Source organism: Crinia signifera, chromosome 4 (assembly GCF_055691185.1).
Source record: "Crinia signifera chromosome 4, ASM5569118v1, whole genome shotgun sequence".
In the NCBI taxonomy this organism is placed as follows: domain Eukaryota; kingdom Metazoa; phylum Chordata; class Amphibia; order Anura; family Myobatrachidae; genus Crinia; species Crinia signifera.
The window spans coordinates 299,663,501-299,944,313 of NC_139220.1; the positions used below are offsets into that span (position 1 = coordinate 299,663,501).

General features: G+C 44.5%; 3 protein-coding genes and 1 long non-coding RNA gene across 14 annotated transcripts; 2 read left to right on the top strand and 2 right to left on the bottom strand.

Moving 5' to 3' along the window:
• The first annotated feature begins 1,353 nt into the window (after positions 1-1,353).
• NFIX (nuclear factor I X) lies at positions 1,354-127,760 on the top strand. 7 transcript variants are annotated; one of them, XM_083185186.1, is made up of 11 exons: positions 1,355-1,753; positions 57,942-58,473; positions 89,323-89,385; positions 91,260-91,334; positions 91,445-91,565; positions 94,392-94,528; positions 94,921-95,028; positions 97,342-97,520; positions 99,516-99,672; positions 106,604-106,695; positions 123,416-127,760. In XM_083185186.1, the coding sequence occupies exons 1-11, from the start codon at positions 1,709-1,711 to the stop codon at positions 123,428-123,430; spliced, it is 1,524 nt and encodes a 507-aa protein (XP_083041312.1). In that variant the 5' UTR covers positions 1,355-1,708; the 3' UTR covers positions 123,431-127,760. The 7 variants fall into 7 exon arrangements, with proteins under 7 accessions (XP_083041315.1, XP_083041312.1, XP_083041313.1 ...); XM_083185187.1 differs by having other exon boundaries at positions 1,355-1,735; XM_083185188.1 differs by lacking the exon at positions 1,355-1,753 and adding an exon at positions 56,981-57,678.
• Positions 29,331-151,814, bottom strand: LOC146075700 (uncharacterized). Its single transcript, XR_014473616.1, has 3 exons — positions 151,660-151,814; positions 53,375-53,510; positions 29,331-30,004 (listed from the first exon to the last, which is right to left on the bottom strand). It is a non-coding gene; the product is annotated as an uncharacterized LOC146075700 (long non-coding RNA).
• Positions 151,815-164,475: 12,661 nt separating this feature from the next.
• LYL1 (LYL1 basic helix-loop-helix family member) lies at positions 164,476-189,198 on the bottom strand. Its single transcript, XM_083185193.1, has 4 exons — positions 189,004-189,198; positions 176,364-176,711; positions 168,802-168,893; positions 164,476-165,486 (listed from the first exon to the last, which is right to left on the bottom strand). Exons 2-4 carry the CDS (start codon positions 176,660-176,662, stop codon positions 165,011-165,013), a joined length of 867 nt encoding a protein of 288 aa, XP_083041319.1. The 5' UTR covers positions 176,663-176,711; positions 189,004-189,198; the 3' UTR covers positions 164,476-165,010.
• Positions 189,199-227,466: 38,268 nt separating this feature from the next.
• Positions 227,467-262,828, top strand: ACP5 (acid phosphatase 5, tartrate resistant). 5 transcript variants are annotated; one of them, XM_083185194.1, is made up of 6 exons: positions 227,526-227,572; positions 247,911-248,009; positions 257,175-257,454; positions 259,668-259,795; positions 259,932-260,277; positions 261,984-262,828. In XM_083185194.1, coding segments are annotated over exons 2-6 (996 nt in total). In that variant the 5' UTR covers positions 227,526-227,572; positions 247,911-248,007; the 3' UTR covers positions 262,224-262,828. The 5 variants fall into 5 exon arrangements, with proteins under 5 accessions (XP_083041324.1, XP_083041320.1, XP_083041322.1 ...); XM_083185198.1 differs by lacking the exon at positions 247,911-248,009 and having other exon boundaries at positions 227,467-227,572; XM_083185196.1 differs by lacking the exons at positions 227,526-227,572; positions 247,911-248,009 and adding an exon at positions 232,532-232,948.
• Positions 262,829-280,813: the final 17,985 nt, after the last annotated feature.

Consider the following 280,813-nt stretch of genomic DNA (forward strand, 5'->3'; position numbering starts at 1 on the left):
GAGGTATATGGGGTAATAGGAGGAGATATAGGCAGAGGGTATATGGGGTAATAGGAGGAGATATAGAGAGAGGAGGTATATGGGGTAATAGGAGGAGGTATAGGGAGAGGGTATATGGGGTAATAGGAGGAGATATAGGGAGAGGGTATATGGGGTAATAGGATGAGATATAGGGAGAGGAGGTATATGGGGTAATAGGAGGAGATATAGGGAGAGGGTATATGGGGTAATAGGAGGAGATATAGGTAGAGGGTATATGGGGTAATAGGGGGAGATATAGGGAGAGGGTATATGGGGTAATAGGAGGAGATATAGGGAGAGGAGGTATATGGGGTAATAGGAGGAGGTATAGGGAGAGGGTATATGGGGTAATAGGAGGAGATATAGGGAGAGGGTATATGGGGTAATAGGAGGAGATATAGGGAGAGGAGGTATATGGGGTAATAGGAGGAGATATAGGTAGAGGGTATATGGGGTAATAGGGGGAGATATAGGGAGAGGGTATATGGGGTAATAGGAGGAGATATAGGGAGAGGAGGTATATGGGGTAATAGGAGGAGATATAGGGAGAGGGTTTATGGGGTAATAGGAGGAGATATACAGGGGGGAATTATTATATGGAGTACACAGATGTAGTTGTAATATCAGGTGCATGCAGGGACAAATATATTGAAAGTGAAGCGAGCGATTTAGGGTGCTGTTCTGTATTCTGATATTGGACCACCATATGCGAGCGTGTTTGGAGTTTCTCGGGCGTGTTGCTAATAGCAGTTGCGTACACAGATGCTCACTCGTTTTTATAGGTATACGAGCTTGCGCGGATGTTTAAAGTGGGTGTCTTATTCCTTGCCCATTCGGGCACACAGATGTATACATAGGAAAGTTATGTGGAGTAATAGGAAGTTCAGAGGTGTATTAAGCAGACAGATAGAAGTGACAGAAGGACATACTGTATAAACAAAGATTAGGGAAGTGACATTAGGGAATAAAAGAGACAATGCAATGCGTGAAGGCACGGGGTGATAGTGTGATAGCAGGGATGAGGTTGAGGTACTAGCTTCCATTTTTGCGTGATTTCCTTTCCCTATCATTAGCCCCGGAGGTGCTCAGTGTCTGTCATCTTCCTAGGACATTTAATTGCATATTCACTTTTGCAGTGAGAACCCGTTCTCTACTATAACTGCACCCCCAAATGAGGGACGTGCTGAATTTCCTCATTTTGATTTTGAAATGTATTCATTTGCCATACCTGACTGTCTCTTCATTGCACACATGTCTCTTTTCAGTCTCTTTTCTGAGTTTGGCTGTCTCTCCCTCTCTCTTTTTTTTTCTACATTTTTTTTCTGCGTATTTTCAAAACTTTCTCTGAACTTTTCAGAGTCATACGAAGAAGGAGACCGTGGAAGAAAGAGACGTCAGTGGGGCATACACAAAGAACCAAGATCGCCAGAGAGAGACCCGGCACGAGACGTCTCCTCTGAAATAATAGACGCACACTTTCTGAAAGACGTGCAGACGCTCAGACATCAAGCGGGAATAGAGAACCACATTAAGAGACATCTACATATAGATTTAAAGAGACATCCGGTGCAAAACAATATTCCTGGACTGAAGAATTCCCTGCACAAAATGAGACTGCCATAAACGACAGCCAGAAAGCGTGAGAAAGCAAAGAGAGACAACACAGACGTGTGAGGGAGCCGGAGAGATGTACTCACCCTACTGCCTCACTCAGGTACACCCTCAGCACTATGTAAGGCGTATAGTTATCCTGTCTCTTTTCACTGCATACATACAGTATAACTTCCTCCACCCATTAACCCCAACTCACAGAATCTATCTCCTCGCTAGTCTATTCTCTGTGTCTTATTTACTAACAAAGAGCAAATCTCCTAACGATCAGTCAGAAATTAACTTTCTTTGCGCCAAATTAGCATTCTTTATCTGAAAACGTCACCTGCTCCCCCCCCCCCCCCCCCCGCAACATTACCTGCTAGGCTTTTCTCTTCTGTATGTGAATATTTGCCCATTTATAAAACTTTTATATTGTATCAGAACATGCCATCGCTGCTCCAGGTCCCTGGTTTCTTAACCTTTGTCCCCTGTTTTAAGCTGGCTCATTTTATTCAGTTCTTGTCTGCCTCTTTTGCTGTCATTAACTTAACTCTTTGAGTGACAACACCTCTGCGAGAGATGCACAAAATATCCGCGTAAAATGCCATCGTCGCTCCCATTTTCTGTATAAATTGGAATAAAAAAATGTTTAAAAAAATATTATATTCCCTATATAAGGTAAACATGGCGGGTCATTCTGATGAATACAAATGTTTGCTTGGCACTTTTCACACCTATTTGGACAAATTCACGTGGCACCCAAAGGGTTAATATTTTATCTATTATACCCCGCAAAATGCCACGGATGTGCCCTGGCATACCCAGAGAAGACTTTGCCACTAAAAAGTGCATTCATTAAATAAAACTGTTGTTTTACACCGAACATACTGCTCATTTATAAATGAAATGACTCATTTTAATGGTGGCTCTTTGGGAATGTCTTTATTAATCCTCTGTGTATTGAGCTTTTTGTTACATTATCGCACCTATAAATGCATAATGTGCTAAACAGAGGCATGATGACGCAAGTCCTGTTACAGCTACAGGACGCAAATAGACTAGAAGATTGCCAGCTCTGCGGCGGTGCAAAATTCAAGCTCATTATGTTGAGTAAAAATGAGTCCGTACCCTTCCGCAGAGCACAGATTGGTCTTCAGCTGCAGCCTCTGAGATCAGCAAACTTATAGCGAGCTTCCATAGAAATGACCGAACGCTTTGTGCGCTGTATCTGCAAATGGGCCTACACACCATCCTATTATAGTTTAATCATTGCAGTCATTCTATAAAATGATTTTTAGATTATTTGATATCCATCAGTACCTAATAAGCCAGCAATCAGTCTGTCTGTCTGTAGATAAGTAGCTAAGAGATGTATAGTGTATTTATAATGTAACCGCTGTTTAAAGATTGTAGATTAAGAAACGTTACTTATCACCCATATCTCATATATATATATATATATATATATATATATATATATATATATATATATATTATAAACCTTGATTGTGTGCATCTATCTATCTATCTATCTATCTATCTATCTATCTATCTCAGGCTATTGTGTACCAGGAGTCACAGTTTATACAGAAGTAACAGGTAGACACACTAAAATGTGTCCAATGTATCAATTTTATGATTCATTTTTAATATCTGATTTGATGAATGCAAGTGGTCGTTTATATACATATACACTGCACCAAACAGCTATCAATAGATAGATAGATAAATAAATAAATAGATATAGACTATGGATAGATAGATAGATAGATACAGACTATTTATATAGATCAGGCCGACACTCTCCTATAGTTGTAAACTGCCGTGGTGCCTTCTGGTTTAATATGCAGAGATCGGCGTTGGAACAGACAGCGGCACTCCACTCGTTATTTGGTTCAAAAAACTTTAGTGATGCAGTGACCAACACTTCAGGGCCAGAACTTCTTGGGTTATCTGGCCAGGAAACATTGGTCACTGCACCACTAAAGATTTTTGAACCAAACAACACGTGGTGCGCCGCTGGCTGTTCCAACGCCGATCTCTCTCTCTCTCTATACATACAGATAGAGCAATAGATGGATAGATAGACATAGATCAATACAACAATGTAAGATGTCAAACAAGTCAATAGTACAAAATACGGTATAAAGATGCACAACGCTCCAGCGTTTGTAGAAAACCACATATGTTTTTATTAGGCTTAAAGCATCGCCAAATACAATAGCAACATTTTGGGCATAGCATAACCCTTTATCACACCTTATAGTATTGTATAAGTATGGTAGGCATGTATACACTATCACACACCTATGTTTATATAAATCTATACACACAATCTGTTTCAATTTTGATTTGATGTCATTTATTTGCCGTACTCGTCGTTTTTTGCAGACGCTAGGGATGCATAGATTTTTTTTCCCCATTCGACGTCAAGATGAAATAAAATAATATATATCTAAGCATAGATATACTGTCTGAGATACATTAACAAACACTGTATGTACACAGGATGGAACGTGACTAGCTCTGATCCTTGTATATAAAATATAGTGTACACTGTATTGGTGGGTGCTCTTGGAGAAAGAAAGGAGCATCCAGCAGATTCATTACTGCACTGATTTCACATAGAAGTAAATGGGACGGCCGCTGGGGAACGGTCAGTTTGCAGGATAGGAAGGCCCGCAGACTTTTAACCAGTAAAACAAATGCAGCAGAAACTCTGCAGTAGAATAGGCAAAAGCAACTAAAATAAGTATTATTAATTACATGCTAAGGATGTGGAAGCATCAGATCATTTAGAGATTGGCAGTGGCTAGTATTCTGTACATTAGTAGAAGTGCTTGTGTTGTGCATATCGCAACAGGTTTGAAGATATGTCTTTGCATAAAACCATTTGTCGGAGCAAACACCATATCCAGACAAAGAACTGTAGATGATATACACGCACCGCAAATGCAGAGAGTCCCGAGTGTACAGTAACCAATATCGACAAATGAGACATTGGCTTATTTGAACTAGATCGTGAAACGCACCGTCCGGATTGGATGTATTTTTGTTGCTGCCAATTTGCAATATGTAAGCAATAATCCCCATTGATATTGGATTTAATGAGCATGGTCCATTTACCTCTCTCTACATAATCTTTTCCTATGTGGCATGTACATCACTATTCACATTTTTAATACAGATATAGTGAATATTTTATAACATAAATTTGCATTGTGACATTAAATATTTTGACAAAAACTCATCTTTAGATGGCAGTATCCTATACTAGCCTATGGGATAGTGGGCCCTATTCTATTTCACTCTTAGAGGGAAATTCCTTTTCAGATGGACAAAACCATGTGCACTGCAGGTGGGGCAGATGTAACATGTACAGAGATATTTGGTGGGGTTTTTCTTCAAAGTGAGATCTTTATTGCAGTGTAAAAATAAAGCAGTCGGTATTTTTCCTGCACAGAAACAAAATAACTCACCCAAAGCTAATTCTATCTGCACCTGTTACAGCACAGCAGCCCCAGGAGCAGGTCCCCTATGTCGCTCTCCAGCAGCCCCCCGAGCTGGTCCCCTATTTCGCTCTCCAGCAGCAAGTAATAGTGATCGCGCTTGCGGGCAGGGGGTCCCTGCAGCGTATGTTAGATCAGTGGCGAGGTCCCTGCAGCGGATGGGAACTAGTAGTTCCCATCCGCTGCAGGGACGCCGCCACTGATCTAACATACGCTGCAGGGACCCCCTGCCCGCAAGGGAGATCATCCCCTTCCCTGCGGTGACCAGGTGTGTGTGTGTGTGTGTGTGGGGGGGGGGGGTGATTCCTCCAGGAGGTGGGGGGTTTGAAATACCTTCTGGGTTGGGGGACCCATGCATACCATTTAATGAATATTTCATTAAATATTCACTGCACTGCATTAGATATGCACAGTGCAGACCACTATTGGCTGGGTCCTAAATACAGTTTCAGACCCGTTCAGACCGCAAAAAAAACAGGTCTGAACCGGGTAGGACCCTGCTTTTTTACCGTTTCCAAAAACCGTTTTTTGGAAACGGTAAAATCACTCTGGACCTTGCAGACCGCACAGATTACCGTTTTAAAACAGTTAACAATCGGCAAAATGCCGTTTTTTTAGTGCGGTCTGAAAGGGGCATAAGAGTGAACTAGAATAAGGCCCAGTGTAAAAGGGAAACCCGTGCAAGCTGCATTTGTGTTTAGACATTTTAGAGAAATTGGCTACGGTCGTTCCATGGTGAATCTCAGGGATCCTTGATATTACCCCTATACCTCCTCCTATTACTTCATATACCCTCTCCCTATATCTCCTATTACCCCATATACCCTCTCCCTATACCTCCTCCTATTACCCCATATACCATCTCCCTACATCTCCTCCTATTACCCCATATACCCTCTCCATGTATCTCCTCCTATTACCCCATATACCCTCTCCCTATATCTCCTCCTATTACCCCATATACCCTCTCCCTATATCTCCTCCTATTACCCCATATACCATCTCCCTATATCTCCTCCTATTACCCCATATACCCTCTCCCTATATCTCCTCCTATTACCCCATATACCCTCTCCCTATATCTCCTCCTATTACCCCATATACCCTCTCCCTACATCTCCTCCTATTACCCCATATACCATCTCCATATATCTCCTCCTACTACCCCATATACCCTCTCCCTATATCTCCTCCTATTACCCCATATACCCTTCCCTATATCTCCCCCTATTACCCCAAATACCCTCTCCCTATATCTCCTCCTATTACTCCATATACCCTTCCCCTATATCTCCTCCTATTACCCCATATACCCTCTCCCTATATCTCCTCCTATTACCCTGTATACCCTCTCCCTATATCTCCTCCTATTACCCCATATACCCTCTCCCTATATCTCCTCCTATTACCCCATATACCCTCTCCCTATATCTCCTCCTATTACCCTGTATACCCTCTCCCTATATCTCCTCCTATTACCCCATATACCCTATCCCTATATATCCTCCTATTACCCCATATACCCTCTCCCTATATCTCCTATTACCCCATATACCCTCTCCCTATATCTCCTCCTATTACCCCATGTACCCTCTCCCTATATCTCCTCCTATTACCCCATATACCCTCTCCCTATATCTCCTCCTATTACCCCATCTACCCTCTCCCTATATCTCCTCCTATTACCCCATATACCCTCTCCCTATATCTCCTCCTATTACCGCATATACCCTCTCCCTATATCTCCTCCTATTACCCCATATACCCTCTCCCTATATCTCCTCCTATTACACCATATACCCTCTCCCTATACCTCCTCCTATTACCCCATATACCCTCTCCCTATATCTCCTCCTATTACCCCATATACCCTCTCCCTATATCTCCTCCTATTACCCCATATACCATCTCCCTATATCTCCTCCTATTACCCCATATACCCTCTCCCTATATCTCCTCCTATTACCCCATATACCCTCTCCCTATATCTCCTCCTATTACCCCATATACCCTCTCCCTACATCTCCTCCTATTACCCCATATACCATCTCCATATATCTCCTCCTACTACCCCATATACCCTCTCCCTATATCTCCTCCTATTACCCCATATACCCTTCCCTATATCTCCCCCTATTACCCCAAATACCCTCTCCCTATATCTCCTCCTATTACTCCATATACCCTTCCCCTATATCTCCTCCTATTACCCCATATACCCTCTCCCTATATCTCCTCCTATTACCCTGTATACCCTCTCCCTATATCTCCTCCTATTACCCCATATACCCTCTCCCTATATCTCCTCCTATTACCCCATATACCCTCTCCCTATATCTCCTCCTATTACCCTGTATACCCTCTCCCTATATCTCCTCCTATTACCCCATATACCCTATCCCTATATATCCTCCTATTACCCCATATACCCTCTCCCTATATCTCCTCCTATTACCCCATATACCCTCTCCCTATATCTCCTCCTATTACCCCATATACCCTCTCCCTATATCTCCTCCTATTACCCCATATACCCTCTCCCTATATCTCCCCCTATTACCCCATATACCCTCTACCTATTGAATACAAAACCATTTGCATATTTATACTACACAATAGGTGTGCAAAGAATGAGTAATCCACAATAAAAGTGTTCATGGCTCATGTTCTGGGTTGCAGCCTATGAGAGACTTATCATTACATACCATACCTCATAACTGTCCGGAATTTCACGTAACAGTCCTGTGTCTTTGTGGCTGCCCCACACATGGACAGCCGTGTTCCGTGCTGGTGGAGGAAGTCCTCCTGTCACTCGCTGTTCTGCTTAGTAGTGCAGTGGTGAATAGATGCTGTGCACATGTGCACAGTGGGCCCAATTCAAACCCAGAATTGTCGTGATTTTCACTTCCCGGGACACTCACTCAGTGAGTGACAGCCAGGGGGCATTCTGGGGTGGACACTAAAAACAGTGGGCGCGAAAATAGAAACGCTGGGCGGGCCCCATGGAATGAAGGCATGGCGTCAGCGCCGGCCCCCAATTCGCAAAATGTGCCTCTTTTCAGCTGCCAACATTCATTCGATGGTAAGTAGCGATCGGTTATTTTTTTTTGTCTGTGCGGGCACTTGCGAGCGGATGTCTAAGCGTATACATCTGCTTTCACAGTAGCGAGATGATTCGGGCGGCTGGGGGGGTGTGTTTGTCGGGGAGGCGTTAACCTGCTTGCTAGGCTTGGAATATACGCAGGCCCAGTGTCACAGAGACAGAGGGACTGGGTGATCATTCATAGAACATATTATACATAACATTATCAGTGTATATTATACAGTACAGTGTGTACATTATCAGTATGTATTATACAGTGCAGTGTGTACATTATATTATACAGTGCAGTGTGTACATTATCAGTATGTATTATACAGTGCAGTGTGTACATTATCAGTATGTATTATACAGTGCAGTGTGTACATTATATTATACAGTGCAGTGTGTACATTATCAGTATATATTATACAGTGCAGTGTGTACATTATCTGTATGTATTATACAGTGCAGTGTGTACATTATATTATACAGTGCAGTGTGTACATTATCAGTATGTATTATACAGTGCAGTGTGTACATTAGCTTATACAGTGCAGTGTGTACATTATCAGTATGTATTATACAGTGCAGTGTGTACATTATATTATACAGTGCAGTGTGTACATTATCAGTATGTATTATACAGTGCAGTGTGTACATTATCATCATATATTATATATACATTATATTATACAGTGCAGTGTGTATATTATCAGTATGTATTATACAGTGCAGAGTGGTCATTATCAGCATATATTATACAGTACAGTGTGTACATTTTCAGTGTATATTATACAGTGTATACAGTGCACAGTGGTCATTATCAGTATATATTATACAGTGCAGTGTGTACATTATTAGTATATATTATACAGTGTATACAGTGCAGAGTGGTCATTATCAGTATATATTGTACAGTGCAGCGTGTACATTATTAGTATATATATTATACAGTGTATACAGTGCAGAGTGGTCATTATCAGTATATATTGTACAGTACAGTGTGTACATTATTAGTATATATTATACAGTGTATACAGTGCAGAGTGGTCATTATCAGTATATATTGTACAGTGCAGTGTCATCATTATCAGTATATATTATACAGTGCAGTGTGGTCATTATCAGTATACACTGTATAGCGTAGTGTGATCATTATCAGTATATATTGTACAATGCAGTGTGATAATTATCAGTATATATTGTACAGTGCAGTGTGATCATTATCAGTATATATTGTACAGTGTAGTTTGATCATTATCAGTATATATTGTACAGTGCAGAGTGATCATTATCAGTATATATTGTACAGTGCAGTGTGATCATTATCAGTATAGCGTAGTGTGATCATTATCAGTATATACTGTATAGCATAGTGTGATCATTATCAGTATATATTATACAGTGCAATGTGATCATTATCAGTATCAGCGGCGTAGCTAGAATTTATGCGCCCCCCGCCGATATCGGCAGTGCCGCCCCCCCTACCCCTCCCACCCACTTTCCCAAGTTAAAACCCCCCTTACCCCTCCGCGTGCCGCCGCCGCATTCAGGGTCCCGAAAACAGCAGACAGTTTTTAAGGATGCTAGAGGAGGCCCGCGCCTCCTCTAGCATCCCGAAAAACTGTCTGCTGTTAGGGGGCAGCCATTTTCTGATAGTTATTTTTCATTAGAAGTACTGCAGGAGGATACGGAGCTAGGACAAGATCTGCGCTGCGGCAAGGAGTCGGGATCCTGAACGCGGCGGCGCTGGCGGCGGCTTGCGGAGGGGTAAGGGGTTGTTAAATATAGTTGTAACTATAGCCCCGCAGATCGGCACCCACAGCCCCTCAGCGCCTCCCCGCCACCGCGGGGGCTGCGGGGCTATAGTTACGCCACTGATCAGTATATATTGTACAGTGAGTGCAGTGTGATCATTCTCAGTATCTATTATACAGTGCAGTGTGATCATTATCAGTATATATTATTATACAGTGCAGTGTGATCATTATCAGTATATATTAAAGAGTGCAGTGTGATCATTATCGGTATATATTATACAGTGCAATGTGATCATTATCAGTATATTTTATACAGTGCAGTGTGATCATTATCAGTATATATTATACAGTGCAGAGTGATCATTATCAGTATATATTATACAGTGCAGTGTGAGCATTATCAGTATATATTGTACAGTGCAGTGTGATCATTATCAGTATATATTATACAGTGCAGTGTGATCATTATCAGTATATATTGTACAGTGCAGTGTGATCATTATCAGTATATATTATACAGTGCAGTGTGATCATTATCAGTACATATTATACAGTGCAGTGTGATCATTATGAGTATATATTGTACAGTGCAGTGTGATCATTATTAGTATATATTATACAATGCAGTGTGATCATTATCAGTATATATTATGCAATGCAGTGTGATCATAATCAGTATATATTATACAGTGCAGTGTGATCAATGCATTATCAGTATATATTGTACAGTGCAGTGTGATCATTATCAGTATATATTATACAATGCAGTGTGATCATAATCAGTATATATTATACAGTGCAGTGTGATCAATGCATAATCAGTATATATTGTACAGTGCAATCATAATCAGTATATATTATACAGTGCAGTGTGATCAATGCATTATCAGTATATATTGTACAGTGCAGTGTGATCATTATCAGTATATATTGTACAGTGCAGTGTGAACATTATCAGTATATATTGTACAGTGCAGTGTGATCATAATCAGTATATATTATACACTGCAGTGTGATCAATGCATTATCAGTATATATTGTACAGTGCAGTGTGATCATTATCAGTATATATTATACAGTGCAGTGTGATCATTATCAGTATATATTATACAGTGCAGTGTGATCATTATCAGTATATATTGTACAGTGCAGTGTGATCATTATCAGTACATATTATACAGTGCAGTGTGATCATTATCAGTATATATTGTACAGTGCAGTGTGATCATTAGCAGTATATATTATACAATGCAGTGTGATCATTATCAGTACATATTATACAGTTCAGTGTGATCATTATCAGTATATATTGTACAGTGCAGTATGATCATTATCAGTATATATTATTATACAGTGCAGTGTGATCATTATCAGTATATATTATTATACAGTGCAGTGTGATCATTATCAGTATATATTGTACAGTGCAGTGTGATCATTATCAGTATATATTATACAGTGCAGTGTGATCATTATCAGTACATATTATACAGTGCAGTGTGATCATTATCAGTATATATTATTATACAGTGCAGTGTGATCATTATCAGTATATATTGTACAGTGCAGTGTGATCATTATCAGTATATATTGTACAGTGCAGTGTGATCATTATCAGTATATATTATTATACAGTGCAGTGTGATCATTATCAGTATATATTGTACAGTGCAGTGTGATCATTATCAGTTTATATTATACAGTGCAGTGTGATCATTATCAGTACATATTATACAGTGCAGTGTGATCATTATCAGTATATATTGTACAGTGCAGTGTGATCATTATCAGTATATATTATACAATGCAGTGTGATCATTATCAGTACATATTATACAGTGCAGTGTGATCATTATCAGTATATATTGTACAGTGCAGTGTGATCATTATCAGTATATATTATACAGTGCAGTGTGATCATTATCAGACATTGCTTATTGCGGTAACAAATCTTTTGCTCAATTTATTGGGCAACTCAAAAGGGTGTGAATAACAATGAGCAACAACACATTGCCATATAGTGCCCTCACAACCCTAATGGAGTCACTTGGCAACACGTCACTGAGAGCTATCATTATACTGTGCGCAGTGATCATCTGTGTATATTATCCAGTGCACAGTGATCTTTTTCAGTAGGTTCAATCCGACACTCAACAGCCAGAACATTGAATTTCGGGTGTTGAATTACAGTCAGAAAAATGAAACCGGCCGGGATTCCACTGTAGTATATAGAATATACAGGTAAATACCCTAAGATGGGAGTTCTATTGAATATGGGATTCAGCACCCAGTCAGATTCTACTTCTAATTTATTTAGTTCCTTCTAGAAACACCTTCTAGAAGATAATAGATAGGATATGATTGGTTGCTATGGGCAACATCCCATTTCAATGGAACTCACATTTGAGCGAATTTACTCCTTAGCATAATTATACAGTGCATCACCATGGACCCCATTCTGGATGACTCGGTATGCTGCAAAGCTCGCAGCTTACCGGGTCCCAAAGAGGCCACCCCGGTGAATACATGTCCCCCCTTGCAACCATGCAAGGGAAATGAAAACCACATCCTTTCGCATGTGCCTGCAGAAAGATAAATCATTCGATGATTGGCGACCATCAAATTATTTGTCCCAGGCTTGCAAATATAAGTCAGTGAGGCTGACTTATACTGTACTTGTGGGCTCTGGGTTGAAGACAGGGCAGGCGGCTGACGTCATGTGACCGTCATGTGCCCGCCCCGGCACACTGCCTCCCACCTGGGCATTCCCATGTAAATACATGGGAATGCCCAGCATTTGCATAGGGACGCCCATGAAACGCTGGGCGTTACTTGCGCAAATGAGAATATGCGCATGCGCAGAGGCTAACCATCGGTCCCCCGTGCGAACACGCAGGGGACTGACGGAACTAGAATGTCCGCCCCATCTGTATATCATTGTTTTCAATGGTAAAGTGCAACTGAATATGTTGCGCTATATACTGTAGGAACCTGTTAATACATATATATTATCTAGTGCAGAGTGATCATTATCAGTGTATATTACACGTCGCACTGAGATTATTCTCAGTATATACTATATAAAGTGCAACGCGATCTTTATTAGTATATAGGAGGTTACTCTGGTTGACTTGCAAGGCTGCGAATTTCACAGCCTTGCGAATCCACCAGATGCCGCCTGTTGTGAACCCCCTGTTGTGTAAATCTATATTATAGTGCAATATAATCATTATCGGCATATATTATGCTGCGCAGTGTGATCATTATCAGTACATATTATACAATATGGCAGTGGTTCCCAAGCTGGGTGCCTTGGGACACTTGCAGTGGTGCCCCTGGTTGTTGCTCCAAAACCAATTCAAATTATTTATGGTCAATGTAATAGGCAAAACCAGTGCTGGTGGCTTCTAATCATGAAATATGTAGACAACCAGAAGTGAATCCTGTCCCTCGCCACACAACTGACCATAAGGATGACTTATAAACACACACATTTACTTCATTAAAAAAAATATAATTTTTTCAACAAGAAACTGTTATCCTACAGGTGCCATGAAAAAAAATGCTGATACTGAAGGGTGCCAGTGTTATCATTATACAGATACAGTATTATACTGTGCAGTGAGATCCTTATCAGTATACAATACATTATACAGTGCAGTGTGATCATTAATAAACTATATATTATATTGCAGTGTGATCATTCCCAGTAAGCATTATACATTGCAATGTGACCACCATCAGTATATATATATATAGATATATATATATATATATATATATATATAATATATATATATTATAATATGAAGCAGTGTGATTACCACCAGTATATATCATATGTGCAATGTGACCACCATCAGTATATATTACATGAAGCAGTGTGATCACCACCAGTATATATTGTATCATACTGTATCATACGGTGCAGTGTGATCACCATCATTATATATCATACACAGTACAGTGGGATCACCATCAGTATATTTCATACGGTACAGTGTGATCACCATCAGTATATATCATACAATACAGTGTGATCACCATCAGTATATATCATACAATGCAGTGTGATCACCAGTATATATGATACAGTGCGCTGTGATCACCATCAGTATATTTCATACACCCAGCGTTTCATGGGCGTTACCATGTAAACTCTGGGCGTTCCCATGGTAATCGGCCTGTGAGACGACGGTGCCGGGGACAGCGAGCTGACATCACCGGATGTCGGCTGCCCGCCCACTTCCCCCCGAGTGTGCACGCAAGTCTAAGAGACCTGAAAGCCACTTAGATATGAGTGTACGTTCCACATCATTCGATGGTCGGCGACCATCGACTGATGCGGGCGTTCACCCACAGGACGCAAATGGATGTTTATGCTAAACACTGCGAGGGGGGGGGGGCGTACCACCGTTCGCAGGGCGGGTTCTGGTTGACTCCCAAGGGTGCGAATTCGCATCCGAGCGAATGAACCAGTATAACCCCCATAATGCAGTGCGATCACTTTTTGTAGATGTTATACGGTGCAGTGCGATCACCATCAGTACATACTAAATGGTGCAGATACAGTTTAATATAAAGTATATACTCCATCTGACTGTACCGTGCAGAGTGACCTGTATTAGCATACGGTATACTCAGTATAATTACAGCCTCCCACATTACTAGAGGCGCTCAGGGAGTTTTATATGTGTTGGAATGTATGTTCTCCTCCAGCATTGGCCATATGGAAAAAGTAGTAAGATTCCATCTCCAGCTCTCCTCCTCCTCCTCCCTCTCTTCCCCCAAAACCCTCAGACCCTCCCTGCTTTTCCTCCCCTCTCTATCCCTGTTTCTTCCCCCAATTTCTCCACCCCCAGCACTTTCTCCCCCTCCTGTGTCTCACTCCCCCCGTCGCAGTCTGCGTATGTTTGGACGGGGTCCTGGGCTCTAGTGCTGACCTTGTGTTACCTCATCATGTGATCTCGAGCTGGGTTTGGTTTATATGGCAATAATGAGCACTTGGGGCAAACAGAACGACAACACCGGATTATTTAACTCCCCCTGCGCCAACGTAGCACAATGTGCAATATAGCAACAGATGTGTGATATAATAACACCGCGCAGAGTGATTTCAGATGCTGAATGAGGGGAAGAGTAATCAAATAAACCCAAACTGTAACACAGGGAGCTGTGTATTAACATTTGTCACCGCACAGAGATAGGGGGTGATTCAAAACCACTCGCTAAGCAGCGGTTGTTCGCTGCTCAGCGAGCACATCCCCTCGCATGCGGCCGTAGGGGAGAGAAATCATTTGATGATTGCCGATTTATCGGAAATAAAAGACTATACTGACTTTTATTTCCGCCAGTGTCCGCAGAAGAGGGGGTGGGCGCTGAAAGGGGCGTTCCCCTGCTCCGGGCCGATGTACGCCTCCAACCCCGCTCCCTCCCTGGAGCAAATGGCTCGGCGAGTGTGAAACTCACTGAAGCCGTTGGCTTCTGAGGGATTGCACATGCGCAAATACACGCATGCGCAGACACCCCCACCATCGGAACGGGGCCAAATTTGTCCCCTTCCGATCTATAGTGAATTGGGCCCATAGACAGCACAGCGTACACCACGCAAATGTTTATGGAAAAGGATGATACACGAAAAGCTTGACATGAGTTTTTCATGGTTTTTTTTTTTTTGGTGTCAGTGCGACACTTGAGGATATGGATCCCCAATTAGTGTGCAGCGTCCACTTCCACTTCGGGCCAGAAGCCTCGATCGCTATGCTTGGCACAGTCAGAGTCCACGTGAATGATAAAGTATTAAAAAGGTCAGAAAAAGGACAAAAAGTCCAACAAAACACGTCAACCTTCTCCTGTGTCGCCCATAGCCACCTTGACCACTTTAAATCCTATTGACTGTCCCCCTAGACATCGTCTGTCAGCCATCTGGCAAAAAATTACTCAGCACCGGCCGCAGCAGCGCATGAAACGAGGGAGGACCTGGCGACCACACGTGCAGGACGGCTCCTTGGACGGTGGCCCTCATTCTGGTTGGCTCCCAGAGCAGCGTCATTTCACTGCTGTGCGAGCCTTGTAACGCCTCCCACCCACCGCTACGCGGCGAATGTCCCTGCTGCACTGCAAATGGATGTTTTGCATAAACATCCATGTGCAGGCTTGCGTACGAGGCCGAATTCATTTGATGGTCGCCGACCATCGAATGATTCCTGTAGCGCACGCTAATCTACATCGCTCTCTGGTGACTTGGATTAGCGGCACGCTGCTCCGAGAACAGGATGGGCGGCGACATCCGGTGACTTTAGCCGTCCGCCCCCCGGAAGGCAGGTGTCCGCCTCCATTCTCATGGGTACACCCAGGATACATTTTCCTGAACGCACCTCGCATTCTCGTGGGTACGCCCAGGAAACACTGCCCATTTTTCGCCTCCTGCACGCTCTCCCCACCGCTGCAAGTGACTATGCAAGTCACCGAGGGTGCCCGCATTGAAGACCTGCACATGCGCCTAAGCGATTAAGGCCGTCAACATCGGTCCTCCGTTGCAAATTCTCAACGGGGTGAGCCAACCAGAATGAGGGCCAGGGAGTGAGGCCTGAAACATGCGCAGTAAAGGCTGCTTGGGTGTTAGATTATTATAGTAACACACAGTTATTGTAGCTGACAGATGTCATGTACAGCCCCAGACACTAACCTGCAATAACGCTCATTTGCAATTAGCCTCATACTAGCAAAGTGACTGCTATTAACTACTAGTGTGAGAGCTTGGTGCATAAAATCAGAGGCATAGCATGTAATGGTTCTACATTCAGCAACAACATGTACTAATACAACACAGCACTACCATAATACAGTATCTTAAAACACACTTGACAACACAGCATCATATTAGAGCAGGGGGTGCTGTAAAGTATACAAGTGAAACCCTGGATGAACATAATAAGAATTACGTGATCTTAAAGCTGACTGTTATTTACCATTTTGCACAGTGCTGAGTGCAATAGCCACAGTCCACTGCAACCCCAATAGCAAGCCAATGGTTCCAGGGAGGCAGCACCTGGAGTTGATGCTGCCTCCTCCTTATAGTGTGAACAGGACCCGGGTTACCCGTGGCACACTGCACAGTAACCCAGGTCCGACCTGGGATTAACCCTTCTTTGAACCCGGGTCGGAATGCTGGGTTGCCGGACCCGGGTAATTTGAAAAGACCCATTCACACCTCACATCGTCTTGGGTCGACCCGGCATCAACCTGTGTCGGACCTGGGTTATTTGTGTGTTGTGAAAGGGGTATTACATTACAGTGACCTCGATCTACCAGACTCTCCTGTAATCAGCTCATTCTTTATGTGTAACCAGGTGCAATTCGTGCACACATGGGTGTGATGTGACAGAAAAAGGTAAAAACACAATGCTCACGTAATAGGAAATACCACAAGAAATCAGGAAAACAACAAGGATTTGAAGGCGCTTGACTGGGATGTCCAGGTGTGTGAATTAATTTCTCGGTTTCGGGAAACAAAACATAAACAGAGAATGTGTATCAGTGACACAATCAAAAATAATTTAACAAGGTTATCAAGGGTCCCAGAGACAAATATCGTACCGGAACTCACAGTGCAGTGCTGTGCTCAACACATGTAACGGTATCTTTTAAGGGGTAAACCACTGGTGATCAACTGAAGTGCAGATAGCAAGAGGTGAGTAAGTACTCCAATGTGCGTACCATACTCACTAGTGAAAATAGAAGATGAAACATAAATAAAGGTATCTTTGACACTCAATCTGCAACAAGCATGCGAAGGTCTCAATGCTGCATACCGTACTCACTGCGCATGCAGGTAGGATCCACTTATAAAGGTATCTTTATGAAGATGGTCCACTTAAATCAATCCACTCTCAAAATGTCCCCGTGTGGTGGGCCGGAAACAAAGAGGAGGACCAGTCTCAGTATAAAATATTTATTATAAAAAAAGTGGTATGGCCTGCTGACCAATAACACTAATGAATAAAACAAAAAGAACTCACTTATCTTCCCGACATGTTTCGGCGGTCCCAGCCGCCTTTCTCAAAGGCGGCTGGGACCGCCGAAACATGTCGGGAAGATAAGTGAGTTCTTTTTGTTTTATTCATTAGTGTTATTGGTCAGCAGGCCATACCACTTTTTTATAATAAATATTTGGTACTCTTTACCTAGAATGGCGCCCGCGATTAGCATCGCGGGCGTCGGGGGTAAAAAATCGCGGGCATCGCGGGTACATAAAAAACTGGTGCGACGCGATGCCCGCGATTTTCCCATAGGGATCAATGTTAAAAGTCAGATTGGACGCGATTTTAGTGTTAAATGCCTCAATGCCCGCGATTTTTACATAGGAAACAATGTTAAATGGGCCACAGAGCCCTAATAGTCCCCCTGAAGTCTTAAATGGCCCCCACAATTTTTAACGCCACCCCACGATCAACGTGAACCCGAAGCGTGGCGAGCGCAGCGGTACGCGTCCTCCGACCTTTTCATACCCCCACTATCCACGTCGGCGTGGAGTTGAGAATAGAATAGTGTGGCGAGCGCAGCGAGCCACCGAGCCCGAAGCGTGGCGAGCGCAGCGAGCCCCGCGAGGGGACGCGGATACCTTCACAGTTATACGCGTCCCCTCGCGGGCTTCACAGGTGTCCGTGGCGACGCGGACACCTGTGAAGCCCGTGAGGGGACGCGTTTACCTGTGAAGGTATCCGCGTCCCCTCGCGGGGCTCGCTGCGCTTGCCACGCTTCGGGCTCGGTGGCTCGCTGCGCTCGCCACACTATTCTATTCTCAACTCCACGCCGACGTGGATAGTGGGGGTATGAAAAGGTCGGAGGACGCGTACCGCCGCCCCTCGCGGGCTCGTTGCGCTCGCCACGCTTCGGGTTGACGTTGATCGTGGGGTGCCGTTAAAAATTGTGGGGGCCATTTCAGACTTCAGGGGGACTATTAGGGCTCTGTGGCCCATTTAACATTGTTTCCTATGGAAAAATCGCGGGCATTGAGGCATTGAACACTAAAATCGCGTCCAATCTCACTTTTAACATTGGTCCCTATGGGAAATCGCGGCCATCGCGGGCATCGCACCCGTTTTTTAGTGCATTCGATGGTCGCGATGGTCGCGATGGGCGCCGTTCTAGGTAAAGAGTACCAAATATTTTATACTGAGACTGGTCCTCCTCTTTGTTTCCGGCCCACCACACGGGGACATTTTGAGAGTGGATTGATTTAAGTGGACCATCTTCATAAAGATACCTTTATAAGTGGATCCTACCTGCATGCGCAGTGAGTACGGTATGCAGCATTGAGACCTTCGCATGCTTGTTGCAGATTGAGTGTCAAAGATACCTTTATTTATGTTTCATCTTCTATTTTCACTAGTGAGTATGGTACGCACATTGGAGTACTTACTCACCTCTTGCTATCTGCACTTCAGTTGATCACCAGTGGTTTACCCCTTAAAAGATACCGTTACATGTGTTGAGCACAGCACTGCACTGTGAGTTCCGGTACGATATTTGTCTCTGGGACCCTTGATAACCTTGTTAAATTATTTTTGATTGTGTCACTGATACACATTCTCTGTTTATGTTTTGTTTCCCGAAACCGAGAAATTAATTCACACACCTGGACATCCCAGTCAAGCGCCTTCAAATCCTTGTTGTTTTCCTGGAATCTCTTGTACCGAGGATTGTCAAGTGGTCCTCCTTTGGGAATTGAGGCTGCAGGGACTGTTTAGCGCCTTGGGACTTTTCTACACTTTTTATTTTTTCTGACCACAAGAAATCAGTTTACAGAGATTTACTAATGTGTGAAGCATGACTTAATAAGTCCGGTCTATATATACTGTCATGGGATGCCATGTAATAAAAACTATATAACATGTAGTTACATATAACGGCAATAATTATTCTGACATTCTGACTAGCGCCAGGAAATCGTAGCCAGAATTCCAACTGCAGGGATGCTGAAAGGTAATTGTGCTTTCAACATTATGCTGTTGAGAGGGGGGGGGTTAGCTTCACACACTACTGGGGGACTTAGGCTGCAGGGACGGTAAAGTGAGGGCAGGGCCGGTGTAAGGCTTCTCAGCACCCTAGGCAAAACTTCAACCTAATGCCCCCCCCCCCCCCCCCACTGCCACCAATAACCATTTTCCAACCCCTTAATACACACTTGCCTAACATTCTGGAATGGCAGAGAGACTCCCAAAATTGAGTGGTCCTCCCTGCCTCCCAGGTAGGTGGGAAAGACCCCTGAAGGCCCCCAGAACCCTTCCCTTTGCCACCCACAACAGAGTACAGGAAGAGAGGGCAGCAAAATAGGGAAGTATGCCTCAAGAGAAAGTATGGGGGTGAGGTCGTAGAGGTTCCACAGCAACCACCTGCATTAAGTATAACAAGGATCCTCACAGACATCCTTGATTTTTTGATAGGTAGACTTGGTGGCGCCCCCCCTAGATCCCGGCGCCCTAGGCAGCTGCCTAGTGGTAGAGCCGGCCCTGAGTGAGGGTGAGGGTTAGGCTGTGAGGAGGGAGGGTTAGACATTTGGAAGAATGTGTTTAAGTTAGACTGCAGGGCGAGTGGGTTAGGATTAGGCGGCAGGGTACTAAGATGATGGGTTACGCACTAACAAGGAGGGTTAGGTGGGGTTAGGGCTAGGCTTCAAGGAGGGAGGGTTAGGACAGAGTCACAATACCAGGGGGGGGGGGGGGGTATGTGACCTGGGTGCCGGATCAGAGTTGGTCCCAAGGAATACACACATACCTGTGTTACACACAAGCTAAGGGGGCACCAAATTATTGTTTTGTCTCCGGTATCAAAACTCCTAGTTTTGACCCTGAAAGTTTTGGGAGGGCAGGGGAGGCTAAGTATACTTACCTGACTCCTGTCAGGATTCTCTCCATCGAGATGCCGGCGTTGGAATTCTGACTGCCAGCATCCCCAACACCAGTCTACTGTATGTATCCCAAAGTCATATATGTTAGCCAAATTATTCTTAAAATCTGAATTGTTCAATTGTCTAATTGAAGGGAACAAAGACATCTAAATTCAAAAAAATGGCAGTATGTGACCAATCATTTTATAAATATACTAAAGGCCTGGTAGCTAGAATCCCATTGGTTGGCATGGGCAATATCTACACATCTTCATTGAGGAGTTTTAGTATAATCATTGATTTTGTTTGTTCTTATTAGTTATTTTTGGTGTTGGAGTTTGTTCCAAGTATCCGCCATTATAGTGTAACCTGACTTCGTATCATTGCTCTAGAACTAATGCTAATCATTCTTTAATACTTGTTTTTGACCATGGGCACAGAGGTGTAAGTGGCGTGTTAGCAGGTTCGGTGGTTATAATATATTATCACAGTCTACAAAACAATTTTGTTTGGTGGGGATCACTTGGGCGATTCACTTACAGACAGCTGCCTCACTATACTGTGGGTAGGATCCCTGAACCCACAAAAACAGAGTCAAGGAGATGGGTAGGTATAGTGGTTGGCACTTAGTCTGCGTCAAAAGGGTCACTTTTTTTGACCCAGTATCACAGTCTAGTTGAGATTGCCAGCCTGCCACAAATACTGCAAACATACATACAGTGGGCCAGATGCACTAAGCTTCAAAAGGAGAGTGATAAACCACCAGCCAATCAGCTCCTGTCTGACATTTTTCAAACACAGTCTATGACATGGCAGTTAAGAGCTGATTTTGATTCACTTTTGAAGTTCAGTGCATCTGGTCCAGTGTCTGACAGGTCAATTACACAGCTCAAAGCAGCCGAGTCCTAGAACAAATACAGAGCTCTGGACAACCCATGAACCAAGAGAAGACCACATCGGTAACAGGAAATACATGGCAGTAGTTGCGAATGAGTAGTAGTCTGTATAGCTCAAAATATAATAATGTGGTGGGGAATAATTTACTGCAAAAATAAAGTGGTCCATTTTTGGCAGGGGGGGGGGGGGGGTTAATAGTTGTGAGAGGTGGGGGCACAAAGCCATTTCCATATCTGCCAGATGGTTTATATTTTGCACCAGCTCATGGTTGAAGGTCTTCAGATCCAGTTTTCAGATCTTCAGTTTCCACTCTTGGTGGTGAAGGTTCCACAAATGCTTGGTGTGATATCACCTCGCAGAGAGAATGGGTGGCACTGAAGGGATAGGGGGTTGTACTTTGGAGCGACGGTTACACATTGCATGTCAGCTTCTTCAGACACCAACCCCTCTCCGCACATGTTTGCGGGAATAACCCGTTGGTGGCAGACCACCCAGGCAATGCGTTATATAGCGTGACTCAAGTGTGCGCTGTCCGTGAGCTATCATTGAGGCAGCACACATTAAACTAATTATCAGCTGGGCATCACATCGATGTCACTAGTGCACACAGTGCTTGGTACCTTGCTTCACATACATGGTCTATGATGGCTGATGACTTTGGCATGTAACGGGTTTGTAACATACATGTAGTAGATGCACAAGCCAAGCATATAAGCATCACAAAGACAGAGCATAACACGTGCGATAACTGAGGTCTGTGGTCACATGATGCAATGGTTGGGTTCCTTCTTCCCTCTCCTATGGCTTGTTCGGTAAAAGTCATATTTTTGAGGCGCTGGAGAGGAATGGGTGTCTCCCCTGAGGGATACAGGGCTTTTTTCAAGCTAATTAAAAGCCCATTAATTATTGATATGGGGAAGAGGGGACAAGAGGACCAGCAAGGAATTGGAAGGAATAGTGCCTGAATAATTCATGGTGAGGAGAGAGCTTTCTTGGAAAAGACCTTGGACAGTGGCAGTGCCAACCGCCCCTTCACACACACGCATCTGCACCACAACATGTGTACATAAGCTAGGAATAGCATTGCCAGCCTTCCCTTGATACGCTAGACTACATACACACAACACTGCAATCTCCGTGACCAGTCTCCCTCCAAAGCACTAAGCGTCCATATTCTGAAGCTGAAGACTTTGGTGTCCAGACATAATTGGCAGTGCCAGGGAATTTTATTTTTTGCATAAGAGGGACGAGGGCTATATGCCATGGTGGTCATTACCATTTGAATGATGTGCCCGTCTTTCCACTGCCCAGCTGGACTGTGGCCATTTGCAAAGTCCAGCAGCTTTACTGGCACTGGCATAAAAGCTAGCAATATCCAATAAGAACACTGGATTATTGGAAACTAACATTTCAAATAAAACAAGGTTTTTTATACAATCTTAAAGATAAATAAACTCAGGAACTGAGGTATAGTAACAAGATCTTACAGGGGTAATACAATGTTACAGGGGGTAATAGGACCCTCAGGAGCTGGGTTACTATAATAAGATGTTACAGGGGTAATAAGATGTTTAGGAGCTGGGTTACTGTAATAAGATGTTACAGGGGTAATAAGATGCTCAGGGGCTGGGTTACTGTAATAAGATGTTACAGGGGTAATAAGACGCTCAGGAGCTGGGTTACTGTAATATGATGTTACAGGGGTAATAAGACACTCAGGAGCTGGGTTACTGTAATAATATGTTACAGGGGTAATAAGACACTCAGGAGCTGGGTTACTGTAATTAGATGTTACAGGGGTAATAAGAGGCTCAGGAGCTGGGTTACTGTAATAAGATCTTACAGGGGTAATAAGACGCTCAGGAGCTGGGTTACTGTAATAAGATCTTACAGGGGTAATAAGACGCTCAGGAGCTGGGTTACTGTAATAAGATGTCACAGGGGTAATAAGACGCTCAGGAGCTGGGTTACTGTAATAAGATGTCACAGGGGTAATAAGACGCTCAGGAGCTGGGTTACTGTAATAAGATGTCACAGGGGTAATAAGACGCTCAGGAGCCAGGTTACTGTAATAAGATGTTACAGGGGTAATAAGACGCTCAGGAGCTGGGTTACTGTAATAAGATGTTACAGGGGTGATAAGACGCTCAGAAGCTGGGTTACTGTAATAAGATTTTACAGGGGTTATAAGACGCTCAGGAGCTGGATCACTGTAAAAAGATGTTACAGGGGTAATAAGACGCTCAGGAGCTGGGTTACTGTAATAAGATGTTACAGGGGTAATAAGACGCTATGTTACAGGGGTAATAAGACGCTCAGAAGTGGGGTTACTGTAATATGATGTTACAGGGGTAATAAGACGCTATGTTACAGGGGTAATAAGACGCTCAGGAGTTGGGTTACTGTAATATGATGTTACAGGGGTAATAAGACGCTCAGACGTTAGGTTACATGGGTAATCAGCAGTTGGATTATGGGTATTAACATTCAAGATCTCAGTTGCATTAAAATAACGCCTTCATGAAAAGTCATACAGCATTTATCTGTTAACTTTTTGTCCTATCTTTTTTTGTCCTATCCTGCGATTACCGAATTAATATTTATCATTGTATAACCCCAATATTACATTACGCGTTTGTAAAATTTAAGAAACAATTAATATAGTATTCCCTGCCTAACCCCTGAGGGTTAGGGAACAAATAACCACAATATATTACCCAATAGTCGTATGGCACCTATAATTTAAATATACAGTCCATATATAATGATCAAATTTCAGTGAATCAGAGAGAAAAGTTCATCCAATAATTGTTTATTTGATCCTTCAATGAGTTGTCACAGGAAATACAGCATTATGAAAACGTTCCAACGTGTTTCGTCTAGACAGACTTCATCAGGGGAACAGTTTTACAATCTATGAATACAGATATTTATTTCAGTATATGGTATTAAAACGTATAACAAACAAACGTATAACAAACACTCTTTCACTATATGGACGCCTAATACAATAACAGAAAAAGATTATTACGACTTCTTAATATCCAAATCTTCTTGTATTTGATTGTTTCCTATATTGTGTAGTCTTCCCTCTACGTCACCATATCCAGGTTGTCTCATTACTCTATATTTGCCCTTATTCTCTATCTAATTCTCTGTATCTTTCCCGTATTGTCTTTCTCTTTTTCCTCTTGCTCTATATCCTGTTTACTTTCCTGTATTCCCTGGCACAATGCACAGTATAGTGTACATTTATACACTGTGCATAGTTACATGGAGGTCTGGGAATATCATTTCCAGTTTATTTTTTATTGTTTTTACTTGCGGTCCGTTTTGTATTCTGTATTCATTTTTGTCTTTTAACTGTCAGTTCAGTGCAATGTTTCTATTTAATGTCCCTTATGGAAGAGTATTTAATCCTACATTTTCTTTTAAATTAGTCCCTAATTTCACTATTAAACATTTGGTCCATGTTCCTCCTTCTGCCTTCATTACATTTATATATTCTCTTCATCTTCCCTCTGATCATCTAAGTACAACATGGCCTTACATGTCTCTGATTATCTCCGTAGAGCTCATCCTATCATATAATTATAGAACCATAGCCAGGGCTTCTTCTTCCCTGTCCCTCTGACTATCCAAGTACAACCTGTCCTTCTTCACCGCCCTCTGGTCACCTCAGTACAGCCTGTCCTTTTACTTCCCTATACCTCTGAGAATCTCAGGACAACCTGTCCTTCTTCCTTTCCCTCTGGTCACCTCAATACAGCCTATGCTTCTTCTTTACCCCATATCTTTGATCACCTCTGTACAACATGTACTCCAATGCAACCTGTTCTTCTTTGTCTCCCACCCTCTGATCAACCTGTCCTTCTGGTCACCATCCTTCCACAATGATCCCACCTGACCTTCCTCTTTCCCATCCTTCTGATTAACTGAGAAAACCTCTCAGTACAGCCCATTATGTCAATTCCCACTGTTGGCCTCATTACCATGTAACCTTACTCTTTCATGGTCATCTCAGTACATCCCATCCATACTTTCCCTAATTCTTCTAATCATCCCAGTACGTCATGACTGTCTTCTTGCCTCTTCCACTGGTAACCTAAGTATAGTCTTTCTGTTTCATGTCCATCTGATTATCACTGTACTGACTGACCTTGTTCTTTGTCTTCTCTCTGATCATCTAAGTACAGCCCCGTCTACTTCCTGTTTAAACCGTACTTCCTCATTTACATTATTTATTTCCTACTTCCTCTCTGTTTAAACCGTACTCCCTCATATACAGTATTTATTTATTTTCCATCTACCCTCACAATACAGTTTATTCATATTAACCTATGCTTTAACTTCCTCTAAGTGCAATCTCAGCTTCTTTATATACAGTATTCCTCTACTTCCTTGTTTACTATATTGCTTCTTACTCTATTCCCCTTCTTCATTTTTTATCAAATAATGCACTTCCTCATCTTATCTTTACTTCCTCTGAGTAAACCCATAACTTTTCCATCCAGTCATCTACTACCTCACAGACAGCTTGAATTTCTTTCTCTATTCCTTTCTGCAGTGTGTACTTTATCATGCATTTGTCTTCTTCCAATCCACACAACTTCCTGATATATTTTTATACTTCCTCTCAGTACAGTCAGCACTTCTTCATTTATGCCTCTGCTGCATCAATCTGTCTATAAACATACATGCCTTCTCTAATTCCTTTCATTACATCCTGTATATTACTGTGCACCCATTCTCTGTTTCCACAGCTTCCTTTCTGTACCCACAGTACTTCCTGATACTCACTTTCTTTTTCTACACTGTGTAGTCCTCAATCCTTCTACTTTCTCTCTGCCATCTGTACTTCATAATTTACCTTGCTAGACTGTTTCTTTATATGCTCTTTTTCCTCATCCTGCAGTCTTGAGATGCTCATCTATTCCTCTATAGTAGTATTCCATCATAGTACAGCTATAACCTCTATTTGCCTCTGAACAGCTCATACACTTACTTTTTCTCATTGTATACAGCTGGAAACATCCTCTTCTTCTTCTTCTTTTTCATACAACTCCAAATCCCAAACCCTCACTTTAGATTTGTCCTCCTCCATTTTTAGTGGTACAAACTACCTCATAGATTCATCTACTTCATCTCTATACAACTCATACTTCCACATCTGAAACCCTATATCCTCACTGAACAGTTGTATTTCCGCCTCGATTTCTAGCTGTACATACTTCCTCATAGATTCATCTACTTTCTCTCCATATCACTCATACTTCAACATCCATAACCCTTTACAGAGAGAACATTTTTATCTATTCTTCTACTCCCGCTCTGTGAAATGTTTTTTTTATTTGTCTCATCTCTTTCAACCTCTGTTATACAGTCTGTACTTTCTCATCTATTTCTCTAATTCCTCCTTTTATTTCTCCCTATATTACTATATGTATGTCTTGTACTTCCTCATAGTTATCTGCTTCTTCAAAATCCTTTATAGCGTTTCTACTTTTTTCTCTCTGTATAACATATTCTTCCTCATCCACTCCTTAGTTTGCCTTTCCTCTATTTCCGTTCCTACCTCTTACTTCAATACTTCCTCCTTGTACAGCGGGTACTTCCTCATTTACTCCAGAACGCCTTCCTGCATTCCTTGATAGCCTTAATATCAATATCTATCCCTTGACTTACTCACCTTACAGCTACCACTTCTGCAACTTCACCTCAGCAGTCTCAACTTATTTAGTCATTCCTCTATTTCCTCTTCTTTGTCTCCTCCTTCTCTACTTCCTAAGTAGCCTGCACTACCTCATTTATCATGTACTTCATCTGCTCCTCTGCTACCTTTAAGTCTGTACTTTCTCATCTACTGTACTTCATCTCTGTAAGGCCTGCATTTCTTCATAAATTCCAACACTTCTACAACCATCCCATCCTCCATCCTCTGCGTTATTCACTCTTTACAGCCTGAATTATTTTTTTTTCATCTTATGTTTGACCGGGTTTTTTTTCTGTGCTAATTAAATATATTCTCTGTTGTTCAGCGTGAATGCAGAAATGTCGTTTCGTCCATGTAATATTTTCATTCCCATCCTTTGTTTCAAATTACTTTTCTTTCCAAAAACTAAAATAGTTTCCTCTCCCCGTTCTCCTTCTTTTCTCTGCCATTACCTCACAACTCTGTCTATTCCAGTGCATTGAAGTCTGTCTTTTTGAAGGTTTCTTTCCAAATCATTTATGTGTATGAAAACAGGGACAAACAATAACCCAACCAGCACATGCTACATGGTTTAGGGTTACTCACACAGAAGCCTAGATGCACATTTCTGAGACTGTGGATAGAACAGGCTCTTTAACTATTAAAAAATAGAAATTTCAAATGAAAACAAAAAAAGCATCAACTGGGGAGACAGAGGTGCAATATGTAGGTACCTGATACCTCACAAAAAAAAAGGAAATAGAAGTCCTTTTAAATGCATCCAGACCACGGCTGGATTGGCAGAGAGATGGACTGACACAGCTGAGATCTGTTGCGGTTACACTACTGCCAAAAGTGCACTGCGGCTTTTCACAGCCAATCAGAATGCAAGGTTTCAGTTCTGGACGCCCTTATATTTTGGGGCCTTGGTCCTGTGAGATTGGGGGTGGTTGTTTGGGAAGGGGGCGCAGCCTCCGTTCTTTATGAAAAAAAAACCATAAATGTTTTCCTTGTTTTTTTGGATCGTTGTTGAATTAGAAAGAGGGGGAGTAGGCTGCATGGAAGTATGGTGTGAGGGAGGGGTACCAGGATTATTTTGGGGGATGAATACATAGGAGGGGGGGTTCTTAGCAGCGCCAAGTTGGCTGAATGAAACCCTGTCTGGCTTCTCTTCCTCTTCTGTTCCCTTCTCACCATCACACCATCCAGTTTTCCTCCTTTATCTCTCCCTTTGTGCAGACTTTCGTTTCTTTCCTTCCGTCCATTTGTTCTCTTAATGTCTCCCACACCTCATTCCCCCATTTTTGTCTAGTATCCATCTGTCCTCTTTTTTTTATCTCCTTAATCACTTTCTTTCTTAGAAACAGCTAATGTCTGTTTTTTACTTTTTGGATCACATTTTATTTTCCTTGAAAATATTTGTATTTTGCGCACTTTCTTTGCTTTTTCGCCTTCAACAACCTTTGGGTCCCTTTCCTTGCTGTATCTGTCTCTTGCGGCTTCTGCTCTAAACCAGTGAGTTCACTATGATACTGCAGATCATTTTTTTCTATAAAAGCACAGATCACATAACCTCGTATATTCAACCAATATTTCTATGGTGGTTTGCAGTGAACCTCATTTAACCAAACTACTGTGTGCTATTTTCACTATTGTCCAGTCATTAGACAATTGATTAATTATAATTTAATCTATTCATGCAAGTGAGTTATATTGCTTTTAATAATAATAATAATAATAATAATAATAATAATAATAAGGCAAACAATAAAATATTATAAAGAAAACCTATGCATATAATAAAACTGCCATTTTGTCTGTAAACTGACCTTTTTTGAGAAATTCATAGTTTTCAGAACTGTTTATGAATTGTAGAGGAAAACATTTTTCTGTCTGTTTAGTCTGTCTGGCAACATGCAAAAACTACTGGATGAATTTGGACCCTGCTTTGACTGTTGTATAGCTTAGTGCATACTGATGTATTTAATTTATGATATTAAATTAACATCAGGTAGAGGAGCAATAAAGGACAGACCAGACACTTTCCACTCGGCGCAAGGTAGTTCCGCTGAGAAATAACAGACATCCATGCGAGAGAAGCTCTGGGCAAACGCTAGTATGTAATAATACTATTAGTTAATATTTGAAATTTTCTAGAAGGAAAAGTTAAAGAGCCCCGCCCATATCCTCAGCATACTGTTTTTGTTTTTTTTGTTAGATTGATTTTCTCTTAACTTATAATTAGTATAGATATGTAGCAAGGACAGCTCATTGAGTGTCCTCTCTTCTGAAAAACCTTCCGTAAGGAAGGAGTGAGTTTGTGGCTAAGGGTGTATGCGAATCAGAAGAATTAGACCTTGTTTTGAATCCCAGTATCAGCAGCTTGTCACCTTGGACAAAACATTTTTTCACCCTGCGTCCCAAGCACCAGAAAAACAAACAAGTAGATTTAGGTTTGATTGTGCGGGGAAACTGTGTCGGAACAATTCTTTAAACGGCTTTGCGTGGAAAAATGGTATGCATTCCCTTGCAGAAAAGACAGCCAAGCAGTTTAAGATTCTGAAAAATATAAAACAGAGATGCAATAGCGATGACTACTTTTAACTTTGTAAAGGCATTCAGAGGTGTATATCTGAGCAATGGGAGGAGAGACGAAGAAGATTTAGAAATTAGACATCTATTATCTGTGGATCATAATGGGCAGTTTAACTTTTCATCATCATTGAAGGAGTTCTCTAAAAACGCACCCATCCCAGAGAGAGACAATTGCAGACGTGTTTTCAGCCTAATACGGGCTCTTTGCATTCATAAAGAAAGTGGAATGAAAAAGTGGGGCGTTCATTTTAAATCTGAATTTCGGCCTTGTCCAATAAAGCTTACAATTCATTTACAGTGCCCGAGGGAGATGAAGTACGTTGCCAAGGTTCTACCCATTTAAAGTAATAAATAGGAGTGGAAGCTGACAAACTGATTGTATTGTTTAGTTACAATGTCTAATACACATGGGTCTTTTCATCAAAGAAAAGTTGACCTTTCTTCAAAGCAGACTCTGCAATTAGTGCATTGCACAATACAACTTTTTATTTGTATCTCAATTTCAACAGAAATGATGTTACAAATACTTCAGTAACACAGACCCGACATAACCTGATCATCTAGCCTAGTGTCATTCAAATATGGTGCATGTTCCATGCTTCAGCCTTCATTTGCTTAACTAGGGATATCGTGATAGTTGTATACAGATATATTTATATACCTATATATGTCTTATTTTTTTTACCCTAACTTCTGGCTTGTAGCGCCAGTGTTATCACTACATTCCATAGGAAAATGTATTTTATAATTTAATTATCCTACATTCTGTTAGAATGATGATCTTTGTCAAAATATTATCAGCATTACATATTTTTTTTTTTTTTTAGACCTTGGTTTTGTTCTGCATATTGAAGTTCTGACCTGCATAAAATGTGTTAGAATAAATATATAGATTATACAGAACTAAAGCACTGTAAAAAAAGTTAGCATTCAAAAGCTCTAAGTGAAACAATCAAATCAACATACTACCAAAAATATAAAAAAAAAAATTAACTGAAAGACACATAACATCCGTTTCAGGCACCAAAATAATAAAAATTCGATATAGTTGAAACTCAAAAGAAAACAAATCACTGTATTTATAAGTTTCGTTTATATATATATATATATATATATATATATATATATATATATATATATATATATATATATAATATTACAGTGACCTGCTAGTTACTAATGATTGAGGAATATATTTTAAATACAAAAAGGACAAGTAAAAGCTTAAGATGACATACATGTATTCATTTTATATATACATCTACAACTATATATATATATATATATATATATATATATGTATGTATGTATACAGTATCAATTTTTTGTCTAGAGAACACCCTGAAGGATAGAGATTTGCCAAATAACCCATTCTGTTTGTAAAGGTTTATTAAATACCTCATTTTGTTATCTGTAACTGTTTTTAATGATTAATAGAAAGTGAACAAATCATATCCTGACACGAACCATTAGTGTGAAAATATTTTTTTTGCGAAGAATCAGGTTTTTGGGAATAGGGTGTTTGCTGCGGACTTAAGTAGGTTAAAGCAACAAGTGGACCATCTTACCATTTAGGGGTAAGATTTTCCTAGGTGAAAAAATGGCAATGATTCGCAGAACAGTCTTCAATCATGGGCATTTTCACCCATTTGCAAGTATGTTTTCGTCCATGCCATTTTACTTTTTATGTTGCATCGGCACGGGCAAAAACTGACCCAAAAATGGATGAAAATGGCCTTCAACAAAACATGTGGATCCACAGCAAATTTTTGTCTGTGACGGCATGGAGATTGACTAGGGCGGACCTAATTCGCCCTAAAGATGGGTGAAAAATTTGCCATGGATTAGATTATATAACAATGATCCTTTTTCTACTACCATATGTGAGCCTATTTTGCTGTACTAATTATTTACCTTCTTATTATTCATATTTGAGTTACTTCTCAAGTCCACAATATTTCATCTATGTATGTAAAAAGGCTAACGCTGCTCCTCACCTCTGTGGCGCTGCAAAGAGCCAGAGGAGTGGACCCGGCGGAGTTCCGCTCGAGGCATATATACACCTTTGTATCTTACACCCACCTCCATATCCTGCCCCTATATATATATATACTCTTCCATATTATGCACCTTCACACAATATATACTGCCCCTATATACTCATATCATACCCTCCAACATGACCCATTCCATTGGGTACAAAATGCTCTGTTCCTGGACTGCTAGTGGCAGTTACAGAGGTTGGACTCCAGCACAGTCCAATATTCAAAGAGGGGTGTCACATCAACTGCCAGTGAGTCCAGGACAGTGATGTTTGAGGTGGCATTAGGTGTGGCTCCCCTATTTCAATATTGCACAGTGGTGCAGCCCTACCTCTGTAACTGCCACTAGCAGGGAAGTCCAGAAACAGAGCATTTTGTACCTAATGGAATGGGTCATGTTGGAGGGTATGTCATATGCTATGCTGCAACCCCAGGTTATTGAATCCCAAGACTCTTCAACAAGTAGCAGCAGTAAACAGGAAACAAATGCAGGAACCACCAGACGCCCCCACAGCGCAGGTACCCTGGCACATGGCTGCTTACCAGTGGGGGAGGTGATTTACCTTGTGTGGGGTGAGCAGTGTAGTGAATGTGAAGAGCAGGGGTAAGTGCTAGGGCAGAAGATGATGTAGGTGAAGAGGAGGCATATAAGCGACTCCACTGCTTTTTATATATATATATATATATATATATATATATATATATATATATATACTGCATGCTGGTGATGAAGTGGGGACCTGTGCTTGTCCCTCCCGCGTAGGCCATGCCCAGACCCCTCCAGCCAGTTGCTGGTGGCTACTAGTCTCCTCTACTCCCAGACTAACTGGAGCTGTGCAGGGAATGATGATCTTACACATGCCAGTACTGATGTATATAGTGCAGTATCATTAGAGCCTGCCCATTACAGGTATACAATATCTATCTACAGTATCTACCTATATAAAGAAAAGGAGAACGCTGCTTCTCACCTCCATGGTGATCAGTGGTATACATCTACTCACACACACACACAGCTGCCCAACATGACAGAGTCCTGCCTCTTAGTAACAAGCGTTCCAGAAACCCACTAGCTCCTGTGTCAGTGTAGAGGGTGTAATGCAGTGTATGGGAAGTACTGGGTATGTTACAGGGGTGGAGCTATATAGCATGTGTGTCAGGAGTGTAATGCAGTGCGTAAGCGGGTGTGTGTGAATCATAGGGACAAAGTTATATCACATGTGTAGGGAGAGTAATGCAGTGTGTATGCTATAGTGGTGGAGTTATAGTATTAGTGTCCTCTATATTAGGTACACCTTTCTAATACTGGGTAGGATTCCACACTATACCTAGAGCAAGCTGATATCGTTGGGTGTGGTATAGGGTTCCGACAGTCGGGATCCCGACAGTCATTAGCCCGACATCGGGATCCGGACTGCCCGGACTCAGATAGCATGGCGAGCGCAACAAAGCCCCTATTCTCCCTCTATGGGGGTCATGGACCCCCACGAGGGAGAATATCCGGTGGCCATCGGGAACACGTCTGTCTGTGTTTTAACAGTCAGGATCCCGACGTCGGGTAAATGACTGTCGGGATCCCGACTGTCGGGACCACGTCCGGCACCCGATATCGTCATGCCATGGATTTATTAAGGGGCTGGAAGTAAGACCTCTGCAGGTCTCTTTAGAGTCTGCCAGCTGGTGCCTGCTTCAGGTGTCAAACCCTTGTCTGAGATCTGAGACAATTAGGGATATTGCCCATTCAGAGCTTTGGAAGTAATCATACTAGTAATGTCATACGTTGCTTTTCAGTTGCTTTTCTTGTTTTTGTTTACTGTTGTCTATTATTACTTATGGAAAGAATAAAGGCCCTTATTCTGGTTGGTGCGGCCGGAGCCGCATATGCGGCTCCGACCGTGCAGGCGAATCCCCACCTTCAATACGGATCGCCACGGCCGTCCGTACGCGGACATGTGGCGGTCCGCATGAAAATGGCGGGGGATACGCCTCCACCATCTTGGAGCAGCCCCCTGCATTCGATGGTCACCGACCATCGAAGGCAGGGCCGCACGCTCCACCAGCGCCCGCACCCATAGACCTCACGGACACTTGTCCGTAAAAGCATGTATGGGGGCGGGCAGCTGACATCCGGCGATGTCAGATGCCCGCCCCCAACACATGCGTCACAGCCTCATTACCATGCGTACGCCCCGCGTTTGCATGGGAACGCCCATGAAACGCGGGGCGTATGCATAGGGAAATGAGGCTAAGTAGCCCCTCACGCCCCTATCCACCCCCTTTGCGGCGTTAAAAAAAATTGTGCGGCGATTTCGCCTGCACATGCGCAGAGTGCCCTCTGCACATGCGCAGACCGAAAACATCGGCGGAACGGCCGCATGCGGCCGTTACCGCTTAGAGCAGAATAAGGGCCAAAGTCCCATACACACTACAGGACTGCAGCCGATATATAGTTAACCATATCGGCCGCGGCTGCGGGTGGCGGATTTTGCCCGTACACACTCAATGTTATTGGCTGCCAATACCGTTCAGTGACATCAGCGGGGCCTGCTGAACATGCAGGTCATTTGGTTTTGTTGCCAAATTGACCTGCATGTTCAGATCTCACTCATCGTTAACGACGAGCGGGAGCGCACTTCTTTAATGATATTGAGTGTCCAAACTAGATGATATTGTGAACAATAGCGTGCAGAAGCCCCTTTCTGAGCAATATTGCTAACAATATCGCCAAGTGTGTATGGGGCTTAATTTGCTGTGTTTATATACATTTTGAATCTTCACAACATAAAATTTTATGTATAGGGAGTGTAAAGCTATGAAAACATTGGAACAGTAAAGAAGGAAGAGTTATAAAATATTTGTTAAGTTTTCCCCTCCAAGTGTCAAGTGCAGGTGGCACAGTAATGTGATTAGGGTTATCATGGCTCCACCCTAATGTACATAAATGCACCCCAAGTGCAGCGATCATATGACAGGACAGTAAGTGAGAACCTCACTCCAATTAGCCGAGACCCTACAAGGGACATGTGATTGTCCGTCATTTCCCCATATTGATCTTCCATGCATACTGTAGGGAGAGGGTATATGGGGTAATAGGAGGAGACATAGGGAGATGGTACTGTATATGGGGTAAAGGAAGGAGACATAGGGAGATGGTATATGGGGTAATAGGAGACATAGGGAGAGAGTATATGGGGCATTAGGAGGAGATTTAGGGAGAGGGTATATGGGGTAATAGGAGGAGATATAGGGAGAGGGTATATGGGGTAATAGGAGATATAGGGAGAGGGTATATGGGGTAATAGGAGGAGATATAGGGAGAGGGTATATGGTGTAAAAGGAGGAGATATAGGGAGAGGGTATATGGGGTAACAGCAGGAGATATAGGGAGAGGGTATATGGGGTAATAGGGAAAGGGTATATGGAGTAATGGGAGGAGATATAGGGTGAGGGTATATGAAGTAATAGGAGGAGATATAGGGAGAGGGTATATGGGGTAATAGGAGGAGATATAGGGAGAGGGTATATGGGGTAATAGGAGGAGATATAGGGAGAGGGTATATGGGGTAATAGGAGGAGATATATGGAGAGGGTTTATGGAGTAACAGCAGGAGATATAGGGAGAGGGTATATGGGGTAATAGGAGGAGATATAGGGAGAGGGTATATGGGGTAATAGGGGAGATATAGGGAGAGGGTATATGGGGTAATAAGAGGAGATATAGGGAGAGGGTATATGGAGTAACAGCAGGAGATATAGGGAGAGGGTATATGGAGTAATAGGAAGAGATATAGGGAGAGGGTATATGTGGTAATAGGAAGAGATATAGGGAGAGGTATATGGAGTAATGGCAGATATAGGTAGAAGGTACTGTATATGGGGTATTAGGAGTAGCTATAGGGAGAGGGTATATGGAGTAATAGATGGAAATATAGAGAGAGGGTATATAGAGTAATAGGAGGAGATATAGGGAAAGGGTATATGGGGTAAAAGGAAGATATATAGGGAGAAGTATTTGGAGTAATATGAGGTATAGGGAGAAGGTATATGGAGTAATAGGAGGAGATATAGGTAGAGAGTATATGGGGTAATAGGAGGAGATATAGGGATGGGTACATGGGGTAATAGAAGGAGATATACGGAGAGGTATACGGGTAATAGGAGGAGATATAGGGAGAGGGTATATGGAGTAATAGGAGACATAGGGAGATGGTATATGGGGTAATAGGAGATATAGGGAGAGGTATATGGAGTAATAGGAAGAGATATAGCGAGAGGGTATATGGAGTCATAGGAGGAGACATAGGGAGATGGTATATGGGGTAAGAGAAGGAGATATAGGGGGAGGCATATGGAGTAATAGGAAGAGATATAGGGAGAGGGTATATGGCAGTGGTAGCCAACCCTAGCCCTCGAGAGCTACCAACAGTTCACATTTTCCAGACAACCTAGCTGCTGCACAGCTGCACTCATTAATCACTGACACATTATAAAAGATCCACAGGTGGAGCTAATTAGCTCACTTGTGATTCTGTGAGGAGACCTGCAAAACATGCACTGTTGGTAGCTCTCGAGGACTAGGGTTGGCTACCCCAGGTATATGGGGTAATAGGGACAGGGTATATGGAGTAATAGGAGGAGATAAATGGGTGAGGGTATATGAAGTAATAGGAGGAGATATAGGGAGAGGGTATATGGGGTAATAGGAAGAGATATAAGGAGAGGTATATGGAGTAATAGGAGATATAGGGATATAGGGAGAGGGTATATGGAGTAATAGGAGGAAATATAGGGAGAGGGTATACAGAGTAATAGGAAGAGGTATAGGGAGAGGGTATACAGAGTAATAGGAGGAGGTATAGGGAGAGGGTATATGGAGTAATAGGAGGAGATATAGAGAGAGGTATATGGGATAATAGGAGATATAGGGAGAGGGTATATGGGGTAATAGGAGGAGATATAGAGAGAGGGTATATGGGGTAATAGGAGGTGGTGTAGGGAGAGGTATATAGAGTAATAGGAGGAGATATAGGGAGAGGGTATATGGAGTAACAGGAGGAGATTTAAGAAGAGGGTGTATGGTGTAATAGGAGGAGATATAGGGAGAGGGTATATGGGGTAATAGGAGGAGATATAGGTAGAGGGTATATGTGGTAATAGGAGGAGATATAGGGAGAGGTATATAGAGTAATAGGAGGAGATATAGTAAGAGTGTATATGGAGTAATAGGAGGAGATATATGGAGAGTATATATGGAGTAATATGAGAATAAAAAGGGAGAGGGTAAATAGAGTAATAGGAGGATATATAGGGAGAGGGTATATGGAGTAATAGGATAAGATATAGGGAGAGGGTAAATGGAGTAACAGGAGGAGATATAGGGATAGGGTATATGGAGTAATAGGGGGAGCTGTAGGGAGAGGGTATATGGAGTAATAGGAGGAGATATAGGGAGAGGGTATATGGGTAATAGGAGGAGATATAGGGAGAGGGTATATGGAGTAACAGGAGGAGATTTAAGGAGAGGGTATTTGGTGTAATAGGAGGAGATATAGGGAGAGGGTATATGGAGTAACAGGAGGAGATTTAAGGAGAGGGTGTATGGTGTAATAGGAGGAGATATAGGGAGAGGGTATATGGGGTAATAGGAGGAGATATAGGGAGAGGGTATATGGGGTAATAGGAGGAGATATAGGGAGAGGGTATATGGGGTAATAGGAGGAGATATAGGTAGAGGGTATATGGGGTAATAGGAGAAGATATAGGGTGACAGTATATGGGGTAATAGGAGGAGAAATAGGGTACATGGGGCAATAGGAGGAGATATAGGTAGATGAAATATGGGGGTAATAGGAGGAAAAATAGAGAGAGTTTATATGGAGTAAAAGGAGGAGGTATATAAAGAGGGTAAATGGGGTAATAGGAGTAGATATAGGGAGAGGGTATATGGGGTAATATGAGATATAGGGAGAGGGTATATGGGGTAATAGGAAGATATATAGGGAGAGTGTATATGGGGAAATAGGAAGAGATATAGGGAGAGGGTATATGGAGTAACAGGAGGAGATATAGGGAGAGGGTATATGGGGTAATAGGAGGAGATATAGGGATAGGTTATATGGAGAAATAGGGGTAGATGTAGGGAGAGGGTATATGGAGTAATAGGAGGAGATATAGGGATAGAGTATATGGGGTAATAGGAAGAGATATAGGGAGGGTATATGGAGTAACAGGAGGAGATTTAAGGAGAGGGTGCATGGTGTATTAGGAGGGAATATAGGTAGAGTGTATCTGGGGTAATAGGGGGAAATAAAGGGAGAGGGTATATGGGGTAATAGGAGGAGATATAGGGAGATGGTATATGGAGTAAAATGAGGAGGTGTAGGGGGAGCGTATATAGAGTAATAGGAGGAGGTATAGGGAGAGGGTACAGGGAGTAATAGGAGGATAAATAGGAAGAGGGTACATGGAGCAATAGGAGACGATATAGGGAAAGGGTATACGGGTAATAGGAGGATAAATTGGGAGAGGTATATGGGGTAATAGGAGGAGATATATAGAGAGGTATTTAGAGGTATATAGAGTAATAGGAGGAGATATAGTAAGAGGGTATATTGAGTAATAGGAGGAGATATAGGGAGAGGGTATATGGGGTAATAGGATAAGATATAGGGAGAGGGTATATGGGGTAATAGGAGGAGATGTAGGGAGTGGGTATATGGGGTAATAGGAGGAGATATAGGGAGAGGGTATATGGGGTAATAGGAGGAGATATAGGGAGAGGGTATATGGGGTAATAGGAGGAGATATAGGGAGAGGGTATATGGGGTAATAGGAGGAGATATAGGAAGAGGGTATCTGGGGTAATAGGAGGAGATATAGGGAAAGGGTATACGGGTAATAGGAGGATAAATAGGTAGAGGGTATGTGGGGTAATAGGAGGAGATATAGGGAAAGGGTATATGGGGTAATAGGAGGAGATATAGGGTGAGGGTATATGGGTACTAGGAGGAGATATAGGGAGAGGGTATATGGGGTAATAGGAGGAGATATAGGGAGAGGGTTTATGGGGTAATAGGAGGAGATATAGGGAGAGGGTATATGTGGTAATAGCAGTATATATACAGAGAGGGTATATTCGGTAATAGGAGGAGATATAGGGAGAGGGTATATGGGGTAATAGGAGGAGATATAGGGAGAGAGTATATGGGGGTAATAGGAGGAGATATAGGGAGAGGGTATATGGGGTAATAGGAGGAGACATAGGGAGGGGGTATATGGGGTAATAGGAGGAGACATAGGGAGAGGGTATATGGGGTAATAGGAGGAGATATAGGGAGAGGGTATATTGAGTGTAGGAGATGTATGGGAGGGTATATAAAGTAATTGGAGTATCAGAAAATTGTATATGGAGTTAATAAAATAGTATACATGAAGAGGTTATATGGGGTAATAGGAGGCGTTATATGGAGAGGTCATACAGAGAAATAGGAGATACTGTATAAAGAAACATTATATATTTTATAAGCTACAGGAGTCATTAGAAAAAAAGGATCAATATAAAAATTATATATAGAGTAATAGGAAGAGCAATAGAGACAAGATATATAGAGTATTAGAGACGGTATATACAGAATAAGTAAGGTTATAGGCTGCCTATGTGTTGTAAAGCTTGGAACATATAAGGTTGGACATAGAAAATAGAAAGCTGTCTTGTGTAGTAAATTCTGCAGACGAGACACATGAAATAGCTCTGTGCACCTTCTAGTGTGAATATATGCAATTGGGGGCCAAATCAGGGCATATAAGATATTTGCCCTGACACTTTATCCACAGACGGCCCCTGAGGCCCACTACTCTGTGTGCACTAGGCTATATTTCCCAGCAGTAGTGGGGTTAACAGGTCTCCGTTCTGTTACTTCTCCTCCTTGTTTCCTTGGCTTTGGGCCCACGGCCAGCGCAAGTCTTGATTTAAACCCCACTTTACAATCACCTCATCAGGCTGCCCCAGGAAATGACAGGCCCAGCAGGGAGGGGTCGTGTGTTTAACCCTTTCACTCCCCAGTGACATATGCACCCTTTTCCTGTGATGGAGGGGTTACTGGACCTTAATTTTCTGTTGGGCTCTTGCAGGATTATATAGCTGGTAATGGCCACAAATAAATACTCTGACTTCAGCAGACATTTATCTGCCCACTTGTCACACTTCATCTTCTTCCTTATGCTATAATGTCTCTTTTCTATCAACTATCTCTTTCTGTGCTTGTATAATCTCTTTCTGTGTGCTCGCTTCTCTGTATGTTCTCCTCGTTCCCTCGCTCTCTCCCCCTATCCCAGGCCCATAGTACTTTGATCAAAACAAACTTGTGTGAGTGATATTGGAGTTATTTCAGGTCGTGCTGGCTCAGACTCAGGTCTGTTCTGCATTAACTTGCTTTTTTTATATATATATATTTATATATATTGTGAGCGTATCATTATTAAAGGGAAAGTGTCCTTTTCCAAAGTGTGAAGAAATGACGCCTCCATTGTCCTTACATATCAAAAGATTACCTCAAATGTCACACTATTACTGTCCGTGTCACCCTGTGGTGGGAGGGACAGACCCAATGTCACATAGATTATTTCTGTCCGTGTCACCCTGTGGTGGGAGGGACAGAGCCAATGTCACATAGATTACTTCTGTCTGTGTCATCCTGTGGTGGGAGGGACAGACCTCTTGTCACATAGATCCCTTCTGTCTGTGTCACCCTGTGGTGGGAGGGACAGAGCCAATGTCACATAGATTACTTCTGTCTGTGTCACCCTGTGGTGGGAGGGACAGGCCCCATGTAACATAGCTCCCTCCTGTCTGTGTCACCCTGTGGTGGGAGGGACAGACCCCATGTCACATAGATTACTTCTGTCTGTGTCACCCTGTGGTGGGAGGGACAAACCCCATGTCACATAGCTCCCCTTGTCTGTGTCACCCTGTGGTGGGAGGGACAGACCCCATGTCACATAGCTCCCTCCTGCCTGTGTCACCCTGCAGAGGGAGGGACAGACCCCACGTCACATAGCTCCCTCCTGCCTGTGTCACCCTGTGGTGGGAGGGACAGACCCATTGTCACATAGCTCCCTCCTGCCTGTGTCACCCTGTGGTGGGACAGACCCCACGTCACATAGCTCCCTCCTGCCTGTGTCACCCTGTGATGGGAGGGACAGACCCCATGTCACATAGCTCCCTCCTGCCTGTGTCACCCTGTGGTGGGAGGGACAGAGCCAATGTCACATAGATTACTTCTGTCTGTGTCACCCTGTGGTGGGAGGTACAGAGCCAATGTCACATAGATTACTTCTGTCTGTGTCACCCTGTGGTGGGAGGGACAGAGCCAATGTCACATAGATTACTTCTGTCTGTGTCACCCTGTGGTGGGAGGGACAGACCCATTGTCACATAGCTCCCTCCTGCCTGTGTCATCCTGTGGTGGGAGGGACAGACCCCATGTCACATAGCTCCCTCCTGCCTCTGTCACCCTATGGTGGGTGGGACAGACCCCATGTCACATAGCTCCCTCCTGTTTGTGTCACCCTGTGGTGGGAGGGACAGACCCATTGTCACATAGCTCCCTCCTGCCTCTGTCACCCTGTGGTGGGAGGGACAGACCCCATGTCACATAGATTATTTCTGTCTGTGTCACCCTGCGGTGGGAGGGACAAACCCCATGTCACATAGCTCCCCTTGTCTGTGTCACCCTGTGGTGGGAGGGACAGACCCCATGTCACATAGCTCCCTCCTGCCTGTGTCACCCTGCAGTGGGAGGGACAGACCCCACGTCACATAGCTCCCTCCTGCCTGAGTCACCCTGTGGTGGGAGGGACAGACCCATTGTCACATAGCTCCCTCCTGCCTGTGTCACCCTGTGGTGGTACAGACCCCACGTCACATAGCTCCCTCCTGCCTGTGTCACCCTGTGATGGGAGGGACAGACCCCATGTCACATAGCTCCCTCCTGCCTGTGTCACCCTGTGGTGGGAGGGACAGAGCCAATGTCACATAGATTACTTCTGTCTGTGTCACCCTGTGGTGGGAGGTACAGAGCCAATGTCACATAGATTACTTCTGTCTGTGTCACCCTGTGGTGGGAGGGACAGAGCCAATGTCACATAGATTACTTCTGTCTGTGTCACCCTGTGGTGGGAGGGACAGACCCATTGTCACATAGCTCCCTCCTGCCTGTGTCATCCTGTGGTGGAAGGGACAGACCCCATGTCACATAGCTCCCTCCTGCCTCTGTCACCCTATGGTGGGTGGGACAGACCCCATGTCACATAGCTCCCTCCTGTTTGTGTCACCCTGTGGTGGGAGGGACAGACCCATTGTCACATAGCTCCCTCCTGCCTCTGTCACCCTGTGGTGGGAGGGACAGACCCCATGTCAAATAGCTTCCTCCTGTCTGTGTTACCCTGTGGTGGGAGGGACAGACCCCATGTCACATAGCTCCCTCCTATCTGTGTCACCCTGTGGTGGGAGGGATAGACCTCATGTCACAGATCTCCCTCCTGTCTGTGTCACCCTGTGGTGGGAGGGACAGGCCCAATGTCACATAGCTCCCACCTGTCTGTGTCACCCTGTGGTGGGAGGGACAGACCCCATGTCACATAGCTCCCTACTGCCTGTGTCACCCTGTGGTGGGAGGGACAGAGCCAATGTCACATAGATTACTTCTGTCTGTGTCACCCTGTGGTGGGAGGGACAGAGCCAATGTCACATAGATTACTTCTGTCTGTGTCACCCTGTGGTGGGAGGGACAGAGCCAATGTCACATAGATTACTTCTGTCTGTGTCACCCTGTGGTGGGAGGGACAGACCCAATGTCACATAGATTACTTCTGTCTGCGTCACCCTGTGGTGGGAGGGACAGAGCCAATGTCACATAGAATACTTCTGTTTGTGTCACCCTGTGGTGGGAGGGACAGACCCCATGTCACATAGCTCCCTACTGCCTGTGTCACCCTGTGGTGGGAGGGACAGAGCCAATGTCACATAGATTACTTCTGTCTGTGTCACCCAGTGGTGGGAGGGACAGAGCCAATGTCACATAGATTACTTCTGTCTGTGTCACCCTGTGGTGGGAGGGACAGAGCCAATGTCACATAGATTACTTCTGTCTGTGTCACCCTGTGGTGGGAGGGACAGAGCCAATGTCACATAGATTACTTCTGTTTGTGTCACCCTGTGGTGGGAGGGACAGACCCCATGTCACATAGCTCCCTCCTGTCTGTGTCACCCTGTGGTGGGAGGGACAGACCCCAAATCACATAGCTCCCCTTGTCTGTGTCACCCTGTGGTGGGAGGGACAGACCCCATGTCACATAGCTCCCTACTGCCTCTGTCACCCTGTGGTGGGTGGGACAGACCCCATGTCACATAGCTCCCTCCAGTCTGTGTCACCCTGTGGTGGGCGGGACCGACCCCATGTCACATAGCTCCCTCCTGCCTGTGTCACCCTGTGGTGGGAGGGACAGACCCCATGTCACATAGCTCCCATCTGCCTCTGTCACTCTGTGGTGGGCGGGACAGACCCCATGTCACATAGCTCCCTCCAGTCTGTGTCACCCTGTGGTGGGAGGGACAGACCCCATGTCACATAGCTCCCTCCAGTCTGTGTCACCCTGTGGTGGGCAGGACAGACCCCACGTCTCATAGCTCCCTCCTGTCTGTGTCACCCTGTGGTGGGCAGGACAGACCCCACGTCCCATAGCTCCCTCCTGCCTGTGTCACCCTGCGGTGGGAGGGACAGACCCCATGTCCCATAGCTCCCTCCTGCCTGTGTCACCCTGTGGTGGGCAGGACAGACCCCGCAGGACAGACCCCATGTCACATAGCCCCCTCCTGATTTGTTTCCTGCCAGTATCACCCTTTGGAGGGAAGCTACAGCATCTATCCTGTGTCACTCTGTGGGGGAGGAGAGCCTTGGCTTCTGTCTGTGTCACTTTCTCTGGGCCACAGGTCTCTTGTGCAGATTGTCTCAATCCTGGTGTAATTTCCTCTGACATTATATCCTGTCTAATATTATTCCATGCGCTACAGGACGGCAAGTTCTGTTTTAACCCATTAACAGCTAAATGCTCAGGAAACAAAGGTTAGCCCAGACTGAAGTACACCAGCGAGGACATAATTTCACTTATGCACAGACCGTTGACCTCCCCTCCTCATACCTCCCAACAGTCCCGATTTTCACGGGACCTTCCCATTTTTCTGGGGCGGTCCTGTGTCCCGCATTGGGGGGGGGGAGCATTTGGGATTCACCCCAGCTCCACTCTGCTTCCCGGAGACAGAGGGGCTGGGGGCATCGTGCCCCCACAGCCGCGAAAATAGGGAGTGTCCTTGCAGGAGCCTCTAGGCCACGCCGCAAAATTTGGGACAAAGGTCCCGATTTCAGCTTTTTATAAGTTGGGTGGTATGCCTCTGCCAAATCACATCACATCTGGCAGACAAGATATTAACCCTGTGACTGCCAACGAGTGCTGTGAGAGATCCTCAAAATGTCCGCTAAAAATGCCAACGTTGCTCACAGCAAATTCTCCCTCTAACAGACAAAACCATGTGCACTGCAGGTGGGGCAGATGTAACACCAGTGGCGTAACTAATAATTGTGCGCCCCCCTGCCGAAAATGCAGTTTTTTTCCCCCTCAGGATGCTCTCTGATCACTCAGCAGCACATATTGTGCTTTTGTAATACCCCTGTACAACGGGGCAGTCTGGCAGGGGATGTTGATGGACAGGGGGGTGTCCGAAGGTGCGCACTATATTCACTCTTTACTTTTCCATACCCCCACTTCAAAATTTCCATACCCCCACTTCAAAATTTCCACTTCGACCACTGTATATATATTATATATATATATATATATATATATATATATATATACTGTATATATATATATATATACATATATATATAGAAAGGAGGATCCTGTGGCACTCATCCAAATAGAGACAACGACTTAGGTGCCTTTCAATCCCAACCGGGAAGAACGTAGTAGAAACAGCAGACGGCACTCATAGATTTTGTAATACGATTACTATAAGTAAAGAGAACACAAGTAATGTGCGTCAACGTTTCGGGCGCATAGCCCTTTATAAAGACATATACTGTATATATATGTATATATATATATATATATATATATATATATATATATATTCATTTATTAATAGCAAATGCTTCAAAAGCTAGTAAATGTAGTTTCACTTGCTGCCAACAGATGGCAGTGTTTCAGAGCCACACGGACACTAGGCATATATATAGATGATATATTGTCAGCCTAAATGAGTTCATTACTTTTACATATAATCGGGCATTGTTGTATAGAAATTACAAATGCTTTAAAAGTCCAGCAGTTGTTTTATTGCCTAGACAAAGCATAAAAATAATGCACAGTATATATTTCCTTTATATTACACATACAATAAAATGATTTGTGGATGGCGGCACAACATTTAGTATAAATAGCTACACCAATTATTCATAATCAGACCGTGCGGCCCAAAATCCAATATATAGATTTGTTACGTGACTGATTTTGAGGAACCTACCACTGATTTTATGACTGCGAGATGTGTCTTGTATCGGGTCAAATATTTTAAGTATGGGCACAAGGGTGGGTCCCAGAAATTGTGCCAGCTGCACATGGGGACTCCTTTCAGTTTCACGGAATTTGCATGTAAATTGCTAATGTGAAATACCTCCCCCCCAAAAGTTGCATTTTCTTAGCTTTCCGAGCTGGATCTATATAAGAAATGGCTGCGGATCAGCACGGATACCATATGTGGCTCCTTTTTCCAGGAGCGAACAGTAGGAAATGCGCCGGTTTATTTCAGCAGATGTGGCTTTACAGAGCTAGTGCAGTATTACATTATATAACTGTTCATCCTTTGTGCACAATATGCTACAAGTCTGGTCAGTGCTATTAATACCTTACAAAGGAGATGATTCAAGCAGCCTAGCATACAGCTCTGAATCAGACCCAAAGTTGCATGTGCCGTGGAAAATTAAATTAAAGCCAAATGCAAACAAAAATTCAGTTCAAATCAGCAGCCATTATGTTTCCCTTTAAACGATGAAGTGAGGACCTGTCGCCTTGCTGTGGATCGATAGCAAATACCAATGTAATCATGCCAACAGTGTGCGGATACAATACAACAATACAATAGTATCAATAGTATCAATGGGGTGGGATTTAGAAGAACTCAGATGTCAGAAGCAACTGCACATATTCATGACCATTCAGACTGTACATGAGCCTAACAGGCTCCTGTACAAGTCAGCATACTTTATGACGCATTTCGCCAGAGGACACCATGAATGTACTTTGCCTACACGTGCACAGGGATCCGGGCTTTGGATTGACATGCATTAGGTTGACAGTCAAAAGGTCGACCACTATTGGTTGACAGGCATTAAATGGACATGGACAATAGGTCCACACAAGCAAAAGGTCCACATGGTAACGTGAAAAGGGAGTTTTTCATGTTTTTTTTAAATGTTATTACCGCTTCTTCATACTTTGCCCTCCTTGTGGACTACGATTGGGAATGGTAAAGTGTGCTGAGCGCAGCGGTAGTGGAGTGCACTCAAATCTTCACCCCAAAAAATGTGAAAAACTCATATTGACCCTTTCATGTGTTGTCCATTTGTGTGTCGTCCTCTTGCTTATGTCAACATTCTTTCCATGTCGGCCTTGTGCTTATTGACCTTTCGAGGTCAACCTTACGGCTGCGGACCTAATTACTGCCAAGCCTGTGATCGGGTCATTCATGCGCCTTCACCCTACATTTGGCCTCGCTAACTGCAGAAAGCCGAGGGACACATATAGAAGAATGGACCAGATGTATTATAACGGGGCTCATCGCACCACTATAACACTTCGCTCTGAGGTCAAGCAGGGAGGGACACCGACAAGATGTATTAACATCTTGGACCTTATTCTGGTTCATACGCAGCGCTGTGAATTTTGCCGACCATCGAATGATTTGGTGCATACACACAAAACGAAGGCACTCTGGTGCTTTGAGTGTTCCCTGTACGGGAAGAGGGCAGCCAGCTGCATCACTACCTAATTTCCATGGAAACACCCATGAAACGCATGGCGTTCCCATGGGCGCATCCCCTCGCCTCTGCCTCACACCCCCTAGTTGCATTGGTGGGTGCGAACGGGGCGGCGAGCTAGTAGTTTGCTATGCCTGCTCTCACCCAGTGTATGCACATGCGCACAAACGAAAACGTCAGTCCCCCATGCGATCAGACTAGAATAACCCCTCCTTGTCCGCCAAAGTGGGGGAGCGTAAACTCCTGCCTCCGGCAGACAGCGCATCAGTTCAGACTGACGCACATTCTCTGCCTGCCCAGATGGCTCTTCTGAGCATGTGCGAGATCTCGTTACTCATGTGAGATCTCCAGCGCAGCCTGGAACCGGCAGCAGGGACAGCACTGTCCATCGCCACCCTGCAGTTGATAGTTCATACATTTGCCCGTCATTTAGCACACATCAGCCCCTTCATACATGGGGGAGAAGCGGTTTAAGTGCACATAACATGTGCTGGTACCCATTCTCCCCCATAATGCACCTTCATAATCTGCCCCAATGTTGATTTGTTTTTGGTGTCTATGTCGACATGGACACTGTATGAGCTGCTTTAACTGAGTATGCCGTGTGATTGGAGAAGGCCATAACATTGGGATCAAAGGTCTAAGGCCCTAAAACCCATAACCTGTTCACACTGTCATGCAGCCTGTGCCACAGGCTAACGTGTATTCATTAATGTTCTTAATAAACAGCTGCCAGGAACCTGACATCCTGACATACAATATTTGTGTCTTATATATGGCTGGCGATTATCACAGAATGTCTGGGACACTTCCGAATCATTGGGAGACCTTCCAGACCCTTCAGGGAGAAGATACGTCTCCCCAAAGGTTGTTCCCCAGTATACAAAGTGTGTGGAACACATTTCAGCAATGCAAATCACAACATGTGACATCTTACCAGCATCTCACCCCCCTGGCAGGAGAATCCCAGCACCAACTACTACGGTACATCATGCTTAGACAGAGCACGGAACCCTGAGTCGCTGCGCTTAAACTGCGTAATACAAATATCTAATGGAGGTAGAAGTGGAAGGGTGGAGAGATTGGATTACTTGCTGAAGAGCTTGCACTTTATATTACAGAGGAGATGAGCTACACAATATATAGAACTTTACGCTGAAAGTTTAGTACTGTAGAATAAAGGCCCCTTCTGGTCTTTGTCTGTTTTGTATTTAGTATTTCTACCTCTTTTTCTCTGTCTCTCTTTCTCTGCCCTCTGGAGGGGATTCTGCTCACGTCAGCAGCCGGCTCACACCATTTGCCATGTGTGCCAGGGTGACACCATGCCAGGGTAACATCGTCTGTTACCGTGGTAACTCTCCCCCTTCTCCAAAACCTTTCCAACCCTGCCAGAAAAAATCCAGAGAGAAAAAAGGAAAAAAAGAGAAGGCCGAGGGAGAAATGGGTGTATGGGAGCAGGGGAATGAAAGCAGGAGATGGAGGGAAAGGGGGTGAGAAATGATAACTTCAGAAAAAGGAGAAAGAGAGAAATAAAACAAATACAGTATAACAGAAGGTGACCCGAAATTCTGAATAGGAATGGGAGGAATAGAGGGAGAATGGGAGAAAGGATTCAGGGAAGCGCAGAAACCAATCAAACAAAGGGAAGAAATGAGAGAAATTGTGGAAGTTAGACAAAAGAGAAGGTCATAGTAAAAGAAAAGATGGAATAACAGTAAAAAGCTGAATGAATAAAAAGAAAGTAATAAATAAATAAAGAATCATATATGATTTCCCATATGAGGAAAATCAAGGCCTGGGCCAGAGCCTCTATTCCTCAGGAACATTGCACAATGTGGGTAATTACAGAGAAGACTTTGCTTGTTTTTGCGGGAAGATCCACAGAGCAAGGTTCTCCTGCTCGGATAAACAGCCATTAAGGTAGCACATGAGGGTCCGGGAAAAACTTGTCTCTAATTGAATCTGCCCCCAAGGATAAAACAACCAGCCCTAAAAAAAAACAAAATAAAAAAAAACTGATCCACCTCACTTATCCAAAAATGCTTCTCACTTGCTTCAAAATATCACCACATGCCCTCAGACACCCCAGCTGCTACTAAATAGCCCCGCATCAGCTCCATTGTGTAGCTGTAAGATGCCAGCAGAATGCACAGCACTGTGCTGGTCTGATGGCAGGCGCACTATGGTATACGTAGCTGCACGGCGAAAGTGCATAGAGGACTCTAATCATCAAAGGGCTTCCTTCTGTTCATGTGGCCTCAAATGGTAGCAAGGGTCCTAGATGCGGCTTGTAACCGGTTACAATGTGTTGCTTTCACTGAGGAGCAGTAACAGATCAATCATGGTCATTAAAGTACTTAGTAGCCCTTAATGGTAATCTTAACCTTCTGAAGGTTAATTGTTGACGCTCTCTCTGTGGCCCATCACCAGCATATATGCCTAGGTTAAACCTTCAGCTGCTTAATACACTGTGTCATCCAATTATACGTTGTATTTGCACCTTGTAAACAACCGCCACCTTTACAAATGAGCTCCTCGGACAAACCACATTTCAAGAAACCAGGGAAAGGACGGCAGCGATACTTTCTGTAAATGACTAAATAAAACAACCAGTTGCCCAACCAGTAAATGACTGTCAGGAGGTGAAAATAAGAGCGCAGGATTGTTACAAGTCCTAAACAAAGAACGGGACCCCCTGCACCCAGCTGCGAGCCAGCAAAACAACCCAGTGTAAAAGCTTGCAATTAGAATGATCTGGATTCTACTGAATTAGATCACCAACATTGGGTCAGGGTAATCAATTTGGCATTTAAAAATAAAAAGGAAAGCTTACTGGAATATACTGCAGCCCGACTGACAGGCAACTCTGCCAAGTATTTTATCTACAAATCCATTATATACACTATGTATAGGCCAATACTATGCAGCTATTTTACAACAGTGGTACGTTTTAGAATTATACTTTGAATTGATCAAACATTTGGCCCTTTCAACGAAGTAAATCGCCAGGACTCACTCTAATTATATTTCCAATACCAATTTAGGATATTGACTCATGGTTAATATTTTGCCACATTAAGTGGTGTATTTATTAATAGGACTACATATTACCGTATATACTCAAGTATAAGTCGACCCGAATATAAGCCGAGGCACCTAATTTAACAACAAAAAACTGGGAAAACGTATTGACTCAAGTGGGACCCTCACTCGAGTATAAGCCGAGGGGGGCTTTTTCAGCATAAAAAATGTTCTGAAAAAGTAGGCTTATACTCGAGTATATATGGTACTTATTAATCTGACTCCAGTAAAGCTGCGCTGTCTCTTTGTGTGGTGTCATTATTGTTGTTGTTGTTTGTTAAATAAATAAAAAGCTTGGGAAGATGAGCGATATACTGTAGTAGAACGTACACCGACAGTACTGGCTTGGAGCGGGAAAGGTTAGCTGATGCAAGAACCCAGATTTGCAGATTTGTAGATGCCAGATTTGGACTTTTTCAAATAAATAATAATTAAAATAATAAAATATATTAATTTTAGATTTATAAAAAAAAAATATATATATATATATAATGTATACATTTTACAAAGGGTTAATAAAAATGTTTTGAATTTTTTTTTTTTAATCTATATATAAAGATTGGGGGGGGGGGGGGGAATACTACCACCACCATACATGTTAAATAGGTGCCTAATGCGGAGCATGAATAAGCTTTCCTTGGCAAAAGTGTTTGTATAACAGCTGCTCTTTCTGACATAGTGATCGTCTTGGGCAACTCTTTCATCCATAGGGAAATGCAGCGCATGAGTGATGGCTACCCAATGTACTCAAAGGACTGAAAGATCAGCCCTCCAGCCTCCAAGAGAAGCACACACTGCCCCAATTTCAAGGGGCAGATTCAATTAAGTTCAAGGGGACCTTGAAATGCGCACAGTGCGGGTATTTAGGGTAGGGGAAGCCATGGTTTTATTTGCTTTCAGATCTATGGGTTGTGAGCAAAAATAAGCAATGTTCTCCTGCCAGGATGAAAAGCAGTAAGCAAATCATAGAAATCATAAATTAAGTATAAGAATTAGAACATATAATTATAACGTGACACAGAGGGTAGAGAGAGCCAACCTGTGTAGACCCACCGCGGACCATACTTGTCATAAAAAGCCTCCCGTGTGCCCTCTGACCCTACTTGCCACAAGAATCTCCAACACAGAACATACATAGATAATCAGACGGCCAATAAGAACCATGTATCTTATCTAGTCTGCCCTTTTAGGGTGCGGTTACTGAAGCCCCACAGCCAGAGTCCACTAAGAACGGGGAGAGAGCACATGGGTCCGAGTAGGCTTTACCATGTCCTCCTACTATAGTCAGTTGGGTGTGATCTCCATGCCTTGTGCAGGGGTCATTTCACAAAGAAGGAAGCTGCTCAGATACATTAGTCCGATCCAGCTCACAGAGTGAATCTTACCAGGGCCCACCTATCTCCCTACACTGCAGATACGACCCTGCCTTTCCTCTTCCCATAGAATTTACTTAAGGCATACATCCTAACATTTTAAAAATGGTGTTGTTTTGACACCTTCCATGTATCTGCTGTGTACGTGTGTGAAACCAGGCACGGCCTCACCCCTTGGTGCATGATGGTTTGGTTGCATGGCCGTGTGTCATGCCCCCATTTCTCATAACATTGGGGGCTTGTCCGGTGCCTTGAAAGCTGCTGGGCAACCCATGGCCAGTGTGGCTAACACAACCTATAACTAAACTTGTTATTCCACATAAATTATCCATATAAATCCCAATATAATTATAACGTCACAGAGGATTTCAATGTGCAGTACATAAGCCGAGTGCAAAAATAGACGGTACATTGTGTATGATTCCTCTGGAAGTTGCTGGATGCGAAAGGAAAGTGCAATGTGGTAATTTCTAAAGAAACAATCTTAATGAAAAGCAAATGCAATCAAACAATTCAGTTAAACACAGAGGTCACAGAAAGTGTCACAAAGCCTTCTGCTGCTGCTCTGGCCTGCGCTGTATCGCAATGCATTTATGTCTGGGCTAGCTTACAGATGCCCCTTCTTCTCCAATGTATCAGTAGTATAGCAGAGTGTAAGCTCTGCAGTTCTGAGTCTTTTGTATCATGGATGTACATTGCTTAGTGTGTATTAGAGTGCTAGCTTTTCACCCTTCAAATTATACAGATACTTTCTATATATTATTAGCAAAATAAAAATTAGCAAATTAAAAGATCAGTTAAGGCATGATAAATGAGAAACTAATTAATTATACTATTGGTTATATGTAATGTGTTTCTACTTGTTCCATTAAAAGTAGGGCAGCATCAATCTGTGTCTATGTAACTGATTCTACAGGGTAGGGAACATGTATAAGTATGTCAATGTGTGAGTCTGCATATACTGATATATATATATATATATATATATATATATATATATATATATAGATAGATATATGTATGTTTGTACTTTTATCCATTCCTACCTACATTATATTGCTGATTCTTCATTGGTCTGTGAGGACGTACCCATTGCTGTGCAGTAAGGGAACTGCATCCCTTCCAGTCAATGCCCTCCCAGTATGTTAAGCCTGGCACATTTTATTCATGATAAATTTATGAAAGGCACCTGCCCAATATTTACCCGGGTGCAGCATTAGGACGCTAGATGTGGAAATCACAAGAAGGACCGAGAATGGTTTATTCAGCTATAATCTGGAGAGTAAGTGAAAGCTAAAGAAGTTATAAACACAGCTTTTATATATATATATATATATATATATATATATATACACAGTATATATACAGTATATATATATATATATATATATATATATACGGTATAGAGAGAGAGAAAGAGAGAGAGGGTGATAGATAGATCTAGATAAATACTGTAGTTTATCTATAAACACATTTAAGGATGTGCATATATATATATATATATAGATAGATAGATAGATAGATAGATAGATAGATAGATAGATAGATAGATAGATAGATAGATAGATACTATATAGCTAGATCTATCAATCTATCTCTCTCTCTCTTTGCAAATATATACATATATACACACCCGCACATACTGTATGTCTGTTTTTAACACACCCGTACACTATACACGCACACATGTATAGTCAATAGATCAACTACCATATAATACTGTATCTAATAAATCTCTCACCACACCTGGAACTGTGACATGCAAATATATCCTGACATCCTGTCTGGGAATCGCTGGTGTAATCTGAATGCAAGCTTTCCTCTCTTCTGGTTATGGTCATTGTATCCCAATGTGTATTTATTGTCCTGAGATTGAGCAGTGCTGTAAAATACACAGCCTTTATTTTCATAAAGAATTGAAAGTAATTATCTCTGGTCACAAAGTGTTCCAAGATTACGGAGTGTTGTAAAATATATGCCCTCATTCTTTATAAGGAATTGGCAGTCATTAACTATGGTCACAAACTGCGCCATGCTATAATATACACAGTCTAGTCAAACCTACTGTACAACTCCACCGCTACCTTATGTATGAATAGCATGAAATAACTGTGGACGGATGTCATATTGTCCGGCTGAAGGGTCTGTACTGCATTATAGAATATATAATATATATACACACACACATATATATGAATATAATCTATGTATGTGTGTTTGTGCGTATGTATCTGTGTATGCATTCATAATTATAATTTGTTAGTATTATTTACAGTAAGTTGTACTATGGTCAGCCAATGATATGTAGCGGCCTGTAAAAAGTTATTTATCTGACGTTATGCTTTGTCAGTGCGGGTGATTTATGTTTCTTTGAATTCTGTATTGTGATATTTTAGATGAATTACTGCATTGTAAAAGAATAGACAGTAAATGATTCATTCCCATACACTGTAGATACATAACCCTCTATGTATTACATTTATGGTATTTCTGAAATTATGTAGATCTTAGTATATCTGTGCAATTCATATATATATATATATATATATATATATATATATATATGCAAAGAGGTCAGATAAGTACATTTATATGAGCTATCATTCACTCATTGACATATTTTTAGCAACGTATAGTTTTCCCATATATATATATATATATATATATATATATATATATATATATCTGTATATATATATATATTACATATACTATATCATGTAGATGTTTTGGATTTATTTTATTTTTAGAATGTATGCTTGCGAGCAGGGCCCCCTGACTTCTTTGCCAGAATGTTATTACCAAATCTTGTTTATTACTGTTCTATTACTGTTTTGTTCCAAATTGTAAACGCAATAGAATCTGCTTTTGCTATATAGGTAATTGGCGATAAATAAATAATTATGTGATAGGCGGTAATTGTAGACTGAGTATATATTTACACTGTATTATGAGTCATTTTGCAACACTAATGATTCTGAATATTCTCAGAGGTGAATGTCGGTCTGTAGTAAGATTTATGGTGTATAATGAAACAATATTGATAACGTACTAATTCCAATAGTTGGTCAAATGTAAAATAATGACCTTTTAGGTAAAAAAGATAGACCCTGTCTTACATTAGTACTTACAGTATGTTTTTCTCTGTTGATTGAGGGAACAGTAAGAGTGTATATTTTGAAGATGTGTTTACGACAAGGTGAAAAGTAAGATGAAGAAAGCATGCAAATAATGTATACCATGGTGATGGACAAAAAGAAATTTAAAGTGGTCAAATTATTTAAAAATACAAGTAAGCTTATATATTGCAGTGAGGTAAAATGAAGAGCAGAGCAACAGAAATAAAGTAACATAATAAGATATTCAAAACAAGGTGAAGTGAATATAAAAAGAAATAAAATAAACTAACAGATTGCAATAGAGAGCTAAGATAATAATTCTATAACATACTGGGGAATTAAAAAGTTGAGTATACAGAAATTCATAATAAAAATATAGGGAAAAACTTTTTCATTTTCTAGAAAAGTACAGGCAACTTAATGAAATAAATGTACAAACCGCAAAGGGGAGAGTTACAGCGATAGACAAAAAAGAATGACTACTAAGTATTTCTACAGCATACCAAAGACAATCTAAATACAAATATGTTAAAGTACTCAGAGACTATACACACGTGTAGAACATGTAGAGGAAAGAAAAGTTGTATGGAGTAAAAAAGTAAATAAAATAAATATACAGCAAATGGTTGAGAGATGGAACGTGGCAGACAAATATGGAGAGCAAATGAAACATAAGGTCAGCCCGGAAGGGAGGAAAAAACACAAATGGGACATAATGGCAGAATAAATACAAAAAATTCATTTAAAAAAGAAGCTGGTGAAAAGTGCAAAAAGGAAACAGTAAAAAAAAAAAGTCAAAATAAAAAAGTAAAGAAAGTTTCACAAAAAAAGGGAATATCAGGTTTATTCAAAATAGACTGCCAATATATGTAAATATATAAATCGTTTATTGTATATATATATATATATATATATATATATATATATATATATATATATATATATATATATATATATAGTAAAGTTGTGGAAAAGGTCCGGAATTATACTGTAAGCAGTTTATTATATTTAAAATTTGCAAAGAAAGTGGAGAAGAGAAGGGAAAGAAAGTGGGGAAGAGAGTAAAATAAAAAAATAGAAAAAGAGAGAACAATACTGATTTTTTTTTTTTTTACAAAGTAGATACAATACATATATGATTATGATATATATTGATTATAGTGATAGTGTACAAAAGGAGGATGTCAAGAAATATTGCAACAACATTAGTAACGGAATTACCATAAAATGTATTATACAAAGATTGGATGTAGTGAATACATAATAACAAATATAAGCATAATTAAGTGTGAAGAGAAATGAAGGTGCATATGTCAATCTAAGTTACCCAATGCAGTAAGGGTTAAAATCTTGAGTGTAGCATATTAGGAAGAAAGAGGGAATAGGGGAAAAATTAAAAAAGCTGGGAAAACAGGAGAGAGAAAAAGAGAGAGAGAGAGAGAGAGAGGGAGAGAGAGAGAGAAATTACTCTGAAATGCAGCGTCTTTAAAATGTGTGACTTGGCTGGAGTACATTGGGCAGTGCCAGCAAAACCGCAGAGAACGAGGGAGCGAGACAGGAGTGGAGGAGAGGAGAGGAAAAAAGGAGAGAGATATTTCAAATTTAATTTCACTATTAATAGGAGTGATATTTGGTTTAATTTCAGAAGAGGAGCAGGAAGATATTTGGTGATGACCAAGCTTGGGTGTTTGACGCAAAAAATCCATAATAGAAAAAAAAATGAGACCAAACAGGCTTCTGCTTCATCTCCATTCCCCTCTATCCCAACCCCCCCCCCCCACACACACACATACACACTCCCTCCACACACACGCACAATTCCCAGCCATGAGCAGCCGTGTTCATTCTTGTGCCAAAACCTGCGTGGCAAAATAAATCAAAATGGAAAAAAACAAAACCAAAATAACAAATGATAAGAGGTAGCAAAAAGAGAACCGAGAGGCAACAAACCTCAGCCACATTGACTGAAAGAAAATAAAGCGTCAAACTTTTGCGTATGCTTTTTTTTTTTTAAGTTGTCTGTTTTGGCAAAACCTTTTTCTGCCTTCAATATTTTTTTCACGCTCTCTCTCTTTTTAGCTGTACACTTCCCTCCTCCCTTCCCTCTCTTTCTCTCTCTCTCCCCTCCCTTATTCTCTGCTATTGGCTAGCTTCTTCACTTCACTTTGCCAAAAAGGTGGGTCTGTACGAATCAGTCTCTCTCGCTCTCTCTCTTTCTTTTTTTCTCCTCTCTCTTTTCCCTGGCATCGATGCTGGCCACCAATTCAGCACGGAGAGTGAAAGCAGGAGAGAGGGGGAACGAGAGAGAGAAAGAGAGAGTTTAAACAGAACAGGAAAAAAAACAGCTTTCTCCTTTTGCTCTAAATCTCCTTCTGAAAAAAAAAATCATCTTGTTTTCTCTTAAACCTTTATTTTTTCCCTACTTTCATTTTGTTATTTTCTATTTTTTTTTTATAAATATGCATATATAGATATCCTTAGTATTTTAATGTGTAGCAATAATTTTTTTTTACCCTCTCAATATATCATTCCCGTTCCGGATGACTTTTTAGTTTTCTTTGTTGCGATGTTTCCACCTGGAACTTTGAGTTCATTCCTCTTCTAATTTTAGGCCTTTGAAGTAAATAACTTTATCAGTATTGTTATTACTTCCATTTCTATATTTCTTTTCTCCTTATTAGGATATCTGTTTACATTGCAGTTCTGTGTTTTTTTCTAATCCATTAATTTAGAAATTAGATTGTGCTCTATCCTAAAAAAGTCCATGCGTTCCTGATCTTATGCTTCATTTCTCTTTTCCTCTTTATCATAATTATTTTTCATTATTTACCCATCCGCCCCGTAGTCTCTCTCTCTCTCTATAAATCCGATGAGCTCTGAATTTGGATGGTTTTAAATTTCTACAGGAGTTCGATATGACACCAAGAGATGGTAACCATTTCCCATCATTAGCAATTATCCACAAAATGTAGATTAAAATGTTTATATTTCAATTATTATGTTTCCTGCATCAATACTAACATAACAGATAATAATAATAATAATAATAACAACAGATAATATGAAAATAATAATAACCTGTTTCAAAAGAAATTAACATATATATTTCACATTTTTATTCTTCTGTATTTCTTTTATTTAAAAAAGTCTAGACTTGCTGCAGTTATTTAAAAATTCTGTATTTCTTCTTTCAGGATGAATTTCACCCCTTCATCGAAGCTCTCCTTCCTCATGTACGTGCATTCTCATACACGTGGTTCAATCTTCAAGCAAGGAAGCGCAAATATTTTAAGAAGCACGAGAAGCGGATGTCAAAGGACGAGGAGAGGGCTGTGAAGGACGAGTTATTGGGGGAGAAGCCTGAGATCAAGCAGAAGTGGGCGTCACGGCTCTTGGCCAAGCTGAGGAAAGACATCCGGCCTGAATTCCGGGAGGACTTTGTCCTCACCATCACCGGGAAGAAGCCTCCGTGTTGTGTCCTCTCCAATCCAGATCAGAAGGGCAAAATTCGGAGGATTGACTGCCTTCGCCAGGCAGATAAAGTGTGGAGGTTGGACCTGGTGATGGTCATCCTGTTTAAGGGAATTCCGCTGGAGAGCACAGATGGGGAACGTCTCTATAAGTCACCCCAGTGCTCCAACCCAGGGTTGTGCGTTCAGCCTCATCACATTGGGGTGTCCATCAAAGAGCTGGACCTCTACCTGGCCTTCTTTGTCCACACGCCTGGTAAGTGTTCTACTTGCTGCAAATACCCTACATCCAGTGCAACACACTGTCACACAAATTTATTTACACACCTTTCTCGTGTCATCTGGCACGGCCAAGTTGAAAGTGCTCCAACCATGAGGCATCAAAATAGAACATTATAATATGAAACAAGAGACATCTGTAAATGATTGGGACAAACATAACAAAAAATGGGTTTATTTGAGTACATTTCAACAAGCATAGAAGTAAAATTGAGAAACAAAAATTATACATAAATGTGTATACTTTCATTATTACATTTATAATTTAAAGGCCACTAGAGCACCTGGGCCAAGCTCTCAATATTAGAAATCGCCACATATCCAATCAAAGGCTTTAAAGGCCCAACTTCCTCTGACCACTGTGCCAATTTCGTGTTGCTCTGGGTTGCACAATGAGTACAGAGGAGAGCTCAATAGATCTACTAGAGAAACTCAAATTTGTGCTGATACTGTCACAGATCATTATCTGCTTTACTTTGTATTATTCTTTTTAAGGTTTATATCTCTATTAAAAAGTACAAAGTATATTCAGACGTACCGTACATAATTTCTCTCACACAAGTCTATACATGCCAATTATTTTGTGCAATTAATTTAAATGCATAATTACACTAATATACAAAAAGCAACATTCCTATGTGTAAATACTAAATTGAATGAATATAATGTATATATAAATAAAATATTACATAAATGTATATATATAACTTTCTGTGATACAGTATGTGAAAAAGCATCACATGTGTGTGTATATATATATATATATATATATATATATATATATATATATGAATAAATCTAAATATTACCATTTATTTGTATAGCGCTCACATATTGCGGACTTTACTGAAAATTTTTGGCCATTTCAGTCCCTGTCCCAGTGGAGTTTGCAATCTATATTCCCTACCATATGTACAAAAACACACACACACATTCACAATATGGTTAATTTAGTTTGGAGCCTATTAAACTACCAGTATATTTTTGGTTTGTGGGAGGAAACCAGAGTACCCGGAGTAAACCCGCGCAAGCTTGGGCCTAAGTGCTGTGAGGCAGCAATACTAACCATTGCACCAACTGTGCTGTATATATATATATCTCTATATATATATATAGATATATATATTTATTTATAAAGATAGATAGATAGATAGATAGATAGAAAGATAGATAGATTCATACAAAACACGTGTATAAAACGTGGCAAGATATAAATTAATTCTCAATAAAATAAAATTGCTTGTAGTTTCTTACTTTTTATCCATTTTAATATTTATATCCTTACTACTTTTACATCTTTAGCACATAAATATGCTATTTAAACTAGTCTCATTTTTTCTCATTTTAGAATGCAATTAGTTAATTTTCTTGTCTGTTATTTATTTATTACCAGTTATTTATATAGCGCACACATATCCTGCAGCGCTTTCCAGAGAATATCTGAACATTTACGTCAGTCCCTGCCCCAGTGGAGCTTACCATCGATATTCCCTACCACATGTACATGCACACACATTCTAGGGTTAATTTTTGTTGGGAGTCAATTAACTTACCGGTATATGTATGTCAGAGATGTAACAATGATAGTCATATATATCTGTTTGATATATGCATATACAGTATATTCTCATTTACAAAAAGTAAAAAAGACCATGCTCGCTAACATTGTAAAACTGTAAAAACTTTTTATTTTCACTTTTGCATTCATACCTTTAACTTGGATAACATCAGGTTACCTCTGCATAATGTTGACTTTGTTCTGTTGTATTTTACAGGTGTGATATTTTATTGTTTTCTGTCTTGATTCTGGAATTTTATGTAACTGTCTTAAAGGCCTCTAAACGGCTTACAAAATATAGGTGTAAGGGTATCAGTGTTTAGCTGAGACACTGGTGCAATATTATGAGGATAGAGATTCCTCAGGAAACAAAGTCCAGCCTCACAAGTCGCAAACGTTCGGAATAAATACAGGGAGTTAAGGAAATATTTGTAGGGTGCCTTTCCTATTAAGCTTTTAATGTAACATAGAAGGCACAATATAATATAGAAGCAAATAAAACCATTAGGCATATGTACACTCTAATGTGAATGGGAGGAACCCAGTCCTGCAGTAATGAAGGTATCATAGAGAGGGATAGGTCAAGAGGAAAGATCATAGAGATAAATTAAATGTCCTATGCAAAAAAAGAACACATATAATACCTATTGACTGTGAATAATTAAGGACATTTTTGGCTCATTATGAGCATGGGTCACAAAAGCAATATTTTTCAATGATAATTATTATCCTATGTTTGTATCGCGCCACAAGGGATGGGCAGCGCCCAAATACAGAGTAGATAAATTAATAAGAAAACCGTGACTTACAGTTGGATACAACAAAGGACACGTACAGGGCACATAACCATAGTTGCATCAGCAGACGACACTGGAATAAGTATAACAAAGGCAGAAAACTGCAGGATTTGGCGCCATCGAAGATGGTTTAAGTCAGGGAGGGAAAAGCACATGAGGGAATAGGGCCTATACTGTATGTGAAGGTCAGAGCGCATAATTAGAAGTATGTAACGTATGACCATGGGCAAACATATTCTCAGACAATGCAGGTAATGGGCATATAGCATTGGCCATTCCCATCCGATGGCTGAAATGCCAGATAGTACATTCTTTGCTGCCAAAACTTCTGACTGAAGTAAAAGAGAAGTGTTTTGCCATTCAGAGGCTGACCTCCATTTTTAAATCAATGTATAATCTTAGCTGGTAGGAGAGTTAACATGTACTACTTTTTGCTTACAACGCAATGGAGGCAGCCATTTTGTGGGGCGATGCCATACTTCTGAATTCAGCATGCTATTTGTTGAGGAACCATCACAGAGTTATGAAATACATACTGTTTTCATGAGTATTCATTCAGCCATCAACCTGTCCATGCGAGATGTAGAAGCACATACACTATACATAATACAGTATGTACAGCCTCCTACATGTATCTGCCTGATCATAAGCACCTTTATTCCCCCTAGCCATCACTATGAAATCTGAGCTACTGTATGTCACCCTGTGATGGGAGGGACAGACCCCATGTCACATAGCTCCCTCCTGTCTGTGTCACCCTGCAGTGGGAGGGACAGACCCCGTGTCACATATCTTCCTCCTGTCTGTGTCACCCTGCGGTGGGAGGGACAGACCCCATGTCACATAGCTCCCTCCAGTCTGTGTCATCCTGTGGTGGGAGGGACAGACCCCATGTCACATAGCTCCCCTCCTGTCTGTGTCACCCTGTGGTGGGAGGGACAGGCCCCATGTCACATAGCTTCCTCCTGTCTGTTTCACCCTGCGGTGGGAGGGACAGACCCCGTGTCACATATCTTCCTCCTGTCTGTGTCACCCTGCGGTGGGAGGGACAGACCCCATGTCACATAGCTCCCTCCTGCCTGTGTCACCCTGTGGTGGGAGGGACAGACCCCATGTCACATAGCTCCCCTCCTGTCTGTGTCACCCTGTGGTGGGAGGGACAGGCCCCATGTCACATAGCTTCCTCCTGTCTGTGTCACCCTGCGGTGGGAGGGACAGACCCCGTGTCACATATCTTCCTCCTGTCTGTGTCACCCTGCGGTGGGAGGGACAGACCCCATGTCACATAGATCCCTCCTGTCGGTGTCACTCTGTGGTGGGAGGGACAGACCCCACGTCACATAGCTCCCTCCTGCCTGTGTCACCCTGTGATGGGAGGGACAGGCCCCATGTCACATAGCTCCCTCCTGCCCGTGACACCCAGTGGTGGGAGGGACAGACCCCATGTCACATAGCTCCCTCCTGTCTGTGTCACCCTATGGTGGGAGGGACAGACCCCATGTCACATAGCCCCCTCCTGTCTGTGTCACCCTGTGATGGGAGGGACAGACCCCATGTCACATAGCTCCCCTCCTGCCCGTGACACCCAGTGGTGGGAGGGACAGACCCCATGTCACATAGCTCCCTCCTGTCTGTGTCATACTGCGGTGGGAGGGACAGACCCCATGTCACATAGCTCCCCTCCTGCCCGTGACACCCAGTGGTGGGAGGGACAGACCCCATGTCACATAGCCCCCTCCTGCCTGTGTCACCCTGTGGTGGGAGGGACAGACCCCATGTCACATAGCCCCCTCCGGTCTACTGGGTTTGCTAGAGTGTGACTATGTTATAAACCACTAGGTCACCAACAGTTACTTATTTACTGAATGGGAAATTGTCACATTAGTACCAGCTGTACTCTTCCTAATATTTAGGTTTGTTATCTCTAAATAGGAAATTAATTTCTGAACTATACCCGAGCAGCTGAAAATGATAGGTCAATAGATTATTTTTATAGGCTTTTCCATCGATGGAGAATATGACACAATGCTTAATGTCATTACTGGTTAATACATATAAGATAAAGTGTAAAGGTGCATACACACGTGGCTATACTTGGCACTTTTCTAAGCGATCTGGACAGATTGCTTACAAATGAAGCACACATCGCCCAGTGTGTACACCACATAGCGATGGCGATGCGCGGTCCCGCGTGTCACCATTGCTGGCTCAGATCTTTTGCAAATGCAGTTCAGATCTGGACAGATCTCTTGCCTGTGCATAAAGAATACTAAGCCAGCAACAGATCGCACATACAGTATACCGCACATAGACTGCCTCGCTACATGTGCATGGGTGATCTAGCCACCGGGATGCTCAAGTGCGATCTTCCTGGCCTACATTGCTCATCAAAAGTGGTTCACTCGACCTGTCAAACAGGGTGAAGGCCAACGATGAAGCCGGAGCGCACCCCAGGGCTCTCCGCTCATCGCCCACTTATACACACTAGACAATTTTGAGCTCAAACTTGCCTAGTGTGTATGATCCTTTAGTAAAACGTTGAAGTAAACAGAAAAGGAATCCGCAAATACAAAATGTGGCCTGATTCACAGGTGGATGCAAATCATGATGCAACTGCATCTTTGTACGCATGGAATTAAGAAGATATGCTAATGCCACAGCTGCTGCCTTGTGTACAGAGATGCCTACTGCCAGCACCATGCATATAGATGCAGCATCGGCACTGTTGGACGCACATCGGTCTCACCATTGACGTTCTGATCAACCCTATGGTTGGTCGGAAAGACTGCCAGAGCTAAGATGTTAGGGCCAGTACCACTGCGTACAAGGATGCATCCTCTGGCTGCGACACTCCCCCAAAAGAGTCACGGAAATCACTCTTTTCACTTGCCACCTCTTGTTACCTCTCTACCCAGCCATCAATCTGTGCCAATTCCCTCTTTAAATCTAAATTGTGATACTTGCGCAGTATAAAAAACATCGGACAGCTGAGACAATATCAGCCTTGTGGCTCGTAGTGAGAAGGGCTGAAAACCAATGGACCGGAGATGGTAGAACCATCGATGGCAAGCACTAGGCAGGCTTATCAGTCTCCTGTTTTGGCTGCATATCATATTCCATTATTTTGTGACTCACATGACAATTTATATATAGTGATATCCAGAATATGTATTCAATCTATGCCGTCACCTGACAGAAGCAGGTAGAGGATTGGACTATTGTGAAAAATACCAAAAACACGATCAAGACATATCTAGTCTCCCACGCCATGCCAGGCGATAGAGGTCATTACCACCTATTTACACCGTTGTGCTGACATTTACATATAGAAACGAATTTGCCGTGAACCAGTTAAATAGGCAAAAAAATACAGCCTGGCTTTGTTCATTGGCCTAATTTGTGACTGTATCCAGAGATGGTAAAAAAGATGGTAGACGCACATCAGAGCCATTACAACCTCATTCACCACTGTTTACACATACACAACAGAGGGCCTGATTCTGGTTGGCTTTGGTAAGCAGCAATAAGGGCTGCTTATTGAGCGCTGAGATGCCGACCACAATTCCCAACCCCTGTGAAAGGCATCGGCTCGCCTGCATTCCATTGGGAATGCCCAGCATTTTTCATGGGGACGCACATGGTCCAGCACCGTTTCCGCCCCCGTCCCACTGTCCCTGCAACGAACGGCCCAGCGAGTATGTAACATGCCTAAGCCGGTCGCTGCTGGGGTTTGCACATGTGCAGAAATGCGCATGCGCAAACCCGATCATCAAGGCTGGAGCCAAATTCGGATCCCACCATGTGATCCTGAATCGGCCCCAGTGTGTGCTAGAGGTTGTCCTCTGGTCACGCGCTATCCGTTTGATTGGTTTGCAGTGTCTAGTTCCGACAGTCAATAGGTCTACACCAAAAGGTCGACATGGTCAACACAAGCAAAAGGTCTACTTTGCTCAATGGTTGACATAAGCAAATGACTAACATGAATAGATTGACAACAGGAGTTTTTCATTTTTTATAAATTTTTGGGGACTTAAAAAATGTCAACGTGCAAAAGATTGACATAGACAAAAGGTTGACACAAGCACATGGTTAACACATGAAAGGTCGGCATGAGTTCCCAATAGTGTGATGAGTGCAGCGATAGCGGAACAAGGCACTATGGGGGTAATTCCAGTTAATTCGTAAGGCTGCGAATTCGGAGCCTTGCGAGTCCACCAAACTCCACCTTGCGAATGGTGGCCTGGCCGCCTCCCATTTGTAAGGGTTATTCGCTCGCAGGGCCTGCGAATGGATGTTCCCAGCCTAGTGGGATGCATGCATATGAAAGTGACACTCAAGTCCCTTACATATACGTTGGCACTCGGGAAGAAGTGGACGGGCAGCTGACATCCGGTGGTGAAGTCAGCTGGCTGCCCCGCACACCCGCGTCATCAGGAGATTTGCATGAGAATGCCCAGTGTTCTCATGGGAATGCCCATGAAACACTGGCCGTTCCCATATGGGAATGGCCTGGACCATCGCCCCACTTCCTTCCACGCACACCCAGCAAACACCATATTTGCCATGGTCACACACACCCGGCGTATGCAAATGCACAGAAATGACCCTGCGCATGCACATATGCCCACCCTCGTAGCTCCTGCGAACATTCTGGTCTGTGCGAACTGTCCAGAATAAGGGCCTTTGCCTTTTGTCAATGTTCATCTTTTGCAATGAAAATGTCAACCTGACAGCCTGCCTGACATTTCTGCGACTTCTCTCCTCAAAGACGTCACAGCTGCCCCAACCCCCCCCCCCCCCCCCCCTTGAGCCGCCAGGGACCTTCCCATCCTACTGCCGGGAGGTCGGACGTGCAAGCAAGCCCAACCTCCAACTCCAATCCGCACGGGACCGTGCGTTGGTTTGGATGAGATGTCAAAAGCATCCAATTTGGGTACTTTTCACTCAATTTCTTGGCCCGACTGGTCAGAATGAGGTGAATTGTTGCCAAAGTGTATGACCAGCTTTACTTGTATGAGCATCAGTAATTGCATGCAGACATGAGTTAGGACCATTGTACCTGAGGCTTAGGTGTGAATTCCCTGGGTCAGTACAGCAATAGCACTGTATGCCTCTTGCTGATGGGACCTTTTAGAGCCTTTGGTCATACCCTCATGCATAATGGTGATAGACTTCAGCAGGTCAAGTGCAACCTACAGTGACTAAAAAAATCAGCTTAATCTGTTCTGTTTGTAAACAATGGTTTCCATGGGTACCCATACTTCCATCATCCCTCTGCGTCACCATGATGTAGGAGGGACAGACTCCATGTGTCATAGTTTAATTTAATTTGCACTTACTCTCTTACTATCATGCCATTGTGTCCCCCTGTTTTTGCCGGGACCCCTTGGCAGTGAAGGACTGACTCCTCTCCTCCCTCCTATTTTTCGCTCTCCATTCCAACTTTTCTCTTGCCAAATAAACAGGGGAGCAGCTGAATTTCCTCTCACGGAGACATCTGTGATTGAACAGACGTTGGGGACAGAGTATGGGGACTCTGGCAATCCTTCCTTCCTGAGGTGGGGGCAGGGGGGAGAACAGGACAGAGCAAAGGAGAGACCCCAAAGGAGAGAGTCAAAAGAGAAGGTGGTCCATAACACGCCTTGTCAGCACTCAATATAAAATAGGTTCCATTATACGTGTAATTTCATGTCTCCAAATCCCACTCTGCATTGTCAGCTGTTCCCAGGCCCGACCTACCGCAAAAGCCAACCAGACTGATTTAAATATGGCTTTCATGCTAATTCATCATGTAAAATACTTCAATCAATGATGAAGTAGTAGAGAAAGTATGCTGTATGCAAAACAGATGTACAAAGGGCCCAGAATCATGGTAATGCGTCACACACACACACACACACACACACACACACACACACACACACACATACAGCAATACAAACATTTTATACATACACATTCCATGCTGCATGTACATATCCTGCAATAAGCTGCTGTTACAGGGGTAATAAGAGCTGGGTTACTGTAATAAGATGTTACGGGGTAATAAGACGCTCGGGAGCCGGGTTACTGTAATAAGATGTTACGGGGTAATAAGACGCTCAGGAGCTGGTTACTGTAATAAGATGTTACGGGGTAATAAGACGCTCAGGAGCCGGGTTACTGTAATAAGATGTTACAGGGGTAATAAGACGCTCAGGAGCTGGGTTACTGTAATACGATGTTACAGGGGTAATAAGATGCTCAGGAGCTTGGTTACTGGGATAAGATGTTACAGGGGTAATAAGACGCTCAGGAGCTGGGTTACTGTAATAAGATGTTACAGGGGTAATAAGACGCTCAGGAGCCGGGTTACTGTAATAAGATGTTACAGGGGTAATAAGACGCTCATGAGCTGGGTTACTGTAATAAGATGTTACAGGGATAATAAGACGCTCAGGAGCTGGGTTACTGTAATATGATGTTACAGGGGTAATAAGACGCTCAGGAGCCGGGTTACTGTAATAAGACGCTCAGGAGCTGGGTTACTGTAATAAGATGTTACAGGGGTAATAAGACGCTCAGGAGCTGGGTTACTGTAATACGATGTTACAGGGGTAATAAGATGCTCAGGAGCTTGGTTACTGGGATAAGATGTTACAGGGGTAATAAGACGCTCAGGAGCTGGGTTACTGTAATAAGATGTTACAGGGGTAATAAGACGCTCAGGAGCCGGGTTACTGTAATAAGATGTTACAGGGGTAATAAGACGCTCATGAGCTGGGTTACTGTAATAAGATGTTACAGGGATAATAAGACGCTCAGGAGCTGGGTTACTGTAATATGATGTTACAGGGGTAATAAGACGCTCAGGAGCCGGGTTACTGTAATAAGACGCTCAGGAGCTGGGTTACTGTAATAAGATGTTACAGGGGTAATAAGACGCTCAGGAGCTGGGTTACTGTAATAAGATGTTACAGGGGTAATAAGACGCTCAGGAGCTGGGTACTGTAATAAGATGTTACAGGGTAATAAGACGCTCAGGAGCTGGGTACTGTAATAAGATGTTACAGGGGTAATAAGACGCTTAGGAGCTGGGTACTGTAATATGATGTTATTGGGGTAATAAGACGCTCAGGAGCCTGGTCAATGTAATAAGATGTTACAGGGGTAATAAGACGCTCAGGAGCAGGGTTACTGTAATAAGATGTTACAGGGGTAATAAGACGCTCAGGAGCTGGGTTACTGTAATAAGATGTTACAGGGGTAATAAGACGCTCAGGAGCTGGGTTACTGTAATAAGATGTTACAGGGGTAATAAGACGCTCAGGAGCCGGGTGACTGTAATAAGATGTTACAGGGGTAATAAGACGCTCAGGAGCCGGGTTACTGTAATACGATGTTACTGGGGTAATAAGACGCTCAGGAGCTGGGTTACTGTAATAAGATGTTACAGGGGTAATAAGAAGCTCAGGAGCTGGGTTACTGTAATAAGATGTTACAGGGGTAATAAGAAGCTCAGGAGCTGGGTTACTGTAATAAGATGTTACAGGGGTAATAAGACGCTCAGGAGCTGTGTTACTGTAATAAGAGGTTACAGGGGTAATAAGACGCTCAGGAGCTGTGTTACTGTAATAAGAGGTTACAGGGGTAATAAGACGCTCAGGAGCTGTGTTACTGTAATAAGATGTTACAGGGGTAATAAGACGCTCAGGAGCTGTGTTACTGTAATAAGATGTTACAGGGGTAATAATACGCTCAAGAGGTGGGTCAGTAGAATAAGATGTTTCATGGACTATAAGACATCTATAAGCTGGGTCACTGTTGTAAGATATTACATAGGATATAAGAGGCTCAGGAGCTACGTTACCATTTGCAGTGAGTAAAGGGTTCAGTTGAGGACAGTAACTTGCACCTGTGACATTTGTCTCTGCTTTGTCCTCTGGTTAGTTTACCCTGTGTATGTTTGCTCTGGCAGAGGGGAGGTATTCGGAGGTGTACAGAGGTATATAGAGGAGGGCAGAGCTGCTCTTACACAGTGGAGCATTGTGCGCCTGTACTTCTGTTTATTCACAATTTAACCCTTCCTGCCATACTCCTCTCAGCTCTTTCTATTAGTCGCCCATTCTCTGTATTTGCTTTCAGTCTCTGTTACTACGGAGCAGCTGTTGTGCTAGTTACTTTCTTTCTCACCTCATTCAGAATGTGATTCCTGCTTCTCTTTCCCACATTTTACACTTTCTCAGCCACCTTTTTTATTCTCATCTTCCTCCATTCATTGTGATCCTTTCACTCCATTACTCCCCCATCCTGTGCTTCACCTATAAGTAATCCTGGATATTGGCGTGTAGGTGGCTGCAATACACCTGAGGGTTTTAGGACTGAAAAATGAATCTATAGGTGTCCCCTTTTTAAAACAGTAGCTCATCTCAGATGCCTTCAGCAGTGTAGGCAGAGGACAGACTATACCCAGACAGCTGCAGAGTTCTATCTTCCTACCTGGTCACACATGCAGGTGACAGCATCTCAAGCACAAGGCTACCTGACGCTGTTCCCATTCTGCACCATTTGGCTCTCTACATATAACATCAGGCTACAAAAGTGAGGACATATATCAAGTGGTAGGAGTTAATGGGAGGGAGGTACAAAAAGCAACCAAAGAGCTACCTTCTGTCCAGAGGCATAACTAGATATTCGTAGGCCCCATAGCAAAAGATTCTAAGGGCCCCCCATTTAGCGACTGATGGCAATGAATGTATGTAAAACATATTATTTAGGCAGTAAAGATAGCCCCCCCTTCAGCTCTGGGCCCCATAGCAGCTGCACCCATGGTAGTCACACCCTTGCTTCTGTCATTTTACATACCCCATTCACATCACAAACCCGGGTTGGACCTAGGTCCGACCAGACTCAGATACTTATACCCCTTTTCCACTATACAAGCTGGGTCGTACCGGCTGCAACCCAGCTTGCAAACCCTTTCCTGCAGGTAGCCCGTCTCAGCAAAAAGCTGGACAGGTGATGTCATCAGGAGGCGGGGCAGGCACTGGAAGATGAGAGCTGTGGCTTTTGTATTGCAGTGAACCCACGTCAGTCGACCCGGGATTTGCGTATCCAATAGCAAAAGAACCAGGGCGATGCGCGTCCCAGCACAACATCCAGGGTTATTTTTGGAAAAGGGGTATTATTTAGCACTTTTTAGATCTGGGTTTATTCCAAACTTGTTTTCAGGTTGGTGCATGTTGGTGCCTTATCAAACAACCCGGGTCACTCATGTTAAACAATGGTGATGTGATTTTAAATAGACTTTTTTGGCTCACATTTATGACGTTTCACATGAATCAAAAGGAGGGTCTGGGAATGCTCAGCGAAGTGCAGCAATCATGGCTGACAGAGCACATGTCACGGCACACAGTCCTGACTTCATAATTGTTTCTGCTGTAGTGCTGGTGGATTCACCCATGATCCGCAGCAGCTCCCTCACCTTCATCACTCCAATTAGCCAAGTGTGGAAAATAGCTGTACACCAGGGATGCCGCCTTTCAAATGCTCTTCTCCGGGAGAAGCCCGGACAGGAGACTTTCATTACACGTTCGGGGGTGGGGCTTGACTATAACGTCATTAAGCCACACCCCCATTACGGGAAATAGTCTAAATCACTGATCTCCATGGAGGGGGCAAATGACACACTTGTGTCATTTTAGCTCCGCCCCCTCATCTGAGACCCGCGGATTGCGGCATTTAAATGTCGCGATCGGGGGGGGGGGGGGGGCTCAGGGGGGTCCCCCTGATTACGGGAGGGTTGCCCACCCTTCAGGGGGGCCGGGAGTGGGACCCAATTTTTCGGGAGACTCCCGGTAATTCCGGGAAGGTCGGCAACCCTGCTGTGCACTGTGCTCTCTGATTACAGTGTGCTCTGTACAGGAAATGTACACGTGCTCTGGTGACATGGAAACAGCCAATCAAAATCTTTTTTTTCACAGACCCAGGTCCAACATACCTGTAGTGTTTAACCGCACAATGACCTGGGTCCAACCCGGGTTTAGCACTTCTTCTAACCCAAGTTAAAATTCCAAAGAGGGTTGACCTGGGTTATTGAGTAGTGGCACTTTCACACTGCACGTCGACCTGTCAATAACCTGGGTCCGACCTATCCGGACACTGGAGGGTGACAGTGTGCAGCAGGGAGCAGATAGGTGAGTGGCACTGGCGGCCTCCTATACCCCCCTGCCACCCCCGAGGAACGCCGCGGCTGGATGCCGCCGCAATCACCGGCACCCCCCCCCCCTGTACAGGGGGCGGGTGAGCACCGCAGCGTCGTCCCCCCCGGCCTGCCTCCGCAATCACCAGAACCCCCCCTCCTGTACAGTGGCCAGGGGGCGGGTGAGCACCGGAGCTGGACCTATCACCCAGGTTATTTATGCAATGTGAAATTAGTTTGAAATTGTTGCACTTTATCTATCTCTTAGGCTTGATACCCCCATTCCTCAGTGTTGTATTGACCCTTTCTGCTCTATAGATACTGATACAGGGCCAGATGCACTAAGGTTCAAAAGTGATACAATGGAGATAGTCAGCCAATCAGCTACTTCCTGCCGTATCACAGACTGTGTTTGAAAAATGTCAGGTAGGAGCTGATTGGCTGGCTGTTTATCACTCTCCATTTTATCACTTTTGAAGCTGAAGTGCATCTGGCCCACAATCTTCAATGGATGCAGCTAATAACTGATGTATTTAATCTGACAGCTGTGATTAGCGTATTTTGGTCTGCAGCTGGTTGTTGTTTTAAATGTACTTAAGAACACTTGACCAGGCCATCTCAGTCATAGTCACTGGGTAGAAATGTTTACTTTCATATTTTACCCACTTGGATTAGTTGCCTGGGACTTTGTATTTGGTGGCGTATAATGATAACGGAAGTACAGCACGTTTTAATTTAAATATTAAAGTTCATAATGAGCAACAAAGGATAAAAAAGCCATTTATCCCTGATTCCGCCTTTGTTATTTGTACTACGAAAGTTTAACCCTAATGTACCAAATCATAAAATACACATTTTAACTGCATAACGTGGAGAAGTGGGCACCCGTTATGGCCAAATTTATTATCACCACCCCCCCCACCATTTCTGATAAGTAGAGCTGTTATACACAGTGTTGATCTTGCTTTTATTGCGAGATTTCTTGCACAGCCTGGAGCCAGTAGTCCTGAGCTTGCATAATAAAATTAGAGGGCGAGGGGGGGGGGGGGGTTTCTGTTATTGTTGTGCCTAGGGAGGCCCTAAACCCTAAATCTGCCCCTGCTCACAACATCTCCCTGTGTAGGTCCCTTTAGGTATCATTAATATAACATACCTCCCAACTTTTTGAAGGTGGGGATCGGGATTCCGGCGCGGCGTAGCCACGCGTGCTCTCGGAAAGGGGTGTGGCCTTTGAAAAGGGGGAGTGGTCCCATGGGATGATGCGTCCTCCGGCCGCGCCGCCAGAGTGGCGCTGAATAGACGCTGTGTGCATGCGCACAGTGTCTATTCTTGTCAGGCTGGGGGAACTCCCAACTGCCCCCCCACCACGGGACAATGGCAGCCCCGGGCGGGATGCGGGAACGTCTCCGAATACCAGGAAGCGGGACAGTTGGGAGGTATGATATAACCTTACACACATGAAGGTTATTATAGCCTGTAGGGAGCATCTCTTATAGACATGCCTTCTTATATAATGACCAGTCATTACACAGGGTATTTTGCTTGCTTTACCACCGACCATCTTGTTTTTTAAAAACTTTATTGCTCGTGAACAGTAAGCACTGAACAATATGCACCTAGTCATAAACGACATAGGCAAAATTTGACTGCATGTACAGATAAGAAAAGGCGGTGAAACAATCCACAGGAGTGCGCATCTTTATTGTTCGTGAACACTAAACAATGGGCCTGATTCAGGTTGACTCGCTAAGCAGCATAAATTTGCTGCTTAGCAAGCCATCTAACACCACATTGTGAATCGATGCTTAGCATAAACATCCGATCACGGTGGAGCGTACAGGGAAGAAATCAAGGGCAAAATTATTTTTCCCCTGTTTGCAAATATATCAATCTTTTTGTACCTATATTTGCGGCGTCAGGCCCCAAGAATCTTGTGGGTGGCTGCTTGCCCCCAGGCAAGCAGCTGCACATCTGCATTTGCATGGTGAAGCCCAGCATATTACTGGGTGCACCCATCATTTTTGAAACGTCCCCTGCCCAACTTCAACCGTCATTCACTGTTCACCGTTGGCGAAAAGTGCACGTTGAATAGGGTGATTCACTTTCTGACACAAAAAATCACCTTCCAAAGTGAAAATAGCACAAATTCGCCATGAAACATGGCGAATTGGCCTCATTGAATACTGCCCTAATTCTCTCTGCACATGTTACATCTGCCCCCCTGCAGTGCACATGGTTTTGTCCAGCTAAGAAGGAATTTGCCTCTTAGAGTGAACTAGAATAAGGCCCCAAGTCACAAACGGTGCAGTTTCTCCGTCTGAGTTTGGCCCCGTACTGTATGTAAGCCTTTCAGAGATAGGCTCTTGACTCTCCCATTATATGCGCACGATCGAGACCCTTTTTTGTGCTTTACAAGCCACATTTCAAAAATATCGGATGATGATAAGAAAAAAGACCTTTATAAAAGCTAACATTGAATAAAATAATTTTCCATTCCAGTGACTCCCAAGGTGTAAGAGGATAACGGTAACTATAAACTAATTCTCAAACTGGGCTTCCGGTGTGACCGTTGTACAATGGAGTATATCTGGTTAGCCCTCGTCATGGGAGCTGAATACCACTATGGTGCCATGGCAATCATAAAATATACATTTGAAAAGTCATTTATATCCCCATTGGAATAGATTTCTTACTTTGTAAAAAAAAACACTGAAACCATTTAGTGGCCGAACGTGACAGCGAGATTCTCAGAGCCTGTGGGATCTACAAGCGTGGAAAAGGGATTGAGGGGTCCAAGACATAAAGTCTTGGCATGATTTAATGCCTGTCATCTGTGGCATGTAATATGACAATTCTACAACACATGCGTGTACTTGTCTTTCATCTTCGTATGTCTGCTTACGTACTTCATAACTTACTGTACTGTTACAGTTTTGCATAGTTGAACACTGTCCCAAAAGTCTATTTCCTAGACCACGTCCCTGACTATGAAGCAAATAAGAAACGTACAGGACAATGCAGCAGCACTTGGCGTCAGCCCTGAGCACTGTCGTCCATATGGGCCGCAGACATGGCTGACTGAATTGGCTGAGATCTTTTAGACACACACAGACAGAGCATCCATTATAGGGTGTGTGAAATTTGTAGTCAATCTGATACGGGTGTGGACGGAAAGGTCTACAGTGCCTAGGTCAACAGTCGAAAGGTTGACAAGCAAAAGGTCGACATTGACTAATTGTTAACATGCAAAAAGTCGACACTGACAAAAGGTTGACATTCAAAAGGTTGACACATGGTAAGGTTGGCATGAGTTTTTGAAGTTTTTTTGTTGTCAAGGTCAACGTGTCCTTGTGGGACCCCAATTAGTGTAGCGTATACTCTTGCGTGGCTTGCTTCACTCGTCATGCTTCAGGAACTTTACCGTTCCCAACTGGGTCCGCGTGGATGTATGACTTTGTATATATATATATAAAAAAAAAAAAATGACCTTTTGCTTGTGTCCATCTATTGCATGTTGACATTTTGTCAATATCTACCATTTGCATGTTGACATTTTGTCAATGTCGACCTGTTGACTGTCGATCTAGACACTGTAGAATACCATCTGATTCCCCCTCTATATAGATATTTAAATCTGATAATATAGGAGAGAACACCAGCATCCGAGGCAGCAGGAACACCATCTGATACTAACAAACATAGGGAGCATTCAATGTTTCCCGATATTTCCGATCCACAGAAATATCGTCTGTTTTCGCGGAGAATGGAGATGGAATTCGCTTTCCACCTTTTCAATGTTTTTCACATTTTTACGTCTTTTTTGGCAAAAACATTTATTTTCAAAGAGCCGCATCTGCAGCGGCGAGTCCGTTTCCTGGGCAAAAATGGCCTTGATTGAATACTCAAGTTGCGGTATTTCCGTGGATTGGAAATATGGGGAAACATTGAATACCCCCCAATATTACTAGGACAGGGGAGCACTAACCCCTACACATAAATATAGGACCATAACGCTACTGTATGTTCCAGGGGTTCTTAATCTGTGGCTGGCGACACAAACCCCACTCCACCAGTAATGGGTGTCTATGGGCCCCACTTATCATATAAAGTCATTTATTTCATAACAGTTTTTATGCTACTAAACAGCAATTTATTATGTCACCAGGCCAGCGTCAGGGGATCCTATTTGTTCAGCATTCATTTGTACAACGATACAGCCAATCGATTATATAGTAATATCGCGGAGGTATAAAGCATTGTGCTTTAGCAAGTTGCTGGGCAGGCGGGATACGGGTTCAGTCTCATATACGTGTAGATCAGGGGATGGCATTAGGGTACCAGCCAGTATCTGAGATGATAAAACTGCTCAGAAAGGCGCACATCAAACTAGATATTTTAACGTGTTTATAATGTGGCAGACAGTTGTATTATGTTCTAGGGAATAGAAGAGCGGCCGTGCAAGCAGCATGTAGAAACTGCACGTAAAATATATGATTCCGATGAACCCTAGTGCATGGACTGTATGTACCATTAACAAAATTGGAAGGCTCTTATATTCTGTAGGCCATTCGGACTGAAAACCTTATAGAACCAATCTCCTTGGGCTGGGTATACTTATTTTATTTATCCACAATTATTGCAGGTCTATAGCTGGGTACTAGTCTACGGGGCCTGTAAGTTGCTCCTGTGGTTGTGTATGCTGTGTGTGTGTATATATACAGGCCTGTACCCCCCTGGCTCTGACACGTGCCTGTGTTATTGCTGTCATGACCTTCCAATCATTGTCTCGTTGACCCCTGACACTCTTGCACTAATCTGTGTCAACATGGCTTCAGGCTGATGGTATCCCCCTCCCTCTCTGCAGGTGGCTGACTCTGACCCCAGATCCCCTGCCTCTTACCCTGTCCTCCACATTTAACTCTTTCACACCAAAGCAGCTGGCCACAGATTTTAAGAGCAGCTCGATTCTCAGGTCAGGAAGGAAGAAGGAGACACAACATGACAATCGCTGACTTGTGCCCAGAGTTTACAATCCTTCATACTTAAGATTCAACTGTTCCAAAGCCAGGAGATGAGAAGTCTGAAGGGAAACACATAATGCAGACCTTGTCCTGGACTGCAAATTCTGCACAGATCAATACAGGGATAGAAAAAGGAACTAATGATGGCTAAAGAAATAAGGGCTAATGCGAAAGAACTGTGGGCTATGCAGAACTGGACGTGTAAATATTCCAGTTTTGTGGTGTATCTGTAAGTGTAGGGAAGAGGTGAAAAACTTATGTCACCTTTTTGTCTGTCGACCTTCCCATTGTTGACATAATAATTGTTGACCTTTAGTGGTTGTCCGAATGTATGTTGACCTTAATAGTGTCGACTATGACCCATACGCTCCTGTAGAGCTTAAACTCTGAGATCAGAAGCGTAACCATTGAGTTATCCGTTAATACCTGTAGAGCACACGGTATTCAACATGTAGCCATACAGCTGCTGAGGAACTGCACATCCCAGCATGCCCTACCACAGTTTTGTTATAGCTGCATGCTACCGCTGTGGCGAGGAATGCTGGGATGTGTAGTCTCACAGCAGCTTCATGGCCGCATGTTGAATACCCCCGCTGTAGAGCTTACACAATGATTTGCAGAGGATTTAGATAAAATACAGAGGGGGTAAGGGGGCATCCTGCTGATCCATTATTACAAGAGCAGGTTCCCCTCGTCGATCACTGAATACGATACGCTCTCTATGGCGTACAGCGGGACATATCTTGCCACGGGGCAGTGGTCTGTGTGCGATAGTGGGAGGGGGGTGACTTGGTAATGACAGAGGGCGCAGTTTGGTGACACAGTAAATGTAGAGATTGCTGCGGTGGCTGTAAGTGCCGGGGAGAGTAATTATCCTCCGGGCGGCAGTAATTAGCATGGGGCTGTCAGCTCACCAACACTATAATTACGCAGACAGCCTTCATATCGGCTTTAACCCTTCTGCCAGTCTGGAGATCAAAAAAGACAAACGAGGATTATTGAATTAATCACTTGGTTAATGTATAGGTGTGTGTACATCTGGTATTTTACATGCCTCAACTTCTTTGTGTGTATAATTTATAGACACTTTTGCGACAGTGAAGGAAAGTAATTAGGGTATATAATTTATAGATGTGCCCGGGTTGGTGAGTGTAATTTCTAGTTTCTTTAATTTATATCTCTACGGTAGGGCTTAGTGTATATAATTGATCATAATTGTATATATAGCTTTCACTCTTTCTTTACATACTGAAAGTGAAGCGTATACATTGGAGTCTGGAACGGCATGAAATTATTACATGAGAGTGCGTCACACGTATACATGACAGATATGTTGGACTATGGGGGTTATTCTGGTTGATACGCAAGGTTCTTGTACACATCCCACCGCATGGTACTGAGGGGATTCCACCAGGAAAGGGGGGTATTCGGGTGGTGTCTCGGGCGCTTGTTCCCTGCTTACTGAGCCAACCTGAATTAGCGCCAACACTTGCTATCATTTTATCTTTATAACCTGAAGAGATGAACTTTTCATTTTGATACATTTTGGAAAATGTTCTACAAACGAATGGGTTAAAAAACAGTAATTTAATGCTGTAGTTTAATTTTTAAAATTCATTGTTGATTTTTTAATAATAAAAAAAAAAATGTAAGCCTAAATTTTAAAAGTGTATTTACAAACATTGTAATGCAGCATTTAGCTTACAGCTCGGACACTTTCATGTAAAGATTCTGACCGCTACGATCAAATCGTTTGTATGGGTAATTTTGTGTAATCAGCCGCGTGGTTGGTAAATTTGTTGCCACGCCAACATTGCAATTGTTTGTCTTAAATAAAGGGACATTTAAGACTTAAATGGGTGAGTTGAGGAAAATATGGAGTATGCTGTCCGGGGTTGTGCAACAGTATTGAGAATCCCATGGCCTCAAATGGAGAACGATCCCAAAAATGTCTCGCGGTGTTACTGGATGAGTCTGTTGTCAGCGGAGGCTGGGGTAACGTACATTCCCTTGTATATGCAGTATTATTTTCTGGGGATTAAAAATACTGAAGATGTGATGGCGGGTGTTAATACCTGGAACTGAGTCTCCCATCCCACAAACACAATGTGAACCTATTGTGTGTTCTGTTGTTCTTTTGTACAACTAGGATGTACTTATACTTTACAAGGATTACACCACTTTGCTCGAGTTTATCATCTTGACTCAAATTAAATTTGAAACATTTCTGGAGGTAATACAATTAAAACTGTCAAGTCGGCGCAGTCAGGTGAATCAAATAGGTCTGTGGGTGCAAAAAACGTACAGGTTTCACTAAAGTTGTTAGTGCGATCTAATTGGATAGCCTGGTATAAAAATATTGGTGAAACTTCGGGAGAAAACAGGAAAGACTGATGTTTTTTTAACTCAGTGTTTTATCATGCCTAATTGGATACCCCTCTAATACTGCTTTCAGACTGCAAATGGAGGGTTGCACCGGGACTTTTAAACACTTCAGTCCCGGTGCGACCCTGCACCGGCAATATTGCAGGTTTGCTGATGTCATGAGGGGGCTCGGCGGAGAGGGGGCGGGGGAGGAGGCAGTTGGCGCTGCTCCAAGCGCTGCCTCCTCCATAGTGTGAACGGGAAACCGGTCACTCGACCTGTTTAACCCATTCACACTGCACAGCAGCACGCAACGAACCGGTGAGAACTCTGGTTTTTACCCGGTTCAGATTGCCGTTTTGCTGTAACCAGTAACCCCTTTCACATCGCACTAATTATCAGGTCGAACGCAAAAGAAACCGGCTTGTACCCAGTAATTAGGTGCAATGTGAAAGGGGTATGAGTGTAATGTAAGGTACACGCCAGTATGATTTGGCCCCAGTCCACCCAATTTCGATACAATCTCGACCGATTGTATGTAAATTGGGCATGTTTTGGGCCTAATCCAATCCGATCCAATGCATGTTCCTGCTGGTTGTTTTATAGATCCTACCTGCAGCAGGTATGATCTGTAAATGACCATTCAGCTGGGTACATGTTGTGATCGGATTGGATTCAGATCGTGAGCAGCTCGTGTTCTTTAACAGATCGTACAACCGTCTTACGATCTGCTTCATTCTGGTGTGTACCCAGCATAAGGTATTATCCAATATGTGAGGAACATCAAAACAGAATTATGATGTTTCTAATCAAATATGATCGATTCTTTATTTCACCTCTACAAAAAATAAAATAAATAAATATATATATATATATATATATATATATAGTTCTGATGTGCCTTTGAGGTTTACATGAGTGTCAAACAAATTTATTATCAAAACACTAGCGCCCCACTCAGGAACCTTCAGGTAATGCAACTCCCAGTTTCCTAGTGAAACATTTCCTGTACTGCGGTCACCGGTTACTGGTACCTTTCACTGTTTCCTGTGTAGGCGGAGGCTTCATGCTGTCTGATTAATAAACTATTCTATTCATGTCATTTTATTAACAGCAGCCACATCCTGTTTACTCCCATGGAAGGTGCTTGATTCTATGTTTACGCCCTATAAATCAATATAAAGCAACACGTTGAGCTCCTGCCGTAGTTGGATTACAACTCCCAGCATGCTGTCCATGCTGCTAGGTTCCTTAGCCTGTAGCTGGAAGTCTGCCCCTGCTCACATTAGCAGTGACGGGGAGGGAGTGCGTACCAGCTGCGAGATAACTAGGGTGTGCACGGGGAAGGAACATATGAATCTTGCTTATTTAATTATCTGAAAATAGCAATTTGATACTTGTCACCCCTTTATTAGTAGAAAGATGATCCAAAAGGGTGCACAGTCTCTCAGCATGTGTGTGTCAGGCCTGTCCACAGATCAGTAAGGTGCATATAAGCGGCCTCCTCAGTATGAGCTTGTGGAGTGTGTTATGAGTAAACCCAACCAGAAGGTGGAAATTCTGCATCTCGATAAAGACATACTGCATGCACTTGGCGGCGGAGCTCACTTATACTTGCGTACAGATCTCGCGTACAGAGAATTGTGCATTCCCGGCTGTATACTGCTGTGTTACAATGAAGCTGTCCAGTATTTGTGCGCTATAGCCAAAAGCAAACAGTGGGGTATATTTATTAAGCTCGGTGAAGTGATAAAGTGTCTGTTTTTTATCACCGGCCAATCAGCTCCTAACTGCCATTGTTCAAACCAAGCCTGTATCTACATTGGTAGGAGCTGATTGGCCGGTGATAAAAACCCAGACACTTTATCACTTCACAGAGCTTAATAAATCTACCCCAAATTTGCATTGCACCCCTTGCAGAGCAACATGGCTTGCAAGTATACCGTAGGTGCAACTTTGATTCCTTTAACTGGATTCACTAAGGTCCCGTTTGGTACTAATTGTAATGCCATCTGTGATACTATTAATGTATTTAATGCCATGTCACAGGGATAAGACTTATGGTGCCATTTGCCGTCACTGATACTACTGGTAGGCTTCCAGGTACTTCCATGAGGCAAACTATCAAAGACCCTCCGACAAAACCTAAATCATCTAAAAATTATCTGCACCTTAACAACCGCTTAAGTCTCTATTAGCGCAGCCTGGGCTGAATTCAATATGTCATAAGAAGGTGTGTTTGTAAGCAACAGTAATGGGGTGTACACACGGTGCAATTTACCCTTACTATGTAGTAAAAATCGAATCGGGATCGCATAGACATCGAATGGAGATAGAACATGTTTTTAAGATTTCTATCCTGATTCGATGCCGATGCTCCCGTTCAGCTGAAATCGAAAAGCCAAATCGACAGTGCAGCAAGGACTATATAGTGCAGATTGAATGGAGATAGCTTGAATTGTATGTAAATAGTACAGAGTTACCAAAGATTGCATAGCAATTGAATAGTGGAATAGCAAAGGAATCTCACTGTGTGTACACACCAGGGATCTTATTCAGGTCTGTTCACAAAGGACCAATGATTTGTTACTGCGTATGAGCATTTCTTTGCATGTGCATACGCAGGGGCACCCATTGCGAATAGTCGGATCGCTGGGTGCACGCACCCAGGACAGTGGGCGGGATGCGGAGAGGGGCGTGGGGCTGCCCCATTAGCATATGTGAACGCCCAGCGTTTTATGTGCGTTCCCATGAGAACCATGGGCGTTCTCATGCAAATGAGGCCTTGAAGTGGGCACCAGGCAGCTGACATCAGAGCATGGTTCTCATATGCGCGCACATTCCACATCATTCGATGTTAGTCGACAATCAAATGATGTGGGTGTTCCCCTGCAGGCTGCAAATGGATGTTTATGTAAAAAATGCATACCACCATTCGCAAGGTGGGGTTAGGTTGACTTGAAAGGATGGGAAAACGCATCCAAGCGAATCAACTAGAATTAACCCCCAGGATTGTACCAAGTTGGGACAGCACATTCTTTAACAGACGTGATCTCCCAGCCCACAGTGCACCGTGCTCACAATTGCACACGTGTACTGGCTCTGCGACCTATCTATAGATTTGTCTGTGGCTATCTATGTCCTAATATACTTTTTAACATTGGAACTCTCACTATCAGAACAATGAAACTATGAGCTGAAAATTGGGGTTAAATAAAATATTTGATTAAATGGGTGTTAATGGTCTTTAAAACAGCAAATATTTTTCTTGCGTCACCTTGTCTGTGTGTAAATAAATGGCAACTAACTGGCTGTTACACACTGTGTGGACGTTACGGCTGTTACTTATGCATAGGATTCCAATGTACTTCATTGTAATTATGGGTCTGCTGTACTTTACTTCCCCCTGCAGGCAGCATGAAGAAATGCATGCTGTAGAGTTGTATTCCAGCAAGCTGTTCCCATAGATTTGCATTCATTTCCATATGGATACATTTCAGAAACTACCCAACTGCACATACATCAGTGTATGATATCACATTATGGCCCTTATTCTGATCTGATCGAAGTACAGATTTGTTCTCAAAATGGGCAAAACCATGCTGCACTGCAGGTGGGGCAGAGTGTTAGATTGGTGTGAGTTATTTTGTTTCTGTGCAGGGTAAATACTGGCTGCATTATTTTTACACTGCAATTTAGATTTCAGTTTCAACACACCCTACCCAAATCTAACTCTCTCTGCACATGTTACATCTGCCCCACCTGCAGTGCAGCATGGTTTTGCCCATTTTGAGAACAAATTTGTACTGCAATCAGATCTGAATAAGGGCCTATATCTCAGTCTATATGTATCTGAACACGTAGGTCATAATTAGCCTGGAAATGTACCTTTTTTTTTTTAATATCTCCAATACCCGCAGCAATCCCTCCATTCATACCAGCAGTTTCATCATCCATAGGTTTCTGAGAAATGTGATGCTGTGACGCATTCCTGATATTAGCCCATTGTAGCCAAGGGCAGAGGTTCCCAAACTTTTTTGAATCATGGCACCCTAAAGTATCAGAATATTTTTCAGGGCACCCCTAGGCCAAAGTTTGTAACCAAGAATTAATTTTCTTTTTTTTATGAAATAAGTTGTGCTTAAATGTCATCCTTAGGTCCAGTTATGTGGTGAGAAACACGATCCACTTATGTTTCCCCACATATTTTATAATTGGAAGCCCCAAGCACTGATTTTACCTGTTTCATTGGCCATAAATAATTTTAATTGGTTCTGGATCACCAACCTGAGGCACCCCTGCCAGTGCTCCGAGGCAACCTGGGGAGCTTAGGAACCACTGGCCTAGGGGTTACTTACTGCATTTCCATCTGGCAGAGTGTTCCTCATTGAATATGGCGTCGGTGTCTGTGCATTCAGCCTGACCCCCCCATGTGCAGCACCCCTGGTAACTCACTGACCACATAGCAGGGTTGGGCCCGGGTCCCTGCGAGTGCCACATGATACATGGTGCTGATGTGATATCATTTTGCAATAAGGTCTTAGGACAGAGATGGGGAACCTTTGGCTCTCCAGCTGTTTTGCTATTTGGCCATGCTAAAACTGTTGCAGGGCATGCTGGGATATATAGAGGAGAGACAGCAGAGTACGGCAGGTACAGAGAGGAGAGACAGCAGAGTACGGTAGGTACAGAGAGGAGAGACAGCAGAGTACGGCAGGTACAGAGAGGAGAGACAGCAGAGTAGGGCAGGCACAGAGAGGAGAGACAGCAGAGTTGGGCAGGTACAGAGAGGAGAGATAAAAGAGTACAGCAGGTACAGAGAGGAGAGACAGCAGAGTACGGTAGGTACAGAGAGGAGAGACAGCAGAGTACGGCAGGTACAGAGAGGAGAGACAGCAGAGTACAGCAGGTACAGAGAGGAGAGACAGCAAAGTAGGGCAGGTACAGAGAGGAGAGACAGCAGAGTAGGGCGGGTACAGAGAGGAGAGACAGCAGAGTAGGGCGGGTACAGAGAGGAGAGACAGCAGAGTACGGCAGGTACAGAGAGGAGAGACAGCAGAGTACCGCAGGTACAGAGATGAGAGACAGCAGAGTACAGAGAGGAGAGACAGCAGAGTACAGCAGGTACAGAGAGGAGAGACAGCAGAGTACAGCAGGTACAGAGAGGAGAGACAGCAGAGTAGGACAGGTACAGAGCGGAGAGACAGCAGAGTACGGCAGGTACAGATAGGAGAGACAGCAGTGTGGGGCAGGTACAGAGAGGAGAGACAGCAGAGTACAGCAGGTACAGAGAGGAGAGGCAGCAGAGTAGGGCAGGTACAGAGAGGAGAGACAGCAGAGTACAGCAGGTACAGAGAGGAGACAGCAGAGTACGGCAGGTACAGAGAGGAGAGACAGCAGAGTACAGCAGGTACAGAGAGGAGACAGCAGAGTACGGCAGGTACAGAGAGGAGAGACAGCAGAGTACAGCAGGTACAGAGAGGAGAGACAGCAGAGTACGGCAGGTACAGAGAGGAGAGACAGCAGTGTGGGGCAGGTACAGAGAGGAGAGACAGCAGAGTAGGGCAGGTACAAAGAGGAGAGACAGAAGAGTACAGCAGGTACAGAGAGGCGAGACAGCAGTGTAGGGCAGGTACAGAGAGGAGAGACAGCAGAGTATGGCAGGTGCAGAGAGGAGAGACAGCAGAGTACGGCAGGTACAGAGAGGAGAGACAGCAGAGTACAGCAGGTACAGAGAGGAGAGACAGCAGAGTACGGCAGGTACAGAGAGGAGAGACAGCAGAGTACGGCAGGTACAGAGAGGAGAGACAGCAGAGTACGGCAGGTACAGAGAGGAGAGACAGCAGAGTACGGCAGGTACAGAGAGGAGAGGCAGCAGAGTAAGTAAATACACAGGCATATGCAAATAGCCAAAGGGTTTATCCATTCCTAATTGTTGGGTAATTCATGTTCAGCACAGAAAAGCTATTCTATTAGTCTTTCCCCAGAAACTAAAATTGGGAATTACCTCATGGAAACTCACTGACCCTGTGGAATCAATGGAACTTCCTTGTGGGTAAACCCCAATTTATTTTTATTTTTTTCAATGAGTTTTCCTTGCAGGTCCTGAGACATCTCAACACTCCCCCTCTCTCTGACATCTCAGTGATCTCTCTCACTAACATCTAAGCACTCTTTCTGACATCTCAGTACTCTCTCTCTCTCTCTCTGACATCTCAGCGCTCTCCTCCCTCGCTCTGTCTCAGTCACAGAGGGTTAAAGTAAATGAATGTTGGCGTTTTGCCAAACAGATGCAGAACTGGATGTAGCCCAACACTTGACATTCACTGCATTTTATTTATACCCGTCACAGCGTCACCACCAGGGAATACTCAGTATCACTATTCAATACATCAACTGTCACTCAGCTACAAGGAACAGTCCTTGTTGGTCTGTGAAGCTTACACTTCAGTGTCCATAGGACATTACAATACCAACAAAGTTTTGAATTACTTGAAATTAAAAAATCCTGTACTGGTGAGCCGACACAAAGTGGTAGAACCTATAATAACAGTATACAACACAGACACAAGCAAACATACAATAATATATTATAATTAATTATAATAGACATAAAGATCACAGGAAATCCGTCAGGCAAAACTAATGTTCTAATGATAAATACACAACACAGTTATATTTCATCTGCTCTCATCATTCTCTCAATATAATTCCCAGATTTGGGGGCACAGGCCAGGAATGGGGGATAGTGTTGGGCAGGGGGGCACAGCTGCAGCCCAGATTTCCTCGGTGAAAGGAGCATCAGGTGCAGAACTTACCTCCCCTTCCACCAAGCCTTGCCAACATGGCCATCTGTGGCAGCTTATGAGCCCAATGCTTTCTGATCTGCATTTGCAATGCATCCTGGGCCCTGTAGTCACCATCATTATAATCCTGGACTTTTATTCGAATTTTTTTTTTTTAACATGTGCTTTTTATTAACAACAAACAGGAACACATCCATTTATGAATGTAGAACATTTACTTTAGTCATACATGCCATAATACTCTAGACTCACTGTAGTCTGTGTTGTTGTCATTGGTACAAGTGGAGATAGAAATCGTACTGTCGTTCCGCGGGCTGGACCAGTGTATTCGCTAGTGTCTCCTAGGATTCAGTGACCTCACTGAGGCCCAGATGCACTAAGCTTCAAAAGTGATAAACAGCCAGCCAATCAGCTCCTACCTGCCATGTCACAGACTGTGTTTGAAAAATGTCAGACAGGAGCTGGCAGGGCTGTCTGTTTATCACTCTCCATTTTATCACTTTTGAAGCTTAGTGCATCTGGCCCTGAGGAACTTCCTGCATTGTTTGGCCAATTAACTTCTGCAGATTACCATGTAAATGTTGACTGATATAGCAATTCTAGTGGTCACCTGATGTCTATCCAAAGTTAACGTCACTGTGGCTTCCCTCATTGACTGCTGCTGCTTTTCTGCTAGATTGTATTTAGGTTAGAGACAGCGGCAAGTCACAGGAAGATAACGAGACAGATACAGGACGTGTCAGGAATTAAGGACTTCCTGTAGAGAAGGGAAACTACACATCCTGATATTTTGAAAATGAACTTGCATGTCAGGTCTCCAATACAACCGAGGTTCACGTTCCACATGATGGGTGAGATTTAATTGGATGAGAGATTCAGAAAGTGAGAGATTTTGTGAGAAATCTCCAGTTTTTTTTAAAGCGGCAATCATTTACACTGCAAAATCAAACTGGTTTTGCAGTGTAAATGATTGCCGCTTTAAAAAAAACTGGAGATTTCTCACAAAATCTCTCACTTTCTGAATCTCTCATCCTATTAAATCTCACCCTACACATCAGGAAATCACGCTGACACCCCAGAGTGCAAGTGTAAATCAGCGGGAGGCAGTTGTCGACTTTCCAGCTTTAGTGGAACTACAAGCAACAGAATGCCCTGACAATGAAGCATTTCACCACAGAACCTTTATGAGCACATCAAGTTTTTTGAATCAACACTTTGCCCATCAAATCCAAATGCTTACAACCCAAACATGGACGGTGACATGTCCTCCAGGCGTTATGCACAGTGTTTTACCAACTAGGTTTCGTTAGACAAATTTAAATATGTAAATTTGTATTGTTGTGGTAATTGCTGGAATCCATAATATATGTCAAACATTCCAAACTTATAGGGCTAAGTCTATTTGTTGATATTTACAGTGGTGGCATAGCTGTCTTGTCTTCTGTTCCCATTCACGGTGAATGTGTGCCAGCTTGCAGGGGGGGGGGGGGGGTGTTTCAGTATAGTCAGGGGGGGGGGGGGGGGTTGGATAATCCGCAGTTTGTGTGAGGGGCAGCTCCCGGCTGTGATTTATCAGCTGGAGCCGCTGATAAGATGATGGAGGAGACCTAGAGGCTCGTCAGCCCTTGGGGGCTTCGGGGGAGGGAGGTAGTGTGGGATGAGGCTGGCACGGGGACATGGTGTGAGGGAGACGGGAATAAAGGACCCATAGCTGCCAGCAATTTCTGACTGTGACATGCACTTATAAGCGACACTGATGAGATGGATATAGAGGCCGAAGCATGAGCACAATAAGTTACAGAGTACAAGATTAGCACTGTGGAGGTCATTCTCATTTGATCGCTCCCCCGCTCGAGCGATGTTTAGCTTCTGCGCATGTGCAAAAGCATTTATGCGCATGTGCAGACGCTTGGTGCGAGCGGACACGGCTAACTGCTTATTCACCGTCCTAGCAGTGCGGGCGGGAGGCAAGGGGCTGCACCCATGGGAACGTCCAGCATTTCATGGGCGCCCCCATGAAAATGCTGGGTATTCCCATGGTAGTTTGGCGATGACGCGGGTGCCGGGGGCGGACAGCTGACTTCACCGGATGTCAGCTGCCTGCCTGCATCCCGTACAAGGTTCCCGCCAATCTAAGACACCAGAGAGTGTCTTAGATTTGCGTGCACCTTAGAAATAATTTTCAGCGACCATCGAATGATTTACTCCCCGCTCGGCGTGTGAGTGGGGGGATGGCGTTCGTGCGGGCAGCTTTAAAGCACACGCAAAGCTGTGAATTTCGCAACTTAGTGTGTGAACCAGAATGATCTCCTATGTGTGTTCATTTTACTGCAGGACTTATTGCGTTCCTCGCCTATATCCTAACTTTCCCAGCCATGTCCCCAGTCCAGAAACCTGAAACTAAAACTGTGTTAATCCTGGACTCCTGCTTATACTTGGTTCCCAGTGATGAGAAAGGCTGAAGTAACGTTCCAATACTTGCTAATACCTTGAGCAGTTGTAGCATGGCTGGTGCTGGGTGTCCCACACACTTGGGCCCGTATTCAATGCGGCCGGCGAGGGGGTTAAATGGTGGGGATTGCAGAAACCTCGCTGTTTAACCCCCATGCCAGCCGCTCACCCTATTCTACATTCCAGGGGAATCCACGCTGTCAGAGGACGGGGAGGATTCCCGCGGACAGTGAGGATCGCGGCTCTAATGCATGGAGGCCGATGCATTTAGCCGCGAGTCTCGCTGTCTTAGCGGCCGCATACACCGGTTCCCCCTCGCTCCAAAAATGAAGCGAGGGGGAATCGGTATATGCAGGGGGTCAGCTGATTACTGACCCTGCGAACTGTGACAGCGAGCAGTCAGCATTGAGTACACCCCTTGGTCTGCGCAGAGACATTCCACTGTACATGCACGTGAAGGGGGATCACTATGGATGGGCCACATCCCACTATATAGATGCTTGATAGACTATCCCCGTGTTCCACTGCCTCAGTGTTGAATATTGTATATCATGTTGCATTATGGGGGTGATTCAGGTTGGTTTGCAAAAGCAATCTCCTTATTTAATGGACAAAACCATGCTGCACTGCAGGTGTGGCAGATGTAACATGTGCAGAGAGAGTTATATTTGGGTGAGTTATTTTGTTTCTGTGCAGGGTAAATACTGGCTGCTTTATTTTTACACTACAATTTAGATTTGAGTTGGCACACACCGCACCCAAATCTTACTCTCTCTACAAATTACATCTGCCCCACCTGCAGTGCACACGGTTTTGTCCATTAAAGGAGTTTGCTTTAGCAAACCAACCTGATTTAGGCCCCGAAAAAATTTGAAAAATGATGTTTCCTTCAGTACTGTGACTAGAAATGAAGAGTACGCTATAAACTTATCAATGGCTGTCAGTGAATGAGCGTACTTCAACTTTGTCTATAAATGTGCTTATCGTTGAAAAAAGGACATTTATAATATAATGACGCTGTTCTAATTGTCCACCTGGCTTTATGTAGATATGCTTGGTTTCTTTTTAACTGTATATTCCTAATCTCGCGCCTCCTTGTTTTTTTTTGGTCCTGGGGACCGGCAGCCAGCTCTAAAATGGCTGCCAAGTTTTAAAATGGCTGCCAGCAATTCACAACAGTTCTGTGATATTTTCATCTATAGTCCGTCCCCTCTCAGATGAACAAGTAAATAATAAAAAGAGCCTGTTATCAACAGTTGAAAGTACCCTTAAGTGAGCTGAAAGAGAAACTGATAAACAAATAAGTGCAATAAATGAGACTGCAGGGAGGGCAGACAAAAAAGCAAAAATTCTTTCTCCTAGTGAATATGCTGGCGTAATAGTGAGCTTCTGGAGCCAGATGGGAAATCTCCGCCTGTGTACCAAATATATATAGAAAAATAAATTGCACAAAATAGGCGGCTGAAGGTTTTACACACACGCAAACATACACACGCACACACACACGCATATATAAATTCTATATATTCTTAGTGTGTGTTTATTTGCAGGCATAATGCTTATATTATTGTGAATAATGTAATCAATGTTAGATATTATAAAGTCATTTATGTTGCTGAATAAAGATCATTTTTCTTGTTTCCACACAGATTCCGGACAGTCAGATAATGCAAACCAGCAGACAGAGGTGGACATAAAGCCTCCACCAAATGGTACGTGTTGCTGTATCGTATACAGTATATAACACTGGGATTTACTATAACATGCTACCTACTGATATTTAAGAATCTTGTTATTTTTTTAAAATTTCAATGCACCACACACAAAAATGAAGCTGAAATGTAAAATTTTAAAGAGCTGTTTATAAAATATGGGCTAGGAAGTCATAATTACTTCATAAAAGTTATTTTTATTGCTGTTAAAAGCCTGTCAAAAAAAATGCTCTCCTAATTACAATATGATTGTTACACTTACAAGACTTACGAATGAATGTTAACCAAACTACAGTGCATCCGGCAAGTATTCACATTGCTTCACTTTTTCCACATTTTGTTATGTTTGCCTTATTTCTGAAAGGAATTAAATTGTTCCCTTAAAATTCTCCACACAATACCCCATAATGACAATTTTTTTTAAAATGTAAAAATTAATTAAAAAAAAACCTAAGAAATGACATGTACTTAAGTATTCACAGCCTTTGCTCAATACTTTGTTGATGCACCTTTAGCAGAAATTACAGCCTCAACTCTTTTTGCATATGATGCCACCCATAGCAGCTGCACCCCCTGCACCTATGGTAGTTACGCCCTTGGCCACAAGCTTGGCACACCTGTCTTTGGCCAGTTTTGCCTATTACTCTTTGCAGCACCTGTCACTCTCCATCAGGGTGTATGAAAAGCGTCAGTTCAAAGCCATTTTCAGATCCAGAGATGTGCAGACAAACTGCATGTGCATATAGAATACTGACGCCCATACACCCATCGCTACGTTCTAGCCACAGGGTTACGTTCTAGCACACATCACTACGTTCTAGCCACAGGGTTATGTTCTAGCACACATCGCTATGTTCTAGCCACGGGGAAATTCAAAGGGGAATCGCCTAGCCTGCATCCAGCATGTAGGCTCAGCAGAAATCGCCCTGTGTGTATGGGGCTTCACATGTAACTCTGAATAGACCTCTTAGCTAAATCTCCCAACTAATAAACTTTCTTAGATTTAGTCACAATAGTGAAACCATCAATGGGTTTATCATTGATGGTTGATGGGTTAAGATGATGGCCAGAAAACCCATGAATGGTTTCGCTATCGATGGCTGAGTACTTCACATGCTTCAGGTACTACAGGTACTGTACCACTGGGAGTGGGACACACACACACAAATTTTTTTCCATTGGCCATCGATGGCCGATAGCCATCACTACCCCCAACTCTGAGCGATGAAGATGGAGATACAGTCTGCATGAGCGTGTATCAGTTAGCAGTAGGATACTTACAGTACATAATTAGTCCTCTGATTCTGTTTTCCAAATTTAACAACCACTCTCATAAAGTGGTCCATGTAGATGGGGTGTTCCATCCAGTAACAAAATCAGTGTCATGTGATATCTGGCCAATATCACTTTGTCTCCGAGTGCCATAAAAGCCTTATTGTACAGGCAAACTGTGCCTGCACCAATCCTCTGGGTGGCACTGCATGCAAGTCACTTGTGCCATACGCAGCACAACTGGTGCCACTGCTCACAGCACGGGAGGCCTTTGTATAGACTGGGCATTTGGGCCGCTCTAATGAATTAGACCTGTGCATCCAATACTCATTCACAGGATTCTGCACCATAGTAGCACCAATTGCAGCCTCTTCTTCCCACCTTGGTTATAGTGGATACAGGTACCTGTCTAGGGTACAGTGGGCACTGGAACACTGTAATCCATGTCTATAAGCTGTCTTTTGACAAATAAAAGTAGAACCCAAACCAGTTTGTTACCTAGGACCCCGTGAGGCTTTTGCACACCTCTATGTCATATCTGAATCGAACATTCTCTTCCACGGCTCCTTACATTATATATATGTCTGCCTGTTTCCCTGCAGGACATCTCACCTTCCAAGATTGCTTTGTCACCTCTGGAGTGTGGAATGTCACTGAGCTGGTCCGGGTGTCTCAGAGTGAGTATAAGATGGGGACAGATGGGTTGCGCTCTGTATGGAGATCAGGTTGGTCATTATGTGCTGAGCCCATCGGTTGTGTAAAGTAATTGGCCTTTTGTGTCTCCTAGCACCTGTCGCAACGGCATCTGGTCCTAACTTCTCTTTGGCTGATCTGGAGAGTCCGAGCTATTACAATATAAACCAAGTTACCCTTGGCCGGAGGTCCTTAACCTCCCCTCCATCCAGCAGGTAAGAGAACCCACGGCTGCTTATGCACCATCAGCAACATGTGCTTTTAAAAGTATTTTAACACATGAATCAAAAGACTTTATTATGATTACAGGATATTTTCTATGCTACGTACAGTATCCAGTTGTAGGTCTTTGGTCATGATCGTGTTTGTAAGTAAAGCAAGAAATGCAAGTAATTGGATACAACCATGCTGCACTGCAGATGGAACCCAAGGCCCCCCCCCCTCCGCCAAATCTACACCTATCTGCACTATGGGCCTGATTCTCAAAATGTTTTCTCTCCCCTTCGGTTATAAATGTCAGGAAAAACTGACCTGTATTTTCATCGCTGTTCCCCGAAGGCGGGTCGGGCACTGAATTCATATGATGTTGGCCGCCCGCCCCAAGCAGGCATCGCCACGCCTGCTTCTACAGGGGGACGCCCAGCATTTTTACAAGGATGCCCATAAAATGCTGCGTATTCCTATGCTATCACCCCCTGCACCCCCCCACGGCACTTCCTCCCCGCAAGGCCCGGCAAGTGTGTAACTTGCCAAAGCCATTCGCTGCTGGGGATTCATGTGCAAACCCCAACCATCAACCATCATGTCAGGGGCCAAATTTGGATCACAAGGAGCAATCCTGCATCTGCCCCACCTGCAGTGCAGCATGGTTTTGCCCAGTTGTTAGCTTTTTTGCTTTACTTATAAACATAAATGAGGAATTTATTCATGGATGCAATCTGCAATTGTTTTTCCATGCACATTTACAGACATACAACATGGACTTGTGACTGTGTTTGGGGCTCAGGGCCATCCTGTAGCCGCATGAAGGGGGCATGAGATGCAGCCATAGAACAGTATGGGAGCGGGGATGCATCTGACTGGACAGAGGATACTTAACCACATACTAATGCAAATAGAGTGAAAGCTGCCGCAACTGTATTTTAAAGGTTAAATCACACTACCTCGGGGTTGCCTACTTTTCTAGTGTCCTCAGACCAGAGAGGAGACTTTAAGCAGCACTGAGCTTGATGTCATCAAGCCCCACCCCCAGGCGGCAAAGAACCCGATTTGTAAATCTCAATGGAGAGGACAGGGCTAAAACTACACGATTATGACATTTTAGCCCCACCCCTTCCTCGGAGACCTGCGGATTGCAGTATTTAGACGCTGCGATCAGGGGGGGGGGGGGGGGGGGGGGCGATCGCAGCGTCTAAATACTGCAATCCACAGGTCTGCCATCTGACACGCACAATCTAATCTTTTTTGGGGGAGGGAGGTGGACCCGCTTTTCTGGGGGGGGGGGCGGGAGGGGGACCCGATATTTGGGAGCCTCCCGGCCTTTCCGGGAGGGTAGGCAACCCTGCACTACATTAAATACTAGTTTATACAAATAAAGTATGCTTCATACGTTATTTAAAACAACAACAACAATAGCATAGGGCCAAATGTAGTAGGGTGTGAGATTGTGGGAGATATTTTTTTTTTTCTTTTTAAAACAGCACCTGCAACCATAAGGTCACATATGTTTGAAATTAGGGGAATCTCCTACTATAAATAATGTGGCCCCTTGTAGATATTGTTTGATTATTAGCTGTGATCACACCAGATGGTATAACCCAGTGCTGTAGGAAAATGCTCATACTGGCTCACATGTTGAGGTACCCTTGTTTGGTAGAGATGAGTCTCCTCTTTAATACAGAGGGGCAGATTTATTAAACTTGGAGAAGAGATAAACTGGAGATAAAGCGAAGAAAAGGTAAAAGGAGATAAAGTACAGCCAAAGACAGTTGGGAGCTGATTGGCTGGTGCTTTATCTCCTTTTACCTTTTCTCTGCTTTATCTCCAGTTTATCTCTTCTCCAAGCTTAATAAATCTGCCCCTAAAGGTGCCCACACATGGATAGATTTCATGTACAATCTAAGGTCTATCCAATTTCCCTTTAAATCCAAAACGCTCCTGATCATGCCCACACACAGAACGTATGCATAAACAATCAGTGGGTAAAGAATGGGTCGTTTTACAACTGCAAACCATATACTACATTATTGCTACATCGGTCATCATAATGTCATGGTAATTTTGCTTCAATTTTATCAGACAGATTAGAAAAAAATACAAACATTAATGGTAGTCCCGTACACACAGGGTGATTTCAGCATGAATCGCCAGGGATACAGTCGCTGAGCGACCATATCCCCGTGTGTACGGGGTTACGGTCACCGGTAACGCGCTCCCGCTACCAGCCCTGAAGTGATTGCAGGGGTTCCCTCGACGGCATCCCCTGGCAGAGCGTCTCATTTTCATCAGCGACCATCCGTCGGAGTCTGCCAAAGAGGGGGGTCGGGCGCTGACGTCATGTGATGTCAGCTGCCCGCCCCCGGTGGTCAACAACGCAACTGCGTTCCCACCAAAACACCCCACTCCCCTAGCTGTGCGAACTGGTAGTCGCCAAAGGCTTTCTTCAGCAGCCCTGCAAATGCGCAAATACATGCATACGCAGAGCCGCACCATCGGTCCCCGGCGCAAATACACTGGGGAATGATCACTAATGAATCAGGCCTTAATTGCGTGAGGCATAAACAGATCAGTGGTGGTGGAATGCCACAGCCGCATATACGGAAACACTGCCTCAGCACAGGGGTGAGGAAGCTAGCAGCAGTGCAGGGGTAAAGGACCAAATTAAAAAAGGTAACCAATAAAGAAAACAAGTATACTATTTCTGTGATGGCCCTTCCTCAGACAGTGGCATGGTTGCCTTGTATTGGAAGATAAGGTCTTGAATATGGGCCTGGAATAATGTAACATGCTGATGATTTTCTTTGCTTATGTCTAATTTCCAGCTCCACAAAGCGCCCAAAGTCACTGGACGACAGTGAGTTAGAGAGTCCGGTTGATGATGTGTTTTACCCAGGTACAGGCCGGTCACCTGCAGCCGGGGGGAGCCAGGCCAGCGGGTGGCCGAATGATGTGGACACAGGTATATTCTGTTATATGTCAACTGCTTCATCTTGTGTTTTGCTGAATATTGATCAACTATGGCAGGCAAGTCACACTGACACAAGTGGGGCACCCATTAACAGCCAATCAGCTCTCTGCAAGTCATCTTTTTTTCTTTTTTCCACATGCTTCTAATATTCTACACATATATCTGTAAACTGCACCGTAGAAAGAAAAGTCATTCCACTTCTTCATTACAGTAACTGTAATCTGTCAGTAGGTGGCGCTATGACACCCCTAAAAAAAATTTGCTTTTCTTGCTTGAGACATGAAGCGTTAATGTGACAGATATGTGCACAGTGAGGGACTTCCCCCACCACCATTCCTTGCTATTTCCAACCTTTTCTGACTTGTCTCTTTATTCCTCTCAAGGACCTGGGTCTCTTAAGAAGTCAGGCAAGCTAGAATATTGCCAGACCAGCTCTTCTCGCATGGCATTCACCCACCACCCCCTCCCTGTGCTGGCTGGAGTGAGACCAGGTAGGTGTAGGACATTAGGTGAAGGTAGAGAGATAGGGAGAGTGATGGCGGAGTTGGATGGAGGGCTATTATTTTGTCAAACTACAAATCAGATCGTGTTCATGAAGTTACGAAAACATATTTAAGAAAGAAATGAAGGTATAATCTCACCCTTAACTGATGATGACTATAAAACATGCATGAACACTGGCACACTGACAAATGGGTCCCAGAACACTGGCACACTGACACATGGGTCCCAGAACACTGGCACACTGACACATGGGTCTCAGAACACTGGCACACTGACACATGGGTCCCAGAACACTGGCACACTGACACATGGGTCCCAGAACACTGGCACACTGACACATGGGTCCCAGAACACTGGCACAGTGACACATGGGTCCCAGAACATTGGCACACTGACACATGGGCCCAGAATACTTGCACACTGATCAAAGGGTTCCAGAACACTAGTACACAGGTCCTAGAACACTGATACAATGAGACATGCACCGCAGAACAGTGTTACACTCACTGAAACGGGTGAGCAAAACAATTGCAATGACACATGGTTCCCACAACAATGGCACATTGACGCATTGCAACCAAGAACAATGGTACACTCTCTGACACATGGTTTCCCAAAACAATGGCATAATATCACATGGGTCCCAGTACCATGAAACACTGACACAAGGGCTCCCAAATCAATAGCACACTAACACATGGGGACCCAGAAAAATGGCACAGTCACTGACACAAGAGGTCCTAGAACAATTATAAACTGACATATGGGGTCATAGACTGGACTCACTTGTGTGTACACAAACAAAACACATGCACACACACAAAGACCAGCCGAAATGAAAAAAAGGATTCAATTCCATATGTGCAATCTAATCTGTTATCATGATTATAAACTAATGAAACAATTAGCCATACAAATGCAAAAAAAAGAAGAGGAATTGGGAGATTATGGGTCTCCTTATTGAAAGATGGGGTTCTTGGTTTCAAACTGTAAAGTTAAGAACTTAAGCTGCCCATAGATGGTCCGTCCGTTCTGTACTATGAGATGCGCGCTCCCGCGCATCTCATCGTATGGTACAAAAAGTATGTGCTGCACATACTTTTTGTACTAGCTGTTCATCACATCGCATCGCATCGCATCGCATGCACACTGCATGCACAAGGCATGCGATGTGATGTGTACTATTTAAGTCCCGAATGGATCCATTAAACGGACAGTGTATGGGCAGCTTTAGTGCCTAATTCAGACTTGATCACAAAGCACATTTTTTTCTCAAATGGACTAAACCATGCTGCACTGGGGCAAATGTAAACATGATCAGAGAGAGTTAGATTTGCTTAAGGTGTGTTCAAACTGAAATCTAAATTGCATTGTAAGGCCCCCCATACACTAGGGCGACTTGTCCTTAGGACAAGTCGCCCCCGACTTCCCCCTGAGCTTCCCCGGCTGCTCCCCGGGGGAGCTTGATTAGATTGGCACTTGATGTTGTGCCATTTTTTACATGTGATAAATCCAGAGCAGGGCTGCTGGTGGGAGCAGGGGGGGCTGGTGACGCTGCGGGGGACACAGGCGGCATAGAGCCGGGCAGAGGGAGCCGGGAGCTGTCAGTGCTAGAAAAATAAGCCTATACAATGAATGGGAAGCCTGTGATTTGCTGAGCGCTCTCTCAGCCAATTGCTGACTGGCTGAGAGAGCGCTCAGCCAATCACAGGCCGCCCATTCATTGTATGGGCTTTTTTTTTTTATTCAGTACTGACAGCTCCCGGCTCCCCCTGCCCGGCTCTATGCCGCCTGTGTCCCCCGCAGCGTCCCCAGCCCCCCCTGCTCCCTCCACCGCCGCGCCGCCCCACTAGGTCCCAAGTCGGGTGGTCGGACGTGCAGCAGGTCCGACCACCCAACGCAGATCCGATGCGCACGGGACCGCGCATCGGATCTGAGGTGACATCAAAACTAGCCGATTTTGGTCCGATTTCGGCCAGATCCGACTGATCTGGACGAAATCTGACCAAAATCGGCTAGTGTATGGGGGCCTTAAGAGTAAAACAGCCAATATGTACCCTGCACAGAAACAACTCACCCAAATATAACTCCCTCTGTACATATTATATTTGCCCCAGCTGCAGTGCAGCATGGTATTGTCCATTTGATAAAATATATGCTTTGCTATCAAGTCTGAAATAGACCCTTAGTCTGCATAATCCAGTTGTTGGTTTCATAAATAAATAAATAAATAAATAAATAAATAAATATTTTTTTAAAAAGGAGTTACTCATTTTTATATATTTTTTCTTTCAACTTAGGAAGCCCCAGAGCATCAGCATCTACTATACACTTTCCTTCGACGTCCATTATCCAGCAGTCCAGCCCTTACTTTACCCACCCCACAATACGCTACCATCATCACCACCACAGCCAGGACTCTCTCAAAGAGTTTGTTCAGTTTGTCTGCTCAGATACCTCTGGACAGGGAGCAGGGCAGGTGAGTTTACCAAGTCATTTACAGTGTGACGTTCAAAGAAGGAATGGTCCTCTCATCTTTAATAAATAGTCTAGCTATTGTTAGCCAATACATGTATGTGCATATCTGAATTATCCAAATAATAGTTTAGATGTTTTAGAGATAAAATACACTGTATTTATTTGGATTTATTTAAATATCAATAGTAATTAAGTTTTTTCTAAAAAATAAAAGTAATAATAATAACAACCCCAAAAAAGGTGTTTCAATTTTGTTTAAATGCTATTAACTTCCCTTACAATTTACACCTTTAATATTATTTTAGGATCCAGGAAAAAAATAATTTTGCTAGCATTTGTTTACACATATTAATAAAATATTACATTTAAATGCTAATTAATGTAGCAAGTATACTGTGTTACATTTTTTTTAGAAAGTGTTATAGAACCAATGATATTTTGTTTCCTTTCATTTTTTTTGTCATTTTTTTTTTTACAAAGTGTTATAGAACAATGGTATTTTTTTCTCCTTTAATTTTTTTGTAAAATATTTTTTTAACAACTGTTATAAAACCAGTGGTATTTTTTCCCTTTCATTTTTTTTTTTACACAATTTTTTTTTTAGAAAGTGTTATAAAACCAATGGTATTTTCTTCCTTTATTTTTGTTCATAAGCTTTTTTTTTTTTTTTTTAAAAGACATAGAACCAATAATATTTTTTTCCTTTCTTTTTCTTTTCTAAAATACTTTTTTAGAAAGGGTTATAGAACCAATTGTATTTTTTTCCAATAATTTTGTTTGTATATTTAGAAATACCAATATTTTAAAGACAATTTATTAGAATTTTCCTCAATTAAGTTTTTTTTTTATTAAAAAAGTAATGTTTATAAAATATAAGAACTGGTATAATAACTGACAATACTCTGGTATGTATCTTTTCAAGGATGGTTTTACCGCCTTGTGAGTGTTTTAAGTGTCATATGGACAATATGACAGTGTCATTGTAGCAGAACATTGTAAAAATAAATTAATTGTATAAATATGAGAATACAATAAGTTATCTATACCCTCGGAGCAGCACTAGGATCTCATCTATACTGTGTATAATAAAGCATTTGATAAAAGAGATGTATAAATAGGGTCATATGCTTCTATAGGTATAGTGACCAGGCTGTAACATACTGTATAATATAGCACATATTCTACTTGAATTCCACTCTATTTGTCATAGCTGAGCAATATGCAAATGAATGACCATTCATAGGCCAACCCTAGGAGTGTATGAATCAGTAAAATTACAGGAAATGAGAAGTAAAAAAACACACACACTAAATATAAGTAATAATCTGTCATAGGTGGTTGCTGTTAGTAATTCAGTATATATGTCTTTCATGGGACTTGTTTTTTCCGTTTTGTATGCAGTTTATAGGGCTTGGGTGCTGTGCTATGTTTTTATCACTTACTGCATATTTATGTATAAAAAGTCTCCCTAAACTATTATATTCCCTGAATACTAGATTGTCAGCTCTTCTGCATATATATCCACCAGTATAAAACACTGCGCTGCTGTTTTGTCATTATTCTCTATTTTCTTTATACCCGCTTGCTTCCATGTTGTGAACCATGTATTTTCCATTACTTTTCTTTTTTAGTAAATGCATTTTACTTTAAGTTAGTTTTTTAATTATTTCATACATGATAAATTTATTTAATTTTTAGAATTTTTATATTAACATTTCTCTAAATGGTTAATATGTAATGTAAAATAATATTGTTTTCACGTGGGGGAAAAATTATTTGTTTTTCCATCATATTGATGTAGGTGTTATTATTTGTAAATATTGTTACTATATTTTATAGATGGCTTTTAAAATCTTTTTTTTTCATTTACGTTTTTTTCATTTTTGTTCCCACGGCTTCCCGCAGTTTTTGGGCATAGGTTGGGCTAGTGACTGTGCGGGCGAGGGGCCGTACTGAGCTCCGTTTACTCTCGTTTTGTTATTTATGTTGTCCGCAGCCCAGCAGCGGGGCCCAGGGGAAAATGTCGGGTTCCTTTTTGCTGCCACCCCCTGCACCCGTGGCCAGGCCTGTCCCCCTTCCCCTGCCAGACACAAAACCAGTCACAAGCAACAACAATGTCCTAGAAGGAGGACTGTCAGCACCAGCATCACCCTGTAAGTGAAATTAATCACCCCAAAATGCCCACACACAAAAAAGTAGTTGAAATCCCTGTCTCCATCTGTCCAGTCCGTGTGAGATTGGGGGTGTGATGGGGATAGTAGTGGGGCTTAGTGGGAGAATGGTAAAAATAAAGCTAGCTAGCGCAGGTCGAGAACTGAGGAGAGAGAACAGGGGCACAATTAGACAATGACTATTAGAGACATAAAGGGAAAATTATAAGTGTAGCTCATGACAATAAGATAATAGCATTGTTTTAGTGTAAACTGGTAAAATGAAGGTCAGAATGATATCTGGAAGCTGGTGATGTCACTCGTTCTTCTTACCTGAGTTATACTGAATGTTCTTACAGTAGAGGTTGGGGGCTCCAGTTTGATATAAATGTAATGATCAAATTAAGTGTAATATTTAAAAGTAGAGCACAGAGCTAATATCTTGAAAAAGATTCGTATTACAAAACGACATTAAATACAACAGTTTACATAATCATTGAGGATAGACACACAAATCCTTCCTCTACTGAGCTGCAAGGTAAGCACACTTGAGCATTTATTGAGCATGGTCTTAATCACCTTCTATTTACTAAGCCTTGGAAGCAGATAAAGTGAATGGAGATAAAGTACCAGCAAATCAGCTGCTAAATGCCATGTTACAGACTATGTTTCATAAATAAAAGTAAGGAGCTGGTTGGTTGAATTTGACAAATTAGCGGCCTTTTTTGCCAGTGAAGATTAATCTTTTTCTTTAAAAGCCGAAAATTTCCAGCAGACAGATAGACCAAATAGGCCGAATGTATCTGTAAAAAGTGCAGATATTTTTGAGATATCGACACTGACTGAATACCCCCCCCCCCCTGATCTCCGTCCACTTTAGCTCCACTTAAGTCTTAGTAAATAGACACTTCACATCACTGATGCATAACCATACCTCTCAACAATCCCTATTTAAGCAAGACACGTATGATTAGAGGCATCAGGAGGTATGACACTTTAAAGAAGAGGTATCTTTTGGAAGTGGGCATCAAACATGCATATGTGGCCTCAATTTGCAAAATATACATTTCTGGGAAATATTTACATAGTAAAAGACTAGCATTTTACTGAATATGCTCTTAAATCACTTGTGTTGAGCCATATATTAGTGTTTAATCACTATACTACATTCAGGGGGGTGCAATATATATTCTCAATTACTTCTACAATTTGCTTGTACTTATCATATTATGGAAGTGGATGACCACAATATTTGCTACCTTTTTAAAAAAAAAACAGTGAACATTGTTTCCCAGAGACCCCTGCTATTACTAACACGCCGTCCACCAAACTGAATTTTGCTCAGATGCCAACATTCAACAAGGCAGTCCTCAATATCCCACAGACCCGCAGACAGTGATGAATACAAACTATATCGGGCTACATCTCAGTAACGTAGCAGACAATAAGAGACAGAACCATTTTACTTATCAAGCGGAGTCGAAGGTTTGCCTTCCTGGAGGGGAAGTCATGTTTTCGCTGCCCATCAAGCCTACTTCCCTATATCTGGGAGCCTGGCCTTCTGAGATAGCATCCCAAAAATTGGGCACCTCCTGGTAGAGTAGGCTAGTACAATTATAATATACATATTTTTTTATCATATAACCTGCTGCCAACATATTAGCAATAATACAGAATGGGCATAATTCAGCATGGATCTCTAATTAGAGAATTAGCAAATCGAATGATTATTGAACTACTGCGCGTGCGTACCGTTTGCATTACGCAAGGGGAATAAGCAACTGAAAATGCAGATGGATTGTAATCACAACGGAGCCGCAGGTCTGGGGTTTGGGGGTGAAAACCTGACATTACCTGGGTGTGTCAGAAAAAAATGAAGGTGTTTTTTTTGGAGGTTGTCTCTGATGTCAGAGCTGACCGGTTCGAGCCTGTTTCAGTCACAGATTAATGGAAGCCGTAGACCTACTGCGCAGATGGTAAAGTCTCTTTGATGTTTCAGGAATTGCACATGGAAAGCGGTTAGAAATCCATTCACAAATTTGCACAGGGCAGTTTTTTTCCAGACTGGGCAGCGGCTTTCTCCTCGCAGTCCACTGCAAATTCTCTGATTAGCAATCCATGCTGAATCCGGCCAAATATCCTTAAATTAACACATTATTACATTTTATGATAGGTAAATTTGTACATAAAACCTAGCATACATCTTAAGGCAGTCTAAGACAACTTGCGTTTATCAATGCACAAAGTACTATAGTTATAATTGCTAAGCACCTGAAGATAGTATTCTGTCAGCAATTACAATTTGGAGGCTGACTGCCCTTCAGCGGTATAACTAGCAGGAACTCCACTGTGTGCAGAGAAATAGCTTCCCCACCACAAGGTACTACAGTCTCCGGTACTCTTTACCTAGAAGGGCGCCCATCGCGGGCATTGAATGCACTAAAAAATCGGGTGCGATGCGACCGACGCGATGCCCGCGATTTCCCATAGGGAACAATGTTACATTTCTCAATTGACCCGATTCTCCTGTTCAATGCCTCAATTGACCCGATTTTTCCATAGGAAACAATGTTAAATGCCCCACAGAGGCCTAATAGGCACCCTGAAGTGTGAAATGGCCCCCACAATTGTTAACGCCACCCCACGATCAACGTCAACCCGAAGCGTGGCGAGCGCAGCGAGCCCGCGAGGGTCGGCGGTACGCGTCCTACAACCTTTTCATACCCCCACTATCCACGTCGGCGTGGAGTTGAGAATAGAATAGTGTGGCGAGCGCAGTGAGCCACCGAGCCCGAAGCGTGGCGAGCGCAGCGAGCCCCGCGAGGGGACGCGGATACCTGTGAAGCCTGCGAAGGGACGCGTTTACCTGTGAAGGTATCCGCTGCGCTCGCCACGCTTCGGGCTCGGTGGCTCGCTGCGCTCGCCACACTATTCTATTCTCAACTCCACGCCGACGTGGATAGTGGGGGTATGAAAAGGTCGTAGGACGCGTACCGCCGCCCCTCGCCACGCTTCGGGTTCACGTTGATCGTGGGGTGGCGTTAACAATTGTGGGGGCCATTTCACACTTCAGGGTGCCTATTTGGCCTCTGTGGGCCATTTAACATTGTTTCCTATGGAAAAATCGGGTCAATTGAGGCATTGAACAGGAAAATCGTTTCAATTGAGACATTTAACATTGTTCCCTATGGGAAATCGCGGGCATCGCGTCGGTCGCATCGCACCCGATTGTTTAGTGCATTCAATGCCCGCGCTGGCCACGATTTTTTTTTTTACCTGCGATGACCACGATCAAAATCGTGGGCGCCGTGCTAGGTAAAGAGTAGCCAGTCTCCTCGCACATCTAGTTCTCATTCCCACATACAGTATGCAATGGGTGAAATGCAGGAAAACTTACATGCACATCAATTGATAAGGAATCCAGTCAATACATGCAGCTTTCTAGAGATAGATATGTGTCAGTTGTAAAACACAGTGGTGTGAACGATTCCATAAGAAACCATTCAATGCAATTGACAGGTAATAGGGAGTAGCTAGTATGCACCTGAAACGCTGATAAGGGTGAACAAGCCCTTGCACAAATATTTTTGAATGTTATCTTTAGCTCGTTCTTTTTTTAATAAGCCACTTGTATTGAGTTTCATTCATCCTTTAACTGTATCGTAAAGGTGTAACGGGACATGTAGTTCGTAGACAACTGAGCAGCCACATTTTTGGTGGAGTATATCTCACTCAGAGAGGGTGTGCACATAATGCGTGTGCGGAGTTTTAAATGCGATTTGACATTGATTGTCGAGAGGTTTGAAGAGAAGGGGTCGTGTTCAGTAGTGAGGACAGTCTTCAACCAACCAAATGGTGCCAGAAGTACAATTACTCTACCCGGGCCTACTCTCCGTAGAGCCATTGGTTGATGAGTGGTATGCCCAGTAGACACAGCTACACACCAAAAATGTTAGGGAATATAAACGATGAATATAATAAGCACATTAAAATAATAAGACAATCAGCAACCTGAACAAAAATATAGACGTACTGGCAATTCAGTCCTGTTTGGAGTCGGGCACAACAATCACAGTGTCTTAGGAAAGAGAATGGATGTGTATTTTGGCAAACAAAATAGTTTTTATTGTGAGTGCTGGACAGCCACCTGGAGTGATCGGCAACCAGGTTTTCTTCCTAAAATGCTGATAATTCCCATTTGTTGACGTATATCGATGCTACGTGACAGATGCCTACCTAGAAACACCGTAATTCCTGTCACCATTCCAGAAGAGCTGACAATCTATTCCCACGATTACAGCAGTGCTCTGTAAAGATGATTTGTGTCATGGGTGACCCATTGTGTTTGTACCAGAAGTGATGTCTAATCTACAGATTTAGGGCCTGATTCAGCTTTGTAAGCAAAGCAAAAACAAATGGGCCAAACCATGTTGCACTGCAGGTGGGGCAGATGTAACATGTGCAGAGAGAGTTAGATTTAGAAGGGGGTGTGTTCAAACTAAAATTTCAATTGCAGTGTAAAGTAAAGCAACCAGTATTTACCCTGCACAGAAAAAAATACTCTAACCCAAATGTAAATATCTCTGCACATGTTACATCAGCCCCACCGGCAGGGGAACATGGTTTTGCTTTGCCAACAAAGCTGAATCAGGCCCTTAGCCCTATTTCTTACTCTTGCTATGGGGGCCCTATTAAAACGATAGAGGAGATAAATGCCAATTTGTTTTTATACAAAGCAATGTCCAAACCAAAACCTGGAAGATGCTAGTTGGGGATCCTGGTCCCAAGAGGAATTTTGTTGCTGGTAGAACGTATTGTAAGCATATAGTAATATACTTAACCAGCAGCATTATGTATTTCACCCCACCCAAAATAAACCCAGTAGACTATGGGCTCAATTCAGACTTGCGCGTTCTGCTGCAAAATTTCAGCACAAGCGATTATGGGATGACGCACATGTGCAGGGTACGCTGGATGCTCACAGGGTGATTGATACCCTGCGGCAGTAACCCAGCATTTTCTAGGAGTGCCACAGAAAAGGCAGGCGTTCCCCGGCCGTTGGGAGGGAGGGCCGCTGATGTCCTCTCCCCACGGCCTTCGCAGCGCCTATAAACTTACTCTGCGCATGGTGAACAGAGGGAAATCCATTCGATAGTGAGTGATTTTGAATGGATTTCCCCATGTGCACGACTGCAAACGCATTCGCAGCCATGCGCATGGGTGGGTTTTCAGTCGCACGAGGCGGCGCGGGGTGGCGTTTATCTGCTCGCTGGGCTCCACTCATAGCCCAGCCAGCAGGTCTGAATTGGGCCCTATGAGTGGTGCTAGTTAGTAATAGAATGATCGTTTGTCTTTGGCATGGGATAATACCAACAGAGAATTAGTGGTAAGGCAGCTATTGCATAGACAGGGGGGACAGAGAATTATCCGTTATTTATATTGTACCACCAGTGGACCATAGCACCTTACAAAGTAAAGTACATAAACAGAAATATAACTAACAACACAAAGAATATAGAGGCTTACAGAACAGAACATCGCAGGACATGGACGCTGTTTATAAAGATTGCTGCGGCCCAAATAAAGAAATGAGCACCAGCGCGGCAGAAAGCCATGGGTTAGGTGGCGTTATAGGCAGCAGGGAGTAGATGATGGTCATGAGAGAGGGCTGCACTCCTGAGAGCTTAGAGGAGCAGACAGACGAGGGTGACACAGATAGGGAGTAACAGGGAGAGATGTACTAAGCATTGAAAAGTACAAAAATTGGAGAGTGATAAGCCACCAACCAATCAGCTCCTACCTGTCATTTTTCAAACTCAGGCTGTGACATTGCAGTTACGAGCTGATTGGCTGGTGGTATATCACTCTCCATTTTATCACTTTTCCAGCTTAGTACATCTGGCCCACAGTGAGCAAGAAGCATGGAGAGGTTACTTAGGAAAGAGTTTGAAGGTTTTGATAAAGAACTGGGTCTTGAGGGTCCTTTTGAAGTTTTGTAAAGAAGTGGAGATGACACATGGAAGAGTTTTATATCTTATAATGCTACAATTTGTACTGTAAACAATAGCAACCAATCAGATTGTTGTTCTTATTTCTAGACTGCACCAGAAAGACAAAAGTTAATTTCTGATTGGCTGATTTGGTTGGGCCTCAACCTACTGCACTCAGTTCACACTAGAATGTATGTGCACCCCAGTAATGCATGGACAGGTTTGGCACTGAAGGCAGAGATCTTGGTTTAGCAAGCCTATGGGGCAGATGTACTAACCATTGAAAAGTGATAAAGCCAATCAGCTCCTACCTGCCATGTTACAGGTTGTTTAATAAGTGGCTGGAGCGTCTGTCACTCTCCAAAGCTTAGTACACCTGTCTCATTGTGAGACACACAGCTCACAGCATGTGCAACGTATTACAGGTCAATGGGGACTAGAGAATGGGACATGACTATAGGGACAAGTACGTTGGATTGTTAGATGCTGTTAGGATACACTGTGTATCCTGTGTAGTCTGACACACACACCAGCAACCTACAGTACTAGTAATTGTATACACGCATGTCAGTTGTGTATTTCGATATGTGTGTTTGTGCAGGGGGAGTTGTGATGTATCAGTTTTGTGTCTGATTGCTTATCTCTTTCTTTTTCTCTTTTTCCCCATTTGTTCTGTTACCTGATTGTGTGCGCACTTGTGATTACAATGTACCTGTCATTCCGTGTTGCATTGCCTATAATGTGTAACTGCCTTACCATTTGTTTGTCCTTAACATCATGTTTTTTGTTTTGTGGCTGTATTACGTTACTGTGCGGCATGACCATGTTGTTATTGTGCCTTTTATTTTGTTTCCGTATTGTTTTTTTTTTGTGCTGCTCCGTTGTTTTGTATCATTCCATTGTGGTCCCGTGTCATTGTGTTGCTGTATTGTGTTGTTGTGTAGCATTCTCAGCGCCTCCCCCCGCCGGGTCCAACAGGTTTGTCACAATTGGATCACGAGACAGCAACTTTCTGAACCTCCCCCAGCAGTCTCAAGTAAGTCAGCGATATTCCCTAATCTGTAATCACCATTTACTAAACATAACTCCCTAATGTTTAATTCAGCACCCGCTGATCTGTAATATACCTGTCCCCTAATCTGTAATATACCTCAACTAATCACACTGGTCCATAATCTGACGTGCTACCTAATCTATAATACACCAACCTAATCTGCATCTAATCCCTTATCTGTAATACACAACCCTCTAATCTGCACTACCAACTAATTATGGATCTCCATACTTTTACATTAATCACAGCTCTCCCTAATCTGTAATACCCTGTAAACTAAGCAAGGCTTTCCCTAATCTGTAATAATACCCTATGATCTAAGCATGGCTCTTCCGTATCTGTAATATGTCACACAATATTCTAATTCAGTAAAACTCTGCAAACTAAGCACAGCTTTCCCTAATTTGTAGTCACCTGTAAACTAGTTTATACAGTATTACATCTCCCCCTAATCTGTAATACCCTGTAAAGTAAGAACAGCACTCTTTAATCTGTAATACTCTCTAAACACAATTCTCTCTAATCTCTAATACTTGATGGCTCTCCCTAATTTGTAAAATTTGATAAACTAAGCATGGCTCTCCCTAATCTGTGATACCCTGTAAACTAAGCACAGCACTCCCTAATCTGCAATGCCCTATAAACTAAATACAGTTATCCTTAATCTGTAATACCCTGTAAACTAAACACGGCTCTCCCTAATCGGTATTAATCTGTAAACTAAACACAGCTCTCCCTAATCTGTATTAATCTGTAAACTAAACACAGCTCTCCCTAATCGGTATTAATCTGTAAACTAAACACAGCTCTCCCTAATCTGTATTAATCTGTAAACTAAACACAGCTCTCCCTAATCGGTATTAATCTGTAAACTAAACACAGCTCTCCCTAATCGGTATTAATCTGTAAACTAAACACAGCTCTCCCTAATCTGTATTAATCTGTAAACTAAACACAGCTCTCCCTAATCGGTATTAATCTGTAAACTAAACACGGCTCTCCCTAATCGGTATTAATCTGTAAACTAAACACAGCTCTCCCTAATCGGTATTAATCTGTAAACTAAACACAGCTCTCCCTAATCGGTATTAATCTGTAAACTAAACACAGCTCTCCCTAATCGGTATTAATCTGTAAACTAAACACAGCTCTCCCTAATCTGTATTAATCTGTAAACTAAACACAGCTCTCCCTAATCGGTATTAATCTGTAAACTAAACACGGCTCTCCCTAATCGGTATTAATCTGTAAACTAAACACAGCTCTCCCTAATCGGTATTAATCTGTAAACTAAACACAGCTCTCCCTAATCGGTATTAATCTGTAAACTAAACACAGCTCTCCCTAATCTGTATTAATCTGTAAACTAAACACAGCTCTCCCTAATCGGTATTAATCTGTAAACTAAACACAGCTCTCCCTAATCGGTATTAATCTGTAAACTAAACACAGCCCTCTCGGATCTGTAATGCACTGTTAACTAATAATGAATCTATCTCATCTGCAATCCCCCCCCTCCTTATCTATATTATCCTGAAAGAGAATCATAGCTCTTCTGTTTCACACAATTGACTAATCCTATGATCTGTAGTACTTTGTAAACTGATCATATATCTCCGTACTCTGTTATATACTGATAACTACCTCTTACCTATACTACATCACTTATGCCTCAAAAACTAATCATGGCTCTCCCTAATCTGTAATACCCTGACAATGAATCACAGCTCTCATTGATCTGTAATACAGTTCCGGACGTAATGAGTTGCGAGTGCAGCATTTTATATAGTTTTGCCTTGTAAATGACTGCCCCTTAAAGGAAACCTCCAAGATCAGCCGGGCATCCTGCACAGCCGTCAGACTCGCACCAAATTACATCTGGCCAACAGTTTTAATATAACTATAGCTCCAAATTTATAATAAAACGCTATAATGTACTAATTCTGGTATCTTTATAATCTTGGACACAACTTCCTAATCTTGAATACAATTACTAAATGTATCTTTTTTCAAATCTGTAGCCAAAAAGCCCCTAATTTGTAACATACAATCCATCACTAATTCTAATACTCCCTTTACTAATCACATCTCCCCATAATTTGTTACACAGACTGTTTGGCATGATTCTAGTACATAAATGTCACCAAGGCTGCTTGAAGTCATTAATGTGCAATGGTTATGTTAGTAGGCCTAACATGAAATTATCATTTGTAATGAGATATAGAATATTTTCACACTTAATTAGTGCAATACAACAATGCACAATTGTTTTCTGTTTCTGCCAGGGCAAATGACATATGCTGAGAGAGGATATATATATGCACGATAAATGTTCAGGAAGTAAGGCACGAGCACTTTAGGATAAATGTTATTCTGCTGTGGTGATATTAGTCCTGATATGCCAAGTCAGTCTGACTGGTAGAGCTCCACAACATAAGAAGAAAGGAGAGTCAGACTCCCTGGAGCTGGTTTTACAGTAGATCTAGAGCAAAATCACATAGCTGTCCTTTCGACCAATGGTTGCATTAGGAATTCTGGTGTAGAGTGTAAGAGTTTTATGTATAACTTAGCTAATTTAACATTCAGTTTGCTCGGGACAGGAGATCACAGAGCAAATTATATACCCCTTGTATAAAACAGGGGGAGGCTCCATGTTCTCTCATGTCGACATTGAAGTCCATTAGATCGATCCACACTTGTGCGCCTCTGCTACAGGTACTAAAAGCCTAAGAAGTCCATGTACCTCTGACAAACACAATCTAGTCAGATTAAGATCCATCCGTGGTTTACCATAGATGGCTGATGATTTAGCTATTGATGGCGGAGATCTGATAGATTTCCGGCATCTATGGCTTAGAGGTAACATTGTTTTGGGAATTTGTTAACCCCCTCAGTGCAGGGTAATGGGGCATAGCACCATCTGTTGTAAAGCTGTCATTGATACAGTGCTGCACAAAACAATTGTAGATGACTGTATTCAGGTTCACGTTTATTCTTGGGGGGTGGCGTGGGGGTGCATTTAACCATTGTAAGCACCCATTAGGGTGCTTATACAATTTATAATCGCATTGCATTGTATGGCATTGTATGCCATATACAATGGCATACAATTTTAAAATTGTATCTCATTGTACAGCATCGGCCGATATCGCGTTGCATCGCATGCGATATGGTCTGCGATGCGATGGGCGCCGTGCTAGTACACAAGTACCTAATTTACTGCTTCCTAGTCATAGTATTTGCCTGTCACAAGTCTATAATATTATTTGGCAAATTAGAACAATTCAAATGTTTCAAAAAATATGTGTACCCTACCCAGGGCGGTTAGTGACGTCCATAGAGTATATAGCAGAGATACAGCAAGTCTGCAAAGTTCCATGACCTGTGATACATGGGTACATGTAACAAGCCTCATAAACAATGGAGAACAAGACAATAAGGGAAGTTGCCCATAGTGCCCAATCAGCTTCTAGTTAGCATTAATAAAATACAATCTATACAATGATAGGTAAAATAACGTTGCTATGGGAAAGTGCTCAACTTGTCCTATACTGTTTAGAATGCTTGATACAACTCCTTCTCAGCCAGACAACAATGGTTAATGTTCGGGAATGGCACATCACACCCATTGGTATTGTAACTTATCCTTTCCATTCCATAGTGACAACTGTAAATAGCCAATATGTGCACAACCGGGCAGTGACATATTGGATTTTAAATGACCTCTCCCCAAAGAGGGTTGAAAATCCTGGAGAGGTGAGATGAAAGGGAAAAAAAAGAGGGTGTAAATAACACAAAACACGTAACCAGAGGCACTGACTGTACTACAACATAATGGGGCTGATGCAGACTTTAATGCAAATCAGTTTTGCTAACATATATTATGAATTTTAGCACTGAGTATATGCAAGTATTGGCAATTCACAGTTGTAAGCAGCTCCACCAGCAGCTAAAGGAGCGTAACTGAGTAGCAAAAGGAATTTAGGGATAAATTTACTAAAGCTTCTAAAAATTAAAAGGGGTCATGTTGCCTACGGCAACCAAACAGATTATTTCTATTATTTTCGAGTATGCAATAGAAAAATGATAGAATTTCATTGGTTGCAATTGGCAAAATCACCATTTTTAAATTTTTAGCAGCTTTATTGAATTTACGCCCCAGTATGGGGCTTTTCAAGGCACTGCATGCTATGCATACTTGGTGCATATGAAGAGATATTCCTCTTGTCACACTGAGTAAGCACTAACAGTAATAAGCAATAGCTAGGAGTCTATGCATGTGTTTTGCTGCGGTCACATAAATATGTACAACTTTGTAAAACCCACTTGCGATAATACAAACTCGTACTTTTATGTACAAAAACTCCAGAGTCAGCTTCTTGGAGCCCAGCTCTCCATTGTCTTTAACATGATCCCCTAGTGTGGAGTGCAGCTCTCCATGGTCTGTAACACATCACCCCCTAGTGTGGTGCAGAACAGCTCTCCATGGTCTGTAACATACAATATACAGGGAGATTCGATCCCAGCAGATATTTCCAAACCTCGGGAATATCTGCCATTTTCGCGTAGAATAAATCAAATTTGCTTTCGATCTATTCAATGCTCTTCTTTTTTTACCGACTTTCGGAAACATTCCAATAGTTGGAAAAGACGTGAATCCACAAATCCACTTCTTTTTCTGTGGAAACAGCTGCTGATTCATAAATTTAGCGAATGCAGATTTGGCTTTTCGAAGAGCCGAATCTGCAGTTGTGAGTCCCAGCCATTGGATAGGTCCTGGTCTATATTTCCGATTTTTGGCCAGCATTGAATACCCCTCCCCCCCAATAATGCCCTACTGTGGACCACAGTTTTATTATTGTCTGCAACACATAACACCTTAATGTGGAACATAGCATACCCTCCAAGTGTACCGATTTAGCCGGTAAAGTAACGGTTTTTTAATGGTCTGTACCTGCTAAATCTCCCTGTACCAATTGTACCAGTTTTTCTTTCTCTCCTCGTCCACAGACCACACCAAAATGGCCACCGCCCCATACAGTGTATCTCTCAGGACTCTTAGCAGCCACATGCCTGGCAACAGGAAGTGGCTGCAGCTCCCCTACACCCATATGCAGCTCTGACTGGCTGAGCCGCCGTCAATCACCTCTTCAAGGTCGTTGATTGGCTGAGCCCAGTCCTTGGCTCATGCTGCACTTGCAGTCCCTTCCTGCAGGTGGCTGCGTGTGTAATAGCAGCAGCAGTCAGAGAGTTCCCCTTGAAACAGGAGCTTTCCTTACTGCAGCATGGAGAAGCAGGAGATTTTCTGAAGTTGTACCAATTTCTGCCCTTCAAATGTTGGAGGGTATGACAAAGTTCTCCGTAGTCTGTAACATATCATCCTCTATTGTGGAGCACAACTCTCTGAGCTGTAACATTTCATCCCCTAGTGTGGAGTACAGCTCTCCGTGGTCTGTGACATTCCATCTCCTAAATTGGGAGATATGGCTGTTTGTTACAGTCATGTCCTCCACTTAGTAACTCTTGAATAATAACACCTATCTGTTCATTACCATGTAGCGCTGTATAGGGCCCTGTGATGTCATGTGGGTCAATGTCTGAATTATGTTACATTAGAGTCTGTAGTTGCCATTGTTGTAATATAGAACTAAGCTATATCATAGCACTATCATACACTGATCAGTAACAACAGCTATCACCTGTAATATAACAACTGATATTTAATACAATGCTATGATGTAATATAACACTGATCTGTAACACAGCACTATCATCTGTAAATTATGCTGAGTACAAACCTGGAAGACATCTGTACCATAATACTGGTACACTAATACACTAATCTACAACACAGTCCTCATATATAATATACAGTAACAATCTGTAAAACAGCACCATCATCACTTTTCTGTAACACAGCACTATCTTTTGTAATACACCACTTATCTGTAACACAGCATCTCACCCGCAATACACCACTTATCTGTAACACAGCACTATCTTTTGTAATACACCACTTATCTGTAACAGCACCATCACCCGCAATACATTACTTTTCTGTAACACAGCACTATCTTTTGTAATACACCACTTATCTGTAAAACAGCACCATCATCCGCAATACACCACTTATCTGTAACACAGCACTATCTTCTGTAATACACCACTTATCTGTAACACAGCACTATCTTCTGTAATACACCACTTATCTGTAACACAACATCGTCACCCGCAATACACCACTTATCTGTAACACAGCGCTATCTTCTGTAATACACCACTTACCTGTAACACAGCACCATCACCCGCAATACACCACTTTTCTGTAAAACAGCACTATCTTCTGTAATACACCACTTATCTGTAACACAGCATCATCACCCACAATACACCACTTATCTGTAACACAGCACTATCTTCTGTAATACAAAACTTATCTGTAACACAGCACCATCACCCGCAATACAGCACTTATCTGTAACAAAGCATCATCACCTGCAATACAACACTTATCTCTAACAAAGCACTATCATCTGTGATACCCTTATCTGTAACACAACACCATTATCTGTAAAACACATCTGTAACACAGTACCATCATATGCAATACAACACTTATCATCTATAGGTCTAGTGTCTGTGAGTCTCCGAAACACTGCCATCTGCTGGCAGAGAGTGAAACTACATCTCTTTCTCACACATGCAAAACACAGACGTTAGCACACTAGCTTTTGGAAGCTTTTTCTTCGAGCGGGCTTACTAATGTGTAACAAAGCACCATCATCTATGATACACTTATCTGTAACACAGCACCATCACCTGCAACACAACACATATCTGTAAGACAGCACCATCATCTGCAATGTTACACTTATCTGTAACAAAGCATCAACATTTGTATTGCATCACATAACTGTAACATAGCACTATCATCTGTGATATAATAATTATCTGTAACACAGCACCATCATCTGTAATACAACTGTAATCTGTAACACAGCACCATCATCTGCAACATACCACTGATCTGTAACACAGAGCAATCATCTGCAATATACCACTGATCTGTAATACAGCGCAATTATCTGCAATATACCACTGATCTGAAACACAGTGCTATCATCTGTAATATAACACTGATCTGTAACACAGCGCTATCATCTGTAATATAACACTCTGACCTGTAACAAAGCGCAATCATCTGTAATATAACACTGACCTGAAACACAGCACTATCATCTGTAATATAACACTGACCTGTAAAATAGCACTATCATCTGTAATATTCCACTAACCTGTAACACACTGCTATCATCTGTAATATAATACTGACCTGTAACACAGCACTATCTTCTGTAATATAACACTGACCTGTAACACAGCGCTATCATCTGTAATATAACACTGACCTGTAACACAGCGCTATCATCTGTAATATAACACTGACCTGTAAAATAGCACTATCATCTTTAATATTCCACTAACCTGTAACACAGTGCTATCATCTGTAATATAATACTGACCTGTAACATAGCACTATCATCTTTAATATTCCACTAACCTGTAACACAGTGCTATCATCTGTAATATAATACTGACCTGTAACACAGCACTATCATCTCTAATATAACACTCTGACCTGTAATACACCGCTATCATCTGTAAAATAACACTGACCTGTAACACAGCGCTATCAGCTGTAATATAACACTGACCTGTAACGCAACGCTGTCATCTGTAATATAACACTGAAATGTAACACAGTGCTATCATCTGTAATATTCCACTGACCTGTAACACGGCGCTATCATCTGTAATATAACACTGACATGTAACACAGCACTATCATCTGTAATATTCCACTGACCTGTAACACAGCGCTATCATCTGTAATATAACACTGACATGTAACACAGCGCTATCATCTGTAATACAACACTGACCTGTAACAGCACTATCTTCTGTAATATAACACTGACCTGTAACACAGCGCTATCATCTGTAATATAACACTGACCTGTAACACAGTGCTATCACCTGCAATATAACACTGACCTGTAACACAGTGCTATCATCTGTAATATAACACTGACATGTAACACAGCGCTATCATCTGTAATACAACACTGACCTGTAACAGCACTATCTTCTGTAATATAACACTGACCTGTAACACAGCGCTATCATCTGTAATAGAACACTGACCTGTAACACAGTGCTATCATCTGCAATATAACACTGACCTGTAACACAGTGCTATCATCTGTAATATAACACTGACATGTAACACAGCGCAATCATCTGTAATACAACACTGACCTGTAACAGCACTATCTTCTGTAATATAACACTGACCTGTAACAGCGCTATCATCTGTAATATAACACTGATCTGTAACAGTGCTATCATCTGTAATATAACACTGACATGTAACACAGTGCTATCATCTGTACTATAACACTGACCTGTAACACAGCGCTATCAGCTGTAAAATAACACTGACCTGTAACACAGTGCTATCATCTGTAATATAACACTGACCTGTAACACAGTGCTATCATCTGTAATATAACACTGACCTGTAACACAGTGCTATCATCTGTACTATAACACTGACCTGTTACACAGCGCTATCAGCTGTAAAATAACACTGACCTGTAACACAGTGCTATCATCTATAATATAACTCTGACCTGTAACACAGTGCTATCATCTGTAATATAATAATGATCTATAACACAGCGCTACCATCTGTAATATAACACTCTGACCTGTAACACAGCGCTACAATTTGTTATGTAATCATAATAAAAATATGTAATACAGTACTATAATCTGTACTATAACACTGACCTGTAACACAGATCTATCATCTGTAATTGAAAACGTAACAACTTATCACAGTGCCTATGTAACCCTTGTAACATCTTATTACAGTAACCCAGCACCTGAGCGTCTCATTACCCCTGTAACATCATATTACAGTAACCCGACTCCTGAGCGTCTTATTACCCCTGTAACATCTTATTACAGTAACCCGGCTCCTGAGCATCTTATTACCCCTGTAACATCTTATTACAGTAACCCAGTTCCTGAGTGTCTCATTACCCCTGTAACATCTTATTACAGTAACCCAGATCCTGAGCGTCTTATTACCCTTGTAACATCATATTACAGTAACCCAGCTCCTGAGCGTCTTATTACCCCTGTGACATCTTATTACAGTAACCCGGCTCCTGAGCGTCTCATTACCCCTCTAACATCATATTACAGTAACCCGGCTCCTGACCGTCGTATTACCCCTGTAACATCTTATTACAGTAACCCGGCTCCTGAGCGTCTCGTTACCCCTTTAACATCATATTACAGTAACCCAGCTCCTGACCATCGTATTACCCCTGTAACATCTTGTTACAGTAACCCAGCTCCTGAGCGTCTCGTTACCCCTGTAACATCTTATTACAGTAACCCGGCTCCTGAGCGTCTTATTACCCCTGTAACATCCTATTACAGTAACCCGGCTCCTGAGCGTCTCATTACCCCTGTAACATCATATTATAGTAACCCGGCTCCTGAGCGTCTTATTACCCCTGTAACATCTTATTACAGTAACCCGGCTCCTGAGCGTCTCATTACCTCTGTAACCTCTTATTACAGTAACCCGGCTCCTGAGAGTCTTATTACCCATGTAACATCTTATTACAGTAACCCAGCTCCTGAGCATCTCATTACCCCTGTAACATCTTATTACAGTAACCCAGCTCCCGAGTGTCTTATTACCTCTGTAACATCATATTACAGTAACCCAGCACCTGAGCATCTTATTACCCCTGTAACATCTTATTACAGTAACCCGGCTCCTGAGCGTCTTATTACCCCTGTAAAATCATATTACAGTAACCCAGCCCCTGAGCGTCTTATTACCCCTGTAACATCATATTACAGTAACCCAGCTCCTGAGCGTCATATTACCCCTGTAAAATTTTATTACAGTAACCCAGCTCCTGAGGGTCTTATTACACCTGTAACATCGTATTACAGTAACCCGGCTCCTGAGCCTCTTATTACCACTGTAACATCTTATTACAGTAACCCAGCTCCTGAGCATCTTATTACCCATGTAACATCTTATTACAGTAACCCGGCTCCTGAGCGTCTTATTACCCCTGTAACATATTATTACAGTAAACCAGCTCCTGAGCCTCTTCTTACCCCTGTAACATCTTATTTCAGTAAACCAGCTCCTGAGCGCCTTATTACACCTGTAACATCGTATTACAGTACCCCAGCTCCTGAGAGTCTTACTACCTCTTATTAAAGTAACCCAGCTCCTGAGCATCTCATTACCCCTGTAACATCTTATTACAGTAACCCAGCTCCTGAGCGTCTCATTACCCTTGTAACATTGTATTACAGTAACCCAGCTCCTGAGTGTCTTAATACCCCAGTAACATCTTATTACAGTAACCCAGCTCCTGAGTGTCTTATTACCCCTGTAACATCTTGTTACAGTAACCCAGCTCCTGAGGATCTTATTACCCCTGTAACATATTATTACAGTAAACCAGCTCCTGAGCATCTCATTACCCCTGTAACATCTTATTACAGTATCCCAGCTCCTGAGCCTCTTCTTACCCCTGTAACATCGTATTACAGTAACCCGGCTCCTGAGCGTCTTATTACCCCTGTAACATCTTATTACAGCGACCCAGCTCCTGAGCGTCTTATTACCTTTGTAACATATTATTACAGTAACCCAACTCCTGAGCATCTTATTACCCCTGTAACATCTTATTACAGTGACCCAGCTCCTGAGTGTCTTATTACCCCCCCTGTAGCATCTTATTACAGTAACCCAGCTCCTGAGTATTACATTAACCCAGCTCCTACTCTTGTAACATCTTATTACGGTGAACCAGCTCCTGAGTGTCTTATTACCCCTGTAACATCTTATTACAGTAACACAGTTCCTGAGTGTCTTATTACCCCTGTAACATCTTATTACAGTAACCCAGCTCCTGAGCGTCTTATTACCCGGTAACATCTTATTACAGTACCCAGCTCCTGAGCATCTTATTGCCCTTGTAACATCTTATTACAATAACCCAGCTCCTGAGCGTCTTATTACCACTGTAACATCTTATTACAGTAACCCATCTCCTGAGCGTCTTATTAACCCTGTAACATCTTATTACAGTAACCCAGCTCCTGAGCGTCTTATTACCCCTGTAACATCTTATTACAGTAACCCAGCTCCTGAGCGTCTTATTACCCCTGTAACATCTTATTACAGTAACCCAGCTCCTGAGCGTCTTATTACTCCTGTAACACCTTATTACAGTAACCCAGCTCCTGAGCGTCTTATTACCCCTGTAACATCATATTACAGTAACCAAGCTCCTGAGCGTCTTATTACCCCTGTAACATCGTATTACAGTAACCCGGCTCCCGAGCGTCTTATTACCCCTGTAACATCTTATTACAGTAACCCAGCTCCTGAGCGTCTTATAACCTCTGTAACACCTTATTACAGTAACCCAGCCCCTGAGCATCTTATTACCCCTGTAACATCTTATTACAGTAACCCAGCTACTGAGCGTCTTATTACCCCTATAACATCTTATTACATTACAGTACAAGTCCAGATTGTCATTTTATTATAGTAAGCTAAATCCTGAGTGTCTTAGTTGTACTGTAACAACTTGGGTATAATTCCTAATAGTAAAGTGCATTAATAATTACCATTTCTAATAAGTAAATATAAACATTCTAAAAGTCCTGTGTGTTAATAATTACCATTGGCTATCAGTTACATAGAACTCCTAAAATGAACAAGGAAACCTAGGATGACATTTAACGGGATGCGATTTTTAGTAAGGTTCTAAAATTGCACATTTTCGCATTTTTCAAAATCGGGAATTTTTTGAAAAAATCGAATATTTAATAAGATGCAAATTTGTGGCAAAAAAATGCGATATGGTGTAATTTTTAGTCATGAATATGTGCGAATTTTAGAAATGAAAATGTAGAAATTTGAGGACATGTGCAAATTTTGAGACATTGAAATGTGCGTTTTTCTTTTTTTAAATGTTTATTTTTACACAGTTTTTTAAGACAGATCTTAATGATCTGTGCAAGGTTCTGTGAAATTCGCCAGTCAGAACCTGGTCTATTTTTTTTTTAGATTTTTGGTAGCATTTACAAAAATCGCACACTATTAAATTTGCGGGTTGTATTCTTTATAATGGACAACAATTGAAGTATGAGAAAAAAATCGACAGGTCAAAATGTGTGATTTTCATGGCAAAAAGTGCGATTCGTAGTGCAATTCGCATCCTATTAAATGTGCTCCTGAGTGTCTTATTACCCCCCCTGTAGCATCTTATTACAGTAACCCAGCTCCTGAGTATTACATTAACCCAGCTCCTACTCTTGTAACATCTTATTACGGTGAACCAGCTCCTGAGTGTCTTATTACCCCTGTAACATCTTATTACAGTAACACAGTTCCTGAGTGTCTTATTACCCCTGTAACATCTTATTACAGTAACCCAGCTCCTGAGCGTCTTATTACCCGGTAACATCTTATTACAGTACCCAGCTCCTGAGCATCTTATTGCCCTTGTAACATCTTATTACAATAACCCAGCTCCTGAGCGTCTTATTACCACTGTAACATCTTATTACAGTAACCCATCTCCTGAGCGTCTTATTAACCCTGTAACATCTTATTACAGTAACCCAGCTCCTGAGCGTCTTATTACCCCTGTAACATCTTATTACAGTAACCCAGCTCCTGAGCGTCTTATTACCCCTGTAACATCTTATTACAGTAACCCAGCTCCTGAGCGTCTTATTACTCCTGTAACACCTTATTACAGTAACCCAGCTCCTGAGCGTCTTATTACCCCTGTAACATCATATTACAGTAACCAAGCTCCTGAGCGTCTTATTACCCCTGTAACATCGTATTACAGTAACCCGGCTCCCGAGCGTCTTATTACCCCTGTAACATCTTATTACAGTAACCCAGCTCCTGAGCGTCTTATAACCTCTGTAACACCTTATTACAGTAACCCAGCCCCTGAGCATCTTATTACCCCTGTAACATCTTATTACAGTAACCCAGCTACTGAGCGTCTTATTACCCCTATAACATCTTATTACATTACAGTACAAGTCCAGATTGTCATTTTATAATAGTAAGCTAAATCCTGAGTGTCTTAGTTGTACTGTAACAACTTGGGTATAATTCCTAATAGTAAAGTGCATTAAAAATTACCATTTCTAATAAGTAAATATAAACATTCTAAAAGTCCTGTGTGTTAATAATTACCATTGGCTATCAGTTACATAGAACTCCTAAAATGAACAAGGAAACCTAGGATGACATTTAACGGGATGCGATTTTTAGTAAGGTTCTAAAATTGCACATTTTCGCATTTTTCAAAATCGGGAATTTTTTGAAAAAATCGAATATTTAATAAGATGCAAATTTGTGGCAAAAAAATGCGATATGGTGTAATTTTTAGTCATGAATATGTGCGAATTTTAGAAATGAAAATGTAGAAATTTGAGGACATGTGCAAATTTTGAGACATTGAAATGTGCGTTTTTCTTTTTTTAAATGTTTATTTTTACACAGTTTTTTAAGACAGATCTTAATGATCTGTGCAAGGTTCTGTGAAATTCGCCAGTCAGAACCTGGTCTATTTTTTTTTTAGATTTTTGGTAGCATTAACAAAAATCGCACACTATTAAATTTGCGGGTTGTATTCTTTATAATGGACAACAATTGAAGTATGAGAAAAAAATCGACAGGTCAAAATGTGTGATTTTCATGGCAAAAAGTGCGATTCGTAGTGCAATTCGCATCCTATTAAATGTGCGATTTTCGGAAAATGTGCAAATTCAGCAGGGGTTTTTTTGCGAAAAAATCACAAAAGTCTAAAAATCGCTCTCTATTAAATCTCGCCCAAAGTATTAATAATTATCCAAGCAATCAGTAAACTCCTGTATAACTTCAGTAATACGTAACGTTTAATAATAATCAGTGGCAGTCCTTAAAACTCCAGTATAACTCCTAATATTGTTGTGAATTATTATCATTGTCATAGTGTTCCTTCTAGGAACTAGGGCGGGCAGGGCGGGGGGGTCGGACCGGGCACGCCGACGTCACTATTTCACTATTTTGGGTGTGCCCGGGCCGCCGACGTCACAAAAGGGGCGTGCCTGGGCCACGCCGAAAAGGGGCGTGCCCGGCCGGTGGCATCATGCAAAGGGGTGGGCCCGGGCCGGCGGCGTCATGCAAAGGGGCTGTACACTGCCGGGGAAGTGCCGGGCATCGCTATGTACAGCTGCGCCGGGTTTTAGCGGGGCGCTGCCAGAGGGGCAGGACGCATTTTGCACTTTAAAAATCGATCAGGGCGCAGCGCCCCACTAAAACAGCCTAGCGGGAACACTATGTCAGTTAGTCATATATAACGCCTAATAGGCCTGTATATTAATAATTATCATTAGCAATCAGCAATATATAACTCCAAATAGCTCTGCATATTAAAAATTATCACAAACAAACTGTAAACTGCTATTTAGCTCCTAATAGTCCTATATTATTAATGATCACAGGCAATCAGTAATGTATAGGGTTTATTCACAGGTGACAGCAGTACACAGCAGGTAAGTCGTCAGCGTTTCAATCTATAGAGGATCATCACCAAAACCGTAAAACTTGTACAGAGCACATCATAACAGTGATCATCCCAAGGACATTGTGAGCACCCCCAAAACTACCAGCCTATATACGTCACAAACATCCTACACACAGAAAGTGAATTCCTCTCTATTAAATGTGCCAAGCACACACACAAAACAGACATCAAATAATACCTTACGAATGGTAATTATCAATATCTAATGAGCGGATCAACAAACCGCTATATTATAATCAACATCTGCTGAAAACTTAAAGAACCAGTGCTAACAATCCAGTGACAGGAAGAGCCCGACCCTAAGTTTGCCTCAGGCCGCTGTGCATCATGGCCCTCTGTCGGACTGGAAGTTGAGCCGCCATGGAGTAGTTCTGTTTCCTGGCAACATTATAATCATAAGCATAGGCAGAAGGAACAGTCAAATAGGCAGCAATGTTTAAGACAAAATACACATACAGTATTTGTATTAACCCCACAAATAACAAAAAAAATATTAAACATGAAATAAATAGAAATATAACTATATTCCAACACAAACAGAAGCAAAATAAATCCCCAAAGTGTAAAAAAGTAAAAAAAAATATGAAAATTAAAAAAACATACTACTTATTTAAAAAAAAAAGATTTAGATGATTGTATTAATTCAAGTCCCGTGCAACCAAAGTATAAAGATCAAAAATCCATTTGATTCTCTTTTTCTCTATAAAAATATCGCTGCCCTTTAAAGGTTTTGGGACGTGGTCAATCAACAGGCAAGGTGCTTGGCCCAATGGAGGGCCGTGATGCCCACTTCCGGTTGTTGGAGTGCACAATGGCTGGGCACAAACTTCCAGTTGGGTACTTCCAGTTTCCGGTAGCCTGATGTGGGATTGTTAGCGCTGGTCCTCCAACGTTTCAGTAAATTTTCTTCAGCAGATGTCTATCATAATATAGCGGTTTGTTGATCAACTCATTAGATATTAGTAATTACCATTCATAAGGTATTATTTGATGTTTATTTTGCGTGTTTCCTTGGCGTATTTAATGGAAAGGAAGTGACCTCATGGGATAATAACAAGTTGTAATGTCCTGATGATGATCCTCTATGGATTGAAACGCTGTCACCTGTGAATAAATCCGGTTTGGTTTTACTGCAAATTAAACTTTGGTGAGTGCCCATTGCTTTTAATTTTTCTGAATACTGGATGTTTATTCATCTCTAGTGGAGCACGTCATGGCTGCCATTATTGTACTAGTGTGGACACTCTGGACTTATTGCAATTGATGGCATACAAAACATAAGTTACTGTTATGTCAACAGGTCAATGGCAACATTTCAATGAGTTTATTCCATTGTCATCATGGTTTCATAAACCAGAAGGAATACAGTACCAAACAGATACTCAGAAATAAGTGCCATCCTGAAGTTGTGGGTGCCTGTGTGTGTGCATATCTCTACATCTATGTCTATGGAATATGCTTATATATTAAGTTATGTTAATAAATAAAGAATTGTACAATAGTGTGTAGTATAGTAGCTTAGCTATATGTACATTTAACCCTTTGAGTGCCACATTTGTCAAAATTGGTGTGAAAATTGCCAAACATTTTTATTCATCATAATGACCTGTATATAGAAAATATATATTTTTTTTTCACACATTTTTTTTTTTTAAATTTATATAATAAATGTCACGCTGAAATTTTTAGCTGGTATTTTGTACATCTCTCACAGAGATGTTGGTACTCAAAAGGTTAATAATAGATGAAGTGATGTTTTTACATATGTAGAGTGTAAAAGACGATCTCTGTGGCCATTCGCCATGTCTACCAAGTTGTATAATAGTGTGTATATTATATTGTACAAGCATCCATTACACATAACACACAAATTTCAGGAAAAAGATATTGTGACTAACTATAACCTTATCCATTATGTATAATGTATTCTACGGTCATTAATAAAGAATATGTCATTTTTTAACCCCTTTTCCTCCCTTTGTCTTTACCAGTCCTGGTTCCTTTGATATTACCGCCAAGCTGCAAATCTACGAGCGGATGGAACAAAGATTGATACAAGCCCCCACCCTCCATATACACACTTGACTTCAGGAGGTCTTCCCCAGAGCAAGCCCGGAACACTAGGACCTTTCTCACAATGCGTACGATAAAAAAAAAAAGCTGTTGCTGGGGGCAGAACTTTTTTTTTAATGTGTGCGCTTCTTAACACCCTTTGGTAGTGAAGGGAAAATGCCACTCCCTTTCCACCCCTTACCGCTCATCCCTGTTTTGTCTCATCAATGCTTGCCCGCCTGTCATACCCCATCCATACGTCTATCAATTCAATTGTTTACGATAAAGGATCAGGGTGTTTGTACCTCCTTCTGTAAAATAAAAATGAAAAATTCAGGAGGGATTTAGGACCTTTTGGTCTATTCCTCAACTATAGGGTGACATATTGTTACAGACAGGAGGGAGTTTTTACATATGGTGCCTGACCTTATCACCACAAGGTTTCCTATTGAGTTTTATGAGGAATATATTCCCCTAGTGAACATAACTAACTTATCGCCACTTATTCCTGGTTATTTGGGAGGTGATATAAACGGTTTTGTACAGCAAAAAAAAAAAAAGAGAAAAAAAAAAAACTGAAATAATACTTAATTTCAATTGTGTTCCATATAGCAAACAAAACACATATAATACAATTTGTTCCAAGCAAGTTAAGGAACACAAAGTACTTGGTTTTCATGGGCTTAGTGGCAAGGGACAATGACACAACTTCAAACACTTAAGTGCAATGATTTAAAATTAGATTAGTACTTTTTTAAGGTTACTATTTAAAAGCACGAATACATTTCTTTTTTAAGACAAATTAAATTTCTCTCTTCTTTTTTTCAAAAAGTCCTTTAATTTCCCAGTGGACTCTAAAAATAAAAATTGGGAAAATCTGTCTGTCTACAGACACTAACATTTTTTGGATTTTTTTTTTCTTGCACTAAAGATTTGAAATCTTGTTATTATCGTTTCTGTGTTTGCATCTGTATTACCCATTGCACTATTTCTTTTACAAGTTCTTTGTAAAAAAAAAAATCAAAACATGAAATGTTTGAAAAAAAAATGCAGCAGAATAGCAATTATTTTATGTATAATATTGGTGGGGGAAAAAAATCCAATGTTTTTCTTTTATCAGAATTTGCAGAATTCAAAAATAAATCAGATTAATCGAATTTGGCAAAACCGTTTCATGTAATATGTAACTATGGAAGTGAAATTTGGCATTTTTTAAAGACAATTTTATGGTTACATTAAAATAAATGGATTTAATTATATGAATGGTAGCAACTTCATTTTGAATACATATTTGATTCAGAAAAATTTATTGTTTAATATAAATAATGCCAAATAATGGCCAAATAATATGAAAAAATTCCAAATTTTATCCAGATTAATTTAAAAATGAAATCTGTCTAAGTATGTTGCAACTGTTTTTGTCTGCACAGCTATTGTTGTATTGAGATCCGACTATATTTTTGCCAAATTTATACTTCGCATAGATAAGGGGACAATATCGTGTCTGCTGTTTTTCACGTTTGTCAATCCTTTTATATGATTTATTTTGAGAACTGCTGAAAAATATAATAATCTGCTGCTGGTAAACAACTATATTTAATGAGTGGATGTAAGATTTTTGGGATCGAAATTAAAAAAAAAAAAATCTTTATCCCTTAGGTGCTTTGCTTTTATTTAAAGACCACATCTGAAACCAACATTAAAGCATGATGCACTTTTTTCTTTTAGTTTGCCCACTTTTTATAGGACTTTTTTTAGGGTATGTGTGTGTAGGGTGGGGTGTTACGAGATGCAGAAAGCTGTAAATGGCCGTTTGTAGAAAAGAAGTCTACTATTTTACTCTGCACGTTATTGTGTTTGAAATCCTACAGATAATTGGAATATTTAAGATGGTTTTAGTGTATGGTAGGGAGTGCCTTAACATTTGTTTGGAACTGGAATATTCTTTATTAAGAGTGATTCAACCCAACTGGAAAAGTTCCCTTCAACTCTCCCAGCTAGAGGGTATCATGTATGAATTTAATACCAGCCTGCATAGTGCCTTTCTATTATTTTGTAGTAGTCATGTTAAGAGGAGCTGGGATTTAAAAAAAGGGATAAGCATGTCATCCCCTAATTAAACCCTAAAAAGAACAAGTACGCTAGATTTTTTTTGGCTATTATAAATACAAATTATGTATATAACTGCAGCTTACAATTCTCTAATCAGCATCAGAAAATGGTCTTATTAAGCAATAGTGATCCATTTCTACTTAAAATGCACTTGTCATGCCAAACCTATCATAAACCATTAACAAGACTTTGATATTGCTTCAGTAAAATGGATAAGAATCCTGTTTTGGGGACATAAATAACAGCCAAATATCCATGAAAAACAGTTGAGCAGAAGTGTGCTCATATCTTTATTAAAATTGTATTGACATTTAAAAAAAAAAATGTCCTAATAGTACACTGCAATTGACCTATCCCACATTGTAACTGACACAGCACAAGTCCGTATTAGTCTAAATTATTTTTAGCCCAAACAAATATTGTGTTGCAGGTAAAAATCAGTAACATGTCCCCCTCTTCTGATAAGCCTTCTTTTACTTTTTAAAAATATATTTTTTATTAAATTACCATAATTATGCTTAATTAAAAAGATTAGTCAGCCCTAAATTCACCCAGAACCTCAGCTATTCTTACTGAGGGTCTGTTTTTCTCAGATACTTTTTACCTTTTTGCTGTCTGATAGGTAAAATTATGAAGGAAAAGGAGTAAAAACTCTCAGCGCACAGCCAGTGGCATAAAAAGTGAAAACCCCTTAGGAGAGGACAAGATTTGTAAACTCAGAAAATAATTTTAATGACATAGTGGGAGGTAGGGTTCATTTGGTTTTTTTTGTGGCCACCAGTAGAGAGCAGCAATTCAATTGTTCTGATGTTCGGGGCCCATCAGCCACAAAGGGTCACATTTTTAAAGCAGCCTCATGAGATGCGATTAAAAATATATACAATAGTTTGGATGCTTAAAGCAGAATTTTAGATGGGTTTGTCCATTTTACACGGCTTGAACCTGTCTGTTTTGGTGCAAAATGCGAAATATGCACATGCACCCAAACAATTAAATAGTGAATTGTGCCCTTTTTTACCTTCTAAACTGTCCTGTGAACATTAGACACTCAAAATAATTGAATTCCCTCCATTATTTTTATTTTGTAGCTGAAGAACATGAATTGCAATTAGATTCATAACTAATATACAATGTTAAAATCATTAACTTTTACAAATCAATAGCAGTGCGTCTTCTACAACAACCCATGACAAGTGCACTTTAAGTTTCAAACAACATACAAAAAAAGAACAAAAAAGGAATTGAATAAAAAAGTACTTGACAGCAGATAGGATAACTGAAAAAAAAAGCCAAATGATTGAAGCAACACAAATTGTGTAGAAGAAAGTAGGTATTTTCTTTCATTTTCAAACAGTTATAAACCTTTGTGGACAAAGGGTAATACTGACTACAAATAAGGCCATCACTAGCTATCTGTTCTCTTCAGAAGGTACAAGGTTCTTGTAGCCCTTGTGAAAATCAGTATATATATATATATATATATATATATATATATATATATATATATATATATATATATATATACATTGCATATCTAGTATGGAAATCCCTCTCCTTCATTTGTTATTTGACTCATATTCCTCTATCCTATTACCTTTCCTATTATCCTAAACATATTACCACTGTGTACGCTCCACCGCTCTCTACAGAATGTGTAAATGGAATGCTTCTTGTCAGTATAGCGCCCTCTTCTGTAAAATTGTTCCTACAACCTTTTTCCTCACTGTCATCTACTTTTTTACCCCTAAACTCATCTATCAGTCCCATCGACTCTTCTATTCTGAAGTACTATATCCCATTAATCACTCTCACCTTTTTCACCAGCTCAGTTTTCTATAACCTTCTCTTACTCCTTTCTCCGCACTTATTATCTGTCCCCCCCCCCCCAATTAGCTAAACCCCTTCCCCTAACTTTTATCATCCGCTCTCATTTCAGTGCTTCCCTCCTTACCCCGCTTTTTATTCACCCTTTCTCCTGTCTCCCTACTCTCTGTGTATTTTATCCCTGCTTGAAATATTATCAGTTTTATTTTTTTTATACGTTTTTTAATCCCCCTCGTACCTAAATCGCGTCAGCCCACCCCTGCCCAGTATCCTACCCTACCCCTGTGCTTCCCTATTGGATGGCTATTATTATGTGTATGTGAAATAAAATCATTTCCTGGAAGTAAACCTGGATATGTCTTAATTTATTGTAGAATTAATAAAAATAAGGAGAACCACAACTGGGGCTTGGTTTACAAAGTGATGATGGAATAAACACATGGATTAGACATAGTTGTTAAGGATTTGGAACTAATGGATTAGACAGAGCTATTCAACGATTATAATATGGGAATTAGACAACATAGATAGCCAGAGCCTGGATTTGTCCAAACCATTTTGTTGATGCATATTTAGAAAATAACTAGATAGATGACCACACTTTTTTTTTTGTTTCCTCCTAGCAATTGGGTAAGTTTCCTTTGCTGAGAAAATTTTTATTTTAAGAAACACAAACACTGCTGCAACTATCTTGAAATAAATGTAATGATTTTACTCACTGAGATGAGACGCTCTAGAATTAGAAAATTCTAGATATACAGATGTGTTCTTATAGTTTGTTGCCCGCCAGCAGACCACGGAAAAGCAGGAGAATGTGTACGCTCGCACCAGATCAGACAAACAGGTGTGACTGAGCACTGCTTTCTGTGGCAGAGCGTTATGAAACATTGCAAGAGGACACATTTGTAGGAAGCAGCATGTGCAAATATTGGAGGGAGGTGTGGGAGGACATAACCAGTAGGTAGGAGAGGCGGCGTGTACTTGTGGAGCAAAGAAGACGGATGGGAATGTAAAGGGAGATGTCAGAGATGCAAATGGGAAAGGAAGTGGATGTGGGCTAAGTGAGTGTGAGAAGCTTGAATTGAATTCCGAAGAGGAAGGTAAGCCAATGTAGGGCTTGTATGGGGAGTGGAGGTGGATGTAGTACATTTGGAGAGGAAGATGAGCCAGGTAGTTATGGTAACACTTTAAAATTGGGCAAAGGTATACTTAACAGTCACCAAAAAAAAAAGTTTGCACATGCTTAGATCCTCTGCAGCGTGGCTGGAAAAGGATGGGATCGAGAGGTGGTAGCCAGTGCAAATATCGGAACACCATAACCATTTGTTGGCATCACATAGGAATGTCCCCATCGATTTCCATCCCTACCCAGTAGTGCATTTCCCCAGCCAGAACGCATTACCTGCTGCCATTGCTGCCAGCGGGTTCCATCTCTGGGATTCTGACTCTCTGGGCCCTCTGAACCTTGGGGTCTGGGATCACGGGGAATGAGCATAGGGGCAGGCAAACAATGTAATTAGGGATCAAACGTGCAGTTCAATCCTCAAACTGCCGAAGAGCAGTGAGCAAGGCTCCACAGACGCCACCCCTAGCATCTCACCCACGCTCAGTATCGTAATGCTACTCCAAAGCATTAAAAACATGGATTAAGCATACATAAACATGGACTGAAACACATGTAATTATAGAAAAAATCAGAACCAGGAACACATGGTTTAAACATAGATATTAAAGGCCAGAAACATCTAACAGCAATTATACATTTATCTTACCAGTTCATAAATAAGGCCATCCTCTGATCACTAATAAGGAGGTCGACGATGAAGGTGTTGATGGTTGGAGATTGTGGTGGTATCTATCCATACTTATGGCAGCTGAAGTTGGACTGCTGGTTATTATATGATATTTTGAGAAACCACTTGAATGAACCCACTGCAAATTATCTAACAGGGAGGAGCATACTGTCCCTAGCTTTACTTACGAGGACAAATGCTAGATTCCTTGGCAAATGTCAGGATTTGGGTAAAAATATCTGGCAGAGGTGGCTTTGACCGTCTTGTTGCACATTTCCAACTTCCATAGCATCATCCTCAATTTCTATATCTAAGCCACCATCATCATCAGTTTTACTACTACTTAACATCACGTTTGCAGAGTGTTCAGAAATGGTGAAGGGAGGCTTCTCTAGGATTACAGTATGAACCAAAATTACATATAGCACCAATGGACTCTATTAACCATGCATTGGTAATCTGTGAAGTTTGTGAACATACATTAATGACACATGTAACTTGAGTAGGTAGTGCGTGTGAGGTTACAGAACTGTTGGTACTTGTGTAGTTTCACGGCGCCGCCGCGCGCACACTCTGTTTGAAACTTGGCAGCCTGCCAGACTCTGGGCACGTGCCGCTCTAGCTGTTCTCAGAGCTACATTACCAGCGTAACGTTATCAGCGTAGCGTAGAATTCTGTCTAAACTCAGCACACCGCTATCAAAGGGGGTGCCCGAAATGCAGACGCTACAATTTAGACACTTTAGCGTCTGAATCCATATGCACTGTGCAAAACACTCTTAAACCTGTCCACAGTGGACGCAACAGCTGTCGACCTTGTAAATCCCACTATCCATGCCAACCCGAAGCGTGGCGAGCGGCGGCGGTACGCATCCTACGACCTTTTCATACCCCCACTATCCACGTTGGCGTGGAGTTGAGAACAGAAAGTGTGGCGAGCCACCGAGCCCGAAGTGTGGCGAGCGCAGCAAGCCCCACGAGGGGACGCGGATATCTTCACAGGCATACGCGTCCCGTCGCGGGGCTTGCTGGGCTCGCCACGCTTCGGGCTCAGGTTTCTATTCTGAACTCCACGCCGTCGTGGATAGTGGGGGTATGAAAAGGTCGTAGGACGCGTACCGCTGCGCTCGCCATGCTTTGGGTTGGCGTGGATAGTGGGATTTGCAAGGTCGACAGCTGTTGCGTCGACTAGTGCCACTGTGGACAGGTTTAAATAGTCCCGAGGGGACTTAGAATTTTTAAACACTTGTCTATAATTAATCAACCTGAACTCCAAAAGAAATGGAATGAGACATTGGATGGTTGCTCCTTCGCATTAATGAGATTACTTATCCAATATCGCGAGGAAATGGTGAATAAGACTGTACTGAAGATAAATAAACTAAAAGATGAGCTACTTACATGCAAGGAGAACCCTTCTTTTAGAGAGAAGGACGAACAGATCAATAATAGAGTAGAGCAGGGGTTCCCAAACTTTTTTGAATCACGGCACCCTAGTGTATCGGAATTTTTTCGCGGCACCCCTAGGCCCAAAAACAATTAATTAGATTGGCTTTATATGCGATTCTTAGGGTCAGTTATGTGCTAAAGGGCAGGATTTGCTTCTGTTTGTACACATTTTATGATTGGCAGCCACCAGCACTGGTTTTGCCCATAAATAATTAACCATAAAAACATTGAATTGGTCCTGGACCACCAACCTGGGGCACCCCAGCAAGTGTCCCGAGGCACCCCAGGGAGCCACGGCACACAGTTTGGGAACCACTGGAGTAGAGAGATTCGAGAGGGAACTTATATCAAATAAAAAAAGAAAGTGGGAACGTGACCAAAACGACTACAAAAAAGATATAGTGAGGTCCTACCACAAAAATTCAAGAGAACCCCAGAGAGAGGGTGAATTAACACCCAGAGCACGCCCCCAATTCAGACAGAGAAACTCTTCCTATCGATATAATCGAGATAGATCTTACCAAAACAGAAGAGATAGAAATAATACGTATAATTCTGAATATAGATCTAACTATAATAAACCCAATACGAGAGAACGAAGCCCCGCCCGCCCTTCCCAACAGTCAACCACTGACGTAACAGCTAATACTAGAACAAAAAGTGACCAGGTTTTTCAATCCCGAACGTGGCAGGATTACAACCCGTACACAAACCTTACAAATCATACACCAAAAAGGTTCAGAGACCGAGAGGGAGAAGAGGAAGGGGAAAGAGAGCAAAGAAAACCCAGATTGAATTAAACACCACTGGCATTTTTAATTTAACATTCCATCAATTAACAGATGCCCAGAAAACCTTACTGTGTAAAGGACTTAATTTTGCACCACAAAGTGACCCAAATATTTTTGACCTTTTTACAGACTTGAATAAATTCACAAGAGACTTGTGTAGAAAACGTTTCTTTGCTAATAAGGATCTAAAAAGAGCAAACTGTACTGATGACAGTATCCCTATTGTTTTGGACAGCTCAGACGAAATAGGTGTCATGACACTCCAATCCTTACTAGATGAAAATAGTGCAGAGGAAATAGAACTATTCAACTTAAATTTAACCAACACCCCTACAATACAACCCCGTTTTAGGAAAAAATCAAACTTTTTTCCCCTTGAACAAAAAAGCCCAGCCATAACCATCTTTTATAACAAGACTTTGGATGATTTTAGAGACTTATGTACCAAAAAGAGAAAATATCAAGTGGACAATTTAACTAAATTAGAACGCGCCGAACTTAAAAACTTGAAGAAAGATCTAGCCATAGTGGTTAAGCAGGCGGATAAGGGGGGGGGGGGTGGTTCTGCCTCTCTTTCTGATGGAAAGAGAGGCATACCTGTTGGAAGCCTATAAACAACTTAACGATGTTGATTATTATATCAAACTACCATCGAACCCTACCCCCCTGTTCCACACCCAATTTAGAGACCTGTTGGACTGCGCGGAGGTGGAGGGTGCGATATCCAGAGAGGAATCACAATTTTTGTTTCCCTATCACCCTATTACCCCCACATTCTATTTTTTACCTAAAATTCACAAAGATCTCACTTCACCACCAGGGAGACCTATTATTTCGGGTGTTGGTTCACTCACTTCTAATTTGTCACACTTTGTTGATTCTCACCTCCAAAAATTTGTTATTTCACTTTCTTCACATATTAAAGACACAACACATATTTTAAATAAAACTTTAGATTTATCCTGGAACAAGGGTTGGGGATTCTTAACCCTTGATGTCCAGGCACTGTATACTAACATTCCGCACGATAAGGGTGTGGGGGCAGTTAGTCACTATTTAGAGTTAGATACACAAATCTCACCATCACGGAAGAAATTTATTTTAGATTCTATACTTTTTATTCTCACTCACAATTATTTTATTTTTGAAGATCACCACTATTTACAGCGCCTTGGAACGGCCATGGGGACCAGATTTGCGCCAAGTTTCGCGAACCTCTATATGGGCCGCCTAGAAGAACAACTTATATGGGGCGGTCCATATAGAGAGAATCTGGTCCTCTATGGCCGTTTCATTGACGATTTGTTTATCATTTGGGAAGGGGGACACGATTTGGCACTTTTGTTAATTTTCTTAACCTAAACACATTTAATTTAAAATTGACTCACACTTTTAGTTACACATCGGTTAACTTTCTGGATATCGCATTTTCCACCTCCAATGGCTCTTTAATTTCTGCTAATTATATTAAACCAGTAGGAACTAACAACTACCTACATTTTACCAGTGGACACTATAAACCATGGATAAACAATATTCCTAAAAACCAACTATTGCGAATTCGTCGAAATTGTTCACTTGATTCAGAATATAAAAAACAGTCAGAAATAATGATAAAAAACTTTGAAAGAAGAGGTTATCCTAAGGAAATCCTGCAGGATGCCCTAGCACAGGTAAATAAAATAAAAAGAACCAGTCTTCTGGAACCAAAAGAACACATCATAGAAGATAACCAAATATCAAACCAAATTGCATTTATTTCAAAATTTAACAATAAATCCCAACAAATAAAGAAAACTATTCTGGAAAATTTTAAATTACTCTCTCATGATAAGATCCTAAGAAATGTATTAACTAAGCCTAAGATTACTTTTAGAAGGAATAGAAACCTTAAAGACCACATAGCCCCGAGTTTGCTACCATCAATGAATAACACAGTATCTACTTGGATTCCCTCCAAACCAAATGGTAACTTTAAATGTAACAAAAAAGTCTGCCTAACATGTCAATATACATCCAATAAAATGAAAACTATTAGTTCTACCCATAATAAACAAACTTTCCCAATAAAACATTTTATCAACTGTGAAACAACTTACTGTGTCTACGTACTGGAGTGTCCATGTAAACTCCAGTACGTGGGACGAACAATCAGGAGTCTAAAAAGCAGATTCAGAGAACACAGAAACAATATCCTCAAAAAATCACATAATCATAGTGTCCCACGTCACTTTTTAACAAAACATGGAGGTGACCCTAGTGGCTTAACAGTGACTGGAATTGAACAAATCCAGAATACAAAAAGAGGGGGTGATCGATTTAGAAAACTGTGTTTGGCAGAATCAGCTTGGATTTTTAAACTGGACACCCTGAACCCCCAAGGATTAAATGAAGCCCTAGATTTCTCATGTCTGGACTAAAATTCATTAGATTAATACACACCATATCTCTCACGGGTTGGAGAGACAGTGGTCTATCCGGCGTGCACAATTTATTGTGACATCCCGGATTTGCAGACCACTCTCCCCCCACCCCCTGAGAGCTATTCATCCATTTATATGTATATGTATATTTATATTTATTTTATTTTTTATATTCTATTATATATATGTATGTGGGAGTTCTACCCATATATACATATATTCTTTCCCCTTCCCTTTGCTTTATATTATAACTATTAATTTATCCACTGAATATAATTGTTTAGGAATGTTGGAGATAAGAAATATGAGAAGATAACTCTACACTCAAAGCTACCCCTATTTAACAAAAATATAAAAATTATAAAAATAATTAGAATGAAAAATTTCAGTTTATTATAAAAAGGATTAGCTTCACAAAGAGTTGAAGCAAATACATTATCCATATTTACATAAAAAATACATGAATCGTTTTCTCTAATTGTTCTCTACCCGCTCTCTCTTGGCTTATTACCAACTGTATAAAATTTATATATAACCTTGTCCCTTACTTGTAATTGTATTACTATTTAACCATATTATAAGCATTAAATAATCAAATGATCTGATTCTTTTCCCCTCTGTCATTATTTATATACATATTTATTTAATATTATCATTTAATTATATTTTTTATATATTTTTTCTGGTACCATATATATGTGTGTATTTTGGACACATCTATATGGGTGTGTGCAGGTGACAATACACATATATATATGTGCATACTTCTCGTGACTCTGCATACAATATATTTGTTTAATTGAGATTTATTTGCATGTATATCCTCTTATTTTATTACTTTTTTGTTTAATATTATTATATTAATATACATTTTTATTGATAAATTTATAATATATATGTTTATGTATATATATTTTTTTGTGTGCTTATTTAAGCATATTAAATTTAATCTATTGTGCCCACTCATAAATATTTTTATTCTTAGTTTAACACTGGCGCCATATTGAGCACACAATAATCCGATATATTTGTTTATTCAATATATATAAAACAACTAAATACTCCTCCTCTTGATCCTACTCCTTGTTATTTAGATGTATAAATCCGTTTTTGCGTATACATATGTACAAGTCTAGATTAAAGCTCTTATTGGACACACTGTGCTATACTAAATTTAAATGTATAGATAAAGTACTATTTGCCTGGTATTGTGAGACACACAACGCAAGTAGACACAGGTTACTTGAATCATTTAATTAATCAATTAATGACTCAATCCATCACAGCCCTATAAATGAAGTTTGTTCAGTGAACACAGTTACTCGTCTTGATAAAGTTCCCAGCTTGACCACGGAACGAAACGCGTTGACGCAATCTACTCACCTGAGACGGTGATCCCACCAACAAACATCTCTCTGCCTCCTGCCTCTCCGCGAAAACGTGTGATTTCTCTAAAATACCGGCAACCAGCCGCTCCACGCTATCCGGCTGAATAGAAGCATCACTGCGCTCCCTGACAGGGGCACACTCACCCGCCTGCTGAAGCGCGGCTCTCCCATCCCCCGAGCCGCCGGACATCAGCAGTGTCACCTTGCCCCTCTCCCCACGCTGTATCAAGGGGATCGAGACCTCTGCGGCACCTCACTACAAGCTACCTGACAGGCGCATAATTATCATCTTGCTGAAGCGCGGCTTTTCCATCTCCCGTGCCGCCGGACATCAGCAGCTGTATATCACCCCTCTCCCCACATTGTGTTAAGGGGATTGAGACCCTCGTGGCATACTACTATCAGCGACCTGACAGGTACAGATCTATTACCCTGCTGAAGCGCGGCTCTCCCTTGCCCTGAGCCGCTGGACATCAGCAGCTACACCCTGCTTCTCTCCCCAGCTACCTCAAGGGGATCGAGACCTCCAGGATAGATTGCCATAAGTATATGCCTACAGTTAATTCCATCTGCCGATAAATTATCAGTTATCTCACACATCCCAGCTGAAGTGCAGCTCTCCTTCCACCTGAGCTGCCGGCCATCAGCTGCTGGACACTACCTTCCTCTCCCCATAATACATCCAGGGGATCGAGGTCTGCTACACGGGTGAGCATACTATATATTTCGTGACTGTTTCCATTATAAGCTATCAGTCAGCTACTAATGAGATACTATTTCACCTAAACTGGAACTTTGTTTCATTGCCCGATTTTTTTCTAACATATTCTTCATTAAATGGCAGGAGATTAATGTTCACTAATTCCATCAGTGAAGATTCTCTACTGATAAACACATCAAAGTGATTATAATTAATTGAGTGGGATCCCATTCTCTTCTTTTTAAAGATTGTCTTGTTTTTTTATATGCTGTATATTTATATGTATTGTATTTTATTTACCTATTTGTGATAAACATTTTTCCAAAAGCAACAGTGTGTCCGCAATTCATTCCTTTTTGGACAGCCAATGTGTTACGGATATTGAAATTATTTAAACAGCAGCGCAATCTACTCCAACCCCCTTCTTTAGGTTTAAATAGTGTACCCCTAGACCCAACAAAATTTAGATGCTTTAGCGTCTAAATTTAGATGTACCCCTAGTCCCAACTAAATTCAGAGGCTTTAGCGTCTAAGTCCAGATACCCCCCGGCTTCTTAGCGTCTAGCAGGTAGTCGGGTTTCAGACGCTAAAGCGTCTAAGTCCAGAAACACCCCCCCCGGCTTCTTAGCGGCTAGCAGGTAGTCCTGTTTTCAGACGCTAAAGCGTCTAAGTTTTAGCGTCTGCATGGGGGACATGACCCCTTCGTAGCAGCTAGCAGGTAGTCCGGTTTTCAGACGCTTTTGCGTCAGCAGACGCTTCTGCTGCTGCCCGACCAGCAGACCCCTTTGTAGCGGCTAGCAGGTAGTCCGGTTTACAGACGCTTTTGCGTCAGCAGACGCTTCTGCTGCTGCCCGACCGCTACACTGTTAACGTAGCTGTCAATACGTAGCTTACAGCTAGAGCGGCACGAGCACAGTCAGGCAGAGCTAGAGCGGCACGCGCACAGTTAAACAGAGCCTCTGGCAGGCTGCCAAGTTTCAGAGACAGAGTGTGCGCGGCGGTGCTGTGAAACTACACAAGTACCGAACTGTTTGAACCTGACTTTCGCAATAGGCAGTTAAGTGCAAGAAGGAGCAGTAGCAGGACCACAACTCAAAAATAATAATATAATAATAAAAACCTTATACACACTCTGCATCCCAGCTGCATAAAGTGCCTAAATGGGCCTAATTCAGCTACAGTTGTAGTTCTGCGAGACGATGACTCGATAACGTAATGCGACCGTAGTTTCAGGGCTCACACACGCCCGCGAAGTCCATGCGCAGAATGGTGAAAATCGACATACACCAATTTTAAGTAGTTTGCTTTCAGTCCTGAATAACGCTAGGCATAGACAAACTAGGCAGATGCCTAAGGCATGTATTCCAAACCTAGGACCGGTTCAGGTTAACATAGGGCACCGACAAGACCTGGATGGTAAAGCTTGATGAAGTTCCCTTTCCGCCACAGGCTCACTTCTGCCCTCTATTCCCGAATAGCAAAAGAGAAAAGTGTGTCCAAATGTGGTGCACCTAAATAAACTTGAACAATTAAAATTTAGCTTTTATTGGTATCTTTTTAAAGGCGAAATATAAAAACACACAAACAAAACAAAATGTATGTGGATGTGTTTAACCCCTTCCCGACATTTGACGTACATTTACGTCATGGCCGGGAAGCACTTCCCGACACATGGCGTAAATGTACGTCATGGCTTTAAACTGTCACCGCGTCTATAGACGCGGTGACAGTTTCAACATGTCTGCTGTCCCTGACAGCAGACATGTCCGTGCATGCCCCGGGGGGGCTGCGATGCCGCCCCCCCGTCGGCGATCGCTGTGATTGGCTGTTCAGTGTGAACAGCCATTCACAGCGTTTTCCTGTGTCACCGGCGAATAACGTTCGCCGGTGACACGGGATCAGAGGTGATTGGTGCTGTAAAGTACAGCACCAATCACCGCGGGGTGTAAGGGTGACACTGGTGTCACCCCACCTCACCCCGCCCGCCCCCAAAGGCCGTGATTGGTCCGTCGGACCGACGGACCAATCACAGCCAAGGAGGGGGATTTAAACTAACGGTGACTGCACTGCAGACGCCATTCCGGTCTGGAAAGCGTGCAGTGCGGTCACCGTACCCCCCTGCCGCCATACTGACCAGAACCTTGCTGCCTGCAATACTTACTTGATCGCTGCTGATTGATTACTGGATCCTGTTCAATAATTGTGCCTGTGAAATTGTGCTGCTGCACTGTATTAGCTAGATAGATAGAGAGATAGAGAGATAGATAGAGAGATAGATAGAGAGATAGATAGAGAGATAGATAGAGAGATAGATAGAGAGAGATAGAGAGAGATAGAGAGAGATAGAGAGAGATAGAGAGAGATAGAGAGAGAGATAGTGTCAGAGAGTGCTATATTTTGTGCTGCTGCAGTGTGATATAGTTATAGATAGAGAGAGAGAGATAGAGAGAGAGAGATAGAGAGAGAGGCCTACTGACAGAGTGCTATATTTTGTGCTGCTGCAGTGTGATAGTTATAGAGAGATAGAGAGAGAGAGATAGAGAGAGATAGTGACAGATTGTGCTATATATTTTTTATATAACTGACTGCTGCCCCCTCCTTTTGTGCTGATCAGTATAAATTAACTGATCAGTAACTTTTTGGGGGCGCAGGGTTTTTTTTATATATAGATATACCTGTGAGTGCTGCTGCTGCAGTGTCATAGAGTGTTAGATAGTGTTAGATAGTGAGAGATAGAGAGATAGAGAGAGATAGTGATAGAGAGTGCTAAATTTTGTGTCTGCTGTCCCCGCCTTTTGTGCTGATCACTATATCTGAGGTGATCAGCAACTTTTTTGGGGGTACAGAGGTTTTTTTTTTTTTATATATACCTGTCAGTTGCACCAAAGGTTGTGCACCTGCTGCACCTCACTGGTAATCAGTGTCGCATCACTGATCACCTTTTTTTTTTGTGTGTGTGCTGTGGGGTATTTTTTTAATTTTTTTTTTTACACACACTGTGATTTTGTGGGTGTCCTGTGGCCGCTGTGCGCTGATCAGTGACGTACATCACTGATCATCTCTTTCGGCACAGGGTTGATCTATTTTTTTTTTTTTTTTGATCAAATTCCTGTTGCCTTTGAGCGCTGTTCAGTGACAGACGTTACTGACCAACATCTGTGCTCAATTTTTGGCGCAGGACCTTTTTTTTTTTTAACCCCTTTTTTTTTTTTTTAACCCCTTTTTTTTTTTTTAACCCCTTCATTTTTTTTTTTTTTATTGGTATAAAGCATTTTTTTTTTTTTCTGCACCACATACACAATACACACTACATACCCCCCGGATTGAAATAAAGTTTGTGCCCCCCCCTACACTATACACGTGTTGAAACATTTCACTACCGGTAACACAAAAAATAAAAATGGCATCCCAAATGTCCTCCCAAATGTCCTCCCAAATGTCCTCCCAATCATCCAGGAGAATGTATTCAGTGGAGGAGGCATATGCCATGCTTGCTTCAGACTCTGACACAGGCAGTGATGCAAGCGGGGAATTTGAAGGATTTGCCTTAAGCTCCTCTTCCTCCTCTGCTGATGAGGGACCCCCTCAAAGACGCCCCCGTAGATCAGCTGAGATTCCCCCCCCAATAATTGATCTAGTATGGACCCCACCACCAGACAATTTTGAGCCCCAGGTTCCTGAGTTTTTGGGCATGCCAGGAATCCAATTTGATTCCACAGGTCTCAGAGAAATTGACTTTTTCAAATTATTTTTCTCTGATGATTTTATAAATTTAATGGTGGACCAAACTAATTTATATGCCCAGCAGTTTATTGCTCAAAACCCCACGTCATCATTTGCTAGGTGGACCCCTGTAGATGCAGTAGAGATGATGACGTTTTGGGGTCTGGTGTTTCATATGGGCATAGTAAAAAAGCCAGAAATTAGGCAATATTGGAGTACAGATGTTCTGTACAGTACTCCATTTTACCGTATGGCCATGCCCCGGACTCGATTTGAGACAATTCTTAAATTCATACATTACACCGATAATGCACAGTGCCCACCCAGAGATGATCCCACCTTTGACCGGCTATTCAAAGTCAGGCCGGTCATTGATCATTTCAGTGCCAAATTTGAAGAGGTGTACATCCCTGAAAAATTTATTTGTATCGACGAGTCCCTTATACATTTTAAAGGAAGGGTTAAATTCCGCCAGTACCTTCCCAGTAAGAGGGCAAGGTATGGCATAAAAATGTATAAGCTGTGTGAAAGCACCTCAGGGTACACCCACAGGTTTAGGGTTTATGAAGGGAAGGATTCAAGAATTCAACCGCCAGAATGCCCCCCCTCCCTCGTAGGTGTTAGTGGGAAAATTGTCTGGGATTTAGTGCACCCCTTCCTGGATAAAGGTTATCACCTCTATGTGGATAACTTTTACACTAGCATCCCCCTGTTTAAGGCCCTTGGTTCAAGAGGTACAGCAGCTTGCGGTACTGTGCGCAAGAACCAAAGAGGCCTCCCAAAAACGCACATTGCCCAAGTAATGAGAAGGGGTGAAAGCAGGGGAATATGCACCGAAAATATGTTGTTGGTCAAATATAAGGACAAGAGGGATGTCCTTATACTGACAACAATTCACGGAGACAGTACCACCTCCGTCCCTGTACGAGGTACCAGTACCCACACCTCAAAACCTAATTGTATCCTGGATTACAATAGGTACATGGGCGGAGTGGATCTTTCAGATCAGGTACTGAAGCCGTACAGTGCCCTGCGGAAAACAAAAATCTGGTACAAGAAGGTGGCCGTGTATATCATCCAGATGGCACTGTATAACGCTTACGTGCTATTCCGTTCTACCGGCCAGAGGGGGACATTTATGCACTTTCAAGAGGAAGTCATAAAGGGCCTAATATTTGGGAACCAGCAGGCAGAGGGCCCCAGTACTTCTAGTACTGGCCCCCGTATTGTACCAGGGCAGCATTTTCCTGATGAAATCCCCTCCACTGGAAAAAAGGGCAGGACACAAAAAAGGTGCAAAGTTTGCTATAAAAAGGGAATAAGAAAGCAAACTATTTTCCAGTGTGACACTTGCCCCGACAAACCCGGCCTATGTATAAAGGAGTGTTTTAAATTATACCACACATCTATGGAATATTAGGTTCATAATTTCACCGTGCTTCGGGGGTCTTGCTAATGCCATATAGCACCCACCATTCATTCCACCAGAATCTGAGCCGCAAAATCCAAAAATCACTCCTTCCCTTCTGAGTCCTGCCATGCACCCAACTGGTATTTTTTGGTCACATGTGAGGCATTGCCGTACTCGGGAGATATTGGGGCACAGATTTTGGGGTGCTTTTTCTCCTTCATACCTTCTGAAAATGAAAAATTTTGAGCCAGAACTGCATTTTTGTGTAAAAAATGTAATTTTTCTTTTTCACTGCCCACTTGTATCAAAATTGGTGAAACCCCTGGGGGTTTGAAATGTACACTATACCCCTAGATGAATTCCCTGAGGGGTGTAGTTTGCAAAATGGGGTGACTTGTGGGGGGGTTCCACTGTATTGGTGCTTGGGGGGTCTTGCTAATGCGACATAGCACCCACCAAAATTCCACCAGAATTTGTGCTGCAAACTCCAAATATCACTCCTTCCCTTCTGAGTCCTGCCACTTTTTGGTCACACATGAGGCATTGCCGTACTCGGGAGAAATTGGGGCACAGATTTTGGGGTGCTTTGTCTCCTTCATTCCTTGTGAAAATGAAATATTTTGAGCCAGAACTGCATTTTTGTGTAAAAAATGTAATTTTTCATTTTCACTGCCCACTTGTATCAAAATTGGTGAAACCCCTGGGGGTTTGAAATGTACACTATACCCCTAGATGAATTCCCTGAGGGGTGTAGTTTGCAAAATGGGGTGACTTGTGGGGGGGTTCCACTGTATTGGTGCAACATAGCACCCACCATTCATTCCACCAGAATCTGTGCTGCAAAATCCAAAAATCACTCCTTCCCTTCTGAGTCCTGCCATGCACCCAACTGGTATTTTTTGGTCACATGTGAGGCATTGCCGTACTCGGGAGAAATTGGGGCACAGATTTTGGGGTGCTTTTTCTCCTTCATACCTTCTGAAAATGAAAAATTTTGAGCCAGAACTGCATTTTTGTGTAAAAAATGTAATTTTTCTTTTTCACTGCCCACTTGTATCAAAATTGGTGAAACCCCTGGGGGTTTTAAATGTACACTATACCCCTAGATGAATTCCCTGAGGGGTGTAGTTTGCAAAATGGGGTCACTTGTGGGGGGGTTCTACTGTATTGGTGCTTGGGGGGTCTTGCTAATGCGACATAGCACCCACCAAAATTCCACCAGAATCTGAGCTGCAAAATCCAAAAATCACTCCTTCCCTTTTGAGTCCTGCCATGCACCCAACTGGTATTTTTTGGTCACATGTGAGGCATTGCCGTACTCGGGAGAAATTGGGGCACAGATTTTGGGGTGCTTTTTCTCCTTCATATCTTCTGAAAATGAAAAATTTTGAGCCAGAACTGCATTTTTGTGTAAAAAATGTAATTTTTCATGTTCACTGCCCACTTGTATCAAAATTGGTGAAACCCCTGGGGGTTTGAAATGTACACTATACCCCTAGATGAATTCCCTGAGGGGTGTAGTTTGCAAAATGGGGTGACTTGTGGGGGGGTTCCACTGTATTGGTGCTTGGGGGGTCTTGCTAATGCGACATAGCACCCACCAAAATTCCACCAGAATCTGAGCCACAAAATCCAAAAATCACTCCTTCCGTTCTGAGTCCTGCCATGCACCCAACTGGTATTTTTTGGTCACATGTGAGGCATTGCCGTACTCGGAAGAAATTGGGGCACATATTTTGGGGTGCTTTTTCTCCTTCATACCTTCTGAAAATGAAAAATTGTGAGCCAGAACTGCATTTTTGTGTAAAAAAATGTAATTTTTCATTTTCACTGCCCACTTGTATCAAAATTGGTGAAACCCCTGGGGGTTTGAAATGTACACTATACCCCTAGATGAATTCCCTGAGGGGTGTACTTTGCAAAATGGGGTGACTTGTGGGGGGGTTCCACTGTATTGGTGCAACATAGCACCCACCATTCATTCCACCAGAATGTGTGCTGCAAAATCCAAAAATCACTCCTTCCGTTCTGAGTCCTGCCATGCACCCAACTGGTATTTTTTGGTCACATGTGAGGCATTGCCGTACTCGGGAGATATTGGGGCACAGATTTTGGGGTGCTTTTTCTCCTTCATACCTTCTGAAAATGAAAAATTTTGAGCCAGAACTGCATTTTTGTGTAAAAAAATGTAATTTTTCATTTTCACTGCCCACTTGTATCAAAATTGGTGAAACCCCTGGGGGTTTTAAATGTACACTATACCCCTAGATGAATTCCCTGAGGGGTGTAGTTTGCAAAATGGGGTCACTTGTGGGGGGGTTCCACTGTATTGGTGCTTGGGGGGTCTTGCTAATGCGACATAGCACCCACCAAAATTCCACCAGAATCTGAGCTGCAAAATCCAAAAATCACTCCTTCCCTTCTGAGTCCTGCCATGCACCCAACTGGTATTTTTTGGTCACATGTGAGGCATTGCCGTACTCGGGAGAAATTGGGGCACAGATTTTGGGGTGCTTTTTCTCCTTCATACCTTCTGAAAATGAAAAATTTTGAGCCAGAACTGCATTTTTGTGTAAAAAATGTAATTTTTCTTTTTCACTGCCCACTTGTATCAAAATTGGTGAAACCCCTGGGGGTTTGAAATGTACACTATACCCCTAGATGAATTCCCTGAGGGGTGTAGTTTGCAAAATGGGGTGACTTGTGGGGGGGTTCCACTGTATTGGTGCTTGGGGGGTCTTGCTAATGCGACATAGCACCCACCAAAATTCCACCAGAATCTGAGCTGCAAAATCCAAAAATCACTCCTTCCCTTCTGAGTCCTGCCATGCACCCAACTGGTATTTTTTGGTCACATGTGAGGCATTGCCGTACTCGGGAGAAATTGGGGCACATATTTTGGGGTGCTTTTTCTCCTTCATACCTTCTGAAAATGAAAAATTGTGAGCCAGAACTGCATTTTTGTGTAAAAAAATGTAATTTTTCATTTTCACTGCCCACTTGTATCAAAATTGGTGAAACCCCTGGGGGTTTGAAATGTACACTATACCCCTAGATGAATTCCCTGAGGGGTGTACTTTGCAAAATGGGGTGACTTGTGGGGGGGTTCCACTGTATTGGTGCAACATAGCACCCACCATTCATTCCACCAGAATCTGTGCTGCAAAATCCAAAAATCACTCCTTCCCTTCTGAGTCCTGCCATGCACCCAACTGGTATTTTTTGGTCACATGTGAGGCATTGCCGTACTCGGGAGAAATTGGGGCACAGATTTTGGGGTGATTTTTCTCCTTCATACCTTCTGAAAATGAAAAATTTTGAGCCAGAACTGCATTTTTGTGTAAAAAAATGTAATTTTTCATTTTCACTGCCCACTTGTATCAAAATTGGTGAAACCCCTGGGGGTTTGAAATGTACACTATACCCCTAGATGAATTCCCTGAGGGGTGTAGTTTGCAAAATGGGGTGACTTGTGGGGGGGTTCCACTGTATTGGTGCTTGGGGGGTCTTGCTAATGCGACATAGCACCCACCAAAATTCCACCAGAATCTGAGCTGCAAAATCCAAAAATCACTCCTTCCCTTTTGAGTCCTGCCATGCACCCAACTGGTATTTTTTGGTCACATGTGAGGCATTGCTGTACTCGGGAGAAATTGGGGCACAGATTTTGGGGTGCTTTTTCTCCTTCATACCTTCTGAAAATGTCAAATTTGGAGCCAGAACTGCATTTTTGTGTAAAAAAAATAATTTTTCATTTTCACTGCCCAGTTGTACCACAATTGGTGAAACCCCTGCGGGTTTGAAATGTACACTATACCCCTAGCTGAATTCCCTGAGGGGTGTAGTTTGCAAAATGGGGTCACTTGTGGGGGGGTTCCTAACTTTTAGCATGTTATGGTGCCTAGAAACCTACATGGTGCCTAAAAAATAATCTCATAAAAAGGAGGCTCCAAAATCAAGTAGGTGCTCCTTCTATTATGAAGCCTGTGGTTTGGTCACCGTGCACACTAGGGCCACATATAGGATATTTATGAAAACAAAAGAATTGGGGGAATCAATTTTTAGTCACATTTCTCTAGTAAAATGTACTGTGTTCCTTAGAAAAATGTATTAAAATTGCAAATCTGCAAAAAAAAAGAAATTTTGAAATTTCACCTACACTTTGTTTTAATTCCTGTGAAACACCTAAAGGGTTAACAAACTTCCAAAATGCTGTTTTGAATACTGTGAGGGGTGCAGTTTTTGAAATGGCATCATTTATGGGGGTGTCTCACATACAAGTCCCTCAAAGTCACATCAGAACTGAACTGGTCCCTAAAAAAATCAGTGTTTGAAATTTTCTTGAAAATTTGAGAATTTGCTATTCATATTGTAAGCCTCCTAGTGTCCCGAAAAATTAAAAGGAAGTTGAAATAATGATGTCAACATAAAGTAGACATATGGTCTATGTTAGTTATTCACTATTTTGAGTGGTAAGATTATTTGTCTCACAAGCAGAAAATTTAACATTTTGCAAATCGCTAAATTTTCCATTTTTTCACGATATTTTGGTATTTTTCACAAAAAAACACAGACTGTATCGACGAAAATTTACCACTAACTTGAAGTACAATGTGTCACGAAAAAACAATCTCAAAATCACTGGGATAAGTAAAAGCAAAAAAAAGTTATCCCCACTTAAGTGAGACATGTCAGAATTGAAAAAAAGGGCTCTGTCAGGAAGGCAAAAACAGGCTCTGTCAGGAAGGGGTTAAAAAGCGGTGGCTCTCCAACTCCACGTTCGTCTTTGACTAGAGGTAAATATCAATATCCCCACAGGTATGGTATGCCGACACTTTTATTATTAGTAATGTGTCAGTATAATGTAATAGTGTCAATGTGGCTCAAAGCCCCTTCATGTAAATACGCACATACTAACACCAGTGCAATGATAAATGTAAATCTGCACAATTTAGCTGGTGACTACAGATAGTTACAATAATTAATTGGACTATCACTATGTCACATATGACACTGTTACTCTATAATGGTGAAACTTCTCTAAATTATAGAGAGCTGTAATATCAATCAATCAATATAACATTGAGTTACTCAGACCTCTATTGTGTAGGCTGGAATTGCCTTTATTATGAGGGAGACTCTATGTAGACAGTGCGTCTGTCGTAATAGGTAGACTTTCTTGATTCACAAGAGTATATCAAGGTTATTCAGTTAATATGATTATACTTAGTCCAATAGACTTATGAGTGTGGTCAAATATATAACAGATTATTATGAAAGAAGATGAAAAGTCAACACAGATGTCGGCCCGCACGGGTGTCGACTAATTCTGAATGCACCATGGGTTAATCAAACCTCTATTGTGCAGGCTAGAATTGCCCTTAAAATAAGGTAGCCTCAGTATTGAATAGAATATATCTGTCTACTTTTATTAGTAGACTATATAGGTTGACATGAGATTACAAAAAAGTTAACACATTAGTCGACCAGCACTAATAGCGGCATATGTAAGAATTCCTCAATCCTCTTGTTGGGCTGGAATTGCTCTTATAGAGGAGAGAAATATATGTGTGGCTATTTTTTATTTTAAAGAGTTTTTATTGCCGGTCTGTGTCGACATGCAATGAAATCTGTGTTAACATGAATTAGTTTTGACAATCACTCATTTGTGAATAAGATTTTAATACACCCTTGAATTAACAGTGAATCGATTGTGCTCAGGCACTATTTGTTTTAAGTTTTTAATACACTTAGGCAACCAGCGAAGGCGTTACCTATCAATACATATTGATTTTAACAGTTCTAACAGTCACTTGTTGGTGAATAAGGTTTTGATGCGCTCTTGAAGTAACAGTGAATCAATAGTGTTAAAACACTGTTCGTTTTTGATAGTCAGTGTGACACATTTAAGACAAATTAGCGGGGGCACTGCCAGCAGCTGATGGTGGATGCTTATTAGTAATCCACACGTATTATCTGCGCTGATACCAAAATAGGGTAAAGTAAGGTATAGAGTAGGGGCAATAATTGCTGTAAGTGATGGATAAATTACAGCCTGCCTTTCTATTGTCAATATGAGTTTGTGAGGCACAGCGATGATACGTTATGTGGATAGCCTTAGATATATAAAGGTCAATCTCTAATTGGCAGTATGTTTCTTAGGTAAGATCACAGAGTATGCCCTCAGCTAATTGCTGATGGATGGTTTACGAAATATCACCAATGGTGCCTGCTAACCTGTGTACAGGCACTGTGAGTTTGTAATAGTCAGTAAGACACACTTTGGACAAATTAGCAGGGGTGCTGTCAGCGGCTGGTGGTGGATGCTTAATAGTAATCCACCTGAGTTATCTGCGCTGATACCAAATTGAAGTAAAAGGTAGGGGCAATAGTCGCTGTAAATGGTAGATAAGTTACAGCGTGCCCTTCTATACACAATATGTACATGTAAGGTACAGCGATAATGCGTTATACAGATAGCCTTAGATATGTATAAGGTCAATCTCTAATTGGCAGTAATTTTCTTAGGTAAGATATCACGGTATGCCCCCAGCTACTTGCTGATAAATGGTCACAGAGTGTCACCAATGGTGCCTGCTGCACGGTGATAGAGTAGTGCGCATTACAATGAAAGGGTTCCTGTGGGTAAAAACATAAATCAAAATTACATCCTAGTCAGAAGTGAGTTAGAGAGCGTCACCGCTAGCCGGCGCGCGCTTCGCATTCAGCTTTTTCAAGGCCAAAGGACACTATTACATTATACTGACACATTACTAATAATAAAAGTGTCGGCATACAATACCTGTGGGGATATTGATATTTACCTCTAGTCAAAGACGAACGTGGAGTTGGAGAGCCACCGCTTTTTAAACACATCCACATACATTTTGTTTTGTTTGTGTGTTTTTATATTTCGCCTTTAAAAAGATACCAATAAAAGCTAAATTTTAATCGTTCAAGTTTATTTAGGTGCACCACATTTGGACACACTTTTCTCTTTTGCTATTTGTCCTTATCTTTTTGTGTCCAGTGATAGCACACCCCTTATGAGAAACACATATCTGTACACACGAGTACGTTAGGGGTCCACCCATTTTCCTCAACACGTTTGAGGGTCCTGTGCGAATAGCAAACCCACTCCCGTTTTGCCCTCTATTCCCTCAGTCCTCTAACTAGTGATGGCCATTGATAACTTAATATCATTGACGGTCTATGACTGATGTAGAAATCCCCATCGATGGGGAGAACCACTATGTTTTTAATACTCTAAGGTGTCGAGATACTCCACACCCCTCAACCAATGCAATCACAAAGCCCCACCCAAAGCTCTGAAAGGCCTAGTGTAAACGAAAGGGGTGACCATTGGTGGGTGATTCAGGTGGTTTCACACCATCAAGGGTATTCATTAATGGTACCATCGATGTTGATTATAGATGTATAGCACACCAGTGATCATCATTGCTCCGTGCCCCCCATACTCTGCACCGCTGACCCACCCACCTTATTAACTGGAGAGTCCTCTTTGCTCTCTCCTTCCTCACTCTTCCAAACTGTCCCACCCATTCCCCACACAGGCTCCATTCATCCCTTTGCCCTCACTCCTTCACCCCACCCTTTGTGGCACTGCCAACCCCACCCCAACACCCACACAGGCTCCCCTCTCCTCTCTTTTCCCTCACTCCTATAAACTATAGATGGCCCTCGACCATCAATGATTCAGTATCATTGATGATCTATAACCAATGCTGCATACTTTTACTGTAGATTTTATTTTCCTATAAGGTGTTCGAACATGGAGCTTAGCTTCGCCTCTAACACTCCCACCAAATCCCACCCCCGGGCACTGATTATCCAGCAGCCGAGTGTATACTAAAGTAGTGGTCACCATCAATGGTTGCCTTACCGATGGCCATCTCTGCTCCAAACTCTGCATCCCCATTCAAGGCACCACTGAATCCACTCATCCCCAGCACAGGCTCTTCTGTTCTATATCTTTCCTCACTCCTCCAAACTCCTCCCCCATTCACAGCACCCCAACCCCACTCCCCAACACAGGATCCCCTCTCCTCCTTCATGGCTCCAACTCTGACCCCCATTCGCTGCTCCATCAACATCCTCCACTGTTTACCTTCTCCTCTCTTCCCTACTCCTTCATGGAGACATTACAAGCTCTGCCCCCCTATATGTGGCATCAATGACACCCCCCCATCTCCCATACAGGCTCCCCACTCCTCCCTGTTAACTCACAGCCAAAGGTGGGTGTGATTACAGACCCTGCCTCCACCGCCGTTAGGGAAAGGCCGAGTCAGTGCAATTTTGTCACTTCTACCTAACTCTTATAAAGAGTGTAAACATACCTAATAATCTTTTATTCCCATACAGGTGTTCACTCTTTTCGAATTTTAATGTTTATTAAATTTTTATCAAGTGCTCTTATGCTATAATTGTGGAAGACCCGGGTCACTTGAAAACCCAAGTTCAGTGTGAACAGCGACAAGCCGAGAATAACCCGGGTGCATCATCCAGGTCTGAAAGGGGGTAGTGTACCGGGAGCCAGACCCTGGAACTGGGATTTGTCTGAAAGAGGTATTACACTGTAATACCACAATAAAAGCATTATAGTCAAGCGTGGCAGTGTGATGTGTAGGAATGCTTTGCTTCTACAAACGACTTGCCATAATTGGTCAAATCATGTATTTTGCTGGAAATTGTGGGGAAGAATATCTGGTCATCTGTTCGTGATCAAAAATTCAAGCATCAACTGGGTTGTACAGCAAGATAACTTGGGCATGAGGTCTATAGTGAGGTAAATAAAGCTTTGCAGACCTCTTGTCCAATTTTGGGTTACCACAGGTATGCATGCTCCTGATAACCACGGTATCTTCCCACTGGGAAAAGGCTTCTGGGATGTGAGGGTGCATCTGGGAAACAGTTCTTTTATCTGTTGGCTCTAGGTGGGGGGGGGGGGTAACAGTCAAATGGTGGTGGGGTCGCACACACAAACACACTAACTTGAGGTCACACTCACTCAGACATTCATACACACTCACACTTTTCACTCAAAGAATCTGGACCCCAACGTTTGAGAAAAGGTGAGTAATTATAGTGCCAGTGCAATTCCCTGTGATTTTTCCTAAAAAGAGCGATTTTAAGAAACCTAAGACTTGCTCTGGTAATTGAATAGCAAATTGTCTGGTAATGTAATAGCAAAACACCATATCTGAAATTTCCTGCACTTAATTGGATTCCCCCTTAAATGTGTAGTCTATGCTTAAAATAAAGACTTTTAAGTGACTGAATTAAAGCAATTCTGCAAAGAGAAGTGGGTCAAACCTTCTCCGCTCAGATGTGTAAGAATCCACTAAGAATTGTTTGGCTGCCATTATTGCTACTAAAGGTGACTGTATTATTAAGTTGGGTGGCGGATTCATTTTTAACATGGGTATTAGTTTATATATAGCTACTTTATATCCATCTACATGCTATTGAACACCATAATAGAGGCTGGCAAAATAATTTTGTATGTAATTGTTTTTCCCTACAGCTGCTGCCACTAGTTGGCGCCAGATGTAGTAAAATATTTTAGATTGCAGCCAACTTGAGGTGAAAAAAGTTGGTTGTTTAGGCATCCGCTCAGAACTTTTCACATCGCATCCATCAGCTTTGATGGGTTTTGATGCTTTACGGTGAGTCTGAAACTTCAGTTTTAATATAAACTTTCATCTGTGCCACCGCCAACATTAAGGTAGGGATGGCCATCGATGATTTATAATCTTCAATGGTTCATGGCCGATGTTGAATACTTTTGCCATCGATAGGGAAGAACCAGATGGTTTCCCTCCATCGATGGGATAGCAAAACAATGTTTTGCTTTTTATTTTTCAAAGTGCCGGGACACGGAGCATAGCTCCGCCCCCGTGTTTTGATTGGCCCAAACACAATGGATGACCATCAATATGTAAAAATATAGATGGTCATCCACTGCACAGTTAAGCACTATCGGTGGCCAGTTGCCGAATTGTCATCAATGGCCATCCCTACATTAAGGTGCTCATACAACTGCAGGTTCATTCTCTCAAACCCACTGGCACCATCGACTGGATATGCCAATCAATGGGGTATTGGGAAAAGTCCAGATACAGCAATCCCTGCCTTGTTGGGGGAAATGGTAACTATTATAAAGGTTTAATACCGTCAGAAACCCAAAGCGCATGTCAGGGGATTGCCCAAAAACATTGCTGGTGGATGGGCAGTATTGTATCTTTTATGTAGGGGGGAGGGCACCATAGCATAATCCTCTCTTCTGCACAAATAAGAGCTAATATATTATTATATGTGCATATAATAATATATTTTATATATACATATCATATATACACATACACCCCCATACACAGTACAGATTATCTATTTACCTCATATTTATCTAGTTATGGAGTATGAACCAGTGACTTATGCATCCCTACTGAACTCTACTTATTGAATCCCTACTGAATCCAGAGGTTCTGCACCTAATTACATATCTATGTACCCCTATACATTTACTTCACATCCCCTACCCATCTCCTACCTGTGTAACCATGGAGCAGCACCTGCTATCCACATATCCATCTCTGTCTCTCATATTTACCTCACCTCTCCCTATCTAATGATGGCGTTGTGCGGCTTGTGTCGAGCCAGTGACGCACAAACACATCATCACTCAGAGGAGGCAACTAACCTTTCTTCCTCTCAGACCACAAAATGGACGGCGGCAGCTGAGAGAGCGCGCCCTCGTGCACTGATCGCGCGGATCGCGCGGATCTGGTCCGCGAGGACTCAACGGTAGTCCTTTTGACGCGCAGCACTCTGGCGAACAGCCGTTCCTTTACAAGGCGACTTGTAGGCAGTAGGCAGAAGTCGCTGCAGTTGGATGTAGCACACAGAGAGGAGGGACCCTTGAGTCTGGTTGAACTAATGGGTGAGGATGGACTACATTTCCCAGCATGCCTCTTACTGTCTTATACTGGATTGATTTTTCACATATAAATGCAAGGTATTATAACTGTTCCCGTGGATATAAATGTTCATAGATAGGAAATAAGTAACATAAACCAGGATTATCCACATTGGCATATTTTTTCCTCCAGCTTTGCCTGTCTGTGAATTACACCATGCCCCATTTGAGTGCCAAAAACCTGAAATGTTTGGGGTAAATTTACTAAAACTTCTGAAAATGAGAAGAGGCCCATAGCAACCATTCAGATGCTGTCTATCATTTTATTTAGCATCGTAGAAATTAATAGACAATTTTATTGGTTGCAATGGGCAACATCTCATCTTTTTATCATAGTTCCCAACTGACCTGTTTTTTTTGGGATGTACTCACTTCCCGCCTAGGGTCGGCAGTGTCCCGCGACGGGGGGGGGGGGGGGGCAGTTGGGAGTACCAGTCAATTCCCACAGTGGCAAATCTGGGATGTGACACGATTTAAAGGCCACGCCCCCTTGTCACCAGGCTGTGCCCCAAAATTCTGGGGGCACGCATCCGTCCCGCCAGGCACTGATGGAAAGTTGGAAGGTATGCATACCTGAGTAGAGGGGGGTGTCTGCAAGGAGCAGACCAAAAGACAAATGTGCCTTTTTGGGCGCACTCTTAATAATATGAATTTGATATGATTATTGCATTAAAACATAACTTTTAATCAACTTCTTACACTAAAATACTGTGTGCATCCATCAATCTACGATCAATCGTTTGATGGATATTTAATTCAATTTATCGGTCGAAAAACAAGACATCACATATAACATAGAGATAAGACATGGACAAACGAACAATAAAAGACATGCTATATCGATGGCTATGTCTGATTATGCAAGCTTATATGGTGTCACATTCTGATATTGATTGCCTCAGCAAGATATCGTTTTTATCTGTATTGTTATCAACAAATTTTATAAAATTAAATGCCTCAGCAAATGTCAACTGATGGCTCAGCCGCTTAAACTCTGACCATCTCTCATGCTCCTTAATTGAAATATCAAGTTATCTGCTGCCTCTTATGATCAGGTGAACAAGAGAAAGTGCGAAAGAAAATCCTCGTCTGGTAATTGAGGGTAGAGAAAGAATAATAAGAAAGGGAAAAATAACACCAGTGAATAGTACTCCTACAACCGGTGACTCCTGAGTGTCTGCTATTCAATCACCCGTCTGAGTTACCTACCAGTCCGGTCGCCAGGAGTCTCCTCTCTGGTTAGTGAACTGGCCCCTTCGAGGCACCGCTGGATTCTAGCCTGTGTGGGGATACATGGGTAACCTATTGGACTGAGTGTTGAATGAGAGTACCAGGTTGGTTGTTATGTGGGAGTTAATTATAGTCCACTTCTGCTGTCCAATTCAGTTCCGTGAGTCACCTTGGTGCTATTCAGTATTGCAAGGAGACACCGCGGGCTGAATGGATGAGAGAGTGTTGCAGAGAGGGTGGATCCCAGTAACAGGTTGTCTGTTGACCATTAAAAGGGACTTCTGCTTTCAGAGATCTGCAAGCATCGAATCACTGATGAGAGAGCCCCAAATGAATGGATTCCTAACCGACATTGGAAAAGACATTAGAATGAAAAGTAGGAATATATCAAGAGAGAAAAATCAGGGCGATAAAGCTTTTTATTAGACATACATGATAATCTATAGATGTAATATATTAGAATACACTGGGTGGCTGAAAACCAGCTCCACTCTGGGTATTCCCAGTGTGTACCAAGTCGCAATCAATCTGTTAAAGATCCTCTAATTAAATGGATTGTCTCCTGGAAAGGTGAAACAGATTCATTCCTTATTCTATAGGACAGTCAAATTGCCATAGTGTTAAATAGCTACTTCAGTCTGCTGGCTGGTTTTTATCTAAAATGGATACAGTGTGAATTATAACCTTTGTACTCAACAATATTAGTATTGATACATGGTATTGTTTCAATTCTGCATTACTAGATTGCACTCCATATAATTTGTTGTGCTGACTATTGAATTGGAGGTCAAGAGGTGCCCATCAATGTATCGACTGACAAAAATGCAGGTTTATGTCCGGCATTCACAGATTCAGCTGTACCCACACAAATTTAAACACATGAAGGAGACTGTTTACTGATTTACTATCAAGAAAATAGACAAATCAAGAGCTACAGAATAAGTAATGATTAGCAAAAAAACCAGGAGTGAGATTGTGGCAATATAGGCTCACTTAATGAGGAATTACGCTACCCACACTCTCCCAAGAACTGAGAAACAAGTAACTGTAAATGCAGGCATAAATCAAGTAAACATGTGAAAATCACCTGTACCTATAGAGGTAGACGTTAAATAACTGCTTATTTACAGGTGCGTGTTGCTACATGTATCTGCTATATAGGCTCCATTAAGGTTGAAGCACCTGTGGAATTGGACATTTATGCAGTTCACCTGGGGCTGTGTGGAAAAATGGCTGTTTAAGCGCAAAAACGGAGAGAGACTTGAGCATTAACATATGCAGCCCGCACAATTCATGCCTAAAGTACCTAAATACAATTTACAATTGAAATACTAAAATATGGGTATATTGGCCAGTGTTTGTGTAGCTCCGTGGAGCTGTAGACTGACAGGTGTGTGAACCTGCAGTGTCTTTCGCTCGCAAGCTCAGCTGAGCTGCGGCGAGGGTTACCTCCTCTACGCGCTGGTGTCCCCCTGTCTGTGATAGCGTTTCTGGGATGCGGCTGCCGGCGGTAGTTCCTCTGGAGAGCAGGAGATGGTCAGAGCGTCCGCTGCAGGGGTTAAGACTCTCCGCGAGTGGCGGCGAGCATCAGCCACATTGAATAGTGGATAAAGTGCCGTGACGGAGAATCTCCAAACATGGAGAATCTCCGCAAAAACACGGCGAGTGCATGGCGAAAGAAATAAAACGCTCTCCATGCACGGAGAATTTTCTCATTGAATACTGCCCAGAGAGTGCGACACAACCGGATGGTGTCCATACATCTGGGATGTTTACTGTACTATACATGCATCCTTGGATGCAGTAACCCCTAAGCCGCAGTGCTGTTTGGATCATGGAAAAGGCGGCAGCGGTCAGTGTTCTTGAAATGGGGGGGAAGTGTTGGCCCTATTTTTTATTAGTGACAAAGCCTTGGACTTCATCTACAGTATATATCATTACATGCTGCGTGCAACTAGTCCCATAAGTAGGACGGCAGTGAACGACAAATTGGACATACGCGCCATATGGCGGTTGTGCAGATTAATCGAAAGCACCAATAGCTGTATAGTCTGTATCGAGCTGTAGGCTACATGTTCATGCATATTGGTTCAGACTACAAGATGGCTGCCTGTAGTGTATGTGTAGGTGACAGGTAATCTTTACACATTTTGCTGTTATCTAATATTTTGATGAAAAATATGGTGCAGCATGGACGGTGTAATGTTTAGTATTACTGCCTCACAGCACTGATGTCATGGGTTTGATTCCCACAATGACCCTAACTGTGTGGAGTTTGTATATTCTCCCTGTGCTTGCGTGGGTTTAATCCAGGTGCTCCGGTTTCCTCCAACAAAGGAGGATCCGAACAAAAATGACCCTAGAATGAGTGTGCAAGTGTCAGTGGTAGGGAATATAGATTGAAAGCTCCATTGGGCAGGGACTGATGTGAACGGCCAAATATTCTCTGTAGAGCACTGCAGAATGGGTATGGGTCATAAAGTCGACACAAATAAGGTCGACAGTCAATAGGTTGACCACTATTGGTCAACAGGCAAATGTCGACATCGCAATTGGGCAGCCCTCGGCTCCCTTCCTGCCCTCCCTCCTCCCTGCATTGAAGAGATGCAGGGAATAATCTCTTCAGCAGACCAGTGGTGATCTCCAGCCACCCCTAACTGCAGGACAGTCTCCAAATAGCGGGACTGGCCCGCTGTAATCGGGACAGTTGGGAGGTTTGCATTCGCGCTGAATCACATCTTCTTGAGCCCCGCCCCCTGCTATGCAGCGCTGCCTTTTTTCAGGATTATTTTGGTGAAATGTTAAAGGCAGCTAGGTATGATGATGCGATTGTGATGCCACACCCTGGTCAGTGCAACTTCCTGTCCGGTCGCACGCTCCCAGTGGAGGGGGCTGTAAAGTAGACAAGTATGTGTTACCATGGAAGCGGTGGGAATCAGTCCTGTTTCTGGTAATAAAAATCATATATATGTAAATATCGTACTTACAAAACACCAAATATGTATGTACAAGTGTCTATTTATAAAATAGGGAAGTTGAAATTTCATTAGAAGTTCTTCAGAAAAGTTGTGTTCACTTTCTCCTTTTACAAATGTCAGTATCTTTATATTCTTCACTTCTAAGGCTATAGCAGTAGATCCGTAACTTTCTTGATTCACGGTGCCCAAAAGTATCCCATATTTATTTACTGATAAAAGTTTTTTTATTGATAAATTTAGAAAAAATAAAATAAATTGTGCCTACCTGCCATCATCCTTAGGCCACAGTTGTCTACTTACTGGCTGAAGCAGCTAGGTCGCATAGGATGAGGCATGGAGGTAGGGTGACCAACTCATCCCTTTAATCCGGGACACATATTAATTACACAGGTTCTGTGGCAGTTTAAAACCAGGTGAAATGGAGTCTTGAGGTGTGGCAGTTTAAAACCAGGTGAAAGCCAGCCACAGAACCTGTGTAATTACAGGTCGAGTATCCCGTATCCGAATATCCGTTATCCGAATTATTCCGAAATACGGACATTCCAGAAAGAGAAAAAAAAAATTTTTTTTGCTAAAAACTCACTGGGGACATTTGTAACAGCATCACTGGGGACATGATATGTAACTGGCACTATATATGTGCAAGACAATGATTGCTTGGCATTCAAATTCAGTGCTGAGATAGTACACACATTTTGTTTCACGTTTTGAAACCTTGTTTTTTGAACAATTAAAATATATTTGTGTGTATTTTATGTGGTAATAAAATATATTTGTGTGTATATTATGTGTTTATACAGCATAAATGCAAGATACTTCAAAATACATCATTGAAATATTAAAATATTCCGAAATACGGAATAATCCGTTATCCAAAATTCTCCTGGTCCCGAGCATTTTGGATAAGGGATACTCAACCTGTAATATGTGTCCCGGATTAAAGGGATGAGTTGGTCACCCTACATGGAGGAGGTGGTCCAGGGGCGTGCAGATGCGACCACGTCATTGTAGCCCCCTTCATTTACAATGCTCACAATTCAGGCATCCTGTACACGTGCAGTGCTAGGGCTGAAAAACCTTTGCAAGAAAAAAGTGACTCTCAGGCCTCGAAGGGCAGCAGCTTAGCGGACCAAAGTTCGCAACACCAATCAGCAAGCACAATTGCTAACATACATGCACCTGCACACAATACTCAGCATGCTCCATACAAGTTTCTCTCATTAACCAATCAACTAACCACATTTACTCAATGCAGGCACACGGGGAGCACACTATTGCACTTTAAACATTTCTACCTTTCATGCTTCATATGTTTAGTAAAATAATTTTTTTTTAAATCTTCTACAAAATACAATGCCGCGCTACCGCTCGATCACTCCATAGCAGGGGTGGCCAAACCTGTCCTCAAGATCTACCAACGGTGCCTGTTTTCCAGGCAACCTGTGCATCTATAGTAGGAATGAATGCAGCTGGTTTGAAAATGTGACAGTTAGGGGTTTATTCTAGTTCATTCTTTCTGACAAAATCCTTCTTAGATGGACAAAACCATGTGCACTGCAGGGGGGCAGATGTAACATGTGCAGATAGAATTAGATTTGGGTGAGTTATTTTGTTTCTGTGCAGGGAAAATACTGACTGCTTTATTTTACACTGCAATATAGATCTCACTTTGAAGAAAAACCCCACCCAAATCTAATTCTCTCTGCACAAGTTACATCTGCCCCACCCGCAGTGCACATGGTTTTGTCCATCTAAGAAGGATTTTGTCAGAAATAATGAACTAGAATAACCCCCTTAGTAATGACTGCAGCTGTGAACCAGCTAGGTAACCTGGAAAACGTGGCCACCCCTGGTTTATAGAGTCCTGTTATCTAGTGATTTTGTCTTTACTCTGTTCTGGATTTTATTCTCAGAATCAGCTTCATTATTTTTAAAAGTATTCCACATGTAATCCACTGTAGCACTCGCTCCCTACTGTACAGTATCTCCATTCACAGCAATGTAGACTGTGTGGAAGTCATATCTATGAGATACTGTACAGTAGGGAGCGAGTGCTACAGTGGATTACATGTGTCTTTGCTGCGCTCGCCACACTATCTAAAATCAACTACACGCCGACGTGGATAGTGGGGGTATGAAAAGATCAGAGGACGCTTCGGGTTGGCGTTGAAAGTGGGGGTGGCGTTGACAATGGGGTGCAATTTAACATTCTGGGGGCATTTAACATCAGGGTGCTTGTACAATTAAAAATTGCATCTCATCGCATCACATGCCGCTATATCGCATGCGATGTACTACGATCAACATCGTGGGCGCCGTGATAATACAGAAGTACCAACATTGCTCAGTACAATAGGAACAAAAACTAAAAAGTTATTGTATGGTGTTGAGTGACACAACATAATGACATAAAACAAACATTATTCACCTATGTAACAAGGCTTCTCAGTAATGGGCAGACGATTAGTAAGTTTGCTCCAATAAACACAATGCAATGACGATCATGTCATTAAATAAATGGTTGAGAATGGTTTGGCTGCGTGCGTATGGTTGGAGTTGCAAATTAATTCACCCAGGAGGATGTTCGCACGCACGCACAGTGCCTGATCTTGCGAACAGGGCAATGTGCTTGCGATTACGCGATTTTGCGTGTAGTTTGTGGCTACTCCCATTTGAATAGCGTTGCGAACACTCACGTTCGCAGGTGGTGTGGGCGTTGCTTCGCAGACTGCGTGCGATTGCCATTCGCACGTGTGCATGCAAATGTGCATGCGAATAAATCAACCAGCATAAGGTCCTTAATCCTCCTGGGAAAGGCCGCTGCTATAGGTGAAGTCTTTGGCTGCAGGAGGCTAAAGGACTGCTGTACAAGAGCAACAGCGCCACCTAGTACCATCCTGGTGGCGCCCCTAACACCCTGTTGTTCCTGTGTGCTGCTGTCCTTGCTGTGTCCCTGTATGCCCATCCCTGCTGTGTTCCTGTGTACTTGCCTGTCCCTACTGTATTCCCGTGCACTTTCTGTCCCTGCGCATGTCCCTGCTGTGTTACTGTTTGCTGCCTGTCTCTGTTGTGCTCTTGTATGCTGCTGTCCCTGCTGTATTCCCATGTGCACTGCCTGTCCCTGCACCTGTCCCCATGGAACTGCCACTATACCTGTACTTGATAATAGCTGACTATAGCTATAGTCACCACCGTGTGCTTTCCCCTGGCTGTGGTTCTAGCACTCTGCTTGCTGAGCACATTTCTTCCTCTCTTGTGAAATGTAAACGTTTAAACCACAAACTTCCCCAAATTAGTGATGGGAGAACTCCTGGGCTAAAATGAATGCATTTTTGACATCCTGCTGCAGTGCAGGCACATAGAGGGTATTTACCGTGGATTTAATGACACGGTAACTACAAGCTTTGTATGACATCAGCGCTGACATCCCGTCATATGTCCGATAGCGATTGTAGGCCTGCATTGCAGTATGTGGTCCTCTTCCAGCCCACAAGAAGGTATTGCTGGTGTCACGTGGGCATTATAGGATACGACATGTATGGCACAAGGCTAAATGCAGATATTATGGGGGAAATTTACTAATATGAAAAACCTAGTTTTTCGTATTAGTATTTCCCCTACCACTGCATACGACTGTTTCAGTCGTATGCAAAGTGGTGTTCCGGAGGGAAATGTACAAAGCAGTCAGATACGACTGCTTTGTAACCCTCCAATGGTGTAACCATTCGTATTAGCTGGCCATATATACGGCCGCTAATACAAATTCGTACAGGCAGTCTGCACGGATCAGTCAGATCCGTGCAGGCTGCAGAGTGTAAAAAAAAAATAGAAAATAAATAAATTTTAAAAAAAAAACAGCGTGGGGTCCCCCCCCACAGCTGTAACCAGCACCAGGCTGAAAGAGCCGGGGCCGGTAATTAAAAATCAGGGAACCCGACAAATAGGGGTTCCCCGATTTTCAACAGCCAGCTCCAGGTCCGGGGCTGGTTCCCAAAATACGGGGGACAAAATGAGTAGGGGTCCCCCGTATTTTAAGAACCAGCCCCAGGCCAAACCAGCCAGCAGGGTAATGTCACAGCCGGGGGACACTTGTGATATAAGGTCCCGCGGCCAAAACATTAACCCCCTGACCGGTCAGCCTGGCCAGGGGCCCTGGGGGAGTGGGGACCCCCCCCAATAAAGGGGTCCCCCCCTCCAGGACTTACCTGACCAGGCTGAAGCCTGGTGCTGTCCCCGGTGACCCTGGGCTGTGGTCACCGGGCTGATAGTGGTGTAAAAAAAATAGATGAAAAAACTATTGTTTAAAACTGTGGAACTATGAGTCCAAGCAAGCCTCCCCCGCAAGCTGGGACTTGGAGAACCACAAGTCCCAGCCTGCGGGGCATTAAAGGGCCCGCTGGGTCTTGTAGTTCCACAGTTAAAAAAAATGTTAAATAAACACACACTGACACATAAGAAAAATAAAAGTTTAATACATCCATTACACACACACTGATACTTACCTTTCTTGATCCCGTAGGTAGCCCTCTGCCCTGGTGTCCTGTGTCGTCCTCCAGGTCCATGTTGGCAGTCCGTGTCGTCCTCCAGGTCCATGGCGGTGTCCGGGTCCGAAGAAATCCATGTTGGAGCTGTGGAAGGAAATCCTACTCACCTGGTCCAGGCTGACCGGTCAGGGGGTTAATGTTTTGGCCGTGGGACCTTATATAATAAGTGTCCCCCGGCTGTGACATTACCTTGCTGGCTGGTTGTGCCTGGGGCTGGTTCTTAAAATACGGGGGACCCCTGATTTTTAATTACCGGCCCCGGCTCTGTCAGCCTGGTGCTGGTTACAGCTGTGGGGGGGACCCCACGCTGTTTTTTTTATTTATTTATTTAATTTTCTTTTTTTTTTTTTACACTAAAGCCTGCACGGATCTGACTGATCCGTGCAGGCTAAAGCCAAATACGACAGGAACATCAAGGTGTATTTTCCTGTCGTATTTGCGTGCCTGTTTTACACCAATTAGCAGCCGTATTATCAATACGGCTGCTTAGTACATCAGGAACCACCATTCTTTTTGAATGGTGATTCCTGTCGTATCCTATCGATGGTGTAGACATTCGTATTTGTAAATACAAATACGAATGTCCCATCATTAGGAATACGAATTGTTGTATTTTCGGGATAGTAAATCCCGAAAATACAAATGTGTAAGAAATAGGTGTATTTCTGCCTACGAATACACCTATTTTTTACGAATCCATATTGGTAAATTTCCCCCTATGGGCCAGATCCAAAGGTCAATGCTGCTGCGTCTGCTCTGGGTCTGTTGCCGGAATTGCGGATGCGATATACGAAAGTACTCATTTTGCCCATCCCCTGGTCTACAAGCGTGATCTGTCAACATTTTAAATGTCAGCATTTTGACCATGTCAACATTTGGATCATGTGATCATAATGAATGCAATGTAATGCAACCGACTTTCAACCCAAAAAATATTGCATCTGACGGACAGGCTGATATTTCCAGGTCGCTCACACATGTTCTTGGCAGATCATGCCTTTAATAAGGGACACATACTGTATGTACAGTATTAAATAGATTTAATGGAAAGATGGTCTCGATTAACGACACATTGAAACATGTCAGGATTGCCTCGCACCCGCTGCACATTGCGGCATTTTACAATGCAAGGAGGGGACACGGTGCTGCGATCAGCCAGGCACCAGAACCACTCACCTGGATGTCCTCTCCAGGATCTCCCAGGGGGAACATTATATAGTATGCTCCACACAGAGAGATGTAATCATGTTACAGGGTGCATTCATTTGTGTATTTCAGTCCTACAGTCTTGCTGCATGCCTACAATACTTGCATTGGGAGCCATTGCTGGGGTATGGGTAAAAACCGGAACCGGACAGAACCCAGAACTCCGGACCGGACAGGCTCCATTCATCAATTGTCATGTCATTCGGGAGCTTGTAGTGTCCGATCCAAGGGGTGCCTGTCCGGGGGTGTCCTGTCCGGGGAGCTGCCTGTGACACCTGTCACCAGGGAGAGGAGGAGGGAAAGAATACAGCCTGCCCATATGATCTGGGCATGTAGCAAAGAACGGAACAGTTCGTACCACATGGGGAGGCTGTAATCTCCCCTTCCCGGTGTCCCTGGTGAAAGCTATCACAGGCATCCCCCCGGACAAGACACCCCCAGGGCCTTGTCCTGTTTCGAGTTTTACTTAGGGCCCCGTTGCTGTGTGACACCCCTTCCATTAACCTGACTTATCCACTGCAGTGTAAACACAACCTAGTTTGTACTTGTATTTCCCATTGTCACAGAGCATTGTGGTAAAAAGTGATTGTGTATGTTGCACGAAGTCCCCATATTGCCCACGCCTTATCCCTGCATTCCACTCATTGTTTTCTACAAGGTCAGTGGAACTCCATGTGACACAGAGTCCATTCTTTTGTTCCGGTCATTACACACATGAGATGAGATCCCAGGTTACTTTGTCAGCTACTGAATTCATACATTCCTGAGGAAAACCACAGGCGTCCAGCCGCCGAAATCCTGTCATCTTTCATACAGCTTCTTCTACAAGATACAATACATACAATGCAGTCAAACATTGGAGTAGATGTATTATGTGCCCATATGGGTGGGGTGGGGGAGCGGTATCGGTGGTATGTGCACTGATACTTATTTCCCCCACTGTATTAAAGTGGGATGGGCCCCCTTTATTTTCTGGGCCCAGGACAGTCCCACCCTAATGATGGTCCTGTCCCTATCACATGCATAGATCCACACTAGGGTCAATTTTTTTTGTTGGGATCCAATTAACCTACCAGTATATTTTTGGAGTGTGGGAGGACAACAGAGCTCCTATAGAAGCCTATGGGCTTCTCTTCCATCACGGATGCCTCCCAGCATGCCCTGCGGCCAGAGGGACTCCCGGGTCACCGACCTGAAAGTCCAGCGACGTAGCTGCATCGCAAAGGACAGCTCCTATCGAAAGAGCTGTCCTCTGCATTAATAATCGCATATGTCAGTGTTTGTGCATCCGCCCACAGTACGTGTGATAACAATGTGCATTAGAAGTGGGGATGTGCACTGGGCACTTTTCGCATTTTGGGTTCTGATTACCTTCAGGTTTTGGGTTCTAATGGGTTTTGCCAAAACACCCCCCCTCAAAGTTTTGGGTTTTGATTTTTTTTTTTAAGCATAAAAACTGCTAAAATCACAGAATTTTTTTTCTCTCTCCTACACTATTATTAACCTCAATAACATTAATTTCCACTCATTTCCAGTCTATTCTGAACACCTCACAATATTGTTTTTAGGCCAAAAGGTTGCACTGGGGTAGCTGGATGACTATGATAAGCGACACAAGTGGGCGGCACAAACACTGGACTGATATAGCACACTTAATAGCACCCCTGGACTGATACAGCACACTTAGCATCACCCCTGGACTGATACAGCACACTTAGCATCACCCCTGGACTAACACAGTACACTTGGCTCACCCCAGGAATTATACGGCAGACTTGGCTCATCCCTGGAATTATACGGCACAGATGGTGGCACCCCTGACCTGGTATAGCACACATGACGGCACACATGGAATTATATGGCACAGATGGCAGAGCCCATGGACTGATACAGCACACATGGAATTATACGGCACACATGTTGACACTCCTGCAGTAAAAAAGAAAAAAAAAACTTTGTCATTCTTTTAATAAAAAAATGGCAGCACCCCTGGTTTGATACGGCAGACGTAGCAGCACCTCATGAATTATACAGCACACTTGGCTCACCCCTGGACTGATACGGCACACTTGGCAGCACCTCTGGACTGATACGGCACACTTAGCATCACCACTGGACTGATACGGCACACTTGGCAGCACCCCATGAATTATACGGCAGACTTGGCAGCACCCCATGAATTATATGACACACTTGGCTCACCCCAGAAATTATGCGTCACACATGCGAGCATCCCCGGCGTTCGGGTGGGCAATCTGAGCCCGCACATCCCTAATTAGAACATTCTGTAGTGAGTACAGGGGTGATGCCTTTCGCATCATGGACCTGTCCACCACTGGGATGGATCCAAGAGAATTCTCTACTCTCCGAGGTTCAGTCTGCTGGCCTAGAGAAAAGACAGGCATTGATTACTTTTCACAAGCGGCCAATCATAAGGGCAAACAACTTGTCATTTATTGTGTAACAGTACAAATACATGGCCTTTCCAGAATTAGTAGCTTTCAGTAGTCTAATGAGCATAAAGCCTGCAGACACGTTGTATTGAGAGGATTTAGACCTTGACCAGCCCTGACCATTGGCAGCAGTTTGGCCAGTAGGGTAAAGAAGTCATGAGCTCATCTTAGAGATAAGAGTTTACATTTGTCCATAACGTCTGAATGATCCAGCGATGTGAATACTCTCATTATTAGTAGAAAATAGAGCAGTAATGATCTACAATACAATACATCCATTCAAACCAAAATGGAAGCGTAACAGAAAAATAGTGTTTGTATAGTCAAATATCATGGCACCGCCTCTCAGTAGAAATTAAGCTCTGGTCCAGACACAGAATTTGGAAGTCTTTGGCACTGGTTCCTTCCGCCTAATTTCCCATACTCAAAGGGTGTGAAGGGTGTGTGCTCAGCAAACATTGTGAAGGAGAGTAAGGTATTCCTAAAAGCCTCGGTCTCCTTCGTTCTCCCACCCTCACCGACGTCCACCAACTTCTGACCTGATCATTGAAATTTTTGTGCTGCTGGAGGAAGAAACACTTTCTCTGTCACCCTCCGACTCCTCAGACTCTACACTGTCCCCGCAGCTGCCAGACATCGGAGACACTGTACACCCAAAGCCCCTGTCTTTCTCCTGGTCTTCCCGCATCTGCAGGTTAGGCGCCGGACTGTGACACTCTTTGACCTTCTGGGGCAGATCAGTTTGTGTGAATCTCCTCTTGGGAGGGGACGCTTTAGGAGGAGGGCTGTGCTGGTCTCCCAGCAGAGTGACCAGGAATGTAATGTATCTCATAGCCAAACGGAGAATTTCATTCTTGCTGAGCTTCTTGTCAGGCGGATGGGTGGGGATCAGTTTCCTCAGCTCTGCAAAGGCTCCGTTGACATTCTGCTGCCTCCAGCGCTCCCGACTGTTGGTGAAGACGCGACGGGCGACTTTCTGTGGCTGCCGCACTGTGAAATGCAAAGGTAGAGTTAAAATAACCATTATAGTGCATGAATAAATCCCATAATCACATATACAGGGTATCCAACGAGGGGGTACATTTACTCCTGTGCGACACCTCCTGTGCGACGCCTCCTGTGTGACACCTCCTGCTGCATTACCATATTAGGGCTATCACTGTTGCTTCTATGTAAGCAGCAGTTGCAACTCCATCCATATCTGAATTAGACCCATTCCGTTGTGCTCTACATCTGGCATAAAGTAAAGTTCATACCTAAAAAGTATTGGACTTTGGTGTGAGTTTAGTAAATATAGCTGGATCTGCTAATCCTGTAGGCATGGGTAGGATCGTGATTGCCGGATACAATGTGAGATTGCCTTTTTTGGGGGGTATATGCTATCACATTCAGTCTGTGGGGTAACCGTTGTTTTTGTCTTTTTAATGATTGCGATTTTAAAACATTGGGCAGACTTGGACAGAACCGGCCAATGTCTGCAGTTTGGGGCTATTACATTACCCCTGTGTCTGTAATACCGCTTTCAAATCGCATTTGCCAGGTTGCACCCAGGATCTCGATCCCGGGTCTGACCCAGGTACGGCACTTTCTTATATCCCAAGTCTTATTGCTGGGTTGGTCAACCCAGGTTATAAGGTTTGGTGCTTTCACACCGCACTTCGACCTGGGTAAAAGTGATATAAATCCATCAGAGTCACACAAACAACTGCCTGGCTCAAATGTAATAATAACAGTATTCCCCAGCAGCAGCTGTGACACCTATAGTAGCATCTGCCTCTCAGTGTTTCTCCATAGCCAAAATCCTTCCCACGTATATACCCCACCACCACACCCCAGTTCCTCTGTCTCTGCCTCTCTCCGCCGCCCTCAGCCCTTACACTTTCATGTGTTTAACTTCACAGGCAACTCAGCGTAAGGCAAGATTGATAGATAACAGAATCTGCAAACCCACAAGACCACATTTCCCTCGATCCAACCGCCGACACACACACCCACCCAGGTTCTACACCATGAAGTGGAAACACACAGCCTGCTACTACAACTGTGCAGCACACATGTCCCAGAGCCTAGAACTCACTATATGTAGGACAGTGCTCATCAATGCAGAGCTTAGATATTACACAGAACACATAACGCATTTCTGTACCCAATTTCCTTACTTAACCTGGTATAAATATCCTTTAGCTGGCACACCAAGTGATGGGACACTAATGGAGAAATGATTGGCTGGGCAGAAGACATTTCCTGATGAAGACGTCAGGTGGATCCAGGGCCTGTGTATGGTTTATCTTCATCCTAGGCAAAGCTTCCGCTTATTACTTCCACCACCACCCACCCACACACACAACCAACTTTCCAGAACCTCAGGTGAAAATGGGGAGGTGGCGTCTTAGGTGCGTTTGCATTAAGTTCTACAAGGATGCCTCTCTCGGAGTCATCCTTAATTTTGTGATAGACTTTATTTCTGGAGCACCTAATGGTAGAGCTAGCCCTGGGTGGATCTGATATACCTGGGCACAGACATACATAGTGTAATAACTCTACAAGATGGAGGCATCCAAGGTCACGTAAAGAAGGGTGTGTACTACTGGCCATGGGCCACCCATGAAGGTGGAATTAAGGAAGTTATTTAGACCTGACTGCTAGGCTGAGAAATCGCAGTGCGGAGCGATTATCGATCAGCTGCGCATGCGTTCCTGTGCGAGGCCATCCCGCAATAATATCCAGCAACCTTTTCAACTGCTGGCAATTCACAAGTTGATTGTCAGGAAGCCGTCGTTTGTGGTTGGTAACTGGACGTTTTCTGGAAGTGTCAGGAAAAATGCAAGCGTGCCCAGGCATTTTCAGGGAGGCGTGTGACACCAGCTCTGGCCTCGATCAGCCTGTTTCCATCGCACCAGCCGAGTAGGTCCTAGGTTACGCACAGGCTGCATACGGTGGTAAAATCATTAAATACCTCCAACTCCCTAAACCACCCCCCCCCCCCTTTACAGGCTAACCATAAGTCCCCCCCCTAAACCCCCCCCCCCCCCGGCCTGACTCTAACCATCCCCGCATACACACCGATAAAGATGCCGGCTGACAGTATTCCGGAGTCTTGACCCATTCAATTTTCAAGCGCTGGTCTGCTGAAGGGAGTCGGGATGCCATAGCACCGGCATCCAGACCATCAGGAAGCTGACGGCATCCAGTTTCGTTATGCTGGTGGACACCACCATACCAATGTGGCCAATTCCAGCTTAGACCACTATTCTGGATTCCTATGATAATTTGAGCCAACTCGAGAACCCGGTATCCTATTATATTTCTGCTCTGATTGGTGGATATGGTTATCCTCGAAGTTGATGCCCGTACACTTGCAGCTTAACCCCAAATATATGACAGAGCCGGATGTGTACGAGAGGCCACAGTGGTAGCGGACGGGGGGGCGTGGGGAGGCATGGGCCGGCGGATCTGGGAGATTTGGCTATTGGGAACGCCCAGCACTGGGGTGCAGGGGGCGGGCAGTTGACTGTGGATGTCATCTGCCCACCTACTCCCCTCACAGGGCGCTCGGAGATCTGAGACACCACAGAGGTCTCTCAGATCTGCGAGCGCTGGAGAAATCATTCGATGGTCGATGACCATCGAATGAACTCTCCCCCCGCACCAAAGGCTGCGAATGGATGATTATGCAAATCACCCATTCACAGCTGTGCGAGGGTTCACAGCAAGAGAGAGGGTGCGGTGGCCGTGCGGTATGGGGGCCTCGCAAGGCTGTGAAATTTGCAGCCTTGCAAGTCAACCAGAATAATGGCCTAGGTGCACTGTCTAGACCTACAACATTTCATCTCATGGAGCGCAATTAGTCCAATGGTATAAAGATTCCCATTTCCATTCTGCACACGGACTGACGATTTGCATGGGCACTGGGATGGCTGAGAACCGCTCTCAGTATTCTTTCAGTAGTGCTCTAGTTCCCTCATCAGTTGTGGAACCTTATTAATAAGATGCACTTTGCCTAATGTAACCCGGCTTCACACACACACACACACACACACACAAGCTTCTCATGCTAATATCAGCATTCCGGAGCCAAGAAATTTGCACTTGCGATTACATGTGTGTACAAACATTATGTAGGTCCATATAGTGAGAGAGTTTATTTGGCAACTCTGTGCCACCGGAAGAGGGTAACCACTTGTACCCATGCCCCACCTCCTCTCTTAACCCACCCCTGGTTGCACTGGTTCCACTTCCATGTTAGTTTTTGAAATTGTTCTGAAATGATTATATAAGGGTTTTGATAAACAGAATGGTTTGTACCTATGAAGGGCGGTTCGATGATGTCAGCAAAGCTTCTCCTCTTAAATCTCCCAGAAAAGATAGGGATCAGGCTAGAGGCGCGGAGGTAAGGGCTGAAAGAAAGTAGGGAAATCAGAGCATTTAGTTAATATACTAAACTATACATATCAAGCTACAAACTTTGATGTTCAGAACCTTAATTTTAGGACTCCCATGTTACAAAGTTACGTACAGTAGTGCCAACCATGTAGTGGAGGGGGATCTCTAAGCACAAATATACATACATGTGATCATGTGCTGAATAGATCCCCCAGGGATCGACAGCCTTGTAAGGACCAGACACAATGCAGCACCCGGGAATCAGCATAGCTCATCCCATACTCTTAAGCCCTGCCCCCAGCTATTTTCACAGGAGATCAGGAGTGGACTTAAAGGTGCCCATACACACAGCAGTCTTGGCTGGCAGGGCATACGATACATAGGACTTCAAGGGGATTCTTCTGCCCTTGTAGAAGTCACCCTAGTGTACAGCGTACACAGATACTACATAATTAAAATCAAGTATACTGTATACTCATTACAAATCAGAAACGACCATAGTAATCAGCAAAAAAGTGGACAATAGTACTCTCAGGGCCATTTATACACCATTGTAGGCCCTGGACAAAGCATCACACTTGGTCCATACCCATTTACTCATTGGAATAAACGTTTATAAAAAAAAATCATAAATTGCCCTTCCTGTGGCCCCGCACTGTCCATCCACATGCTTCCATGCAATGAATGAGTGTCAGCATTGGTGGAGAGCACATTTGTTCTCCATGGTGAATGCAGATACATATCATATACTTGTCCTGCTTTATTATCTCATTCCCTAATATGCTAACTGTTTACTCCTCTTTCCTGTTGTGTACGTAGCCGCGACTGACGTGGAAACTTTTACTGTCTGTTTTTTAGCTTATGTCATGAACTCACTGATTTCCTTTCTGCATATTTTGCTGCATTCTTTGTGTTTCCATACAGAATGTCCATTCGCTCCCGGTGTTACCAACCTAAAAGTTCTCCTTGTCTCTTATTACTTCCAGTACTTTCTAGTTAAAACCCATAGTTGCCCTGCAGTATATAGCTGCAGCTGAATATAATATATTTTTATACTTGCCTATTAAATCAGCTGGAGAAATTGGTGAGAACATGCCAGTCTCCCACAATTGTAGCACCATGTACCGGTATGCTGCGATACCTGCGCTGTCACCACCATGTACCGGTATGCTGCGATACCTGCGCTGTCACCACCATGTACCGGTATGCTGCGATAGCTGTGCTGTCACCACCATGTACCGGTATGCTGCGATACCTGTGCTGTCACTACCATGTACCGGTATGCTGCGATACCTGCGCTGTCACCACCATGTACCGGTATGCTGCGATACCTGCGCTGTCACCACCATGTACCGGTATGCTGCGATAGCTGTGCTCTCACCACCATGTACCGGTATGCTGCGATAGCTGTGCTGTCACCACCATGTACCGGTATGCTGCGATACCTGTGCTGTCACTACCATGTACCGGTATGCTGCGATACCTGCGCTGTCACCACCATGTACCGGTATGCTGCGATAGCTGTGCTGTCACCACCATGTACCGGTATGCTGCGATAGCTGTGCTGTCACCACCATGTACTGGTATGCTGCGATACCTGCGCTGTCACCACCATGTACTGGTATGCTGCGATACCTGCGCTGTCACCACCATGTACCGGTATGCTGCGATACCTGCGCTGTCACCACCATGTACCGGTATGCTGCGATAGCTGTGCTGTCACCACCATGTACCGGTATGGTACGATAGCTGTGCTGTCACCACCATGTACTGGTATGCTGCGATACCTGCGCTGTCACCACCATGTACTGGTATGCTGCGATACCTGCGCTGTCACCACCATGTACCGGTATGCTGCGATAACTGTGCTGTCACCACCATGTACCGGTATGGTGCGATACCTGTGCTGTCACCACCATGTACCGGTATGCTGCGATATCTGTGCTGTCACTACCATGTACAGGTATGCTGCGATACCTGTGCTGTCACCACCATGTACTGGTATGCTGGGATAGCTGTGCCGTCACCACCATGTACCAGTATGGTACGATACCTGTGCTGTCACCACCATGTACCGGTATGGTGCGATACCTGTGCTGTCACCACCATGTACCGGTATGCTGCGATATCTGTGCTGTCACCACCATGTACCGGTATGCTGCGATACCTGTGCTGTCACCACCATGTACCGGTATGCTGCGATATCTGTGCTGTCACCACCATGTACTGGTATGCTGCGATACCTGCGCTGTCACCACCATGTACCGGTATGCTGCGATATCTATGCTGTCACCACCATGTACCGGTATGCTGCGATACCTGCGCTGTCACCACCATGTACCGGTATGCTGCGATACCTGTGCTGTCACCATTATGTACCGTTATGCTGCGATACCTGTACTGTCACCACCATGTACCGGTATGCTGCGATACCTGCGCTGTCACCACCATGTACCGGTATGCTGCGATACCTGTGCTGTCACCACCATGTACCGGTATGCTGCGATATCTGTGCTGTCACCACCATGTACCGGTATGGTGCGATACCTGTGCTGTCACCACCATGTACCGGTATGGTGCGATACCTGTGCTGTCACCACCATGTACTGGTATGCTGGGATACCTGTGCTGTCACCACCATGTACCGGTATGCTGCGATACCTGCGCTGTCACCACCATGTACCGGTATGCTGCGATACCTGTGCTGTCACCACCATGTACCGGTATGCTGCGATATCTGTGCTGTCACCACCATGTACCGGTATGGTGCGATACCTGTGCTGTCACCACCATGTACCGGTATGGTGCGATACCTGTGCTGTCACCACCCTGTACCGGTATGCTGCGATACCTGTGCTGTCACCACCATGTACTGGTGTGCTGCAATAACTGTGCTGTCACCACCATGTACTGGTGTGCTGCGATATCTGTGCTGTCACCACCATTTACTGGTATGCTGCGATACCTGCGCTGTCACCACCATGTACCGGTGTGCTGCGATATCTGTGCTGTCACCACCATTTACTGGTATGCTGCGATACCTGCGCTGTCACCACCATGTACCGGTATGCTGCGATACCTGTGCTGTCACCACCATGTACCGGTATGCTGCGATACCTGTGCTGTCACCACCATGTACTGGTGTGCTGCGATATCTGTGCTGTCACCACCATGTACCGGTATGCTGGGATAGCTGTGCCGTCACCACCATGTACCGGTATGCTGCGATACCTGTGCTGTCACCACCATGTACCGGTATGCTGCGATACCTGTGCTGTCACCACCATGTACTGGTGTGCTGCGATATCTGTGCTGTCACCACCATGTACCGGTATGCTGGGATAGCTGTGCCGTCACCACCATGTACCGGTATGCTGCGATACCTGTGCTGTCACCACCATGTACTGGTATGCTGGGATACCTGTGCTGTCACCACCATGTACCGGTATGCTGCGATATCTGTGCTGTCACCACCATTTACTGGTGTGCTGCGATATCTGTGCTGTCACCACCATGTACTGGTGTGCTGCAATAACTGTGCTGTCACCACCATGTACTGGTGTGCTGCGATATCTGTGCTGTCACCACCATTTACTGGTATGCTGCGATACCTGCGCTGTCACCACCATGTACCGGTATGCTGCGATATCTGTGCCGTCACCACCATCTTCTTTGAAAATATTTTGTATCTATTTTTATCTCTTTTTGTGTCAGCAATTGAAAATAATACTTTAGCAGGGTATCTCATGCAAGTACTGTAGGGCTGTCACTATTGGACTACAATAACAATCGCCTGACCCAGCACTCGTATCCAAGAAGAAGTAATCATTTGCTCTGGTGCCTTCCATGAACCAGCAGGTCCCATATACCGGTAGAAAAAATAGCGGCACTCTCCAGACTTCATATAAAGCGTTTTTTATTCCAATATGTTTCGGGAGGAAACCTCCCATCCTCGGGGATCTACAAACACTGACATATTTATTCTCCACCAATTCACCAATCCACCAATCCATGGTATCCGTTATGTCTCCCCTCAAGGGCGTAACTACCATTGGTGCAAGGGGTGCAGCTGCTATGGGGCCCAGAGCTGAAGGGGGCCCATCTTTGCTGTGTAATTAATGTTTTACATACATTTATCTCCATCAGTTGCTAATTAGGGGGCCCTTGCAATCTTTTGCTATGGGGCCTATGAATTTCTAGGTACGCCAGACTCCCCTCCTACTGATCACACCAGAATCCACTCTCCAATTAATCAGAGATGCAGCCCGGGGAACAAGCAGGTTAGAGAAACACACAGCACCATAGTATTAAACCATAGACCCAACTCCCAATAGAGAATACATACAAAATACACTGAGCTAACTGTATATAATTTTAATTAGGCCAATATTAAATTGAAAACATTTAGCAAGGCTGGTACCAAAATACATATGTAACAAATATGTGTACGTATTCTATCTTGATCCTTCGCTTTTCCATATTAATCAAAATACAGCTGACTTACAATGAAGCCCCAATCTCTCGTTTAGACCTTGCGGTGCTAAGGAATCAAGTTTCATGATCCACCTGCTTTCAAGTTTTAGAAGTAATTTACCTCTTTTGCCACCTCTCCTTAATGGGGGTCATGATCCATGATTTTTGTGCCTAAGGTGGCAACTGAATGGCCAGCCACTGCACAATGCCATGCCATCGGTTGGTCACTAGTCCCTGCCACTAGTGCCGCACGAACCATAAACCGGTGATTAGCCATATGATCTCTATAAATGAGGTTTCCATTTTCCCACATATATATACCCACATGGGCAATATATCAGGTAAACCACAAATTTAGACAAACAGGTGAGTGCATGTCTGATAGTGAATTTCTTACCGCTGTATGGCTGCAAAAAGTGGTTACCTGTCAACAGGGAACTACAAGTCATGCAGCCCATACACCGTACATAAATAAATATATTTAAACCTCCTGGATGCTATATCCAGGAGGTTTAAATATATTTATTTAGTTATTAACAGTTACTTATATAGCGCACACATATTCAGCAGCGCTTTACAGAGAATATTTACATCAGTCCCTGCCCCAGTGGAGCTTACAAACTATATTCCCTACCACATATATACACACACACAGACATTCTAGGGTTAATTTTGTTAGGAGCCAACTGACCTACCAGTGTATTTTTTGGATTGTGGGAGGAAACTGGAGTACCCGGAGGAAACCCACGCAAGTACAGGGAGAATATACAAACTCTGCACAGTTAGGGCCATAATGGGAATCGATCCCATGACCTCAGTGGATCCGAATATATACTGCAGATTGTTCTTTTTGTGGTATTGTATATATAAAAGGGACTTTGGACCACAACAAGAACAATCTGCAGTATAAATTGGGATCCATGACCCCATAATCCAACAGGTGGATGGTAACTATTACTACTCTAATACAACATAGAGTTGGTCCATTATCTCTCCAGATGCTAATAGGAACGGACAGTGGGGATAGTATATACCCTAATAATAGTCCTACCACAATGTATTTTGCGATTTAAATTCCTTGTTATTAATTGTTTAATAAATTGCTTTATATTTTATGAATACAAAAATGGTGTAAAGTCAATCCAATATTATTGTGATTTTTAATCAGCGCTGCACACCCATTTCTTTTGCTTCCAGTTCAGTCCAGTACCTGGCCTGTGGAGGAAAGATGGCATGCACTGCAGAGGAGGACTAGTCTAGTACCTGGCCTGTGGATGATAGATGGCATGTTCTGTGGAGGAGGACTAGTCTAGTACCTGACCTGTGGAGGAAAGATGGCATGCACTGCAGAGGAGGACTAGTCTAGAACCTGGTTGTGGAGGATATATGGCATGTTCTGTGAAGGAGGACTAGTCCAATATCTGGCCTGTGGAGGAAAGATGGCATGCACTGCGGAGGAGGACTAGTCTAGTACCTGGCCTGTGGAGGAAAGAATGCATGCACTGCGGAGGAGGTCTAGTCTAGTACCTGACCTGTGGAGGACAGATGGCATGTTCTGTGGAGGAGGACTAGTACAGTACTTGGCCTGTGGAGGAAAGATGGCATGCACTGCGGAGGAGGACTAGTCTAGTACCTGGCCTGTGGAGGAAAGATGGCATGCACTGCGGAGGAGAACTAGTCTAGTACCTGGCTTGTGAAGGAAGGATAACATGCGCTGCAGAGGAGGACTAGTCTAGTACCTGGCCTGTAGAGGATATATGTCATGTACTGCAGAGGACTGGTCTAGTACCTGGTCTGTGGGGGATAGATGGCATGTTCTGTGGAGGAGGACTAGTCTAGTACCTGGCCTGTGGAGGAAAGATGGCATGCACTGTGGAGGAGGACTAGTCTAGTACCTGGCCTGTGGAGGAAACATGGCATGCATTGCGGAGGAGGACTAGACTAGTACCTGGCCTGTGGAGGATAGATGGCATGTTCTGTGGAGGATTAGTCTAGTACCTAGCATGTGGAGGATAGATGGCATGCAGCGCAGAGGACTAGTCTAGTACCTGGCATGTGGAGTATAGATGGCATGATCTGTGGAGGAGGACTGCTATAGTACCTGGTTTATGAAGAATATTAATGTGCTGTGGAGTAGGGAGGTTAATCCCAGGCCATTTTATCACTCCCAAGATTTGGGTTTGGAAAACTCTCATGCCTCTAAAAAGACAAAAACAGGGTGCCTGGCCTGTGGAGGATAGATGGCATGTTCTGTGGAGAAGGATTAGTCTAGTACCTAGCATGTGGAGGATAGATGGCATGCAGCGCAGAGGACTAGTCTAGTACCTGGCATGTGGAGTATAGATAGCATGATTTGTGGAGGAGGACTAGACTAGTACCTGGCCTGTGGAGGATAGATAGCATGATCTGTGGAGGAGGACTGCTATAGTACCTGGTTTATGAAGAATATTTATGTGCTGTGGAGTAGGGAGGTTAATCCCAGGCCATTTTTTCACTCCCGAGATTTGGGTTTGGAAAACTCTCAATCCTGGGATTCCTGGGATCTGTGATTGGCCTATGGAAGCAGTCCTTAAGTGGGCTAAGGAGGGTGAAAGCGGTGGAGGGGATGAGCATCAGGCGGCGCAGTGTGACATCTACTATAATGCTGCGTGGCCACTCAACCTGCATTTCCAAGCAGAAAAGGATCAAATGGGCATGCTCATTTCGATCCCAAAATCCTGGGTTTGCGAGCTCCAAACCCAGTATTGAAATGCAAAAATTGCCCTTTATCCCAGGATCCTGTCGATCATGATCCCAGGATTGGCTTCCCTACTGTGGAGGTATAGTATATGGGCCATACAGCATCTGTTTGACATGCCAGCAGTGCATGGCTCCTTTGATAACAACCTGTGTGTGTGGCAGAGACAGCATGTAGACTAACAGAGCCACAGCAATGTCCTTAAGGTAACATCATGTACAGTACTTAGGCTAGCCTAAGGGTGGGTGCCAGTGTATATCTGTGTACATCTTACCTGGGCAGATAGGAGTGGGTGTGAAACTGAGCAGGAAAGAATGGTGCCCGTATCCCTGGTAGTGCCAGCATCCAGGAGGGAACAGGGCGTAAGGTAGTGAGTTCTGGCCGCAGTGTGACTCGGCTGTGTCCCAAGCTGATGACAGGCACATGGGCGGGCAGTTCGCCATTCCCCACAGGTGCCCGCGTTTCATCTGTGAGGTGTTCAGAGGGCGAGGCCGGAGACCTGGTTGGTAGAGGAACAACTGAAGTATTGACTGTATTGGGATGTTTGTCTCCTGAACGTCCATCATCCTCCATTGTGGCATGGGTGCAGTCACCTTTGTCATAAGTAGGACATATGGCACACCTGAGTAGGAAATGAAAGTGCAATGGTCAGCTTACTAACATGTTACTCCCCCCCTTCCTGCCTACCAGCAGGTTACTTGTTAAGTCCCTCCCTCCTACCTACCAGCATGTCACTTATTCACCCCCCCCCCCTCCTGCCTACCAGCACGTTACTTGTTAAGTCCCTCCCTTCTGCCTACCAGCATGTCACTTGTTCACCCCCCCTCTTGTCTACCAGCACATTACTTGTTAAGTCCCTCCCTCCTACCTACCAGCATGTCACTTGTTCACCCCCCCTCTTGTCTACCAGCACATTACTTGTTAAGTCCCTCCCTCCTACCTACCAGCATGTCACTTGTTCACCCCCCCTCCTGCCTACCATCACGTTACTTGTTAAGTCCCTCCCTTCTGCCTACCAGCATGTCACTTGTTCACCCCCCCCCCTTGTCTACCAGCACATTACTTGCTAAGTCCCTCCCTCCTGCCTACCAGCATGTCACTTGTTCACCCCCCCTCCTGCCTACCATCACGTTACTTGTTAAGTCCTTCCCTTCTGCCTACCAGCATGTCACTTGTTCACCCCCCCTCCTGCCTACCATCACGTTACTTGTTAAGTCCCTCCCTCCTGCCTACCAGCATGTCACTTGTTCACCCCCCCTCCTGCCTACCAGCACATTACTTGTTAAGTCCCTCCCTCCTGCCTACCAGCATGTCACTTGTTCACCCCCCCTCCTGCCTACCAGCACGTTACTTGTTAAGTCCCTCCCTCCTGCCTACCAGCATGTCACTTGTTCACCCCCCCTCCTGCCTACCAGCACATTACTTGTTAAGTCCCTCCCTCCTGCCTACCAGCATGTCACTTGTTCACCCCCCCCCTCCTGCCTACCAGCACGTTACTTGTTAAGTCCCTCCCTCCTGCCTACCAGCATGTCACTTGTTCACCCCCCCCCCCCCCCCCCCCCTCCTGCCTACTAGCATGCTACTTGTTCACCCCTGAAAAGAGGGTGGACAGGGTTTTGGGTAGAGGGGCCATACTTTGCGCTACAACCCTATTTTTGTATTTTTAGAGGCATGCCTAGCGTTCCTTGAGCAACTGGCTAGCCCCTGGCTCCCCTCCTCACACTGCTAGATGCGCTGCATGTATTCATACATGCAGCGCATGTATTCTGTTCATACACCGACACAGCAGTGAAATGTAGGCCACCCCCCTGGCTGTGAGGCCATGCCCACACGCCTCAGCGCACGCACACATCCCTTCTGCGCACGCATATGTCCCTAATTGCTCCTCTTGGGAGGTATGCAAAATGGGCCCGCCATAGCTAAGGCTTCTAAAGATGGCAGTAGTCCATTGTAGCCTATGGGCTACAGAGCCCACGTCGCCAACACACATCGCAGGGACGGGATACTCTCAGAAAGTCTCGTTCCTGCACCTGCTGATTGATCGCGTATTGCAATGCAATCCTGGCCAGTAAGGGGTGGATCTGTTATAAATGGCCCCCTAAGGCATTAATACATCTGGATTAAGCAGTGTTTTAAGGAAAATAAACTTAATATGAAATTATAAATGAAAGCTTAATTATATTCAGAGTTAAAACAAAGGCTAAACACAGTTTATTGGGTACTTCTTTACTTTCACGGCGCCAGCATGGCGCCGTGCTACTTCCGACTTCTACGCTCGCCACAAACTATGTAAAATAAAGGAACTTAACGCCAAGCCAACATGGATAGTTCATACCTCCACTATCCATGTTGGCATGGAGTTGATTTTAAATAGCGTGGCGAGCGTAGCGAGCCACCGAGCCCGCAGCGTGGGCGAGCGAAGCGAGCCCCGCAAGGGGACTCAGACGCCGTGAAAGTAAAGAAGTACCGTTTATTGTGTAAGGAAAATGAAGGAATTAAGAAAGAAATAAAAATAACTTCTGTGCCAAGATCTCACAGAAGATTTCGCCCACATTACTAGATATCAGGTTAACGAATAAGAAAATGGGGGTTATTCAGACCTGCAATTTCGCATCCCGAGCAATATTCGAATGACTGCACATACGCATCGTTGACCTGGGATGAAATCCTGCTAATTGATCTCACTTTGAAGTAAAACCCCACCCAAATCTGAGTTACTTCTACCCCACCTGCAGAGCACATGGGCCCTTATTCAGATCTGATGGCAGTACAAATTTGTTCTCAAAATGGGCAAAACCATGTGCACTTCAGGTGGGATAGATGTAACAGGTGCAGAGAGAGTTAGATTTGGGTGGGGTGTGTTCAAACTGAAATCTAAATTGCAGTGTAAAAATAATGCAGCCAATATTTATCCTGAACAGAAACAAAATAACTCACACAAATCTAACTCTCTCTATACATGTTACATCTGCCCCACCTGCAGTGTACATGGTTTTGCCCATTTTGAGAACATATTTGTACTGCGATCAGATCTGAATAAGGGCCATGGTTTTGTCCATTTGAGAAGGAATTTGCCTTTGCGAGTGAACCAGAATAAGGGCCATAATGTATAGGACTATAACAGATGTCTACATCAGTATGTGTGAATAATAAGTAGGGTTTAATAAGATTTGTGCAATGGCAGAAGAATTGAGATGCCTACCGCAAATGTATATAAATGGGATTATTTTAATTCTCCTTTAACACGTTCTTATTTAATCATTGACATATTGGGGGAAATTTACTAAGAATACGAATACGATATATCGTATTCTTAATACAAATGAATACGACTGTATACGGCTGTTTAAGCCGTATGCAAATTCGTGTTCCGGAGGTTTTTTTCAAAGCAGTCAAATACGACTGTTTTGTAAACCTCCGATGGCGTATTGATTCGTATTAGCGGCCATATATACGGCCGCTAATACGAATTTGTATAGGCAGTCTGCACGGATCAGTTAGATCCGTGCAGGCTGCAGTGTGTAAAAAAATTGAAAAATAAATAAATAAAACGGCGTGGGGTCTCCCCCACGGCCATAACCAGCACCAGGCTGGTCATAAAAAAATCAGGAAACCGGCCAAATAGGGCTCCCCGATTTTTTTAAAACCAGCCCCAAGCTCCAGCCCGGGGCTGGTTCCCAAAATACAGGGGAAAAAATGACTAGGGGTTCCCCGTATTTTAAGAACCAGGCCCAACCAGCCAGCAGGGTAATGCCACAGCCGGGGTACACTTATTATATAAGGTCCCGCGGCCAAAGCATTAACCCTACCAACCAGTCAGCCTGGCCAGGGATCCTGGGGGAGTGGGGACCCCCCCCCCAATAAAGGAGTCGCCCCCCCTCCAGGACTTACCTGGCAAGGCTGAAGCCTGGTGCTGTCCCCGGTGACCCTGGGCTGTGGTCACCGGGCTGAATAAGTGTAAAAAAAATAGAATAAACTATTGTCTAATACTGTGGAACTATGAGTCCCAGCAAGCCTCCCCTGCAGGCTGGGACTTGGATAACAACAATTCCCAGCATGCGGGGCATTAAAGGGCCCGCTGGCACTTGTAGTTCCACAGTATTAAAAATAGAAAAATAAACACACTGACACACATTATAAATAAAACTTTATTTCATCCAAAGCTCATACATACTGATACTAACCTATCTTGAGCCCGTAGGTCCGGGGGTCCAGTGTCCTGGTCCAGGGGTCCGGTGTCCGGTATCCGACGCAATCCATAGGGGAACCTGTGGAAGGAAATTATACTTACAAGTGTCCTATGGCGAAGATCTGTCCTGTCTTTCCAGCAGTAGTCCAGGAGTCTTGGCAAAAAAATAAACCGACTACCCGAACCCAGATGGACAGAGCAGGAGCCGCACGTTGTCTTTGTTTACATCGTGCGGCTCCGCCCCCGAATACTGCTATTGGTCGGCTTCTGACGCCTAACGGCCAATCAGGAGCCGCCCTGGAGCCTGGGGTTAGTTTTAAAAAATCGGGGAACCCCTATTTGGCCGATTTCCTGATTTTTTATTATCAGCCCCGGCTCTTTCAGCCTGGTGCTGGTTACTGCCGTGGGGGGGGACCCCACGCCGTTTTTTATTTATTTTTCTATTTTTTTACACTGAAGCCTGTACGGATCTGACTGATCCGTGCAGGCTTCTGCCAAATACGTCAGGAAAATAAAGTGTATTTTCCTGGCATATTTGTCCGGCAATTCGCGGCCGTTTTACGCTAATTAGCGGCCTTATTTTCAATACGGCTGCTTAGTAAATTAGGAATCACCATTCTTTTGAATGGTGATTCCTATTCGGATTCTATTGATGGTGTATTCATTTGTATGTGTAAATACAAATACGAATGTCCCATCAATACGAATACGAAAAATCTTATTTTTGGCATAGTAAATGCCAAAAATACGAATACGCCCCAAAAATTTGTATTTTACTAAGATTTTTTTTTACGATTTTAGTTTAGTAAATTTCCCCCATTGAGCCATGTTTCTTAATAATATTTTTATGTCTGCATGTCCTTTAACTCTGTCCTTGAATGTACCTAGTACATACCTTAGCCTCATGTTTGTCATGTCTAGCACAGGACCAGATTAAGGGGGTCAGTATACCTGGGCCCCCCTGTGGTCAAAGTGTATTTTTCCCCACATTTTTTTTTTTTTAGCCAAAGGCTTTGTGCATGGGAGTGGGGTAGTGCTAATGATTAATGGTGCTGAGCATCAGGAGCCAAAGCACACTGACAAGTGTGCAGTGCATTACTGGGAGTTGACTTAGGGGGGCCTTTATCAAACAATATTTTTTGCTAAATATAAAGCATCACTGTAATGTACCAAAGGGGGCCGGCCGCATTCCCCATAGGTTTCTATGGGGGATGCAAAGCTGTCCAATGGATCAACAGTGAGCTGCCTGGCTTCGCATCCCTGGGCTATTGCCATTCTGAGATGGCTATTGCCCATTGTAGCTAATAGGCTCCTGATAGCACTGCCGCCTGGGTCGGTGGGAGGTCAGCGCTAACCACACATGCGCAGAACCCCGGCTGAGTGCATTGCAGGGATGGGCTCCTTCCGAAGCGTCCCTGCGAGCGGGGATGATCTTGGGTGGTAATATTCCGCCCATATCGCATTTTAAATGTGATCATTGATAAAAAAGTCCCATGAGACTAAACAAGAGGTCAGAGGCTGAGAGGCTTTTGCTGAGCTCTGCTTGGTGGAGCTCATCATATGCTTCTCAGGCCCATGGAGGACAGCAGCAGCGACCTCGTCATGGGAGGGTTTTTAATCAGCGGCAGTGCTGAGCCTGCCAGGTACAGAGGAACAAACACAGGCTTTTCATTTGGTATTATTTATATTTTATATATATATATATATTTATATCTTTGATAAAGGCATTTGGTTGCCGAAACGTTAGATCACTACATTGTGGTTGTGTGTTTCATTTATATTTGAAATCCGTTCGAGTGCCGCCCCCTGTCTCTTGACACTCATCCGTATATATATATATGAATATATATATTATGAATGCAATCGCCTGTTTTAAACAGGTTAAATGATGAGAATGATGTTTCAACACAGGTGATGGCAATCATAAATGAAGAGAAAAGTCCAGGAACAGAGCATTGTGTCCTCCTGGAGGGTCATGTTGGGGGGTATGGATCTAGCCAATTACTGCACATTTGATTTGGTACAGGGGAGAATCACGCTGCTCATAGATCTGCATGTGTGTGTGCGCCTCAGTGGTTTTCCTGCTCTGCACCTAAATAAAGGTCTCACTGCTGGATTTGTTTGTTCTACTTTCAGAGCGAGGCGGTGACATAGCCGAGCAGCCATAAGAGGAAGCCGCCTTACAGAGCCTCCGAAATAACTTTCTGTACAAAATCATCTAGCACTACAATCCGTCATTTATATCATCTCATTCATTTAAATAATTTTATGACTTTCAGGGGCTTATTTATTACATATCAGGTTTTAGCTAAGTATATTCAACTATTATATAATTATGCAATTGTAATATCTTTTGCAATAATAAAACAGGTGTAGCCTAGATGTATTATAATACACAACCCTGCGTAAAAGTAAACTGATCATTTTACATTCTGGTCTGGGGGGCCAGCTGCTACACTGCACATGTGGCGATTCCCGGGGAGGGATCCTACATATCCCTATCCCAGTAAATGTGGCAGTGTGTAGTTTATAGGCTGCAGTGGACTATGTGGCCGATTTGGACCTGAGCAAAACGCTGCAACTTTTTGCAGCCCTGTGATCAGTTAGCCCCCTAGCAGCCTGAGTGAAGGGCCACCCCTGTGCATGACTACAAATGCCAAGAGGGGGAATCCACTGACCACCTAAATGGACACCCCCCCACCACCGTGTACAGCACCGTGTAAGTCAATACTTACTTGGCACTGCGATGGCCGCGGGGAGATCAGGGCCATCGCAGTGATGACATCAGCGGTCCTCCTAACGACCGGGTCCACGTGTGTCACTAGGGTGCGGCCCACAAAGCCATCTGGCTGTCAATCAGCCAGTGTACGGCCTGCAATCACAGGTCGCCGCTGGCTGTGGCACCGAGGGCTCGTGCATGTGCGCCCCTCCAATAACTGCCAGGGCTGCCAATTCCCAGCTTTGTGACCAGGGCTGAATCAGCTCCTAAGGCTATGTGAAGAGAGCGCTAGCTACCGGGACCAAGCTTTGTAATACCCCTGTCAGACCGCCAATTCAACCTGGTTTATTGTCATGTTAACCCAGGTTAATCTGTGGTCTGAAAGCGCCGCAGCCATGTTTCCTGGGTCGAGCAACCTGGCATTTCAACCCTGGTCACGACCAGGGTTGAACACGGCTGCGACCCAGGTTGCTGTGCAGTGTGAACGGGTCCTGTTCACACTATGGAGGAGGCAGCGCTTGGAGACAGCGCCAGTTCCAAGCGCTGCCTTGCCCCCCGATGATGCGCCGCTGCTCCTCCCCGACCCTGTCTGCATCAAATTTCAGATCACAAATTCTGGGTCGCTCTCAAAACAGACCCATGCCCCGATGCCGGGTGCGACCTTGCATTTGCGGCCTGAAAGGGATATAAGTCTCCGATATCTGATGCAGAGCCCCTCTGGGAGAGGGCAGCCAGTTCAGTCAGGCATGGGGGGCGGGGCCACTTACAGGGCGGGGAAGGGGCGGCGATGGGTGATGAGTGTGTGGGTGTGGCCAATGCAATTGCGCCCTCTTGGTCACGCCCCCGCTGTGCAATGCTGGTATTTTAGGCATTGCACAGCGGGGCTACAACAAAGCGAATCACGTCACTTGCTCGCACGGGGGAAGGGGGGAATTGATGTCGCAGGAGGCTGACGGATTCCGAGAGGTTTTCCTACCCTTCCGGGCAGTGTTCCCTCTAAGCTGTGCGCACGTGCGCAAGCACACAACTCGACGAGCGTGTGCGCGGACGTTACAACAGAGCGCACAAAGCAGCAATGGTCCCTTTTTGCAGTTGTGGACTCAATTAATGTGTGTTTCACCCATTAACTACATTGTGTGCTGTGTTTTGAATGTTTAAATGTTTAATATAATTTTGAAGTAAAGTTAACACAAATGCTGAACGTCATTTTCCAGTTATATATAAGTGACGCACAAAATTTCCTTCCAAAGTTGCACAGCCAAAATCTTTTGCCGCACACAGCCTTCATAAAATTAGAGGGAACATTGCTTCCGGGGGGACGGGAGGTTGACCCTATTTCCGGGAGGGTAGGCAACCCAGCTATATATATATGAAGGTATGTTGTATTATAATAATAATAATATTAACTACAACAAAGTATAATATCTTATTTGAGATTGTTCTGTGCTGTGATGTACTAGAAACTCCATTACATTATTATTCTGCTTACTGGACTATACCTATTTATGAAGATGACGTCAAGTGTCACAGATCACTGCAACATGACAACCAGGAAAACACAACACAAGCCGGTTACTATGTACAGCTTATAACAATGTTACACACCCACCCCACCTACATCCACACCAACCAATAATGTAGGGGGTGAAGAGTGAAGATCCATTACAAAAGTCCAGAGAATCAGTCACAGCAATATAGATAATTGCAGGCGTACAGCAAATGTGTACAGCAATATGCAGAAATATATAACATGGCAATGTCAGTTACTATCAGCATCCACAATGATATACGGTATGTGTGTGATGCACAGGAGACTGGCCTGTAGTGATATACAGTAAGTGTGTGATGCGGGTGCTGGATGGCAGTCAGGATTCCGACCATCAGTAAACCAACATCGGAAGTCCGACTGTTAAATGCCTGAGAGTCGGGATCGCGACTGATTGGCGCTATACTGCCTCGTGGGGGTCCACAACCCCCATGGAGGGAGAATAGAACCTGTGGTGAGTGCAGCAAGCCCGCAAACAGGCTGTCGGAGAACAGGTGATCGGGATTCCGATGTCGGTATACCGGCCATCGAAATCCCGGCGGTCGGAGCGTCATACCACACCTGTATAATTTTCTATCTGGCTACCAAACAAATTCCATTGTGACTATATAACAATCGAGGACAGAATTGATGAAAACACAAACAGTGCATATCATTTTAATCACTCTTATTTGCTTCTATACTTTTGCACAATCTTTGTTTGCTTAAACTTCACTGTTTCTCAGCAATTTTAAAGGCAATATTAATCAAAGTTAAATTTTAAATGATTAATATTTGTTGGTGGACCCTTCCTATTGGGTAAACTACACAAATATCCAGTGAGTGCCCCGAATTGGGAATACCTTTTTCTTCTTTTGAATTTGTACTGTAGTGGTATATAGTAAGCATGTGATGTACAGGACACTGACCTGTAGTAGTATGTAGTAAGTGTGTGTGACGCAAAGGAGACTGACCTGTAGTGGTATATCTATAGTAAGTGTGTGACGCACAGGAGACTGACCTGTAGTGGTATATCTATAGTAAGTGTGTGACGCACAGGAGACTGACCTGTAGTGGTATATCTATAGTAAGTGTGTGATGCACAGGAGACTGACCTGTAGTGGTATATCTATAGTAAGTGTGTGACGCACAGGAGACTGACCTGTAGTGGTATACTGTATCTATAGTAAGTGTGTGACGCACAGGAGACTGACCTGTAGTGGTATATCTATAGTAAGTGTGTGATGCACAGGAGACTGACCTGTAGTGGTATATCTATAGTAAGTGTGTGATGCACAGGAGACTGACCTGTAGTGGTATATCCATACCCTCCAACATGACCCATTCCATGCGGTACACAATGCTCTGTTCCTGGACGTCCCTGGTAATGTATGATTGTCATCACCTGTGTTGAAACACCCTTCTCTTCAATTACCTAGTTCCACACAGGTGATGACAATAATACATCACCAGGGACGTCCAGGAACAGAGCATTGTGTACCGAATGGAATGGGTCATGTTGGAGGGTATGGTATATCTATAGTGAGTGTGTGACGCACAGGAGACTGACCTTCAGTGGTATATAGCAGGGATAGCCAACTCTAGTCCTAGAAGCATAAGTGAAGTAATTAGCTCCACCTGTGGATCATTTAGAAATGTGTTAGTCAGTAATGAGTGCACCTGTGCCCCAGCTAGGTAATCTAGAAAACGTGAACTGTTGGTAGCTCTTGAGGACTGGAGTTGGCTACCCTTGGTATATAGCATGGTTGCCTACCTGACCCTCTCCTTCAGGGAGAAAATACTCTGTTCCTGGACTTCCCTGGTAATGTAGGATTGCCATCACCTGTGGTGAAACACCTTCCTTATCAATTACCTAGCTCCCCACAGGTGATGGCAATCATACATTACTAGGGAAGTCCAGGAGCAGAGCATTTTCTCCCTCATGGAGTGGGTCAGGTAGGCAACCATGGTATATAGTAAGTGTGTGATGCACAGGACATTGACCTGCAGTGGTATGTATATATCTATATATATGCAACCTGTGACAGTTGCCCCTTTAATTCTAAAGGGTTAATTCATAAGGTAGTTGGCAGGTGAGCTCTAAACCAGAAAAAAACACATGTTCGTTTTAGCTATGATGTGTCAGCAGTTGCCAGGCTCAGTCTAAGGCAGGCATTCCACACCACGGTCCTCAAGGCACACCAACAGTGCAGGTTTTGTAGATATCCAGGCTTGAGCACAGGTGACTTAAATAGTATCTGAGGGATTCTGATTAAACCATCTGTGCTGAAGCCTGGATATCTCTAAAACCTGAACTGTTGGTGTGCCTTGAGGACCGTGGTTGGGAATGCCTGGTCTAAGGAGACCAATTGTTAGTGTAGGACTTGCAGTGAAATGGGGTCCCTTGGCGATGGTCTGCAAGCGTAAATGCATTGATCAATTCATGAACTGAAACCTCATTATTTATTTGATTATTTGTATATTAAGTTGAGTTGGTTTATTACGGTGAGTGTTGAGCCACCGTATTTGTATTTATTAGAGCATGTGGTCACAGGCCACTGCACCCCAACCTGGGAATGGTGAGTGCTGTGGAACTCTGTATCTATCTATCTATCTATCTATCTATCTATCCATCCATCCATCCTGTAGTAAGTGAGTGTGATGCACAGGAGATTGGGTTTTCCAGTGTCAAGTAAATCTGAAGCATGTGTGAAGTGGTTAATTCTCTGCACTCTGCTTCCTTTCTCACTGTTCTTTTTCCCACTAAGAATAGAGTTTGGGAGATCGACACATGCTGCCACTATTTTTAAATTCTGATTTTTACACAAATATATATATATATATATATGATAAAATAATAGCACCATTGTGACGGACGAATGCACAATATCTACAGACTGCAGCCACATGCAGACTATAGAAATATTCATGTTGTTATTATACATATATATTCATCTATCTATGTATCTATCAACCAACATATCAGAGATGCTGCATATTACAGGATAGGCAGATCGATCGATAGATAGATATCACATAGATAAACTGTGCAGACAAGGCAATTCTGACTATCTCTCATATACAATGTATTTGGCCTTTAGGTGTATACACACGCATCAATTTTACTTTTGATTTGATTTGCTTTCGATTTCCCTAATTCCACCCCCTTTCGATTTGGCCTTTGCTTTCCATTTTATTTCACATTCAATCTGCACTTTTTGCATTCGATATCGATTTCCATATCAAATTCGATTTGCATTCAAGGCACGGTGTACACACTTAATTTACTGGATCAAATTTGATATTTCCTTGCCTGCACAGTCTATTTTTCTTTTCGATATAGAGAGAAAAAAGGGAGCGTGCATCGAATCAAATGCTAGTCGAAAGTATCCTAAAAACCTTAGATTTCAATTCAATTTTGCGTCTATAAGCAAAATCGAATCGAAAACAGGGAAAAATCAAAGCGTGTGTACACAGCTTAAGAGAGACAGACAGACAGACAGACAGACAGATGAGATATATAGATATTAGATAGATATTTTATAGATAACTAGATAGGTAGGTAGATATATGGGATAGATCAATATTACATAGCTAGATAAACAGACAAATAGATAGATAGATAAATATTACATAGATATACAGATAGATAAATATTACATAGATAGATAGATAGATAGATAGATAGATAGATAGATAGATATTAGATAGATAGACAGATTAGATAGATAAATATGACATAAATAGATAGATAAATATTACATAGATAGATAGATACATTTTTACATAGATATACAGATAGATACATTTTACACAGATAGATAATTATAACATAGATAAATAGATAGATAAATATGACATAAATAGATAGATATATAGATAAATATTACATAGATAGATGATAGATAGATGATAGATAGATAGATAGATAGATAGATAGATATGACATAGATAGATAGATAAATAATACATAGATAGATAGATAGATAGATAGATAGATAGATAGATAAATATTAGATAGATAGATAGATAGATATTACATAGATAGATATTAGATAGATAGATAGATAGATAGATAGATAGATAGATAGATAGATATGACATAAATAGATAGATAAATAATAGATAGATAGATATATAGATTTTTACATAGATATACAGATAGATACATTTTACACAGGTAGATAATTATAACATAGATAAATAGATAGATAGATAAATAAATATTACATAGATTGATAGATAAATATTACATAGATAGATAAATAGATAGATATATAGATAAATATTACATAGATAGATAGATAGATAAATAATAGATAGATAGATAGATAAATATTAGATAGATAGATAGATATTAGATAGATAGATAGATAGATAGATATGACACAAGAGATGAGTGTGGATGTACAGACTGACAGGAGACCTATGCCCTGATGAGAATCAGACAGATAACACGTGGACAGTGCCCACACACTTACCCGTGTCATACCACACTTGCCAGGCAGTAGCTATAGGATCATCCGGTCAGTATGGTGGGGGGTGAGAGCCACTTCCATTATGCCGGATAGGTTGGGAGCCTCCCTGGCAGGTCTCTGTGGCTGTAGGCGAATGTTCGTACATAGTCTATGTAAGTGTGGGATCCACTTTGCACAGGGGAAGGTGGAGTTATTGTACAGTAAGGGGAGGGAAGGTTAGTGGAGTCCAGCGTGTGGGGAGGGGGGATTTCCTTCTCTCCTTGGCCAGAGGAAGTCTGGGCCTACAGATAAGAGACAGGGGTCCGGTCTGCCCAGACTGATAAGAACAATCCATTCCAGAGTGCTGGGAAATGCCATAGATTTGTCTTATTATTCATGTATGGCACGTTTTATATAGTAGTATAGACATCCATGCTCATCACACTGAGATCCCTACACTCTGCACCAATATTTACACGGTTCACTATTTACTAGTCACCAGCCTGTCAACAATGATGGAACAGCAAAGCAGTTATGTCATTGATGGCGGATGTGTGTGGCGATTGGAGCAACACTTGAATTGATCCATCGGGCGCCACCTAGTGCGCATCGGTGCGCGAAACACTTGAATTCCACCCATAGAGGGAAGGAGAGGAGTTAACCTTTTATCATATAGGATCCCATAGAATTATTATTCTGTCTAGATGGTTATTACATTGTTTTATTTTTTATTCTGTTTAAACTGCAGACAGTTTTTAAGGATGCTAGAGGAGGCCACTGCCTCCTCTAGCATCCTCAAAAACTGTCTGCAGTAGGGGGGCAGCCATTTTCTAAGTGTCACTTTACATTATAGCAGCAGGAGCCGGGAGAGACCTGACCGTGACCGCAGGCCAGGTACCGGCAGACCACTTTACATTATAGCAGCAGGATAACTGAAGTATAGATGTAAGCAAGTGCGTAACTGCCATAGGTGCAGGGGGTGCAGCTGCTATGGGGCCCAGAGCTGAGAGCTGTCAAAGTATCATATCATACCCTCCAACATGACCCATTCCATTAGGTACAAAATGCTCTGTTCCTGGACTTCCTTACCAGTGGCAATTACAGAGGTGGGGCTTCTGCACAGTCCAAAATTCAAAGAGGGGGGTCACATCAACTGTCAGTGAGTCCAGGACAGTGATGTTTGGGGTGGCAGTAGGTGTGGCTCCCCTCTTTGAATATTGGACTGTGCTGCAGCCTCACATCTGCAACTGCCACTGGCAAGGAAGTCCAGGAACAGAGCATTTTGTACCTAATGGAATGGGTCATGTTGGAGGGTATGTCATATGCTGTATTAATTTTTCAGCATTAGGTGATAAATTGGGGCCCTTACAAACTTTTGCTATGGGGCCCACTTGTATCTAGTTACGCCACTGGATGGAAGACTATTATGGAGCATGTGTTGTGCTATTTTCTTGTAACATAAAACATATGGTTTGCATACCTCCCAACTTTCCAGATTCCAGAGGCGGGACACAGTTGATGCGCGCCGAAATTTTCAGGGGGCGTGGCCTAATTTCGGGGGCGTAGTTGATACGCGCAGCTCTCCAGTGAGGCCACGCCCCATTTTGACGCTATGGGGGCTTGACCCAGAGGCTCTGTGAGCCTCTAGCCATGCCCCCAGCCCCCTGGCTGCGGGAATAGACGTTTATTCCCCGCTGCTTAGCAGCCGACAGGGGGGACTCCCAACAGCCCCCCCTCACCGCGGGACACTGCCGGCCGCGGGAGGGACAGCGGGACAGGCCCTGATAATCGGGACTGTCCCGCTAAAATCGGGACTGTTGGGAGGTATGGGTTTGGGTCTGTCCCACATGAAATGCAACAAGTTTATCATAACGTATTCATAAGACTGACAGAGGCAGCTGTCTCACGGTTTTTTGTTGCCTAACACTGAATATCTGGTCTGCACGCCATTGGCAGACCTAGTCCTGATTAATGTTTGCTCCCAGGTACCCTAGACTGAGACGCATGTACAGTAGCTCCCTGTGTAATTCTGCTAACCACATGCTCTGAGACTCACCAGTCATACTGCCCATGTGCATGTAATGGTGGGTATATTGTCCTCAAGATTTAATGTTATGTTATATTTCTACCTCCCGTCTACCCAGTAGGATGGATGTCTACATGCAGTGTCCTGGCGTTGCTAAGCAATGATCGTGACCTCGCTGATCATTGCCAGTGGACAGCAGATCTTGTCGCTGGCAGCGGGAACATGGGGGAGTAGATATAACACTCGTACTATCTACAACATAATAATTTTTGCAAATCCCACCACAAACGCATCATTTGGGGCTGACATTGCTTCTTTGGCCTAAAATCAAAGTGATTTCTCTGAGTAAAATAAAGTTAGTTTATTCCTGTTTGCCCCGTGAGACTTATGGTTCCACTACACTAGTGCGATTTGGGCCCTTTTCACCTGATTCCAAAGCTTCGGGCCAAGAAATCGGCCGAAACATGTAAAATCGTATGTTTTTATGCTCCGATTCTGATCCGAAGTGCTGCCCCATGCATATCGAATCGGAGCAGGCGATTGCCATGACTGCCACAAAGATTTATCAGATCCCGCAGCCATGGCTGGGATCGCATATGATACAACGTGTGCAAAAGGACTGCGTATGGTGTATCGTATGTGATCCTGCCGCCCAGGAAGCTACTGGGAAATCACATGTGGCTTCAAGCCTAAGGTTCATTGTCCCGAATCTAACTTCTATTATATACATGTCCTTTGTCCTGCATCCCTTAGTTCTGTTATATGCATGTGATGCGCAATTCCGCCCTGACCCCCACACTGGCCCTCCCTCCAGGAAGATGGTGCCGCAAATGGCTGCCAAGGAACTGTGCACTCAGCCATATGTAACCCCGTGTCTCCAGTGACAACTGTACTGTCTCTGCTATAACTGTTACCTACCCACCAGTGACAACTGTACTGTCTCTGCTATAACTGTTACCTACCCACCAGTGACAACTGTACTGTACTGTCTCTGCTATAACTGTTACCTACCTACCAGAGACAACTGTACAGAGGGACAAACAAATAGGGGTTCCCTTGATTTAATGAAACCAGCACCAGGCTCAAGGTCCAGCGCTGGTTCCCAAAATACGGGGGACAAAATGACTAGGGGTCCCCCGTATTTTAAGAACCAGAACCAACCAGCCAGCAGGGTAATGCCACAGCCGGGGGACACTTATTATATAAGGTCCCGCGGCCAAAGCATTATCCCCGTGGCTGGTCAGCAGGGGTCCTGGGGAAGTGGGGACCCCCCAATGAAGGGGTCCCCCCCCTCCAGGACTTACCAGCCCATGCTGAAAGTCCGGGGCTGTCCCCGCTGCCCCTGGGCGGTGGGCATCGGGCTGATGAAAAGTGTAAAAAAAAGAATAAAAACTATTTTTTTATACTGTAGAACTATGAGTCCCAGCAAGCCTACCCCGCAAGCTGGGACTTGGAGAACCACAAGTCCCAGCATGCGGGGCATTAAAGGGCCCGCTGGCACTTGTAGTTCTACAGTACAAAAAATAGTTAAATAAAACACACTGACACCCTGAAAAATAAGTTTAATACATACATAACACACACATACTGATACTAACCAACCTTGAGCCCGTAGATCGGTCCTTGGATCCTGGGTCCGGGGCTCCAGGGCTGAAGAGTCCGGTTCCGGGGCCTTGGTCCTGGTTCCGGGGCTGGTCCGGGGTCCTGGGCTCCAGGGCTGATGTCTCTGGGGTCCAGGATCCCGGACCAGCCCCGGAACCAGGACCAAGGCCCCGGAACCGGACTCTGGAGCCCCGGACCCAGGATCCAGGGACCGATCTACGGGCTCAAGGTAGGTAAGTATCAGTGTGTGTGTTATGTATGTATTAAACTTTTATTTTTCAGGGTGTCAATGTGTTTTATTTAACTATTTTTTGTACTGTAGAACTACAAGTGCCAGCGGGCCCTTTAATGCCCCGCATGCTGGGACTTGTGGTTCTCCAAGTCCCAGCATGCGGGGTAGGCTTGCTGGGACTCATAGTTCTACAGTATAAAACAATAGTTTTTATTCTTTTTTTTACACTTTTCATCAGCCCGATGCCCACCGCCCAGGGGCAGCGGGGACAGCCCCGGACTTTCAGCATGGGCTGGTAAGTCCTGGAGGGGGGGACCCCTTCATTGGGGGGGTCCCCACTTCCCCAGGACCCCTGCCCATGCTGACCAGCCACAGGGATAATGCTTTGGCCGCGGGACCTTATATAATAAGTGTCCCCCGGCTGTGGCATTACCCTGCTGGCTGGTTGGGTCTGGTGCTGGTTCTTAAAATACGGGGGACCCCTAGTCATTTTGTCCCCAGTATTTTGGGAACCAGCGCTGGACCTTGAGCCTGGTGCTGGTTTCATTAAATCAAGGGAACCCCTATTTGTTTGTCCCTCTGATTTTATGATACCAGCACCGGCTTTTTGAGCCCGGGGCTGGTTATGCTTAGGGGGGGGACCGCACGCCGTTTTTTTTCTTTTTTTCTGTTTTAACTATTTTTTTACAACAGAACCATGCACAGATCTCAATGATCTGTGCATGTTTCTGATAAAATCGCCAGGCAGAACCTGGTAAAAAAAATTTGCGATTTTTAGTAACCTTTACTAAAAATCGCAATCCATTAAATATGCGAGTTCTATACTTTTTAATGGGAAAACATCTGGATGCGATTTTTAGTCTAACTAAAAATCGCACCTTTAAAAAATGCGATTTTTGCCGCAAATCGCACCCTATAAAATATGCGATTTTCGGGAAATGCCCGAAAACGGCATATTTTGCGGAAAAAAACGCAAAAAAAAAATCGCCTCCCATTACATTTCGCCCGTTATATCCATTGTCCTGCATCTCTTAGTTCTGTTATATACATGTTATATCCATTGTCCGCTGCAAAAAGGGGTGTGGCCCCATGGGAAGGAGGCGTGGCATCACAAAAAGGGGTGTGGTGTTACACTTTAGACCATACACAGTAATGCCCATAACACATTTTAGCAAACTCCGTAATACCCATTACACATAAAGCTACATGCCATAATGCCACTTACACATTGTGCCACACACCATAATGCCCATTACACATTGTGCCACACATCATGATGCCCATTACATACTATATAACAAACCGTTATGCCCATTACATATTTGCCACATAAGTGATGCTTACCTACGTGCTCATTGCTAGAGGGTTCTTGCTTGATGGCACCATAGTACCCATTACACATGATGCCGCACACCATAGTACCCATTACACATGATGCCGCGCACCATAGTACCCATTACACATGATGCTGCACACATAATGTCCCTTACACATGATGCCGCTTACACATGATGCTGCACCCCCTTACACATTATGCATAATGCCCCCACATACCGCCACTTGTAGCATCCCTTAAGCAATGCCCCCAAAAGTGCCACTTACTGTAAATTTTTATATGAGCCTTCGCTGCTGCTGCAGGGAGAGATGGAGAGCGGTGCAGCTGCTTCTATGGGGAGAGGAGCAGAGCACAGCGCAGAGCACGCTCCCACTCCCCTCCTGGTGTCCCCTCTGGTGTCCGAGTGGACATTTGAAATATTGTGCGCGCTGTTGTTGTGCATGACGTCGGGGGAGCACGCTGTGCGCCGGCACCACATGATTAAGGGAGGGGGGGGGGAGGCTGAGGTGAAAGCGGGAAGAAGAATTGGAGTGGAAGCTGCAGGGGTGACACTCATTGACAGCTGGGCAGAGAGCAGGGGGCTGCCCGGCTGTATTCAGAGCACTGCAGGTCACGGCTGTTTGAAATAATACCCCTTTCACAACAGAAAATTCAGGGATTTACCCGGGAATATGGTCCCAGGATCATGCAGGGACATTCCCAGGCTGACACCTTATACACCAGCCTAGTCCCTGCATTTTCTGGTGTGAGGGGGAGAGACAACCACTCTCCTCTCCCTACCACCCTTTAACCAACCAGCTATATCTTCGGAACCAACTGACCCATTTACATGAGACCAGTATCATATTGAAGAACTTTTGAGTTGGCTTTGAATGATTTTGGTCCCATGAAACTGGACTGTTTGGTTCCAGAGAAATCTGCCCTCAAAGTACATAAACAGTCATGAAATTACATTTAAGAAATGAAAAAAAAAAAAAACGGTTTAACCTCAATATCCCTGGAACCAATTAACCCATATGGATCCAGCCTGGTATCAGATTGAAGGCCCAGCGATTTGATTATTATATATATTATATACAGGTCCATTGTCCAGCATCCCTCACTTGTTATATACAGATCCATTGACCAGCATCCCTCACTTCTGTTATATACAGGTCCATTGTCCTGCATCCCTCACTGGTTATATACAGATCCATTGTCCAGCATCCCTTACTTCTGTTATATACAGGTCCATAGTCCTGCATCCCTAACTTGTTATATACAGATCCATTGTACAGCATCCTTTACTTCTTTTATACACAGGTCCATTGTCCTTTATCCCTTGGTGTCATCATTGACTCCTCCCTCTCTTTCACCCCCCACATTCGTGCTCTCTCACAGTCTTGCCTCTTTCACCTACGCAACATCTCACGCATCAGACCATTCCTCTCCACTGACGCGACCAAAATTCTCATTCATTCTCTTGTCATCTCCCGCCTTGACTACTGCAACATCCTTCTCTCTGGGCTACCTCTCACCCGCCTCGCACCTCTCCAATCCAGTCTTAACGCTGCTGCTAGGCTCATCTTCCTCTCCCGCCGCTCTACCTCCGCCTCCCCCCTCTGTCTATCTCTTCACTGGCTCCCCATTCCTTTCCGAGTTCTCTTTAAACTCCTCACCACCACCTACAAGGCTCTCTCCTCCTCCACCGCTCCTTACCTCTCTTCACTGATCTCTATCCACACTCCCTCCCATCCTCTTCGCTCCATCGCTGACTGCCGACTGACCTCTCACCTAATCACCTCCTCCCACCCCCGTGTCCAAGACTTCTCTCGCGCTGCCCCCCTGCACTGGAACAACCTCCCGCCACCCATCAGGCTTTCTGATTCCCTTACCTCCTTCAAGCACTCCCTCAAAACCCACTTTTTTCGACTCGCCTATCCCTCCTCCTAACCTCTTTTGATCCTCCTATCCTGCCTCCGTTCCCCTCCGTTCCTACTTATCCTATTGTTTTTCGTTCGTCCACTTACCTATTTTTAGTATGTAAACTCTTATGAGTAGGGTCCTCCTTCCTCACGTACTCACCCTACCTCATTACCTCACCTGTGCTCCTGTCCTGTTCTTCCCTTCCTCTACTTCATCTTCAGTCTCCTCGACAATTTTGACACCTACTTCTGAACTGATGCTGATTTTAGTTCTACCAGCTATACCCCTATTCATACTGTATTTTTCAACACACCCTGTACGTTACCTTGTAATTTGTTTTTTTGGGTACTTATGTATTATCTGGGCTGCCATGTTAAATGCACCCCATTTTTTCATACCCCTACTATCCAACTACGCATGGAGTTGATTTTATATAGTGTGGCGAGCGCAGCGAGCCAACGTGCCCGAAGCGTGGCGAGCGCAGCGAGCCCCGCAAGGGGACGCGGTCTCATAAGAAAAACGGGAGCCCAGATATTACATAAGTACCTTTTTTTGTTTGCTATGTACAGCGCTGCGGACACTTTGCGGCGCCTTATAAATAAACGTACTACTACTACTACTATCCCTCATGTCTATTATATACAGGTTATATCTATTGTCTTGCATCCCCACTTCTGTTATATACAGGTTTATCATCCTGCATCCTTCATACCTGTTATAAACTGGTCCATTGTTCTGTATCCATCACTTCTGGGCCCAGTCAGCTGGATACGTGCCAAATAGAAATGGCTTCCCTCTCACCCTTCATATGGGTGTGCTGAGGCCAAGGTCTGCATCTCCCGATGCCAATGTCCGGGCCCCCAGGTGAGCGGGAGGCCCAGGTGCAAATTACTAAGGAATACGGTCATTGGGTCTACAGCAAGTTGGTCGACAAGCATTGGGTCGACACCGTTAGGTCGACATGCGGATAGGTCGACATTGGTTTAGGTCGATATCGGTTTAGTTCATTAGGTCGACATGGGTTTAGGTCATTAGGTCGACACAAGCATTAGGTCGACAGTCAAAAGGCCAACATGGGGTTTTTCACTTTTTCTGAGCCGACAGGCAGTATATCATGCCCTACCATCAACTAGGGCGAGGTGGGAGAATAAAATAGTGTGCCCGAAGCATTGCGAGCGATGCGAGGGGATGCGGTGCACTGGAAACTGTGTCCATATCGACTTTGTCGACATTCGGGTAAAAAAACTGTGAAAACCCCATGTTTGACTTTCGTCCTAAACACTGTCGACCTAAAGCTTGTGTCGATCTAGACCCATGTCGACCTTGTCCCATGTTGACCTAGAACCATGTTGACCTTTCCCCATGTCGACATAACGTTGTTGACCTAATGCTTGTCGACCAACTTGCTGTGGACCAAATGATCCCAACCCATTACTAAGTGGCCGTATGTATTGCAGGTGGGGGCTTTTATGGCCACCATCTGCCCTCTTTGCCCTGACAGAAGCAGGCGTATAACATCATTTGTCATCACATTCACATTGTTATCTTATAGTTATTAATGAGTAGAAAACAGAACCAACTTCTACATTTCCCAGGTTATAATTATTTCTGGAACTCTTTGTTCCTTGGCTAATGCCCGATATTACCTGTCTTACCACTAATAGGTGTGAGGATCCTCCTTCCTATAGCGATAGTGTAGTCCACACGTCCCTGAGGTCATCCTAGAGGTGTTACATCCTCCATATCCGTATAGTCATCCTAGAGGAACGGAATCCAGGGTTCCCTTGCTTTAATCCCACAGTAATGACATCCTTGCATCCATCCCAGCGGTACCAAGTCCTGGGAATTTGTCTCTGAGTCCGCACATGCCAATGACTGCCCAACTGTGCCAGGGACCTGCATTTCATGTGTTAAGTGCTGTGTGTCTGCAACCAGTACAGATGTGATGGGTAATTCCTCCTCGCCCCTTCCCTTCTGTCTCAGAAGTAAGAATGGCCAAATGGGATCATTAAACTTTAGCACGTAACACCCCCCTGCCATCTGAACCTCTCGCAGGCCTACCGCTGGTGAGACGTGATTCTACCACAGGCAGACCAATACAGGTCTGTCAGGTGCATGAGGCAGACTTGTCTCCATTCTGAGTAACCCTTTATACACAGAGCATGTAGCCGGCAATGTGGGTGCAATAAGAGAGCACACAGACTCGCAGAGACGGTCAGGCCACAAGTTGGCATCATGTCATGTGGGCATAGTGTGCCAGGAAAAGACACAGAGCATGTAGCATTGCCACCTATACATGGGACAAGTAGAACTAGGCCAGGGATGGCGAAACTTGGCTCTCTAGCTGTTGTTGTACTACACATCCCAGCATTCCCTGCTACAGTTTTGCTATTTGGCCATGCTGAAATGGTTGCAGGGCATGCTGGGGTGTGCAGTACAACAGCTGGAGAGCCAAGGTTCTTCATCCCTGGACTAGGCATAATGAGTGGATTCTGAAAAAAATCGGATCCTGGAAAAAATTACAGGGGGGGGGGACCACAATTGATAAAAGGGGGGGCCGTTGTGTGTGAGCAGGTTTCTGGAAAAGGGTGTATGGCCTAATAAAACATGGTTGTGGCCTCAAAAGGGAATCCTGTTCCCAGTGGCGCAAGTAGAAATTATTTGTTAGTGGTACTATAAATGCCAAAAGTGGGTGTGGCCACGTGTCATGAGGGGGCGTGGTCACATGTACCAATGTGTGTAGGGAGAACGTTCTGAGTGATGCTGCTTCGCTCAGAACGCTCAGGTCTCTCAGCACACAGCACTGCAGAGCGCTGTGTGCTAAGTGATTTGTCAGGGGCAGTGGTCTCTGTTAAGAACACTGGCCCCGACCAATTAATACCCATTCAGACCTGTGGGTTGCGATTTAAGGCATTTTCGGAGCGTATCTGTTCACAAGTTGATATACAGTATCCACTGCACCTTTTGCCTTGTTATAGTCCACAATTATGTTTGGTTTCTTGTCTGGCCTATCACTTACTTTTTTTTACTTTATTTGAATAAGGGCCAGATGTATCAAGCTCAAAAAGTGATAAAACGGAAAGTGATAAACAACCAGCCAATCAGCTCCTACCTGTCATGTTACAGGCTGGGTTTGAAAAATAACAGGTAGGAGCAGATTGGCTGGCTGTTTATCACTCTCCATTTTATCACTTTTTTATAATTTGATACATCTGGCTCTAAATGTGTGAAAACTTAAAAAGACGACATAATCCAAATGTAAACCAATGAGTTGACACTGTATTCATAATTTTTATTGTTGAAGTAATGTGTTTTTCGAAACATTTACGGGCACTCACTAGTATAGTATTCACATAGGATCATATTGACCCGAACAGAACATTAGTACTAACTACTCAGAACTTGAAAAAAAAAAAAATTCTAAAATGTTTTTGATCTTAAAAACTTTTTGCCCAAAAATAAAAGTCATAAAATATGGAAATCATATTTGCATAAATAATGAACTGACACAGAAACAAATTTTGTTTTGGGTCAAATAAACCCGAACAGAACAGCAGGGTTATATTAGTTAATCAGGCTTTTATTGCTTGGAAGGACTGCAGTGGGAAATAATTGTCCTGTTATACCACATGCAAAAAGAAATGGCACGGACTTACACGTGGGTGTCTTCAATAAAGATTTTGGGTGGGCCTGGTTAGAGAGGATTCTGGCCAGGGGCGTAATTAGAATTTTGAAAGCTCCATAGCAGAATTTGTAGGACCCCAATACTATTTTTCACCGTGGTTGTTTATTTTGTCCTATTTTAGTGCCCCCAGTTCACATTCTGCCCCATTGTAGTGCAATCAGTTCACAATATGCCACAATGTATTGCCCCCAGTTCACAATATGCCACATTCTAGTGTCTGGATTGTATCCCTATTCTGATGCATTTAAAGACTGTTGTCTCTTTTTACCTTGCAAACTGCATCAAAATTCTCTGAAGCATGCTGGCCCTACTCATTTAATCACTGAGCCGCCATTCCTCTGTGCGGTCTCTCTGCCATTCCTGTACTGAGACTACTCATTGCATCACTGAGCCTTGATTCTGCTGTGCTGTCTCTCTGCCATTCCAGTACTGAGCCTATTCAATCCATCACTCAGCCTCTAATCTGCTGCGTGGTCTCTCTGCCATTCCGGTACCGACCCTACTCATTCCATCACTCAGCCTCCAATCTGCTGTGTGGTCTCTCTGCCATTCCTGTACTGAGCTTATTCATTCCATCACTCAGCCTCCAATCTGCTGTGCGGTCTCTCTGCCATTCCTGTACTGAGCCTCCAATCTGCTGTGCGGTCTCACTGCCATTCCTGTACTGAGCCTACTTATTCCAGATCACTGAGCCTTGATTCTGCTGTGCTGTCTCTCTGCCATTCCTGTACTGAGCTTATTCATTCCATCACTCAGCCTCCAATCTGCAGTGCGGTCTCTCTGCCATTCCTGTACCGACCCTGCTCATTCCATCACTCAGCCTCTAATCTGCTGTGCGGTCTCTCTGCCATTCCTGTACCGACCCTGCTCATTCCATCACTAAGCCTCTAATCTGCTGTGCAGTCTCTCTGCCATTCCTGTACCGACCCTACTCATTCCATCACTCAGCCTCTAATCTGCTGTGTGGTCTCTCAGCCATTCTTATACTGTCCCTATTCATTCCATTACTCATCCTCCATTCTGCTGTGCCGTTTCTCTTCTATTCCTGTACTGACCCTACTCATTCATCACGGAGCTTTGATTCTACTGTGCTGTCTCTGTCATTCCTGTACTGACCTTACTTATTCCATAACTCAACCTCCAATCTGCTGTGCAGTCTTTGCCATTCCTGTACTGTACCATTCATTCGATCTATGAGCCTCGATTCTGCTATTCCTGTACTGACTCTACTCCTTCCATCATTCGACCTGATGTGAGCTGTAAGGTCTCACTACAATTCCTGCACCTTGTTACTAACTCCATCACTGATCTTCCATTCTGCTTTGCGGAATCTCTGCCATTCCTGTACTGGTCCTCGTCATTCCATCACCGCTTCTCCATTCTGCTGTGTGGTTCCCTAGCTATCCCTGAATGACCCTACTTATTCCACAGTGACCCTTTATTGACATTAGGACATCTTTTATGTTATTTATGGACTGACCCTCCTGACTCCATCACTGAACTTCCATTCTGCTCTTCTATTCCTGTACTGACCCTGCTCATTCCATCACCTGATTCCATTGATACTGAGCGGTCTCTCTGTTATTTATGACCCTGCTAACTCCATCACTGGACCTACATTCCCTGCTCATTCCATCACTGAAATTCCATTCCGCTCTGCAGTCTCTCTGCTATTCCTGCGCCGATCCCAGCCTGTCAGAGACCCATCTCTCCACGCCACCTGCCCAGCTCTAGGCTTCCTGTTTGCAATACACAGAATGATGAGTAGGAAACAGATGTAGCAACTTTCTCTGCTCTCACTGAGCCAGGTGCATCCTATGAGAAGAAGGAAGAGGCAGATAGAATAACTAGCTGTATAACCTCACTGGCAGGACTAATATGCCCATCATCCTGCAGTCTTCTAACTGTAACATCGGCCCAATCCACAGTGCGATAATTGATTACATCTATCGCATGCGGGGCAAAGCTTGTGAGAAATCTCTGTGCCTGGGAATGATCTCCCCAACCTTATCCGCCCTACTCCATGCTGATTATATTTACCAGATCCAGGAACCGGTGATTGGTGCTCCGGGAGGGCAGTCATCAGAACTTGTGCTGCTGCTGCTGTGACCACCGGTACTGTAAAGTGAGCGGCCTCTTTGCAGCATCACGTTGCCGGGGTCACGCAGCAGTAGGACCTAATGATGTCACCGGGCAACCAATCATTTGTTCCTAAAGAGTAGGTATGATTTTTTTTTTCTGAAGCTTTTTTGTAACAGATTTTCGTGTTTTTGGGACTGTCCCACGTCCCATCAGCTGACTGGCAGTGTCCCACGGTGGTGGTGGTTGGGGGGCAGTTAAAAGTCCCCCCTGTCAGACTGACTTTTATCTTAGGCTGAAGATGGCCGAAAGCAGACACCAACATGCCTGCCCACCTCTTTCCCGCCGCTCCTGGAGCAATTCGTTCCCAGGATTTGCACATGCGCAAACCACGACCATCGTTATGAACGGGCCTGAATCGGCCCCTGTCTGCATTCCGCAGAATGCCTCTCACTAAGCAAAATGTCGATGGAAATGTTGCTGAATCGTTTAAAAAAAGAAAGAGCGGATTTATGTGAGCGGCACTTTGGTGTTCTCATTAGAGAGCATTACAGACACGGAACGAGGGATTCTAGACAAACCACAAAAACAGGAACAGGACATTGGCTGGTTCAGCGGCAGATGCCAGTCAATTATTGTGTAACGCTGCAGGCAACCGACACTGTGGGACAGTTATGTGGGGTACACACCAGGACGACCACCGTCGTTCACGACCGATAGACGACCATGGAACGATTTCCCTTGGACTTCCCGGGAGCTCCCAGGCAGTCCCCAGCAAACGATTAGCAAAAATTGTGTTTTTTTGCGGAACGATCTAGATCCGATCCCGATGCGCCCGCGATGGTCGTTAAGACGGTCGGATCGCTGGTTTTTGTTTTTTTTGCAAGAACACATGCGACCGTCGTCAGATGGGCCTTTGAAATTTGAATGAAGGGGCTGGACTAGCAGAGGGGGAGGACTAGCAGAGGGGGATAGGAATAGCAGCAGCCATTTTAAACCAGTGTATTTCTGCTTTGTTACTAGTGAGGCTTGGTTTATACCTGCTGAACGCTGGACATAGCTATTTACACATTACTTTGTTTTGCCTGCCATTACAAAGTGTCTTTTAACCCTGCACTATGGAGAATGCAGTGATGGGTAGTCACCAGCAACAGTACCTGCTCTATTATGCAGTTTTGAAGCTCAGGCGTCAGAGAGCCCAGCGCAGGAGAGAAAGATCATGCTGGACAAAGCAGTGGCTACTTCAGCGTCAGACTCGTTCGCACATGCCACTGCTCAGGGACATCAGGGAGAATAACCCAGACGATTTCCGTAACTTCTTGAGGATGGATGATGCCACATTCCAGGAATTGCTGCGTCTGGTGACTCCCCACATCGAGAAGCAGGATACCAAGTATCGCATGGCTATCCCTGCTGAGGAACGGCTGGTGGTCACCCTGAGGTTTCTGGCGACAGGACGGTCTCTTGCTGACCTAAAGTTTGGATCCCTCATCTCCCCGCAAGCTTTGGGCCTCATCATCCCGGAGACCTGCAAAGCCATTGTGAAGGTGCTGCAGTACCAGTATTGCAAGGTAAGGATGAAATATACACTGTACACTTTATTGTGCAAACAAAATATTTTTATTTATAATTTAGGCCTAGGACAGAAACAGGTTTTTTAGGCCTTTCATGGTTAAAACATGTAAAATAGTAAATAGATTGTGTCAACAAAAATATATTATAATACCATATATAAAAGATATTGTACAAAAACACACACTATATATAAAGATTTAAGTATGTATGACCCAGTTTAAACTTTCCCAATAAGTACGGGCTACTGTGTGGCAGAGGATGTCTGCCGCAGGTAAGTAAAGGCTGCGGCCCACATGGCGCATGGCGCAGATGCAATGGTCCCGGCCCCATTGATGTGCGCCATACGCCATGTGAGCAGTGGCCATCACATACCTGCAGCTGAGACCATGTCTGCCGCACAGTACCCCATACTATTGGTAAAGACAAAAGGGCAATAAATGGAGTTTGCTATCCAGATTGAGGAGAATCCTGTTCTCCCTCTGGTAATGCAGGTACAGGTAGCAGCATATAAAAAAACAAAAAACACACTCTGGTAACTTCTGGAACAGGCACTTACAACAGTAGGGATAAGGTACTGTGTGGCAGAGGATGTCTGCTGCAGATATGTAAAGGCTGCGGCCCACATGGCGCATGGCGCAGATGCAATGGCCCCCGCCCCATTGATGTGCGCCATACACCATGTGAGCAGTGGCCATCACATACCTGCAGCTGAGACCATGTCTTCGGCACAGTACCCCATACTATTGGCAAAGAAAAAAGGGCAATAAATGGAGTTTGCTATCCAGATTGAGGAGAATCCTGTTCTCCCTCTGGTAATGCAGGTACAGGTAGCAGCATATATGTAGAAAACCAAGACAAAAGACACTCTGGTAACTTCTGGAACATGCCCTTACAACAGTAGGGATAAGGTACTGTGCGGCAGAGGATGTCTGCTGCAGATATGTAAAGGCTGCGGCCCACATGGCGCATGGCGCAGATGCAATGGCCCCCGCCCCATTGATGTGCGCCATACGCCATGTGAGCAGTGGCCATCACATACCTGCAGCCGAGACCATGTCTGCCGCACAGTACCCCATACTATTGGCAAAGAAAAAAGGGCAATAAATGGAGTTTGCTATCCAGATTGAGGAGAATCCTGTTCTCCCTCTGGTAATGCAGGTACAGGTAGCAGCATATAAATAAACAAAAATACACACTGTGGCCCTTGTGTGGCAGAGGATGTCTGCTGCAGATATGTAAAGGCTGCGGCCCACATGGCGCATGGCGCAGATGCAATGGTCCCGGCCCCATTGATGTGCGCCATACGCCATGTGAGCAGTGGCCATCACATACCTGCAGCTGAGACCATGTCGATGGTAAATGATAAAGTAGCCTATTTTTTAAGACAGATCCTCAAAAACAGGACACTCTGGATCTTCTATCAGTAAAGAACTGTAGAATTGACGGTACTGGGGGGGTTGAGAAGGCTGTGTAGGTGTTGACTGGGTATGTGTTGGAATTGTGCTCGACTGGCCTGCTACGGTGGCAGGCGGAGTAGGCACTGGTGATTCTAATGACAGTGGTGTGTCTGGTGCACTACCAATGCCAACTATTTTAGTGCCACTGTTGAGATACCCTAAACTGCCATTATACACCAACTCCATGCATAACTTTTCAAAAGTAAGTTGCTGGTCAGGAGCCATGTTGCGAACACACTCTGCCACATAAGTGAAGTAGTTGTCATGTTTGTCCGGGTTTCTTTGCAGGACTTGATGTGCCCGCATCATAAATTCTTCATGTGCCGCTGCTTCTCCTTTTTTTCCTTTGCCACGCATTTTTTTGGCACGGGGGAGTGGTGGAGTGGGTTCCAGGGTGGGTGGCGGAGTGCGTGCCGGAGTAGGAACTTCGTTAGATGTGCATGCATTATCAGATAGGACAGATAGGTCTGGGGTTGCAGGTGGGTAGTCACCAAGCTGTAAAAAAATTGAACATGTTTACTAATCAATTCTATTTACTTCTAATTTCAGTTCCCTACCAGCGTGAATGAATGGAAAGTCATCGCAGAGGAGTTTGAACAGCGATGGAACTTCCCAAATTGCGGTGGAGCCATTGATGGCAAACATGTCCGCATAGCCCAGCCTATCAATAGTGGTTCCTACTATTTTAATTACAAGGGCTATTTTAGCATTGTACTAATGGCTGTGGTGAATGCCAACTATGAGTTTATCTTCCTGGATGTAGGAAGGAATGGCCGTGCATCGGATGGTGGCACTTTCAAGGACACAAAGTTCTACGAAAGGCTCATAGCGAACACCCTTCACTTGCCGTCTGTCCAGGAAACTAAACAGGGGCTTAACTTTGTTTTTGTGGCTGACGAGGCTTTTGGCCTGCACGAGCATGTCATGAAGCCATATGCGCAAAGGGGCCTGAACCATGACAAAAGGATCTTTAACTACAGGCTATCCAGGGCACGGCGTGTTGTGGAAAATGCTTTTGGCATCCTGGCAAGCCGGTTTCGCATTTTTCACACTGCCATTAACCTGAGGGTGGACAAAATTGACTGGGTTGTCACGGCGTGCTGTGTCCTGCACAATTTGCTCCGCAGAAAAGCCACACAGCAAAGGGCTACAGGCACAGCACTCCAAGAAGACCAAGAACTGCCAGAGGAGGTAGTGCAGATATCCTCCTTGCAAACCCCAACACAACGCTACACAGGGAGTGCACGAGCCAAACAGGTGAGGGAAGAGTACATGGCCTACTTTAATGGGGAGGGCGCTGTGGATTGGCAGGAGGAATCAATTAGATAGCCAAAAAAATAGACTCACCGATGCAGACTGCGAATTCTCCTCCTCCTCCTGCGCCGCGACTTCTTGGTTTTCCTGTTCGACCATAAGGACTACTCCTGTCCTCATCGACTCCTGGCTGAGGGTGAATGTCAACCGGTCATAGTACCAGAGCGATGTTTGATACATCTCGTCGACTCCAGCACCAGACTTCTTTGCAGCCTCCATCTTCTTGTGTTCCTTTAAGAACACCGTGCGCATATTCTGGATGCGTTTCCTCACCCATTCAACATTGGCCTCTGGATGAAATGGAAGACTGTAGCGTGCCAACTCCTCCAAGGCTTGGTTTCTTTTCATTTTGTTTGAATACTCCTTGGATTTGGTTCTCCACAGGCATTCGTGTGTACGATATTTTTCAATAAACCCTTCCAAAAACTCTTGTTCCTTTGCGTTGGACATTGGGACTGTAAAAAGATAAAACCATTTTAGTTGTTATAGTTATACCCATGTTTTGTTTCATATTTAAATTTTTATAGTTATAGTTACCAGTTTACCTAGTTCTTATGTTTTAAGTATTTAAAATGTTAATAAACTTTTATGAAAACCACTATACATTTTATTGTGCAGATTGCTATTCACACACACAGGTGAATGGGGCCTAGCAGAGAGGAGTGCATGGAATACTGCAATGGTGGACAATGGTTTATGTATATATATCTATATATACACAAACACACACACACAGGTGAATGGGGCCTAGCAGAGAGGAGTGCTTGGAATACTGCAATGGTGGACAATGGTTTATGTATATATATCTATATATACACAAACACACACACACAGGTGAATGGGGCCTAGCAGAGAGGAGTGCTTGGAATACTGCAATGGTGGACAATGGTTTATGTATATATATCTATATATACACAAACACACACACACAGGTGAATGGGGCCTAGCAGAGAGGAGTGCTTGGAATACTGCAATGGTGGACATTGGTTATATGTATACACACAGACATGGGGCCCACCCAAAAAAAACAGTGACATGGTCGGGTGCACGGTTGCCAAACCAGTGCTTTATACACACTATATACATTGGTGGCAACAGTGGGCATGCATAGAAGAGCATTGGGAGTGCAAACATACCAGGTTGTTGTTCTGGGAGATGAGACAAGAAGGAGAGTCCAACTGCTGCGCCAGCGCTGTTTGCTATGTGGAAAAACATGGCGCCGGGGGAGTGTTTAGGAAATGCCACTCAAATAGGCTGGATCAAACGACGGACGCACCGACGGACGGACGACGGAGGCGGCAAAAAACACTCACGATCTGCATACGATTGACGGTCGGTCGGCCTGGGATTGACGGATCCTACCTGCAGCACGTAGGACCAAAGATGCGACCAAACGAGCGGCGTGAACGCGCATTTGATCGGAATCGGATCAAATAAATGTCAAAAACACACGATAGTACATACAATCTGCATACAACCGGTCGGAATTGGATCTAAATTGACAGAATCGTGCCCTAGTCGTCCTGGTGTGTACCCAGCATTACACATGTTACTTAAGTGACCACAGGGTGTCAGATATCCATGTTATGCAGCGTGGCTTCCAGCAACTGTGACCTGGCTCCAGTGACAGACGGCATCTGAAGCTGTGCATTATGGGCCTCATTTTCAGTCTTTTGCATCTATGAGACCGCACCACCCCAAGCCCTCCAGCTGAGAGGTAGCTTGTCTCACCCTCAGCCTAACTACAACCTGAGGTTTGGCACAGGGTCATGCTCCTACAAATGTCATTCCATAGACTTGAACACGAAAATGGGGCATGACCATGTGGGAGCCAGGCCACGGCCATTTCTGCATGGCATCGGCTCCTTTTCTTGCCATAACATATTTTCTGTCTCATTGCCTCTGATAAGTTGCCCCTCCCCCCCCCTTTTTTTTTCCCCACTACACTAACCTGCCTTGCATACTTGTCAGAATCCTAGCTCCGATCTCCTTGCGGTAGTTGGGAAGCTGGCGTCGGTATTGTGACCCCGCCGTTGTGATGAATCCTGATATAGGTGGCAGCGGCGTGTGATGGAGATCATTCCAAATGGTAAATGACTTAACAAGGTTTTAGGATTTTCGATACTTGTTTCCTAGCACGGCGCCCAAGATTTCCATCTTATGCCATCGCATGCCATATAGCCGCATACGATGCGATTTTTAATTGTATAAGCACCCTAATGGGTGCCTACAATGTTAAATGCACCCCCAATACGATTTTTAATTGAATAAGCACCCTAATGGGTGCTTACAATGTTAAATGCATCCCCACGCCACCCCCACTATCAACGCAAACCCGAAGCGTGGCGAGCGCAGCGAGCCTGCGAGGGGCGGCGGTACGCGTCCTCCGACCTTTTCATACCCCCACTATCCACGTCGGCGTGGAGTTAATTTTAGATAGTGTGGTGAGCGTAGCGAGCCACCAAGCCCGAAGCCACATGTATTCCGCGCCCGCTCGCCACGCTTCGGGTTAGCGTTGATAGTGGGGGAGCATTTAACATTTTAAGGACCCATCAGGGTGGTTGTACAATAAAAAATCGTATACCATCGCATTGTATTCCATTGTATGGCACTGAGGCCTGAGAAGACTGTATTTATGCTGAGAATGGCCATAACCTGTAGGCTCAGGCAGGACATTCAGAGGCCTACTAGTACCTGACATTAGCAGCAATGTGCAATGGAGTTCTAGTCAGTATTGCCTTATAGGGTGTAGGCAGGAGACAGTGACCAACATTCCAATAGAATGATCATAGTTAAGCAAAGGATTATGGGTCAATTCTAGACAAACGGCCTTTGAAGATGGCAACCTTAGACATTATGGGGGAAATTTACCAATATGAAAAACCTAGTTTTTCGTATTGGTATTTTCCCTACGACTGCATACGACTGTTTAAGTCGTATGCAAAGTCGTGTTCCGGAGGATCAGTTACAAAGCAGTCATATACGACTGCTTTGTAACCCTCCGATGGTGTAATGATTCGTATTAGCGGCCGTATATACGGCCGCTAATACGAATGTTTCTGGCAGTCTGCACGGATCAGTCAGATCCGTGCAGGCTGCAAGGTGTAAAAAAAAATAGAAAAAATAAATAAATAAAAAAAAAACCGGCGTGGGGTCCCCCCCACAGCTGTAACCAGCACCAGGCTGAAGGAGCCGGGGCCGGTAATTAAAAATCAGGGAACCCGACAAATAGGGGTTCCCCGATTTTTAACAACCAGCCCCAGGCTCCAGGTCCGGGGCTGGTTCCCAAAATACGGGGGACAAAATGAGTAGGGGTCCCCCGTATTTTAAGAACCAGCCCCAGGCACAACCAGCCGGCAGGGTAATGTCACAGCCGGGGGACACTTATAATATAAGGTCCCGCGGCCAAAACATTCTCCCTACCGACCAGTCAGCCTGGCCAGGGGCCCTGGGGGAGTGGGGACCCCCCCAATGAAGGGGTCCCCCCCCTCCAGGACTTACCTGACCAGGCTGAAGCCTGGTGCTGTCCTCGATGCCCCTGGGCGGTGGGCATCGAGCTGATAAATGGTGTAAAAAAAAGATGAACCTATTGTTTTTTACTGTGGCACTACAAGTGCCAGCAAGCCTCCCCAGCAAGTTGGGACTTGGAGAACCACAAGTCCCAGCCTGCTGGGCATTAAAGGGCCCGCTGGCACTTGTAGTTCTACAGTTAAAAAAATAGTGCACAAAACACACTGATACACTTTTAAAATAAAACTTTATTACACACAAAGCCCACACATACTAATACTTACCTATCTTCTCTCCGTAGGTAGCCCTGATGTCCTGTGTCGGCGTCTTCTGGTCCTGTGTCGTCTTCTTCCTCCATGTCGACCGTCGCTGTCGCCGTCCGGATCCGACGAAATCCATTTGGGAAGCTGTGGAAGGAAACCATACTCACCTGTCCCAGCGCGACGTAGTCCAGGTAAGGGTCTTTGCAAAAAAACAAACCGACACCCCGAAACCAGACCGGACTGACGGAGACGCACGGTGTTTACATCGTGCGGCTCCGCCTCCCGAATGCCGCTATTGGCCGCCTTGCGGCCTAGCGGACAATCAGGAGCCGCTAGGCCGCAAGGCGGCCAATAGCGGCATTCGGGAGGCGGAGCCGCACGATGTAAACAAACACACGTGCGTCTCCGTCAGTCCGGTCTGGTTTCGGGGTGTCGGTTTGTTTTTTTGCAAAGACCCTTACCTGGACTACGTCGCGCTGGGACAGGTGAGTATGGTTTCCTTCCACAGCTTCCCAAATGGATTTCGTCGGATCCGGACGGCGACAGCGACGGTCGACATGGAGGAAGAAGACGACACAGGACCAGAAGACGCCGACACAGGACCAGGGCGACCTATGGGAAGAAGATAGGTAAGTATTAGTATGTGTGGGCTTTGTGTGTAATAAAGTTTTATTTTAAAAGTGTGTCAGTGTGTTTTGTGCACTATTTTTTTAACTGTAGAACTACAAGTGCCAGCGGGCCCTTTAATGCCCAGCAGGCTGGGACTTGTGGTTCTCCAAGTCCCAGCTTGCTGGCACTTGTAGTGCCACAGTAAAAAACAATAGGTTCATCTTTTTTTTACACCATTTATCAGCTCGATGCCCACCGCCCAGGGGCATCGAGGACAGCACCAGGCTTCAGCCTGGTCAGGTAAGTCCTGGAGGGGGGGGACCCCTTCATTGGGGGGGTCCCCACTCCCCCAGGGCCCCTGGCCAGGCTGACTGGTCGGTAGGGAGAATGTTTTGGCCGCGGGACCTTATATTATAAGTGTCCCCCGGCTGTGACATTACCCTGCCGGCTGGTTGTGCCTGGGGCTGGTTCTTAAAATACGGGGGACCCCTACTCATTTTGTCCCCCGTATTTTGGGAACCAGCCCCGGACCTGGAGCCTGGGGCTGGTTGTTAAAAATCGGGGAACCCCTATTTGTCGGGTTCCCTGATTTTTAATTACCGGCCCGGCTCCTTCAGCCTGGTGCTGGTTTCGGCTGTGGGGGGGACCCCACGCCGTTTTTTTTTTTATTTATTTATTTTTTCTATTTTTTTACACTGCAGCCTGCACGGATCTGACTGATCCGTGCAGGCTAAAACGCAAATAGAACAGGAAAATGGTGTTCTATTTTCCTGTCGTATTTGCGTGGGTGTTTCACACCACTAAGCAGCCGTATTGTCAGTACGGCTGCTTAGTAAATCAGAAACCACCATTCTTTTGAATGGTGATTTCTGTCGTATCCTATCGATGGTGTAGGGCATTCGTATTTGTAACTACAAATACGAATGTTCCATCTTTAGGACTACGAATTGTTGTATTTTTGGGATTGTAAATCCCGAAAATACAAATTCGTAAAAAAAAGGTGTATTTCTCCCTACGAATACACCTTTTTTCTACGAATCCATTTTGGTAAATGTCCCCCTATGTATTGAATTGATTATGTATTTCAGAACTTCATACTCGCCTAGCCTTCCGGAGGATTACAATATTTAGGGTAGTCCTCTGCAGCCCTGGAAGAGTAGGCTGCTCACACATATCCTGCCGCTCCTGAAGTGGGCATGATTGTATACTATAGAGATGGGCGCTTCACGAACGAAGTGTATCTTTTGGACGGATCCCTTAAAAGAGTGAGTGAGCCGCCGATCCAAAAAAAGGTGAACCGTCATTCTTTTACTTTTAGTTTTGTTTTTATTACAATTTGCCTGATCTTAGCACTGCCACTAACTGAGGGGTAGATTTATTAAGCTAAAAGATCTAGATCTTTTCACAGAGTGATCCACTGGATCCAGGCTTGTCTTAGTGAACCGTTTTGCCCATCTCTAGTGCTACTCTGCTGCTATCGTGGGAAGGGGTGGGGCTAAAGGACCAGATCACATAATTTAGCACCGCCCTCTCACGACCAACCCATGCATTGCGGATGTTGCCATTTGTTATGGGCAGGGCCTAATGAATAGTCCATTGGGTCCCACCCCCTGAAGTGCCCTGCAGTGTCTTACACAGTATGCCAACTTCTGCGCATGTGTTATAGATAAGAATAGTCTATGCTACAGTATGTAGTAGTAGTCAGTGACTGGTACATACAGGGCAAGGCCCGGATGATGGTGTATATTATGCAAGATACAGACAAAAGCTTTTCTGCCTTATGCATGGCCCTGCAGCTAAACCAGTTCAAGTCAATGACGGGGCTGATCAGATTTAGAATGACATGTGACGCTAATATGAATAACCGCTGTTGTCTGATAACGTCAGCCAGGTACACATTAGCGGACAATTAAATAAATATACCAATGTACGCACGATGCGGGTTATTCAAAGCTGATCGCTGTTGTGCAAATGTGCAATCCGTTTGTGGAATGACTGCACACCCGCGCAAGCACGAGCCAAAATAGCGACAAAAATAGCGAAACAATCTAATCGCAATCCCCTCGCAATTTAACAGGAAGCCTGCATCGTTCTCACGGTGACCAAAACAAGGGTTCGGGGCAGGCTCGAACCCACGAGGCGACGTTCCCTTTTCCATCACGTAGGGAAGAAACTTCCGCAGCGGGTGTCCTAAGAGGTCAGGGTCGCCGCTGGCAACAGTCCTAACGTTCACATTCTGACCAATAGTTGGTCTGCTGTTTTTAGGTTTGTTAGAAAAAACTTTTCTACCTAGCAACAATTGGGCTACCAGCAAGCACCAGATCCTCGGAGCACATGTTTCCCTTAGTAAGCATAGTTTACTTTTCTCTCTGGAAACGTGTTACATTGTAAATGGCTCAATGTAAATCTCCTCAGATAGCTCACCGTTTAAGTAGGCTGAATCAAAGTCCAATTGGTTACAGGAGTAAATCATACATAGCAGATACAGCAATGACCGTGGGTAATATATTACACATTGCAACAGGTGAGATCTCCACGTACTCTACGTGATTTTGATTAGCAATACCCCATTATCTATATCCTTTGCTTTTTTGATAATAACCAAGCAAAATACATGAGATCGAGGGCCCAACATGATGCTGCATCCACTCTAGTGCCTGTTGGGGGCATCCTGGGTGCAATAATCTGAAATGCCAGTTTAAGCTTTCCCTTTGTGCAATAGCGTGCAATGAGAGTGCAATTTTCTGTGCCCCTGTGGTTCCAGATAGTTCACCAAGGGCAAAACCATTGAATGATTTTTCCAGTGCGTGCAGTCTGGGCGTTCCCCACAACCTATGCTGCCTGTGCGATAGAGACAGTCCGATCGTCACGCGCCTTCCCTGAGAACAGCAGGGCGAGCCTGACACTCCCAGAGAACAGCCGGGTGATACCCCCGAGCGCCGTCTTCATGTCAAACAGCTAGCGATCAAAAAAGATACTAGATTTATTTTGGCTGAATGGCCTCATGCTACGATCCGTTCGCATTCGCCAAAACTTTTCTGGTGCCCAGTTATTTCTTTGCTCCCGCTGTCAGTCCGCTAATCAAGCTGTTATCGATAGTCCTGGAATGCAGGTTGGTAGCAGATACGGTGCAGGAGGGAAAATCCTGATCTCTGGACCCTGGAAATGAAAGCAGATAAGGTAAATCCTGTTGAACTCGGCGGAAGGTCATCATTTTCTAAAACCTCTAAAAACAGGTGATGTAACCTATAGCAACCTAAAGAGGTGATGTAACGGTACTTGTGTAGTTTCACGCCGCCAATGCTGCGGGCTTCGCTCGCCCACACTGCGGGCTCGGTGGCTCGCTATGCTCGCCACGCTATTTAAGATCAACTCCATGTCAACATGGATAGTGGGGGTATGAACTATCCATGTTGGCATGGAGTTAAGTTACTTTTTTTTAACATAGTTTGTGGCGAGCGTAGAACCCGGAAGCCATGCTGGCGCCGTGAAACTACACAAGTACCGATGTAACCTATAGCAACTAATCAGGATTCTTGAGAAGAAATAGAACGGTGTGTGATTTTTTTTTTTATTATTAGTTTTTATTAAGGTTTTATGAAAAAACAGTTAAACCAATTGACAAGGTAAACACAATAGCAGTACAATTAATGATCAGTATTATCACAAAGTCATTGGTAAAGACTAGAGAGAGGGGAATCAGGAAGGTGAAAAGCGAGGGAGGGGGGAGGGGGGCTGGGGTAATGGAACTACAAGATATATTATACAATAACAATCACAAATAATCATAAAGACTCGGTGTGTGATTTCTCAAAGGCGCCCTTCCCAGCAGCCAGGATCCAGAAACGCCTCACTGGTTCAATCAGCCAGTTGAAAAAAACAATAACGGCAAAGAAAAATAGGGAATCTGAATGATAGGTGCTCAGGTGAATGTTAAAAAATAAAATAAAATGAAAGTTCCTTTCTTAATGGTAAAAAGAATGCGCAAACATTTTATTATTGTACAGAGACGGCAGCATGTGCATATTCCATACTGGCTTCCAGTTGAACAAAAAGTCTACCTCACAGGGTTCCTTCAGGCGTGGGTATAGTGGGCAAGCATATGTTAGGCACGGGTATCTTTGGAACTGCTCCGTATCAAGGAGCCATGACAAAGATCTCTAGCAGATCGAAACGCGTTGGCCGGCGGGTGGACGTGGTCTCCAACTTATTTGAACTTTTGATACGGAGCAGTTCCAAATATACCCGTGCCTAATATATGCTTGCCCACTATCCCCCCGCCTAAAGCATACCTCCCAACTGTCCCGCATATCATGGGAACATCCCGATATTTTGGGACATTCCGCGTCCCTCCCGCCGCCGGCAGTGTCCCGTGGCGGGGGGGGGGCAGTTGGGAGTCCCCCCTGTAGTCCGTGAATAGACGCTGTGTGCATGCGCACAGCACCTATTCTTGCAGGCAGAGGGGCATGCCCCCACCGCGGCAAAAAACGGAAGCATGGCCTGATAACAGTACCGCAAGTATAGGCCACGCCCCCTTTCAGCCAGGTCACGCCCCCCTAAAACGGCAACCCTGTGAGGTGGACGTTTTTTGTTCAACTGGAAGTCGGTTCCACGGCTGCAGTGACAAGGAGACGGTTCCCACGTGGTTTTGCAGAGACGGACAGCTCTCAGCATCCGGGCGGAGGATTCAGAGACGGGAGTAGAGGTACTTTACACAACCCTATTATTCCTACCCCTTTCTCTCCTTTTGAGCGCTTGTCGAGCACATATTTATGCTGGGATTTGGAACATTCTTTTTACAATTTTGTTGATTGAGTTTATGGAATATGCACATGCTGCCGTCTGTGTATAATAATAAAATGTTTGCGCATTCTTTTTACCATTAAGAAAGTTTCATTTTATTTTTTAACATTCACCTGAGCGCCTACCATTCAGTTTCCCTATTTTTCTTTGCACAACTAATCAGATTCTGTCTTTTATTTTCTAGGATGCATTTGATTGGTTGCTATGGACAACATCACTTCTTGTAATGTTTATACACTTTAGCTAATTTGCGCCTTAGCATCATACTTAAGCTGGGTATGGAGGACGTGCGCACACAGCCAATTCACCAGGCAGCGGAACGCTTGCCGATACAGGAGGGCATATCGAAGCACGGCATCGCTAGAGAAGTCTTTTGTGTTTCCTTCAGACTTCAGACATTGCTGACAATGGCGGGGGGGGGGGGGGGGGGGGGGGGGGGTGCATATTTAGGGTAATTCTTCAGACCTGATGGCACAGCCGTGGATTTGCACGGTTGGTGATTATCGAACGACTGCGCATGGGCCGCAATACGCGTGCGCAATGCCCGGCAGCGATTAACTCCTTTTTTTTGATAGCTTGCCGTTCGCAAGTTGATTGACTGAATAAAAACCACAGATGTGCCTGAGTGTTTTAGGGGAGGGTGTGCAGCGTCAACCCCAGGACAGATTTGCCTGTATTCATCGCACTGTGAGTCTCTGGCTACTTCGAGCCTGCAATGACTTGTGCCCAGTGGCACAATCATTCGATGGTGAGCGGCTTGCGATGGGAATTGGACATATTCGCACAACTGTGAAACAGCTGGAACATGAATTGGCTATGTGGGATTTTACTCTAATGGGGCGGTGTCTTAACTGAACACTGGCCGCTGCAAAAATCAGGCCTGAATTATCCCCATTGCATATCTCCCAACTGTCCCACTTTCCGTGGGAACGTCACATTTTTGGGGGACATTCCCGCGTCCCGCACAGGGCCAGCAGTGTCCCGTGGAGGTGGGGGGACAGTTGGGTGTCCTTGCTGCCACTTGCTGGGCAGAAGTGAATAGACGCTGTGCACACTACTAAGACTCACAAAATATGTATATGCTGCAGTGGTTGGTGAGGCACTGGCTATTGGGAGCAGCTCTGCTGTGCCCGCTGATAACTGTAAATTCCCCCCCCCCCACTCCCAAAATAAAAAACCCTCTTGAAAAATCTCCCCTGCTCGTGCCACTACGTTGCTATGGTGACCCGGCCTGTATACAGCGAAACATGCTGCGGTCAAATCATATAAGTAAATACATATGGCAGCAATAATATATATATGAAAAAGTAGTGAAATGAAGTGAAACAGCTAATTAGTTTGTTCTAAAGAAACAAACAGTGAATGTGAAACAATATCAAAGTATTAGTCTATGACCACATATAATAGCACAACATAATAGACACATACAGCCTGTAAATATAAATGTAAATATAAATGTAAATATAAATCTGTGAATACAAATGATTAAAGCATATAAGAAAAAAAAAAGAATCTCAAAATTTCCACACAAAATAAAATGAAAGAACGCAAAAACAACATACCTATAAATAGCCATATTGAAAAGTCAGCAAAATCTACCAGTCAGAGAAAATATTGATAGAAAAAGTTTTGAATGTTACACCAAATGTAGACAAACAGGTATAAAATTCTAAATATCTCAATCAATATTCATGCTAGGGTCAAACAAGCAAAACTACTGTCAGAAGATATCAAATACCCATCCTTAATGTTGCAAGGACTCAAAAAAGTATAAACTCTACACATATAAAAACTTAAAACTAAAAATAAATATAAAAATAAAAGGTAAACCATACGTAGATAGGATACCGGGGGCGAGAGGGCGTGAGGTGACAGAGGGTGAGGTGAATGGGTGACAGGAGGTGAAAGGGGGCAAGAGAGGGTGAGGTGGTGATGTGATGGGTGGCAAGAGGCATGAGGGGGTGAGGTGACAGGTGGCGAGAGGGAGTGAGGTGAAGGCGCGAGAGAAGTTGAGGGGATGGGATGAGACAAGGTGAGGTTATAGGGGATGAGAGGGGGTGAGGTCAGGGCCGGTGCGAGCCCCCTGTCCGCCCCAGTCAAAAAAAAACCTGCGCCGCGGACGATACTGTGGCAAGGGGGGGGGGGGGGGGTTTGCGGGAAAAACTGCGGTGGCCTCCAAAACACCTCACGCTCAGTGCCACGCTGAAATCCCCCCAGCAGGGAGCGGGCGGCCTGGGCAGCGTTGATTCACGGGCAAACGCCTACTACTGCCTAGTGGTGGCGCCGGCCCTGGGTGAGGTGAAGGGGCAACAGGGGCTGTGGTGACAGGGGGCGAGAGGCAATAATGGGGTGAGGTGGTGGGGGAGGAAAGAGGTTGGAAAGAGGAATCAGGTCTTACTAGCGTTGTCTGGTGTCCAGTTCACTGACGCCGGGCCCCTGCGGTCTGCTCCCCATCTCCCGGATGCCGCTGTGCAGCTCCCAGTCACCCAGCACTGGCTGCCATTGCTGCCGCCTCCTGTCTCTGGCTGCCGCTGCTACAGCCTCTAGTCTCCCGATGCTGGCTAACACAGCAGCTCCCCGTCTCCCGGCTGCTTTCACTCCCCGTCTCACCGGCCACTTCCACTCCCCGTCTCTCAGCCGCTTCTGCTCCCCGTCTCCCGGCAGCTGCAGCTCTTTCTTTCCCGGCCGCTTCAGCTCCTCATCTCCCATAACGATTTGATAGGTCCTGTCTTGTCCAGCACAGCGCGTCCCGGGGACCCACTCATTTTATAACCTGGGTCCCCTGTGCACAATGTAGTGTAAAATGCAGCGCTATAGCGCCTCAGTGACAGGGGTGTATTTTCATATAGGCAGAAAGCGCATCCCTGTCACCGAGGCACTTCTGTAAGTGCCGCCTATACTGCATTTTCTAATGGGAATTTACAGCCTGCAGCTTGGCACCTCCCCCCGTCCGCCCCAATGTTTCAGGAACTTTAACACTGACAGCCGGAGGCATTGCTCTCAGTGCCTCCGAAAACCAATAGAAAAAAAATAGGTACTTGTTTCCAAGCACGGCGCCCACGATTTTGATCTTACTGCATCTTATACATCTCATCGCATACAATATAGTGGCATACGATGCATGCAATGCGATTTTTAATTGTACAAGCAACCAGATGAGTGCCTACAATGTTAAATGCACCCCTATTGTCAACGCCACCTCCACTATCAACGCCAACCCGAAGCGTGGTGAGCGCAGCGAACCCGCGAGGGGCGGCGGTACACGTCCTCCAACCTTTTCCTACCACCACTATTCACGTCGGCGTGGAGTTAATTTTAGATAGTGTGCTGAGCGCAGCAAGCCACCGAGCCCGAAGCGTGGTGAGCGGACGCGGATGACTTAACATGTATTCCGCGTCCCCTCGCGGTGCTCGCTGCGCTCACCACACTTCGTGCTCGCCACACTATCTAAAAACAACTCGACGCCGACGTGGATAGTGGCAATATGAAAAGGTCGGAGGACGCGTACCGCCATGCTTCAGGTTGGCGTTGATAGTGGAGGTGGTGTGGACAATGGGGGTACATTTAAAATTGTAAGCACCCATCAGGGTTGTACAATTAAATATTGCATAGCATCGCATGCCATTTGCTGGCATGCGATGCTGTGCGATATTTAATTGTACAATCCGGGTCATTTACCCGATTAAAGCATCGCATCGCATACCTTATGTAATGGTATGCGATGGGCGCCGTGTTAGGAAACAAGTACCAAAAAATATTATGGGTGACATTTAATAGGAGTCGATTTGTGTTTTTTGCGAAAAACGGGCGAAATCCCGTTTTCACATATTTAATGAGATGCGAAAAATGGCACTTTTAGAAAGTGTGATTTTAACTCGCGCCGGAACTCGCATCCAGATGTTTTCCCATTGAAATGTATACAATTCGCATATTTAATTAGTAGCGAATGTGGGAAATGTGTCTTAAATTCGCCAAAAAATCAGACCAGGTTCTGATATGCGAGTTGGCCAGAACCCTGCACAGATCATTGATCTGTGCATGGTCCTGTGGTAAAAATTGTGTAAAAGTGTTGTTTTTTTTGGGAAAAAAATTGCGTGGGGTCCCCCCTCCTGAGCATAACCAGCCCCGGGCTCTTGGACCGGTCCTGGTTCCAACAATACGGGGGACAAAAAATCTTGGGGTCCCCCGTATTTTTAAACCAGCACCGGGCTCCAACAGCCCGCAGTGTCATGCCACAGCCGGGGGACACTTTTTACATAAGGTCCCCTGGCCGTACCATGAGCACCGTGGCTGGTCAGCCTTGGACGGGGTACCTGGAGGAGTGGGGACCCCCCCCAATAAAGGGGTCCCCCTCCCAGGCTTCACCCGTCCAGGGCTGAAGCCCGGGGCTGCCACCGGCGTCCCAGTGGCCTCCGGCCTGATAGGGTTAAATCTTTTAATCCTAACATTGCTTTATACAGCAGAACTAAAAGTGCCAGCAGACCTCCCCCGCAGGCTGGGACTTGGAGAACCACAAGTCCCAGCATGCGGGGCATTAATGGGCCAGCTGGGACTTGTAGTCCACCTGTAAAAAGAATGTTAAAAGAAAACACACACACAGAGAAATATAACTTTATTACATACACATCCACACACCTCACTTTTACACCCACATACTTACCGATCCAGGATCCAGCGCTGGTCTGTCTGCAGCAGAGCCGGTCAGCCTGCACTGTCAGCGGGCTGAACCGGCTTTCTCCCGTGCAGATACAGGTGATTGGGCGATACGTCTCCATGGAGACGCATAGCTCAGCCCTGATTGGCCCAAGATGCTCTCAGCCTGTGTAGCGCAGTATGTCAGCGCTACACAGGCTGTTATCTGCACGGGAGAAAGCCAGTTCAGCCCACTGACAGTGCAGGCTGACCGGCTCTGCTGCAGACAGACCAGCGCTGGATCCTGGATCGGTAAGTATGTGGGTGTAAAAGTGAGGTGTGTATGTGTATGTAATAAAGTTATACTTCTCTGTGTGTGTGTTTTTTTAACATTCTTTTTACAGGTGGACTACAAGTCCCAGCGGGCCCATTAATGCCCCCCAAACACAAAATCGCACATTACCTCAAATTCACACATTTTCATGCCTAAAATGCGCACATTTTAATGCCGAAAATTTGCACATTATCGTACTAAATCACACTTTTCTTCCCGTAACACGCATCTAATTAAATATGCGAATCCGCAGCAAAAATGTGATTTTAAAAAAGTGCGATAATGGGCGAAAAACCCCCGACTGCAGGTCCCTGATGCTCGCCAACTGTACTCGTCACCCTCAGGTGCGACCAGTCACAATGTCAGTAACTAAATAAATTACACCAAATCAGCCCATACACAGCATGTACTATAATGACCTTTTCCCTTTGCATGCACAACCTCCTGTCTACACATTCACTTATCAAGGCCCTAACTCTAGATGACGCAGTGAAACAGCAGCAGTCATGAGCTGGGTGTGGGGCACTCATGGCTGTATAATTACAAAGCAAATAAAAATTATCAGCCTCAGATAAGCAGTAAGTGCTGAGGGAGAGCTATAAGCTCAGAACTGTTGGGATTGCTGCAGCAAGTGTAACAGCAGAGGAGCAGTACAGACTGGAGCAGTACAGACTGGATGTTACCAGAGCCGGCCCTAGCCTAAATTATGCCCTAGGCAAGATTTTGGCTGGTGCCTCCTAGCACCGACGCTAGTTTCGCCTCTGACCCTGCTCCCCTTTCCCAGCCCCATCAACCCTCATCATAGCAGTCATCATTTTGGTGCTCCTACCCGCAATATTTTAAATAGAAACAGTGCACACATTCGGTGCGCAGCCCAAACAGGGGTGTGTTCTTGCTGGGAAGGGGCATGGCCACACAATAGTACCCCTAGTTCAAATTATGCCACACAGTAGTGCCACTTTATTTACATTATATCATATTATGTTATGCCACACAGTAGTACCACTTAACCTTATGTACATTACTCACATTATTCACATTATACCCTTAGAAAAAAATCCTGAGAAAATATTGTATTTTAAGCACCTCCATAGCCACACTGCAACCCAGCACAAAGCAGTGTGTGCTGGGCAGAGGAGAAGAGCTGCAGCTGCTGCTGTCACTTAAGGGGAGGGGGCCTGGGGCCCCCACTGGGCCCTTCCATCAGACTTTGGCCTGGGTAATTTGTACCCCATACCCCTTTCTCTCGGCACCCTGATAATACCACACAGTAATGCCCCTTACTCATGACACACATTATTAATGTCCTTATAACCATAATGCCCCTTACACATTATGCCAACCTTTATTAATGCCCTTTATACACATAATGACACACATAATGCCCCTTACACATATGTTGCACATTATTAATGCCCTTATACACATGACACACATAATGCCCATTACACATATGTTGCACATTATTAATGCATTTATACATGACACACATAATGCCCCTTACACATATGCCGAACACTATTGCACAACCAACCCACCCACAGACAGCACTCGCACAGCTGCTAACACTGTGACCTCTGTCTCTGCTTGGATACAGATGTTTCCTCATACATCTTGCCTCAATAGGCCATGCAGCTCCTGGCCAGTTCTGCTAACGTTGGGTGCCTTTTTTGCTGAAAATTCATCTTATTTGCATTGTTATGACCAGGACACACAAGGAGCTTCCAATGATTATAATGATATGTGGCATGCCTATATTCTGTGTGCGACTGTGGCTGTACCTGCATACGGAATGCTATGTTACAGTGATTTCCATGAATACACTATTTCATATGCAGATATAGCCTCACTCACACAGCAGAAGCTGCTGATGCCCCTAGGCATTCCAAATGCCCTAGGCAAGTGCCTAGCTTGCCTATGCCTAAGGCCGGCTCTGGATGTTACTGTAGCAGTTTTTCTTAGTCAGTGTGGGGCATACTTGCCTAACCTCCCGGGATGGCCGGGAGTCTCCCAAAAATCGGGTACCCCTCCCGGCCCCCCGGGAAGGTGGACAAGTCTCCCGCATTCCCCCCAGAGCCCCGCTTCCCCCCTCCCCAGAGATGGTGAAAGAAGTGCAGAAAATTGCGGGTCCGGGGGAGGAGTCCGATTCGCGTCATTTTGCGTCATTTTAGCCCCGCCCCCTACTCGCGGACCCGCGAATCACGGCGTTTGCGTGGATTGGGGGCAGGGCTTTGAAATGTCAGACTGCTCCCGCCGACCTGCAGGTTTGGTTGTCCTCTCCGGGTTTCTCCCGGAGAGGCACATTAAAAAGTCAGCAAGTATGGTGTGGGGATATCCGGCTTCCCTCAGTGCAAAACAAAGCTGGACATTTGCCTACTGGGTGGGGTAATGGGGGTCTGTTATATGAAGGGTCTAGTATAAAGGGTCAGCTTTAAATCAAAAGGTAAACAACGGACCAACATTACCACAGCAGCGCTGCATTACAACCGCGTAACTCAGGAACATTATGGGCCTGATTCTGGTTCACATGCAGCGCTGTGATTTAATGCCACTTGTGCACTCGCATGGCCACCCTCGCTTGCCGTGTCCCCCACATGGCTGCGAATAGATTGTTTGCATAAACATCCATTTGCAGCCTTGGGCGGGAAAGGGGGACCGAATCATTCAATGGGCCCTGTCCCTATGCATCAGGGATGATACATCCCGCCGATAGGATCGCATTGGGTGTAATATTCAGCCCAAATGGGCCCCTAAGTGTGTGTGTGTAGACAAATGGGGGGGGGGGGGGGGGGGCAATATCTCTAGGCCCCGACAGAAGGGAAAGTCACCCTTGCCCCAGTATAGTGCTGGGGTGAGGAAAGCCTGTTTCTATCAGGCAGCCAGTGAGAGCTGGAAGGGGGCGGGGCATCTCCGCAGCTTTATACTGGGCCTTTCCTAGACTAAAACAGAAGGAGATTATATTATAGACTATGGATCTTTTTTATGACTTAGCATAGATCTATAGACATGGATTTAGTTTGGTATTTCTTATTCATGCCTTAAAAAAAAACTTTATAATTAATTATACAGGTGAAAATATAAATTAAAAAAAATAAACCCTGCATATTTGGATTTTTCCCTTATAGACCATACTTGCATTGCCCTGCACTATACAGTGCCTCCAGCAGATGGTGCTACAATGCTACAAAATACATCTTTCACCTCATCCTATATTTAGAGGCTCCAGGTCATCAAAGGACACAGGACATGGTTCAGACCTGTTTGCTAGTCTGCGTATGCTCGCCCTGCAGAATGCGAGGAGATGTGTATGAGAACAAATCCCCTCGCATGCCACCCAAGGGGAGAAAAATCATTTGATGGTCTGTGACCATCGAATGATTTTTCTCCCCTTCGGTAATAAAAACTGACTTTTATTTCCGCCGCTGATTGGCGAAAATGGCAATGCAAAGCTTCAAACGGGCACTGAAAACTCACCTATTCATCAAAGCGTACCACTCCGCTGCATAACTTAGTCCTGAGGGTGGTCCTCCAACCCCAGCCTCATGCTTTGACCATCTCTGCCTGCTTACATCCTGCTATCAGGTCACATCCCACTTGCTTGCACCTCATGTAGGGATGGCCATCGTTGCCACCTTGGATATTTGGTACTTGTGAGTTATCTGGGCGTCCGATTTTGGTACTAGATCGCATACGATTTGCGATTTGCATGCGATATCGCATGCGATTTGCGATTTAGCATGCGATTTGCATAAGATTTGCTATTCATTTCATTACCCCACTATCCCCAAAGTGTGTCTATCAACGTGAACCCGAAGCGTGGCGAGCGCAGCGAGCCCGCGAGGGGCGGCGGTACGTGTCCTCCGACCTTTTCATGCCCTACTATCCACTAGGGCGTGGAGTGAGAATAGAATAGTGTGGCGAGCGCAGCGAGCCACCGAGCCCGAAGCGTGGCGAGCGCAGCGAGCCCCGCGAGGGGACGCGGACACCTTCACAGGTATCCGCGTGCCCTTGCGGGCTTCACAGGTGTCCGCGTCCGCTCGCCACGCTTCGGGCTCGGTGGCTCGCTGCGCTCGCCACACTATTCTATTCTCACTCCACGCCCTAGTGGATAGTAGGGCATGAAAAGGTCGGAGGACACGTACCGCCGCCCCTCGCGGGCTCGCTGCGCTCGCCACGCTTCGGGTTCACGTTGATAGACACACTTTGGGGATAGTGGGGTAATGAAATGAATAGCAAATCTTATGCAAATCGCATGCTAAATCGCATGCAAATCGTAAATCGCATGCGATATCGCATGCGATATCGTATGCGATATCGCATGCAAATCGCATGCAAATCGTAAGTACCCAAATCGGACGCCCAGATAACTCACAAGTACCGGATATTTTTACCTATCGATGGTCATCCATTATGTTTGACTGATTGGCCCGTGGGCCAATCAAATCACGGGGGCGGGGCTTAGTGGGTGTCAGCGGGCGGAGCTATGCTCTGCGTCCAGGCACCTTGAAAGAAAACCAAAAGCAAAACATTGGTTTTGCAGTGCTATCGATGGAGGGAAACCATTCTGGTTCTCCCCATCAATGGCAAAAGTATTCAACATCGGTCATAAACCATCGATGATTTTGAATCGACGATGGCCATCCCTAACCTCATGTAATCTGTCTGTCTCCCCTTCCTACTAGATAGTAAGCGCCTCAGAGCAGGGCCATCTTCCCTCCAGCACATGCGCAAAAATATGCATTAACAAAACATCGCTCCCCCATGCAAACCAAAATAAGGCCCAATGTGTATAAGGGGTATATGGCTTGGTTCACTAAATGACACTCCCCTTTTTCTGAAGCGTCCACATCCCCCTTTTTCTGGCGTACATCCCCTTTTTCTGAAGCGTGCGCACCATTGGCGTGCACGTAACTACAGCCTTAACTTTTCCATATCCCCACTTCAAATTTCCACTTTGACCACCGTCCCAGAGTACAATCTTTACACCCGGGAGAAGCGGCCCAGGTCAGCGCACTTTGTATAGGAAGGATTCATGTTTCTGCACACATACTGTATATGATTCTTGTGTCATACAACAATGACACGTAGTATAACAGCCTTGGCCTCCCCGTACTCTCCTGTGGTATACGAGGCATTATAGAGGCTCCTTTCCTATGTATTGAAGGAGGAAAATGTTAATGTTTAAATTGATTAGTGGGTATAAAGGTTAATTAGAGGGAGTTCCAGAATGGTCAGATAAATGCTGAGGCAGCTGGCAGTGAGCTCCATTGTACATACAATCTGGCAGCGTTCCAGAGACTGGAATTTTGTGCATCCCCCCGGATCCCATCTTCCTCTCATAGGGCCTTATTTTGGTTCATTCTTTCTGACAAAATCCTTCTTAGATGGGCAAAACCATGTGCATTGTAGGTGGGGCAGATGTAACATGTGCAGAGAGAATTAGATTTGGGTGGGGTTTTACTTCAAAGTGAGATCTATATTGCAGTGTAAAAATAAAGCAGTCAGTATTTTCCCTGCACAGAAACAAAATTACTCACCCAAATCTAATTCTCTCTGCACATGTTACATCTGCCCCCCCTGCAGTGCACATGGTTTTGTCCATCTAAGAAGGATTTTGTCAGAAAGAATGAACCAAAATAAGGCCCATAGTGAACACTACTGTCCTGGGGGAGAAGGGAGAGCAGGCACCTATGGGAGAACTGAGGGTGATGGTGCTGGGGTAGAACATAACTCCCAACATTGGTGGCAGTGGAGGAGGGACCCTTGCATGCAGTGGGCGTGGCCTCTCGCTCAAGCGATTGGGCCTGTGATTGCAGTACCCTAGTGAGGCCACGCCCTGTTTTCCCCGCTGTGGCTGCGCTCTGAGTGCTGCTGGCCATACCCCCCCAGCCCCTCGGTCTCCGGGAATAGACGCTGTGCACATGCTCTGTTAGGCAGTGGTTAGCATTAGGGACTCCAAACTGCCACCCCCCTCCCAAATCCCACCGTGGGGCACTGCCAGCCCTGGGTGGAAAGCAGGTCAGTCAGGAGGTATGCAAATGGATTCAGAGATACAGAGATGTACAAAAATGTCTTCACAGCTGGAAATGTCCCCCCTGTCAGCTTCTGAGCAGTGCTAAATAGATGCAGTGTCTATTCCCACAGCCAGCGGGGCTGGGCCATGCCCCCACAGCGTCAAAAGGGGTCGTGGCCCCACAAGGGAAGGGCGTGGCCTCACAAGGGAGAGCTCTCAGCCAATCAGAGAACAGCCAGTCATTTGAAAGGTATTTTAAAAATCTAATACCTGCCAGTCCGCCACTGCACTGCCCGTCCCGCTGCTGATGTCTGTGAACACACACCGCCCGGCCAGGTCAGCACTCACCACCGCCGGCGCCGCCAGCTAGCTAAAGCGTCAGGACCCGCTGCCCGCTCCGGCGTCCCCCTTATGAGCGCTGCTGCTCCCCCGGTCAGTCTGGAGGTCGGACGTGATCTTATGTGCTGACCGTCCGACATCCCTGATGCGCACGGGACCGCGCATCGGATCGGATCAGATGTCACACATCTGCGATTTCACATGGTTATCGGCCCAAAGTGCCGAAATCGGAAGAAATCGTCCCAAAATCGCATAGTGTATGGGGGCCTTTACATACAGACATCATGGTGTCCTTACACTGAATACATGGTTCCTAAAGTACCTCAGTAGGTGACAGTGCAGCTGATTGTAGTTCTGATTAAATGTAGTAGATATTAACAACAAGGTCCTAAACCCTTAAGATATACAACATACTGGTCAGATTTTATTTGACTATAAATTAAGCAGCTGAGTCACAGACTGTGACACAATGGGTGAAACATGACTTGTAAGCAGGGTTGCCTCCCAGCCCCCCAGAAAGGTGGACAACTCTCCCGGATACCGGACACCACATGCAGAGCTATCCCCCATCTCGGTTACCTGTCACCTGGTATAAGTATTCGCTGTCTAGCTGCGGAAGCCAGGCAGAGGATGGCTCTGCCCTCGTATGCTGCAGTGCTGAGCATGCAGCAGGAGCTAAAAGAAGATGGCTGCCCCCATACAGACTACACAAAGATGGCCGCCGCCCACCAATGAGAAGCCAGGGTTTCCCCCAGGAAAAATAATGAGTACAGAAAAAAGGGGAGGAGCTTAACGGAGGAGTGTGAGCCTGGGGAAGATTTGCAGGAAAAAAGTCCAGAGAACCTGCTTAATGTCTACTCCACCATTTTAATTAACCAGGTAAGTGCCTTGGGGGAGGGGGAAGAGTTCCTATCTATCATCACTCTGAAATATCTATCTATCTATCTATCTATCTATCTATCAGAAAAAAATAGACACATACAAGCACACACACATACACACATATATGTGAAGAGGGTTTTTTGGGGGAGGGGGCCTGGAGATGTCCATGTACCGGGCCCCATGATTTCTGTTGCCGGCCCTGTCTCCAAGAATAGACGCAGCAGTGTCAACTGCTCTGACAGGGCATCGTCATATATCATTGCCTGCAGAGAGTGCACCCAACTAAGGAATACCTCATCCAAGCAGCTGTTCTTACCACAATCACGGCTGTCTGAATGGCATGGTAGACCCTGTGCACAGCTATACACCCGGGTATTTACCCGCCTTTTATTTGATATATTGGTACTCTTTACCTATCACGGCGCCCATCGCGGGCATCGCGGGTACATTTATGTCTGGCCGCGACGCGACCGACGCGATGCCCGCGATTTCCCATTGAAACCCATGTTAAACATGGAAATCGCGTCGGTCGCGTCGCGGCCGGCCATAAATGTACCCGCGATGCCCGCGACGCGATGCACCCGATTTCCCATAGCAATCAATGTTAAATGGCCCGACCGACGCGATTTTACTGTTAAATGCCTCAATGGACCCGATGTGGCCATAGGAAACAATGTTAAATGGGCCACAGAGGCCAAATAGGCAACCTTGACTGGGAAATGGCCCCCCCAATTGTTACCGCCACCCCACGATCAACGTCAACCCGAAGCGTGGCGAGCGCAGCGAGCCCGCGAGGGGCGGCGGTACGCGTCCTCCGACCTTTTCATGCCCTACTATCCACGTCGGCGTGGAGTTGAGAATAGAATAGTGTGGCGAGCGCAGCGAGCCACCGAGCCCGAAGCGTGGCGAGGGGACGCGGATACCTTCACAGGTAAACGCGTCCCCTCGCGGGCTTCACAGGTGTCCGCGTCGCCACGGACACCTGTGAAGCCCGCGAGGGGACGCGTATAACTGTGAAGGTATCCGCGTCCCCTCGCCACGCTTCGGGCTCGGTGGCTCGCTGCGCTCGTCACACTTTTCTATTCTCAACTCCACGCCGACGTGGATAGTAGGGCATGAAAAGGTCGGAGGACGCGTACCGCCGCCGCTCGCCACGCTTCGGGTTGACGTTGATCGTGGGGTGGCGTAAACAATTGGGGTGGCCATTTCAGAGTTCAGGGTAAGTATTTGGGCTCTAAGGCCCATTTAACATTGTTTCCTATGCTAAAATCGGGTCCATTCAGCCATTTAACATGAAAATCGTGTCCATCGGGCCTTTTAACATTGATTCCTATGGCAAATCGTGGGCATCGCGTCGCGGCCATCGTGTGCACATTTATGGCCGGCCGCGACGCGACCGACGCGATGTCCATGTTTAACATGGTTTTCAATGGGAAATCGTGGACATCGCGTCGGTCGCGTCGTGTCCGGGCATCTTTAGCCCGCATACGACGCGACCGACGCGATTTTTTACCTCACGATGCCCACGATCAAGATCGTGGGCGCCGTGCTAGGTAAAGAGTACCGATATATTTCTCCCACCTCCTGCAGTTCTGCACTAACTGTCCACATGCCTCCATACAGCGAATTGCTGTCAGCACTGTGATTGGTGGATATCCATACCTCCCAACTTCTGTCCGTATGAAATAGGGACACTCGCGGGGCGTATGCAAATGAGGGCGCGGCTTATGCTAATTAGCCGCAACCTCATTTTCATACGAGAATAGACGCTGTGCGCATGCGCACAGCGTCTATTCTACTAGATTGGGGGTCTCCCAACTGTCACCCCCCCGCAGCGGGACAATGCCTGCCGCGGGTGGGACAGCGGGACAGGACCCGAAAATCGGGACTGTCCCTCTAAAATCGTGACAGTTGGGAGGTATGCATATCTCCAGTCGTCTACCAATCAACAAGCTGATAGACGTTCACTGTCTGGCTGCAGGATTCTGGATTATGATTGCCAACTCGGGTGGCACATGCCCCACATCCTAGCCTGCCCCTGCACAAAGGGCGCTAGAATTGTGTGGCGCTTGCGTAGATGCCAAGTGTACATCCTCCTGACAGTTTCTAGGGGACCAGAGACAGGAACCACAGCCTGCCTACATTGTTATTTCAACTATATTAGTTTTACTTACATACTTTGGTGTAGGTGCATAAGGGGTGTGGCTGGGGGGAGGTGGGCTGTATGGGGGTGTGGCATCAAAATTGTGTTATCGTGATTCCCCACTATACAGTAGGGATGGCCATCGGTGCAGACACCATCGATGGCAATTCTGCACCCAGCCATCGATAGTGGCAAACTATTTGATGGATAACCATTGATAATTTTAGCTATCGATGGTCATCCATTATATTTGAATGAATGGCCCGTGGGCCAATCAGAACACGGGGGCGGGACTTCCGGGTGGGGGGGGGTGGAGCTATGCTCTGTGTCCCGGCAGCTTGAAAAAAAAAAAAGAGGAAACATCGCTTCTCCTTTGCCATCGATGTAGGGAAACCATCTGGTACTCCCACATCGATGGCAAAAGTATTCAACATCGGCCACAAACCATCAATGATTTCAAATCATCGATTGTCGATGGCCATCCCTACTATACAGCCACATCGCCATGTGGTCTCATTCCACTTTGGTTAGCATTACTGCCTCACAGCACCAAGGTCATGGGTTCAGTTCCCACCATGGCTCTAACTGTGTGGAGTTTGTATATTCTCCCCGTGCTTGCGTGGGTTTCCTCCGGGTACTCCAGTTTCCTACCACATTCCAAAAATATACTGGTAGGCTAGTTGGCTCCCAATAAAAATTAACCCTAGAATGTCTGTGTGTGCATGTACATGTGGTAGGGAACATAGATTGTCAGCTCCATTGGGGCAGGGACTGATTGTTCAAATTTTCTCTGTAAAGCGCTGCGGTATATGTGTGCGCTATATAAGAAACTATTAATAAATAAATAAATTGTTTAAAAATAATTTATCCTAAAACATACTTACCTCATCTTCCAAAAATGCAGGAGACTCCAAAAGAGTAGTAAAGATTCAAAGTGTAGGAAGAGATGCAAAGCGTGCCGGGAGTTTAGCTGAGTTTACCACAGGGTGCACAGGTTACCTCCATAGTATCAGGTTTGCCTACTTTTAAAGTGTCCTCTTCGGGAGAAGCCCGGAGCAGAGATTGTCAGAAGCACTTTGGGGGGGAGCTGGAATAGATGTCATCAAGACCCGCCCCCCAGTACGGCAATTCCCACAGTCTTCAAGGAGGGGGCTGTGCTAAATGCTATAAAGACAATATTAACTCCTGTTTCTGTCCTGTCCTGCAAATTGAGGTACTTAGAAATGCTGGGAGCACTGGCAAATTGAGCATACCTGCCTACTTTTGAAAAAGCATGTCAGGGAGATGGTAAAGATGACACCTAGAGGCGCGGATGTGTACTGATACATCTGAGAGGCGTGCCATAAAAATGACTTACAGCCACATGCAGGGGCGGATCCAGGAGAAAATGACAGGGGGGGGGCACCATGATAGGAGAGGGTGTGGGAGGGGGAGGGGGGTGTTAGTGGTGCCAGTGTACATGCCAAGAGAGCAGTCAGAGAGAGGAGAGCAGAGCGAGAGGGCAGAAAATAGGCCCTGGTGTTTAAAGTACACAGGCCCACCTTGGCGACAAAGGTAAAGGATGCAGTTGTGCGTGTGCCGAAGGCGCACTTTGGAAAATGGGGTGTGGCCACTCAAAAGAGGGCGTGTCCTTGAGTGTACCACACCATACACAAATTCTACACATTATGCAAGAAAATACTAGACCCCCATTATACTTGCCTCTTACACATAATGCCACACGGATTGAGCCAAAATTCACATAATGCCACACGGATTGAGCCAAAATTCACATAATGCCACATGGATTGAGCCAAAATTCACATAATGCCACACAGATTGAGCCAAAATTCACATAATGCCACACGGATTGAGCCAAAATTCACAATATGCTTCATGAACAGGGACATTGCATGCCAAAAGCACGCATTAAAAATTTACACTATAATGCCCATTACATGTCAAGCCATACACCATAATGTCCATTACATTCCTGGGAGGCTAGCGACGCGGGCGCGGGCTCGTTGGAAAGTCACGGTCCTCAGCTACAAAATGTCAGAAATTAAAAGGGGAATTCCCCCCCCCCGAATCCACCAATGTCCACATGTAGATGATCCCCAAAGCTGTACTTGTTGAAGAAAAGACACTGATAAGTGTCAGGGCTTGTTCATGTATTGTGTTTTACTCCTGGTTCCATATAAGTGGTCACGAGAAACCTTATTTAATATGCACGTAGCCATAGGGATCACACTGGGCTTTAAAACCAATGCACTGATGATTCCATTGAATGTATACATCTCTTATTTTTTTTTTTTACCCAAAAAATGTAACAACTGCATAATGTGGGTAAGGTGAAATCAGGGAGATTGCTAGACTCTTCAGGGAGATAGGGAGATTACTACTATTTCAGGGAGTCTCCCGCAGAATGCAGGAGGGTCGGCAACTATGCAATGGAGGTGCATGGCGGGTTTGCAGCTGTCGAACAATGTATTTTTGCCGAAGACGAGATTCACCCAGTAATCCCAGGGCTGAGTTTCAGGTTATCAGTATTTAGGACTAAAGGGATTAAAGTTTTGAGCTTTATTGCAGAAAGTTTTAGCAAACAAATATACCTGACCTTTTACCTTTAACCCAAAGAGTTGATCACGAATGATACAAATCTATGAGGTCGGACCTGTCTTTGCTGTTGCTGGGTTCAGGGAGTTTGTGCAGGTGAATTACAGGTATGTGTCTCAGCAGGGTCACTGGGTTCACATTCTGGTTGCTGAGCCATTCTTCTCTCTCCTCCACCCCTGTGTGCGTGGGAGGGGGATCATCTAGTGGGACTTTATACAGGTGCCGCTACAAAGCCCTTCCCATGAAGTGTGCATATAAATGTGCCAGGAATCAGACACCTACATTGAGCATCTGCAGATGCTGTAATACCACCTGGTGCAGCTATAGATACCACCATTGGTTGCACTGTTAAATCTTTCTCCAGCCCCATTGCAGCTGCCAAAATACAACTGAGTGTGAGCTCCCATGTGAATGAAGAAGTGTCAGCCACACTCTGCCGAAGTGAAAGGGTCATTCAGGGTCACTGCCCGCCTCCCGCAGCTACTGCCACAAAGTGAAGAAGCCAAGAGGACTCTCCGGTCTAACCTGCCTGCCAGCCGCTTCATGTTGCCTGTAGCCACCGTACAATAACGTTTATTGCCCGGCACTAGTGACGTCACGCAACTATAGAGAAGAACTGCCAGTACAGGAGAAAGGTATGTTTCATATGCTGTCATGCTAGAGGTGTGTGTACTGTGTGTGCACGGATATGGATATGGAGTGTGTACTGTGTGTGCGGGTCTGTAGAGAGTGTGTAGTGTACTGTGTGTGTGTGGGGCTGCAGAGAGTGTGTACTGTGTGTGTGCGGGGCTGTAGAGAGTGTGTACAGGGCTGTAGAGAGTGTGTACTGTGTGTGCGGGGCTGTAGAGAGTGTGCACTGTGTGTGTGGGGCTGTAGAGAGTGTGCACTGTGTGTGTGTGGGGGGGGCTATAGAGCATGGGTCCTCAAACTGTGGCGCTCCAGATGTTGTGAAACTATAAATCCCAGCATGCATTGCCACAGTTTTGCTATAAGGGAGTGTTGAAACTGTGGCAAGGCATGCTGGGATTTGTAGTTTTACAACATCTGGAGGGCCGCAGTTTGAGGACCCATGCTATAGAGTGTTTACTGTGTGTGTGTGGGGCCACAGAGAGTGTGCTGCGCATGGCTGCACTGCAGAGAATAAGGTAGATGGGCTAGAAACTGAGGCCCTGATTCTGGTTCACTTGCAAAAGTAAATTGTCTCTCTAATGGACCTAGCTCTGGTGTGAAAGGTTCCAGGGACAAATTCCCGGGTTAATTTGCCAGCAATTCAACCCTGCTAGGTAGCAGGGTTGCTCCCGGGTCCTTCCAGGGTTACTGGCTGGTGTGTAAGGTGCAGGGACATGTCCCTGCTTCCCGTGTTGCCTCTGCTAGTGCTGATTTGCTAGCAGGGCAACTTCCTGTTGTGGTGACGCTCACAGACACGCCCAGAGGCAGCATACAGCGTGCAGGGAGACAGTGTGCATGTTCTGTAGCACCACAGACCCCAGAAGTTCATTTTAACCCCTGAAAGCCTGCAATGTGTGCCATGTCTTGAACAAATGAGGAGGTGAGAGAGCTATTAATCATTAGAGGTGAAGATTCTTTCATATGCCTTTTAATTTGTTTTACGCAAGTAAACAGAGGCTGAAACACTACAAATGTTTTGTGTCTTAATTATAAATAATCAATAATCTAATGTGAGCCTAAAAAAGGCCATTTTCAATGCTATTCTAATAGAAATGCTGGGTCATCCCGGGTTCAGTGTGAAAGGTGCCGACCCGGGTTGTCCCTGCTTCAAAAGCATGTGTGAATGGGTCCCAACCTGGGATTGTCCCTGCTTGTCATTCCCGGGTTTGTCTCTGCATTTCTGGTGTGAAAGGGATATTACTCTCTCTGCACTTGTTACATCTGCCCCAGTGAGTGTACATTGTAGGAAGTACTTGGGTCAGGCCTATTCGATCAGGCTGAACTTTGTGTGAATTTTCTGCTACTTTGAGAGAAGAGAACACAGGCAGAGAGAGGAAGTTCAGCAGAGTTTGTGTAGAGGGTGTAATGCACATCCCCCAATGGTCCCATATTAGTGGCCTGTGTGTGCATACAGCAGTGCCGCATACTTGCCTACTTTTAAAGTTTCCTCTCAGGGGCCCTTATTCTGGTTCGTGCGGTACGGCCCGCGTGCGGCCGTACCGCCGATGTTTTCCGTCTGCACATGCGCAGAGGTCAATCTGCGCATGTGCAGGCGAATTCGCCGCACATAACGTTTGTACGCCGCAAAGGGGGCGTATAGGGGCGTGAGGGGCTTCATGCCCTCATTTCCCTATGTATACGCCCCGCGTTTCATGGGCGTTCCCATGCAAACGCGGGGCGTACGCATGGTAATGAGGCCATGACGCAACTCATGGGGGCGGAAAGCTGACGTCGCCGGATGTCAGCTTTCAGCCCCCATACAAGCTACCACACGGACGATTGTCCGTGTGGTCTCAGCTTGCGGGAGCTGCCGCGGCGTGCGGACCTGCCTTCGATGGTCGACGACCATCGAATGCAGGGGGCAGCTCCCACCATGGTGGAGGCGTACGCCTCCACCATTTTCATGCGGATCGGCAGCCGTCCGTGTACGGACGGCCGTGCCGATCCGTCTTGTAGGCGGGGATTCGTCTGGTGCGGTCGGAGCCGCATATGCGGCTCGACCGCACCAACCAGAATAAGGGCCAGGGAGAAGCCCAGAGAGGAGACTGTCACTTCTGGGGGTGGGGACTGATGTAGACATCATCAAGCCCCACCCCCAGCACTGCAAACCCCCCGATTTGGGGGAGCCCTTAAGGCCCCCATACACTAGGGCGACTTGTCCTTAGGACAAGTCGCCCCCGACTTCCCCCTGAGCTTCCCCGGCTGCTCCCCGGGGGAGCTTGATTAGATTGGCACTTGATGTGCCATTTTTTACATGTGATAAATCGTCTCGATTTATCACATGTAAAAAACCCGGGGAGCAGGGGGGGGGGGGGGGGCTAAGAGGTGAGAGCTGGTGGGAGCAGGGGGGCTGGGGACGCTGCGGGGGACACATCTGTGTCCCCCGCTGCTGGGGACGCTGCGGGGGACAGCGTCTGTGCGGCGAGAAGGTAGAGGGAGCAGGGGGGGCTGGAGACGCTGCGGGGGACACGTCTGTGTCCCCCGCTGCTGGGGACAGCGTCTGTGCGGCGAGAAGGTAGATGGAGCAGGGGGGGCTGGAGACGCTGCGGGGGACACAGGCTGCATAGAGCCGGGCAGGGGGAGCCGGCCGGGAGCTGTCAGTAATGAATAAAAAAAAAAGCCCATACAATGAATGGGCAGCCTGTGATTGGCTGCTGAGCGCTCTCTCAGCCAATTGCTGACTGGCTGAGAGAGCGCTCAGCCAATCACAGGCCGCCCATTCATTGTATGGGCTTTTTTTTTTATTCATTACTGACAGCTCCCGGCCGGCTCCCCCTGCCCGGCTCTATGCAGCCTGTGTCCCCCGCAGCGTCTCCAGCCCCCCCTGCTCCCTCTACCTTCTCGCCGCACAGACGCTGTCCCCAGCAGCGGGGGACACAGACGTGTCCCCCGCAGCGTCCCCAGCCCCCCCTGCTCCCTCCACCGCCCCACTAGGTCCCAAGTCGGGTGGTCGGACGTGCAGCAGGTCCGACCACCCGACGCAGATCCGATGCGCACGGGACCGCGCATCGGATCTGAGGGGACATCAAAACTAGCCGATTTTGGTCCGATTTCGGCCAGATCCGACTGATCTGGCTGAAATCTGACCAAAATCGGCTAGTGTATGGGGGCCTTTAGTATGAGACTAAAATCGCAACATGCCTGCCACTCACTGGCCTGATGGGAATACCCAACATAACAGTAGTCAACACACCCATACCTCCCAACTGTCAGGATTTTAGAGGGACAGTCCCGATTTTCGGGTCCTGTCCCACCCGCGGCAGGCATTGTCCCGCTGCGGGGGGTGGCAGTTGGGAGACCCCCCAATCTAGTAGAATAGACGCTGTGCGCATGCGCACAGCGTCTATTCTCGTATGAAAATGAGGTCGCGGCTAATTAGCATAAGCCGCACCCTCATTTGCATACGCCCCCCCCCCCCCCCTCTTCGCCGCGCGAGTGTCCCTATTTCTTCAGATCAAAAGTTGGGAGGTATGCACACCTCTGGCCGATACAAGTCGGGGTCTTTTGTACACTCTATAATCTGTTACCATCCATGTAAATCGATTGGGAAGAGTAATCTGGGGCAAGCGCAGCGTTGGTGCAATAGTTGGGGATACATGTGGCCCCGGGGACCATTCATCATGTAATATCTGCAGTGTTTTTAGGGGTTGGCTGCAAAGATTCAGTATCCCCTGAATGCAGTGTTGTCAAGAGGGTGGGAGGGAGCCTGTCATCTCTTTCCTTGCTGCCCAGCTCCCTGGGGAGCTGGGCAGCAAGGAAAGAGATGACAGGCTGCTGCCACAGCACAGCCAGGGACGGATTAAGCCTTCGGGGGGCCCGGGTCACTTTAGACAGGGGGGCCCAGGTTCACTTTAGACAGGGGGGCCCCCTTGCACTTGTCTTTACTGGCTACAAACTCCACGGGAGAATATTACACTGTCAAAACACAGAGTAAAGTCAGTATAAACGTGGTCAATGGGTAACTGCAGGGGGGGGGGGGGGGGATTAATATAAACATATATATATATATATATATATATATATATATATATATATATATATATATACACATATACGATCTCCGGCACTCTCCTCTGCTCTCTGCTTAAGAAAACTCACATACTCAGTGTGTGCAGTTGTGCAACGTTTCGGACCATTTATATATATATATTTATAAAATACCACATGAAAAGCCTGTGTTTATCCCTCTGTACCTTACTCTGTAGGAGCCCTGACAGGCTCAGCGCTGCCTATGATTAAAACCCTCCCATGACGAGGCCACTGCTGCTGTCCTCCATGGGCCTAAGAAGCATATGATGAGCTCCACCAAGCAGAGATCAGCACAAGTCTCTCAGCATCTGACCTCTTGTGCAAAGTCTCATGGGACTTCGTCAACTCCCAGTAAAGCAGTCAGTGTGCCTTGGCTCCCAATGCTCAGCACCATTAATCATTGTCACATTGGCAGATAGCTGCAGCACTACCCCACTGCCATGCAAAAATTTTTTTTTTTAAATACATGCCAACCACAGGGGGCTCCTAGATAGATGGGGGCCCAGGGGCACTGACCCCCTGTGCCCCCCCCCCCTTAATCCAGCCCTGAGCACAGCCTCTCTCCCCTGTCCCCCTCCCAGAAGCCCTTCCCTGTGGCCACACACCCTCCATTTTACTGGAGCCCAGCCGACCGGCCAGCACTCCTGCCTGAATATACCTGGGAGGGACTGCAGCAAGGATCTCAGACACCTCCGTCAGCCGCAGGTTGCTATGGGGGATATTATGCTGCCCTGTGATAGGATTGCATTTCCTGGGTGGTAAGATCCCACCCAGATTGCATTGTAACTGGCCCCCCTCTCCAAAAATTGTCAACCTTCTTTGTGTTGACATTTCCCGTGTTGACCTTTTGCCCATGTCTGCTTTTTCCATGTCTACCTAATGACCCATTGGACCTATGCCGTGTCACCAGGGCCGGCTACACGGTGGGTGGGAAACGGGAAGGGAGCCGATCTGTTCCAAGGGGGGGGGCGGTGACACTCCCCTAGCTCCACAAGGGGAAGGTGCAGCTCACCCGCTGCCGACCTTCTCCAGGTCCAGAGGGGTGCCGCTCACCAGGCTCCACTGAGGGGGGGGGTGGCTGCTCCCAAGTGCCCCCCTCAAGTGGCCGGCACCCCAGGCAAATGCCTAAAGCTTCCTAGTGGTGGCGCCGGCCCTGCATGTCACCCCTACTGTCGCCCTAATTATATTCAACCACATGATCCGCACACATATATTACCTAGCATTCTTACATGTATTCAGGATGAGATGAAGCCATTGTGTCAGCATTTACATGTTAACTGACATTATGTCATCATTGTTGAAATGTTAACATTAAACATTTGCAGAATGTTGATGTGTCCACCATGTCAACATGTGAAATGTAGACATTCTGCATAAACTAGAGGGTCAGGTTTAGGCTGCAGCAGCGGAGGGTTAAGGGTTAGGATATGCAAGGGGAGTATTAGGTGTAGGTACAGTACTAGGCCAGGCATTCCCAACCACGGCCCTCAAGGCACACCAACAGTGCAGGTTTTAGTGATATCCAGGCTTCAGCACAGATGGTTTAATCAGAATCCAGGGACATTTTTTAGACTGCAAAGGGTTAATTAATGTATCGAGAGGCAAATCCCTCCCTGAAATGGAAGCCCAGACATGTAGTTATACAACAGGTCATCATTATAGGTTCAGCTTCCAATCAACATTGTCGTCATACAGGGGAGCGGCTATACGTTTATGTAAATAATACCCCGTTCTCACTGCCGCAAAAACCCGGGTATTTCCCAGGGCAAGCTGAAAATTCCCGTGTCCTGTCTCAGTGTGAAAGGGTCTTTGAGAAATTCCCGGGTGTTATGCCCCGGGAATTAGACACAGGTTTTTTTGCAGGGTTTTTCCTGGGTAATACACGGGTGTACATCAGTGTGAACAGCACAGACCCGTTTTTCACACATGATGCCAAAAAACAAGCTCATTGGGGAATGTAATCATGTGATATGTGACATCCATTATATGCTACACAAGTACCTATACATTATACGCAATTATACATATACAATATACGCATTATACATTATATGCAAGTACGTATACATTATATGCTATACAAGTACGTATATAGTGAAAATCACTTTATTGTACATATGATTAAAATATGTACATAAAAACATAAATGTCTTGTCCTTATTATTAATATTTTATTAAATGTTGTAATAGCCATGATGAAATCTATGCAGTGTGCTGAAGAAAAAAGCCCTATTTAAAATGACATAATCTTTAACCCCTTCCCGACAATTGACGTACATTTACGTCATGGTCGGGAAGTACTTCCCGACACATGGCGTAAATGTACGTCATGGCATTTAACTGTCACCGCGTCTATAGACGCGGTGACAGTTTCAACATGTCTGCTGTCCCTGACAGCAGACATGTCCGTGCATGCCCAGGGGGGGCTGCGATGCCGCCCCCCCGTCGGCGATCGCTGTGATTGGCTGTTCAGTGTGAACAGCCAATTACAGCGTTTTCTGTGTCACCGGCGAATAACGTTCGCCGGTGACACGCGATCGGAGGTGATTGGTGCTGTAAAGTACAGCACCAATCACCGCGGGGTGTAAGGGTGACACTGGTGTCACCCCACCTCACCCCGCCCACCCCCAAAGGCCGTGATTGGTCCGTCGGACCGACGGACCAATCACAGCCATGGAGGGGGGTTTAAACTAACGGTGACTGCACTGCAGACGCCATTCCGGTCTGGAATTGCGTGCAGTGCGGTCACCGTGCCAATCTGCCGCGATATACTGACCAGAACCTTGCAAAATACTTACCTGATCCTTGCAAATATCTTGGCTGCTTCATCTGTGCTTGTAGTGTGCTGGATGCTTCCTGGATCCTGTTACTTGTGACTTCCTGTGAACTTGTGCTGCTGCAGTGTAATAGCGTTAGTTAGATAGAGAGAGATAGAGAGAGATAGTGTCAGATAGTGTCAGAGAGTGCTGTATTTTGTGCTGCTGCAGTGTGATATAGTTATAGAGAGAGAGATAGAGAGAGATAGAGAGAGATAGAGAGAGATAGAGAGAGATAGAGAGAGAGAGATAGAGAGGCCTAGTGACAGAGAGTGCTATATTTTGTGCTGCTGCAGTGTGATAGTTATAGATAGATAGAGAGAGATAGAGAGAGAGAGATAGAGATAGTGACAGATTGTGCTATATATTTTTTATATAACTGACTGCTGCCCCCCCTTTTGTGCTGATCAGTATAAATTAACTGATCAGCAACTTTTTGGGGGCGCAGGGTATTTTTATATATATATATACCTGTCACTGCTGCTGCTGCAGTGTCATAGAGTGTTAGATAGTGAGAGATAGAGAGATAGAGAGAGATAGCGACAGAGAGTGATAGAGAGTGCTAAATTTTGTGTCTGCTGCCCCCGCCTTTTGTGCTGATCACTATATCTGAGGTGATCAGCAACTTTTTAGGGGTGCAGAGGTTTTTTTTTTTTTTTATATATACCTGCCAGTTGCACTGTCAGTTGCACCTGCTGCCCCTCACTGGTAATCAGTGTCGCATCACTGATCACCTTTTTTTTTTTTTTGTGTGTGCTGTGGGGTCTTTTTTTAATTTTTTTTTTTACACACACTGTGATTTTGTGGGTGTCCTGTGGCCGCTGTGCGCGGATCAGTGACGTACATCACTGATCATCTTTTTCGGCACAGGGTTGATCTATTTTTTTTTTTTTTTGATCAAATTCCTGTTGCCTTTCAGCGCTGTTCAGTGACGGACGTTACTGACCAACATCTGTGCTCAATTTTTGGCGCAGGACCTTTTTTTTTTTTTTTTAACCCCTTCAATTTTTTTTTTTTAACCCCTTCAATTTTTTTTTTTTTTTAACCCCTCCATTTTTTTTTTTTGTATAAAGTATTTTTTTTTTCTGCACACTACATACACACTACACACTACATACCCCCCGGGTTGAAATAAAGTTTGTACCCCCCCCTACACTATACACGTGTTGAAACATTTCACTACCAGTAACACAAAAATAAAAATGGCATCCCAAATGTCATCCCAAATGTCATCCCAGTCATCCAGAAGAATGTATTCAGCGGAGGAGGCATATGCCCTGCTTGCTTCTGACTCTGACACAGCCAGTGATGCAAGCGGGGAATTTGAAGGATTCGCCTTAAGCTCCTCTTCCTCCTCTGGTGATGAGGGACCCCCTCAAAGACGCCCCCGTAGAGCAGCTGAGACCCCCCCCCCAATAATTGATCTCGTATGGACCCCACCACCAGACAATTTTGAGCCCCAGGTTCCTGAGTTTTTGGCCATGCCAGGAATCCAATTTGATTCCACAGGTCTCAGAGAAATTGACTTTTTCAAATTATTTTTCTCTGATGATTTTATAAATTTAATGGTGGACCAAACTAATTTATATGCCCAGCAGTTTATTGCTCAAAACCCCACATCATCATTTGCTAGGTGGACCCCTGTAGATGCAGTAGAGATGATGACGTTTTGGGGTCTGGTGTTTCATATGGGCATAGTAAAAAAGCCAGAAATTAGGCAATATTGGAGTACAGATGTTCTGTACAGCACCCCATTTTACCGTATGGCCATGCCCCGGGCTCGATTTGAGACGATCCTTAAATTTTTGCATTACAACGATAATGCACAGTGCCCACCCAGAGATGATCCCACCTTTGACCGGCTATTCAAAGTCAGGCCGGTCATTGATCATTTCAGTGCCAAATTTGAAGACATGTACATCCCAGATAAATTCATTTGCATAGACGAGTCCCTTATACATTTTAAAGGAAGGGTTAAATTCCGCCAGTACCTTCCCAGTAAGAGGGCAAGGTATGGCATAAAAATGTATAAGTTGTGTGAAAGCACCTCAGGGTACACCCACAGGTTTAGGGTATATGAAGGGAAGGATTCAAGAATTGAACCGCCAGAATGCCCCCCCTCCCTCGTAGGTGTTAGTGGAAAAATTGTCTGGGATTTAGTGCACCCCTTCCTGGATAAAGGTTATCACCTCTATGTGGATAACTTTTACACCAGCATCCCCCTGTTTAAGGCCCTTGGTTCAAGAGGTACAGCAGCTTGCGGTACTGTGCGCAAGAACCAAAGAGGCCTCCCAAAAACGCACATTGCCCAAGTAATGAGAAGGGGTGAAAGCAGGGGAATATGCACCGAAAATATGTTGTTGGTCAAATATAAGGACAAGAGGGATGTCCTTATACTGACAACAATTCACGGAGACAGTACCACCTCCGTCCCTGTACGAGGTACCAGTACCCACACCTCAAAACCTAATTGTATCCTGGATTACAATAGGTACATGGGCGGAGTGGATCTTTCAGATCAGGTACTGAAGCCGTACAGTGCCCTGCGGAAAACAAAAATCTGGTACAAGAAGCTGGCCGTGTATATCATCCAGATGGCACTGTATAACGCTTACGTGCTATTCCGTTCTGGAGGGGGACATTTATGCACTTTCAAGAGGAAGTCATAAAGGGCCTAGTATTTGGGAACCAGCAGGCAGAGGGCCCCAGTACTTCTAGTACTGGCCCCCGTATTGTACCAGGGCAGCATTTTCCTGATGAAATCCCCTCCACTGGAAAAAAGGGCAGGACACAAAAAAGGTGCAAAGTTTGCTATAAAAAGGGAATAAGAAAGCAAACTATTTTCCAGTGTGACACTTGCCCCGACAAACCCGGCCTATGTATAAAGGAGTGTTTTAAAATATACCACACATCTATGGATTTTTAGGTTCATCATTTCACCATGCTTCGGGGGTCTTGCTAATGCCACATAGCACCCACCATTCATTCCACCAGAATCTGAGCCGCAAAATCCAAAAATCACTCCTTCCCTTCTGAGTCCTGCCATGCACCCAACTGGTATTTTTTGGTCACATGTGAGGCATTGCCGTACTCGGGAGAAATTGGGGCACAGATTTTGGGGTGCTTTTTCTCCTTCATCCCTTCTGAAAATGAAAAATTTTGAGCCAGAACTGCATTTTTGTGTAAAAAAATGTAATTTTTCATTTTCACTGCCCAGTTGTATCAAAATTGGTGAAACCCCTAGATGAATTCCCTGAGGGGTGTAGTTTGCAAAATGGGGTCACTTGTGGGGGGGTTCCACTGTATTGGTGCTTTGGGGGTCTTGCTAATGCGACATAGCACCCACCAACATTCCACCAGAATTTGTGCTGCAAAATCCAAATATCACTCCTTCCCTTCTGAGTCCTGACACTTTTTGGTCACACATGAGGCATTGCCGTACTCGGGAGAAATTGGGGCACAGATTTTGGGGTGCTTTTTCTCCTTCATACCTTCTGAAAATGAAAAATTTTGAGCCAGAACTGCATTTTTGTGTAAAAAAATGTAATTTTTCATTTTCACTGCCCACTTGTATCAAAATTGGTGAAACCCCTGGGGGTTTGAAATGTACACTATACCCCTAGATGAATTCCCTGAGGGGTGTAGTTTGCAAAATGGGGTCACTTGTGGGGGGGTTCCACTGTATTGGTGCAACATAGCACCCACCATTCATTCCACCAGAATCTGTGCTGCAAAATCCAAAAATCACTCCTTCCCTTCTGAGTCCTGTCATGCACCCAACTGGTATTTTTTGGTCACATGTGAGGCATTGCCGTACTCGGGAGAAATTGGGGCACAGATTTTGGGGTGCTTTTTCTCCTTCATCCCTTCTGAAAATGAAAAATTTTGAGCCAGAACTGCATTTTTGTGTAAAAAAATGTAATTTTTCATTTTCACTGCCCACTTGTATCAAAATTGGTGAAACCCCTGGGGGTTTGAAATGTACACTATACCCCTAGATGAATTCCCTGAGGGGTGTAGTTTGCAAAATGGGGTCACTTGTGGGGGGGTTCCACTGTATTGGTGCTTTGGGGGTCTTGCTAATGCGACATAGCACCCACCAAAATTCCACCAGAATCTGAGCTGCAAAATCCAAAAATCACTCCTTCCCTTCTGAGTCCTGCCATGCACCCAACTGGTATTTTTTGGTCACATGTGAGGCATTGCCGTACTCGGGAGAAATTGGGGCACAGATTTTGGGGTGCTTTTTCTCCTTCATACCTTCTGAAAATGAAAAATTTTGAGCCAGAACTGCATTTTTGTGTAAAAAATGTAATTTTTCATTTTCACTGCCCACTTGTATCAAAATTGGTGAAACCCCTGGGGGTTTGAAATGTACACTATACCCCTAGATGAATTCCCTGAGGGGTGTAGTTTGCAAAATGGGGTCACTTGTGGGGGGGTTCCACTGTATTGGTGCTTGGGGGGTCTTGCTAATGTGACATAGCACCCACCAAAATTCCACCAGAATCTGAGCCGCAAAATCCAAAAATCACTCCTTCCGTTCTGAGTCCTGCCATGCACCCAACTGGTATTTTTTGGTCACATGTGAGGCATTGCCGTACTCGGGAGAAATTGGGGCACATATTTTGGGGTGCTTTTTCTCCTTCATACCTTCTGAAAATGAAAAATTTTGAGCCAGAACTGCATTTTTGTGTAAAAAAATGTAATTTTTCATTTTCACTGCCCACTTGTATCAAAATTGGTGAAACCCCTGGGGGTTTGAAATGTACACTATACCCCTAGATGAATTCCCTGAGGGGTGTACTTTGCAAAATGGGGTGACTTGTGGGGGGGTTCCACTGTATTGGTGCAACATAGCACCCACCATTCATTCCACCAGAATCTGAGCCGCAAAATCCAAAAATCACTCCTTCCGTTCTGAGTCCTGCCATGCACCCAACTGGTATTTTTTGGTCACATGTGAGGCATTGCCGTACTCGGGAGAAATTGGGGCACAGATTTTGGGGTGCTTTGTCTCCTTCATACCTTCTGAAAATGAAAAATTTTGAGCCAGAACTGCATTTTTGTGTACAAAAATGTAATTTTTCATTTTCACTGCCCACTTGTATCAAAATTGGTGAAACCCCTGGGGGTTTGAAATGTACACTATACCCCTAGATGAATTCCCTGAGGGGTGTAGTTTGCAAAATGGGGTCACTTGTGGGGGGGTTCCACTGTATTGGTGCTTTGGGGGTCTTGCTAATGCGACATAGCACCCACCAAAATTCCACCAGAATCTGAGCTGCAAAATCCAAAAATCACTCCTTCCCTTCTGAGTCCTGCCATGCACCCAACTGGTATTTTTTGGTCACATGTGAGGCATTGCCGTACTCGGGAGAAATTGGGGCACATATTTTGGGGTGCTTTTTCTCCTTCATACCTTCTGAAAATGAAAAATTTTGAGCAAGAACTGCATTTTTGTGTAAAAAAATGTAATTTTTCATTTTCACTGCCCACTTGTATCAAAATTGGTGAAACCCCTGGGGGTTTGAAATGTACACTATACCCCTAGATGAATTCCCTGAGGGGTGTACTTTGCAAAATGGGGTGACTTGTGGGGGGGTTCCACTGTATTGGTGCAACATAGCACCCACCATTCATTCCACCAGAATCTGTGCTGCAAAATCCAAAAATCACTCCTTCCCTTCTGAGTCCTGCCATGCACCCAACTGGTATTTTTTGGTCACATGTGAGGCATTGCCGTACTCGGGAGAAATTGGGGCACAGATTTTGGGGTGCTTTGTCTCCTTCATACCTTCTGAAAATGACAAATTTGGAGCCAGAACTGCATTTTTGTGTAAAAAAATGTAATTTTTCATTTTCACTGCCCACTTGTATCAAAATTGGTGAAACCCCTGGGGGTTTGAAATGTACACTATACCCCTAGATGAATTCCCTGAGGGGTGTAGTTTGCAAAATGGGGTCACTTGTGGGGGGGTTCCTAACTTTTAGCATCTTATGGTGCCTAGAAACCTACATGGTGCCTAAAAAATAATCTCATAAAAAGGAGGCTCCAAAATCAAGTAGGTGCTCCTTCTATTATGAAGCCTGTGGTTTGGTCACCGTGCACACTAGGGCCACATATAGGATATTTATGAAAACAAAAGAATTGGGGGAATCAATTTTCAGTCACATTTCTCTAGTAAAATGTACTGTGTTCCTTAGAAAAATTTATTAAAATTGCAAATCTGCAAAAAAAAAGAAATTTTGAAATTTCACCTACACTTTGTTTTAATTCCTGTGAAACACCTAAAGGGTTAACAAACTTCCAAAATGCTGTTTTGAATACTGTGAGGGGTGCAGTTTTTGAAATGGCATCATTTATGGGGGTGTCTCACATACAAGTCCCTCAAAGTCACATCAGAACTGAACTGGTCCCTAAAAAAATCAGTGTTTGAAATTTTCTTGAAAATTTGAGAATTTGCTATTCATATTGTAAGCCTCCTAGTGTCCCAAAAAATTAAAAGGAAGTTGAAATAATGATGTCAACATAAAGTAGACATATGGTCTTTGTTAGTTATTAACTATTTTGAGTGGTATGATTATTTGTCTCACAAGCAGAAAATTTAACATTTAGCAAATTGCTAAATTTTCCATTTTTTTACGACATTTTGGTATTTTTCACAAAAAAACACAGACTGCATCGACCCAAATTTACCACTAACTTGAAGTACAATGTGTCACGAAAAAACAATCTCAAAATCACTGGGATAAGTAAAAGCAAAAAAAAGTTATCCCCACTTAAGTGAGACATGTCAGATTTGAAAAAAAGGGCTCTGTCAGGAACGCAAAAACTGGCTCTGTCAGGAAGGGGTTAAACAGCCAATCACAGTAATTAGTACAAATTTCCCAACAGCCAATCAAAGCTGCTATTACATTCCACACACTTGTTGGAAGGCAGACCATGGAAAGCAGTGTGAAAGGGGCAGACACAGGAAATTCCCGGGTCTGAGGTGCAGTGTGAAGGGGGTCTTTTGAGCTGAGAAGCTCTGTGCCCCCCAAAAATCCGGCAAGAAAAACCCAGGATTTTGCAGGGGCGGCAATGAGAACATGGTATAAAATGGGTATAGGCCATAGGATTGACAGTATGAAGGTTGACATAATTTAGGTTGACCCCTAAAGGTCGACAGGACGGGTGTGGATCGTATTTTCGACCTGACTTAGGTCGACACTGTTGGGTCGACAGGCAGCAAGGTCGACAGGGTTCTAGGTCGACATGGGTTTAGGTCAACATGGGTTAGGTCGCGAGGTCGACATGGGTTTTTCACTGTTTTTTTTACCTGAATGTCGACACAGTTGACATGGACACAGTTGGACGTCAACCGCAGCCCCTCGCTTTGCTCGTTATGCTTCGGGCACACTATTTTATTCTCCCACCATGCCCTAGTGGATGGTAGGGCATGAAATACCGCCTGTCGGCACATGTCGGCTCAAAAAACAGTGAAAAAAACCCATGTCGACCTTGCGACCTGAAGACCTAACGCATTTGTCGACCTAAAACCATGTCGACATAGACACATGTCGACCTTGTTGCCTGTCGACCCAACAATGTCGACCTAATGACCTAAGTCGGGTCAACAATATGACCGTATCCCGACAGGGCTTAGGTCGACAAATGAATAAGGTCGACAGGGTCAGAAGGTCGACACAAGTATTATGTCAACAATGGGAAGGTTGACAGTCAAAAGGTCAACATGATGATTAACCTTTTTTTGTGTCTATGTCGACGTAGGTCAACATGGCCACCGTCTCAGCTTGCTGCGCTCGGCACACTGTTCTCCCCCCCATGCCGCAGGGGATGGTAGGGGATGAAATAGCTCATGTTTTTGAAAAAAGGAATTGAGAAAGTAATGTCGACCTTTTGACTGTCAACCTTCCCATCGTCAACCTTTATACTGTCGACCATATCCCAATACAAATGTAATGATGGTAATGTGCAATTGGTTTTAATTATCTTTATTTCATGTTTTTGTCATAAAATGCTCGGATTATGTTTCTATACTTCTATAGCTGATTTTTTTTTTGTTTGTCTTTGTGCAGCCCTTGTGGAAATCTGCAAGCTGTTGTAGTCTGTTATCAGGAGAGTCTGGTGATTACGCAGCCATCAGCAGTATGTCATCTGGGTTCCGTGTATTGCATGTGAGTGACCATGGGAAGATTAGCAGCAGAGACTCAGCAGAACCCCCTGCTGCAGGCCAGCCAGGTGCTGTGTGCTGCTACTGTATGTGTGCGCCGGGCCCTGGGTGCTGCTCAGTGCAGGCCAGGTGCTGTGTGCTGCTACTGTATGTGTGCGCCGGGCCCTGGGTGCTGCTCAGTGCAGGCCAGATGCTGTGTGCTGCTACTGTATGTGTGCGCCGGGCCCTGGGTGCTGCTCAGTGCAGGCCAGGTGCTGTGTGCTGCTACTGTATGTGTGCGCCGGGCCCTGGGTGCTGCTCAGTGCAGGCCAGGTGCTGTGTTCTGCTACTGTATGTGTGCGCCGGGCCCTGGGTGCTGCTCAGTGCAGGCCAGGTGCTGTGTGCTGCTACTGTATGTGTGCGCCGGGCCCTGGGTGCTGCTCTGTGCAGGCCGGGCTCTGTGTGCTGCTATGAGTGCACAGAGCTCTGTGTGTGCAGGCCGGGCCCTGGGTGCTGCTATGTGTGCGCCGGGCCCTGTGTACTATTATATGTAAGCTGGGCCCTGTGTACTATTATATGTAAGCTGGGCCCTTTGTGCCGCTCTTGGAGGTTGGGCCCTGTGTAATGTTATATGTAAGCTGGGCCCTGCGTAATGTTATATGTAAGCTGGGCCCTGTGTAATATTATATGTAAGCTGGGCCCTTTGTGCTGCTGTGTGGAGGTTGGGCCCTGTGTGTGTAATATTATATGTAAGCTGGGCCCTGTGTACTATTGGGAGGCGGTCATCTATTAGAATGAACTTAGGTCTACAGTCATTAGGTCGACCCCACTAGGTCGACTGGCAGGAAGGTCGACCTGATTTAAGGTCGACATGGGCCAAGGTCGACATGACTTAAGGTCGAATTTGCATAAAGGTCGACATGAGGAAGGTCGACTGGTCATAAGGTCGACATGGATTTTTCACTGTTTTTTGAGCCGACATGTACAGGCGGTATTTCATGCCCTACCATCCACTAGGGCGTGGTGGGAGAATAAAATAGTGTGCCGAGCGCAGCGAGGCACCGTGCCCGAAGCATTGCGAGCGAAGCGAGCGATGCGAGGGTCCGAGTCTCATTGCCAACTGTGTCCATGTCGACTGTGTCGACATTCGGATAAAAAAACAGTGAAAAACCCATGTCGACCTTATGACCAGTCGACCTTCTTCATGTCGACCTTTATGCAAATTCGACCTTAAGTCATGTCGACCTTGGCCCATGTCGACCTTAAGTCAGGTCGACCTTCCTGCCAGTCGACCTAGTGGGGTCGACCTAATGACTGTAGACCTAAGTTCATTCTGACAGATGTACCGCTTCCGTACTATTATATGTAAGCTGGGCCGGTACTTGTGGAGTATCACGGCTCCCACGACCTGCATCATATGCAGATCGTATGCTAAAAATCGCATCGCATACGATCAAATCGCATGCAATGCGATGCGATCGCACCCGATTTTGCACTGAAATGCATCAGAATGCATTGAAATGTGTATTAAACTAGTGAAATGCCCCAAATGCCATTTTTCATAGTGCACCACCCCCACTATCAACGTCAACCCGAAGCGTGGCGAGCGGCGGCGGTACGCGTCCTACGACCTTTTCATACCCCCACTATCCACGTCGGCGTGGAGTTGAGAATAGAATAGTGTGTCGAGCGCAGCGAGCCACCGAGCCCGAAGCGCGGCGAGCGCAGCGAGCCCCGCGGATACCTGTGAAGCCCGCGAGGGGACGCGTATAGCTGTGAAGGTATCCGCGTCCGCTCGCTATTCTCAACTCCACGCCGACGTGGATAGTGGGGGTATGAAAAAATCGTAGGACACGTACCGCCGCCGCTCGCCACGCTTCGGGATGACGTTGATAGTGGGGGTTATGCACTATGAAAAATGGCATTTGGGGGCATTTCACTAGTTTAATACACATTTCAATGCATTTTGATGCATTTCAGTGCAAAATCGGGTGCCATCGCATCGCATCGTATGCCATCGTATGGCATCCGATGCGATCGCATACGATTTTTGAGCATAAATGCTCAAAAATCGGTAAAAATCGTAATCGGGTCGCATCACATCGGATGCCATCGTATGGCATCCGATGCGATCGCATACGATTTTTGAGCAAAAATGCTCAAAAATCTGTAAAAATCGTATCGCATCGTATGCCACTACATATGGCATACGATGCCATACGATGGGAGCCGTGATACTCCACAAGTACCGCTGGACCCTTTGTGCCGCTCTTGGAGGTTGGGCCCTGTGTAATATTATATGTAAGCTGGGCCCTTTGTGCTGCTGTGTGGAGGTTGGGCCCTGTGTGTGTAATATTATATGTAAGCTGGGCCCTGTGTACTATTATATGTAAGCTGGACCCTGTGTACTATTATATGTAAGCTGGACCCTGTGTACTATTATATGTAAGCTCGGCCCTGTGTGCTAGAGGTTGGGCCCAGTGTGTTGCTGTGTGTGCAGGTTGGAGTTGGACACTAATAACGAGTTTACTTTTGTCCCATACATACTGAATGCTGAAGAGACTGGAAGAAGTTTGGGTGAATGCAGCAGATTGCAGGCCAGGCTGTGATTGGCTATTGCAGTAGTTTGAAGGAAGTTGTGGTGTGTCAGCCTCCAGTGATAATAACGCCTTGGGTAATTTGAGACAGGAGGGGTGAGGGGTGTGAGGTATTGTGCCGGTGTTATTTAGGACAAGAGACTTTAAATGTGAATAGTTAGACCAGAAGGAGCAGGAGCCAGTGTGCAGGGTGTAAGGTAAGATCTACTACAACCATACACAATTATGTAACAAATTGTATAATATATATATATATATATATATAACCTTATTCTATCTGGTGTATAATAGTAACATTGTTTATTTAATCATTGCACTGTGAGACAACTGTGTCTTTTGTTCGTGTGTGTGTGTTTACATTATAGATGTGGTTTAACAGGTGTTGTGGCACTACAAGTGCCAGCATGACCGTTCGAGACCAGGCAATGTGTCTGTATGGGGATGCAAGCAAGAAGTCTGTATTTTGTTTACCTTATGTTGGTTTTGTGCTATTCGTACTGGCCTCCATTGTGTTACATAATGTACGCCTGGGAACTCCCTCGGCTTCACACATGGATACACAAACACACAACCGTATTATTGTGATGCTGGTTACTGATGCACACAGACGCTGGCACGTTGGCAGCTGCAGTGCATTACATGGGAGCATCAGGGCCATTCCTTTGCATCCCTATGAGATCCCTGAGGCTACATCCATTTTAAAATAAGGCTTCTCTGGGCCACTTGTATGGAACCACATGTAATACATGAGCAAGGCCTAAAAAGCATCTTGATGCTATGGGTCTCATTTACATTTGGGTGGAAGTCATTGTTATGGAACGCCTATCCGATGGAGCCTTCCATGTCCAGTGCTTGTAGGTGGTAGAACTCTCACACACTCCAGGAAATGCCTTTTCACACAGGCCCACATCACATGCTCAGGCATGTCCTATATCTCCCATCCCCCACTCACACATTCACTGCAGCACCTAGTCATCCTCCTTAGACACCATGCTCACAATATTCGATTTTCAAATGAAATTTAAGTGGAAGTGATAAATTTGTGCACTTAAAAAAAAAAAAGGTACTCTTTACCTAGCACGGCATCGCAGGTAAAAAAATTGCGGGCATTGAATGCACTAAAAATCGGGTGCGACGCGACCGACGCGATGCCCGCGATTTCCCATATTGAACAATGTTAAATTTCTCAATTGACCCGATTTTTCTGTTCAATGCCTCAATTGACACGATTTTTCCATAGGAAACAATGTTAAATGGCCCACAGAGGGCAAATAGCCACCCTGAAGTGTGAAATGGCCCCCAAAATTGTTAACGCCACCCCACGATCAACGTCAACCCGAAGCGTGGCGAGCGGCTGCGGTACGCGTCCTACGACCTTTTCATACCCCCACTATCCACGTCAGCGTGGATTTGAGAATAGAATAGTGTGGCGAGCGCAGCGAGCCACCGAACCCGAAGCGTGGCGAGGGGACGCGGATACCTTCACAGGTAAACGCGTCCCTTCGCGGGCTTCACAGGTATCCGCGTCCCCTCGCTGCGCTCGCCACACTATTCTATTCTCAACTCCACGCCGACGTGGATAGTGGGGGTATGAAAAGGTTGTAGGACGCGTACCGCCGCCGCTCGCCACGCTTCGGGTTCACGTTTATCGTGGGGTGGCGTTAACAATTGTGGGGGCCATTCCACACTTCAGGGTGGCTATTTGGCCTCTGTGGGCCATTTAACATTGTTTCCTATGGAAAAATCGTGTCAATTGAGGCATTGAACAGTAAAATCGGGTCAATTGAGAAATTTAACATTGTTCCCTATGGGAAATCGCGGGCATCGCGTCGGTCGCGTCGCACCCGATTTTTTTTTTTTTAGTGCATTCAATGCCCGCGATGGGCGCCGTGCTAGGTAAAGAGTACCAAAAAAATTAGTATGTATCCAGTGATTTTCTACGTTTTTCCAACTCTCAGCACACCAAAAACATACCCTCCAACATAACCCATTGCATTCGGTCCACAATGCTCTGCTCCTGGACTTCCCTGGTAATGTAATGCACCTGTGTGGAACTAGGTAATAGACGAGAAGGGTGTTTCAACACAGGTGATGACAATCCTACATTACCAGGGACATCCAGAAACAGAGCATTGTGTAACGAATTCAATGGGTCATGTTGGAGGGTATGCAAAAAAGATTTTAAATTGCCAAGGCACACCATCAGGGTCCCAGAGGGAAAAAACAACACAGTGGCCCCCATAGTAATTAAACCCAATGGCCCCCACAGAAGTACAAATACACTGCAAGTAATGAATCAAAAACACTGCCCCCAAACACTTTCAAGTACTAAATAAAATGCACTGCACATATACATACACAGTAGGGAGCAAGCGGGTGAGAGGTGCACAGGGGGAAAGATAAGGCAAGAAGTCCCTACTGTGCTGTATCCCTTGTGATGGGGTGCACGTCTGTAGTTATGACTCCTGAGTTGGAGTGGCGAGTGTGGCCCTGACCAGTCCTGTCTGTTTTATGTAATTTATGTACAGTTTCTTATATAGCACAGCATAACCCGTTGCACTTTACAATTGAAAACCGTCATGCTACAAACTGTATTAACAGACAGACATAGGGGCAGGAGGGCCCTGCTCGCAAGCTTACAATCTATAGGAATAATAGGATGGATACACAAGGATAGGCTTCCATAGCATGGCAGTCCCATCAGATTACAGGACAGTCCTGAAGGGAAGCAATTAGATATAAATGCTACTGGAGGCTATGTGGAGGTTCTGGAATATGATAAGTTTGCCTGAAGAGGTGTTTTCAGGGAACGCTTGAAAGTTTGGCGGCTAGATGCGAGTCTTTAGGCCCATACACACTGGGCGACTTTGAGCTGAAAGTCGCTCAAAACAGGAGGTTTGAGCGGCTTTCAGCTCAAAGTCACCCAGTGTGTATGGCCCGGTGGTGAGCGCTCCCACGTCATCCCCAGGAAAGCCATTCATCTGCTGGTTATACCAGCAGATAAGCGCCTTTCAGGATGGCTTTGCATAGTGCTCCGCTATGCAATGCCGCTAGCGTGACCAACTCATCCCTTTAATCCGGGACACATTAATTACACAGGTTCTGTGGCTGGCTTTCACCTGGTTTTAAACTGCCACAGAACCTGTGTAATTAATATGTGTCCCAGATTAAACGGATGAGTTGGTCACCCTAAACGCCGCCCTCCCTCCGCCGGCAGGGGGAAAGCCGCTCAGTGTGTATGCACTCAGTGACTTTCCCCGCAGTGATGAACGCGATCATCGCTGTCCATACATGCTGGGCATAGTCGCCCAGTGTGTATGGACCTTTAATGTGCATGAAAGGGCAAATCTAGTACAAGAAGCGGTGTCCTACTGCAGCGGGCTTTCTGTACTGGATGCGATGTGATCTAATACAAAAATGACACGCCGCACATACTTTTTGTGGTGTGTGTGATGTGCGCATCGCACCACAAAAACGCCCCGTGTATGGACAGCTCTAGTCAAACTTGGCCATTTGCCAATATCTCAGTGTGAATACACGACTTAAAAAAGGTTCAGGCACTCTACTAAGATTAGGGTTCTATTGAAGATGGGATGTTGTCCATAGCAACCAGAGTTTACTTCCTTTTTTTTTTTATTAAGCACCTTCTAGAGTAAAACCGATCCAATCTGATTGGTTGCTATGGGCAATCCCATCTTAGTAAATTTACCCCTCAGTGTATGAGTCATGTAAAAGAAATGGAAAATAAAAAAATATATAAAAATCTGCATTTGAGAAACCCCCACCCCCTCGCTTCGACAAATGGTACCATCCGCTCTGGTGCAGGTCTAATACAGCGTTTTTCGGTCGCTGTGCCGCGGCACACTAGCAGTTGCCATATGTGCACAGCCATATTAACTAACTGTGCCAGGATGACCTTCCCCCACAAATCAATATCTGTCCACATATTATGACCCATCCCCGCCGATGTCATGTCACGGGTTTACAGAATTGCATATTTACACTAAATGTCACGTCCGTGTTTCACAAAGCTGCCTGATAAGGAGTCATGTGACGGAATGAGGTCAGCTACAAACGCTTCATGTTCCTGTACTGAGGTTATTGACCTGTGACGGAAAAATGCAGCGTCTGCAGGCAGCTACACAATAGGTCAGCTGAGGCAGGGGGTCTGAGTATCCAACCTGAAATAGAATAGGCAAGAGGGGTGGGATAGGGTCATTGGGTCACCAGCATGTTCATCGACATGGGGTTTTTCACTTTTTTTTTTTTTTTGGAAATGGTAAATTGTGCCAAAGCAGCGGTAGCAGAGCCATGCAAGAGTATGCAGTACACTAATCCATGTGCTGACATCAACAAACTGACACCAAAAATACCTTTAAAAAAATCATGTTGACTCTTTTATGTCGACCATTGGCATATATAGACACTGTCAATGTTTTGGCAGTCAGCCTTTTATACAAGTGGTTCCCTTGGGGTTTATTCACAAAGTTCTATTGAGGATAGGATGTACAATGGGCAACCAAACAGATTCTATAGAATCTTCTAGATGGTGCTAAATAAAGAAGTTGAATCTAATTGGTTTCCCATAGCAACATCCAATCTTCAATAGAACACCCATCTTAGTACATAAACCCCTCTTTCTTCAAGGGCTACCAACAGTGCATGTTTTCCAGATCTCCTCCCAGAATCACAAGTGAAGTAATTAGCTCCACCTGTGGATCTTTTCAAAGCAGAGCAGCGAGTGACCTGGTCCTCCCAACTGTCCCCACCCCCCACCATGCTACATTCCTGCCTTGCAGGACATTCCTCCCAAACACTGGGACTGTCCCATGGTAATCAGGACAATTGGGAGGTATGCAAACAGATGAATTTAAAATCCAAGTGGCTATGTATTATTGTTCCCCCAAACTCTGCCCTCATGGCTGCCCCCCACCCCAAGCAGTACAGGTTTAAAGGATCTCTTTTTTTTGCAAAATGACGTTAGTTATTTTTGTGTGTTTTTTTTTTTGTGTGTGTGTGTGTGTGTGTAATGTTTGGGTGCTTTTGTGATCAAGTATTTCACCCTGGGGCCACACGTAGCAGTCAAGCAGGCCTGTTCAGCGGGACCTGCTTGGCAGGAAGGGGACTGACAGTCTCCCATGCTGCCAGCCACACATATGTGGCGGTGCCATATCCACTGGATCTGACCACAGCACACGGCAGGATGACCGGAATTCAAGAGAACACATATATTTGACAGTGTGTCTGTAACGCACTGTGTTGTACTTGAAATCCAATTGGCACTGGCCAGTTACGGCCAAGACGCTGTGTGACCCACACAGCCTCCTTCCTGACAAGCATTGCACGGGACCCACTTGACCGCTATGTGTGGCCCCTGTCCAATATGAGGCATCATTCTGAAAATCGCCCAGGTCTGTCTCATTACACTTGCTCCCACTCGCAGTAATGGAGTAGATGTACTAAGCCTGGAAAAGTGGAGAGAGATAAAGTAGCAATCAGTTCCTAGCTGCATTGTTACAGGCTTTGTTTGAAAAATGACAGACGGCATCTGGTTGGTTGGCAGTTTATGAATCTCCACTTATCACATTTTACATCTTCTTGCATCTGCCCCAGTGAAGATAATAGGAAATGGCAGTTGGACATATGATCACTGAGCAGCAAATAAATCACTTCCCCTCTGGTTGTCAGGGTGACCGGGATAACAGGTTTCCAGGCCGCAGCTGCCACACCTGTGCACATATTTCTGTCACCTGCTGCTGCACATGACCATATGTTTGGTAAATCAATAAGGATACAGCTAAGTGGAAACCGACATGAATCCCGGTTGATATGTCTGGGCGCAGGGAGACTCTGCCCAGCCGCCGTGATACTGGGGCGCGAGTGCGATGCACGTGCGTCCTAGTCCCTATCGCCGGCGCTCGCCAGTGAAAGGGATCTGGCGGGCGCCGGGCAAAGATGTAGCCTGCTACATCTGTATATGTGTTAATTACTATTGTGTGGTATAACATGCAAGTGGCATTATGTGTATAAGGCCATTGCTAATGTATGGCATAATCTGTAAGTGAAATTACTATGTGGCATTATGTGTTTTAAGGACATTGCGGGTATAATGTGTAAGGGGCATTACTGTGTGGCATGTGTAAGGGTCGCTATAATGTGTATGAAGGTCACTACTGTGTGGTTGTGTGTGTGTATAAGGATCAATACAGTGTACTGTAATGTGAATGAGGAGCAATAGGTCAGGGGCAAAAACTAGCGACAATGCTCAGGGGCATCAACCAAAATCTTGCCTCGGTATCAAATTAGCAAAGGCTGGCTCTGACGCAGGTTAGTAAAGAAATAGGTTTTTTAACTGCTCAACCTATTACATGACCTACAATACACTGCCAGGGTTTTTTAGACCTTTTTGTTCTCTTAATAGTTTATGGTTTGTGTCAAATCTCTGTAAAAATTTTCAGGTGAAAGTTTTGGTGGTTGACTTGACAGATTAAAACCAACACTTGCATACTGCTTGTCCAAGTTTTTTAAATGTTTTCATGCTACCCATCCTGTTTCATTCCCACCTAAATATCCTTCCTCGTTCTCTCACCCAGGTCCCAAATGGAGAAGCTTGCTGTCCTGTTGGCCGTTGTCTTGTCCCTGCTTGGGAAGACGCTCTGTTACCCAGTGATGGACCCTGAGCCCTCTCTTCGCTTTGTGGTGATTGGCGACTGGGGAGGGCTGCCCCTTCCTCCTTACTTCACCAAGCAGCAGACTTTGGTTGCATCTCAGCTGGGGGAAACCATTTCCAACTGGGGGGGCGACTTCATTGTGTCTGTTGGCGATAACTTTTACTATGAAGGAGTGACCGATTTAACGGATATCCGGTTTGAGGTGATTTTTATTTATTTTTTAACAGTTTCTTATACAGCGCAGCAAGTTCTGTTTCGCTTTATAATTGGAAATCGGGATAAAACTGATTGGGAAGTTATACAGTCAAAATGGCAGGAGGGCCCTGCTCACAAGCTTACATGCTTATAAACAAAATACCATATACTGTATATACTTGTAAAAACTGTGGGGTTGATGTATGAAGTAGTGAGATAGAATGGACCAGTGGTGAAGTGGACCACTAGCAACCAATCAGTTTATAGGAAGTAGTTTTTAAGTAACCCTCTATAACAGGACAGGCCAACCTGTGGCTCTCCAGATGTTGTGAAACTACAAATCCCAGCATGCCTTGCCACATTAACACTACCTTATAGCAAAACTGTGGCAAGGCATGATGGGATTTGTAGTTTCACAACATCTGGAGAGGCACAGGTTGGCCAGGCCTGCTCTATAACATCATAGGTAGACCTTGGTTGGTTGCTAAGGGCAATTACTACACAAGTCCCCACCTTCCATTTTCACTGCTTGGTACATTAAACCCTGTGTGTGATTAGTAATGTTCATGTTCTCTCAAAGTAGAACTAACTGCCACGTTACAGGCTATGGGCCAGATGTACTAAGCTTGAAAAGTGATAAAATGTAGAGTGATAAACCAACAGCCAATCCTCTCCAACCTGCTATGTCTCAGGATGTGTTTGAAAAATGACAGGTAGGAGCTGATTGGTTGGTGGTTTATCACTCTCCATTTTATCACTTTTCAAGGTTTAGTACAGCTCGCCCTATGTTTTAAAAATGGCAGTTATGAGCCATTCCGCAGGATGTTTATCACTCTCCTATTTATCACATTTTGAAGCTTGGTGCATTTATTCTGGCCTATAGCCTTTAACATGGCAGTTAAGAGCTGATTGGCTGGTACATTATCTATGCCTAGTTTGTGCCTCTCCACCATGGTTTTGCCTGGTAAATGATTGCCGCTTTAAAAAATATGGGTGTTCTCGCACCTGCACCATCTTTGACCATATTATATTGACCTCCAAGGCTTAGTAAATGGATCCATTAAGGCCCTTACACACTGGGCGACTTTGAACTGAAAGCCTCTCACAACAGCAAGTTTGAGCGGCTTTCAGCTCAAAGCCGCCCAGTGTGTATGGCCCAGCGATGAGCAGTGAGCGCTGCTGCGCGCTCCCGCAACATCGCCGGGAAAGCCTTTCATCTGGTGGTATTACCAGCAGATGAGCAGCTTTGAGGACGGCTTTGCATAGCGCTGCGCTATGCAAAGCCGCCATCACCCCCCTGCTGACAACGCCTGGCAGGGGAAAGCGGCTCAGTGTGTATGCACTGAGTGGCTTCCCCCCCCCCCCCCCCCCCCCCCAGCAATGATAGTGATCATCACTGTCCATACACACTGGGCATAGTCGCCCAGTGTGTATGGACCTTTAGAACCAGTATACCTTTTGCAAGTACATTTTTAATTTTAATATAAATGTGTTAAGTTCCCCCTGGAATATTACTCTGACTGCTTTTTATTGTTGTGACTGCATTGTAATTATTAGTAGTTATTTCCCCCTTGTACAGTCCCAGACTACGATCACTCCAGAACAGTGGTTCCCAACCCTGGTGCTCAAGTACCCCCAACAGTGCATGTTTTCCTTGTCTCCTCACAGAATCACAAGTGCTATAATTAGCTCCACCTGTGGATCTTTTCAAATGTGCCTGAATAATGAGTGCACCTGCCGGGTGACCTGGAAAACGTGCACTGTTGGGGGTACTTGAGGACCAGGGTTGGGGACCACTGCTCTAGAACCTCCGCTGAGCTTACGGTGTCCATATACTGTTCCTTGTTGCATCATTTTTATTACGTTGATTGAAAATGCCCCTAAACATGCACCCTGTAGTTTACAGAGCACACTGAGGGGTAAATGCACCCTGTTAGGGAAGGGTATCTGGGTCTGAAGAATGACTCACTGACCCAATATGAAAGCTCCCCAGGTTATGTTCATTCTATCACTTTTGATTCTGTGAGTATACTTGGTACACATGAGCTGTTTCGGGTCCTGAGGGCCAAGTTTGAGAACCTGTGATTATAAGCTAACCCTAATGAGACAAGGAAGGTGATTATTATTTTTTATTTTATTTTTTGGGACATCTATAAGGTGTTTTTAAATAGGATACATTAATTACTTAATGAATCACCTGTGACTTCATCACCTCTCCAGGCGACCTTTGAGTCTGTGTTCAACGCACCCTCTCTGCGCAATGTCTCTTGGTACGTTTTAGCCGGGAACCATGACCACAATGGAAATGTGACTGCTCAGATGGCTTACTCCAATGTGTCCTCCCGATGGTAATGCCATTTTTTGTTGTACTTGAATGTGTAACCAGGTTATTGCAGAATGTCACTGTTTTGGTTTAGTAATACCCAATAAGATAATAGCTGGAGAAGAGTTGGCGTTTTAATGACTTTCTGTCCCTCTGCACAGGAAATACCCGGACCTGTACTATGAGGTGTCCTTCAAGATCCCGAGCACGAATGCATCTCTCCGGATACTCCTCCTGGACACCGTAATCTTGTGCGGGAATTCTGATGATTCATTGGTGGGGCAACCCAACGGGGCAACCAATGCCAAGCTGGCAGAGCAGCAGCTGGAATGGCTGACGGAGAAATTGCAGAGTTCCAAGGATGAATACTTGCTGGTGGCCGGGCATTACCCGGTGTGGTCCATTGCAGAGCATGGTCCTACATACTGTCTCCAACGGTATGTGGAGCCCTTACTGAAGAAGTACAAAGTGACGGCCTATCTGTGCGGACATGACCACAACATGCAGGTAACTGCCGCCCGCAACTTTTACCTGATGACTAAACACTCTGCATAAGTACGATGAGGAGTCTGGTGTAACTGTCTGCACACCTCAGTGTTATACCATTGGTCCCCAAACTCTTTCCTCAGGGACTACCAACAGTTCACATTTTTACGGTCACGCTGGCCGGTGCACTCATTATTCACTGGCACATTTATTTATTTATTTATTAACAGTTTCTTATATTGCGCAGCAGATTCCGTTGCTCTTTACAATTGTAAACAGTGATAAAACAAACTGGGTAACAGCAGACAGACATAGAGGTAGGAGGGCCCTGCTGCAAGCTTACAATCTATAGGGACATAGGAGGGAAACACAAGGACAGGCACCAGTAATAGCATAGCAGTCCCACCAAGTTGCAAGTCCAGAAGAAAAGCTATAAAATACATAAGTGCCTCAGAGGGTTATGCTTGTGGTACTTAAATATGATAGGCTTGCCTGAAGAGGTGAGTTTTCAGGGAACACTTGAAAGTTTGGAGGCTAGTGGAGAGTCTTATGTCAGTGGAGGGGCATTCCATAGGGTGGGAACAGCCAAATGAAAGTCCTGTAATAGTGAATGGGAGCTGGTGATCCTTGCAGAAGAGACACCGATCTTGTGCAGAGCGAAGTTGTCGAGATGGGAGATATTTAGTGATAAGTAGAGAGCTATATGCTGGTGCAGTATGGTTAATAGCTTTATATGCCAGTAGAAGTGTTTTATATTGAATATGGTAAGATACAGGCAACCAGTGGAGGGACTGGCAGAGCGGATCAGCAGAGCGTCTTGCAAGGAAGATCAGCCTAGCAGCAGCACATTTCACAGGTCACCTGGCAGGTGCACTCACTGGCACATTTCACAGGTCACCCGGCAGGTGCACTCATTACTCACCTGCACATTTCCAAGTTTCCCCAGCAGGTGCACTCACTACTCAGTGGCACATTTCACAGGTCACCCGGCAGGTGTGCAGGTGCACTCATTACTCACCTGCACATTTTAAAATATTCTGAGGTGGTGCCTCAGGGAAATAACTGGGAAATGTGCACTGTTGGGAGGGAGCCACTGTATTATACCAATGACTCTTCTGTACAAATATTTATTCAAAGAACATAATGATAGAAAGTGTGTGTGCGTGTCGGGGGGGTTGATGACGCTACCCCAGGACCCATCATCCTGTGACATTGCTTTCCTGACTATCTTGCATATTGCTGAGAGAGTATTTTAAAGCTCCCCTCAAACCAGACATGTCCAAACTATGGCCCTCAAGCTGTTGTAAAACTACACATCCCAGCATGCCTTGCCATAGTTTTAGCATTCCCTAATAGCAAAACTGTGGCAAGGCATCATGGGGCTTGTAGTTTCAGAACAGCTGGAGGGCCATAGTTTGGAAATGCCTGCGCTTAAACAATGTAACTGTTCCCTGAAGCAATGGTACCAGCTGCGTGGTGGTATCAATGCCATATATGTATACAAAACAGAAATACTTGCGCTCTGGGCGCTGACAAGTACATACTGCAAATCTGTGTGTCTTTATCAAATAAAAGCTTGGAGCGTTCGCTCAGATTTTGACCAATACATATCCATCACTCTTATTTGCTACATACACACATGTCTTAATGTAAAGTGGCTTTGGGTTACCCCTTACCTTTTCTAGACCACATTCTCACGGTCCCCTTCTGCTTTTCTCTTACTCTAGTACCTCCAGGACGACAGCGGCATTGGTTACGTGGTGAGCGGAGCTGGGAATTTTATGGAGGATTCCCGAAGAAACGAGCGCGAAGTTCCTGAAGGCTATCTCCGGTTCTACCAAGGCGATCTGGAGACCATGGGGAGCTTTGTCTACATGCAGGCTACCACGAAGGAACTGAATATAACCTATATACAGTCTGGGGGCAAGAGTACCTTTCAAACCACCCTGTACCCACGTCGGCTGTGACCATCTGCTACACCGCCCAGGCTCACTGCTTCGGGATAACCGTGAATGTGTTCCGTTGATCGCCAATCCTACTTCCGTGACGTGAAGGCTCTTGCGACCGACACTTACAGAATAGATCAGACTGTCCATTTTATTGTAGTAATATTTAAATGGACAAATAATGTTGGTGAATGTTACTGTTGGTTTGTTTTTACTATTTTAATCGTTCTGGTTTAGTGAAGTGCTAATCCAGGCAGAAAGGTACTTCTGATGTGACAGCCTTTTAGTATGCTCCCCTAGTAATCCCCAGTGCGTGGACTGTGCTTTCAAGGTGAGCAAATGACCGCGTGAGACCAGGGCTGGTTCTAGTAGACCAAGGGAGAACATTTCCATTAACTGCTGTAGTGTAAAACCAGGTTTATTTATCTGGATTGTGTACATAAGATAGCTTTTATATTCTTAACTCTGTCTCACCCTCTCACCCTCCCACAGTCTTTCCTGGACTCTGTCCTGTTCCCCCGTCTGTCAGTGTGCCCTTGCCCTCTGTCATAGAGAGCCATCCCTGACAAGATGGCTGCTTGCTTTGAGCGATATGGACTGCTGCATATCGGGGGGGGGGGGGGGGGGGGGGGAGGGAATGTAAGCTGGCAGCCTGCGTGGGATCTGGGGCTACGCGGTACTGGTTAACAGCACCTTTCGCATGATTTTTTTTTTTTTTTAGAATAACCTAAAAACTCTGAACTTTTTGAACTGTTTCATGTTTGTAATGTACTTCTCACTGGATTATAGGGCAGGGACTAAAGAATTGTAAGAACGTTAGATTGAATAACTAGCTCATGATCTTCTCGTTCTTCCCCTATACAACGTGCGGCTGTTACCTCCTGCGTGACTGAACCATAAGGCTGATTATTTATTTTCTGCACATTTAGCATTTGCTTATATAAACCTGTTATGTCTATACCTGTCGCCAAAAGTTATTTTTTATTTTTGTATTGAGATTGTTTACATTTAGCCTTTGATATGTATGTATTTTTTATGTATCTTTTTAAGTTGTACAGTTATTAAATGCTTAGAACAATTCTGCTTTTTTTTTTTTTTTTGCTCTTACCCATTTTTGTGATCGATCACCCAGCACAAAGCTATTCTGCCGTCCTGTACAGCCGATAAAACAACATCCGCTGGGATTAGCTGCTGCGATGGATGCAGTCCTCTAGGCATCTGTGCACAGTGGAAGAAGCAGAGGGCCTGATTCAGGGAGGGTGTTCGTACAGCAGCTGCGGCTTTGACATAACCTGAGGCTTACTTAGATGGAAGATATGCATGCAAGTGATCCGCTGCTGCGTCATTATGTAAGATGGCTAGGCTGTTCACACTGTAGACACCAGCATCCGAAGACACTGACTAGAATCGTAAAACCTTCATAGAGTACACTACTCTGCTGCTAGAGCATACTTCCCGACTTTGGAATGGGCCTCTCTGGGAGAAACCCGGAGAGGACAGCCAAATGTCCTGGTCGGGGGCGGGAACAAGGCTCATGACTCAAACCTCCCCCCCCAATCCACGCAAACTCCGTGATTTGCTGGTCCGCAAGTAGGAGGTGGGGCTATAATGACGCAACTTGTGTAATTTTAGTCCCGCCCAGGGCCGGTGCAAGTCCCCCGCCTGCCCCAGGCAAACTCCCCCACGCCGCCCGCTGACGGGGGGGGGGGGGTGTTTGCGGACGATACTGCGGCATGGGGGGGGGGGCGGCGGGCGATAGTTCTTTCGGTACTTCTGTATTATCTGGGCTCCCATGTCAAAAGCACCACATTTTTTTCATACCCCCACTATCCAACTACGCATGGAGTTGATTTTATATAGTGTGGCGAGCGCAGCGAGCCACCGTGCCCGAAGCGTGGCGAGGGGACGCGGTCTCATAAAAAAAAACGGGAGCCCAGGCCCAGATATTACATAAATACTGTTCTTTATTTTATTGTTCAAATATTTTATTGAGGGTGAAAGAAAAACAAATCAAATTTAAGTACATTGGTTGCAGAGTAAACGAGAGAACAGGTGGTTGATAGAGGGAGACACAGGATCTCTGAAGAATATGTTCTCTGTGAAGAATTGTACTTAAAGGACTAATAGAGAGATGGGGGGGTAGAGGAACGAGAGTTGGGTGGGGATGTTGGGGGAGAGGGATATGGGGGGGGGAGTCGATGAGGTTTAAGGGTGGTTCAGGTGTCGATGGGGAAGGGATCTGAGTGAGGTCGGATCGGCGTCATTAGAATGTAGGGATTAAGGGGGGAGAGGGTCAGGCTGCCAGAAGATGATACGGATGCATTGAAGCTCAGATCAGACCCGGGAGGGGGAGGTTTTTTGAGGCATACCAGGGTTCCCACACCTTATGGAACTTCTCCACTGTGTTATTTTGGAGGCTGGATATGTATTCCATTTTAGAGACAAACCAGATTCGGTTTTATAATTCTTGGTAGGATGGGGGAGTAGGGTTTTTCCAGGCCGTAGCGATCTGGAGCTTGGCGGCGCAGGTGATGTGTAGGATTAGTTTATTAGAGAGGGAGGTTAACCGGTCGACTGGGGCACACAGAAGCATTGTGGTAGGTGCGAGTGGGGGACAAGTTGGGATGGTTGAGTTTATATCCGATTGGACCATGCTCCAGAATGGCTTGATGCGAGGGCAGGTCCACCAAATGTGGAAGAAAGTTCCCTCGCACCCACACTGACGCCAGCATGCATTGGGGGCGGACGGGTATATAGCATGAAGGCGTGTTGGGACTAGGTACCATCGGGTGTAAATTTTGTATGAGGTGTCCTTAATAACTACACTGATGGAGCATTTAGAGATTGCTAGTCGGATCTCTTTCCAGTAGTCTTCTCCTAGAGAAGTCTCCAGGTCTGTTTCCCAGGCAATTTCGTGAGTTTCTAAAGAAGGGCTGTCTGGTGTAAGAACGAAGTGGTATAAGTACGAAATAATGCCTTTATCCATAGGTCTTTGGGAGCAAAGACTTTCTATGGGGGTGGGATTTCTAAGCGAGCCCGTCCCGGAGAGGGAGGAATTAATGAAGCTCCGGATTTGGAGGAACTGATAAAAGAGGGAGTGTGGTAGGTGATATTTTTCTTGAAGATCGGCGAAGGATAGCATTGTATTTTTGTCGTGAACGTGTCTCAAGCGTGTTATACCTGCTGAGGACCACTTGGAGGCCATGTGTGGGGATTGACCGGGGGGAAAGGATGGATTTTGCCATAGAGGAGTCAGGGGGGAGGGGTGTGTAGTAAGTGAGAGCTTGGTGGTGAGTGAGTCCCAGACTGAGAGAGTGAGGGATATTGTGGGTATAGCTAAAGCTGAAGGAGGTCTAAGTTGGCGTGGGACCCAAGGTAAATAGGAAACAGAGAGAGTCTTTGCGAGGTCAGTTTCCATGTCGACCCATCTTTTCATGTCACGAGGAGAGTGCCAAGCAACTAGTTGACTGAGTCTGGACGCGTAGTAGTAATTGGAGAAAAGGGGAAGGCCCAAACCACCGGAGGTTGGATTCTTAGCAAGAATGTCTCGGCGTATGCGGGGTTTCTTGTTGTTCCAAACAAATTTACAGTAAGTAGTTTGGAGATTAGCCAGAGTTCTTTTTGGGACAGCAATGGGGAGAGTCTGGAAGAGGTAGAGAAGCTTTGGGAGTACAGACATTTTTATGGCATTTATGCGTCCTGTCCAGGATATAAAAAGTTTACTCCACCTGTCAAGGTCTTGCTTGATAGCCCGAAAGAGGGGGGGGGGTAGTTAAATTTGTAGAGGTTAGTATATGTTTTTGTCAGGTGTATGCCCAAGTATTTAATGGAGTCTCTGCGTCAGGAAAAGGTGAAATTAGATTGGAGGAGATCAAGAGAAGGTTTAGGGATGTGAAGTGGAAGTGCTTCCGATTTGTCGTGGTTGATTTTATAACCTGAGAAGTGACCATATAAGGAGAGTTCTTGGAAGAGGTTGGGGAGGGATATTGAGGGGTTGGTTAGGGTGAGGAGGACATCATCGGCGAAGAGGGAGATTTTATAGTCCGCGTTACCAACCGAGATTCCTTTGATATCGGGGTTGGATCTAATTCGGCTGGCCAGGGGTTCAATGATTAGTACGAAGATAAGTGGGGATAATGGGCAGCCCTGTCTGGTCCTGTTTGAAATGCTAAATGAATCAGAGGTTATACCTCCTGCAGAGACTGATTTGGAGGAGCTGTAGTCAGGGCTTGAATAGCCTGTAGGAATTGTCCCTGAAAGCCGAACCTACGAAGGGTGTGTGTGAGAAAGGACCAGGAGACCCGGTCGAAGGCCTTTTCTGCGTCTAGTGCCAGCAGTAGGGAGGGGAGTTTTAGAGAGTTTGCGTGGTGGATCAGGTTTATAGTTCTTCTGGCGTTGTCGAGGGCTTGCCTCGTAGGGACAAAGCCTACTTGGTCGGGGTGGATGAGGGAGGGGAGGATGGGATTGAGCCTATTTGCTAGTATTTTTGCAAAACGTTTCAGATCTGTATTTAGGAGGGAAATTGGCCGGTAGTTTGAGACTAGCTGGGGGTCTTTGCCAGGTTTTGGTATTACCGTTATCACAGCTCTGGTGGTGTCTGGGTGGAAATATTCCCCATTTAGGATACGATTGAAAGTAGAGGAAAGGTGAGGAATGAGGGTTTGTTGGAAGGTTTTGTAGTATGAGAAGGTGAAGCCCATCGGGGCCTGGTGCTTTGGAGGGTTTTTGGGATTTGAGAGCAGTCGTGATCTCGTCTGGAGATATGGGGCGGCATAGTGTGGCAGAGGTGTTAGGGTCGATCTCGGGGAGAGAACAAGAGGATAGATAGTCAGATGGTGAAGACGATGTGCGGGAGGATGAAGCGGGAGTAGGGGAGTTGTATAGTTGTTTGTAGAAGTCTTTGAATATATTATTGATGTCAGTAGGGTGGTAGCATGTATTGTTTGAAGGGTTTTTAAGGGACGAGATGGCCGATCGAGCTTTACGGGCTTTCAATTGATTGGCTAAAAGTGCGTCCGCTTTGTTACTTTTTTCGTAGAATCGCTGGTTCGTCCAGCGGAGCGACTTGTCGATTTTCTCAGAGAGGATTGCATTAAGGGAGGTTTTTGCCTTGGTAAGTTCCCTGTAATTGTCGTCGGTCGGGTATCGCTTATGACGGGCATCTAGTTGGGATACTTGTTCTAGAAGGGATTGAAATTTTTGATTCTGTTCTTTATTTCTATGGGAGGCGTAACTAATAATTTGGCCGCGAATTACCGCCTTGTGTGCTTCCCAGACTAGTGGAGTGCAACCCTGATCATTAGAATTAAGAGTGAAGTAGTCAAGTAAGGCTTCGTTTATCTTGTTTTGAAAGTTTGGGATTTTCAGGAGGGTCTCGTTGAGGCGCCAGGAAGGTTTGGATGCCGGTGTGTCCAGCAGGTTGAAGGTTGAGGTGAGGAAGGAGTGGTCTGACCAGGAGTTGGGGGTAATTTAGGAGTCAGTCAAGTGGGTTGAGGCCATTGGACAGCAAAAGATGTAGTCTATTCTTTAATGTGAGTGATGAGGTGGAGAAAAAAAGGTGTAGTCTCTGACGGAGGGGTTTACAGCGCGCCAGGTATCAATTAGGTTTGTCTCTTTAACATGCTGTGCCATTGCGCGGGCTAGGGGGTCCGGTCGAGTAGAGGGTTGGGGAGAGGATTTGTCTAGAGTTGGGTCTAGAACGCAGTTGAGGTCACCGCCTAGAAATAGGTGGCCTTTTTTCTTTTTGTGTAGGGTGTTAAAGAATTTCTTAAAGAAACGTTGTTGGCCTGTGTTGGGGGCGTAAACGTTGGCGAAAGTAACCTCTGTGGGGCCCAGTCGACCAGTCGCGATGATATATCTGCCATCTGTGTCCTTAAACACAGAGTGCAGCGAGAAGGGCAGTCTGTTATGGATTAGGATGGCAACACCGTTGTGTTTGGTCGTGCTGGAGGAGTATAACACAGTGGAGAAGTGTCTGGAGCGAAGGGCGGGGTGGCCGGGTTCCTTGAAGTGAGATTCTTGAACTAAGATTACATCCGCTTTCAAGGATTGAATTGTGCGGAATAAGAGAGACCGTTTTTGAGGGGTGTTTAGGCCCCTTACATTCATGGAGGTAATGGTTAGCGGCATTTTTGATTGGAGGGGGGGGAGGAACAGGAGGGTTAAGGTTAGGATTAGTAACAGTGGAATGAGGAGTTTAGAGAAAGAGGAAGAGGGTGAAAGAGGTGGGGGGAGGGTCCAAAGGCGCAGGGGAGTGGGAGTGTGTCGGTAGTTGAGAAATGGAGTGGGGGGTGTTGTGGGATGGGGACAGGTGCGTTAGGGGGAGGGGGGAGATGGGACTGGGTACGAGTCCTCAGCAGAGAGGAGGTACTCAGAGGTTGGGACGGAGATGTCCGGGGAGGTGATAAGCCTTGTGAAGGAGGTCATCTCAGGGGGGGGGGGAGTAGAAGGGAAGGGAATGGTATATGGGGGAGGAATAAGGAGGGTATGTGAGTATGGGATCACTGCCCCTGGGTGCATAGGGATAAGAACATTATTAAACATCAAAAGATGAAACAGTTAACAGTTATAACATTAGAGGGTGGGAGAATCCCCCGGCGGGGGGGCAGGGAGCAGGGGCGGGCCGCGAGACCCGTCTCTGCCTTAGTTGGCTAAGGTGTTAAATAGGATGGTATTGGGGCTGTCGATTGCTCAGGGGCATCGGGACCACACCCCAGCTCGCACCAGCCGCCCCGGAGGTCCCACACAGAGTTTAGACAAGTCAAAAGTAGCTTAGGCAATTATTAGCGTAACAGGTAATCTACATAAAGAATTGAACCAGAAATATTAACAAGTTGCAGAGAACTACTAGTAAGGGGGGTGTATGGGGGTAGGATTAAACATAGCAACAGTTCAGAGGAGCAGGCCAAAACAGGGTTATAAGGTAGTGTCAATTTTTAACGTAGTGGTGGGACTCCGTCTGGGGTGGGAGTGGACTCCTCCAGGTGGGAAAGTAAGTCTTTACATTCTCGCATATCTCTGATGAGAACAGTCTTGCCATTGAGGTCCACCATGAGTTTAAAAGGAAATCCCCACCGGTAACGAATGCCTTTCTCTCGGAGGGCCATTGTGAGGTCTCGGAAGTCTCTCCTTTTCGCAAGGGTAAGAGGAGCGAGGTCTTGATAGAATTGACGTTTGGAGGTTTCGAATGTGATAGATTTTTTCTGTTCTTTCTTTTAATAAGAAATTAATGTTTAACAATTATACTGTGCGCTACAGACGCGTATTGTACTTATGTAATACCCTTTTAACTTGAAATGTTTCTATGTTCACCCTGCACAATGTTGTAGACACTTCGTGGTATCTCACATAAAGGTTAAGATAAATGGTCCATACACACTTTGCACTTTCGCCCATCTAAGTTATTTGATGCTATGGAAAGCTCTTAACCCTGTCAATCATCTACTGGTGATACCAGCCGATGAGTGGCTGGACCAGAGATGATGTGGGAGCCTGTATCCGTGCTCATTGCTGGCCTGTACACACTGACAAAACTAGCTCCAAATCCCCCAGTGTGTATGGGCCTTTAAAGTAAAGGTGCCCACACACTAGAAAGATCTGCGATCTTAAGATGTGCAACATAAATTAGCCTTGAAATCTTTTGTCCGCCCTGGACAAAAGATTTCAGGCAAGTGCACATCTTCACCAAAGATTTCTCTTAAGATCCCATGTGTGTTCCTATGGATCTTTTGCTAAATCTTCTGATCTTTCATGCGGCACGTAGGATCAGAAGATTTAGCAAAAGATCCGCGCATCCGATCGATATCGACCGCTTTACGGCTAATCGGCAAAAAAATCGTTCCAGTTTGTGGGCACCTTAACAATCCCTACTGATATAATACAATCGTTAGACAGAAGATGGCAGTATTACCCTAAATACTGTATAAGGTTACATCCTACGCATTATGTTTTTGTATGTGTATTCCGTTGTGTAACTCCAAGCACAGTATTCCTGATAGTAGAAAAAGACAATCAACTTTCTCTTGAGAAGGAAAATCTTCATTATTGTCTATTGTTCCAATTAAATGTTTTTTTTTTTTTTTTTGGAAATGCCTTAGGTTAAAATCGTAGTACTCATACTAATGTGTTACACATACATCTCTTCTTACTAGAATTACTAGATTTCCTTTATACAGTACGGTTTAAAATCCAACTTTTTTTGTGAGCACCAAATATTGAGATGGGGGAAGAACACAATGGTGATCTGTACAGATGAATAGGTGGGTGTTTTATACAAAATAACGGTTGTGTCCTCATTTAGGATATGTTTCAGCTGTCTGGTGTTATAAAGGGCACAGGTGACCTCCTATAGGGCCAGATTCTCTAAGCTTCAAAAGTGATAAAATGGAGAGTGATAAACCGCCAGCCAATCAGCTCCTGTCTGACATTTTTCAAACAGTCTGTGACATAGCAGGTAGGAGTTGATTGGCTGGTGGTTTATCACTCTCCATATTATCAGTTTTGAAGCTTAGAGAATCTGGCCCATAGACACAGCAGGATTCAATGTATGCCAGGCCAGTTTAGCATTCCTGCTTGTTCTTTATGAAAAATAGGGGGTACCGTCACTAGATTGATACCATGAAATAGGTCATAAGGTTGACACAAGCACTACGTCGACAATGGGAAGGTCAACATGAGTTTTTCACATTTTTTTTCCCTCCAAAACGTGGTATTTATACCCGACCATCTACTAGGGCAGGGATGGGGAACCTTTGGCCCTGCAGATGTTTTTGAACTACACATCCCAGCATGTCCTGCTACAGTTTTACTATTTGGCCATGTTAAAACTGTTGCAAAGCATGCTGGGATGTGTAGTTCAACCACAGCTGGAGGGCCGAAGGTTCCCCATCCCTGCTCTAGGGCATGGAGGGAGGCACTGTGCCCGATGCATGATACGGTGTCCGTGTCTACTTACGACGACATGCGGCACAAAAAAAACATGAAAAATTCATGTCAACCATATGACTGTTGCCCTAATCCTAGTGTTGACCTTAGACCTGTCAACCTATTTCAGGTGTCGACCTAAGCACTGTGGACCTTTAGTGGTCGACATAATATATGTGGGAACTGACTGGCTGCTGCGTTATCACCGGCCACTTTATCACTTCACTGGGCTTTAAACATCTGCACCATTATGAGAAGCAGAGGGGTGTGTCCAGTGCTGGCAGGTGGGAGTGTCCAGTGCTGGCAGGTGGGTGTGTCCAGACTCCAGTGCCATGTAAACATGAGGATGCCATACACTGTCCGCCCAAATGGCGGACGGTGGAGCCTGCTGGTGGATGGTTAGAATAATGCTGGGCCTATTTTTATGTGGAGGTGTGGAGCTGGAGCTGCCTCATTGGTAATTTAGCCTTGCCTTGGTGGTTTTAATGTTATACTCATGTGCTTACTCCTGCCCTTGCCAGTTTCTGACTCCTTATCCCTGTGTTCTGCCACCCTGCTCCTTATTTGGGTATAATATCCTCTTTCTTGCTTTTTCACATTTTCCATCCTCCTGACCCCTGGCCAAACTGCTGGGTCACCGGTATCATAGAGCACACCAGGAACCTTTGCATTCTGGTGGACTTTATGCAATAAAGAATATCTATCCTTGTGTAACATTGCCTATTTCCCTATAGATTGTAAGCATGCGAGCAGGGCCCTCATACCTTTGACTGTCTGTAAATACTCAGTTTGTTGTATCACTGTCTCTTATTGTGAAGCACAACGGAACTTGCTGCGCTATACAAGAAGCGGTTAACAAATAAATAATAACTGCTGATGCAGCAATGTGTATAAACCATAAAAACCCAGAATTCACATACAGATAACCTAGGCCAGGCATTCCCAACCACGGTCCTCAAGGCACACCAACAGTGCAGGTTTTGTAGATATCCAGGCTTGAGCACAGGTGACTTAATTAGTATCTGAGGGATTCTGATTAAACCATCTGTGCTGAAGCCTGGATATCACTAAAACCTGCACTGTTGGTGTGCCTTGAGGGCCAGTAGCGCACGCAGGGGGGGTTTCTGAGTACCCAGAAACCCCCCCAGGAGTCTAAGGGCCCTAGGATGAAAGCTGAGGGTCCCCTCTTTCCATGAGTACAAGAATTTTTTAAATCGGACCTTGGCAACTGGAGATATCTGACTTCAAAGAAGTGGTCCCCATCCAAGCCTTTTAATTGCTCTTCCCAGTCAGATATTTCAGGTTCTGTCTGACAGAGTTTATCCGAGGGTATATTCCAAAAGCTGGGACTCTCCCCCTTTGAAGTACTCTAGAAGCTTGTCTCTACTGTTCCCAGAACCAGAGATATCAGCCTTCCAGCTGCTGGTTACTGCTCCAGCTCCACAGACACCTGGTATGTAGTTTTATATACTCGTTGGCAGATTGCTCTCCCTCCTGAACTCTGTTCCCCTAGTCCCCAATAACATTTGGTAGGTGGGATTCTCTAGTTTTTAATTCCATTAAAATCTAAGAAATCTATTTCCGGGAACTGGAGATATCTGCAATCAAGCAAGCTGTCCTCCCACCAGAAAATTATGATTAATAAGCCCACTCCACTATACACCCCTCCTCTGCATATTAAACATCCCCTACCACCCTGGAAGTTATGTATCAGGACCCCTTCATTCAGCCCAATGCCCCCTTCTCCCACCATCTGTGCAATAAAGGATAATTAGTGGAAATTACTGATCCAGGCCCTACATGCTGAGCGGTTGATATAATACCCCCCTACCACCCACGGGACATCAAAGCATATACTGGGTCACCTAAGTGTCCATCTCCGTGCTTTGCTCCGCCCCTCTGGAAACCCCCTTCTGAAAATCCTGCGTTTGCCCCTGAGGGCCGTGGTTGGGAATGCCTGACCTAAACTTACCATTGGCAATCTTTATGCCCCACACGTTAATAAACTTATCTAAAACCTTATATAACTTAACACTAAAATAACGAGACAGACACAAGTGCTGGCGTTTCAAAATATGATGTCAAATTTATTAATTGACAGCTATAACTTGACTATAAAAGGTGGTGGCCCTAAATAACGGTCATAGAAAAGAGAGAGGGGTAAGATCACAAGACACCATTCATACATCGTTGGTGTCCAACTCTGCCCTCGTGACCCACACGTGCGGATGGTGCAGCCCATCTCCTGTCCAAGGGGCATGGGCTAGCCCTAGCGACATATCGATGTGGGGAGAGTGCACCCCACTATCTTCATACGATATTAATTTAAACAAGGACCGTTCTTTACCGCCGCCAAGAAAAGAAAGGGTGGGGAAATTCCGACCAGAGAGAGGCAGATCACCTGACTTCCTGACTACTCCTAGCTCAAGGAACTCATCCCTTGATCCCTAATTGGCTAACACTGATCTTGTCATAACCCCTAGCAAAACAGCCTAAGTGCAGGCAGCTCAGATGACTTCAGTGGTTTATGTCACCTCTTGCTTAATCAGCCCTCAGTTTTCCATGTAATCATACATTACAGTGTAATATACACTAGGGTTATTTTTGTTGTTGTTGAGAATCCGTTAACCTAGCAGTATATTTTTGAAGTGTGTGACGAAACTGGAGTACTCCAGCGGAAACCCACACAATGATGGGGAGAACATACAAACTCCACACATAAACATGACCTTAGGAAGTAATTCTAACCATAATACCATCGGTGCTACCCATGTTCTGTTACATACTGGCTGGATATTACAAACGATGAGAGGGGCCAAAATGAGTGATATCGTTCATTATATCGCCAGTGTATACACACCTTATATCATGGTTTGTTTTGTTTATTGTGGTTCTGCTGTTTTTAAAGGCTCTGTGGTCCCCATGCGATAAATAAAGGATATCATTCTCCTTCTAGGAGAAATCCTCGCATAAAGAGAATGTCTTTCTTTCTTCTCAGTACTCAGTCATTTCCACTCTTACTAGGTTAAATGTTTACAAGCCCAAGACTGATTATTAATGAACTGTACCTTGCACAATGTGGAGCACTGCATTGTGGGTCATGCTTGGTACAGCCCGCCAGGCTTGCCACTACTCGCTTGCAGGATGTGCCTGTACAGTGCGCCAATTATTCTAGAGAATTTTGCAAGAAGTATGCTGAGCAATTACCTCCGCACAGGAGTTATCCACTGACATGATGCCAGATACTAAACTCCCTGAGAGTATGGTGTTTGCATTGTCTACACCAGAATCTCAGGCCGGGGAGAGGACAGAGTCTCAGGCCAGGGAGAGGACAGAGTCTCAGGCAGGGGAGAGGGGGAGAGTCTTAAGTCACCCATACATGCGATTTATCACTTGCAACTCCCGGGGAGCAGGAGGCGGCAGATGCCGGGGGTATGCCCGCAACCAGAGAGCCGGGTGGAGCACGGAGCCGGGTAGTGGAGGAAGCCACTGCCGTCAGCGGGAGCAGGGGGGGTGGCGCAGGGAGCCGGGAAGGAGAAGACGCTGTCGGGCAGCAGTGGAAGCAGAGCACTTGAAAAAAAAAAAAAAGCCCATACAAACGAATAGGAAGCCATTGATTGGCTGAGACTTCTCTCAGCCAATCAAATCACATAGAGTGTAGGGGCCTTTAGGCATGGGAGAGGACAGACTCTCAGGCTGGGGAGAGGACAGACTCTCAGGCTGGGGAGAGGACAGACTCAGGACGGGGAGAGGACAGTCTCAGGACGGGGAGAGGACAGAGTCTCAGGTCGGGGAGAGGACAGTCTCAGGACGGGGAGAGGACAGTCTCAGGACGGGGAGAGGACAGAGTCTCAGGCCGGGGAGAAGACAGAGACTCAGGCTGGGGAGAGGACAGAGTCTCAGGCCGGGGAGAGGACAGAGTCTCAGGCCGGGGAGAAGACAGAGACTCAGGCTGGGGAGAGGACAGAGTCTCAGGCCGGGGAGAGGACAGAGTCTCAGGCCGGGGAGAGGACAGAGTCTCAGGCCGGGGAGAGGACAGAGTCTCAGGCCGGGGAGAGGACAGAGTGTCAGGCCGGGGAGAGGACAGAGTGTCAGGCCGGGGAGAGGACAGAGTGTCAGGCCGGGGAGAGGACAGAGTGTCAGGCCGGGGAGAGGACAGAGTCTCAGGCCGGGGAGAGGACAGAGTCTCAGGCCGGGGAGAGGACAGAGTCTCAGGCCGGGGAGAGGACAGAGTCTCAGGCCGGGGAGAGGACAGAGTGTCAGGCCGGGGAGAGGACAGAGTCTCAGGCCGGGGAGAGGACAGAGTCTCAGGCCGGGGAGAGGACAGAGTGTCAGGCCGGGGAGAGGACAGAGTCTCAGGCCGGGGAGAGGACAGAGTCTCAGGCCGGGGAGAGGACAGAGTCTCAGGCCGGGGAGAGGACAGAGTCTCAGGCCGGGGAGAGGACAGAGTCTCAGGCCGGGGAGAGGACAGAGTGTCAGGCCGGGGAGAGGACAGAGTGTCAGGCCGGGGAGAGGACAGAGTGTCAGGCCGGGGAGAGGACAGAGTCTCAGGCCGGGGAGAGGACAGAGTCTCAGGACGAGAAGAAAACAGAGTCTCAGGCCGGGGAGAGAACAGTTTCAATTAAAATAAAGCTTTTATAAGATCTTCCGTCTCTCCAATCGGATTCTTATTTGTCACTAAAAGAAAGTTGGTACTTAGTGCCCACTGCCTGTTATTTCTGCTCTTATAAGAGGTGGGGATGTAGTTGGCATTAATCTAGAGAGAAATTGTACATAAGAGGTACAATAGACCATAAATATACAATCTACAGGAGTATAATAGTGACAAATACTAAATGTTGGGATCTCTCATAGCCACTATGGCAGGGCTGGGCAATTGCGGCCCTCCAGATGTTGAGGAACTACACATCCCAGGATGCTTTGCATTAGTTTTGCTATGTGGCCATGCTGAAACTGATGCAAGGCATGCTGGGATGTGTAGTTCCTCAACATCTGGAGGGCCGCAATTGCCCAGCCCTGCACTATGGGGTTGATCCTATTAACCCTGATGTGTGCGGACGATTTGCAGAGTGCGAATCATCACGACACCGGGCGCACTTAACGGCGGTCCGAATTCTCTGAAAAGTGCGCACACTCATATGGTTAATTCGGGTGCCGTTTTCAGCATGAAAACAGCACCTGAACGGCAACTTGCACCCTTCGGGGTTAATAGGATGGACCCCATTGTTGGGCAACGGATGTATGTTCAATAACATTACACAAGACTTCTGGACCACTCATGGTATCGGCCTTTTGAGTCATTCAGAATAAGGGCCTTTATCACTTCATCAGGGTTAATAAAACTGCCCCTTAGTCCCTTAAGTGCCAGCGATTCCTTTTTGTGGCTCTTTTTATTGATTTCTCAGCCTTATTTTGGTTCATTCTTTCTGACAAAATCCTTCTTAGATGGACAAAACCATGTGCACTGCAGGGGGGGCAGGTGTTACTTGTGCAGAGAGAATTAGATTTGGGTGGGGTTTTACTTCAAAGTGAGATCTATATTGCAGTGTAAAAATAAAGCAGTCAGTATTTACCCTGCACTGAAACAAAATTACTCACCCAAATCTAATTCTCTCTGCACATGTTACATCTGCCCCCCCTGCAGTGCACATGGTTTTGTCCATCTAAGAAGGATTTTGTCAGAAAGAATGAACCAAAATAAGGCCCCTGGTTCGGACTTTGGATTTTCGTTGCCTTCCCCTGCTCTTGGCTAATATTTGGATGCTGTCTATCTGCTGTGAGCCCTGACATAGCTCTATGTAATCTTTACTGTCGGCGCCATGGAATTTAGGAGCTTATTCTGGTCCGCATGCAACGCTGCAAAATTTCACAGAGTTTCCCACCCAGCTGCAAATGGATGTTTTGCATAAACATAAATTCGCATCCTTGGGTGCAGGGGTCAAATCATTCGATGGCCGCTGACCATCAAATGATTTGGAAGGTGCATGCGTGCTCCCTGTATGGGAACAGGGCGGGCAGCTGACATCCGTAGATGTCAGTTGCCCGCCCCCGGCAGCCGCGTCACTGTCTAATTTCCATGGGAACGGCCAGCATTTTCCAATGGGCCGTGCCCGTTCACACCCAGCATATGCACAGAAATGCGGATTAACAAAACATCACTCCCCGTGCAAACTCACAGGGGAGCGATTAGATTAGAATAAGGGGTACTTGTTTCCTAGCACGGCGCCCACGATTTTTAGTCGTATGACATCTTATGCATTGTATCGCATGCCATATAGCCGCATGCGATGCGTCTTAAGCACCCTATTCGATTTTTAACTGTATAAGCACCCTAATGGGTGCTTACAATGTTAAAAGCACCCCCACGCCACCCCCACGATCAACGCCAACCCGAAGCGTGGCCAGCGCAGCGAGCCTGCGAGGGGCGGCGGTACGCGTCCTCCGACCTTTTCATACCCCCACTATCCACGTCGGCATGGAGTTGAATTTAGATAGTGTGGTGAGCGCAGCGAGCCACCAAGCCCGAAGCGTGGCGAGCGGACGCGGAATACATGTGAAGTTATCCGCGTCCCCTCGCGGGGCTCGCTGCGCTCACCACACTATCTAAAATCAACTCCTTGCCGACGTGGATAGTGGGGGTATGAAAAGGTCGGAGGACGCGTACCGCCGCCCCTCGCGGGCTCGCTGCACTCGCCATGCTTCGGGTTGGTGTTGATACTGGGGGTGGCGTGGGAGTGCTTTTAACATTGTAAGCACCCCTTACGGTGCTTATTTATTTATTTATTAACAGTTTCTTATATAGCGCAGCATATTCCGTTGCGCTTTACAATAGCAGACACTGATACAACAAAACAGGGTATTTACAGACAGTCAAAATGTAGGAGAGCCCTGCTCGCAAGCTTACAATCTATAGGGAAATAGGCATTGATACATAAGGATAGATACTGTATTCTTTATTGCATCGATTCCACCAGAACGCAAGGTTCTATGACTGGTTCTGGAATTTGATAAGCTTGCCTGAAGAGATGAGTTTTTAGGGAACGCTTATAGGTTTGGAGACTGGAGGAGAGTCTTATTGTGCTTGGGAGGGCATTCCACAGAGTGGGTGCAGCCCGAAGAAAGTCCTGCAGTCGGGAATGGGAGCGAGTAATGAGTGTGGATGAGAGACGCAGATCTTGGGAGGAGCGTAGAGGTCGTGTTGGATGATATTTTGAGATAAGAGAAGATATGTATGTTGGTGTAGTTTGGTTTATGGCTTTGTGTGTAAGTAAAAGAATTTTGTATTGAATACGGTAGAATACAGGTAACCAATGAAGTGACTGACAGAGTAGCTTTGCAGACGATGAACGTCTGGCTAGGAAGATTAGCCTTGCAGCTGCATTCATAATGGACTGTAGTGGTAAGAGTCTGTATTGGGGAAGGCCAATAAGGAGACTATTGCAATAATCAATGCGTGAGATGATGAGAGCATGGATTAGAGTTTTTGCAGTGTCTTGTGTGAGGTAAGGGCGAATTTTAAATATGTTTTTTAGGTGCATGTGGCATGATTTTGAGACAGATTGAATGTGGGGTACAAAGGAAAGTTCTGAGTCAAGGATAACACCTAGGCAGCGAGCTTGAGAGGTAGGAGTGATTGTCATCTTCTCAACAGCGATAGAGATATCAGGTTGGTAACTACTATTTATTGGCGGAAATATAATTAATTCTGTTTTTGAGATATTAAGTTTGAGGTGGCGAGATGACATCCAGGATGAAACAGCAGAAAGGCATTCAGAGACACGGCTCAATACAGATGGGGACAGGTCAGGGGAGGATAGGTAGAGCTGAGTATCATCCGCATACAGATGATACTGAAATCCAAAGGAGCTGATTAGTTTGCCAAGAGATGAGGTATAGATTGAGAAAAGCAGGGGACCTAAAACTGAACCCTGAGGTACTCCAACTGAAAGAGGTAGCGAAGAGGAGGTAGAATCGAACACTAAAGGAGTGGTTAGAGAGGTAGGATGAGAACCAAGAGAGGGCTGTGTCTTTAAGACCTAGGGATTGTAGTGTTTGTATGAGAAGTGTGTGGTCAACAGTGTCAAAAGCAGCAGAGAGATCTAGAAGAATTAGTAGTGAGTAGTGGCCTTTAGACTTAGCAGTGACCAGCAGCTTATACAATTAATAATCTTATAGGGGGCCATTTTACAATGTAAGCACCCATTACGGTGCTTATACAATTATTTATCTTATAGGGAGACCATTTAACATTGAAAACACCCAATTTTAAACCATATACCATTGTATATGGCATACAATGGCATACAATGCGATGGTATACGATTTAAAATTGTATAACATCGGCTGCCATCGCGTAACATCGCATCGCATACCATTTTGAACAGCTCGGCGACTATATAAGTCCCCAAAGCCGTTCACAAAGGGGAGCTGCACATGTCACCACCCCAGTCTGTCTGCCCCTTCCCCTTGAGATTGTAAGCTCTAATGAGCAGGGCCCTCTCTCCTCATTTGCTTCTCTAAGAATACTGTGTATCTTTGCGACTGTTTAAAATAGCATCAGTGTCCGCTACTGCAACTGTTTTTAGTTACCATGTACTTGTCCTAATTTGTATTTGTACTGTCAATCACTGTTTTCTTGTATTTTTGCTTATCTATGTAGTGTCAGGCGCTGCGGAACCCTTGTGGCGCCATATCAATAAATGATAATAATAATAAAAGACCATGCGCATGTGGTTCTGCTTTTTTAAAGGAGCTTTGGTCCCCCTGTGGTGCCGAATACAGCATATTATCTTTCTCCTTCTAGGAGAAATCCACGCATAAAGAGAATGTCTTTCTTTCTTCTAAGTACTCAGTCATTTCCATGCTTACTATAAGGCAACACATGAAAAGGGTCGACATGCACAAACGGTCGACATGTAAATGGCGACACAGAAAAAAGGCCGATATGATTGTTTTATGATTATTTTTTTTTAAACCGACTTGTTCATACTTCACCATCCCAGTGGGCATAGAGGAGGGACAGAGGGAGGGAAGGGGTGGCGATGGTGGGTGTGAGTGTAACTATTTTTTTTCCCTTTATAAAATATTTTAGGTACTTCCTCATCTTTGCGGACGCCGCTTATGCTACGGACCTTACGTGGCGTACGGCGAGCCGGGAGGGTTCGTTTCTGGGTACACGCCACCCTCCTGTGTTCATGCCACCATCTATTATTACCTTTAGTAATGTAGTGCCGAGGGAAGGAGAGCGGAACGAGCCACCAAGCCCGAAGCGTGGTGAGTGGACGATCGCAGATTACGTAGCGACTAACATAACTTGCGTAAGCGGGTGCCGCAAAGATGAGGAATTACCCATTTTTTTCTCCAAAATGTCCCCAAAACCATTGATTTTTTAAATGATCAAATGATATAAAGAGTAGCTATCTAACCCTTATGCAGTATAACCGACTTTATTAACATCCCTGCATAATTGATAGTAAAACGATACTGAATCTGGTTATAAAAACTATTTCACCCTGAGGAAAAAAATAAAATAAATTAATCCCCCTAAAAGTCACAAATAGCCTTCATCTCTGTGAATAAATAATACATGAAATAAACTAGCAATCCCTCAGAGAAGGAGCTGCTGGCTAGGTGGACACGTTATAGTGTCTGAGGCTCGGCCTCATGCTCTAGGCCTCCCTTAGCAACCA

What these genes read in the sequence shown, in the direction of transcription:
- NFIX (XM_083185186.1), top strand. Translation starts at nt 1,709, where the DNA reads ATGTACTCACCCTACTGCCTCACTCAGGTACACCCTCAGCACTAT. An exon ending in AGGTACACCCTCAGCACTAT is followed by an intron (nt 1,754 to 57,941) that starts GTAAGGCGTATA and finishes TTCTTCTTTCAG; the next exon opens with GATGAATTTCACCCCTTCAT. An exon ending in CTTCTTTGTCCACACGCCTG is followed by an intron (nt 58,474 to 89,322) that starts GTAAGTGTTCTA and finishes GTTTCCACACAG; the next exon opens with ATTCCGGACAGTCAGATAAT.
- LYL1 (XM_083185193.1), bottom strand. Translation starts at nt 176,662, where the DNA reads ATGGAGGATGATGGACGTTCAGGAGACAAACATCCCAATACAGTCAAT. An exon ending in ACCCACTCCTATCTGCCCAG is followed by an intron (nt 168,894 to 176,363) that starts GTAAGATGTACA and finishes ACTTTCTTTCAG; the next exon opens with CCCTTACCTCCGCGCCTCTA. An exon ending in CATCGAACCGCCCTTCATAG is followed by an intron (nt 165,487 to 168,801) that starts GTACAAACCATT and finishes TGCATTTCACAG; the next exon opens with TGCGGCAGCCACAGAAAGTC.
- ACP5 (XM_083185194.1), top strand. An exon ending in TAACGGATATCCGGTTTGAG is followed by an intron (nt 257,455 to 259,667) that starts GTGATTTTTATT and finishes TCACCTCTCCAG; the next exon opens with GCGACCTTTGAGTCTGTGTT. An exon ending in TCCAATGTGTCCTCCCGATG is followed by an intron (nt 259,796 to 259,931) that starts GTAATGCCATTT and finishes CCCTCTGCACAG; the next exon opens with GAAATACCCGGACCTGTACT.